This window comes from Podarcis gaigeae, assembly GCF_964106915.1.
Source record: "Podarcis gaigeae genome assembly, chromosome: 15".
Taxonomy (NCBI): Eukaryota; Metazoa; Chordata; class Lepidosauria; order Squamata; family Lacertidae; genus Podarcis; species Podarcis gaigeae.
This window is the reverse complement of record NC_139692.1, coordinates 32,738,595-33,016,301: the sequence shown is the minus strand read 5'-3', so window position 1 is coordinate 33,016,301 and position 277,707 is coordinate 32,738,595. Positions and strand designations below refer to the sequence as shown.

At 45.6% G+C, this 277,707-nt stretch overlaps 10 protein-coding genes and 2 long non-coding RNA genes across 17 annotated transcripts; 7 read left to right on the top strand and 5 right to left on the bottom strand.

The window, feature by feature from the left end:
* The first annotated feature begins 12,928 nt into the window (after positions 1–12,928).
* IFT22 (intraflagellar transport 22) lies at positions 12,929–16,940 on the top strand. Its single transcript, XM_083714888.1, has 5 exons — positions 12,929–13,095; positions 14,276–14,355; positions 15,156–15,245; positions 16,437–16,639; positions 16,738–16,940. The coding sequence occupies exons 1-5, from the start codon at positions 13,057–13,059 to the stop codon at positions 16,884–16,886; spliced, it is 561 nt and encodes a 186-aa protein (XP_083571014.1). The 5' UTR covers positions 12,929–13,056; the 3' UTR covers positions 16,887–16,940.
* Positions 16,941–20,976: 4,036 nt separating this feature from the next.
* RABEP1 (rabaptin, RAB GTPase binding effector protein 1) lies at positions 20,977–75,789 on the top strand. Of its 4 annotated transcripts, XM_083714458.1 has the most exons (19): positions 20,977–21,186; positions 41,821–41,946; positions 43,854–44,057; positions 45,266–45,426; positions 48,782–48,901; positions 49,757–49,892; positions 51,255–51,433; positions 51,859–51,897; positions 53,092–53,214; positions 59,028–59,492; positions 59,715–59,819; positions 63,594–63,710; positions 66,144–66,242; positions 68,032–68,172; positions 69,632–69,821; positions 71,033–71,088; positions 71,399–71,497; positions 71,640–71,756; positions 72,267–75,789. In XM_083714458.1, the coding sequence occupies exons 1-19, from the start codon at positions 21,144–21,146 to the stop codon at positions 72,366–72,368; spliced, it is 2,622 nt and encodes an 873-aa protein (XP_083570584.1). In that variant the 5' UTR covers positions 20,977–21,143; the 3' UTR covers positions 72,369–75,789. The 4 variants fall into 4 exon arrangements, with proteins under 4 accessions (XP_083570584.1, XP_083570585.1, XP_083570586.1 ...); XM_083714459.1 differs by lacking the exon at positions 51,859–51,897 and having other exon boundaries at positions 20,979–21,186; XM_083714460.1 differs by lacking the exon at positions 41,821–41,946 and having other exon boundaries at positions 21,007–21,186.
* Positions 75,790–76,673: 884 nt separating this feature from the next.
* On the bottom strand, positions 76,674–93,531 carry NUP88 (nucleoporin 88). Its single transcript, XM_083714484.1, has 17 exons — positions 93,087–93,531; positions 91,827–91,996; positions 90,906–91,031; positions 89,818–89,904; positions 89,522–89,698; positions 88,903–89,089; positions 87,386–87,536; positions 86,860–86,958; positions 86,070–86,160; positions 84,622–84,723; positions 84,032–84,190; positions 82,732–82,857; positions 81,911–81,976; positions 79,463–79,543; positions 77,765–77,891; positions 77,424–77,542; positions 76,674–76,877 (listed from the first exon to the last, which is right to left on the bottom strand). Exons 1-17 carry the CDS (start codon positions 93,480–93,482, stop codon positions 76,814–76,816), a joined length of 2,328 nt encoding a protein of 775 aa, XP_083570610.1. The 5' UTR covers positions 93,483–93,531; the 3' UTR covers positions 76,674–76,813.
* A 769-nt stretch (positions 93,532–94,300) lies between these two features.
* RPAIN (RPA interacting protein) lies at positions 94,301–101,621 on the top strand. Its single transcript, XM_083714842.1, has 7 exons — positions 94,301–94,649; positions 95,580–95,777; positions 97,181–97,226; positions 97,318–97,432; positions 98,083–98,146; positions 99,040–99,174; positions 99,444–101,621. The coding sequence occupies exons 1-7, from the start codon at positions 94,440–94,442 to the stop codon at positions 99,471–99,473; spliced, it is 798 nt and encodes a 265-aa protein (XP_083570968.1). The 5' UTR covers positions 94,301–94,439; the 3' UTR covers positions 99,474–101,621.
* A 1,165-nt stretch (positions 101,622–102,786) lies between these two features.
* Positions 102,787–105,975, bottom strand: MIS12 (MIS12 kinetochore complex component). Of its 2 annotated transcripts, none has more exons than XM_083713361.1 (2): positions 105,861–105,975; positions 102,787–104,343 (listed from the first exon to the last, which is right to left on the bottom strand). In XM_083713361.1, exon 2 carries the CDS (start codon positions 104,304–104,306, stop codon positions 103,689–103,691), a length of 618 nt encoding a protein of 205 aa, XP_083569487.1. In that variant the 5' UTR covers positions 104,307–104,343; positions 105,861–105,975; the 3' UTR covers positions 102,787–103,688. The 2 variants fall into 2 exon arrangements, with proteins under 2 accessions (XP_083569487.1, XP_083569486.1); XM_083713360.1 differs by having other exon boundaries at positions 105,795–105,959.
* A 2,100-nt stretch (positions 105,976–108,075) lies between these two features.
* Positions 108,076–118,742, top strand: DERL2 (derlin 2). The gene is made up of 7 exons (XM_083714868.1): positions 108,076–108,218; positions 111,162–111,227; positions 113,220–113,293; positions 115,213–115,306; positions 116,617–116,812; positions 117,047–117,137; positions 118,198–118,742. The coding sequence occupies exons 1-7, from the start codon at positions 108,126–108,128 to the stop codon at positions 118,301–118,303; spliced, it is 720 nt and encodes a 239-aa protein (XP_083570994.1). The 5' UTR covers positions 108,076–108,125; the 3' UTR covers positions 118,304–118,742.
* A 2,371-nt stretch (positions 118,743–121,113) lies between these two features.
* On the top strand, positions 121,114–133,653 carry DHX33 (DEAH-box helicase 33). Its single transcript, XM_083714527.1, has 12 exons — positions 121,114–121,506; positions 122,661–122,821; positions 123,645–123,872; positions 124,771–124,941; positions 125,496–125,681; positions 127,007–127,118; positions 128,386–128,545; positions 129,218–129,306; positions 129,772–129,899; positions 130,991–131,194; positions 131,990–132,076; positions 132,661–133,653. Exons 1-12 carry the CDS (start codon positions 121,257–121,259, stop codon positions 132,967–132,969), a joined length of 2,085 nt encoding a protein of 694 aa, XP_083570653.1. The 5' UTR covers positions 121,114–121,256; the 3' UTR covers positions 132,970–133,653.
* A 3,917-nt stretch (positions 133,654–137,570) lies between these two features.
* Positions 137,571–143,575, top strand: C1QBP (complement C1q binding protein). Its single transcript, XM_083714923.1, has 6 exons — positions 137,571–137,945; positions 139,934–140,084; positions 140,324–140,408; positions 140,724–140,819; positions 142,464–142,586; positions 143,054–143,575. Exons 1-6 carry the CDS (start codon positions 137,687–137,689, stop codon positions 143,201–143,203), a joined length of 864 nt encoding a protein of 287 aa, XP_083571049.1. The 5' UTR covers positions 137,571–137,686; the 3' UTR covers positions 143,204–143,575.
* Positions 143,576–145,409: 1,834 nt separating this feature from the next.
* Positions 145,410–229,937, bottom strand: CAMKK1 (calcium/calmodulin dependent protein kinase kinase 1). 2 transcript variants are annotated; one of them, XM_083714592.1, is made up of 17 exons: positions 229,737–229,937; positions 196,209–196,766; positions 188,523–188,570; positions 184,220–184,273; positions 180,829–180,880; positions 180,430–180,563; positions 179,480–179,516; positions 178,635–178,656; positions 176,824–176,912; positions 167,971–168,170; positions 167,672–167,725; positions 166,798–166,871; positions 160,468–160,555; positions 159,504–159,632; positions 157,332–157,435; positions 149,147–151,179; positions 145,410–148,752 (listed from the first exon to the last, which is right to left on the bottom strand). In XM_083714592.1, exons 2-16 carry the CDS (start codon positions 196,659–196,661, stop codon positions 151,107–151,109), a joined length of 1,611 nt encoding a protein of 536 aa, XP_083570718.1. In that variant the 5' UTR covers positions 196,662–196,766; positions 229,737–229,937; the 3' UTR covers positions 145,410–148,752; positions 149,147–151,106. The 2 variants fall into 2 exon arrangements, with proteins under 2 accessions (XP_083570718.1, XP_083570717.1); XM_083714591.1 differs by having other exon boundaries at positions 229,678–229,908.
* Positions 152,221–157,257, bottom strand: LOC310832765. Its single transcript, XR_014558419.1, has 2 exons — positions 152,776–157,257; positions 152,221–152,531 (listed from the first exon to the last, which is right to left on the bottom strand). It is a non-coding gene; the product is annotated as an uncharacterized lncRNA (long non-coding RNA).
* Positions 229,938–236,557: 6,620 nt separating the features above from the next.
* Positions 236,558–254,580, top strand: LOC310832757. The gene is made up of 4 exons (XR_014558412.1): positions 236,558–236,629; positions 237,125–237,166; positions 241,874–242,011; positions 253,778–254,580. It is a non-coding gene; the product is annotated as an uncharacterized lncRNA (long non-coding RNA).
* P2RX1 (purinergic receptor P2X 1) lies at positions 242,007–269,987 on the bottom strand. The gene is made up of 13 exons (XM_083714710.1): positions 269,228–269,987; positions 259,298–259,445; positions 256,610–256,681; positions 253,624–253,693; positions 252,862–252,958; positions 252,452–252,532; positions 251,287–251,428; positions 250,924–251,054; positions 250,385–250,475; positions 248,903–248,968; positions 247,043–247,144; positions 245,986–246,046; positions 242,007–243,484 (listed from the first exon to the last, which is right to left on the bottom strand). Exons 1-12 carry the CDS (start codon positions 269,461–269,463, stop codon positions 245,990–245,992), a joined length of 1,293 nt encoding a protein of 430 aa, XP_083570836.1. The 5' UTR covers positions 269,464–269,987; the 3' UTR covers positions 242,007–243,484; positions 245,986–245,989.
* Positions 269,988–277,707: the final 7,720 nt, after the last annotated feature.

Genomic DNA, 277,707 nt, shown 5'->3' with positions numbered 1-277,707 from the left:
TGGCATTTGTTGATTACATATACAGTGGAAGCATCATTTTCATCACATGCATGCCTGGCAAATCTGGAAGTACACCTGATTATCAAATAACACACACATTCCTTGTTGATGTGTAGAAAACTTTTGTTCTTGCTTTTCCCCTTTCACAACTTGGACTTTGTTACTTAACCCATATGGAACTGGACTTTGCTTGTGTCTTTTGGGGTTTTGTTTTTCATATTTTCATTTTCATCTGTTGCTACAATTGTTCTCTCTGTTTTATGTGCCTTATAAAATGGAATACAAAATCTTTACAAAAAGCAATAAAGTTACGTTGCAGAGGATTGGACTAGATGGCCTTCAGGGTCCCTTCCAACTCTACGATTCTATGATTAACTTCCATAATAAAACAGCAACCAAAATTTAGAAGAAAAGAATTGAAGCAGGGGATCATTAAGCAATACATCTAAAAGCAAGGAGCCTTGTGGCACCTTAAAGCAGAGCTTTCCAAACTTTTCCTGTTGCTGACACACTTTTTAGACCTGCATCGTTTCGCAAAACAGTAATTCAGTTTTACTAGCAAACTATAAGTTAAACTAACGCCTTTCCAGCCCTGGGTTGCGTGCAGGGAGCATTCACATGACACACCTACACACTGCAGCCGACACACTGACATGTCGCGACACAGTTTGGAAAGCTCTGCCTTCAAGACTAACCAATTCCTGATGGCCTTCCTTCAAGGGCCGGCCCACCCATGAAGCAGGGTGAAGCAGACACCTCAAGTGGCAGAAGCCCCTGAGATGGCCCTCCCACCCACACCACTAGCAGAGAAGCGACATTGGCACCCACTTTCTGCAAGATCTCGCGAGATTTCATGGAGTGCATGAGAACTTGTGAGATTTCAGTGACGTCTCGTTGAGATCTCACCAGAAGTTGGCATCGATGCCAGTGCTGCTTCTCCACCAATGGTGGAGGTGGCACAGCAGGTAGTGCCTGTGGAGGCAGGCGGCACAGCAGGGATGCTGGTGGAGGGTGGCAGTGCTGGTGATGGAGATAGTAGGGAGGGTGGCATGGCAGAGCATGGCAGCACTTCCCATTTCATCTCACATGGCAGAACAGGAATTGCCACCACTGGTGATGGCAAAAGCTTTCATGGACTCCAGCCCACTTTTTCACAGGCATGTTGTGAAATTTTTGTTTGGCAGGTACAGAAAGGAGTAAAACATAAGGTCAATGGTCCCAGGGACCGTTGTGGGGTTGAATCCACAAAAGCTTATAAATGCGATTGTCTTTAAGGTGCTTGCCACTTTTGGTGACAGAATTCTGGACAGCACAGAACAGACTGGAGCAAATAACTGGTAAACTCCTGGATTCTCACGCTTTTGAGATAACCTCACTAAAGCTTTCTCCTAGTAACGTACCAGAACTTATAGATGTAACAAACACATAGACCTCTGTTTCTAATTAATAGGGAGATTCATTATACATCTGATATAAGCTCTGACATGAATTTGGTGATAATTGTTTTCTCATTTCACTAAATCTCGGTGCTGACAGAAATCATAGCTCTGCTTCATGTATTCCACTGACATCCTCTGAAGGAGAATGTAAATTGCAACACACCCATTTATCAGGGGTGTTAATGGAATATAAAAGAGATAAAGGGGCAGGAAGAGTGGTATAGGTGAAAGGAAAATGTAAGCATAGCCATCTAGACATCAGTTGAACTCAGATGATACAGTTCTTCCCGGAACTGTATTGTTTCAGAATACTGGGGAGGTCATCAAGTCAAATGTTCATCTTGCCAGATCTTAAGAAAATTATTGTAGGTCCCATTCCCAAGTGAAGTCATTTCCAGGCCAACAGAAAGTAGCCGTTTTTATGACCGACCAGTAGAAAGAAGCCAGCATTGCTCTGGAATTCTAAGAATTCCAAAAGTTGGAATATTTAGGTCTGCCATCTTGATTCAAAATGCCTTCATAAGATATCTAAACATACATTCAAACCCACTCTTTGACCTTGGAAACCATCACGCCAAATTGGGTGACGAGGTCTTCAGAGGTATCCAAATCAGTTTGGAATTGTTTGGTCTGCCATCTTGATTCAAAACGGTGTCCAATGGCATCCAGACAAAAAATGGATCCTCTGTCTATGGAACCTTCATACCAAATTTGGCGATGATATCTCTAGAGCAGGGATGTCCAACATGTCAATTACTGGTCGATCGTGGGGCGTCGCTCAACAACTTTGGGTCTTCTTCCCCCCAAAAAGCTCAACAACTTTGGTCAATACAATGGGTATATCACTGCCAGTGTTTTTTGTTGTTTTTTTTTAGTGGGAGTAGATTACAGTCTCTTGGAAGTTGGACATCCCTGCTCTAGAGGCACCTGAATGCATAGAGAACAGGTGAGTGAAAAACTTTCCATGATATACAGTAGATTGACATAGATATGTATTACTCATGTCATAACGAATCTTCTAGAATAAAGGGACATTTCACTAAAGAGCAATCACCAGAGGCAAGCAATTTAAAAAAGAACAAACGAAATATGCTATTCAGTGTCCCCAAAGAGTTATATTTTGGAAGTTTGTGGGGAATGTAGATTTCGACCACGCTTTTCAGCTCACAAAAATGCATTGCAGTTCTGATCTGATTTATTTGTAGAGAATGTTTGCGATATATGTCAAACTCCAAGCCAGAGGACTTGTCTGCATTATGAATATGTACCTTGATGGGGAGTCTGTGGCCCACCAGATGTTTGTTGGGAGTCCAAGAACCATCAGCCAGCATGACCAAAAGATGAAGGGAGACGGAGTCCAACAACATCCGAAAGGTCACTGGTTCTCCAGCTGTGAAATTATTCTTCAAACATGGATCTGTTTATCACTGAGACGCCACCTTCCATTCATAATAGGAACATATCGGTAGACTTGCCAGGGGAAATTTAAACCTTACAGAAATACATTTTTTAAAAAAATAATTCAGAAAGAAATTCCTAAGTGAGGGACAAAACAAATCTACTACATGGCCACAACAACCCTGCAAAGTAGCTTAGGCTGCCCACCCCCCACTCCCCAGTTCACCCAGTGAGCTTCAGGGCCAAGTCCTAGTCCAATACAGTTGTACTTTGGTTTACAACCACAATCTGTTCCGCAGGTCCAGTTGTAAACCAAAACAGGTTGTAACCCAAGGCGTGCTTTCAGCAGTGGGGACTCTTCCCCCCCCAAAAAAATTGGTTGTAATCCAAAAAAATTGGGTTGTAATCCAAAAAAAAAGGGACACACTCTTCCAGGTTTGACGTGGTTGTAATCCAAAACGGTTGTAATCCAAAACAGTTGCAAACCAAGGTACAGTGGTACCTCTAGATGTGAACGGGATCCGTTCCGGAGCCCCGTTCACATCTAGAAGCAAACGTCTGTGCTTGCGCAGGTCATGTTTCGGCGCTTCTGTGCATGCGCGTGACGTCAGTTTGAGCGTCTGCACATGCGCAAGTAGCGAAACCCGGAAGTAATGCGCTCCGTTACTTCCGGGTTGCTGCAGAGTGCAACTCGAACACGCTCATCTCGAAGCACATTCAATCCGAGGTATGACTGTACCACCGTACTTTAACCATTAGGCCACACTTCACCACACAGGTTGCTATTCATCCCCTGGGAGGAGTGTACTGATCCCTGTGGCACGTCTAACTCCTCCACCTCCAAAGAAAGAAGAGAAAAGATAAAGGTTTGGGGGAAGTGATTTGGACCAGGAAAATGGCAAGGCACAGCCTCCCCAACCTGCTTCCCTCCAGATGATTTGAAGCATGGTCTTCACGAGGCCTGGCCATGGGAGTTGTAGTGCGAAACATCTGGAAGGCAATAGGCCAGTGGTTCCCAAAGTGGGTGGTACTGTCCCTTGGGGGGGGGAATTACCTAAGGAGACGCTAAGAGGCAGGGGGGCAGCAGGGAGGCGTTGGAGGTATAAATGACTATCAGACTTGGGAAAGCTGTTATCACCGGATCAACAGCCTCAGCTGGCAGAGCACTAGACTCTTAATCTCAAGGCTGTAGGTTCAAGCCCCATGTCGGGCAAAGATTCCTGCATTGCAGGGTTTGGACTAGATGACCCTCGTGGTCCCTTCTAATTCTACGATTCCAAGTTCATCAGTTGTGTTGAATTAAACCAAATGTGCAATTAATTGCTACTATTTTGAGTTTCATTGTGTTTTTTTCTTCCTTAGTGGGCCATGCAAATCACTATTACAAATAATGCTTTTTATAGGCCAGGGCAGGCGGCACTGGCGGTAAGTTTATGGAACCAAGGGAGTGGTGGCCTCCCAAAAAAATTGGGAACCGCTGCACTAGGGAACTAGTTTTTGAAAAGCTGTTGCTGCTCTGTTTTGAGATCCAGGCAGAGCTCTCCAGCACTGCACCTCTTTTGGCCTGAAGACATACACAGGTCAATGGAGCATCTTCCAGGGTGTTTGGGGAGAGAAGAGAAAAGCACAAGGTTTTCTGCTGGAAGGAGCAAAAGAAAGAAGGCATTCCTTTCTGGAGATGTGTCATGTAATGGCCTACATTAGCAGTAATAAATAGGCTGACTCGTTTCCCCCCCAGGGTGCCTATCAGAACTGCCTATTCTGAACACTTTCTCAAAACTATGCTGATAAATTGGAACCAGCTCAATTTGGAAAGAGAGGCAGCCAAGACAAATATCTATTCATTCAATTTATCAGGGAGATTTTTTCTTTCTTACTCTCCCCCCTTTTTTTTCAGAAGATCAACCCAGAAAGAAAAACGGACCAGTTCTTATAAACCAGACATGCTATTAGTGAGCAATATTTTAAAAACTATATATTTTTATAGCACTCAACGTATTGATAAAATGTTTGCTGGGAAACGAGGGCTACAGATATAAATTTGTGATCCGGTGCAGCGTGGTGGTTAGAGTGTAGGACTAGCACCTGGGAGACCAGAGTTCAAATCCTCCCCTGACCATGAGGCTCACAGGGTGTGACTCAGGGGCCAGTCACTGCCTCGCGGCCTAACCTACCTCACAAGGTTGTTGTGGGGATTAAATGAGGAGGGGGTGAACCATGCACACCACCTTGAGCTGCTTGGAGGGGAAAAAAGTGGTATAAATGCAGTAAATAATAGTATTAGGAAGACGGAGAGCTGGTTCATAGCATCTTTTGACACTGGGCCCCAGGAGATGTGCTCAGGGAGATCTTGAGGTGATGAATGAAGTCAAGGAAGCATCCAGAGGAGAAGCTGTAATAATGAATGACTTCAGCTACCCTCAGACTGGCTACATATGTGTTCCAGTCATGACACAGAGGTAGAAATTCTGGATACCCTAAAGGACCGTGCCCTATGCTGTGGTAACTTCCTGGTTGGATTACTGCCATGTGCTCTACTTGGGGCTGCCCTTGAAGACAACTCGGAAACTTCAGCTGGTCCAAAATGCAGCAGCCAGTTACTGGTTCGTGGTTTTCCCCCGATCTCGTATGAACCCCGTTTTAAAACAGCTGTGCCAGTTGCCAGTTTGTTTCTGGGCCTTAAACACATTAGTGTTTAAAGCACTAAGCTACAGTATGTGCACTGCCAAGGCCGGAAAGATCAGCAGATAGTGTTCCACTTGGTAGAATCATGGAATTATAGAGTTGGAAGGGACCACAAGAGACGTTTGGTGCAACCCCCTGCAATGCGGGAACCTTTTGCCCGAACCCACCATGCTGAGTTTAAGAGTCTTGTGAGCCTCCTGGGTTCTAGTTCCAACCTCACTCAGAAGCTTGGGGTGGTGGCGGACTGGGAGAGGGCGTTCTCTGTGGCAGCCCCTAGGTTGTGGAACTCCCGCCCTACAGAGGTGTGTATGGCACCTTCACTATACAGCTTCCAGGTGGTGATGATGATAATAATGATGATTATGATAATGCACCTCTTTACCCTGGCATTTGGCACCTGCGCTGTGTTTCCAGGAGTCACTTTATTCCTGTGATTGTGATCTGTTTGAAACTGTTTTAATTCTTAAACTGTAGTAGCTCACCTTTGGACCTGCTGGGGAAGGGTGGGTAAATAATCACAATCACAATAGTAACAACAACAACAACAGCTCTCTACTGGATGATTTGCAGCTAGGAGGTGATGGGCCCAGTGGCCATGATCTTGAAACATCAAAAAAACCAAGATCATGGCCACTGGGCCCATCACCTCCTGGCAAGTAGAAGGGGAAGAAATGGAGGCAGTGAGAGATTTTACTTTCTTGGGCTCCATGATCACTGCAGATGGTGACAGCAGTCACGAAATTAAAAGACGCCTGCTTCCTGGGAGAAAGGCAATGACAAACCTAGACAGCATCTTAAAAAGCAGAGACATCACCTTGCCAACAAAGGTCCGTATAGTTAAAGCTATGGTTTTCCCAGTAGTGATGTATGGAAGTGAGAGCTGGACCATAAAGAAGGCTGATCGCCGAAGAATTGATGCTTTTGAATTATGGTGCTGGAGGAGACTCTTGAGAATCCCATGGACTGCAAGAAGATCAAACCTCTCCATTCTTAAGGAAATCAGCCCTGAGTGCTCACTGGAAGGACAGATCGTGAAGCTGAGGCTCTAGTACTTTGGCTACCTCATGAGAAGAGAAGACTCCCTGGAAAAGCCCCTGATGTTGGGAAAGATGGAGGGCACAAGGAGAAGGGGACGACAGAGCACGAGATGGTTGGATAGTGTTCTCGAAGCTACCAGCATGATTTTGACCAAACTGCGGGAGGCAGTGGAAGACAGGAGGGCCTGGCATGCTCTGGTCCATGGGGTCACGAAGAGTCGGACACGACTAAACGACTAAACAACAACAATAGCTCTCTGCTGGATGATTTGCCGCTATCGTCTGGCAGCAAAAGGGAAGAGCACATACATCACAACACAGAAGGTCACACATTCGTTCCTCAGCATCTCCAGGTAAGAGTTTGATTCCTGTCTGAAACTGGAGAACTGCTGTCAATCAACAACACTAAGGATGAGACACCTGTGGCTTTCAGGACCCATCCTATTCTTGTGAATGTTATCCGTTTCCACCGCTTTTAACACTGAATTTATTTCACAACCAAGATGGGCATTGAATCCTATAGCTGGTCTCTTAAACCAATTGACTTTCACGGCTTCTCTTCTGCTCAGCCTTACAGCCTGAGCATCTCCCAAAGGCTGCCAACTCCCTCCCCCCTTGCCCATCTGCCATCACTTCATTCCCAGGCATCCAGCTTAGCTGGATTCTCAGGACCCCCCTCCAGTAACTTATTCCACATGGAGGCCAAGAGTTTTGCCAGATCAGCCTCTGCCTCCCCCCGCCACCTCACACACAGCCTCCCCTCTTTGCATTTCTCTCTCATGCTCTTGTTTTTCACAGACTTTTGTCCGAATCAATTTGATTAATCCTCTTCACCATTTTAAAAGGCATCTCGGCTGAGCCACAGGGAGATCTTTCTGCAAACCTAAACGAGAGGCCGGATCCCCTTTGCTTCATAACTTAACAGTTGAAATACAGTCTGGTATTATCTCCTGGCCTGAGCTTTATCTCCCCACCCAGATCCCATCTCCTCGCAGACAATTCTTTGCTCTATAGATACCACTCTTGAGTTGTCTGGATGTGATCATATGCGAACAAAACTGCCACCTCCTTGATTTATCACCTGTTTCTTCAGAAATACTGTCTGGCATCATGTTCTACATTTTCCTTGCTACGTACATCATTCAAACCTTTTGCTATATTTAAGGGATTTTTAAAAAAGTGAATTGGGTTTAGCAATCATGGCTGCAATTGCAGTACAGAGCGATGGAATCAGGCTTCTTTCAACACAAAGCCCAGTGGGATCCTGGTGCTTATTTTGAGAGCTGAGTTTCCCTAGCCACGGGGAAAGGTCACCATGGAGCGAACAATTCCTGTGATCCTCCTGGGGCTGCTTGGTTCTTATAATCACACCATGCATGAGGTGAAACAGAAATCATAGAAACTTTTTTTCTTATAGTATTATTACATTTGTACTTCAGCTTTCTTCCACAGAGCTCAATGTTAAGTGCATAGTTCTCTTCCTCCTCATTTTATCCTCACAACAACCCTGAGAGGTAGTGTTACGTTGTGGGTGAACATATCAGATGACACAGCAATTCTTCAAACAGCTCTTGTTTATTTGCAGGCCAGAACAGAACTGAACTGAAGGGTTCAGTCAGCCTGCTTATATAGAGCTCCAGTACAATGTAACTGTAACAACTTTCTGTAACTATTCAATCACTGAACGTCACTTTCGATCCCTTATTTGCATATGTGGACCTGAGTAAAAACTATCTACAGTATTCCCCTGCTGGCCCAGGGTGAGAACTTCAGTACATAACAGGTAGGTTAGACTGAGAGAGGCCCTATGTGAGCTTTGTGGCTGTGAGCTTCGTGGCCGAGGGGGAATTTGAACCCTGGTTTACCATGCCCTAGTCCAACCCTCTAAATTCTACACCACAAATAAAATCCTTCCAGGAATATTAACAGTACCTGCATGTTAAGTGATACAGTTTTTTTCTAACAGGGGGACAGATCGATCTTCCATACCCTGCAAGTGTCCTGGGAAAAAATGGGGCATTCAGTTTTCTTGTGCAAGAGCACGGCAACCATTTGGGGGTGCCGTGATCTTGCATGATTTTGCACTGAGCTCTCAGTCAGAAGAAAGCACTTTCACTCAGGAAAATAGCACTTTTTGGGGAACCAAAACCTCAGGTGGCGCCCCAGAACATGGGCCTGAAAAAAAATGTATTTCAGGCTCTGTGATCTCACACAGGTCACATGACCTGCCGGTTTTGGCACTCAAGGTGTTGGAGGGTATGGTCTTTACATGTTCACATGTGAAGAAAATGGGGGGCAGCAGGTCCATCAGCTCAGGCTGGGGGGGGGGGGGTATCCTCTTGCAAGAGAGATCTTGTGCCTGAATTTCCATTTCCCTCTGCCCTCCTTTTCCCTTTTCCCTTTGCGTCGTGGATTTTCAATTGTAAGCCTGTAAGGGATTTCCATTACCTTTGTGAGCCGTGGTGGTACAGCATGCTGCATTGATGCTTTTGCCTTCGCAGAACATACATTGTAGAAGGTGGCTGCACTTGCGATGTAGCCCCTGGGTGTGTGTGACATTTGCACACTCTTAAACACGGGAAGCTGTCTCACATCACGCCATACATTTGTCCATCCAGCCCCGTATTGTCTGTTCCGACTGACAATATCCAGCTCCTGGGGCAGAGACAGCCGTTGTCTTTCTGCTCTCCTGGAACTTGGCTCTTTTAACTGGAGATGCTATTGGGGACTTCTGCAAGCAAATCAAGTGCTTTACTATGAAGCTTCAGTCCTCCCCTTCTGTATGGACCAGAGGATGATAAAAAACCCGACTCACCAATATTTTCCTTCTTTCCCCCGCTTCTTTCTGCTTTGCAGTGCCTATAATCCTGGCAATCGGTCAAGAGCATAAAATTCTGACTTGGCTTATAGAGTCTAGGCTGATTTAGCTGTAGTCCCTTCATTTGCTGCTGAATGCTGTCCCCGTTGCTCTTCGCCTGTGGTCTAAGGGAGCCCTAACAGAGGTTTGGGGCTGGAAGCAAGCAATGGTTTTCATGAGGATATTTCTCTGCCCTTTCTGGTCAGACCACTTTTGCAGATGTGTGTGTGTGTGTGTGTTGCAAAACAACGCAAAAAGTTGTGGAAGCTGTTTGTCACAGGTGAAAGAGCTCTCTAGTTACTTCCCCAGTCAGGCTGTCAACCTTTCCCAACCTCTCTCCTTCCCTATCAAATGTTTCCCTTTCAGCCGTGATTGGCTAAGGGCCCCCAAGAGGTTGATGGGTGCTGTCTTCTTTCAACTGAGTGTATGTAAGCCACTCTGGGGAGGCTTTTTGGCAGAAGACTGGAGTGCAAATGCTATAAAGAAAGAAAGAAAAAAGAAAAATATTCCATGGGTGCCAAATTGCTTTTTTATAACAGCTGCCTAGAAAGCACTTGGGGGTGGGTGCAGCTGGACAAGGAAGGGTTAACCAGGGCTACCTATGACAACCTTAATGATGATAGATGCTGGTGAGGACGACTTTTTCCTTTTGCAGCAACTGAAAGATGAGCTGCAATAGGAGGTCCTCCTGTCCCACCATCTCTGTCATCCCCTGTCCCGACCTCCCCCACTCCCCAAAATCACAAATGCGAGAGTGTCAAGGGAGCCTGGTAGACGAACGAGCTGCCCTAGAAGCAAATGACAACTGAGACCGCCATGGAGCTGAGCTTTACAAAACTGTTATTTCTCAGGACGTATCAAGTTCCCTCAGGGGAGCTGTATCAGGATGTCGAACGCACCGCCCGTCACCAGGCAGCCGACTCACTCCTTTCAAAAGAAAAATAGAGAAAGTATATGTACTGGGAGAGTTTAGATGCAACAGTCTGGGACATGTGCAGGCCACCCAGACTAGGCTGGGCGGGCAACAGATTCTGCATCCTGCACACAACCACACCAGAGAATGCAATGGTGGTGTATAACCGAGGGGAAAGCGCAGTTTCAGATTTCAGCTTCCATTTTAGCAGAAAACAGAACAGGGGCTGGACAAGCGGCCAATCCCCAGAGGACACAGAGAAAAACTGCCAGTCATATCATGTTAAAGGCAAACGGAGGAAAAGGAAATGAATTTAAGTCTGTTCCGCCACTAGGTGCTACTGTTGGTCCATGGAATTTGATACTGACAGTTGCTTCATCAAACACACACCTTTCTAATATTACTTTGCAATGTACAGTGTTATACTTTGAATGAATTTAGTCTCTGGTAACTCTAAGGAGAATATGTTACATGAAAATCAGTGGCAATGTATGAAAGGAAAAAAGCTAGCAGACACGCAAGGAAAAACTACAAGGCCTGAGAGAGCAGACTAAAAAAACCCCTAAGCGTTTTTCACTCAGCATATAATTAATGACAGTGAACAGGAAAAGAAAATCTTCCACACATTTTGCAGTCTTGAGGAAATAGCATGTTAACTGTGCTATAAGTAGATTTTTTTACGTTACCATAGCGCACAGAGCATGTAGCGCATTTAAAAATTTAACAAAAACAGCTATAGCAGCAGCAAGAGGACTACTTCTATTAGTGTACTGCTATGGGTTAAACCACAGAGCCTAGGACTTGCCGATCAGAAGGTCGGCAGTTTGAATCCCCGCGATAGGGTGAGCTCCCATTGCTCGGTCGCTGCTCCTGCCAACCTAGCAGTTCGAAAGCACATCAAAGTGCATGTAGAAAAATAGGTACCGCTCCGGCGGGAAGGTAAACGGCGTTTCTGTGCGCTGCTCTGGTTCGCCAGAAGTGGCTTGGTCATGCTGGCCACATGACCTGGAAGCTGTACGCCGGCTCCCTCGGCCAATAAAGAGATGAGCGTCGCAATCCCAGAGTCGGCCATGACTGGACCTAATGGTCAGGGGTCCCTTTACCTTTACCCAGTACTACTAAATGTGTTCCACATAGTTTGTCTTATAAGTTTCTTATTAATGCAGGAAATTGAGCCTCCTGGAATAACAAAAGCATTGCTCAAAACCAGCTAAGGTGGTGAGGAAGAACAGGGGCTCATTGCATCTTACTAGCATTAGCTTCCAGATTTTTCTCTCCTTTGGTTTTTTGTAGCTTGATCAGCATGTGCTTCATATCTCCTTTTTGTAAACCACTTTGAGTTTTTTTTATACAATCAACTGGTGTATAAATTTTATGAAATAAATGTGTGGTTGATGAAATGCCGATTAATGTGTTGCTCTGTCGTAATTGGGGGGGGGGAACCTTTCAGATTAAGTTTCAACCAAAACAAAACATCCTTTAACATGTTCCGTCTTTCTAAAATGTTTAGATAGCCTCTGATCAATTTGAAATGGTCTGTTGCTTGTACATAGCCTTGTAAGTATGATGTTATTCTTCTGAATACTTGGAAAATAAAGATTTACGGAGTACAGTAACTTCTCTTTATGTAAGAGTTTGGGGTTGTTTTTTTTTTAATGATAAGTAGTTCAACTTGGTGAACAAGGAGTTTAACAGCATAATTCTGTACTTGTTTACTCAGAACTAAGTTATCTTTCTCTTTTACTATAACCTTTTAAACAAAAAAGCCAACTGTTGTAATGCTATTTTGGGAACTGCTATGTGAGGTCTACCTGAAAAACAGTACATAAATATCTCAAATAAAAGAATTAATAAATATCCCCAACATACTACCATACTACAGAGTAACATCCAGATTTGGGGTGTGTGTGTGTGTGTGTGTGTGTGTGTGTGTGTGTGTAGCTGAGGATAGGTCTGGGTCTACTGCATAGCTGTCAACTTTCCTCTTTTCTTGAGAGGAATCCTATTCGGAATAAGGGAATTTCCCTTAAAAAAGGGAAACGTTAACAGCTATGGTTTACTGGCAGATATGTGGGTGATTTGCAGATTGATGAGGATTCTGACTCCCAATCATTTAACAATTGCTACAATTTAGCACACACTAAATTCAGCTGCAGAAATGAAGAAAGCTTGGGGATTTTTTGTGTGGAAGGGGATGGGAGTGTCACTCAGTTCTGCTACTAGAAACAATGTCCTGGTCCCAGAATTTTCTTAATTCTATGTTTTTTGTACAGGACACACGCCTATTGTACTCCAGAAGACGCATTACCACCAGGGAGGGTGGCGACCCTATATACCTTTACCTGGGAGTAAGCCCCACTGAACCCAACGGGGCATACCTGTCAGTAAACAAATGCAAGTCCTCCCTAATTAAGGTCGGAATTCTATGCACATTGACTTAGAAATAAATCCCATTTGAACACAGTGGTCGTTCACACGTGCAAGACTGGGCTTTAAGGAGGCGACCCTTTGTAAACATGGAAATACCCGGCTGCTTTGAAACGAGCCGTCTCCCCTTTTCTCCGCCGGGGCTCAGCCTTCTCTCCGCCCTTAGCAACCGCGCCTGGCAACGTCGCGTCGTTGGGTTGGGCGGAGTCAGCCGGCATCATTCGACCAGCCCTTTCGGCCGTTTGCTCGGCTTGGTTTTCTACGCGAGGCCGAGGCTATGCGGCCTAGTCCGACGGGGCGATGCTGAAGGTGAAGATACTCTTCGTTGGCCCCAGCGAGGTGAGTGAGCCAAAGAGCGCCTGGGGTCCCTCTTGAAGGAAAGGAAAGCTCCCCAAGGTCTCACAGTCGCCTCCCCAGCCCTTAAAAGCGCTGTGAACCATAACCATCTAGGGGCAAATCTTGACTTTTTCAGATTAGGACAAATCCAGTATTTTGTTTCCAGCAGAATGCCTTTGGGAAGCATATATACCCCGACGTGATGGAGGCAGCTATTCCTGGCTGTTTGCTTTGAGCACGTGGTTTTCTGGTACACTGCCCCTGAACATGGAGGTTCTGTGAAACGCTGGGCTAATAACTGTTAATAGAACTGCACATACCATTATTTTTAGGGGTTTAGAGACAAAACCGTGGCATATCTCATCTCATTAACATCTGTTACTACAATGTGCTCTCTGTGGCTCGTCCTCTGTGTTTGTTCTGGAAGCTGTAGTTAGTTCAGGATGCTGCAGCAGTTTTGCTGGTAGGAGAGAGACCATGTCCGCATATAACACCTGTGCAGGTTATCAATTTGCTACTGTCATATCACAAGGTGTTACTATTACTATATAAAGCCCTAAACAGCTTGGGACTGGTTTACCTGCAATACCGCCTTTCCTTATATGCCCGCTTCAGTCTGTGGAACTAGCATTTATAATAAATTTATATTTTAGCGTGGCAGTTCTTGCACTTTGGAACTCCCGGCTTATTGACACCAGGCGGGTGCCTTCACTGTACTCTTTTCAGCACCTGCTAAAAGCATTCTTGTTTAGAGGAGCTTACCCAAATTTGTAGAATGTTTGCATGTGTTTTGATCTGTTTTAGGTTATCACTGATTTTAGTTATTATTTGAACGTTTTACAGAGTTGTTTTGAATTGTTTTACTGCAAAGTTAATTGTATTATTCTTTCTGTAAACTGCTTTGAAATTGCTATATAAATTTTATGAAATTTTATGAAATAAGAAATAAAAAAACCGATCTTAACATTTGGATCGTAGCTTAGGGGGCAGAAAACATACTTTGCATGCAAAAGATCCCTGGTTCAGTTTCTGTCACCTCCAGGTAGGATTGAAAGAGACCCTGGAGAGCTACTGCCAGTCAGGGCAGACAATACTGAGCTAGATGGACCAATGGTCTGACTTGGTAGCAGGAAGCTTCCTATTTTCTATTGCTAATTCTTGCTTCTGTATTCACTTGTGATAGGCTGGAAAGTCTGTCTTGGCAAACTTCTTGTCAGAGAGCACCGAAGGCATTGGTAGTTACCTCCCAACACATGCAGTAAGGTGAGTTTCAAGCAGGTAGAGTGGAACTGCTAGCAAAACATGGATTTCCCCCTCCTCCATACAACGGGGTGCAGAACCTGGTACCCTCTGGAAGTTGATGGACTACAGCCCCCATCATCCCTGACTGCTGGCTGTGCTAGCTGAGGCTCATGGGAGTTGGAGTCCAGCATCTGGAGGTCCACAAGAAGTTCTCCATCCTTGCAAAACAGCATGGTTGCAAAATCTACAAGATTTCCTTGACATCAACTTCTTGGTTTTCTCTTCATATCAAACCAACCAGGCCTTCTTCAAGTGATGAAGTGTTGGTATTTGTCACACAGTTCCTTATGTGTGGAATACTAGTAAAGTCTTAAAATGGTACATGAAATGGGGGAAGGGGGAATGCATAATAACAGTGGGCAGCTGCTCCAGTGCCAAGTAAGCCAAATGCAGAGGTTGGATGGAATTTGGGGCTGTGAGATTTTTTACTTTAATTAAAAATTTTTTTTTTAAACATGCCTTTCAGGGCACACTGCTTACAAAGGTGGCTTACAAAGCTAACGGCACATTCCTAACTCAATATGTCCCCTCACAAGTAAGTTCTGTTGAATTTAATGGGACTTATTCCCAGGTAAGTGGGGATGGGTTTCATCTTTAGATACATGAAAATACAATTACGAAACACACACGCAACATGGGTAACTAAGAACTGACATTGGAAAAAGTGACCAGCAAATATGGATGGGAGCTCTGTCCTTCAGGTAGGCCCAAAGAATGCCAGCCTTATTGATTTGTATAAAATATGTATTTTTTAATTCTAGGATCCTAGAATACGAGATGCCAAATTTCGGTGGAAACGGCAAAGGAGCAGGGTGTCGGTTTGAACTGTGGGATTGTGGAGGAGATCAAAAGTAAGTGGATCACTTACGTATCCTGCCAACTTTCTGAGTAAGTTGGTGTAATTCAAACGCTACACCAAGCCTTAGTTAAGGAAGGGGAGGGGAGGCTATTAAGGAGAAGTTGGGGCAAAACCCTACCATTATTTTTGATCATTTAAGAAGCAGAGGGTACTCTGGGCATGTTGGAAACATGCACTTGTGTAAGGGGCATTCTAGTTTGTGGTTGGTGAACCCCTTTCTAAAAAATGAAATGCCAGACAAGGCACGGATTTGGTGGCCTGCTTGCACAGTGGAACTTCTCTTCTCTGTGCATTCCTTGTATTGCCCCTAAATATATTCTGCAGGGTTGGAAGAAGAGGCGTAGGGACATGCAGCGGGAGCAGGGGAAAGGGAATTTCCATTGTGCAGGCGGAAATCATTCTGCTTACAATAATTACTTAGTTGGATACAGCCCAGTATGTGCAGAGCAGCTGCAGAATCTCAACTGAGATTTTTTTAAAGCAAAAAAATGATAAAGGTAGGTAAGAACCTTAGAAGAGCCCTACTAGGTTGGGCTAATGGCCCATCTAGTCCTGCATGTTGTTCTCACATTGGCCACTCAGGTGCCTGTAGGAAATCTGCAAGCAGGACTTGAGCACAATAGCATTCTCCTCTCCTCTCCCTTTGTTTCCAGCAACTGGTATTCAGAAGCTTTGCTGCCTCTGACTATGGAGGCAGAGCAGAGCCATCATGGCTAGTAGGAACTGATAGTCTCATCCTCCAAGAATTAGTCCAATTCTCTTTTCAAGCCATCCAAGTTGGTGGCCGTCATTGCCTCCTGGGAGAGAGAGTTCCACAATTTGCTGCATGAAGAAGTACTTTCCTTTTTTTCTGTCCTGAAAAAAATCTTCCAGCTTTTGGCTTCATTGGATGTCCATGAGTTCTAGGGTAACGAGAGGAGAAAAAATTCTCTCTATTCACTTTCTCCATGCCATGTATAATTTTATTAACTTCTATCGTATCATCTCTTTCTCACCATTTCTCTAAACTAAAACACCCCAAGCACTGCAAGCTTTCCTGATAGGGGAGTCGTTCCACCCCCTTGATCATTTTGGTGGCCCTTCTCTGGACCTTTTCCAACTCTACAATATCCTTTTGGAGGTGAGGTGACCAGAACTGTACACAGGTGATGCCAGCCGTGCCGTTTCTCTGTTGCGCTTCCAGATTTGAGACTTGCTGGCCAGCACTGATGAAAGATTCCCATGGGGTCGTCATTGTTTTCAACCAAGACTCGCCCACCCATTTGAAGGAGATTGAAATGTGGCACTCCTGTTTTGTGCAACAGCAGCAGCTGTTGGAGAGCCAGTGCCTGCTCATTTCGCATCACAAGCCAGGCAGTGCAATGGACCCAGAGAATCTCACCTTGCGTAAGACCCTGATGCTTTGCTTTCCTGTCTCTTACCTATGTTTGTTGTTTTGTCAGAATTGCCAATAGTTTTAATGGTTTGCTTCTTAAACTTCAAAGCTCCACCGCTGAACAGGCTGCAGGTGGTCCACTCTAGCCTCGAAGAAGATCCTGAAGATTTCCGGATGGAATTTGTGAAGTACCTCAAGGGCATCACCAAGTTGGTGAATGAGAACCGAGACAGAGAGGAGATGCTGCTGATCACTTAAAAGCAGGAGGAACGCTGCTGCAAAGAAAATAAAAGAAATACCCACTTAAACACACACACTCGTACACTCCTGGTCTTTTGCTTTCTACCTAACCCATTTATTTATTTATTTTTAAAGAGTTTGGATTCCTCAGGTTTACACTTAAAGAAGCAGTTTTACAGCAGTGGAAGTGGCATGCATGTAGTGTAGTGGTTTGAGTGTCGGATTAGATCCTGGGAGACCAGGGTTCCAAGCCCCACTCGGCATGAAGCTCACTGGGTGACCTTGGGACAATCACTCTCAGCCTAACCTGCCTCATAAGGTTGTTGTGAGGATTCAGTGAGGAGTGGGAGAACTGTGTATGACACCTTGAGCTCCTTGGAGAAAAGAGTGGGATATAAATGCAATAAATAAAATAGAAGTTCTTAGCTTAATCAGGGATGAGAAACCCTTTTCAGCCCACATTTACTTCAAGGGGTCTCATGCCAGTGGCGAGCAGGGCCAGAGGCAACAGTGGGTGAAGCAATGAATGTAAATTTTAACTTTGTACGGTAGGCTGGTCTATAAGCACACATACGCCTTTTCCCAGCATGTCTTATCTCAGACCAAGGACACATTCTAGCCCAACAAAAACATGGAGAGTACAAAGCAGGGTTTGTGAGGGTGTAGCTGGGAAGGGGGAGTAACCTGAGGAGCGTCCCAAGGGCCAGACAGAGCAGCTTAAAGGGCCACATGTGGCCACCAGGTCTGAGGTTCAAAAGACACTGGTTTTTTGTCTTGCTCTTTCAGATTGCAGGCACCAGAGCACTGGACCAAGTGCTGTTCGTTTTTTGGTCTCACACTCATCAGCTAGCTCTCACAAGAGCTTGGGACCAAAAGATGCTTGTTTTTGCTCTCACACTCTCGCATAACACAGCTGGCTTGTGCCAGAGTACTGGACCAAAAGATGCTTGTTTTTTGGTCTTGTGCAAAACAGCTGACTCCCGTGAGAGCTCAGATCCAAAAAAACAAGCATTCCAATTTTGATCAGTGGGATGTTGGAGGGGTATGGGTGACTAACAGGCTAAGCTGGCTACACCTTGGTTTGTTTGTTCCTGCATGAGTGGGTTATGTCCACCAGTGCCTAGTTTGTGCACACCACAGTTTATTAAGCAAAGTATGGCTTACTATTAAGGATAAAAGTGGCTGCTGTGCTGCACTGTGGGAAAAGATGATTCAAGGAAACCATGGCCCATGGAACATCAAGGGCCTTTTCTTGTGCAATGATGGTGCGCCAGACTGTAAGTTAACTCCCAACTCTTCAATTCTATGATTCCTTCTGCTTGCATCTGTATTTCCCACAGTGAACAAAATGGGGAAGAACTTGGTAGGCTTTGAGAATGCCACATAAGACACAAAGATCTGTAATGCACACCATCACTTCCCCTTTCCCCAAAAATAGAGCTGATCTGCAAATCATATGGATGCCTACCCCTTTGCTGAGCAATTCCATATTTTACGAGGGAGTCAAATTCTAACAATTTTGGTCCCAGTTCATGTTCAACTACAGCTGAAGTTTGTTCTGGTTTCTTGTTTATGTCCATAAAAGTTTTGTAACCAATTCACACAATAAAATTTAAAGTAAAGAGGCACATTATAATGATTGATTGTACAGCTGCACAGAACAAGCTAACAAAAGTCTAAAACTCACTTTGGGGCAATACCTTTATTAGGTCAACTATAATGAGCGCCGCAACCCCAGAGTCGTCCACGACTGGACTTAATGGTCAGGGGTCCCTTTACCTTTATAATGTCACAAAATAGTGCCTAAGAGTTCTCAGTAACAAATAAGTCAGCAATAAGGGCTAGGAAACCTATCAGATGGGTCTGCTCTACCCGCCACCCCTACCCCATATTATTCTAAGAGCTTCTAGATCAGGAGTGGGGAACATTCCTTTCTAGGCAACCTTTTGTAGCTCACATGCCAAGAATTTGTAAGCTTGCAGGCCAAAGTGGGCACAGCAGCAAATGTAGGGTTGCCGTATGCCCAGGCAGAAATCTCTGAACGTCTGGGGAAATCTGTAGGCATAACATCCCACATCAGTAATGTACGGTAGATCTTGGTGAATTTCATGAAAAATAGCTCAAAAAGCTCAACTAGTTTGGTTAATATTATAAAAAAGCTCAAAACCCAACAACTTTTCTGTCCAGATTTTCACTTTTTAAAATATGGCAACCCTAAGCATTTTACAATTATATACAGAAGCCTTCTTTCTACACGTACACAAACATCACCACCCCATCCTCCATCCTGGCCTGGTAAGAAGAAAAAAGAGAAATTTAATAAGGCAGCTTTCAAATGAGGCCATGAGCATGTGTTTGTATCTGAACTTGTAGACAGCATACTTTTGGGGGTACACACATATACACACTCATCTGCTTTCCATCTATTCTGAGCCATACACCACATGGAACCTTTTAAACAAGAGGACAGAAATAACATGGTTTCCCGATGGTACTTGCAAAGATTTTCAACTGCGGGAAAATGTCCTACATTTCCAAAGCAGAAAAATCATAAAGTCACTATGGGCCTGTTTCTGCTTAGCAATCCATTTGCTCACTTTTACTCTAGTATGTGGTCATTAAGATCAAGTGTGTAGAAAATACCAGACGTGGTCTTTGGGTGTTTGTGAGATGCAGCCTGAAAGATGTAAGTAAGGGCACTGAACTATTCAAAGGTTTGTTACAATACTGTAGGGAATCGTTGCTGGGAAGTTAGGGGGATTCCAAGCAAAACTACGACAGATGACACATTTCACAAAGTAGAATAGTCAGAAGGGTCAGACCGTGGTTGCTAGATAAACTTCCTAAAATAAGGGACCCTAAAGCTTTGGTATAGTCTATGTCTGCATTGGGAGTCCTGGGGTACCTTGTTTAAGAACAGCTTAGTTTATGAACAACTCGGATTAAGAACGCTTCAAACCTGGAAGTAGGTGTTTTGGTTTCTGAACCTTGCCTTAGAAGCTGAACATGTTCCACTTCCTGTTGAGTGTAAATTGAGTCCTCCGCTGCTATGGGAAAGCATGCCTTGGTTTAAGAATGCTTTGGTTTAAGAATGGACTTCCGGAATGGATTAAGTTCGTAAACCAAGGTACTACTGTACATATAGACACTCTGTTTTTCAAACACACTGACCAGTGTCCAACACACATTAGACTCACGTAAGTCCATTGACATAAATGTATTTGGCAAAACATGGACATCTTGTTGTGTCAACAGAGTAAATTTGAATGGAAGAGAATTATAGTGCAAACAAAAATATTGCCACACCTGCTTGGTAATTATTTTCACACAGGAATAAACTAACTTGCCACCTTGCCATGCTTTTTCTTTACAGTCACAATTCTTCTTGAGTCTTGTGAACAGACCCCACAAGGGGAGAAAGAGGAGACTGACAGGAGATAGCCAAGTCATCTTCAAATATCTCAAGGGCTGTCACATGGAAGATGGAGCAAGCTTGCTTTCTCCTGCTAAGGAGGGTAGGACCTGAACCAATGGCTTCAAGTCACAAGAAAGGAGATTCTGACTATCAGGAATAACTTTCTGAGGGTAATAGCTGTTTGACTCACCTTCATTGGAGGTTTTTAAGCAGAGGCTAAATGGCCATCTGTCATGGCTGTGCTTCCTGCTTTGCAGGGGGTTGGACTGGATGACCCTCAGGGTCCCTTCCAACTCCACAATTCTATAATTCCATGTAAACCCTAGTGCACTTTTACCATGTGAAAGCACCCCTATTTTTGTGCACCAATTTGCAAAAACCCAGGCTCTATTTCCCCACCCCCCTGCAGTTTGAAGAATGCTCCCCGGCGCTTAATTTTTGTTACTCGGGCTTTTGAGCCCCCTGGCGCGTAACGTGTGAATGCGCCCTTAATTTTTGTACGCGTGTACCTCTTCCTTTTGAAAAAATACCCCCCTACGCCCCGCCCCGGGAGTCCTTGCCAGCCACAGCTCCCCAAAAGCCGGCTTTCCCCGTGGTTATAATCCTCCCCGGCTGAGACTCCCCTCCCGCAGCCCGCCAGCCTCCCCTCAGACGCTGGCAACCCGGCGCATGCGCAGAGCTCCCCCTCACTCTCCTCCTCCGCCCCCCAGCTCCTCGCCCGCCCCTTTTGCCTGTCAGGATGAGGCGGCTGAGGCGGCCCAGGGCCGGCGGCGGAGGCTGAGGCGGCGGCCCCTGTTGTGCTCGCTCCGCTCCCCTCGCCTGACTTAGCGGGCCCGGCCTCGGCGTGAGCTGGCTCAGCCATGGCCCAGCCCGGGGCGGCGGCAGAAGAGTCGTCGACCGAAGGTGAGGAGGAGGACGAGGAGGGGAAGCCCGGGCGCGGCCTGCGAAGGCTTACCTGGGCCTGGGGGGTCGCGTGTGTGTCTGTGGGGGGCGGGCAGATGGCGGTGGGGATGCAGGCCAGGGAGGCTTGGAATGGGGGCGGCGGAAGTGTAGCCCCACCCCCAGGGGGGTTCTCCCCTCTCCCCAGTATCAAGCCTCTGACACCCCCTGTTCGTGCCCCCCACCTTTTAAATTGTCACTTCCCTTACCTTCCTCCCCACAGTGATTTCTCCTTAGCAGTCTCCTCCCTCCACATCAAAGGACTATTTCACCCCCCCACCCAATCTCGTGCTTTACTTTATTCTTCTCTCTCCCCCCCCCCGCCAGTAATGTATCTTCTTCTCCTGCCCCACCACGACAGGCATCCCCATGCAACTCCTTCTTTTGCTTCCCTAACCCTTACTTCTCCCTCCCCCCTCCTCGCAGTGCTATCTCCTTATCAGTCTTCTCCCTGTCTCGTGCTTTATTTTATTTCTCTTTTATCCTCCCCGCCCCGTAATTTATCTTTCTCCTGCCCCCCACCCCGCCAAAGGCATTGCCTTGCAATTACTTCAATGCACCCCCCCCCCCCAGCCTACTGGTTTCTCCTTAACAGTTCCATCCTATCTTTAGGACTGTTTCTCTCCCCCATCTTGTGCTTTACTGGTTCTCTCTCTCTCTAGCACACACCCCCACACCCAGTAATTTATCATTTTCCTGCCCCACCACTACAGGCATCACCTTGCAATACTACACCCCACCCCCCAGCCTACTGGTTTATACCCTCAGTAGCTACTCCCTTCAATCCTCACCTCAAGCGCTCTGTGTTTTTCTGTCTTACTCCCCTCATGATGAATCTCCTGAGTTTGTAGCATCTTAAAATAATAACGTTTATTGTGGCATTAATTTTTGTGGATTGGAAATCCAACATTCAAATTACAGTTGATCTTAAAATCATTGCTGGCAAAATATTCCACCACCACCACCCCCTTTTTACAGCCATATACAGCCCATTCCTTTAGCCTACTAAGCCCTGTGCAAAAATGAGTCCAATGTTCCATGCAACAAACACTTCAAGCTTTCCCCCGTTCCTCACAGTGGGCAGCCTCAGTTCCCTTTTCCTTCAGCTTCATGCTGTTGGCAGTTGTACATCAGCAGCTCTGGGTTATCCCATGTTTCTGAAGTTGTGGTTGACCTGTAAGCCATTGGTGAAATGAACAAGACAGATCCAGTGGGTGAATTCTTCTTGGAGAGTAAAGGTAAAGGGACCCCTGACTACTAGGTCCAGTCAGGGCCGACTCTGGGGTTGCGGTGCTCATCTCGCTTTACTGGCCGAGGGAGCCGGCGTACAGCTTCCGGGTCATGTGGCCAGTATGACTAAGCCACTTCTGGCGAACCAGAGCAGCGCACGGAAACGCCGTTTACCTTCCCGCCGGAGCGGTACCTGTTTGATGTGCTTTCAAACTGTAATGAGAGTCAAAAGACTCTGTAGAGTTGGGTTGTGGAGTTGAATTTTGAGGGAGAAGTGTGAGTGTGAAGGAAGAGTGTGTGTGTGTGTGTGTGCGCGCGCGCATACATGCAGGTCCCATGTGGTAGCAGAAGTGCTCTTTCTGTACAACGAAACAGCATTTTAGCTGGTGTGACACTACTATTGAAGTGTGCTAATGGGATTTACCTGGATAAGGATGTGCCCAACTTTTGAAAATCAAATTTTATGTGGTGCTATCATAAGCTACATCAGCTACATATTTTTACATTAAAAGAAAAGTTATATTATGCATTACAATACAATACAATACAATACAATACAATACAATACAATACAACACAACATATTTATGTTACTTGCATCTCCTTAGGAAAAAGTCAGGTAATGAGGGGCATGATAGAGGTGCGTAAGATTCTATATGATGTGGAGAAAGTGGATAGGCAGGCATTTTTCTTCCTCTCTCTTGATACTAGAGCCCAGGACTGTCCGATGAAGCTGAATGTTAGAACATTTAGGACAGACAAGGTGCTTCATCACACAGCACACATTTGAACTATGGAATTTGCTCCCATAATTCCGTTCAACAAGATGTAGTGATGGCCAGCAACTTGGATGGCTTTAAAAGAGGATTACACAAATTAATGGGGGATAAGGATAGAATTAATGTTCTGCCTCCACCTTTGAAGGCAGTGAATACCAGTTGCTGGGAACCACAAGTGCTGGAGTGCTGTTGTGCTCAGGTCATGTCTTAAGGCTTTCTGTAGGCATCTGGCTGGCCACTGTCAGAACACATGGGTTGAACCAGGTGGGCCTTTGACCTTATCTAGCAAGTTTCTTCTTATATCCTTATTCCACTTATCCACTACTGCTGGGCTCTCAAAGAAGTTTGCAATAATTAACAGAAAAGTAAAACAGCTCTAAAACAATAGATTGTAAAACCAACAAATCAGATTAAACTAACAATGCAATAAAAGTTGTTGCTACTGTTCAGTAAAAAAATAAAAAGGACTTCTGAAGCAGGAAGGTCTTAACAATTGTTCTAAAACAAGGAGTGAATTAGGTAAAGGTAAAGGTACCCCTGCCCGTACGGGCCAGTCTTGACAGACTCTGGGGTTGTGCGCCCATCTCACTCAAGAGGCCAGGGGCCAGCGCTGTCCAGAGACACTTCCGGGTCACGTGGCCAGCGTGAAATCGCTGCTCTGGTGAGCCAGAGCCGCACACGGAAACGCCGTTTACCTTCCCGCTGGTAAGCGGTCCCTATTTATCTACTTGCACCCGGAGGTGCTTTCAAACTGCTAGGTTGGCAGGCGCTGGGACCGAGCAGCGGGAGCGTACCCCGCCGCAGGGATTCGAACCGCCGACCTTTCGATCGGCAAGTCCTAGGCGCTGAGGCTTTAACCCACAGCGCCACCTGCGTCCCACCCAGGAGTGAATTGGACAGGCCCAAAGGATTGAGTTCCTAAAGAAGCTGAGCCAAAACAGAAAAACTACCACTTTACACATCTCCACCAGTGAAGACACATAGAGCAGGGCTTCATCTGCAGATTTTTAGAAGATGCAGGTGTGGGAGACATATTTGATAAAGGATAAATACTATTTCATGTTTTGAGTCTAATTACTAGCACTTTAAATTTGACATGAAGGCAAATGGGCAATACAGTCCTACCTCAGAAGTTGAACGGAATGCATTCCAGAAGTCTGTTCGACTTCCAAAACGTTTGGAAACCAAAGCATGGCTTCTGATTGGCTGCAGAAAACTCCTGCAGCTAATCGGAAGCCACAGAAGCTCCATCAGACACGTGGCTTCCAAAAATAGCTCGCAAACCAGAACACTCACTTTCGGGTTTGCAGTGTTTGGGAACCAAAATGTTCAAAAACGAAGCTGTTCAAAAACCAAGGTACGTGTTATTCCTTAATAATAGCTACATAATGTTCTCTCTGGCTACAATGGTCAGGAGTTCAGCTGCTGCATCCTGGATCATAGGTAATTTCTTCACACCATTCAAGTACAGCCCCATGGTACAGTAAACTGCATTAATCCTGAAGAGTGATACAATAGTCAGCTGTCTCTTCCCAAGAAATGGGCGGAGCTAGCAAACAGTACCGAACACTTGGTACCTGAGAATCAAGTAGCAACACAGAGTTTAGGGTTATGTGACTGACAATACCTATCATGGCAATATGGATTTATTTCTATGAGAATGTCTACCCTACTCATCTAATAATATACATCACAAAGTACCTCATAACAGAAATGGTGCTTCCATCATAGGCAGGACAGTATGAAGGACCACTTCATCAGATCTTAGGCAGTAGGCAGGCTGTTACATGAGAAGGTGGTCCTTCAGGTATCCAGGACTCAAGCCACTTAGGGATTTAAAATGAATTACTAACACTGGGAAACCTGTAAACAAATTGGCAACCAGTGCAGCTGATGCTGGATAGGTATCTTCTTCTTACTTGTAGCCGAGTAAAATTGTCTTCCATAAACACAGTTTTAACAATGAGTCCATAAGTGACTGTGGAGGCCAATTCTGGACCCACATGTCCTTCCACAGTGGGGACATTGGTTCCCAGGCAGGAGTTGATCACGGTGTGGATTTGCCAAGCATGCCTTCCTCTTAGCACGTTTCTCCCTTGCGTTTTGAGTTTGAGTGTCTTCAAAGTCCATGACACCTTTGGTGAAGGCAGTTCTCCAACTGGAGTGCTCGCAGGCCAGTGTTTCCCAGTTGTAGTATAAGTTTTTTAGATTTGCCTTGAGACTATCTTTAAACCTTTTTTGTTGACCACCAGCATTACACTTTCCATTTTTAAGTTTGGAATAGAGTAGTTGCTTTGGAAGACGATAATCAGGCATCCGCACAACATGACCAGTCCAATAAGTTGATGTTGGAGAATCATTGCTACAGTCTTCACCATACTGGTGCCTAGTTTTGGACTAAAACTCCATCCATCCACAGCCAGCGCATCCTGGAAAGCACCAGGCTGGATAGGCTTGTGTAATGTTATCCCATGGGCCCATTAACATCCTTCCAACCATTTTCTGGATCACTTAAAATTTCCTAACACTCTTCAAAAGGAAACCCCATATAGGGTGCATTACAATAATACATCCTGAATGTAATTAAAGGATATGTTACTGTAGCCAGATCTGACATCCTCACAAATGAGGCATACTAGCCTAAGATGGGCAAAGACCCTTTGGGCCATCACTGCCACCTGTGTATCCAAATATAATAGTACCTCCAGATGGTGAACCAGATTCTTCAAAGGAAGTACCATCCCATCCCAAATGGACTGCATCCCTGTTCTGCAGTCTGTTCCCTTCTGATCAGAATCACCTCTGTCTTGTCTGGAATAAGCTTCTGTTTATTAGCCCTCACCTAGCCCGTTTATACCAGAATGTAAAGATCCTTAAGGTAGTCTTTTCTTTGGAGCTTCTTAATGTGCCTGCTCTACTCTCCCTCTTTACTAGCTATGTAAAGATTTGGGAAGCCTATTTTCAAAGGGATGAATCTGGAAAAGTAAGTATGTGGGATGAAGAGAAAGGATGTTATTCGAATATTACTATTCCTAAGAGCAGCAGAATGTGAAGTATTATACTGGGGCCGAAAACATAATATATTCAGTTTATGCCTCTATTAAAACTCTGTTAGTATGAGTCATCTTTAGTACTGGCTGGTGATCTGAATAAATAGATACTGAACCATTCACAATATGTTAATGCAGACAGGGAGTGTAAAATGTAAGCTTCTACACTTGTGGCTCCAGCCTAAGACTTTTGAGTGAATTTATGTGGAACAATGTAGGACTTGCAACTGGAATGGTACACATTGAAGGTCCCACTGAGGCATCAGTTTGCAAGGTAACATTCTCAGTTTTTCTTCTATGAAAGGGGGGAAAAAAGCACAACAATGACAACCTTCTGGTGTTGTAGGAATTTTGTGGTAGGTCAATGGTAGTCATAGATTTATTCAAGAATAGTGGCTCCTTTACCTCTAGTACACTAATTAAAAGCCTATGGAAGATCTACCTATGTATATAAAGAGCAGGGGCCAGAAATGCTGCAAAGAATTTAGTTGACAGGTTTGTGTAAGAAATGTATCACTAAGGTCGGGGAGTTCACTTGGATGAACTAAATTTAGTGAAGTGACCTAACATACTGTTTTAGAATTGAAAGAGGTACTGTATTTATCTGGGCAGGTAATTATGATTATTTGTGTTTGGAGAGGCAGTTATAACAACTTCTGTAAGAAAACTTTTACTGAAGCTTCATAATATTAACCTAGGACATTCTGGGGGAAAGTTAGTTTAATTACTTCACGATTGACCAGTGGCATGTTTTTTGGAGAACAAGAAATGAAGACTGGATAATTCTTTGTAGTGGAATGGATGCAGTTGAGCAAATATCTTTATAAACAGAGAATTAGACTTGTTGATCTTTACTTGTAGTGCATTCTTAGCTGCCAAATTATATTTTATGCAGTACATCAACCAAATCTGAACTGAAAAGAAGATTGAACCTTCATTTCTGTTCATTTGCAACAGGACCAGAGCTGTTGTTCAAAAGCCTCTGTTGAATGTTAACTGGAACAGAGGTTTTTTTAATTGGTTTAGAATAAGAATTTGACATTATCACATCCTTTAAAAAAATTATATGATTTTTAAAATTTTCAGTGGCTGCAGTTGGAATGACTCATGAGGGCACAAAACTATATTTTATCCCCCACTCTCCTCCCGTGAACTCAATACTGCATGCATAGTTCTTTCCTCAACCTTTATCCTTATAATAACCCTGTGAGGTAGGTTGGGCAGAGAGGTGGTGACAAACCACAAGATCATCCCAGTGAGTTTCACAGCTGAGTGTGGATCTAAATCTAGATCTCTCCATTTGTAGTCTGGCACTCTAGCCCAGGTGCATGGAACATGTTACGCTCCAGATGTTGTTGGACTCAGCCCCAGCTAACAGGACCAAATGGTCAGGGATACAAGCAACATTATCTGAGTTGCTGGTAAGAGATGTGTGAGGTTTCAACTACTGCCCAGCTTTGTAACTTCTTCAGCCTAAGTTTATAGAAGTTACTCACTTGTCAGCCCACATGTATAGATTAGTCATTTCTGGCACATGGGTGGCCTGAAAAGGTCGTAGGAAGAACCACAGTTTAAGAGTTTCCCTGCCTACTTGCCTGAAGGTGACACTACAGGTGGGTAGCTATTTACGGGTCCTGGTATACAGTGTTAGATGGTCGTGGTGGCCGTGTACAGGTCATCTTGCAATGTGAATTTTATTTATTTGAAACATACTGATATCATCCTTCATTCTGTTTAGAGTTGTAGGGCATTGTACAATTTATTTCAGGGTGGTGACTGTAATTCAGACTTGCAGATTAGGCTTGAGAAGGGTGCTTGCCCAGCATCTGCTCTGGTCACCTATCTCTTGTATATCACAGCAGTTGATTGTACTAGTTCACAGAGAGCTGGACTTCATGCATAATTTCCCCCAGAATGTCAAATGATGGTGGAATGGGGGCTGGTACCCTGCCACCATTTGCATGGGACCTGATGGGTCCTGGTTCTCAGGCAAGCAATTGCTCCCTGGCGTGCTTCTCCTGAAGGGAGGCCAGCACTCACAAATTTGTTCCCTGCCATCACCACCACCTGCTTTGGGTCATTCCTGGCTTCAAGTGTCCCTGTTTTCTCCCCAAGGTGATTGGGGTAGCAGTGCATGTAAAACTACTATAGCAGCATGTTGGCTGAACTTCTTGTCTCTTTTCAAGCTGAAACGAAGTGTTTCATTTGAGTGAATCACAGGATTTAATGTGTATTCAGTTTGTTGTTCTTGTGAAGCAATTAAGTGGAGAAAGTTAAATGAATGCAGTTTATGTGAAGTTACTTGTTATGACTGATTGGAGCTTCATAGATTTATTGTGTTTGTGATTCAGAACTTTTTGTGGGCCTTGCTGGCCAACCAAAAATTTGTGGTCGCTAGCAACCTGCTCTCTCCCAAAGGAAAGGATTGTGTCCCTGGCTTAGTGCTATGTTCCCATATACAATGTCAAGGGCAATCTTCTATTCTCTTCCTCAACTCCAAACTTGGACCTGGATAGCAGGGTGAGGTAAGGATTGCTCTTCCAAAGTATTTGGAAAAGCAGCAGCAACACAAGCCCCCTTCTCCCTTCTTCAGGGAGTAAGTCTGCAGTATATCAGTTTGTTGCTGCACTTCTAAGGTGCTTGGAATGCTTTTGAAATGCAGTGCCAAAACTGTCCACAGTCCCTCTCCTGATCCTTGAGGTGTGGGGTGGGGAATCATTCCCACAGTTGCACTGGGTTTTTTAAAGGATTTTTGCAGCTATTATAATGGCTATCCCACTTTCTACCTCTGAGATTGGCTTGCCCCATTTGTGTTTCATTTCCCCAAATCTGTTTCTGTAGTTTAGAGGTCAATGTGTATCTTCATGGTACTATCTATGCACAAGAGAGAAATATTAGCAGACTTTAGGGAAACCTCAATGTTTGCAAAAGTACTGTTATGTACTGAGTTGAATAGGATCCAAACTGCAGCAGTCTGATTGGTCCTAGAACAATAGGATCCAAACTGCAGCAGTCTGATTGGTCCTAGAACAATAGGATCCAAACTGCAGCAGTCTGATTGGTCCTAGAACAATGCAGCAGTATGATTGGTTGGCAGGAACCACCCAATCATTCTCCAGATAGAAGCGAATCCACAACCTGATTGGCTTACAGTAGAATTCCGGAATTAGCCCATCATGTGCAGCCCATTGTGTAAATAATGTATATAAAGCAGATACTTTGAGGGGACATTCATTCCTCCTCACCACTATGAGCTGAATAAAGAGCATGAAATCACTTTGCGACTCTGAGTATATTCAAGTACCAAAAAGAAGAAGAAAAGTGCTAAGGGGTGTTTTTGTTGTTGTTGCCAAAACAGTTTAGTAGGAACTTAGTGTGGCAGTGGACTGCTGACAGACTGTTGGGAGAGAAAAGGAAAAACCAGGTGAGAAAGGAGATGAAATGGAGTATCAAGGATGAGGGCAAGGCTGGGTGGAGCATTCCACCTTGCAGTATTTTCTAGCTTTCTGACATTTTGGGTGCCTACAAGGATTTTTGCAATGCTGGAAAACAATAGCCAAAGAATAAAAGTGAAATATGCAGCAGATCTTTTTGTCTTATAATTGCTTTCATAGCAAAAGCAACTTCTTTATTGGAAAATGTGGATTTTGTTCTTATCATCTCCTGAAGAAGAAGAGCAACATTTTTGTCCAACGGCCTGTCCAGCTACTAATTTTGTATGTTCTTTGCTTACTTTAGGATATCTTCAGGGTGCTATGCAAAAGCAGTAGTGAATTCCCTGGGTGTACTGTAGCCTTTATGTAAAAGCTTTATCATTCTCTATAATTACTAGAGGGTATGGCTGGTCCATCCATGAGGCAAGGTGAGGAGACTGCTTCTCTTGGCAGGATCCTCTGGGGCAGCAGATCCTGATGTTGATTTTCTTTCCCCTCTTCTTTCTGATGTAGATCTTCCCTCACTCCTTCTTCCCTGGCAGGAAGTGGGGTACCATTTTGGGATCTGCCTCAGGTGCCAAAAGGTATTGGGCCAGCGCTCAGAGCTCAGAAATTGCTCGTGCTAATGAAATTCCCTGTTGCAAAACGCACCTGGAACAATGGGAGTTTTGAACAATGCTATAGATAGTATGACTTCAGTGCAAAGAAGAGATCAGGATGATTCTTGCATACATCAGGACTTTCAACAGCTCTACTGAGTCGCCCCGGAAGCTATCAAAGCAACTTCAGGAATGTCAAAAGCAGCTCCTGATGTGATACATGGCGTCAAATATGTGCTCATTTGTCCCTGGGCTTACTGGATTTGGGCTGACATGTTGGATGAGGCAGCATGGAAGCCTTAGCAGCTGCAAAATAGTTTGATAGGCCATGAAACTCATTTGGGAAGGCACTTGGACAAGTCATTTTCCTGTTACCATAACCTACCTTTCAGAGCTGGTATGAAAGTAAAATGCTGCTCTGATGTTTGGATGTTAAATGTGGTCTGCACATTTAAATAATAATATGGTAAACATTGAAATGGAAATAAATTGCTTTATCCAACTCTAATTGGAGTAGTCCCACTGAAGTTGATAAACCTAAGTTAGTCAGGTCCATTAATTAAAATGTGTCTCCTCTGAGTAGGACTGACATTGGATGCAACTCCTTTCAGTCATGGAAAGTCCAGATCTTCACATAAGACGGCACATGATAAAGACTGAGATAAATACTGTTGAATTTTTGGTTTAGCAGACTTGCTTCTTCTCTCTTCCTCTGCTGATGATGACTTTGCAGCTGGGGTATGCATTTTTTGCCCTCAAGAAGTGACAATTTCCCCACAGTGAGAAACATCATGTATTTTTTCACTCCTGTAGTTTTAGTCTGTAGCCTCTTGGTTTTCATGATACGGGGCTTTAAGGGTACAGTACTTTGCTGGTATCAGCCAGTTACTTGGGGCAGTGGACAAGCTCTATTCAGCCTTGCAGTGGCAAATAGACAATTGGGGTTTGGGCTGTAACTTGAAAGGTTTGTCTTCTTGACAACCTTCTTTCAAACAAATATGTGGGAGGGAGGTGGTGCTGCTCATATTAATCCCAAGATTCCAGTAACCTATGGAAACATGTTTAGCTCTAAGAAAGTGCATCTTTTTTCAAAGCTATCAGGTGTTCAAGGACAATGACAACAGCATTTCTCTTAAGAATTTAATGAAGTTAGAGCTGATGCTCATAGGGTTCCAAACTGAAAGGAAAGGCTATTAGTTTTAAAGTGCAAGGTTCTGATCTGCTGATTTCTCTTCTGTGCCAAGGAAATATAAAATTCATGTGTGGAATGAATTGTTTCAGTTAAGTGGTTCTGTATGGTGTAGTTTAAAAAAATCACCACTAAGTTTTTAATTTGTTTGACAAAAGCAGGAAGGAAACATAGAGAGATCAGGAACAGTTTGGCTGTAGGGATAGGAAGGAAATGCAGAAAACTGAAGATCCAGCAAAAATCTTTGTTTCTTTAGGATCCTCTTCAAATCTGTGAATTTTAACATAGACTGGATAGAATTTACAGTTTTCAGTTCATAACCAGAAGCAGATTGGTAAACACAAACACTGAAACATTCTCCCTTCTCCTACTGAGTGGTTTAGCCTCAGTGGTTATAAGTTGGAAATACCACATTGAAAGTTCCTAGGCCTCTCTTTTCTTGCTCTTGAACACTTCTTATGTGAAAGTCATTTGTAAGGAACCCTTGGTTTGCCTTGTGACTGGATCCAGGTGAGCAAGTATCAAGTTCTTCCTTTGGATAAAAAGCATTGAATATCCAGATTGTTGATCCTTGGATAAGAAGCTTGCCCCTTTCTCCTGAAACTAATTCTACTTGTTTTTTATCATATTATTTCACTGCCAAATATAAAGTTGTCTTATGAAAGCCCCTATGCAGGTTAGTTAGCTGTTTGTAATATGTTTAAGATAATTGTGATAACTGTTGTTCTATGGCTGTTATTTTAAAAGAAAGCCAGAACCCTATACATGTATTTTTCTTCAGGAGAACCCATAAATATACTTTGTAAGGCAGTATGACCCTTGTTTTTTGCTTATCTATTATTAGTTTGCCTAATGACCCAGGACAGCATAATACAATTTGTACTGGCACACATGAAGCAAAGCATTCTTGTACTTAAACAAAAAAACAAAGATTCTCTACACTGATGTAAAAGTTGGCTAGAAAGCAGTTTGTGGCTTTCTAGGTCTATGCTCATCATACTATTGTTAGTAAAAACTCATTTTCAACTTTATTTCTCCCACTGTGATTTAAGAGAGGAACAAAGACAGTTGTGCTGTTGAAATAACAAGACATCATATTCTACTATCTTCATACGCTTGCAAGCTGCTGCATTATAGCTTGTGATACAGTAGTTTGTAACCTCTGTTCACTGGGCAAGTTGACTGCCCTGGATCTCTTGCAAAATACCAGGTAACTACTAGTGATCAGGAAATGTAAGCAAGTAGCCAGTAAGAGAAGTTTTACTATGCTGCTAGGTCTGCCTGTGTCTATTACAGCTCTTACTCATTCCCTTGGGAACAAATGGTGCTATAATAAAATACAGAACTGGGAAGCTTCCAGCTACATAGGGGTATTCATGATATAATGGAATATTTGACAATATTTGACTGTGGTCATATGAATCTTGACACCTTGCAAAATTGGATGAGGGGAGAATACTACACACCCTTCTCATAGTAGCAGAAGGGCCCCTTTGTGGTCAAAGGTGTTGGGCGATATGTGTATGAAGAGATTTACCAAAGATTTCTATTCCCCCCTTTAACGCCTATACATAGAAAAAATGAATATTCATAGTAAATGTGTCTAAATTGTGTTGGACAACCCATTTTTTAACGATTCATTTATTTTATATTATCTGGTTTAAAAATGTGCTATCCTATTTGGTTTCTGTACTTGATGCACAATTTAGCTCATTCTTATTTCAGTGTTTTAAAATTTCTGAAGTGCTGTCTTTAAGCAAAAGGTGTTCTGTGTCTCATCCAGCCTCACAACAATCCTGTTTGCCTGGCTGCAAATTCAGCCTGTCAAGTCATCAGAAACCCAATAGAGCAAGCACCTATTGTTCCCATGGAACTGAGGCCATGGGATACTTGCTTAAAGTTGTCCTTAAATATATATGAGTAAAACTCTTATTACAAAGAGTATGCATCCCATAGTGGTGTTTTTTTTTTTTGCTAATGGAAGCAGTTCCACATTTGCAAGGCAGGGGCCTTGATTTTTGCCCAGCTTACACACACCCCGCCCCACCCCTCGTGCCTCTCAAAACTTCTTTTGAGGTCTGGGGTACCCTCTGGAACAGTATGGGAAGTGACATAGAGAGCTGCAATTGGGAACAAGACTCCTAACTCTGTTGATGGTTATGTAGCTTGTTTTGCTGCCTGCGGGAAGGACAAAGCAGTTTAGTAATTTATCCAAAGGGAACCTCATGACAGGTATGTAAGCTGTTTCTGATTTTAAGGTTAGTACTTCCACACACACCCATGTTGTCCCCCCCTTAACTGGATTGTTATTGATGCATAGACAACCCCCTTCCCACCTACTTGCTTATAGACTAACCCAGTACAGTGGAACCTCGTGTTATGTACTGTCCTCCTTGCAAATGCTTCGAGTTACGAGCTCCACTAACCTGGAAGTAGAGGCTCCTGGATGCGAACTTTGCCCCGAGATGCGAGCGGAAGTCGCGCGCTGGCAGCACGACAGCAGCTAGAGGCGCTATTAGTGAAAGTGCGCCTCATGTTACGAGCGGTTTCGGCTTACAAACGGACCTGCAGAACGAATTAAGTTCATAACCGGAGGTACCACTGTACTGTATAATATATACCGGTAGGCTGTGGAACTGTTTGGCATTCAAGGAGCTGCTACAAAGTAAATGGGTTGGTTGCTGAAGTTCTGATCTTTCTAAGCATGGGTGCTACCAGCTCCCTCACAGTCATTTAATAGTACATCAGTAACTGTCTCCTCTCGTCCCTCTGTAGGATCCTTGTGTTCTGAGGAATAGCTGTGCATGTATCATATATGGGCCTTTGCTACTGCCGTTGTCTTGGAATAAGTGACCAGTCCCTGTGTGTGTTTTCTCCCTGCTTGGTATATAGTTATGCAGTTGAATTGGTCTGGTATTATAGAAGAATACAGAATCAAGGGGGGCAAAGGGGTCTGTTGTGGGAGCAGGAATGACACAGAAGCACATGTACATTGCTGGAAGGCAAAGCAATGCAAATTATCTGGTAGCAATTCACATATAAAACACACAAAGCATTATCCAGTTAAGTTGGCCTTGCTCTGAATATTCATGTTTTTTTCTCTGAGTTAACTCAGGCAAAGTCAAATTGCTTCACCTCTAAACTGAATGTTCATACAGAGATTAATATGATTTCATTTCAAATCTTTAGTTAATCTAGATTATTATCCTTGTTAATACAAGCCCTGAGGGACTTTCTTTCACCCATTAACTGTTTTGAAAGAGACGACTCAAGTTACTGTATGACTTAAAAATCCATCCTAACCTATTTTTTTATTGCCTCCTACCCTATGAAAACTACCCAAGACTGTTACACAATCTAGAGCTATGGTAGCAAAGGGAGATTGACAAGAAAAGCAAGATAGCTTCATCATCTCTTTGAATGATTATGTGTACATAAATCCTCATAACTGAGAACCAAAAGGGTAAATGGTAGCTGAATTGTGGGTGAGAATATATTCTTCTAGGCCTTTTGGGGGGGCAAGTCTAATTTTTATTAAGAAGAAAACTAAATGAAACAGAATCTTCCTGCTGTTAGAAAATTTTCTCCCTTAATTTGTGGGCCAGTTTACATAGGCAGCTGAGATGGCAACTAGTTTACAGGACAAACTTCAGAGATGGTTAAGGGCTTCTCATGCCTCCATACTGCTAGGGAGTCCTGACAGAGGAGAGCCATTCTCACACATGTCAGACACTTGCTTCCTTTCATCCTGAGGCTTTAAAGGGTTGAATAAATTTTATTTTTTTAGTAAACATGCTTTGTGCTGCAAATGCTGAGAGTTTTCCAGAAGCAAATGCTGGCAGGTACTGGGCAAAATTGTCTATGAGATGGAAAGCAAATAATCCATTCTGTCTATTTCAGTCATAAATAAATATTTTGAGGCAGAAGCACAATACAGGGCTCTGGTAGGTAAATGATGTAATTGAGAGGCATGGGATTATCATAGTGGTCCTATTGCATGATCCCAGAGAGATACAGGATGGTATCTTATGGATCATACTGACTGATGATTTGATAGCTCTAGGACCTGGCATACTTCAGTAAGGCTCAGCTGGGCAAAGGCAAAACTTGTTTATCAGCTTTGGCATAAAATGGCCTGTAGATCAATACTTCTGGAATGTTATATCTTTGGTTCCTGGTTTCAAAGTCACCCCCGGACCTCTAATCTCCTTAATAGGGTGAAGGCTCAAAACATTTTATGTGTGAATATGTGCATGAAGGTTGCCAACAAAAACTCATTGGTTGCCTTGCAATTGCCTGGAGGCCATCTGTGTGCTGTGCTGCAATACATCTATCATCCTTCAAATGTGGCACAGAACTCATTGTTTTGTAGCCAGCATAGCTACTCTTCTGGACTATTGTTTCACTAGATGGCTTTCACAGTCTTCATTCAGAATGTTTGGTCCAGCTACACTTAAGTTGTTCTGAACTTGTGATGGCTTGTTTTGTTCTTGTTGCATTCAGGAAAAATGTCTGTATTGTGAATTTGGAATCGGACTGTGTTCAAAAATAATTTTATGGATAATCAGCTGTGCCTAAATTCTGGAGCGGCCTTTATATACTTTGCAAAACTAGAAACTTTAGCATAGTTGCCACTGAAATCTGGCCAGTTTCAAATATATTGGGTATAGCTGACATTATCTATCTATAACATCTGTTTCCCAGTTCTGTGCATATGTGAAAGACTTTTGTTTTCCCTCCTCCAACTAAGTTCACAAGTAGAGCAATCCAAATCAGGCAAAGGAGTAAAACCCCAGGACCATGAAATCCAGAGCTGTGCTGGGCTCATGTCAACAGAATGGAAGATGGAGAGGAAATTGTGTTTCTCCTATTACTTTTCATGCCTTTTTAAAGGTGTGGTTTTCCTTGTCCTCAGTCTTGGCCAGAACAAGTGTTCCTACTCCAGGGACAGAGTATAGCATCTCTAATCTAACCTGGCCTGCTCTCAGAAAATCTTCTTTATGTCCTCTGTGTAGTGTCCACAGCTGCAAGGAGGAGCTTCAAGTAGGAGGCTGTCCCAAGGCCATAGGATTCTGCCCTAACAAAAGTTAGGCAGTCAAGCAATTATTTCCTCATTCCTTCCATCCTCAAAAGAAGTGGTAGTTGAGATTTGGATTCCAGGAGTGAGTGGGACAAGAAAGCATGAGTGGAGAGTTGATGAAACGGAAAGAATGGGAATTCATGAAGCACCTTTCCCAAAGGCTCTAACTCCCAAGATTGAGTTGACCTAAAGACTCTTTAAATCTTAATTTTATTTTGTTTTTCTAATTAGGTACAAATGCCGAGTATGCTTAAACTAGAGGTGTGTCTAGCACTGAAGTGCCTGAACTAAATCTAGCTTTCAAATAAGCATTTTCTCAGTCTCTTCTTTCACCTACACTTTCTTAATTGCTAAATTAATTGAAAAGCATCACTCAGAACTTGTTGGAGGAATGAAGTCTGTTGTTACTTCTCATAGCACAGTTCAGAAAGTGTTTCAACATACTTCATTATACTTAACCAATTTACAAGAAGACTGCTACTTAAAAAGAGCTCTTCTCTAGGTTAGGTTAGAGTATGAGGATTTTGGTTTGGGGTGTGAGCCAGTTCCCTTATTTGGTGTTTTTCCTGGTGCTGGCACACATCTTTAAGATGTGGCATAATCAAAACTGGTTCTTGTGTTACCTAACTGGCCAGTTGAGGGCCAGGAGAATAAGAAAGGAAGTCATTGTGTGTGTGGTGTGTGTGTTTCCTAGCCAGAAGCTAGACCAGAGATGGGGAACCTTTAGCCCTCCTGATGTCGGGTCAGATTGACCAATGATAGGATGGTGGGAGTTGTCATCTGGCCACATCAGATGGGTCACAGGTTCCCCATCCATGGGTTTGAGCAACAGTTTGGCTCCTGAACAGCTGTGAACAGAGTGAGTTGAATACCATGAAATGCACTTCCTTTTATACTCTCTCTTCTTCAGCCTCTTTGCAGCTTGTCTCCTTCCTGAGGTCAATATCTCCTCCAGATTCCATGTTAAGAGGGCTCAAGTAGAATTTAAGACTGGGTGGTAAGAGATGCTCTATGCAAAGAGAGAGAGAGAGAGAGAGAGAGAGAGAGAGAGGGAGGGAGGGAGGAAGGGAGAAAAAGGAAAAAGTAGTAATAGTTAGGAATTCTTGAATTAGAACAGGCCAGCTGCATCAGCCCTCCTGTCCCTCAAGTGTCATCTGAGAGCTGCTGTTCCATCTGACTGCCTCAATGGGAGAGGGTGGAATCAGGGCTCATTCTACCATCTTTGCCAAAAGCCCAGCTCCATCAGGTACCTGCTACCACTGAACCACGCAAGCTGGTCATTACAAGAACAACTATTTAAGAATGAGTGCCTGAGTTTGATTTCTTTTCCTTGTTCCTTCCTTCCCCTCTTGTCTTGTGTGTGGTATTTTTTAGACTATAAACCTGTGGTCAGGGCCTGTCTTGTTTTAATTAATTGTATGTAAACCACTCTGGGAGCCTTCTTGGCTGAAGAGCAGGGTACAAATGCTCCCAGTAATAAAAAGTCTGCTTCAGAGAAACTGGTATGACAAGCTTTTTTTGGACATAAAAACAAAGCAAAATGAGAGTGATACTGTGAATCGTAGGAAATAAGTTTTTCTATGTAGCATGAATTTTGTGGGCCACATAGCAGCCCCATTCCGGTGCTTAGAAAGCATCTTGTTCTGTGTCTCCTGTTTCAGTCAGATGGTATTGCATTAGTGCCCTTGGCCTACCAAGCTTTGTTTACTATATACATAGCCACTGTAATTACATATGGAAGATTGTAATACATTGTGGAATTGTGAGAGTACAGCTGCACAAATATTAAGATGGAAAACTACATAAATAGTGAGACTAATTTTGTTTCATGTTTCATATCGTTCAGAGAGGTTTGGGACAGTCCTCTGTTTCAATATGCATGTCTGATACTATTTTGGCAGAACAGTTACTTAACTTTGGGATGCTTTTTCCTAAGTCACTTTGACTTGAGAATTCTCATGTTCCCCAGCCTCTAGCTTAACCCTGATATTTCTGAGTGGCCCTAAGTAAGTCTATTAATCTCTGCTCCTTTATACCTTGGGAACTGCAGGGGACCAGGATGTCGATAGAAGGAGTGTGGTGATAATGGTGTTTTTGTTTCTCCATGAATTGACTGAAAACCCAGACATAGCTGCTTGGAATATAATATAGTGCATGGCATGATAGGGCCTAAATGGGCAGTGCCGTGATATCTAATCTGCCTGTATCTCTGTCCCAATTACGTATGAAAATTGCCTACCTGGCAAGGTTTTCTCTGGCCCCCAGCCCCCACAGTGTATTTGATGCCCAGAAGCAGGTGCCCAAGAGAATCAGGTCCTCAGGTAAAAAAAGGTTGCCCGGTCTAATTTAGAACATATCAAAAGAAATTTGAGAGCATGACGCTTACAATTAATATTATCCCATAGTAGCCTAAAAGTGGATGGTGTTAGTACCTAGAAATCCATGTACACCAACTTTTATACCAGACCTAAAAGACTCAAAAAACCCCTCACAGTTCTGACAGGTACTCCCATATGAAGGCATCTAGAACAGGGGGTATAGCATGGCAGGTGGAAGCAGCCTTCTCCTGATAGCAGCCACCTTCTCTGTGGTTGATAGAGGCACCATAGAGGAGATACAGAGCTTTAAGGTTTAGATGATTGAATAGAATAGGTGTGCAGGTGCTTCTCTTCTTAAAGATAGCACGCATGCTTACTGTATGAACTCATCTCTGAATTCCCCCCCCCCCCCATTATATATGAAATGGGTATTTAATACTTCAAGGTGCTTTAAGTTCATTTGTTAATTGAAAGTTTTACTGCAGGGTTTAGCAGGAGCTAAAGTGGTGCTCAGAATAGAAACAGGATACAAGCTGGTTAATTTTTTGTGGTTAATCTACTTGCCTAGTGTGACTTAGAACTCTTAATATTGGTTGGAAAGCTATTATTGTGAGGTGGAGGAGGGTTAGGCTGTACCTGGTATCCTAATTCCTGGATCCAACAAGAATTCAATTGCTGGAATAGTTTCTTGGTAATGACCTAAGCATGGTAAATGAAAGAAGTGGCTTTCTGCTAGAGGGTAAGTGGGTGGACCCCCCTCCCTCAGATTTCTGGTAGTTAGAAAGACAAGGCTGTAGTTGAGATGTGTGACCTAGAAGCTAGAAGTAGGATGCCAACTGGGCAGCTGAGAGACAAAGCCATGCCTAATTTCTGGTGGAAATTAGTGGCTGTGGCCATGGGAGAAGCAAAACCCTCTTGGGGTTTTAATAGTGACCTTAATTTGAATAGTGGGTAAGAACTTGTAGTAGTAGTAGCAGCAGCAGTAGTAATATTAATAATGATTCTGTTAACTTCTGTTAACACTTGAAAACGTGCTGCTGCACTTGTGGCAATATGTCCAGCTATGGTCATGTTCAGTTTTGCTCACAGTTGGTGAACTAAGTTGGACCATTAGCCCAGTACTGTCTCTTATTGTGCTAGCAAATCAAATCAGATCTTTATTTTTACAGTCTTTGACCAGCATTAAAGAAGCAAAATAAGAAGCAAATAGAACACTTTATTCAGTTATGTATACAGTGGTACCTCGGTTTAAGAACAGCCCTGTTTACGAACTATTCGGTTTACGAACTCCGCAAAACTAGAAGTAGTGTCTCGGTTTGCGAACTTTACCTCGGTCTAAGAACGGAATCCGAACGGTGGAAGGGCATCAGTGGTGGGAGGCCTCATTAGGGAAAGCACGCCTCGGTTTAAGACCCGTTTCGGTTTTAAGAACGGACTTCTGGAACGGATTAAGTTCGTAAACCGAGGTACCACTGTAGCAGGATAGAATAAAATGGGCTTCAATGTTTTACAAAGTAATAGTAGCCATGTCACAAATTACACAGTGGAAAATTACAGAAGTCAGTTCCTGGTGGGTTTTGCTTGCTGCAGCACAGTGCTTTGTCACACTGAGACTGATTGATACATTTTGATCTGAGAGGTGCAAAAGGATGTAAAATGCACCTGATCATCCTGACATACCATACGGTAGCAGTTTTCCAGTGTCTCAGTAGTTTTCCCTGTCACCTTTTAAAATGAAGTCATGGTGGATTGAACCCACGACCTTCTGCAAAGCATGTGTACCGCTGAGCTATGGCTCCTCCCTAACATAAGCAAAGAAGCAAAGGCAGCTTCTGTGTACAGGATTACCACCCTGCATATTTTGTGCTTCAAAGTGAAGGCTTTGCAGTGGGTTAGGTATATTGATTTGGCACAACATAATAACTATAAAACAGGACAGGACACCCCCCCCCCATTATTTATATGCCGCCCATCTTACTGTGTTGCCCCAGCCACTCTGGGCAGCTTTCAGCAAATCAAAACACAGTATAACATCAAACATTAAAAACTTGGCTATACAGGGCTGCCTTCAGGTGTCTTCCAGAAGTCAAATAGTTGCTAAAAGTCAGATAGAATTCATACTAACCTGTGCTGGTCCCTTCCAGTCTAGGGGAAGACATGAGGGCTAGAGTTGGTGGTACCTGACATCCCTGCGGGACGTGACATCTTTCCGCAGGGCCTGCAAGACAGAGCTGTTCCACCAGGCCTTTGGTCAGGGCGCAGCCTGACCCCCTCCTCTGGCAATCTGCACAGAATTTTGCTTAATGGTTGCCATCAATTTGATTTTAATTTGATTTTAGTTAATTTTATAATGAATGTTTTTAGAATGTTGGATTATTTTGATTGTTGTTAGCCGCCCTGAGCCCAGCTTCGGCTGGGGAGGGCGGGATATAAATAAAATGTATTACTATTATTATTATTATTATTATTATTATTACAGTCGATAAGAGCGTCTGTTGCTTTAAAAAACACAAACTAGCAAGGACAGCCCTACTGTTAGGTAGTGTGAGGCAGCTGTGTCTTCTGTGGCCTGCTCTTTACTTCCAAAATTTACCTGTCACCTTTAGACATACTGGAGGATGCTGTTCACGTCCTATTGGTGAAACTAAGGTTCATTTGCCAATCCAGAGACTATTGACTGGAAGAGCACATGTCGTCTTTTGCCTCAGGCAGTGAAATGTCTTGTGCTAGCCCTGCAAACTAGTTGGTATCTAAAGTATTAAACCACAAGGGCAAAGCTGTCAATCTGGACAAACACTTTATGCTTTTTGCCATGTTCCTTTCTGATGAATGATTTGCCTTAGTGAGTAAGTGATGAAATGCAGCTCGTTTGATTGTTGAGGTCATGTGCCTTTTTTTTCCCCATTGGCCCATTTTTAGCTCTCCTTCAACGAGTAGCAGAACTGGAAAAAGTCAATGCTGAATTTCTACGCACGAAGCAGCACCGTGAGCAGGAATTTAATCAAAAGAGGGCAAAATTTAAAGAGCTGTATCTGGCTAAAGAAGGTAATACTTAAATTTACTGAATGTAGAAATTGTAGACATTCATGTGGTCTTTAGAGTAACTGAACAAATAAGCTATTTTAATTTGGTGTCGTTTTATCACATTGTGAGTTTGAGGTTTCAGCTACATGCGTTGTTGTCTTGCAGAATGCCACAACTGTGCACTCCAAAATGAGTCACTACCAGAATATGGGACGACACAGAACATCACACCTTAAAATGGGGATATATAGTGCTTGTATTCATTGCTTCTATCTCTTGATGTGGGTAAAACCACCGGACACCTGTGGATTAGGTTGATGTATCTAGTTACATGTCTAGCTATATTTAGCTCAGCTTCTTTGTGCAAGTTTAGAGAACACCTCAGGAAGCGTCAACTGATTGGAAATGTTGGTGTCATCCTGAAACCTCCATGGGGAGCTGATGATCCCATTTGTTTGGATAGAAGTGCCATGACTACTAAGGAAACATATTCATTGTTTTTGTGTTGACTGTTGTATCACAGACTTCAAGATTGGAGACAAAGAATGTCCTTGTTGGTAGTGAAAAGAGAGCTGGTAACTAAAAGATCTGAGACCAGACTCAAACTTTGGTGGCTTTATGAGTAAAATACACCCTGGGCATATTGGTAGAAGTTTGGCAAGCTCAGGGTCACAGTACACAGACAGGTCTGACTCATGCCCTTATCAAATTAGATAGACTACTACTCAAATTCCCATGATGCCTAAATATGTGCCCTTAGAAATTCCAAAGAAGCCTGAACCACTACATTAATGATAATCATTGATATGTCTGGAACTCTTTCCTTGTATATTACTTTGGACTTCACTTTCCTATACAGATGGAAAGTTTGGGAAAGCTTTTACACCAGGGATGGGGAACATCCCCCCCCCAACGTGTTGAAATCTCTCAGGGAAAGTGGGGAGCATGTTCCCAAAGTGGGCAGGACCAACCCTCGCATCCCATTCACACGCCCTTCCCTTCCCTTTCTCACTTTGGCTTCCCTGCTGTGTGGTGAGAAATGGGAAGCCCTTTCTCAGTGCAGAGGTAAAATGCTGCAATGTGTTGATGTATGACGAGAGAACTAGCTGCAAAATAGTACAAGTGAGGGGCATGGCCTAAGGGGAAGGTGTGTGACAGGGGTGGGCAGACTTCAGACCTGTTGTATTTACTTCATTTTGTAGTAGAACCCTAACCAAAGCCACCAAACAAAAATATTAGATTTAAAGAGCAGGATATTATGAGCATATTCCGAGACTAGGCATTTATTTCTGTACAGGAATCAGTACCAATACCAGAACTGAATGAGCTCATGTTCCTTTCATACCAAAGTCTGTTCCTAGTTAGCTTGCTCCATTTCATCAATCTAATTTACGTGGGAAAATATCAATTTCTTGCTATTGTTAAAACAATTGTGCTTCAGAATCTCCCCGCCTTGCCTGATCTATTGCAAATCACCCAATAATCTAACAGTAGGTTTGATCTACCTTCTGCCCAAGGGAGAGTGTTGCGGAACAGATTAAGAGGCCTGGTGAGTCAGATTAGGCCCATGAATTGGAGGCTTCCCATGCCAGCTTTATATCACCAATCCTAAAGGGAGAAAGGGAACTTGTATGGCAGTGATGTAATGGAGAAGTTCTTGTACTGGGAAGTTCTGTTTCGTAGCCAAAGGAATAATTATTTATGTGAAATATAGCTGAGCATAAGGTAAATTTTCCCACTCCTAGCATGGTATAGGCATAAGTGAGATGCCAGTGATCCTCTTGGTTAGATGCAGTAAACTAAGTGCAGAGTTTACAGACTCGTTTATGGCTAAAATGAGGAACAGCAGGAGTTCTGTCCCCTTGGCTTTACTTTGAACCTCTGCATTAATGTATTGTGCTTTTAAGTGGAACTACTTTTCATTTCAGAGGATCTGAAGAGGCAAAATGCAGTACTTCAGGCAGCTCAGGATGATCTGGAGCAACTGCGAGCGCAGCTTACGGAAGCCCAGGCTGAAATGGAGAATATTAAAGCCATTGCGACAGTATCTGAAAATACAAAGCAGGAAGCTATTGATGAAGTGAAGAGGCAATGGCAGGAAGAGGTTGCTTCTCTGCAGGCTATCATGAAAGGTGGGCCTGACAGAAATGGGTGAATTGCTATCAAAAAAGTTTCATATTCAATGATATTGCTGATCCCCAAACCACTGCTTTAGTAGCACTGAAACCACATGCTTGAGATATCTCTTGTAGAAACGAGAGTGTATTATTTGACGTTGGAAGGTTCACATTGACATTTGAGGTCATTCTTCAGTATGTTTTCTGGCTTTCTATACTTTTTGCAGCCCCCAAACTCATTTTGCATTTAATTATACTTTACTTAGCAAATTATTATCCTGTTTTTCTTAAAGTTTACTTCAAATGCTAATGTAGGTAAATAAAAAAATGTTTATAAAAAGACGCAATCAAAAGCAAGTTAGAAATGGCAGAAAAGAGATAGTCTTGTGTATTTAACAAAACTATGAAACAATCAGCAGAAGCAGAAGGGAAAAAATACAGCAGAAGTTAAAAGAAATAAACATTTGCCTTCCGAATTCCTGAACTGTCACCTCCATCTTTGTAGACCAGCCCTGGATTTAAGATTGGCAGGGAAGGCCAGTTTTTAATTTGATTTCCACTGCCCTCAGAGGTTTCAGGAATGATGACACACATGAGAGGGTCTTCTCAGTGGGAGTCCCTACAGTTCTGGGACAGGTCAAGCCTGGAACATTTTTTAATAGCAAGTGAGAAATGTGCTAAATATATAACAATGTGACCTCTGAACCCTACTTGTTTGCTTGGGAAGTATGTTCCTCAGGTGGAGAGGATCCATAGCTCTGTGGTAGAGCATTGCTCTTCATGCAGAAGGCCCAGGTTCAGTTTCTGGCTTCTCTGGGACTGGGGTAGGCCATCCTCTTCTTGAGGCTTTGGAGGACTGCTGCCACTCAGAGTAGATGAACTGGGCAACTTTTGACCCTCCAGATCCTGCTGGATCCTGACTGTCATCCGCCTCAACTAGCATGGTTGGCAATCTGGCATGATGGAAGCTGTAGTCCAACAACATCTGGAAGGTACCAGGCTCTGAACTCTTGCAGTAGGCAATCCTGAGGTTAATGGACCAGCATTCTATCTCTGTATGAGGCAGCTGCATATGTTGTTGATTTCAGCAGGACATCAAATAACTTGCTTAAGGATCTCACTCTGAGACATATGCCAGCCTTTTAATGAGCTTGTCACCTAAAGAAGATGTGGGGGATTAAAGAAGTGATGAGCAACTTGTTATTGTTGTTGTTATTAAACAGAAACTGTCAGTGACTATGAACTCCAGTTTCATCACAGGCTGGAGCAAGAGCGAGCTCAGTGGAACCAATACCGAGAGAACGTGGAAAGGGAAATAATGGATCTGAGAAGACGTCTTTCTGAAGGCCAAGAAGAGGAAAACCTGGAAAATGATATGAAGAAGGTAAATCAAAGCATACTTCAACATGTAGTACTGTCAGATTTGTTTAGAAGCTGTCTGTCCATTGTCTTTCTTCTTGAGAACTGGGAAATAAATAACATGACTAGGAGTGTATCCTCTTTTCGTCATGACTAGTCACCTTAGAGAATAAAAGTAGGAAACAGAAGCTGGTATGAACTAGAAATGTTCTCTTTCTGCTTTGAAACTTGAAGCTGTGTGCCTGAGTTGAATTATTCCCACAATATTTAGGTTTGTAGCACAAACATCTCTTTAAATTATTCCCCTTCCTCCCCTCTGTTCTTCCCCAACATAAACTCCATTCCTGCTATTCCACTTTCCCCTTAGTATTCCCTGCTCAGGCACCCTGAGACAAGTAACCAGGCGGATGTGATAGAGATGTGGAGAAAATGGATAGAGATATTATTTCACCCTCTCATAATATTAAAACCTAGGATCATCCTGTGAAACTGAAGAATCAAGACAAATAAAATGTAATACTTCACACAGGTCATAGTTAAGTTACCACATGATGTGGTGGTGGCTGCTATCTTAGTCGATAAGTAAGATGGCTGCTTACAGGGGGATTAAACAAATTCATTGAGGATGCAACTCAGTGGCTACTAATCATGGTGAGACTATACCACCTGTAGAATTAGAGACAGCATTCTCCGGTATGCTTGTTATACTGGAACAGCAGCAGGAAAGGGCTATTGCCCTCAGGTCCTGTTTTGTGTAGTTTCCATAGGGATCTGGTTTGCTGCTGTGGGAACCAGGAATGTTGGACTAGACAGACCAGTGAAGGTGAACCTCCAGTCATTCCCATTTGGCCCTTGGTATGGTTTGGCACAAACTACAGTCACCTGATATCATGGGACTATAGACATGGGACAGGTAAAGCTGCCCCCCACCTGTCAAAGTGGCATGTAGGAGGTTGGGGAGGGAAAGGGTTCTGGATCTGGCCCACTAAACCTTTGATCTGAGGGCTCTTCTTATATTGACTTTTTCTTAAGCACAGGGCCATAGACAGGATAGTTATGATAAAAGGAGTGGGAGAGAAGCATCCATATACAGTCCTGATTTCATTGGAGGAAGAGTGGGTAATTAAACCTCTCTAGCATACTCAGTTGAAGTGTGGACACAACATTGAGAGTCCATGGCTGAGCAGCAGATCGTCACAGAAACCTGTGTATAAGCAGTACTTGTGATCTGAAGAAGCATATATGAAAGATAGGCCTAGTAGCCATAACTCAGTCTGGTGACCAGTCATATAACCCATGTGTTCAGAGGCTGTGAATATTTGACAACAGGTCAATGGGGGGGGCAGGTATTGCTACTCTTGTGAACCTCTGTTAGCCCATGCCAAAATGTGCCTCTTGGTTGCCTGACTTGATCGGAAGCAGTGCTGCTGTGGGATAGTGTGGGAGATGGGCAAATCTTAATGAGGTGTAGCCCACCAGGAAATTCTCTTGTGCAGGTCCTGTTTGTTTCAGTGGGACTTGTATAGGGGAATTCCTGGTGAATTCTTCCTTCTACAAACATCTTTTTTTGGTCTCCTTGTATGCATATCCCTGTTGATATAATTTGAAAATCCGTGCTTTTGTGTGTGTTTTTAAAAATAGAGCTGTTATAATGAGATGCATGTGAAATTTTACGTAAAGTACTGATGCGCATGTAGTTGTTTTTAAATAAATATCACAATATTTTGTCGCTGAGAATTGGTGTTTTGTGAAATGCAGGAATCTGCTTCCCTTAAGTCATATTTCTAATTTTACACACAAAGTGTGGTTATAGTAAAACATACTTAGTTTTTTGGACAGAATGGGAGCCTTAATGCTTAGGCTCCTCTGTGGACTAAAAATGATGGCATTGATTGAGGTATTTAAGGAGTTGGAAGCTATTTCCTGGAATGCATCATCTGCTTAAAAGGCAGTAACATCTTGACTTTGTGTGTGTGTGTGAGAGAGAGAGAGAAAGAGAGAGAGAGAGAGAAATTTGCAATTGTGGCTACTATGTGTAGTTACGTTCCTGACATGACATAAATACTGATAGATATTGGCTGACCTAACTGGCTGCTTTTTGGCTACTTAAAATTACCGTATTTTTTGCACCATAACACTCACTTTTTTCCTCCTAGAAAGTAAGGGGAAATGTCTGTGCGTGTTATGGAGGGAATGCCTATGGGTGGCATGCCTACGGATTTTCCTCCTCTAAAAACTACGTGCGTGTTATGGTTGGGTGCGTGTTATAGAGCGAAAAATACGGTAACTGGCAGGGGCTGATACGTTCCTGTGTGTTGATGTTACAGGTTTAAGGGCATGTTTGCATGAGAATGTCTCTGCATTATCAGCTGAGTGTGGAGGCAGAGGCAACCTGTGTCCCTCCAGATGTTGTTGGGTTACAGCTCCCATCATCTCTAACCATTGGTTGAAGCTGATGACAGCTGGAGTCCAACGGCATCTGTAGGGCCATTCAAGCATGAAAGCAATAGAAAGACAGTATCTCTGTCCCAACCTGAAACAACTGCAGCAGGGTGCAGGAACCCCCTGTCCTGATATGAAATGTTGGGCTGTGTGGAAAGCACGACATATTCATAACTATTTGGAAATTTTAATTCTGTTGATGCCTCCCTTAGCCTTCAGTAAGTTAGGCTTTAAAATATATATATATTAAAATGATTTGGGCCATGACTCTTGTCAGAGGACACATTAACGCAGAAGCCTTGTTTGAAGTTAAACAGGCCTGTGTTTTTTCATGGTATCATTTTAATGTTCTAAGTGAATTGTTGAACTTAGAAAACTTTGGCTGCTTGATTCAGCAAGAGCTGCTAATTTGAGGTCCACGGTTCTGTACTCAAGAGTAAGTCCCACTGTAAGATGTGCTTCCCAGAAGCCTCTGCAACATATAGCCATCCTACACAAACATGTTTGCTACTGAAAGGCTACAAAGTCTGAAACCTCTGGGCTCTGTGGCCCATCTCGGTCAGAATCAACATTTGAGGCATGTGGGTTGCATAGGAGTACAGTGGTGCCTCGCAAGATGAAAATAATTCGTTCCGCGAGTCTTTTCGTCTTGCGATGTTTTTCATCTTGCGAAGCACGGTCCGTCGCAACTGCGCCTCTTCAAGCGGCTTTAGGAAAAAAGCGAACAAGCAAGCCCATAGAGAAATTCGTCTTGCGAAGCGACGCAAAAACCAAAAAACCCTTTCGTCTTGCGGGTTTTTCGTTTTGCGAGGCATTCGTCTTGCGGGGCACCACTGTATTGCAATTTGAGGCTGCATTTCTGTTACATTTCAAGCAATAGAACAATAAATGAACCCTGGGCCATTTTGGTTTGTTACATCATTTAATGTTGACTTCAGGCCCAAGAAGATGCAGAGAAGCTTCGTTCGGTTGTGATGCCCATGGAAAAGGAGATTGCAACTTTGAAAGACAAACTGACAGAGGCTGAAGAAAGGATAAAGGAGCTGGAGGCTTCAAAGGTGGGTGAGGAAAATGTCCAAAGATCTTGTGTTTGTAAGATTGCAATGGGGTCATCTGCCTTGATACAGGAAACTAATATTTTTCATAGATCGTGCTTCTCAAACATCTTGAAGCGGGACCTGCCTGTAAACTTAATATTTCAAGCCCTGTTTTCCCCACTTGTCTTCAGCAGAGGATTGTAGAAAATCTTGTATAGCAGGCAGATCTTGAAAGATAAGCAAGCAACATGTATTATCTAAGTCTAAAGCTTCAGGCTCTATCTTTCCACAGATAGTGGTGGGGAAGGTATTGTAGAGATGTCAAATTGAACAGGGCAGAGATGGTTGTGTGGACTAGAGGACTACCAGTATGTTCATTTTGGGATACAGAAATCTTGTATGTATGTGGCCTTTGAGTTGGTGTCCTCTGTGTTCTGAACAGCAAAGAAAACGTTCCAAGATCTATTTACTGTTCTTTGAATCTAGTTTTTCATCTTGGCAAGTATATACACTCCTTGCAGATTTGTTAGTTTCTAGCATTTTCAGATAGATTTGATTGACTTTGATGCTAGTAAGTTCTAGTGACTTACTAGCTTTCTATTCAAAATGACTAATGATAGTATCTTTAAATGCCGTTGAGCATTTAATGGCAAATAATAGGAGCTTTGAATTTACAATGGTTGTGTGTGCCACCACAAAAACTTGATGGCAACTATAGCACTGGAGTAAAGAACTCTCAGTGGAGTTTGTTATTCCTAGAAATGTGCTTGAATTCACTAAGTGTCTATAAACTTCAATCTTTTTAGTACAGCAGCTGAAGCCAGCTGCATGCATTTCACCATAATCTTCCTCTGATTGATTATATACCTTTTTCAGGTTAAGGAACTGAATCATTATTTGGAAGCTGAGAAATCCTGCAGGACCGATCTAGAAATGTATGTGGCTGTTCTGAACACTCAGAAATCAGTTCTGCAGGAAGATGCAGAGAAGCTGCGGAAAGAACTTCACGAAGGTGTGAATTCTCCCCTTTGCTAAAACATAGGAGGTGGCAACAGTAGACCCGTGCTTTAGATGAGGAGCGGGCAGCCAAGTGCTTGGGCTGAACTGCATGCCCACATTGGCTTCCAGAATGTTCCACTTACTTTCCACACAGTGGTATCATACAATAATAATAATAATAATAATAATAATAATATCTTTATTGTCATTGCCCCCTCTCAGGGACAACGAAATTACTTGGCTGCTCCATCCACCCAGATAGGGCACTCCATTTAAAATCAAAACAACTATAAAAACACTAATTAAAACAATATAATATAATACAGCAAGGAAGATTAGATGACTTCAAAGTCCAGGTTTCCCATTCAGGGCCGAGATCGCTCTGGAGAAGAAGCTGTTCTTGAGACGGCTCGTTCTTGTCATCATCGTCCGGTATCTCCGTCCCGACGGCAGGAGCTCGAAGAGACAGTGACCAGGATGCGATGGATCTTTTACTATGTCCAGTGCCTTCCTATGGCACCTTGTGGCATAAATCTGCTCTAAGGTGGAGAGTGGGCAGCCAACAATGCTCTCTGCTGCCTTAACAACTCTGCACAACACCATCCTGTCCTGGGTAGTACAGCTTCCGTACCACACACATAAGCCATAAGTGAGCACGCTCTCAATGGCACAGTGATAGAAGGCAAGCAGCAGTTTCTGCGGAGCGTGGTGCTGGGGATCATTAGAGTTTTAATCACAGGACAGTAAAAAAAGGTGGGGATTTGCAGGCAGAGCTTGTCCCAGACTTCAATTCTGCAGTTATTTTGCACATAGTTAAACTATGGAACTGTCTACCATGGGAGGCAGTGATGGGTACCCACTTGGACTGCTTTAAAACAAATTCATGGCGGATACAGCTATTAATGACTACTAGCCATGATGCCTGGGCTCTGGCTCCACAGTTGGAGGCAGCAGTGCTTCCGAGTACCAGTTGCTGGAAACCACAGGAAGAGGAGTGTGCTCTTGTGTTTGGGTTTCACTTGTGGATTTTCCACAGGCATCTGGTTGGCCACTGTGAAAACAGGATACTGGACTGGATGGACCATTGATGCCAAGAGGCAATGGGGAGGCAGGAGGTGGGCCCCTCCGAGCATGTTAATTGCTTATTTACAGTCAACCAGGGTAGAGCCTAGCGTAGATCATATAAATGGTGACTCTTGCGAGAGTAAGTGCCTGCTTTGTTTCTGTGCAAGAAAATGTGAGCATTTTCTTAGATTTAAGTAAAAAGCTCTAATGTGCGGAATAGCAAACAAATGTAACCAGAGTTACTTGGGTGAGAGAAGTGAATGGTGACCATTAAAACCCCAATTCATTATCCTTGTCTGTTTCTGCATAGTCTGCCATCTACTAGAGCAGGAACGGCAGCAGCACAACCAGCTGAAGCACACCTGGCAAAAGGCCAACGACCAGTTCTTAGAGTCGCAGCGTTTGCTGATGAGGGACATGCAGTGGATGGAAATGGTGCTGACCTCTGAGCAGCTTCGGCAAGTGGAAGAACTGAAGAAGAAAGATCAGGTTGGTGTGTGTGTTGCAATCAAATACTGTTGCCTTTTTCAGAGTATAATAATTGTGGGCGTTTGGTGACAAGGAGGCTGAAGTGCAAGGATCCGGGGAGCAGTTGTTTCTGGGTTTTGATTATTTTTTGACATACGTTATTAAGGCAGAAATTGTTTTAAGGAGGTTAGTGTGCATTGTCATGTGTGTACACATTTACAATTGTTTAATGTGTTGTGTGTATGTATGTGCACCCAAGATAGGTGGGCTTCTTTGTTTTTCTTGTATCTGCTGAGTTTGAGACAGCTTATGTTTGTTTGTTTGTTTCATAAAATTTATACACTGCTTGATTGTCAAAAAACAGAACAACCTCAATGTGTTTTATAAAAAGACCTGCTCTGTGTGTATTTGATTTCTCTGTGAAGGAGATCGCTTATTATTCTTAGGTAACACTGAAGCCGAGTACAGTCCCATCCATAAAAAGGGTAAACATTTTTACATGTTCAATTTCTAAATGACATGTGACGTATATTTGTGAGATGCATGCGACTTGATGCAAATGGCTCTGCAGCTGGGTTCACTTGCTTGAGTTTTGCGCTTGGCGTGCACTTTCAGTTCTTGCCATGTGCATGTGACGAGGGGTCTATGGAGATCCTCATGCTCGGCTCATAAATGACCTAAGATTTGCAAATACCGGAGGACTATTATGAATACTCAAGATGAATGTGAGCAGAAAGCAAACCTGTTCTTCCCTGCTGCATTAAACCCACATGTCCCAAAGCTTCCCTATGGTAGAGACCTTTTGCTTCCAGCAGCAGTTTCCCCTCCAGGCAGCCCTTCAGATCATCTGTCATGCAAACCAGCTGCTCCATTTGTTTATGCTTGGTGACTTGAAAGGCTGCACTTGGGCTGTGGAATGCGAGCAGAATCAAAGGGGGCGGGTGCTGCTTGCAGTTGGCCATGCCTGCGTTGAATTTAACTTGCAACAATTCCAGTAGATGCACTTGCATAGTTGAGCACCCCTGCTTCAAGTTCTTGCCCCATCCCTGTTTGTTAACACACTTGTGGTCTGGACTGAGATCTATGGAGGCCTGCTAGCATGTGTGACTGATACTAATTGACGGCAGCTGACTTCTAAGCTGATGCAATAGCTGTACGTCTAGATCAGGGATGAGGAACCTGTGGCCCTCCAGATGTTACTAAACTGACTCCCATCAGCCCTGGCCAGCATTGCTAGTGGTCAGGGATGATGTAGTACAGCAACATCTGGAGAGCCAAAGGTTCCCCTTCCCTGATCTAGATGACTAGAGGGTTGTTGTTGTTGTTGTTGTTGTTGTTGTTGTTACAAGCTCCCCTGCCCCCAACCTTGCAGGGGGAGTAGACTAGATGACCCTTTGGGTACCTTCCAACTCTGTGATTCTATTATTCGTCCACCATTTTGTGATTGTGTTCAGTTGGACCTTAGAGCTCACAATCATTCAGTCGTTCAATCCAGAACTTGAGTCATTCTGACACCTAACGCTCCATTTCTCTTTCGTTTGCAATATTTTCCTTTGGGACATCCGGTCCCTCTCATTCCTTCCCTGCTTAGCAAGGCGCTCAGGCGTCATCTGCCACGTTGAAATTCATAATGGTATAGGTGACGTTGAAAGCACATCAAAACACTTCATTGTTTTTAGGAAGATGAAGAGCAGCGGAAACTTCATAAAAGGAAGGAAGACAAGCAGAAAGGCCCCGATGATGAATCGAACGTAAGCTCCATCACTCATGATGAATCCCTTCCACAGTTCCTTGGTGAAGAGGTAAAGCTGATTTGTTTGGCATGGGTTTCCCAAAACGTTATTGATTGTATTTAATTTTAGCAAACGCTACTGTTGGCAAAAATCAATGGAGACTCCTTGGTAGCCATCTTGGCTTATTCAGACCAATACTACAATGTGTTGAGAGCAAACTGCGACCCCTGTCATAGATTCCAGGGTTCAAACCCTCCCTATGGCCATGAAGCTCACTGGGCCAGACACTTACTCTCAGCCTAACCTACCTCACAGGGTTATTGTGAGAATAAAATGTGGAGGAGGAGAACTATATACACCACCTTGAGCTCCTTGGTGGAAAGGTGGGGTATAAATGCCAACATAAAATAAATAAAATAACCTGTAAGGAGTGTGACACAGCTCGGAGGACAGGATGCACTTCACTCTTCAAAGGAACAAAGAACCATGTTGCATGAGGGTAACCCTAAACCCAATACCCCCTGTGGCAGGGAAGTCCTTCACCTTGTTGCAGTAACATCTAGGGATATTTTCCATGTGATCCTGTCTTGTCACATGAGTTTTCTCATTCACTGCTACTTACATACATACATAATTTTATTTGTATGCTGCCTTTCACACCATGCTCAAGCTGGCTTGAAGCATGAAAAAAGCCACCTAACCACAACAGAACAAAAAGTAGTCATAAGCAATAAATAAAAGATTAAAAAATACACAACCAAACTGAACAATTTTCACATAAATCACAATAAGTACTAAAACAAAGTTACAAAAAACCAATAGCAACAACTCCTCCCAACAACCCCCCAAACCCGACATCACCCTAGTCCAAGAGTCTGCTCAGCAGCCTCAGCTTTTGTAGCCGGAGTCAGTCAGGGACCGCCCTCCCAGGCCAGGTGAGAAAGGCCTGCAAGGCAGGGAGCAGGTCTTCCAGGACTCAGCCAAAATGGTCTCCTGCCTCCTCAGCAGCGCCAGCCTTTGTAGCTGGAGTCTTGCTTACCATGTGTTGCCAAACTTGAAATTTTAGCATGATGAATGGTATTCTTGGTGTATGATCTGCCTTTTAAATGCATGGCTATAGTCTAGTAAATGTGAAACAAATGGTGCTGGAGTAAGACAAGACCTAAATGAGCAGAATGTAATTTTCCTTGGCTTTGCATAAGATTTTGGCAAGAGATACCGCTTGTGCACGGGTGTTGCTTCCTGGTTTCCCTTTGAGGCATCTGGTTGGCCACTGTGACAACAGGATACTGGCCTAGAAGGGCTTCCATTGGCCTGATGTGGCAGGGCTTATCTTACATTCTTGGGTCTGTCCTTTTAAAAATAGTTTAACAATTGACAGTTGATAACTATATACTCAGCATACTACTCAGCCTACAATGGAATGCAGATGTTTCAGCTCTTTCCCAGTGAATTCCTACACTGTTTTGTTTTTGTTTTTCCTTTTGAAATATTTCTCTCAACCTTTGGGACCTTCCCCCTCTTTTTCGGAATGAAGCATGAGGCATCAGTTATCCAGCAATTTTCTAAAGCCTTAATGTCACAAAAATTAAATCCCCATCTTAAAATTCTGGTAATATGCACATTAGTAGGGACGCGGGTGGCGCTGTGGGTTAAACCACAGAGCCTAGGACTTGCTGATCAGAAGGTCTGTGGTTCGAATCCGCATGACGGGGTGAGCTTCCATTGCTCAGTCCCTGCTCCTGCCCACCTAGCAGTTCGAAAGCACCTCAAAGTGCAAGTAGATAAATAAGTACCGCTCCGACGGGAAGGTAAACGGCGTTTCCGTGCGCTGCTATGGTTCACCAGAAGCTGCTTAGTCATGCTGGCCACATGACCCGGAAGCTGTACGCCGGCTCCCTCAGCCAGTAAAGCGAGATGAGCGCCGCAACCCCAGAGTCGGCCACGACTGGACTTAACTGTCAGGGGTCCAGTCTAACCTTTTAATATGCACATTAAAGATTTGGATTGCACCCAAAACCCGAATTGTAAAGATAGTTAAATATGGTGTGAAGCCTCAAGTTACTACATGTGAAGGCAGAGGAGCTGATTTCCTAAACCAGCCTTTGCCAAACTGGTGCCCTTTAGATGTTTTGGCTGTTCCAGCTTGGGCTGATGGAAATTGTAGTCTGGTGTGGTGAAAGCTGCCCTTGTCCTAAACTGGGAAGTTTAAGGTATGTCCATGCAGGGTGGCATATGTGGTTCTCACCCGCTGTGCTTTGTGGCTGAGTGGGGATTTGAACCCTGGTCTCTGCCAGGTCACTCAGCATAATTCTTGTGGTGGTGAATCTGAAATCCATTCTAGTGATAGGAACTGGCTTTGAATTTGCAAGTTGCACAGTTAGACCCCATTATTTATGTGTTTTAATAAGCAATCTGGTAAACAACTGGCTTTGGCTTGAATGTAACCATTGTTCTAAGTTGATCGCCTGGGCGTACTTGCTGTGCTAGTTTTTGTCTTCCTTATCCCTTTTAAAACTGAGTTGGTTTTAAGTTCAGCCACCCTCAGTAGAGCAAAGTCAGTATTTCTCCATATTAAAATGGAAACTTTTACTGGGGTATATTCAGGACTGACAGTCTTTCCTTTGCTATCTTGCCTATTCTTCTTTCAGTTGCGTTGTGAAGCAGCAGAACATAATTCTTGTGTCTACCGGAAAAATTCTTTGTTTTAATCCTTTAACTTAAGGTGGCTGTAAGCCAGTTTTTCATAGGGCATGTTAATAGGATTTACATGGGTTCTTTAAATGAGGTTCCATAATAATTGGCTCCCACCAGCACTAATTGCCTTCTCTGTGTCTTAGTGAAGTCCTGGTAAGCCACACAAGAGAATTGTGTACTTGAAGTTTGACGCCTAAGCCCTTAAGACATTTTTATGTTGCTTTGGCCAGCACATCGTGCCATATTGCTTCCTGCAAAGGCTATACTGTAGTAAAATAGGAAGCTGGAGTTGTGCAGATGGTTTTAAGCAACACACACGCACGCACACACCTGCATTCATTACAAAAAGGAGACGTACTGCTACAGGCATGCTTAAAAAGGATGTTCCTTTCAGATTAAGTCCTGTGAGCTTGTTTACATGAGAGGGGCTTTGGGCTCAGTGGTAGAGGGCATGCATTGCATGCAGGAGAAAGTCACATATTCATTCCCCAATGGCATCTCCAGGTGGTCCTGGGAAAGATCCCTTCCCGAAACCCTGGAAAACCACTGCCAGCCATGTTGACAACCCTGATTGTACATAGACCAAAAGTCTGACTTTGTACAACGCTGCTTCCTGTTTGGTTAAAAAAAATGCTTGAATTCTACTTTAATCCCCAGGCAACAGTCCTGAATTAGCAACCTTCTTAATGCTGTGAAGGAATTATAGGAAATATTAGTCACATGGAATAACAAAATCATTAAAAGATAGAATTGGAAGGGACCCTGAGGGACATCTAGTCCAACCCCCTGCAATGCAGGAATTTTTTTTGCCCAACCTGGGGCTCAAACCCACGGCCCTGAGATTAAGAGTTTCATGTTCTACTAACTAGTTCTTTCAGGTTTCTGTTGCTATGTGCTTCAGGGAATTTGGGACTCTACCCACCTCTGCTGGAGTCATGAGTCTAGTTGGGGGCGAGAGTGTGGGGTACGGAAGGCATTGATCAAAGAGATTTATTTTTCCTCTCCCATATAATATTGGGATGTTATAGGGTTGCCTGATTCACTATAGATGTAGGTCAAACAACAGAAATGCATACGTGAAGTTTTCTAAGGCAAAGTGTGATAGTGGACACTAACTTGTCAACCTTTAGAAAGTATTAGACAGACCTGTTCTTCTTCATCTGTTTATTTGTGGCAACTGGCCATAACATTTAAACAGAAGGTTAGCATTTGTAAATGTAAAGTACTGCATGAAACCAACAGGAGTTGGCGATTGCTTTTGTGCTCTGCTTGTAGCTTTCCTAGAAGAATCTGGCTAGCAGCTCTCCCAAGTCAAATGCTAAACTTGGTGAAAAAATCTTGCTGGAAAACAAGACCCCAAGGTGGTTATCACCAATGGAAGCGAAGGCCCGGAAAAGACTCAATATGGAGGCCAAATGGCCGAAATATTGGGAAATACTAGAAAAAGATGGAGATAATTGGAGGCTGCAGAGTTTGGAGAAACTAAAAGACAAAGTGCGAGATTGGCTACATTATGCTCAGATCAAAGAGGTTTTTAAGTTGGACAAAAAGATAGGATTCCAGGTGGAAAAATCAAAGTTGGAAACGGAATTGTTAGAACCTAAGACTAAGGTACTCTCGAGAATGTATAATTTGCTGTTAAAATGGAATACACAAGATGAAACGGTCAAATCGGTTATGATAAAATGGGCACAGGACATTAGGTACAATATTATGTTTGCTGACTGGGAAAGGTTATGGACCACCGGTCTGAAATTCACGGCATGTAATGCCTTGAAAGAAAACATTATGAAAATGATATATAGGTGGTACATGACCCCAGTCAAGCTTGCAAAAATATACCATTTGTCTGATAATAAATGTTGGAAATGTAAAGAAACAGAAGGAACATTCTTTCACCTCTGGTGGACCTGCCCTAGAGTCAAGGCTTTCTGGGAAATGATATATAATGAGTTGAAAAAGGTATTTAAGTATACCTTCCCTAAGAAACCAGAGGCCTTTCTTTTAGGCATCGTCGGCCAGAGGGTGTTAAAGAATGACCGAACATTTTTTATGTATGCAACAACAGCAGCAAGGATACTAGTTGCCAAGTACTGGAAAACCCAAGATCTACCCACACTGGAAGAATGGCAGATGCAACTGATAGACTATATGGAGTTAGCAGAAATGACCGGCAGAATCCGAGACCTGGGAGAAGAGGTCGTGGAGGAGGACTGGAAGAAATTCAAGGACTATTTACAAAAATATTGTAAACTGTATGCAAGATTATAAATAATATGGCACCATTAAATTAGTTGAAAGGAATATGAAGATAAGTGAAAATATATGAAAAGTTAAACTTTGGTTAAATAATATGTTAAAATTAAGCTTTTAAGATTTGGGTAAAATTATTTAAAATTAGGGACATAATATCTGAAAGTTATAAAATAAGAATTGAAACAAGGTGATAGATTGCTGGATAAAGTTTGATAAACTTGGAACGCAGGAACGAGAGACGTGAGGAAGTCCAATGAAGTGAAGAAAGTATGGTTATTGTAAAGTTATATGTCATTTTGTTTGTTTTTTATATTGTATTAAGAAAATCTTGAATAAATATCTTATTAAAAAAACAAATGCTAAACTTGGTGAAATTTACAAGGAAAGATCTCTGGCTGAAACTTTTCAGAGCTGCTAAAAAAATATAAGGAAAGCCTTCTGGATCAGGCCAGTGAACTGGTATTCAAAAGCATTACTGCCTCCAGCTGTGGAGAGCAGAGCCACCATGACTAGTAGACATTAATATCCTCCATGAGTTTGTCCTGTCGTCTTTTAAAACCATCCAGATTGGTGGCCATCCCTGCCTCTAATGGGGGCAGATTCCATAGTTTCACTGTGTGCTGCATGAAGTTGGGCTTCCTTTTGTCTGTCCTGAGTCTTCCAAGATTCAACTTCATGTCCATGATTTCTAGTGTTACGAGAGAGGGAAGAAAGCTTTTCTCTATCTGCTCTCTCCATGCTCTGCAAAACTTTATAAACTTCTATCTTACTTGCCTTTCCTCTGAATGAAAAAGTCCCAAACATTGCAAAGAAATTTGAGGAAAGGTGCCAGTCAGAGTAGACAGGATTGGGTCTTGGTATAAGGCAGCTTCTTCTCTTCTCAGTTGTAAGCATTGCCTAAGTGTTTTTTATCTCTCTTTAAATTATAGGTGCACATAAACAGTACTCACGGTTCAGTCCACTCACTCGACACAGATGCCCTGCTGTCTTCGGGAGAATCTCTCAAGTCAGACAACGACATGTTCAAAGAGGGGCTGCGGAGGGCACAGTCAACGGACAGCTTGGGAACATCAGGATCCTTGCAGGCCAAAACTCTAGGCTACAACAACAAAGCCAAATCGGCTGGGAATCTTGATGAGTCTGACTTTGGACCCTTAGTTGGGGCGGACTCTATGTCAGAGAACTTTGACACGGCCTCCCTTGGCTCTCTGCAAATGCCCAGTGGGTTTATGTTAACCAAAGACCAGGAGAAAGCAATCACAGCGATGACACCGGAGCAGGAGGAGACAGCATCCCTGCTCTCCAGCATCACACAGAGTGTTGAGAACGCTTACGTATCTCCTAGCGGTTACAGATTAGTTAGTGAAACCGAGTGGAATCTCCTTCAGAAAGAGGTAAGTTTTGTATCCACCATCTTCCTCCCTCCTGAAGATTGCTGCTGCGGAGGATGGTGCATCCACCAAGTACAAAAAACTGCTCTGCCCTGCCCAGAATCCTTAAACCTCCACCAGCAGTTGCTGCAGCCACCATCACAGTGCAGTCTTCTGTGATACTTTGGCATTGTTTTTGCAGTTTCTGCAGCTTCCATGGCAAATGATGACTTTTATGTTCTCCAGGTGCAAAACGCTGGGAACAAGCTGGGCCGGCGTTGCGATATGTGTTCCAATTATGAGAAACAGTTGCAAGGAATCCAGATCCAGGAGGCAGAAACCAGGGATCAGGTGGGTCCAAGGTTGCTTTCTTCCATGCAAAAGGGTCTTGGTGCTTAGAAGTTGCTATCAGTTCACTGAGTACTTACTGGGCAGCATAGCTCTCGGCTGCATGGACGTTGGCAGAAGTGAAGCTGGCCAGCCTTCAACCTTTGAAATGAGAAAATAAAATGATTCCTGGAGCGTCAGACAGAAGTAAAATTTTCACATAGAACTATTACTATACTTCAGTATAAAGGGGAAGAAATGTTGACACTTGTGGGGGGGGGGGGTTTCTGTGGTTCCCAGAATTGCTTCTTTTCTTGTAAAGTATAATTTGCTTTCAGGGTAGGAAACCACTTTCTTTTGAGGGCCACATCCACATCCCTTTGCAGTAGTAATGTGTTAGGGGCTGCACCCTGGGGTGGTGTTGGGCAGAAGCAAAAGTGGAAGGGGGTCAGACTCTTATTCTCTTTCTGCCATCGTCCTTCCCCCCCCCCTTCCCCTCCAGTGGGCTCCTCAGGGAAGGACAGATCACTTTTGCCAGCGATCTGAACTGATTGCTTGCCAAGTGATCTTCTCTCCTTCTACATGGCTCCATCTGTCCGGCCTTTCTTCCTCTCCTGTCGTCATCTTCCTCCTGGCTCCCCACCTCTGTAAAATTAGGCCATGGGCTGTATGAAATTAGGAAGCCATCCTTTCTCACTGTATGAAATTAGGCTGTATGAAATTAGGGCTGTATGAAATTAGGAAGCCATCCTTTCTCACTCGTCTTCTGCATCTGCTTCAACTTTGTTAAATCTGACGTATCTAACATCTCCCTAGCAGTATTCCTTTGTCAGCTGTGTTAATAGTGAAATCAATAATCCACTTCCTCAGTTACATTATACAAAGATCTGAAATGCTTAACTTCATTGCTTTGTGGCTGAATGTTTCACTCTTGCTCAAGTTCTTGTTAGGCTCTTTCTACTTACCTGTTGTTCATAGTTTTTTCCCCTTTTATTTTGTCTCTTACACACAGCATTTTCTTAGTTTACCCTGGTGTTATATGCGTACTTTCTTATGTGCCTTCACTCTGACATTTTAGTGTACATGTATTGCTTGGGGAAGGACAGGAAGCTCAATGGGTTATGTGTGTGGTGTGTTTTTTACTTTTGAGTTTACTTGCAAGCTTGCTATTCTTTTTGTAAGAATTTTCTTCCTTTGTTGTATCTGGTTCCCACCCCCCTCAAAACAGTAAAAATATATACATTAACAACTCCCTAGCCAAGTCAGCAGAGCACATGGTCAGCATTTCTCTTCTATAATCAATTGACATTTTAAGGGAGAAACCCCACTTGTGTTGATCTATTTCCTTATTCAACCTTCAGGTTAAAAACTTAGAATCCTTCCTCCCTGAAAGATCTGATAAGATTGCCATTATCACTGGACATTCGAAATATCTCACAAACAGCGACCTTTGAGTCTCAGTTCAAGATGTGACTAGTATATCTCTTGGATCATGAGTGTTTCTTGAGTTGTGGTTTCTTATCTGAAAGGCGGGAATCAATAGATGCATCTTTATCTGAGTCTGAACCCGCCCATCCACTAAACCAACCTGCTGAACTCCAGAGGTTCAGTATGGGCCCTAGTCAGCATGGCTGTGGTGGCTGGGGCTGATGGGTGTTGTAGTTGAAAACATCTGGAGGGCACCAAGTCGGGGGACGCTGCACTAAATTAAAACGGGAGGCAGCTGGTTTCTCAAAGGCTCAGTCTAGACCCAGCTGAGTCCCCAACACCTGGGACCTCTGCTCCCTGCATATTGCCCATCTGATAAGGTCTAACCACCTTCTCTTCTGTGGTAGCCGCAAAGCTGTGGAGCTCTTCCTGTTCTGCATCTCAGCTGCTGATTCCCATGCACAAGTCAAGAACAGGCAAATGAGAATGAGCAGCTGAAGTGCATCAGGCTTCTGAATCCTCTGTTGCTACTTCTAGCAGAGAGAGGACGGTAAAGAAGGCCTTTGGCTGCATCTGGGCTCAGGCAGGTGTGATCTGGTGGGTGGAGCGAATGTTGTGGCCTTTGGGCCTTGTGCAGTTCAAAGACTGCCCCTGCTAAAAATGTGTTGCAGAACAAGAACTTCTGTACTGTATTACTTTATTATTGAAATGTCTTACATAGAGTTGTCTTGCCCCTTCCCTTCTGTGCATTAGCGCCATCAGTTTTACTATTTTGGCAGTTGCAACACACACCAGGGTGGTGGAGGAAAGGGAATCTTCCTTCCTATTGCAAGTGTTACCAGTGTCAAAGCAGTTGTAATAAAAATCTCTTTGCTGTTTGTGCAAAACATAAAGTTTGGATGGTTTAGGGCTAGGCAATTCACAAATGAAGCATGACTCAACCTGTACTTTCAGTCAGTATTCTTCTGAGATTCACATTTCTAGAAGTGGGGAGCCTGCAACCAACCCTCTGGTATTATTGGGCTTTAGAAGCAGCACTTCTAAAGGTCTGTTGGGAACTGGAGTCCATTTGGAATTCTATAATAGCTGTAGGTTCACAATCTCTGATGTAGAGACCTTGTTTGCAAGATTAGGGTTGGCTGAGGTTGAATTTTAGAGTTTGTTGACTCGGGGATGGTTTCCTGGATTGACAATCGTAGAGTTGTAAGGAACCCATAGGATCAACTAGTTCAACCCCCTTCAATGCAGGGATCCCTTCTCCACGTGATCAAGGAGGTCTACAGTACACCCAGTCACAATGCAGCACTCACTTTCTTGTATAATTAATTCGCAGGTCACTTGTGGCTGCAGGGAACTCTGCACTCCACCTCCCTCTGCACATCAGTGATAACAACTCCGCTATTGTTTGCATGAGAGGTGAGTCAAGAGCCCCTGAGTTTGTGCAGGGGCTCCTTTCCTCTCTTTCAACTCACTTCAGCCTCTGATTCACCCCTTGAGTTAAAATTGGAGGTTGAAAAGAGTTTGGGGGTTGTTAACCCAGGGCAGCCTTTTTGCTAACCTGGTGCCCTCCAGATGTTTTGGACTGCAACTGCCATCAGCCCAACCCATCTGGAGGGCACCAGGTTGGAGAAGGCTGCCCTTGGTTCATTGATCATGTAGACAAGCCCCTCTGACAGACAGATTACGGTAACTGCTACCAGATTTTTCAGAGTCTCTCGTGTCCAAAAGTTCAAGCTCTTCTTCACATTTAAAATATGTTACACTTCAGCTTTTTTGTGCATAGCTACACCTACATCTAGAAAACTTGGCATACTTGATTTTTGCAGTCTTTACAGAAAGCTTTTGATTTTTTTTGCAGAGAAGAAAAGGCAAGTTGTACAACAATTTGATTACAGTTAGGAAAAGAATTTTGATTACAGTTAGGAAAAGAATTCTTTGCAATGAATCAGTTGCTGCAGTGTTGGAAAAGGTTGCATCCTATACAAGGAGGCCTTTGGTCACAGCCACTCTATCATCAAGAGTGCAAACATTAATTCATGCTGTGTTTTTTTAATCTACGGCAGTCTAGACCCCTCCAGATGTTTCGAACTACAACTCTCATCGGCCAAGGCAGTTGTAAGTTCAGAGCATCTAGAGAACATGAGGTCAGTGAACTGGGATAGTTCAGTTGGTAGAGCATGAGACTCTTACTCGGAGGGTTGTGGGTTTGAGCCCCACGTTGGGCAAAAGATTCCTGCATTGCAGGGGTTGGACTAGATGGCCCTCTTACAACTCTACAATTCTATGATACTGTTGTTGGACAGTTGTCCTCACCCCACCCTCTTTTAGAAGAAAGGTAATTTATGGTGTGCTCTTGTCCTAACCACATAGGTGAAGAAGCTTCAGGTGATGTTGAGGCAGGCCAATGACCAACTCGAAAAAACCATGCGAGAGAAACAGGAGCTGGAGGAGTACATGAAACAAAGCACTGAAGATTCAGGAAATCAGGTACAGAAAACCTGGAGAGAAGCAAAATCCTAAAGGAAGAGCAGCAGTCTGCAGAAGGGTATCCTAGGCCTGAACCTTTTTCATTGTAAAACCCCAGAGTTCCCTGGAAGAACAGTTCAAGCTTTTAGCAGAACTGTTTTGAGTGTGTGTGGGGGGGGGAGAGACGTCTCTCTGACGATTGGCAACTACTACTGTTTTTAAAAAACAATTACTGGTATTGAAGAGCTTTCATTTATTTTCAGTTGCTATTAATTGCCATGTAAGCTCAGAGCAGCGTACATACAATTAATTAAGACAAAACAGTCCTTGCTGATAGGTTTGCTGTCTAAAAAGACACAGCACAAAAGCAAAAAAGGTATGAGGAGGGAAGAGGAAAGAAGTGGCCTCTTCTCATCTAACCCTGTACTCTCAAAGGTCAAGCATTTAGAGCCATCTTAATACCTACCCAGTGTGAGATTTGGGAGAATAAATCAACCAAGAAAAGCTGATGCTTCTATTCCAGCCCTAGATTAACCCCATAAGTGTGATTTCCCTATGTAAACAGCTTCCCTTAATGGCAGTGATATAAAACAACCAACCAACCATGGAATTTTAGTTTGATATATATATTTTTAAAATATAGACAAAAGAAAAGGAAGAATGCATGATAAAACAATATCATAGTTAAGGGGAAAAGGAAACTCCCTAATTACAGAGTATCACAGGCAGGCTTCTGGGGACCATTAGAGTAAAACAAGCCAAGGATTTCCAGACTTCTCTATGTTGTTGTGTTCTGGCAAAAACGATAAAATCACCATCACCATGTATATAACTCTGGATAACATTGCATGCTTCTGATGAAATAGACTGTAGTCCATGAAACCTTATGCCATAATAAATTGGCAGGGGTGGTATTCTGCTAAGTTTTACACAGAATAAACCCATTGAGATTAATGAACATGACTTAAGTTAGGTCCATTAATTTCAAAGGGGTTTACGTAGTTGAATACCACCTTTAATCTTCAAGAGGCCACAAGACTCCTTTGCTGCTTTTATAGCCTAAGGAGAAGTTTATTTTATTTTTTTATAAAGATATTTATTAGGGTTTTTTATAAAAAATACAAAAATAATAAACAACATTCCTTTTGTCTTAACAAATTTTCAAACCTTTTTGGACTTCCTCACGTTTCCCGTTCACACTTACATTATCAATACATTTTTCCAAGCAAATTATCATGTAATTTATAATCACTCTTTTAAATGATAAATAACAATTCTTCAGCAATTTTTGTTTTCTAAAATCTCACTTATCTTCCAATTCAAATCCATATTAGTGATGGCCAGTTTTTTATAATCAAGCACCCTTCTTAACATTCCACCAAATTACAATATTTTTGTAAATAAATCTTAAATTTCCTCCAGTCTTCTTCAATCTTTTCTTCTCCCAAGTCTCGGATTCTGCCGGTCATTTCCGCCAGTTGCATATAGTCTATCAGCTGCATCTGCCATTCTTCTAGTGTGGGTAAATCTTGAGTTTTCCAATTCTTAGCGATAAGTATCCTTGCTGCCGTTGTAGCATACATGAAGAATGTTCGGTCCTTCTTTAACACCTTCTGGCCGACTATACCCAGGAGGAAGGCCTCTCAGCCTAAGGAGAAGTTTAGATGTGTGCAGGTTATGTAGCCAGATCATAGCCGGAAAAATATATGTGCGCAGCCTGAGGGAAGTACCCAACCACCTTGGCCTGCCCATAAAAAGCAAGTCTAGAGTGAGAGGCTAGGGTGTTTGCTGTCTCATTGTGAGACTTTTGCAGGTGAGCTGAGAGTTGGTTTTGCCTCTGGGTGAGAATCCAGAGGCTGAGAGGGAGAATGTGTCAGAAGGAAAATGAATAGATATTGATTTACATATATGAGTAACTTTGTATTAACTTGTATTACATGTACCAGTAACTTTGTATCACATTTTTATACGTCACTCTGCATTTTTGTAATATTTTGTTTTAAGTTGTCTGTTGTTGTTTCAGTTATCTGTACGCTGATCAGAAAGATTTTAAAAAATATTTTAAGCAGTATATAAATTAAGGAATCAAATGCATCTATGCTTGAATGATATGTGATCAGAAGCTTGAAGAGCTTCCACATAGAAAATGGAAGACAAATGGAATGTATGTAATCATGGCCTCCCAAATTTTATCAACTGCTGTTGAGAAAGCTGCTTAGGTGACTTCAGTTGCATGCTATATAAGAAACCATGTACCAGAAACTCCTGCACTAATAGACATCCCCACCAATCTGTCCGTGGCCCTTTCAACAATACTGAATTTAGTTTGAACATACTGACTGAAACATTGCAAGGGGCAACACACCATCTACTGAAAACTTTGTATAGTGCTTCCCTTTTGTGTTATATTTGTGTTGGTTGATATGGTCTTCTTTCCCCCCTCCCCTTTAACAGATCTCCTCGCTTGTTGTTAGAGTTCAGGAGTCCGAGGCCCTGCTTAGCGAACTGCAACAGGCATTTTCTCAAGCCAGGAGAGATGTCCAGGACCAAATGGTAAAAGAAATGCAGACTTTTTAAAAATAATCTTGGGGTTTTGAATAAATAAATAATGTCACTGTATGGCTTTTTACTCCAAATGACAGCCTTGCAATTATCCACTTGCCTGCCCTTCCAAGGCAAAGAATGGTTGATGCCAGGCAGTTAACAAGCTTGAGTGCTGTCCATCCTCACCTACATATATGTACATATATGTATATAGAGAGAGAGAGAAATAAGGAGATTGTACCTGGCTGACTCCTGACAGCAAAGCTAGGTGTGCATCTGTTTCCTTGCTCTTTCTGCTTATCCAGCTGTTGGAGGAGCCCAAATATGCACATGGTGGTGGGGAACCCATCAAGATGGCCACTTTCTAAGGAATATTAAGAAAGGCAGAGGAAGGGGGCACTGAGGACACTGCAGCAATAAGAGGAGTAGGGATATCTCAGTTGACCATGTCCTGAGAGATGCAGAGGAATCCAGCAGAGCTTCTAGCATGGTGTGGTGGTTAGAGTGCTGGGAGACAAGGGTTCAGTCCCCACATGAGTCACAGCCTCAGACTAACCTACCCTACAGGGTTGTTTTGGGGATTAAATGCAATGGGGTGGGGAGAGAACCATGTGCACTACCTTGAGCTACTTGGAGAAAAAAGGTGAGATACAAATGCAATAAATAAGTAATAACATAATGATGGATTCTGCCTGCAGTGCAAAGGCCAGAAAGGGTGTCTTGTTAGAAGGTGGTAAATGCTCAACCCAGAGACTCTTGGGGACGGTTGATGGCAGAGGTTTTATGTCTTCCATCTTGTCCTGGGGTAGCTTATTCTTATCCAGCAATGGCCTGTATTGCTTCCATGGCTTTTGAACCTACTCTATCTGCACACTAGAACAGTGGGTTAGGAATTACACAGGTGGGATTCAGGTATCTATGAGCCCAAAGTGTCTTCCTAGTGTCGTTTGTTGCTGGCTCTGTCCCATAAACTTCACAGTGATAGGAATGGACACTAGGCTAGAAATGTTTGCCCATGTCTTGACCAGTAGGTCAGTCTTCCATTCAGGAGACAGGCACAAAATATGCCTATCATAAACTGGTTCTTGCCTTTAACTTCCTTCTTTTTCATATGTAAGTGCAGATACTGATTTTAGATTTTGTAATACCTTTTCTTGACTGGCAGTGTATAATGTTACCCACCATGAAATTGTTTTACTGATGAAGGCTGAATGCAAAGTTTGTAAACAGCAAATGCATACTTATTTGCACACTCAGTTCTGAGCAATAGAACAGTTCTTGTCATCCTAGTACTGGGTGTTTTGAATTTTTCTTTTCACTTCATGTAACAAGATTCCTTTTTGTCTGTTTACCTTCGGAATCATGTCGGTATGAATTATTGTTCAATTGTGTCTGCTGCAATCGATTTTACTTTCAGTGTTAAACTTTTCTAAGGCTATTAAAGCTCTTTGAGGTAATTGAGAACTCTGACCTTGCAATGGAGCAAGGGCAACCTTGCGGACAAAAAAAGACACATCTATCCTTTACTGCTTCTGACAATATGCTGCTTGTTGGAATGAGAAACCATGATGCAATTGATATTTGGTTGGTTAGCTATAAGGTGTTTTTCTGCAGCAGTTTAATTCCCACTGATTCCTAAATAATCTAAAATCACTTCCTATTTCCAGTCTGGGGTAGGTGTTGACACAAAGAGAAGTAGTGTTTTACCTTCCGTGAGCGTATAAAATGTTGGAGATGCAACTTCATTGATTTTGAAACCGTGACTTTGAAATATTTGTGTGTGTTTTTTCCACTGGAGGCTGTCCTGACGCAGTCGAGGGAACATGTCTCGGAGGAGTTGTTGAGACTCCAGAAAGACAATGAAAGCCTTCAAGGAAAACATTGCCTGCATGTCTCTTTGCAGCAGGCTGAAGACTTTATCCTGCCAGAATCTGGAGAGGTAGGAGAATACGTTTGTGGTGATTGACTGGAAGTTATTCTCAACATGAAAAGCTCAGGGAGATAGTTGAGTAAAGATGTACAAGTTAGTTTCAGGTGCCTCTGTGTCCACACAAACACAAGGATTCTCACTTCTGCCCCAGTGAGAGGTTAGGTTAGTACCTGTTGATCTTAACTTCTGGGCACATACACAAGTGAGTTTGCTGTGCACACAAGTGTGACAATGAAATAAATGCCTGTTCCTTTAAAAGTCCAGTGTACCTGGGACAATGGCCTAACCTTCCCCATTGCATAGCAACCTGCCTGTCACATTTCCAAAATCCTCAATGCATTCAGGCTGGAATTCCTCCCTTGATGGTTCTGTCTACCAGGAAAATCCCATAGTTTTAGGTGCATTTTGCGATAGGGGGTTTCATTAGCACGAGCAGTTTCTGAGCTCTGGGCGCAGTACTGTGCCTAAGATTTCAGATTAAAACTGCAGAGTGAAAGGAAAGGAGGACCTTTTTCTGCCCCCCCACTTCCAGCTACTCTCTTAAGACTGGATAAAAGACCCTCTTAAGAATATTAGGGGAGTGGGCAAGGGAAGGACTAGACCATGTGGAAAATGAACATAATATTTTAGCTGCAGTTCATTCATTTTCAGCTTTGTATTCTTGTTATAAAAAGTGTGCCTAGACATTCCATTGCTGTGCCCATAACCTGTGTTTAAGGTGCCATTTAGCTCCTAGCTTTCATATCTCAGTTTCTAACACTGACCAGGAGTGGGTTGGACATCTCTGTCTCTCGATTCTCACCTTTTCACTTCCTTCTTCCTGGGTTGCTGAAAGGTGCCAATGATCCATCTCTTTCTCTCTGTCAGATACAACATGTCCCAAGTTTCATCCCCTAGAGGTGAGCCCAAGTCTAATTGGCCATACCTGATTAATTGGCCATACCACCTTCCCCCATCAGTTCCCTCCCCTGACTCTACAGGGTGAAAAGAAATAAGATGATTTCCTAGAAAATGTGACATCTCTTTACTGAATATCATGCTTGATCCTTGCTCCCTCCTCACTAGTATGTATTTTCCAGTTGTACTCTAGGAATCTCACACAGGTGCCTCTTTGCTGAGACATCATTCTCTGCTTGAGGACTCTGCTCTGGTGTCTTTAGGCCATGGGACCTTGCTGTCAGATGCTCCTCAGTGTGGATCTCTACTTCCACAACATTTCTTCCTCACCCTGCCACCATCCCCCAGCTGACTTTCAGAAAGAGATTATCTTGCATTTGGACACACAGCTTTTTGGGGAGGGGAATCTAATGTTGGTTTCTCTCTTTAGTGTTTACTTCCCTCTTCTGCTAATTTTAAAACCGGTTTCTACAGGGGGCAGGGTGGTAAATATTTTGTTACGCTAGGGCTGTGTCTGGGCATGGGAAAGAGAGGGTGCTTTGTTCTAGAACTGTGTCAACCTTCCTTTCAGGAACTCCGCGACCTGGTCCTCAAATATCGGGAAGACATCATTAGTGTGCGGACAGCAGCAGACCACCTGGAGGAAAAGCTGAAGGCGGAGATTTTGTTCCTGAAAGAGCAGATTCAAGCTGAGCAATGTTTGAAAGAGAACATAGAGGAGACTCTGCAGCTGGAAATAGAGAATTGCAAAGAGGAAATAGGTTAGAGAAGGGCAAGTTCTGGGCCTGGAGGGAGAGGGCAGCACTGAGCACCAGAGCAGAAAGGTACCCTGAGCTGGAAGGAAACTGCTCCTCTAGTTGCACAGAAGGATCAGTGCCATTCATTGCATCTAAACCACACTTCTTAGGTGTTCAAAGTGCTCTGCAATATCTTGAAAGGTAGTTTTCCACTTCTCATCTCCCATATTGAGAGGAGCATCCCAAGAAACTTTTTCAGGGTCATGCCCAATGTGCTTTAATGAAACCACTTGAAATAAGTCCAATGTTTGAAATGGGATCTTGCAACCAAATAACTGGCTAGTTGAAATTGATATGGGAAATTCAGTACTTGTTTCCTCATCCTGCCTCTAGCCGCTACTTCTTGACCCTCCTTGCCTCCTTAGGGTTGCCAGTTCAATCGTCTAGTGGCAGCAGGCGTAGCATGCAGCCTGTCCACAGCACTTTGCCTCATTATCCCCTTCTTATTTCCTCTGCCTCAATCAGACACTTCCCCTTTCCCTAGGCTCTTCCACACTCAAGTGCCCTCCTCCTCTGGCCATCTTGCTTATGGAATTCCCTGCTCCCCTTTCTATAACCTTTTCCCAGTCCTCAGCCTGCCATACAAAGGTATTCCTGGCTGTAGGGTCTGTGTGAGACTTTAATCATAGCCAAACACAACAGTGGTTGTGATTTTTTTAAAAAAATGATTTTATCTTTTTGTAAACAGCTTTGAGGAGTTGGTTTTGGGGTTCTTGGTTTTTTTTTGCAATCAAGCAGGGTGTAAATATTAGGAAATAAAAATAAGTACATAAACAAGCTTTTCCTTCCCCCATAGAAACTTCTTATCTCTACTGATTTTAGATAGATGGCACAAGCTTTGTGTCCCAGGACAAGGTGCTTCATATTTATGCCTGAGAGCTAGTAGGTTCCTGAGAACAGAGCACAGGTATGAGGGAGCCACCTGCCACTGCTCAGCCTCCTTCCCTTTGCAAAGGGCGGGCAGGGCCCTAATATTCCGTGCCAAGATAAATTGAGAGGAAAAAATCAGCAGCTAGAGGCTCAGACAGGAACATACACATTGAAATATGTTGAACAGTCTTTTATGGAATTCCATCGGTGAGAAAGAGGTGTTGGTGACTTTAGTCCCTACCTGGCCAGCATGAGCTGAACACAAGGTTGGTTAATGAGCTGAAAGTCTCTCTCTTCTCTTACAGCTGCTGCTTCCAGTCTGAAAACAGAACTGGAGAGAATAAAAGCAGGGAAGGAGCAGGTAAGGGTTCCACCTGGATGCTTTAGGGGATGTTTGACATGCTCTGGTGAAAAACAGCCTCTCTCTGTCCACCTTCTAGCAGCAGCCCCTGTAGAGCAGGTGGGTGTCACTTGCCCAGGAGTTGCAGTTGGCCTAAGTTTTCTGGGGCTGTTCAATAAAGGAGAGTGTTTGTTGACTGTAGGCTTTTCCATTCTCGTTTTATTAAAGGCCAGGGAATTGTAAGATTTAGTTAACTTGCAGTCAATTCATGCAGGTGAATGCCAGACAAGGGCAGTGTTGAACCTTATGCAACTTATTCTTGATTTCACAGTTGGAATCCGCCTTGAAGGAGAAAAACCAACAGCTGGAAAGCTTGCAGGAAAGGAGAAACAGCCTTGAGGAGCAACTGAAGAAGGAGTTGGCTGCAAAGGTAACTATTAATGAAAATAGGGTGTGTTCATGTAAAAAAAAAAAAGGGGGCCCATTATTTGCCACTCCAATGCCCCCTGACCATCAGGGCCATCTTACAGTGCAATGATAAGCCCTTTCATGCAAATAAAAACTTGTTTCAGGCAAACCTGGAGCAGCTGATGTTTGAGGAGAAGAACAAAGCTCAGCGGCTGCAGACGGAACTGGATGTTAGTGAGCAAGTGCAGAGAGATTTTGTGAAGCTTTCGCAGACCCTTCAGGTAGGGTTATTGGCACAATTGGTGAGGCACTGAATAAACCAAGGGGAGATTCAGAAGAGATTTTCCAGACTCCGGAAAGCCCTACCCAAGCTGGACTGGGTGGGCTCTAATGCCTAGTAATAGTAGTAAATCGACAGCTAGTTGCCTTGATAATTATTATAGTCACTTAGTGCATCTGACAGAGTCTATAATAATAACAACAATAATAGCAATTGTGGAATAATTTACACTGATTTATGTTAGTTAAACCATACTCTAAAGAAAGTCCATTTTTATCATCTCGCTACAGTAACACCCCAGTACCCAAATAGCCTTTTTAATTTCTTCCCCTCTGATTAAAATGTGCTTTCATTCATTAAAAATGTTTCCCACCTATTGATCAGCTTTAGCAGCACAACAACAGAAAACAATCCATAAGGGCTGATGGGTTTTTCATAGCAGTTTACAGTATTTTTATGATCTAAGTTCTGGGATCCCGGATATAATGAACCAAATTATTTCCCTCCCTAGGTCCAATTGGAACGGATCCGGCAGGCAGATTCCCTGGAGAGAATCCGTGTGATCCTCAACGACACAAAACTGACAGACATTAATCAACTGCCTGAAACATGACACCCTCCATAGCAGGGCTCTAAGGCTGCAAATTTTTTGTTTTGTTTTGTTTTGTGTTTGTTTCTGGTTTTTTTTTTTAAAGAAAAACCCTCATCTTTATAGCAAAACATTTAATAATTATTATTTAACTCTTAACTGAAAGCAGCAGAAGATGACACAGGGGAACAATGATCCAGGCTGTGTTTCTGGAAGGGAGAGATGGCTTTGTGTTGGGGGCAGAAAAGCGTCAGATGGAGAGATGAGCAAGATGCTGGGGGGGGGGCTTTAGTGGGGGACCGGACTTGTCAAAATAACCACCCTATCCTCCCTCTCTCACCTCCACCCCTACTCTGGAATTTGGCTCTCTTCTTTCTCTCACCTCTTCCCATTAAAAACAAAATATTGTGGTGAAGGTAGTTCTGCAAATCAAATCTCCCCTTCTCCCCAAACCATATTTTGGAGTGAAGCTGTTGAACTCCACCCCAATGAAGACTGAAGGGCTACCAGGGGTATTGAGTGAGAGAGCAGGCTAGGCAGATGCTGGTCTAGCATGCTGTATGAATATTTTATATTAAAATATGAATTTATCTGCAGGACACTGGATTTGGGGTTTTTGAGCTCGGTGCACACATTGTATCTCGTATGTTGTGCAGGAGGAGACCAATTGCTGTTGAAAAGTGTGATGGGACAGGATGTTCGGGGGATGGGGGGGCAGTGTAGATGAGAAGGCTCTGAAGTTGTCGAAAGAGAGGACTTGGCCTTCGGGGGAAAGCGACCACTAGAAATAAAAAGCTTCGCCCTGCAGATTGTTGGGGCAAGAGAATGGGTGGCAAATGCACCCTGGAACAGCTGCAGGAGCAGTTTGAAAACAACACTTTTTGTGTTGCCTTTATTTCAGAGGTGGCAGGCAAAGATATCCTGCCCTAGTCGAGCTGAAATTTAGGATCTTTTCATTTATGGGAGGGAGCTATAGCCCACCATTCCTCCCCTCGAAGTGTGTGTGTATGTGGTTTTTTTTTTTGGGGGGGGGGTATTTAATCTGAATAGAAAGGACAGAGGATGGAATTAGGTTTTTTATGACTCTTTAATAAAGATTTCAAGGCACCGCCAACAAAAAGTGGAGCAGGTGCTTTTCAGACTCACAGATTTAGAAGCTGTAAAATATGCCACTCTTTTAAAACAGATTCTGAAACGGCGGTTAAGCTTCAATGGAATCATTCTTGGATATGCCACTTGAGATGCAGACTCCCCTTGCTGTAGACTTTGGGTTGGAAGCTGATCATGGTCTGGCCCCGTTGTAAATCAGTGGGACCTCCATGCAACTCATTTGCCCTCTGCATCTAAGCATTTGAGCATGAAGGCAGGGGTGGAATGTACTGCAGAGTTTGGAAGAAACAGGCTTTGAGGCAGAGCCACCATGAAAGAAACCTTATTTGCAGGTTCAAACGTATCAAAAGTATTTTTGATTTCTCTCAACCATGATTCCCTGCATTTCCAGTAAGAGCGTATTACTTCCTAGAAAGTGCATCTTAGAAGGGTTGTGTGAAATGGGCAAGGCGTGCTGTATCCATGAGCTGCAGCTCCCTTGCATTCCTAGCTTTTTCCTGTAGCAGAACAGATCACCTTCAACAGGGAGGTGCTTTGGGTGCAAAGAGCAGCCCATCTCCCCTTTCCCTTTCTGTTCCTGCTACTGAAAGACCAGCCATTGCTCCATGAAGCTGTATTGCTGGAATGAGCCTAGCATGGTCCTTAATATAATCATGTTCACCATTACCTGATTATTTCCCAAACAACTAGTGATCTGAAATTCCGCTTCATATTTTATCAGTGTAAGAGGAGGAATTACCAGAGTTCCTTGCCCCCACCCCGCTCCTGCCAAGGGTCCCATTCCTAACTTAACCACTTGGGGCCAGAAGTAATCAGTCACTTTGGCTGTTCTGCAGGTTTCTGTTGTGCTGGAAGCGATCTCCTATGGGGAGTCTCTTGCTCAGTGTGGTTCCACCCACATAACTGCTACAGAATCAGAAAACACTTGGTGGAATCCAGTCTGTTTGTGTGTATGCGTGTGTGTTTATGGGAGGGTGGAATACTGTAGCAGTAAAGAAATGGCAAGGTTGGGACGCCTACCGCTGTGAGGAACATTTGCAACCAGTAGGATTGGGAGAGAAGAACCTAGTCGGCATTGACAAGTTTCTTTGGATTGTTAATTCTGTCCTAGAGGCTGTAGGGGAGGTTTTCCTATTTCTTCAAGCATGCCTGAGGCTAACTCTCCCTGTTTTGCTCCTGCCATTTCAACATTGCTAAATCTTTTTCAATATGAGTCAGGATGGATTTAGTGACTCTCCTGTCCACCTTCTCTGGTGAGCCATCTTTGGAAAAGCACCAACTAGTCAGTTTTATTTAACTATTTGTCTTAAAGTGGTTAGAAACTGGTTAAATAGGAAGAGAACGATATAGCATGTAGAGTAGCACAATAAGACCATTACTGAACTCGTTACAGCTTATGCATTGAAAGCAGTACTTTGCGAGGTCAGGTGCTTGATTAACTGAGTTTTTCCATCCAGATGCCTAGTATGGCTTCAGAGACAACAGGGGAAGGATGTTTTCAGCTCCTGAGGACAGGGGAATAGATCAGCAGTACTAGATTTTAAAACTTTCATAGTTATAACTAAATTAACAGATGATTGACAGTGTAATGCAGAAATTCTCAAACCTAGAACCCAAGATATACACAGGATGAATTAAAGAAGCCGTCCAAATAATTTAGAAAAGGGAAAATAATTTTGTTCAATGCCGGGAAATCCTCAGTGAAAGTAAATGATTTAATTGTGGACATATTTTTTTCTATAATTAAGCTCCCCCCCCCTTCTTTTTTTAAAAGGGAAAGTTGTGCCCATCTGACCTTAGGTCCTGGCTCTCTCGCTGTAAAGGATTGCTTAATTTGTACCATTGGCTTTCAGGGTTACGCACTGAGCCTTAGCTACTACAAACAGGGAATATAATACAGTAACTCTTGAGAAAGGGGCTGTGTGCAGAATTTAAGAGAAAAAGCCTGCAAGTTTTAGCTCTGTTCTGTATACTTGTACAGTCTTAATATGTGCAAAATAAGTTCTTGCAGCATGTCTAACCTGTTAACATCTTCTTTACTTGACTCCTGTGCCATTGCTATACAACCTCTTAAAGCATGGTTTGGATAAGAATAAGGGTAGGAGGCAGGCAAGTCATCTATAAATATAGTCCCTTAAGAAAAAAATTAGTTAAGCCTTTAAATTCCAAATGAGTGTCTGGAATACTACATTCCAATGAACCAAGCCTCTGGTGTCCTGTGAAAGTGTGGATGTAAAATTCTCCTGTCTACCAAATTCAGAAATGTAACCATTTGTTAACTGTATTTGAAGGTGTATCCTTAAGAAGTGTTCCAAATTAAAGGAGGTAAAAAGTATTTTGTGATCCTTCTCATACTTCCTTTCTGCCCAGGTGAATGTTAGGTCATGAGGCTAGAAAGAGATCCGTGACGCTTTCCTCAAAATGGTCATAGTAGGGGACCAGTCTAATGTTCTGTTCATCACTGAGCCCAAGGATTTGTTTCCATTATTATCCTGTGTTAAATCATCCTTATGACATCATGGCAAGTTCTGACTTGCTTTTATGCGCAGATGTGAACTGCAGGTTGCAGGGAGGGCAAATTACTGTATTTACTCAAATGTAATGCACACATTTTTTGGCCAAACTACATCGCAAAAATTAGGGTGCGCATTAAATTTGATGCCACCAGCAAATAGTTTTTTGGTTTCAATGTTTTTGAAAATTGTGGTGCACAGTAGATTCGATGGCGCATTAGATTTGCGTAAATACAGTAAGAACTAGAAAGGCAAGGATTAACGTCTGCTTAGAGGTTTTCTGTTCTAGTAAGGAAGGTATAGATTTTCTTTAAAAAGATATGGGGTAGGGGCTTAATTTGCAAATGGGTAATTGGCAACATGGTTTTTTACTTACTGGACAAGGGGCAGACATGAATTAAATCGGGAGAAAACATAGGCTGACATTTTGCTGTTACGTTATGTGAATGCTGCAAAAAAACTTGAATACATGAGCAGCACTGACCTTAATATGGCACCTGCAATACCTAGGGGTAAAACCGTGCTTGTGCTTTCTCCTTTGGTGTGTGGGGAATTAATCAGTTCTGTAAAGAGACTTTCAGAGTAATCCTGGTGATTATGCCCAAGATCTATTGGCAGGATTCCTTCCTGTGTTTTGCCTTCTGGAGAAGAAACAGCAGTACAACATACCAAATAGTCTAAGCCTAGATTTAGAAGTGAGACGAGCTTTCAAAAAAAGTATTTATTCACAACAGAGATGTTTTATATATAAAAAATAACACAAGGAACCAACGTATAAAGTAGGAGAAAGGCAGTTTGCGTTCCCTTCATGTTTCACGAGTTTGCTTTACACCATTAATGACGGCTCTAAAAGGTCACATGGTTTCTGACATCATTTATCTGTTTTACCATCGCCTGGATGTGTTCTCCCCTGCATCAGAGAGAGAAAGAGAAAGCACTTCAGTGACTTCAGCCATTCTGAGCAGACAAGGCATGAAAAACAGAGCGCAACACACAACTTTCCCGGGTGGGGTTTTCACCTCCACTACTGCAAGCGGCTACACTAGCAAACAAGGATTTATTAATTTATATACTGCTTCTGGGCAGCTTGCCAGTATAAAACCAATTGCCCAAAAATACAGTTAACGTACATGATAACAATTTAAGCACGGAAACAACTGCACTTAAAATGTGTAACAAAACAAGCAGCGCAACAATTGGAAGAGTGAAGGAGGAGGTTCAAATCGGGTGATAAGGGGAATGTTTGTCTGAGCAGGTGTGTCTTTCACAGCTGGCACAGTGCCAATACTGGTGGGACCCTCTTACTTCAGCACCCTCTTACCCCACGTGTACAACCCCTCAACATTACTGCTTGAAAGCACAGCATCAGCACAACAACTCAGCAGCCAAGAGGTGGGCCTCTTGACTCGCTCGCTGTTCATTTACCAAGTGTTTCAAAGTGCAAGCGGCCACTTACTCCTCTTTCAGAACTGCTTGGATGCATTTCCTCTGATAGGTGTTAAGGTTGATGCTGGGCTTCCGCGGACTGGTCCCCTTCTCCATTTTTCTCTGCTGATAATCCTTTTTCATTTTAACCTAAAGGCAAGCAGTAAATAGCACAAGAGACAGATGCTTCAAAAACCCTTGAGAAAGTGTTTCAAATACTGCCTTCCAGCTTCACGCGTAGTGCCTCTAGCTCCCACCCTCCTCTTCTACTTATTTATTTTTTAAAGGCTTTTTAGATCACTTGATAATCCCCAAGCGTTACGTATACAAAAACAGCCAAACGTTACAAAAACAATGCACACCCACACTTACTTGCCGGATAGCATTTCCCAAGTGCCGCAGTTGTTCTTCGATTGTCTGTAGTTCCTTCTTCATGTCCTTTTCACTATCTGACAAGACAGGCAGCTGAGAGTGGAAGTTACGCAGTACCTTCTTCATCCTTCAGCCCACAAAGACAGTGTTAGTCAATCAATCTTTTTATTATGCAGTCACAGACTAGAACAAGATAAAAGCAGCAGCCATCTATATCCACATCACAAGATGTGAAGAAGATCTGAAGCATGTCTAAAATAAGCTATACAACATTAAAAGTAGATTAAAAAAGAAACAACATAGCCGTTAGAAATTGTAACAGCAGCCGGACAGAAAAAGGTTTAATCAGGGAAATTTTCTTTACATTTTTTTCCAGCCAGGAGAAGTTTAGCGACAGTCTAATAATACGTTCAAATAATTTGCCAAAAGGTTTGCCAGATACCAATTATAAGTCCTACCTGAAAATTCTGAAAGAATGTGAATCAGACAATATCATACCAAAAGTAGCTGAGGGGGAGGCAAATTAAACCCACATTTACTGACCACGGATGGTATTCAACGAAGTTTTACTCAGAATACTGAACTGGACCAAGCTTAATCATGTACATTCAACTCAGTGGGTCTATTCCAAGGACAATTTAGTTGACCACCACTTCATATATTACTTTACCACCACCGTCAGAGTCAATGCACTGACTCATATGTTAAATTCAACACAGATATGAGGTCTCTGCACACTGTGAAAGGGTATGCTAGTTCATTTCTGCAGCTCTTTTATTGTGCACAGAGACTATACACTTGTTGAGTAATGTGTGACCATCCCCAACTTGTAGACAAAGTTAATTGTTTGCAAATTCTGCTTTTAGAACCGAGACAATTATCAAGTGCTAATTAAACAGGAGCAGAAGAGGGGACTGTCACCCTACACTACAAGCATAATTTCCTAAAGACAAATTCAGTCCTTATTTTTAAAATGCTGAAAGTTGCCATCAAAGCTGTATGTATTCCCAAGCAGGTCCAAAGAATAATAATAATAATAATAATAATAATAATAATAATAATAATAATAATAATTTATTATTTATACTCCACCCATCTCCCTACCGAATATTAAACTGCATATACAAACTGCACACCACCCATTTTCTAATCAAAGTTATGCAAAATTATGCACATTAATTGTGGTACCCCTACTTTCAAAGCGCTATCAACCCTCCTTTATTAAGTTGGCTTCTGTCAACTGTTTTTCAGGAAGAATGGGACCAATTAACTTCACACAAAATCCACTTGCAACTGTGTTGCTCACCTTTTCTCTCTCGGCTAATACACAGACCACTCAGGCACACATCAGGGGGTGTAAGTTTGGCTAGATAATGCCAATTCCAAACAGCTTGCCCTTCCAAAGACAACAGCATTGTTTGGGAGCATCTCTGCCATTTTAAACACGGGTTTAAAGGCTTTAGTCAGTGAATAAACTTGCACGAAACTGTTAGCAGCAGCTTAAGTTGTAGGTTTAGTTCATCTGGCTGCCAAACTGCATGCTACTCAGCTGAAATGCCTCTCCACAACCTGGCTTTCTTTATCATTAATTCAGGCCCAGCAATTCCGAAGGGTGCACATCTTAAGGACAAGGCTTCAGCACAAGCCCAAGGCATACTTGGCATCTGAGAGAGCCTGGTGAAGAGTGTGCCCTTTTACCTGTTCACAATGTCTTCCTGCTTCTCTTTGGCTTCCTCGTACTTGTCAGCTAATCGCTCTGCCATCTCCCGCAAGCTTTTCCTTTGGGCGAAGAGAAAATGTTATTCTGGGATAGTGGTGCGCATTTGTCTCATAAAACAGAACAAGTGGGGTCTATTTGTTGTTTCTTATGAAACAAAGCAGTTCTAAAGGGCAGTGCACCCTTCTCTTTCCATGTCTCCCACCAGCAGCTGGCATGTCTACATGAGGCTGCAAGGGAGAGTTTTAGGAAATTTTGACTCCCATCCAAATCCTGGACACCAGTTACTATAACTTAGCCGGTGCTCTATGTGTGCCTTTTAAAAACAGCTCATAAAGGGAGTGTCTTTGTCTGAACCTGACAGGTCTGTTATAGACATGGAATGCATTTTCATGCCAACCAGATAGAAAACACAGAAATGACAGGCAGCAGAAGAGCAGCTGGGTCTCCCATAGACATCAATGGCAAAAGGAAACTCATAGCAAAGCAAATTAGACTTTCTCGAACAAACAAATAAGCAAGTAATTTTCTTGCACACCCTCAAATTTGGGATAGATGTGGAAGCAGAGATTTTATGAGTACGGTGAAATAAGACAACCGAAAGTAATTGAATCCATGTACAGTGGTGCCTCGCAAGATGAAATTAATCCGTTCCATGAGGCTCTTCATATAGCGGTTTTTTCGTCTTGCGAAGCAAGCCCATTGACAGCTTAGCGGATTAGCGCTACAGCTGTCAAGCGGCTTTCAGCGATCAGCTGTTAAGCGGCTTATCAGCGGAACAGCTGATAAGTGGCTTAGCGGCTTAAGAAAAGGGCGAAAAAAGCGAAAAAAGCGAAAAAAACCCGCGGGGGGATGCAAGATTTTTTTCGTCTTGTGAAGCAATCCCATAGGGGAATTCGTTTTGCGAAGCGCCTCCAAAACGGAAAACCCTTTCGTCTAGCGGGTTTTTCGTCTTGCGAGGCGTTCGTCTTGCGGGGCACCACTGTACCTGTATAACTGAAGTGCCCCACTGAACCCCAAACCCCCAAACGTCCACCACTGAAATCCCAGTAATGTCCAGGAAATCCCAGCAGCACTACCCACTGATAACATCTATGTCCCATTAAAAGACAATGCCAAACAATGTTGTTTGACACATGTTATAAAAAACAGCCAGAAGCAAATAAAAGCCACTAACTTTTTATAGCCTACTATATGTTTTGGAAAGTGGTCTGTCTACCTGTATGTTCTCTAGGCATTCTTAAGATGTCGTTCCCAAACTTGGTACAACAGTGCCTGAGGCCAAAGAGCCAGTTTCCATTGATGCTTGGATACAGTCGGCTGCCATTTTGAATCAAGATGGCAGAACGAACTCTTCCTACCTCTGTCAATTGGGAAACCTCTGATGGCATCGTTGCCCAGTTTCGTATGATGGTTCTTGAGGCAGAGTGGGTTTTTGTCTAGGTTTGGATACTGTCAGATGCCATTTGGATTTTAACCAAATCTGGCAGAAAATTAAAGGGGTTGCGCACTGGGTTTAGTGGAAGCCTGAATCCCATACCAAATCAGGCCAATCTGGACTTTAACCAAGTTGGGCCATGACAACCCTGGATCCAAACTGCACTGGTTAACATTTCCAGATCTGGCATGGTAGTTCCTGAGATGGTGGAGGATGTTTCGTCTCTATTTAAATATAATTGGGTGTTGGGAGGTGGCATCAAGAGCCCTAGAAATTACAGATTACATTATCCATTTATAAATACCAGCATCTTTTGATTTCTAAGAATCCCTGAGCAACGCCAGGAACTTTTAGCTAGTAGTTTAAAAAAAAAAAAAAAGATGAGCAGGAGGATATTATGTTTTAGTGCTACTTTGGGCCCAATTTAGGTACAGGGCTCTTCTTATATTCTTAAAAGCAGCATAATGAAAAGCAGGCAAGTGGCAGAAGTCTAGTGGACACCCCAGACAGTTATTAGGAACACACTTCTTTAAAACAAGCTTACACTAAAATATCACTAATGAATCGAACTATCACTAGAACAGGAACACAAAGTGGGGACTAAATCACATGGAAAAGAAGAGTAACAAAATCAGCAAATCCTAGAAGATCTCTTCAGGTTTTAACCTGGAGTAAAATACTTGTGTCTAATATCAGAGCTTAGTGGACATCTCTGGAAAGGATGCTCTGAAAAGTACCTTACACATGCTTCTAGGCTCAGTGATGCCTACTCTGGCTGGTAGCAGCTCTTTAAGGTCTTGCACAGGAGGGCTTTCCTGGCCCTAATACCCACAAACATTTTTCACTAGTGATGGATGGGGTTAAACCAGAGATTTTTGACATGCAAGGCACGTTCTCTACCATTGAGCTCTGAGCTGCTCTCACGGGGCGACCCAGTTCTTTTAAACTACCAGCCAAGCGAGCTTAAAAGGCAAAGAGACAGTCACCTCACCTTTCCTCTCGACAGTAGGCAAGATCTTCCAGCTGCTTCTTTTTCTGTTCTCGAAGCAATTTCACTCTGAAGAGCAAGGGTTGAAAGGATGGCCAAACTGTTAGGTTTTTGGACGCAACCTGGCTTGCCTTTCTGCTCTCCCCTACACCTCTAACCCATTGTTCAATGAGAAAAATAAATTATGAGGAACAAGGGGGTTAACCGGGGGTGGAGACATTTAAAGACACACATACAACAGAAAGGGGAATTGTGCTATTAACTGCTCTCTTCCGAAAACGAGAGAAAGGGGGAGGATAACGACCTAGCTGTAGAACAGAGGTGGGCAACCTTTTTCCGTGGCGAGGGGGAACACATTCCCTTGAAACTCTGTTAGGGGCTGCGTTCTCTGGTGGGCAGGCCAACCCCTTTCCCCACCCCAATCCAGAGGGCTGCTGGAGGAGGTACATTACACCCTCACTCTCCTTTGCCAGAGGACAGAATTGACAGCTTGCAGAAGGCTTTTGGAATTAAGCCAAACCTTGCCACCGATTGTTTTTCCTCTGGAACAGGGGTTGGGGGGAAACAAGGCAGGGATTTCCACCCAGTTATGCCACTCTTTCAATTAGCCAATGATAAAGCAAATCAGGAATATGCTCTTCACAAAAATGTAAATAATTCCCACGGGAAGGAAAGCTATTCACTAGAGATTCTTGTCCCTATTGCATTACATCTGATGAAGTTGGCAGGTAATAGATTGCAGGATCAAGATCAGAAAATAGCCAATTGTTGCTGCAACAGGAGGGAAGAAGAGCAAGGAGTTAGAAGCCAAGGGCCCATTTTACCTTCGCTGGATCTCCTCTCGGGCCAAGTCCTGTTTCAGAATGTATTCCTCCCTGAACACTTGAGTGGCTCTGCTGAGAAGCTGAAGGCATTCTTCAGGGGGAGGGGAAACTTCTTTATCTGCAGACCTGGAAGACAAACACAACACCGTCTTGGCCATTATACCCTACTGCCAAGAGTTGTTGAGCTTTCTGGGGGCTGGCCCAGAGTTGTTGAAACATGGCTCACCCACCTGCCCTGCAACTCACATGCATTGCTAAAGCCACCAATCACCCGCACAATTGCCGCAGCCACAAATAACATGACCAATAGCTGCTGACAATCTCCGGCTCCCAGCGGCAAACAATCCCACGTACCCCCTGTGCCCTATCCGTGTATAAGGCACCCCCTAATTTTTAACCTACTTTTTAAAGAAAAAAAGCTCATCTTATACATGGAAAACTACGCTACATGCTCTGATAAAGAGCATTTAGAATCATAGAATTAGACTTGGAAGGGATCTAAGGGTCATCTAGTTCAACCCCCTGCGATGCAGGAATCTCTTGCCCAATGTGGGGCTTGAACCTACGACTCTGATACTAAGAGTCTCATGCTCTACCGACTGAGCTATCCCAGGCTACTTTGCCACACAAATGCTTCTGACACCATATGCCCTAAGGCTGTGTGCATCAAGAAGCTTGAACTGGAGAGGGGTCCAGTTATTAGGTAAGATTTCTAACTGGCCTCAAACTGAGGGTTCAGCTCAGATAAGGACATTACAATCAAATTGCATTTGACAAAGCCCTCGAGTCGGATGCTGATCAACACACCAGAAAGCCAATCTATTTTAAATGCCCAGAAAGACTTATAGTAAAGAGAAGCCAAGAAGCCCTGCTCATCGCTGTAGCTCACCAACCCTGCTAGATTTATGTCCCATGAGCCTAACAACCCAGCCAAAACCCCAAAGTGACAGAATATGCTGGTGCGGAAAGAGCAGCAAGAAATTTATGGTGGCACCAGTGAAGTTGCAAGAGCTGTCAAGTGCGGGAGAAGAGGAGCGGAGATCAGCCAGAACGAAAGACCACTGTGCATAAGTCCATCCTGAAGATGGAGGTGGTGGAACAGCAAGTGTAGACCTTATGCAGGATTATAGCAATGAGAAGGGTGAACCCTGTCAGAGTGAAAGGAAAGGGGCTGAGAATACCAGATGATGGAACCCCCTCTTCCGAACAACACCAAAGGCCAAGGTGTGCCTTTGCCTTTTGGGGACACAGGAGTGATGGGGGATGACAAAAGCCTTTTGCCTCCAGAAAGATTTCATACTTCAATAGGAGAGGGTTAGCAGAATTGCGATCCAGGATATTTCGGATGTGTCGCTCAAAGGAATCCTGCGATTCGGCCAGGATGCGGAGAGGTGAGACTGTAACCGGCGAATCTTGCTTGGTGCACAGAAGAGGAGGGCATGGTGGGTGGATGGCAGAACTGTCAATACAAATGTCAGGCATTAGTTAGACATTTCCAAAGACACTCCTCACTTGCTTTCATGACGTTCTTTAGAGGTTTTTAATTCTTTTACACCCTCCCCCCCCCCAAAAAAAAGTTTGCAGACCTTTGCAAAGAGCAGGCATGAAATGCTGAATAAGAAACTTCAGAGAATTATTAACACAAGCCTAGTTAGGAATAAGGGAAAGGCAAGTGTGCCAGTCAAGGTAATGAAGGGGTATGTCAGGGATTACCAGGAGAACCAATAGTCATGAATTCAAGGTCAGCAGAGCCTGGTGCCATGGAATCTTGAAGGAGTTACCTAGGCAATTCAGGAGTCCTAGCAACTATATAAGGGAAATATACTGTGTCCTTGGAAGTATGCCTACCATATTTCAGCATTAAATAGGTAAATGTGGCTCAGTACGTACAGAAGAGGTTTGGTGACACATTCGTAGCTCCTAGTGATGCAGACCATTGTGGGACCCAGAATGTCTGAGACGATCCAAAACCCTATAATTGAGGCCGCTTGGCTGAAGGAACAGAACAGAAAAAATGTCAAGCTATCCCAGAAAACATTGGCAACCCCAAGAACAGAAGAGCAGAAGTCACTTGCTGTCTTCAGACTAACACAACAAAGAATCCACTGCAGAATCTAGCAAATCTTTTAAGTGCCTCTTATCAGATTCTTCCTTCACTATAGCCACATTTACAGCCTCATACTGATTTGGTTTCCTAGGCTTTTTGATGCTTAGTGTCTCTCCTGGTCAGTCTTCTGCAAAAACTGAGCAAGAGTAGAGGTCATCCCCACCATTGTTCTCAGATCTATAATTACCAGAGATAATCCCTCCAGCTCATTATTGTCTGTTTAGGCCCTATTCCTGTATTTTGACCCAATTTGGCTCTGCCTCTTCATCTGGAGGCTGAATGCAAGATTTATAAGTCTTTAAATATCCAGAAGCTGCAGTGGACCCTATGCTGGTGTCTTGCAGAGATTCTACCCATCACATCTATAAGACCACTAAGTAGGTCTTGAAATGTCACAGCAGGAAGAAATGCCTGGATAGTTCAGTTGGTTAAAGTGTGGTGTTGATAATGCCAAGGCTGCAGGCTTGATCCCCGGATTGGACAACTGCATATTCCTGCATTGCAGGGGGTTTGATGATATGATCTTTGGGGTCCCTTCCAACTCTACAATTTTATCATTCTGTCTTTTAGTTTTCCGCCAGTATCGCCAATGTGCTGCCTTTTCTGCAGTACAGCCTCAACAGAGGCTCTGTTCCAACACCTTGAAAAACCAGTTCAAAGTCATGCATCTGTCACATTTACTATAATTTACACTGGCCCATCCATGCATGTCTTGCTAGTTAAGAAGGCCTCCTTCTCTGTTGAACCCACCTGGGATGCAGGTGTTTCCAACCTGGGATCTACACAAGGTTCTGAGAGTACTCACTAAGGAAGTGCTGAGTGTGTCTCACATCAGTAAAGCTTTCTGTTTCATTACATCTCCCTGCCCATCTCTGGGTAATGGGGCTTAACCTTTTGCTCACTGAAGGCTCCTGCAAATCCCCAGAATAAGCATTCATGCCTTGTTCTCTCATGTTCTCCAAAAAAAAAAAAGCCTTTTTCCAGCCAACATCCTTACCCAGACCTAGAAAAAGGGGCACCCCAAAAACAGTCAAGAGCCTTGTCTTCACCAAAGAGAGACACAAACACAGTTCTCCTTCCCTGTCCACCCTGCTTGCTCATCCAAATCTTAACATAAACAACACCATTCAATGCTTGATTTTTCAGAAACTGAGTTGTGTTCTTGGCCTGGATTCTCCAGCAGTAAGCAGCTGCAAGAAGAATATGGATTTGGGAAGAAGTAGACTCTTACCTGCATGGCAGAGGTTTTGTGCAAAGGATGTGCTCTACGATGCATTTCTGTTCTGCTCCAAGTTCTTGCAAACGGTCCTTGTCTTCTTCATCTGAAAAAGCAAGTAAACATGCAGGTTACTGGGGAGTCACACCTATCACCCCACAGAACAGTAATGAGGAAATCAGAACTCCTAGCCAAATGTCATGCGGGGGTGGGGGAATCTGGAGGGGAAAGGGGATTGGTAGGGGAGGGAGCCAAACTGGACTGAGTAACAGATGATGCAGCTGATCATTTCAGATCTCTGACAAAAGCCATCTGCCCCTTTCCTGGCAGCCCATTGGGAGGTGGAGGAAGAGAAAAGGAGGTGGTCCTGACCATTGGGAGGATGCAGATACTGACAAGTTTGCTCTGGCCCAACCAGTTTTGGATCACATTTTTGAATGGGTTGTGCCAGCAATATATGGGTTCAGTTCACATCATGGCTGTGTTGTGAGTGTCATGACTTAGGCTCTGGTTCTCCCTCCTCTCTGCACGTGCTCCGATGCCCTTCATTATTTCTGGCTCAGTCAAATCTTAGTTTACCTCCAAATCTGAATTGGAAACTACAGTTTGAAGTAGGTTTTCAGTTCTAGTTGGAGGTAAACTATGGTGTGCCAGATTCAGACGTCTCACTAAACTGTACCACTGTCCAATCTATTTATATCTCACCTTTCCACACTACTGGCACACACTACTCAAGACAAGTTGCATCTGTGAGAAACAAGGCTTAGGAATGCAAAATTCCAAGGCAGGAAGGTTTCACTACTACCTGAGTCAAGGAACTTTTGAAGTTTGTTGATCCAGGTGACTCCAATGCTGTGCACCCCAGCGTCATGTGTACAGTGATATCGAGAGGGACATTTGGGATCTGAAAATGCAAGTGAGATATTTATGCATTCACGGAGAGCCAACAAAGACACGGGAATGTTTTAGTCCACATATGATAGCGGCAACGTTGAACTGTGTGAAAATCGAACTGTGCCGAACCTGTGTATGTAAAGCAGTTCCATGAACTCCCAGCAATGACCCACATTGTTGCCACCCTCTCATTTATTGATGGGTTGCCTCAAGACGGCAAAGCAACTCAGACCACCGGGAGCTGCAGAATGAGACAGTAAACAGCTTGCTGGGCCAGCTGGGTGATGCTATCCTGTGACATAAAGATACGTGCAAATCAAGGAACAGGCAGCCTGGCATTTATTAATTTTTGTATTTGCCTGAAAGGTTGCTTTAAATGGATGCCAAGTGAGCAGAGCAAGGGGAAAGCAAGAGAGGTAACTGACTTGTGCTCCTACCTCTATGCAATTTGATTGGGCAGGAGAAGTCCGACTCCAGGGGTTCCTCCCCTTCCCTTGAAGCCAGTTTCAGTGCAAGCTCCAGTTCAACACATTCGAACACGTAGAGCGACGGAATGAGGTCAGTTCTTGAATCCCAGGATTTGACAGACTGCAGAGATGATTTGGTTAACACTTCTAAATTTGTCCTCCCTTGAGATAATAGCTCAAGGGATTAAATTCACTTAGGAAGCACCTCCCTCCCCGCTGCAAAAAAAAGGTAAAAATTGGGGTTTTGTTTATTATTTTAATCGCACATTGCATGTATTTTAATTGGGAAACCCAGCATTTGATAAAGTGTGGGCTGTAAGTACAAATAATAAAGAAATATAAATAGAGAACCCTCAACTGTCTCCTAGTGAGCTGGTGGGGAGCGGAAACAATATCTACTTCTTACTCTTTTGTGTGTTTATGCTTTTAAGGTCCAAATGCAGATCAATATTGTGCATTTCTGAGATGCACAGGGTTTTTAAAATAGCTCCTCAATATAAGAGGAATATGAAATATAAGACACCCGGCTGTATTTAGTCATGTCCATTAATTCTCAAGGGGTTGAGTATTACTGACTGCATTTATACCTCACCTTTTTCTCTAAGGAGTTAAATATGGTGTACATGGTTCTCCCCCTCCTCAATTAATCCCCACAAGAACCCTGTGAGGTAGGTTAGGCCAAGAGGCAGTGACTGGCCCAAGGCCACCCAGTAAGCTACATGGCTGAGTGGGAACTTGAACCTCTCCTGGGTCCTAATCTGACACTCTAACTACTATACCATGGTGGCTGCTATGAATAGCATGTATGACTATCTCAGGTCCACTAATTTCATTGAGTCTATTCTGGATACAACTGAGTTGGGTGCAACCTCCTTGCAGAACCTCCAAAATTGTTTATGGCTGCAGAGACAAAGATGTTGATCAGGGAAAAACAAAACCAATTTCCGTAATTAAGATGAGCCACAGTTTTAGGGTTTAGGAACTGCAAATCATCAGCTGGGCAGAGGGCCATCATGCTTCTGTGGGAACAGATTGCTGGAGAGGGAGCCACCTTGACCTCCTTGGAGGAAAAGTGGGATACCAGTAAAACAAATAAATTTAGAAAAAGGATAAGAATGTGCAACAGCACTGTACTATTGGTCACATGCTCAGTAAGCACATGTCATAATGTGAAAAACCTGTTACAAAAATGGGGAGGACTGCAAAGATAGCAAGCTAAAAATGAATATCCAGGTTGGGGATACACATAACAACCTTATGCCAAGTCCACGGGTCTATCTTGCCCAATATTAGGACAGGCAGCAGCTTTCTGTGAACTCTGGAAGAGGCCTCTCCTACCACATGCTACCCAGTCCCTTTCACTGGAAAAGCCAGAGTTTGAGTGTGGGACCTTTGAGTGCAAAGTACCACAGTCCCTCCTCATATAATGGGGTGGTGGTGGTGGGGAAGGTCTCCTGGAAACTCCAAGTAGTAACAGGCAAACATACCATCTGTTCATCATCTTCTTCTCCCTCCAGTACCACGCAGTGATAAAGCAGCCCCGACTCTGTGGCAATCACCAAGATGTTGGGAACGCATGAAAGGCAGAGAACCGCACAAGCGTCGTACCCGTAGTTGTCTTCAGCTGCAGGATGCATTGGCAGTGGGCCCAAGAGCCGACCAAGGTTTCCACTGCTACGAAAAAGAGATAGGGGGGAAAGAAGGGTGGAATCAAAGGAAGCCTACTGGGAAGAGCTCAAACTTCTAGGGCAGTTTGCTGCTGCCACCCTCAAAAAAACTCCAAGCAAGCCATGGCCAAATACCTGGAACAGCAAAGTTTTGCAGCCAGCCAAGGCACCAAACTGACCTTGCCAGCCTCAGAGCAGAAAGGCTAGGATATACTAATCAGACACCAACCAAATCACCTCAACCATACAAGGAGATAATACAGGCAAGCGTTGATTCTTGAACCCTGGGTTTCCATTCAGAGTTGAACTAGGAGCAACTGTTTTGGTGTTCAAATCAGTACCCACCTACCGCCCAGCCATCTATGAGTTCTGGTCAAGCACTGCCCAGTGCAAAAAATGAAGGTGAAAGGAGGATCATGAATCTGGGTTAGCCCTTTACCTGTGCAGCAGACTAATGTAGGTCAGAAAAGTCTCCCCATTTTCATACAAGATGTAGAGAGGATACGCTAGCACTTCCTCCTTCTCTCGCTGCCCAGCAATGTTCTTCGGGACTGCTGCCAGGGGCCCAAAGTCGAATGCTACTGCCGTTTCTCCTATCAGTGCTGTGTAGGCTCTCCTAAGGGAGGGAGCAGTCAGTTGAGTTTGTAGCAGTTCTCTGCACACAGTTTGCCCAACAAAAAGTGGCCGCTGGGGTGTGCTTGGAGGGGCAACTATGAGGGAAGCTTCAGACCTCACCCCTTATTGAGCCTCAGAGTCTCCTCATCAGCTTCTGAAAGATGAATCACTTTCACAGGTGTCTGGGGTGAATTCAGGCTGTAAATCCTTTAAAGCAAAATACGACATTTTAAAAAACAAGAAGCACATCCCAGATAATAGCTTCTATAAACCCAACCTCTATTAGCTGAATAGCTTTACAATTTTCAGTACTGCACCCGACATTATTACACTGGCAGAAGCTGGTGCAGTATCACTTCAGCTGAAGAGCTGCCCTGGTGTCAGACCAAGACCAGAGAGACCCAGTTCAAAGCCCTGCTTAGCCCTCAGCCTTGCTGGGTAGTCCTGGCCTAGTCACTCCCTCCAGGTCTGACATACCTACTACACAGGGTTGCTATGAAGATAAAATAAGAGGATGGAGCATACATGCTACCCTGAGCTCCTTGGAAGAAGAGTGGGAGAAAACTGTAGTAAGTATTGCTTAAACAATTGCTCCGTGGGTCTCTAAGCATGTGGTTCCAAATGACCCCATCAAATAAATATTTAAAGGAGGCTACATTAGCCTCTGAAAGCATTTATACTCTGCTAATTAGCTGGAAAAGCTCCTGGGGTAATGATGTGAGCCTCTCCATTTGATGCTCAGATTGTACATATGATTTTTATAAAACCATATCTCAAAAAGACACCAGTCTCCATTGATCTTTATTGCAAGGGAACCAAACCTAGGGAAGCACTGGAACCCCTTGGAGGATCTCACTGCTCAGAGATTTGGGGGGGGGGGCATGCAACAGAACAATGATATAGCATGTGCAGAGCACAGAAAATATTTCAGACCTTTTATTGTCCCCACCTAAAGTCAATGAGGCAAGTAAGAAAGATTGCCCAAGATCATTGAGTGAGTCTGTGGCTGAGCAAAGATTTGAACCAGAAAACTAAAAGCCTGCGGCTTACACTCTTCACCACTATATTCCACTAAATTTTATATATAAAAAAGGATGACTAATATATATTGGATACCAGCACCTCCTTTTTAAGCAGTCAGGGAAACCAGGCTCCTTGGATTTCTCAAAGCCTGCTCAAAAGCAAACCATTCAGAGCAATAAAGTTACCTTATCGTGTTGTCAGATGTTAAGAGCACAATGTGAGGGTCCAGTGTCTCACTGGGGTACCAGGCGGAATGCTTCAGGGTCAGGGATGGTGAACTAGTGAAGAACCTTTCAGCAATAGGGATGGTGCTGCAAGAAGACAGGTCTCCATCATGAAAGGCACTATGTTCCAACCCAACAGAGGGCTGCCAACTGTTTGACTGTTGCTGTGCCTTTGACCAGCAGCTTGGGCTACAGACGTTCATGCCCGTGTCCCCTGTCAATTTCTACAGATCAAGCTGGTGTCAAGAGCACAAGAACAGGCCAGGCTTTTCCTCCCCAACTGACAAACCTATCAAAAGCAAAATAGCTCAAGGGATAGACAGGCTTGTAACAGTCCTTTTTTATTTCCTAACTTGATGTGTTACATGAACACTACCCTTGCTTAAACTCTAGGTACTAAATAATTAGCTATCATTGGTCCTGAAGGGTCAGTACTCAAACATTTTATCTTTGTGGTGAAAGAATTTAACTAAGTAAGCTTTCTTCTAGGTAAAAATGTAGTCACAGACTCAGTTATCGAAAGCGCTTCCAAACTAAAATCGAAACTTCCCCATAAATGTAAAAAAAGTTGAAAGAGTACCTATTGTCCAAAAATAACATTTCCTGAAATCTTGTTTCTGTTCTTATCCTGAAGCAAAATTCTCCCTGAAGCACTATTTCTAGGTTAGCGGAGTCTGTAACCTGAAGCGTATGTAACCTGAAGCGTATGTAACCCGAGGTACCACTGTAATGCCCGAGAACTTCAGTAAAAACAGTCATCAAATGAGATTGACACAATGTACTCAAAACTGCTTTCTTTACAGACCCAGATGATAATGAAGTAGCAACCATCCCTAGTTCTAGAGCTGCAAGGCAATTATGAGAAATGGAGAGCCTACATACCTACAATTAACCACTGGTTTTCCACCTTCAAACTCAGAGTTCTTTCCCCAGCGTTTAGGTAACTCCAGCACCATCAGGCCTTTTGTTCCTATCAGAGCTACATGCTCCTGTGTAGGACTCAGTGCAGTTTGATACACCTCAAAAAAGGGTGAATTTATGCAGAGCAGGGTCTGGAAATCAAAGTGGCAATCGGTTAAAGCTTAAATATTTGAACTTTGCGCAGAACAAAATCTTTAAAACTAGTGCAAGATGTGTGTGTGTCACTCAATTACATATTTGGCTGCAAGCAAACTGCACCTGTTGCTTCCTACCATTTCATCTGTGCTTACTCTTTCAGGCAAGATCTGATATGGATGCTGAGCAATGAAGACTACCTATATTATTCTTATGGTTCCTGCAAGGCACTGGTAGCCGCTACTGTTCTTCTATCAAAGCCAAGAGACCACTAAACCCACAGGGTCTGCCTTGGACAAAAGCTTGGAGAAACCAGCAGTCGTGTTTCTTCAAGCATTCTCTCCCAATGCTCAGACGTCAATTAAAAACACAGTTGAAGTAGTAGTTATCTAGACTAGAACATCAGAGACCTGGGCATAGCCCCCCCTAAATCAATAAAAATACATAGCTTAACTGAGGTTCTGTCCCCCTAACAAAAGACCTGCCCCCTCCCAAAAATTCTGGCTATGCCCATGGACCTACGTTGAAATCCCTGCTCAGCCACAAAACTCACTGGGTGTGACCTTAGGGGTCAGTCACTGCCTCTCAGCCAAACCCACCTCACAGGGTTGTTGTGTGTGTGTGGTGGTGGTGGGATTAATTGGGGAAGCATGTACAGTTGTATCTTGGGTTAAGTACTTAATTCGTTCCAGAGGTCTGTTCTTAACATGAAACTGTTCTTAACCGAAGCACCACTTTAGCTAATGGGGCCTCCTGCTGCCACCGCGCCGGCGGAGCCCAATTTCTGTTCTTATCCTGAAGCAAAGTTCTTAACCTGAAGCACTATTTCTGGGTTAGCGGAGTCTGTAACCTGAAGCGTATGTAACCCGAAATACCACTGTATGCCACCTTGAGCTCCTTGGGAGAAAAAAAAAACGCAATAAGCCATTCATTATTATCGCTACTGATAATGCAAGCCTATATTCCTATATGGAGGGGCTTTCCACAGGTGAGCCGCCACCACCTTGAGGCCCGAAGCGGCGGCGCCCCAAACACAGGTTGGCCACCTCAGTGAGGGCCGAGTCCTATCGGGGCGAAAGGCCGCACCTGGTACTGGCCCAGCCTGTCGGGCTCGTCGCCCAGGCCCCTCAAGCTGAGGGCGTAGAAGGCGGCGCGCTCGCCGTCCCACAGGAAGAGCTCCCCGCCGAGGCCGAACAACAGGTCCCGCGGGAGGGACGGGCGCGACGACTCGGGCCCCCGCTCCGGCCCGGCCTCCTTGTCGGCCTGCTCCCGCAAGCGGCACAGCACGGCGTGGTGAGGCAGCTCCGCCCACCAGCGCTCTCCCAAGCCCGGCGCCACGGCCGCCGCCATCGCCGCCGGTCGATGAAGCCGGTCGGGGCCTCGCCGCCTCAGGAGCGCGGGACTACGAGCCCCAGAGTGCACCGCGGACGGTGACGTCGGCGTCCCGGCGGACCGATAAAGATGGTTAAGCCCAGCGGGCATCTTCGCCACGGGAGGGAGCGAGGGAAGGACGAGACCCAGAGTGCACCGCGGCCTACTGACGCAAGCGGTCTCTGGACCGTAGACTTGTGAAAAGTGTAGACGTGAAAGCTGCGCGGGGCTACGGGGTTTTCCATAGATATTCTAATTATCCTGCAGTGGAAGTGAGGGCTGCTTACGTCGAAAGAACATCCCGCCCGATCAAATCCTGGCAATATTTTCTATGTTCTAGGCGGGGCGAAAAAAGCGGGGAAAGATGTCCAGAATTTCATCTATTAATTTAGTATCTTTTTTGTTTTTTGCGAATATTGTGTTAGTTACACATAGAGATAGGGATTGCTACATTCATGTGTCTTATCATTCGAAACGTTCTTTTACTGTTGCCTAACTAATATTTCTTTCTTACTTTTGTGCTTCATCATTCTAACATTTTCTATAATTGTTCAGCCACAATGGCATTTCTTTTTTTTGTTCGATCATTTTAGATTTTTATCATCCTTGTTTTATCAATCTATCTCTACCGTTTGACCACAATATTCTTCCGCACGGTAATAATAAATAATAATAAATTTTATTTATATACCGCCCTCCCCAGCCGAAGCCGGGCTCGGGGCGGCTAACAACAATAAAACAGTACAAATGTACAGCACAAACAACACTCTAAAATCATTCATTATATTGCATATCACACTTTCAATTTTCTTTATTGCTTTGGTCACACTTTTTTTCGTAAAATTGATTCCCACCCTCCCCTCACGCAATTTATTGCTTTGTCACTCTTACATTCCCATCTCCTTGTCTTTAAGAGGTTTGGCTTGTTTACTTCGCCTTCTTCCTCCTCCCACCGCCAAAACCCGGGAAGGGACGTTTGAACGACGAGAACGTCTTCCTTCCGGACTACAATTCCCATCAAGTGCCTGACTGATCCCTCAAGATGCAAGGTGCGAGACGTTTCCCAGCATGCACCGGAGTCCTTTGCCGAACTCCATTTCCCAGGGTGCCTTGGGCGAGTGGAGGGCGGTTAAAGAAAGGCGGCAAAGCCTGCTGTGTAAACGCAGCTGCTGGGTCCGGGTCTCGTGCTTCGCGAAGGGGATGGAGGGGCAGGTTCAGCGGCACCAGGCTCTTTACAAGGGCGCCCGGACCCCGCCTTGGAAGGAGACCTTCAGGCAGGTAAGGCGGTCGCGCGGGGTCTGCCCGAAACTCCTGTGGAACGCGGCGACTGCGAACGTTCCATGCCGACTGCGAACGTTCCATGACTGGATACATTTCAAGGAGCCCTGCCGGCTTTGCGCGTTGCTAAAGGGCAGATTTGACCGCCGTCCTACCTGGATGGCCGTTTCCGTAGCAGCCCAACCCCTAGGGAGAGAGCATATAGCTAAACTCTCCCACAAGAGGGGAGCGATGGCCACCACCTTGGATGGCTTTTAAAAGAGGATTGGACAAATTCATAGAGGAGGCGGCTGTTGTTGGCTACTAGCTGTGACGGCTATGCTCACAAACCATGTGTTTTTCTAAGATCCCTGAACTGCGTTGATGTTGTGGGTGCTTGCTTGTCTGTATTCTGCAACAGGGTAGTTCCATAGTATTGGTGCCTGACTGCTTGTGCACATTTAGGAACTGCATCAACGAGGGAAGCATTTCATGCAAGCTACACCTACCAAGATTATTTACAGTGGTACCTCGGTTTACGAACTTAATCTGTTCTGGAAGTCCGTTCTTAAACCGAAACCGTTCTTAAACTGAGGCACACTTTCCCTAATGAGGCCTCCCGCCGCCGGTGCCGTTCCACCGTTAGGATTCCGTTCTTAGACCAAGGCAAAGTTCTCAAACCAAGACACTATTTCCAGTTTTGCGGAGTTTGTAAACCAAATCATTCTTAAACCGGACTGTTCTTAAACCAAGGTACCACTGTATTTAAAATATTTCACGAATATTGTAAACCTACATCACTGTAGTCATATCAGGTGAATCTTTAAAAAAAAAATGTTAAGGAAGCATTTCATCTTCCTAAGTAGGAGATTGTGGGGAAAAGAGAGAAATGATTTTGCCATGCTGGTGTCTCCATTGCGAGTCTTTATCTCTCTGTTCACTGCCCTCCAGCGCTGCGTGGAGAGGCTGAAGAGCAGCCGTGCCAGGCTCTTGGACAGATACCGCCATGTGGGAGAAGACACAGCCCATCAAGCGAGCAAAGCCCTCTTGGTCCAGGAAGTGATGGAGATGGAATGGCAGGCTCTGCGGCCTCTGGATTTCCAGCTGCCCTTCCCCAGGAAACAAGAAACTTCCCCTCAGGTCACTGCGGTAAGAAGCAGCTACTGTACTATGTTCTTTGTGGGCGGCTGTCCATATCGCGGGGGGGGGGTGTCAACATGCAGAGGGTTGCAAGGCCAGCTGGCTAGCCCCAGCTGGGCTGTCTCCTTCCAGCCATCCGCTGCGAAGACCCATCGGCCTCTGCTTCAAAGCCAGGGCACACTATCAGCAGATCGAACTGCACACAGAGAATAGGCATGAGGCTTGTGAAAGCATACTACAACTACAGATTTATTAATCATAAATCAGGACAAGGAAACATGTCGTCTCTCTCTCTCTCTTCATCCTATCAGAGAGACAGGGAAAAGCAAAAGCAATACACACAACGGAAGTTCCCAGCAAACTGTGCTGGAATGTAAACAGACATGTGACTCGCAACAGTTCCTCACACCTACTCCTTAAGGTGGAATGCAAATCTCAACAGTGTGTGTGTGGATTGTCAGCATAATGTCCTGGTGCCCACAAGGTTTCTGAGTGCACACACACCTCACGGGCACATGAAGTACCCTTGGCGACCAGAGAGGTGATCTTTCGTTCCCTCAGAAAGTACATAGAGCCGAAGGAGGAAGTTGGAAGAGCGGCAATCTTTCGCACTTCCTCTTTCAGCTCTATGTCCTTCTCAAGGCTCAGATTAATTCTAGTGGATCTGCCTTCTACCCAGATCGCAGGGGTGAAAGGTGAGAAATGCCCAAATAGCACTTAAAAATGCCCAAAGGGTACCTGCAGTAGCGGTTCAATCCAAATGTGCCCATGAGCCTAAAAAGGTTGGCAACCCCTGTAACTTAGAGAGCTGGCATCCCTCTGGCTGTATACAAATTTAACTATTATTAATAATAATTCAAAGTTCTGGTTTAGGCCTATGAAGCCTTATACAGTGGTACTTTGGTTGTTGAACGGCTTAGTTGTCGAACGAATCAGCCCCTGAACACAGCAAACCTGGAAGTTGGTGTTCTGGTTTGCGAACGTTTTTTGGAAGTCGAATGTCCAACACAGCTTATGATTGAGTGCAGGAAGCTCCTGCAGCCAATCAGAAGCCGCGCCTTGGTCTTCGAACGGTTCTGGGAGTCAAACCGACTCCCGGAACAGATTAAGTTCGACAACCAAGGTACCACTGTACAGCTTAGGTCTAGGCTATCAGAAGGACTATATTCTTTCACCAAACCTGCTTGGGCTCTGAGATATTTTGGGGTAGGCCCTTCTCCCAGCCCCACCATCCTCGTAGGCATTCTTGGGGGGGACGTGGGAGAGGGCCTTCTCGGTGGCAGCTCCCATATTTTGGAGCTCCCTTCCTAGAGAGGTTAGACTGGCTCTATCCATATTGTCCTTCTGCTGGCAGGTGAAGTCTGTTTTTATTCTGTGGTGCTAATACCAGCTTACTGTGCGGTTCCCTTTAGATGCTGGACGTCTTGGAGGAAATCCAGGAGGAGCTGATCTTGCAAGGTACTTGATTCTCTTTTGATTCTGATAGCTGCGGCTTTAATTTCTGTTGGCACAGCCTGTGACGCAGGGGGCGGGGCTTTCTCCCTTGCAGAACAGCTGGCCGTGGAAGAGTACGAACAAAGCCTGCGCTTTGAGGAGGAGTGCCTGAATGATATCTTGGATGGCTTGGATGCAGAGCGCAAGGTCATCTGCCCGGTTTGCAGAAGGTGAGGCGAACACATACAATGCTTTATAATAATAATAATAATAAAATTTATTTATATCCCGCCCTCCCCAGCCGAAGCCGGGCTCAGGGCGGCTAACAACAATCAAACAATCAAATAATCCAACATTCTAAAAACATTTCATTATAAAAATTAATTAAAATCAAATTGATGGCAACCGTTAAGCAAAATTCTGTGCAGGTTGCCCGAGGAGGGAGTCAGGCTGCGCCCTGACCAAAGGCCTGGTGGAACAACTCTGTCTTGCAGGCCCTGCGGAAAGATGTCAGGTCCCGCAGGGCCCTAGTCTCTTGTGACAGAGCGTTACACCAGATTGGAGCCGCAGCCGAGAAAGCCCTGGCTCTAGTTGAGGCCAGCCTAACCTCTCTGTGGCCTGGGACCTTCAGGATGTTTTTATTTGCAGACCGTAGGTTCCTCTGTGGGGCATACTAGGAGAGGCGGTCCCGAAGGTACGATGGTCCTAGGCCTTTCCCCTGCCTCATCCCAGTTAGATGATGTGGAGAAATAGCTAGCAGGTGGCTGAAGTTCGCCAGCGTAAGACTGAATAAAGGAAACGAAAAGGAATTCATCCCTGTTGAGTTTCACCCCTGATCGCTTCTCCACCTTGCATTAATTCATGGCTGTGTTCTTCCTAGGAACAATCTCTGTGTGATGAGTCACTCGGTCGTGTGTCCGTGTGGGCTTTCCATCAGCACGCAGGTGAGCAGGTGCTCAAAAATCATTTGCGCCGTTTGGGGTAAAGGAACATGGCTCAGCAGCAGAGTGCACCAGACTTGTATGCAAAAGGTCTGGGTATGTTAAAACCAAGGGGGCAGAAAAATGCATCAGAAATATCCCACCCACAGGTCACAGGCCACAGGTGGTTAAGGCCACAGGTGGTTAAGGGCCAAAGGCCTTTAGAGCAGTGTTTCCCAAACTTGGGTGTCCAGCTGTTTTTGGACTACAACTCCCATCATCCCTCGCTAGCAAGACCAGTGGTCAGGGATGGTGGGAATTGTAGTAAATGAGAAGACACAGCAGAAAAGGCCCATTGAGTTAAACAGCTGAGCAGCTTTCCCGGGCTGGATTTCACTATTAATTTTGTAAAGTTATTGTTGTGATTTATTACCCACTTCAGGGTCCTAGGGTGGGACCCCTGGACGATTAAGTCCAGTCAAAGGTGACTATGGGGTTGCGGCGCTCATCTCGCTTTTCAGGCCCAGGGAGCCGGCGTTTGTCCACAGACAGCTTTCCGGGTCATGTGGCCAGCATGACTAAACCGCTTCTGGCGCAACAGAACACCGTGACGAGTGCCAGTGCGCACGGAAGCGCCGTTTACCTTCCCGCCGCAGCAATATCTATCTACTATCTACTAGCACTGGCGTGCTTTCGAGCTGCTAGGTTGGCAGGAGCTGGGACAGAGCCACTTAGCTCACTGCGTCACGGGGATTTGAACCACCAACCTTCTGATCAGCAAGCCCAAGAGGCTCAGTGGTTTAGACCACAGCGCCAGACCCTACCACGGGGAAGGGAAGCGGTTGGCAAGCGAGGTGGAATGGGGAGGACTGGGCTGCCTGCTCCACCAAAAGAGTTTGATTCCTTCTCTCTGTAAGGGGATGACCAAGGAGAAGCTCTGCTCCTCGCTGGAAGACAGCGTGACGGAACACGGCCGCCGCTGTCAGTGCTGGCCTGAATTTGCTGCAACCAGCTGGGCAGAAGGTGAAGCACATCTCCTCATGAGCTGTCAGGTAAGAGCCTCATTTTGTGACACCAATAGTGGGATGTGCCCGTCCGCTGGAGAGGCAGTGTGGTGTAGTGGTTAGCATGTCAGGACTAGGACTGAGAAGGCCCTTGTCCTTGTTTGGGAGAAGCGCAGGGGATATCCCTGGGTGTAGCCCCTATAGCGCTGCCAGTTGATGGGAAGTAATGAAAGAAGTCTTTTGATCTCCATAGCGCTGCACAGTATGAAGAAACTGCACATGGCAGGCAATTGTTATCTTTCTTTTTGTGTTCTTAGGTTTGCGATTCGTGGACAGTTATTTTGTAGCCGAGGCTCCATTTGCAGCACTTTCCAGGAAAGCAGAGAACTCTCGAGTCTTTCCCCGCCGTCCCCTTCTGAGAAGCGTCTTATCTACGTGTGGGTTTGATACACACAAATGTACATAATGTCAAAAAGTGCCCTTTATTGATTCCTTGATGCATGTTGTTTACGGTGGTTCTTGGTTGAACAAAAATATCTTTCAGTGTTGAGAGAGTTGCACATGGAACAAATGGGATATTTTGTTTTCCTGTTTTGTGACGTTAAGTGGGTGCAGCTGCTTTGAAATGTTTATCTAGATTTTACTGATCCTGCTATCAGAGCAGGGAGTGTTACTCATAGTGCATCTTTTGCCTGCTTAAAAAGTGCAATGTTCACTGAAAGGAAGGTAGGATGACATGAGATCATGAAAACCCACTGGGTTGAAGTGTCAGAACCCCCCTCTAAGCAGACTCATGTCACATACAACCTTTTAATAATTCTTTGCGAATAAAATTGGACTGCAACTGTCACCATTCAGTTTTCTCTGAAGGAACCAGACTAATCTTGAATTAAAACAAGCAGTATTGCCTCCTCTTGTCATTCAGGGAACCACTAAACTAAATTCCAAAACGGGCATTTGCAACAACTGAAAGCATCTGAAGATCTTTAGTATACCATTTGCACTACAAACTCTCTAATGTCAAGCAGTTTTTGAAGGCAAGAGCTTTTACAGGATATACTGCACTGTTTATCCCTTTTCATATCAAGTGTCCCAGCGTAGAAGTGCAAGTATACTTGGACTTGAGACATGCAAGGAAGCCTTCAGACCATCCCAGAGCGCCATTTTGCAGTGAGCTTTTCCATCAAGAGGCCTGCTTCAAGCAGAAGAAACACCAGTGAACCAATAGTTCAAAAGAGTTGCATGAGGGGGGAGGGGAGTTGAATTTTTTTTGTTATCACCGGAGGACACTCAGAGAAAAAGGAGGATGAACTCTCCCAATATCTGAGGATGGTTAGGGTGGCTGTGGTATAAATGTAGATTAAAAACCCCAATACGGGTTGGGAAAGATCAAATATTTTTATTCTGGGTGTTTCAGTGGGGAAATTTGGATCACCATCAGCGTTTAAACAAAATAATTGATGCTTACTGGTGTCTACAAAAGCATGAAGCAAAAGCTATTAAGTGTGGAAGAAAATCTCTAGGTATGGCACACCCCTAGCATATGTGGCAATCCACAGTCACAAAATACTCTTAAAAGTGCTATGATATGGCTTCCCCCAAAGAATTTAAGGGTGCTCAGAGTTGTTAGGGGACCTCTGTATCCCCACTTCCAGACTTACAATTCCCAGGGTTCCCTGTGAAGAGGGATTGGTGGTTCAACCACTCGGAGAACGGTAGCTCTGTGACGGGACTGGGGGCTTCTTAACAACTTGTCACCCATTAAACAAACTACAGCTCCCAGGATTCATTGGGAGGTGCTGTGACTGTTTATAAAGTAGCATCACAGTGCTTTAAATGTACAGGGCGGGTGTGGCCTTAGTCTCCGCTCTAGGGGTGGGGAACTGGATCAGGCCAGCAGGTCAGATCTTGTTCTCCTGTGGGATACAGCTTGCAAAATGGGATGTGCCTGCTCTCCCTGCTTTCAGCCAAGGTGTACAGCAGCCCATGCCTGATAACTTCTGTGACACCATGTGTAGGCCAGGTGGATTGGGCCAAACTGAGGCCTGCAGGCTGAGCTTGCAGACAGCTCTGCTCTAACAGCAGTTTGAACACTATTGTGTTGTTTTTTACCTTTCTGAGATTATTGTATCCCTTTTTGTGCTTCTGCTTTATTTTATTTGCTTTGCTATTTTATTGCATTGTTTGTGTTTCTGATTTGTGGCTGAAGTGACAAGGTTACTAATAACAAATATAAAACGTGTAATAAAAGCATCTGCCACCGATTACAGGCTGTTTTGACAATACATAGAAATTTTGAAGCTTTGGGTGAGATTTCAACCCCAATTAAAGGAGCAGGCAACCCTTTGGTTGTGTAGTACAACTTCCTATGGTCTGAAAATGTTTGTCTGTCTACATTTATAAACTCAGCAATGCTTCAGCATTGCATCAGTGTTATTCTCCACCTCCAGTATTCTTGTATTAAAAAGGACAATGAAAAGATAATCATCTTTGCATAGATGGGATTCCACTGTTGTTTATAACTTGAAATGCAAAGGAAATTGTTGGTAGTTTTATTTGGACACACACACTCACACACTCTAAAAGCATGATACAGTGGTACCTCAGGTTACATACGCTTCAGGTTACAGACTCCGCTAACCCAGAAATAGTACCTTGGGTTAAGAACTTTGCTTTAGGATGAGAACAGAAATCGTGCTCCGGCAGCGCAGCAGCAGCAGGAGGCCCCATTAGCTAAAGTGGTGCTTCAGGTTAAGAACAGTTTCAGGTTAAGAACGGACCTCCGGAACGAATTCAGTACTTAACCCAAGGTACCACTGTATATTCCTTAGGCACAATCCTAGGCACTGTTGTTGTTTAGTCATGTCCGACTCTTTGTGATCCCATGGACCAGAGCACACCAGGCACTGTTCCACAGGAGTAATTACAGTGACAGCAGTAGCAGGAAGGTCTCAGATTTAATCCCTGAAATCCCCAATTGGAGCTGGGAAGTGAGGGCTGAAACCCTGGAGAGCTGCTACCTGTCATTGTGGACAATCCTGAAATCCTTTCCTTTGGTTTTTTCCTCTTCCAGGTTACCAGCTTGCTCCCCAAGCGCTGTTCTTTTCCCTCCTGTTTCTTGTTCTATAGGGCTTCCCATATGTGCTAGACAGCACTGAGCTAGATGTACCACAGGTGTAAGCAAGTGTTCAGCTCACTAGTCACCTATCACACAAGCAAAGAATCAGAGTTGGAAGGGATCCCATGGGTCATCTAGTCCAGGCATAGACCAACTTGGTCCTCCAGAATTTTTGGGACTACAATTCTCATCATCCCTAGCTAACCGGATCAGTGGTCAGGGATGATGAGAATTGTAGTCTCAAAACATCTGGAGGGCCAAGTTTGCCTACGCCTGATCTAGTCCATTCCCCCACAATGCAGGAATCTCAGCTAGATCATACACAAAAGATGGCCACCCAACCTCTGCTTAAAAACCTCTAAGAAAGAAGAGCCCACCACCTCTTGTGGGAGTCTGTTCCACTGTCTAACAGTCCTTGAAGGTGGGCAGTGCCACAGGGTGGAATGTTTTCCAAAATGAAAACCTCCAGGGTTTACATTTCATTGGAAAACATCCCATTTCATAAGTTCATCAGCAATAAACCGACACAGTACAGGCAGCCATGGCTGTTTCAAAGTGATTCGTTTATTTATGTGTATTCAGTAAACCAAACCAAACACCCTGAAACACCTTACTCTAGGGAATATTTATATTTAAAGCTGGAAATTTTGCAATGCAAGTTTAACCATTTTCCAGTTCAAAGCATTGCTGGAAAACATATATCACTTGAAGGGACATTGTGGATAAGCACACTTGAGAAACTAAATAAAGGTATTGGCACAGCTAAGAGCTGAAAACATTTTTACCCTACGCTAGCCAAGAAGCAGCTTATAAAGAACAAGGTAAAATTATAAACTATGAGGGCAGGGGTCTGAAAGACAGGAGACACACAAAGAAAAATGTGCCCATTCTTAAAAGTTTCAGAGTTAAGAGTGTAATTATATAGTTCTGCATACATACAAGGTGGCCCAAAAGTTGATCTACAGAAGTAGGTATACAGCTGAATCAAAGAACAGTCAAGAAGAAAGAAAGTGGATTCTAAAGCAGTATAGCTACTTTTGGACCACCCTGTAGATTCCAGCTGTCTGAAGGAGCAATTCCTCCCCAGAAGAGGTCCTGCAATATATTGGGGAGTAGTGTCCATGGCAGGGTTGCTCCTATCATAGAGCTCTTCATTAAAGGTGTGTGGGTGAGAATAGATGTGTCACAAGACATTAGCTGCCCAGTTTTGACCAACAGCTAGCGAGTGGGCCCACGAGGCCATCTGCAGATGCAAAAAGCTTCTTGTCATACTTTTAAGGCAGAACAGCAACACTGATCCAATGGATCCCATTTTATTTGCCACTAGGGGTGAGGAACATGTGGCCAGACTACAGGCTCCACCAGACCATTGACTATGCTGGGTCAGATGGGAGCGATAGAGTTCAAGAACATTTGAAGGTTCTCCATTCCCACCTTTACACAATCACTTCTTCAGCTTGTTCATTTTCTCTTCCACCTCCCGCACGACACTCTGGAGTTTGACAGTTGTTTTTGTCAAGGCAGAAAAGCTTTCTTTCAGGTTGCCGACCCCCTCTTCTCTGCCTACGTTTTCAAGGCCATCAAACCACCGGAGGATCCCTTCAAGGTGCGCTTGGGCAATCTTTTGGTCTTCCAGCTCCGCTAGAAGAGCCTGTTCAGCTGCGCTTTCGGCCTTGAGTTGTCGTTCCAGCTGGTCAATCTCATCCTGGAGCTCCTGAAACTGTTCCGGAGTGTAGCGGAATTCCTCTTGGCCTTTGTCTTCTGGAAGCAAAACATTTGGGGGGATGCTCAACACCGTTTTCAGAAGAGTGTCTTCCATTTTGCCAAAGAGGTTGTTGAAAATCTTCTTCATTAAAGAGAAGAACTGCTCTGTGCTCCTCCGGATTAGGGAAGGCGTGAGCTTATTGGGACGAATGCACTCCAATTTATTCAGAATAGTGTCCTCCACCACAAGCATTATGTGAGCAAGGTGGTCCTGGAAGGCTACATATATCCGCAACATGAACGTTTGAGGAGTAAAGCCGAAGAACTGGGCCTCATAGGCCATGGGATTTACCGACATTTTTGCAAAACTAGCTACACAAACACAGCATGGAAGTCTGTGAAATAGAAAAAAAGGACAGTGTTATAAGAGGTAAAAAAGATACTGGACGACCCCATTGGCAAAACCAGATACTGCCTGTTAGCTATTATTATTATTGCAGCTTAGCAAAGGGAGCTATTTTTATTATTATTGCTTGCAGCAATTATAATACTACAGTAAAACATCAAACATTAAAAACTTCCCTATACAAGATATCTTTCAGATATCTTCTAAAAGTCAAAATCCTACCGTAATTTCCTACATTCTGACATGACACAACATGGTAAACATGATCTATAATGAAATTAAGAAAGTCCTTAAATGGACGTTTTCAAAGAAACCAGAGGCTTTTCTTCTGGGCATGGTGGGCCAATTGGTACCGAAGAAGGATAAGACTTTCTTTATGTATGCAACCACGGCAGCAAGAATTCTTTTAGCAAAGTATTGGAAGATGCAAGAACTACCCACTCTGGAGGAATGGCAGACGAAGGTGATCGAATATATGGGATTGGCAGAGATGACCGGCAGAATCCGTGACCAGAGGAAGGAGGCGGTGGAGGAAGATTGGAGAAAATTTAAAGTATACCTTAAGAACTATTGTAAAATACTGGACGGTTAAGATGTCGAGAGGCTAGAAACAAAGAACTACAGCTGTAAATCGTAAATTAAAGGGGGAAACTTAATGAGAATATATAGAGAAATTGACTGAAGGGTTGCTGACACATTATAAAATAATGATGCAGAGAAGGGGAGGTATGGGGAAGTCATGTTTTATGTATTTGTTTGTGATTTGTTTGTTTTTCCTATACCCTTGTTCCCTGCTTTTTTTTGTTTTGTAAAAACAATAAAAAATTATTATAAAAAAAAAAAGACATGACACAACATGGTAAACCTCGGAGAAGAGGTCCAGGGGTGAATTTTTAGAAAAGCAACGACAATTTCATGAGGGAAGAGGGATGCAGTGGGGAGAGAGTGTCCTGTGAACAAAATATGATCTAAACATCTGCTTGCTAAGACGTTTCTATTCATCTTACTCCTGCATTCTTGCATTGTTCACTATGCTTCAATGTATACATATAAATATATGTGTTAGCTGCTACTGTGAGTTTATGGTCTTGCTGGTTTAGATTTCACCCACTAAGGTGTAATCCAGGTTAGCAGTAACTTTATAATATTTTTACTGGCGTTCACAAGCCCCTCAAAGGCTGCAGTGCTAAAGATAAACTGAGAAAACGTTCAGTCTGGGAGAATGGCATTTAACAATTATTGTTAATTAAATTTATTAGTCACTGTTTTTAAGCAAAATAATCTCAAAGCAACTTACAACAGCAGGCAAACTCATTTAAACCAGCAAAAAACAAAGATACAGTCTAGAAGAAACTTTTAATTTTTTTTAAAAAGCAGGATTAAAACATATAGTTATGTCTGTGATTGAATCCATAATTATTTCCTATAGAAATACAGTACCAGACAGTTGGGGCAAGTTCCCGTTTCGAGATCTGGAGCTCCTGACCCGAGTTCAGGTCTTTTTACCTTTCCAAGCGGGGATTCGAACCCACAACCACGGCAGCCTCTCCGGTGCAGCACCGACCTGGAGGACCCTTTGCTTCCCGCCACTTTTTAGCCTTTCACCTCCTCGGCCCCGCCCACCGTTCCTCTCACGCCCTCCTTCCAAGATCCGATCATAGAGATGGGGGCAGGCAAGAGCGACACCGTGGCTTCCAGTAAGCCTCCGTGATGGCAAACACGGAGCAATGAAAAAGTCAAGAGGGGATCGTTTCATTTGTATACTTTTTGCGACCTAGGAGGACGGAACGGTCGTGGCTAGCAGCCATTAACACTCCTGCGGTGTAAGCATCCCTATTGCAGGTTGCAGACCGGGATGAGGCTGAGAGAACCGCTGCCAACCAGAAATTAAATAATAGAATAATATATAATAGAATAATAATCTAATAATCTAATCTAACGAATCTGCAGTTGCAGGGGGGAGAGGTCCAGCTGAATGGGTTGCCATCCCTACAGAGCTGTGTAGTGGAAATGCAGAAGACAATTGTATTTCGAGGAGTTAGGTGGCATGTCCCTTTCCCTTTAACATCCCCAGTTGGATTCTTGTGTTTTACACACCTGTCGGGAGTTTCTTCTGTATTGAAAGTGCTGGCTGGATGCCGGCTGCAGGTAGTGGGAGACACTCAGCCGCTCTGCATTAATCCTAAGTAATGCCAGGTGCAAGGGACACGGGTGGTGCTGTGGGTTAAACCGCAGAGCCTAGGACTTGCCGATCAGAAGGTCGGCAGTTCGAATCCCCGCGACGGGGTGAGCTCCTGTTGCTCGGTCCCTGTTCCTGCCAACCTAGCAGTTCGAAAGGACATCAGAGTGCAAGTAGATAAATAGGTACTGCTCCGGCGGGAAGGTAAACGGCATTTCTGTACGCTGCTCTGGTTTGCCAGAAGTGGCTTAGTCATGTTGGTCACATGACCCGGAAGCTGTACGCCGGCTCCCTCGACCAGTAGAGCGAGATGAGCGCCGCAACCCCAGGGTCGGTCACAACTGGACCTAATGGTCAGGGGTACCTTTACCTTTACCTAATGCCAGGTGCACTTGATTACATCAAGGCAGGCTATAAAAGCCATAGGTGGGAGGGGCTCGGGGAGCTTCTGCCCATATCAAAGGCCCTGATGCTGGGAGACCAAAGGTCGGGGTCTTTCTCCTGCTGCTCTACCTGGAGCTCCGGGCAGCTGAAGGGGAGATTGGGTGGCCCTGTTGGGTATATTTTATATTATGCTTTGTATGTTTGTTTGTTAATAAAACTGTCTTGGTTCCCCTCCCACCTCCTCATTCCTTTTGTCCTGATATTCTTGGAAAGAACTGCTGCATTTGGCAGCACTAGCTGCCATCCCTACAGTTGCTGATCTATGCTGCAGATTAGGGATTGGGCCGAGTTAATTTACAACATCCTTGCAGTGTTGCCCGTGGTTGTCAGCTGTACGTCGCATGGAGCTGAAGTTGACACTTAGGTCAACCCTGCAGGGCTGTTCACTCTTCTCGTCAATGGGCTGAAAGAGGAACTTTTGACAACCCTTCAGTGTGTTGACTGAGGGGAGGTGGACTTCCAGCCCAAAGTCCCCTCCAACTGCAACAAAGGCCAGTGGGCTCTTCTTCCTCAGAAACCGCGGACTCCACTGAGGCATAGGAACATAACAGGAAGCTGCCATACAGGGAGTCAAACCATCGGGTCATCTATAGCCCAGTATTGTCTGCACTGACTGGCAGCGGCTCTTCACGCGAAGCAGATACTCTGCTGCCACTGAGCTACCACTGATATCCCCGCAACAAGAATCAAGTGTGTTCCTTAAGCTTAGACTCGCAGCCTTTCTCAACCTGTGGGTCCCCAGATGTTGAACTACAACTCCCATCACCCCTAGCTAGCAAGGCCAGAGCTCAGGGATGATGGGAGTTGTAGTCCAGCAACATCTGGGGACCCACAAGTTGAGAACCGCTGAATGGATCACTCTTACCCTTATCCGCCTGCCTCTATTCTTAAGGAGACACGAGACTCCCATGTCGCCTCTGTAGTATGACTCTAAATCTATTTAATCTATGGGCTCGAAGTCTTCGATTCCGATTAGTCTTGCGAAGGCGAAGGAAGACGGCGCTGATTTGCCGGAGCGGAGATAGAGGGCGGGCAAAAGCGAGGGCGGGGAAGGCTCTTGATTGGCCAATCGTCGCCGGCACGGATTGGTCGAGGCTGAGAGGACGCCAAAAGGCGAAGGGAAGTGCTTAGGCGGCGCCGGCGCCAAGATGGCGTACCAGACCTTCCGCCAGGAATACCTGCAGGTGCCTCCCGTCACCCGGGCCTACACCACTGCCTGCGTCCTCACCACCGCCGCCGTGGTGAGTAAGGGGAGGAGGGAGGGAGGCTTCGGCCTACCCGCCGGGCCCCTGTCTTCGGAGGGGGCGGGGCGAAGGGCCGGGGCTCATTAGCATAGTCCCGCCCACGCCCCGCCTCCAGCATGAGGTCGCCCAGGTTGGACTGCCTGCAAGCTCGCCCTCTCTCTTGGTGCCAGTCCATGAGCTTAATGAATGGCCTGCTTTAAGCTGCTAATTAAGCCCACAGTTCATCCCGCTCTTCCTTCTTCTAGAAATTCATAATACCCTTTTCAATATCCTCCCAGCCACCCTGCAAGGTAGGCCAGCTCATTGAAAGAGAGAAACCTAGGAAGCTGCCTAATAATAATAATAATAATAATTTATTTATATCCCGCCCTCCCCAGCCAAAGCCAGGCTCAGAGCGGCTAACAACAGTAAAGTAATACAGCATTCTAAAATCAATTCATTCTAAAATCAGTTCAAAATCAGATTAATGGCAACCATTGGGCTAGAGTTCTGTGAGGATTACCAAAGTAGGGGGTCAGGCTGTGCCTTGGCCCAAGGCCTGGTGGAACAGCTCTGTCTTGCAGGCCTTGCGGAAAGATGTCAAGTCCCGCAGGGCCCTAGTCTCTTGTGACAGAGCGTTCCACCAGATTGGAGCCACAGCTGAAAAAGCCCTGGCGCTGGTTGAGGCCAGCCTAATCTCTCTGGCTCGGGACTCCAAGGTGTTTTTGTTTGAAGACCGTAAGGTCCTCTGTGGGACATACTAGGAGAGGTGGTCCCATAGGTAGAAGGGTCCTAGGCCGTATAGGGCTTTAAAGGTTAAAACCAGCACCTTAAACCTGATCCTGTACTCCACCGGGAGCCAGTGCAGCTGGTGTAGCACTGGGTGAATGTGATCCCGCAGCAAGGACCCTGTAAGGAGTCTCGCCGTGGTATTCTGCACCCGCTGGAGTTTCTGGGTCAGTCTCAAGGGCAGCCCCACGTAGAGCGAGTTACAATAATCCAGTCTGGAGGTGACCATTATACTGAGTCAGACTATGGTCCATCTAGATCAGCACTGGCTGGCAGTGGCGCTCCCAACGTTTCAGACCCCAACCTTACTTGGAGATGCCATCAGGCGCTGGACCTGGTCTCCTTCCCTTGCAAGGTGGGCACTCTACCACTGAGTTATGACCCTTTTCCAAAGACTGGCTTTTTCATTTACAATTGAGGTGAGAGAACTGTGGCCCTCCATCCGATGTTGGAGCATGGCCAGGGGTTGGGTATGGTGGGAGTCCCAATGAGCCGCTGGCTAACGCGCTGCAAGCCTATCCTGTTGGGATTATGGGTTCAAGACCTACCCACGCTCCTGGAAGAGCGGTACAGCATCTGCTTTGCTTGCACAGTGGGTGGCATCTCCAGGAAAGGCTAGGAAAAACTCCTGCCTGAGATCATGGAGAGCTGCTGCCAGTCAGATGACTAAGTTCTTCAGCGACGAAACGTCGGATTACCGGAATGACATCTAAGCACTGAACCACTGGCATATCACAAGTGGACGCTTTTTTAATGTGTTTGCAAGTGTTTAAGAAAAAAAATATTTTGGAAAGAGAAGATATGAGCACTGAACCACTGATAAATTACAAATGAACTCTTTATTTACTGCATTTGCTGTTGTTTAAGATAAAACCTCTTTGGGAAAGAAACTATTTTTGCCCTTTTTATGGACATTTCCTGTTTGTTTACAGATAGTTGCCTTGGTGATATTATCTTGTGCTGTTTGCAGTAGTCATTGCATCACCACCCTGTTTATTGTTTAATTGCCAGTCAGCAATACTAAGCTGGTTAGACCAGTGGCCTGATTCAGTATAAAGCAGCTTTCTGTGTCCCCTCCATCTCTAGGAGCTAGCCAAGTGTAGTGGTTAGGCTTTCGGACCAACAATAGGAAGCAACTGGGTCCACTGCCCACAAAGCTTTCACTGGGGTGACCTCAATGCAACTTCATCTTTCAGCCTAACCTACCTTCAGGAATGTTGTGGAAGTTAAAGTTGGCTCAGAAGAACTGCGTACACTGCCTTGAGCTCCTAAGGTAGTTGGGTAGGAGGAAAATTTAGTGGACCTGAACTTGGGGCCACCTGTAATCAAAGCACAGGCTCTGTGCCTGAGCTCAACAGTATTTTCCAAAACCAGAAGATCATTAAGAATTGGCTGCTCCAGTTAGCAGAGGCTCTCAGTGGCCTTTTTCTGGTTCTGCTGTCTTGAGAATCTTTAATTGGCTATGCCAACAATTGTTCCTTTGACATGTGCTCTACCAATGAAGTACTCCACACCTTCCAGCGTATGAGCCTTTCATTTTTCTATTTGTTTGGTACAGTACTCCCATTTACCAGTGGCGCCTGGAGTGACACCCATAGCTATGATTAATAAAGTCCAATATTGCCCAAACTGTGGTTAACCCAAACTCTGCTTTGCAAAAGTACCTGGGTTTCTTTTTTGTTCCTTTTTTGGTATATTTTTATTTACTTTCAAGAATAATATCTAGGCACAGAATAATAAAAATGTCCGCAATGGCACAGGTGTTTGTCATTTTTAAGTCAGTAACAGCTTTTGCAAATGTTGGTGAATTCAATACATGAAGTAACAATATAACAAATAACTATTACACACCCTCTCCCATAAAATTGGGACGCTGGCCTGAATCAACATGCTCTTCTTAGGTTAAGTGGAAAGATCTGAGAATTGGAATACAAGGCAGAGTTGATTGACATACCAGCTCAGCCTTTACAAAACAGGTGACCTCCAAGTGTTTGGAGGGCTGCTGTTCCCATCATGCCCAGCCAGCATGGCTATAGATGGTGAGTTGTAGTTCAATGATGTCTGAGGGACTCAAGTTGGCGAAAGCTGTATTGGCACCCAGTGGTTTCATTTGTAAGTTACATTACTGCACTGAAATAATTCTAAGCTCTTTTGCATTCTCCTTTGTTTCAGCAATTAGAATTAATCACGCCGTTTCAGCTGTACTTCAACCCTGAATTAATATTTAAACACTTTCAAGTAAGTAGATTTTGCTTTGGGGGTGTGTGGGGTTTTTTGCACATCAGTGACTTTTAAAGACAGTTGTTGAAGCCGTGTTTCCACAACTGAAAAATCACTGCCATTTTCACACTAGTGGAATGAAGCAGATGAGCAAACTACCTCTCCAACTGCGAGATGTTTTGGGGTTGCTGCAGGTGGAATTTGAGGGTTTGGGTGGGACAGACACAAGTGCTTCTGTGATGGCTCCAGGCAATGGTTCCGTGCATGTTTATACCATTGAGTGGTAATAGAATGATTGTCTCTTTTGAGTGGAAGACTAAATGCGGCCTGATTACATCATGCTATGATGGGAATGGGAGCCCTGTGTTATGTGGCCTGATTACATCATATTGTGGTGGAACGGAAGCCACAGCTGGATCTGCTGTGATTTTGTTTTCATCTTGTCTTTGAGACACCAAAAGAGAAAAGAGGGGTTGAAAGGCAGAAGACTCAAATTTGGTAGAGTAGTTCAGGAGATTGCCATTTTAATGGATGAGGTTTGGGTCCACCCATTTAATCTTTCATCTCTGGTCAATCTCTGTTCTTCCTCTTCTGCATTCTAAAACCTGGACCCATTATGAGAAAACAGCAGAACCAGCCCTAACTCTGTGTTGCCCAGAACTGCCATTTTTTTAGTGGAAAAGTGACTTCTTTGCTAATGTTATTTAACATTTTAAAAAGTATTAAGATCTCCACTTTCACTTTTTTATACAACGTAAGCATTCTGGGTCTTGTCAAATTTGAGTTCTAGTCAGAGAGTTGACCCATGGAAATTAATGGAGCTTTCACTTAGTGATGACGAAAAGGTGCTCTATGCAAACTCAGGTGTTAATTATTTAATTTCTGTCTGATTAAAGAAAGGGAAGAAAATATGTTTTCTGTGCGATGTGGACTTGTGCATTTAATTCATAAGCCAAGGGTCTGATCTCCCAAGACCCCACTGATTTCTGGTGGCAGTGGCAAAAAAATCAAAAAGTAGACTGGGGGCAGGACTGGACTTTGTGCTTTTACTCCTATCAGATTGATTGTTTGGTAAGCAAAGAGTGAATGAGGCCATCGGTCTGAAAGGTTAGATGATTTAAAGCAAATTGAGATTTCTTCTAATTAAAGCATGGGTCAGCAACCTTTTTCAGCCGTGGGCTGGTCCACCGTCCCTCAGACCATGTGGTGGGCCGGACTATATATTTTTTTTGGGGGGGGGGAATGAACAAATTTCTATGCCCCACAAATAACCCAGAGATACATTTTAAATACCATATTTTTCGCCCTATAGGACGCATCGTCCCATAAGGCGCACCTAGTTTTTTTGGGGGGAAATAAAGGGGAAAAAATTATTTCCCCCCCAGGCGCGGGGCTGGGGCGGGGGAGGCCCGAGCTTCCCCCGACCCCAGTCCCCAAACAGGCAGCTCTCTGCAAGCCGTGGGAGCCCAGGGCTGGCTCCCGCTGCTTGCGGAGAGGTCCGCGAAGCCTGGACGCGCTGAGCTCAGCGCGCGCAGGCTTCGGCATGCAAGCAGCTCTCCGCAAGCAGCGGGAGCGCTCCGCTGCTTGCGGAGAGGTCCGCGAAGCCTGGAGAGCGAGAGGGGTCTGTGCGCACTGACCCCTCTCGCTCTCCAGGCTTCAGCGAAAGCCTGCATTCGCCCCATAGGACGCACACACATTTCCCCTTCATTTTTTGAGGGGAAAAAGTGCGTCCTATAGGGCGAAAAATACGGTAAAAGCACACATTCTACTCATGTTAAAACACCACGTAGGCCCCACAAACAACCCCCGAGATGCAATTTAAATAAAAGGACACATTCTATTCATGTAAAAACACGCTGATTCCCGGACCGTCCACAGGCCGGATTGAGAAGGCTATTGGGCCGGATCCGGCCCCCTGGGCCTTAAGTTGCCTACCCCTGAATTAAAGCAATGAGGCATTTCCTGAGAGCGTGCGGGTAACTAACATCTGCTCCCTCATCTGTTTTGTAGGTATGGAGGCTTGTAACGAACTACCTTTTCTTTGGACCAGTTGGATTTAATTTTTTATTTAATATGATATTTTTGTATCCTTTGGCCTAAAATTCCTCAGAGCACAAAAAAAATAATTATCGAAGGTTTGTAAGAGACTAGGAAGGCATCAATACAAAGTTGGCAGAAGCTGCTTCTCTCAAGTTCAGCCTTTAGCAATGACCAGTCTGGCCCTCAAGGGTTGCTTGGTCTTTGGCTTATAGTGGAAAGATTTGCGCTGACTTCCCAGTTACATAGCCCACCTTGTATAGGCTGGTTTTAAAATATTTTTTGACACTGTTCCCAGTGCCCCATCTTTGGGTATGACTGCCAAGGGAGGAGGCATTTTGTGTGTTGGCACCCAACTTTCGAACACCCAGTGGAGGCAGAAACATTGCACTAGGTGAAAATACTTCTTCATACTTTACCTCAAGACATTCCATGGGATTAGAGTAGTTACGGTAGTAACTGCAGTAGTTACAGACACATAAATTGTAGCTCATCTGTGATGTTTTCGTTACTAATATTTCTAATGGTTTGTTCTGTAAGCTGCACGAGGTATATTAAATGAGAGGGAAAGCAATGTTTTGAATAAATCTATTTGTAATCCTTCGAAGCGGATGAACTTCGGTACAGTAGTCCTATTGCTAAATATAAATATACCACTACAGGGACAGAACCCTGAAGTGAAAATATGTTGGCTATTATCTGATTGTGATCTGCTTGTCACATACAAAACAGTCCTATTTGCTAAAGCCGCTAAAATTCTTAATGCTAGCTATATAAAAGACAATGTTGTAGACTGCACAGGTGATTCACTAATTTGACTTATTGTAAATGGATGTATATCTCTGGATTTCTTTTATCAGGTTTTAATTGGCTTGCTGGATCTGTAATTGAATTTGTAATGGCTTTTAGTCAGACACAATAAATAAATAAATGAATGAATGAATGAATGAATGACTAAACATAAATGCAAATTATTTAGAAAGTCCTGTGCTTAGATGAAGGCCACGGTTACAAAAACAAACTCTACAAATTTGCATAAGGGTCAAGATTCCTCTTTTCCAAGACTCACATTGAGATCAGTTGGTTTTTTGCTGAGTTTTGTTACACCTTTAAGTGGGTTTGGGTATTGTGTTCTTTCTGCAGAAAAGCACAGTAGAAGGAAACCTTGTTGGCTGAAATGCAGCCACTTTGGACAGAAAACATCCTCTCCCCTCCTTCATTTTAATGCTGGTGGCTACTGAGTTCTGGGAAAAGTGAGATGGCCCTTGCCATAGTAAGTTGGCAGGATTGCCCTGGCAACCATATTGCTTGGCTATATGGGGAATGAGGCAGGTTGAGAGACTGATCCTTGCTAAGATTCCGTAGAGTTATTTTCATTTTAGCAGACGCCCCTGATGTATGAGTTATGGAGTTATTTTGTGGCTGCTTGGTATGAAATCAGACTGCATATGCCCCTCTTTGCTGGCTTCAAATCCTTTTCCCCCCACCCACCTACCCAAATCCCTTCTGATAAACAGAGACTGGTTTCAGGAACTCTTTGAAACTCAAATGCAGAATGTATCCCCCCCCCTTTTTAAAAAAAATTATTTTCCCAATTTATAACAAACATACCAACAAACATAAAAAAATCAGAAAACAAACAAACATACATACATCCTAACTATAATAACTCCACTTTTGTTGACATTGTTGGGTAACTTCCTCAAATCCCCCTTGGCTGAGTTTCCATATATATCATTGTTGCATTTTTCCAAAACTATTTTCACATATAATTTACTTAGTCCATTAACATCTTTCTTTCATTTCATTTAAGCTTTTAACATAGTATTCTACAGCATCACATTTTTTAATGCTAGGCCTATCTGATACTCGCAAGTAATTCTGTTTAAGTGCAGAATGTATTTTTCATAAAAATGGTAAATGCCTGCCTGTTATCGAGCGTTTTTCCTGACCTTAATAACTTCAGATACCGCTACTGCCGAATGCTTGAGGAAGGATCATTCCGGGGCCGGACAGCAGACTTTGTATTTATGTTCCTTTTTGGTGGACTATTAATGACTGTATCCTTTTCAGTGTTGAGATAAAGATACTGTGAGACTGAAAAGAGCTGAATAAATCATTATAGCAAAGTGGTTCTCCAGTTTTGCAGCAATCCTTTTAGGGCAGGTTAAGCTGAGTATGGATGACAGGCCCAGGTGGACTTTGTGGCTCAAGTGGTGACCAGGACCTGGAGCTCCCTGGTCCCAGTGAAGCCTTCCCCAACATGGTGCCCTCCAGATGTTTAGGATTCCAACATCCATCAGCCCCAAGCAGCAGGGTCTGTGCTCCCGGATGGTGGGTGTAGCATGGCGTAAATTAGATTGTTGGACTATGACTTGGGAGACCAGGATTCCAATCCCCACTAAGCCATGAAGTTCACTGGTGACCTTGGGCCAGTCACCATTTCTCAGCCTAACATACTTCACAGGGTTGTTGTGAGGGGAAGGAAGAGAACCACATGCACCACTTTCGAGCTCTTTGGAAGAAAAAGGTGGTATATAAATAATAACCCAAAATATCTAGAGATCACTAGATTGCAGAAGGTTGCTCTGTGCAAACATGCTAATCAGAATGGAAGCAGTAGCTTTGAACCATGTTTTCCCTGTTTGTATGTGTCAGGGAACTGCCATCGGAGGGACAGGTGGTGGAGAGGCTCCAGGAGAATAGGAGAGACTCTACAGCAGAAGAAGGAACCAGTAGGGGGAGAGCAGGAGTTCCAGCGGAAAGGGAATCGGGGGAGAGGCTCTGGGATACTTCTAGTGAGAACAGTGAGGAGGTAACAAGACCCCCTTTAGCAACCCCCACCCCTCGCCGGAAGCTGTCACACAGGGAGTCCAGGAGGCGCATGTCCGTCAAACAACTTTTATGTTGGAGTAAGTTCCGTAGACGCCCACTGTCGGATTCTACCAGCGACTGACGGAGTCATGCTTTGGGGGCTCCGTTAGTGCCTAGGTTTGGGTGACTAGCCAAACCCCAGAGGGATCAAGCTTTTACGCACAAGCAGCTCATTATCCCATCACAGTATGTTTGGAAGCTCATACTGTAGTGGGGATTCTAAACTATGGCTAGCACAAACCATAGCTTGGCATGATATCTTAACTTTTTGTTTCGGCTTTTGTGATGGGCAGAAAAAGAAGTTGATAAATCTTGTTTATTCATCGGCTTATTTTTTTTGGGGGGGTGTCAAGATTTGGATTTTTTGAAAGAAAGAACTGAACAAGAAGCACATCCTACAGTATTGCACCATTGGTCTTCCTGCTGTTTGTTTTTAAATGGTTATGTTTTCTTGACATGGGTGCAGCCGCTCTTTCTTTAACCATTCCTCCACCAGCTTTTTGGCTTGTTCGTCAACTTGGTCTTCCTAGGACAGGCGTTTACGATCATGTTGGTTTACGTCTGGAGTCGCAGGAACCCTTTCGTCCGCATGAACTTCTTTGGGCTTCTCATCTTCCAGGCTCCCTTTCTCCCCTGGGTCCTCATGGGATTTTCACTCTTACTGGGAAACTCTATTATTGTTGACCTTCTAGGTAAGACGATGATGGTCATTCATTCAATCAGTATTATTAATTAATTAATTAATTAATTAACCAACCATCCCTTCACTCTAAGGTCACAGAACTTTGGTGAAAGTCTGGCCTTTTTAAAATAAATAAAATGAGTTTATTGAGTTTCCAGAAACAGCAGCAAACCGGCAATAATCCAAGACTGAGGACCGTCTGGAGCACATTTAGAAGGTTCTGAATATTTCTCCTTGACTTTAGGTATTGCTGTTGGTCATATATATTTCTTCTTGGAAGATGTCTTTCCAAATCAGCCTGGAGGAGGAAGGCTTTTGAAAACACCATCAATTCTGTAAGTGTCTTCTTGTGTAGTGTTGGGTTATTATTATTATTGGGCGGGGAAACTGTCCTAAAACCAGTTAAGAGAGGGAATTCTAAAACTAGGGTGTCACCAGGAGAAATGGGGTCTGATTGGCAGAGATGCCTTGATCTGTCTCTTATCTTTTAGCATTGTTGCCTTTGTTTCCGGGACCATGAAGGCTAAACACCTGTCTTTTGAAAAAGCTGAAATTCTACCAAAGTCTACCTGACTGCACACAAGAGCTAGATGAAACCTACTACACTGAAGGCAGTATATCTCACTGATAGAGCGGATGCCTTGCATGGAGAAATTCTCAGGCACCATCCCCTAGATCAAAGGATCCGTTAGCAGGTGCTGAGAAAGATCTCTCTGAAACCCTGGAGATGTGTTGCCGGTCAGAGTAGACAATAATGGGCTAGATGGACCAGCAGTTTGACTCTGGAAAAAGCAACCACATATGTAATTGCAAAGCTCTAGATGGCGAGGGCTGCTGCCGGGTCAAACTTCATGCTTTTGAGTGTAAAACAACACTGAATCTGAAACAGATGAGAGAAGCCAAGTTGTCATAATCATACCACACCTCCGCAGGAGGAGTGATCTAGTTCGTAACCAGAGAAGAGAAAATAAGCTGTACCAATCCATGTTCTTTTCAAACAAGGATTTTTAATTAACGTTCAAGGTATTATGGATGTGGTGCATAATACACAAGATATACGGCAATCAAGTAGCAGCAGCACACCAGCGTTAATTCCACAATAATATTCCAGTGAATAACAATTCAGACAAGCAGAGTGCCAAAGCAGTATTCCTGATATTCTGGCCTAGAAAGGGATGGCTCTTCTTTAGGACAAAATTTGACCCACCACTCTTGCCAACCGCAGAGTGAAGGGGTCACATGGGCAGTGGGTCACAGTAGGGTTTGGGGGGCCTGGCTCCTTTCTTATAATAGCCCTCATGGCAAAAGTAGTTGCCAACCAGGTTACAGAGAGCTTTCTGTACTTGATGTCATGTGAACTTAAAATTTATTATTATTATTATTTTGCTTTAACAGGAAAGCCATATTTGATACACCTGAAGAGGATCCCAATTACAACCCTCTGCCTGAAGAACGGCCTGGAGGCTTTGCCTGGGGTGAAGGCCAGCGCTTGGGAGGCTGAACAGAAGACAGACTGGCAGATGTCCTAGACACAGGGAGCTTTCCAGAGACACTGGCCTGGAGAACTTTCCCGGAGATTTATTTGCTCTCTTGTGGATAAAGGAAGTTTCAATAGCTTTACTAGTCTGAACAATATGATGCACTTTTTTTCTTTTTTTAAGGAAGGGGTTGGTGGGAAGGTGCTCTAATCAAAAGACCTTTTCCAGGAAATTGACAGTAACTGCAAACCCTCGCCAGGGCTTTAGTTGCATTCCTGGGTTCAGGTGTGGATAATCTGCTCCAAGCCAAGACAAACTGGAAGTGGAACCTTCGCAACTCATTTAATGAGATCATCAGTTCTTGTGTAGAAACAAAATATATTTCTAAGGAATTCTCCATCCCCATTTATTTGATACAGAGACTGGAGAACTTCACAAGATGATTAAAACTTTTTGACTTTAGTTTTTCATTTGTGCTTGATTACATTTCAAACAACTGATGTCACTTTGATTTTTGGCTGTGGCAAAAAAAGCTCCTGAAACAAACCAGCAAAGAGGAGTTGGTTTCTGTCTTCAAAGACTTGGGCGGATCCTATAGGTAAAGTAACACTCAGAAGCTTTAGTGCTTTACGGAACTTGGCCTGCTGTCATGCCTGCGATGTGAGGCTTATTCTGGGCAGGGATTGGCGTATCTGAATAATTAACATTGTGTGTACGTATTGCGTAAAGTGTGGAATTTGGACCCAGCAGTTGAACACATTTTGGCTTCAGTTTATCTTAAAAGAGAACATTTCTACTTTGTTGTGCTGGTAGCGGGAGGGAAACTTGTATACTGTTGTTATACACTGATGCTCTGAAGGAATAGATATTTTTCTGCAGGTGAGTGCTGTCCTCAGGGACACAGTTATTTACACCTAAATTTAAGCAGGATCAGGATCACAAGGTAGTGCAGATGCTGAAGTTATCTTTGACTTAACAGCATAATTCTAACCATGTCTGCTCAGTAGAAAATCCTATTGAATCCAGTGGGGCTTAGCTCCAGGTCAGGCTTCCTCAACCTCAGCCCTCCAGATGTTTTGAGACTACAATTCCCATCATCCCTGAGCACTGGTCCTGCTAGCTAGGGATCATGGGAGTTGTAGGCCAAAAGCATCTGGAGGGCCGAGGTTGAGGAAGCCTGTTCCAGGTAAAAGGAGTTGGAACTGCAGCCTGAGACTATGATCATGACCACACTTACTAGAGAATTAAAAGTAAATCCTCATGGATTATGAGGCTTACAATGGTTACTAGCTATGATGACTATGCTCTGACTCCTGGTTGGAGGCAGTAGTACTGTGTATCAGTGGAAGCTATAGGAAGGGGGTGCTTTTGTGCTTGGGTCTTGCTTGCAACTTTCTTGCAGACACCTGGTTGGATGCTGGACTAGATGGGCCATGGGCCTGATCCAACAGGGTTCTTATGTTCTTATACCCCAATGAATGCATACCATTCCACTATTATGTCCTAAAACCAATGGAACAAATTAAATGATACATAACTTGAGACCTGCTACTTTCAATGAGATGTTGGCAGGACTCACTCTAGCTGGATTGGGTCCCCAGCCATGCAGCAAAAGCATGGAGGGGTGGTGGTGAGGTTACTGGCATGATCCAGCAGACTCTTATATAGCTCCTTCCTTACGCTTCCATCACTTTGGCCCTATCCACGCTGCATTTAAACCAAAGTGCTTGTTTACAAATCTATGTGTACTACCAACCTTACTGTATGCTTGTGAAACATGGACCACTTATAAAAGCCATCTCCAACTCCTTGAAAAATTCCATCAACTGAAAATTTTTACACAACCCTTGGGATGACAGGCGAACAACACCAGTGTACTGGAAGAAGCAAAGATCATCAGTGTCGAAGCAATGATTCTTCAACATTGAACTTTGTTGGCCTGGTCATGTTGTGCGGATGTCTGATTATCGTCTTCCAAAGCAACTACTCTATTCCGAACTTAAAAATGGAAAGTGTAATGCCAGTGGTCAACAAAAGAGGCTCAAAGACTTTCTCAAGGCAAATCTAAAAAAAGTAGTATAAACACCGACAACTGGGAAACACTGGCCTGCAAGCGCTCCAAGTGGAGAACAGCCTTTACCAAAGGTGCCATGGACTTTGAAAACTCTCGAAATCAGGACAAAAGGGAGAAACGTGCTAAGAGGAAGGCACGCTTGGTAAACCCTCACCGTCATCAACTCCCAGAAACCTATGTCCACACTGTGGAAGGATGTGTGGTTCCAGAATTGGCCTCCACAGTCACGGACTGTTGAGACCAGGCATCCCCAGCTGTTTTCGGACTACAACTCCCATCATCCGTAGCTAACAGGACCAGTGGTCAGGGACGATGGGAATTGTAGTCCCAAAACAGCTGGAGGGCCGAGGTTGGGGATGCCTGGTTAAGACCGTGTTCATGGAAGATAATCTTACTCGGCTACGAGTGATCGCCAAAAAAGAAGATTTAAACCACGTGGGTTCCCCCAAAGAATCCCGGGAGCTCTAGTTTACCACTAGCAGATACAACTCCCAGCTTCCTTAGATTCGGGAAGGGGAGCGATATGTCCTTTAAAAGGTACTTCCGTTGCTATGCAACAGCGGCTACTTCCTTCCGCTTCCATCACTTGCGCTCTTAGCTGCCTGTAGGTGGCGCTGCCTTCGTGGAGTCTCAAGTGCGCATGCATGCTCGCCTTTGCGAACAGTCCATCCGCACTACAACTCCCAGCAGGCACTGGGCTGCTGCTGAGGCTGGCGCCAGGACGCGGGGCCCGGTGATGCACGTCATCCGGCGCGAGGCGTGCTGGGAAGCGTAGTCCTTCCGGCCCTGAGGCGCGGGCAGAGAGGCGGAGCCCGGCGAAGCATGTTCCCTGTCGCCGGCGAGGAGGACGGCAGCGGCGGCAGCAGCAGCAGCAGCAGCCCTGTTCTTGCCGGGAGGTGAGGATGCCTCAGGGAGGCGGCCCGCTGCCCCCGCCCAAGAGACCGAAGCTGGCCTCCGCCACGGCGCCCCTCGGCTCGGCCCCGCGCAGAGCGATGTTGCTGGCGGCGCCCGGACCCAAGCGCCACACGGCGCCCGCCTCCTCCGCCGGCTCCTCCTCGGGGCTCGACAGCCAGCGACGCAGCCTGCCCATCTTCCAGGCGCGGGGGACTCTGCTCGGGCAGCTCCGGAGCTTGGACTGCGCCGTCCTCATCGGTGAGGGAAGGGTTAAAAATAAGAAACAAACCGCCGTTATTCTCCCCCTCCCCCTTAAAAGGGGAGGGGTTTGTGGAGGCCACGCCCCTCCCCGAGAGGGTGCGGGGAAAGGGGCTGACTGGGGAATTATCTGCGACAAGCCCCTCCTTTTCCAGGGTGCAGGGGAGGGGCCTGTGGAACTCCGCCTCCTTTCCATGCTTGAGAGGCGGGGCTGAAGCAAGCACCTCCCTTTGTGATTATTGCAGGGAGGGGGGGGGACTTGTGTGCCTCTCCCTTCTCCCCCAAGGTTGTTAGGGAAGGATTGTAGCTCAGTGGTTAGAGCATCTGTCTTGCCTGCAGAAGGTCCCAGGTTCGAACCCCCAAGTTCAGGAAAATCCGGAGGACAATCTCTGTTTTGCGGAACTGGGAGAGCATTCCTCCCTGTTCTGCAACAGGACTGAGGCTTATGTGATTCTGCTTCTCCTTCTCACCTTCCGTGGGCCAATGTAGGGCCAATTCAAAGTGACTTAGCGTTGTCCTCATTCCGCTGTTGAGATCAATGGAAGAAAGCACACACCTGTCAGGCAGGAGACGTCCCATCGAACTTGTTTGGCTCACTCTTGAGTAGATAGCTCCACTTGCGTTGACTGTTTGAATTTGGGAAGCCACTTGCTTTTGTTTTCCATTCAGAATCATAGAACTGTAGAGTTGGAAGGGACCCTGAGGATCATCTAGTCCAACCCCCTGCAATGCAGGAATATGCAGCTGGTCCATACAGGGATCGAACCTGCAACTTTGGTGTTATCAGCACCATGGTCTAACCAACTGAGCTATCCAGGCTCATCAATGCTGTAGACATGCTGTAGACATGTACAGTGGTACCTCGGGTTACATACGCTTCAGGTTACAGACTCCGCTAACCCAGAAATAACACCTCGGGTTAAGAACTTTGCTTCAGGATGAGAACAGAAATCATGTTCTGGCGGCGCGGCAGCAGCAGGAGGCCCCATTAGCTAAAGTGGTGCTTCAGGTTAAGAACGGACCTCCAGAACGAATTAAGTACTTAACCCGAGGTACCACTGTAATTGGGAACTGATCTTGATGTATCTAACATGTGTCTCTGCTGGAAACCACAGGCAATAACCTCCCAATGCCGTTTGTTTAATGCTCTGCAGGGGAAACAGGCTCAGGCAAGACGACTCAGATCCCACAGTACCTCTATGAAGGAGGGATTGGGCGCCAAGGCATCGTTGCTGTGACCCAACCTCGCCGTGTGGCTGCTATATCCTTGGCCACCAGAGTCTCAGATGAGAAGAAAACAGAGCTGGGGAAACTGGTATGATCCTGGTATTTTCCTGCGTGGAGCTGAAGGAATCATAGAGTTGGAAGGGACCATGAGAGTCATCTAGTCTAACACCCTGCATACAAGAATCTTTTGCCCAATGTGGGGCTTGAACCCACAGCCCTCCGAGTAAGAGTCTCATGCTCTACCAACTGAGCTATCCAGCTTCAGAAGTTGAAAAAGTGACATGCTTCCCCACTTCCTCTCTCAGCTCTGTACTTTTCAATTAGTTAATTAATTAATTAATTAATTGAATTTATGTACAGCGGTATCTCAGGTTACATATGCTTTGGGTTACAGACTCCGCTAACCCAGAAATAGTGCTTCAGGTTAAGAACTTTGCTTCAGGATGAGAACAGAAATCGGGCTCCGATGGTGCGGCGGCAGCAGGAGGCCCCATTAGCTAAAGTGGTGCTTCAGGTTAAGAACAGTTTCAGGTTAAATACGGACCTCCGGAATGAATTAAGTACTTAACCTGAGGTACCACTGTATTGCCTTTCTCCAAGTGCAGGACCCAAGGTGGCTGACAACATAAATTAAACAATGCAACTAAAAACACACAATAAATATAAATATTAAAAACAGTTTAGTAACTTAAAACCATTGAAAAGCACAAAAGACATACAACACCTACTATTGAAAACATCCTGCCACAATAGCCAGTTTAGTGGCCAAAGGCCTGTTGGAGCAAAAAATTTATATCACCTTGTATGTTTATGTATTGTTACATTGATATTCCACTTTTTCATGAAGCATAGCTGGTGAAAAATATGTGTCACCTTCTTATTTCTGCACCCCCCCCGACTCCTACATTCAGGTTGGTTACACGGTACGCTTTGAGGACCTCACTTCTGAGGAGACGAAAATCAAGTTCCTGACCGATGGGATGCTGCTGCGAGAAGCCATTGGGGACCCCCTCATGGCCAAGTACAGCGTCATCATTTTGGATGAAGCACACGAGAGGACAATCCACACAGATGTGCTATTTGGAGTGGTGAAAGCAGCACAGAAGAGGCGGAAGGAACTGGGGAAGTCGCCACTGAAAGTAAGTGGTAAAAAGTGGTGGGCAGGGGGTTGCCAGTTGACACACACTGCTGTTCATAAGAAACATCAGAGCAGTTTACAACAATTGCGCATAAAACCATACAATAAAAATTGTGTGAAAAGTTAAAATCAGACATTAATTAACTATTTTATTTTTTTTATAATATTTTTTATTGATTTTAAGAAATACAGAAAAAAGAATGAAGGATAGATATAAGAGAATAGAATAGAAGAATAACAAATTTCCATGTTCTTTTTTCATCAAATCTAAAGGACTTCCCCACATCCTCCAAACCCTGCATTCTCTGTCATATAAAACATCAGCAGTTTGTTAACTTATTTCAAAACTTATTGTATCTTCCATTTTATCATGTTCCCTTATATCAATTTTACTGTAACCCAATTCTTGTACGCTTTGTATTAAACACAATAAAGTTGTTTCATTATTTTACCTCTAAATTCTTGTGTCTTAATTTTCATTTCATTAACTTACATTTGCTGAAGCTAGAGTTTCCTAAAAGGTGCATTTTTTTTTTAACATTCATACAGCTTATTAACATTCATACAGCTTATTCATACAGACATTAATTAACTATTGTGGAGATGTGTATTTTCAGTTGCCTGCATAAGCCTGACAGAATAGAAAAGTTTTCAGCAGGCGTTAAGACACTGAAGGCTGTGTTTCTTCTTGTTGTCAAATTTGCCTCACCAACTCAGGGAACCAGTGATGCTCCTGCAAATGATGTCAGTGACAGAACTGAAATATAAGGGTTCAAGCGCTCCCTGAGGTACCCTGGACTTAAATTGCTGGAGGGCCTCATATTGATCTCTTATACTACTCATCAAGCACAATTCTCAGTAACAAGGGTGGGTTGTTGTTGTTTGTTGTTTTCTTACAGATAATCATAATGTCAGCTACTATGGATGTCGACCTGTTTTCCCAGTACTTCAATGGCGCTCCTGTCCTTTACCTAGAAGGCAGGCAACATCCCATCCAGATCTTCTACGCTAAGCAATCTCAAAGTGATTACCTCCAAGCAGCTCTAGTGACAGTTTTCCAAATCCACCAGGTACCACATTAGTTTCAATATTTTTGAATTATCTATGGTACATTTTTTATCCTGACCTTTCTCAGGAACAATCGCACAAATTTTGGTTCTAATATCTTAAGAGGTATTCAAATGAGTGCAGTTTTGAAAAGTTTGGTATGCTATCTTTATTCAAAATGACATTCAAATGTATTCAAAATGTGGCTTTGATATATTAAGAGGTGTTGAGACATATAGCGATCAGACAAGTTTACAAATCAGAGAGCAGATAAAGTATTAATGTAGATCTTCATTTTTCTGTATGTGCATCCAATTTAATTAGAATGCTGCCTGCTAGTCCGATTGGCCTCTTCTGACTGCTAAGTGGATTTCCAAGAGCTCAGGCAGAGCAAACTTAACCTGTTTTGCAACCTGATCATTTTAAAGGCCGATGCCAGGGATTCAACCTGGGACCTGCAGGGGGTTGGACTAGATGACCACTGAGGACCCTTCCAACTCAACAATTCTATGAAAGCATGTGCCCTACCATTAAGCTATGACTACTTTCCAATCATATGTGTCTCATTTCTTTAAAGGAAGCTCCTCCTCCTCAGGATATCCTAGTGTTTCTGACAGGTCAGGAAGAGATTGAAGCAATGACCAAAACCTGCCGGGACATTGCAAAGCAACTTCCTGACGGTTGCCCTCAGATGGTCGTGATGCCTCTCTATGCTTCTCTGCCTTATTCACAACAGCTCCGGGTCTTCCAGACTGCACCCAAAGTAAGTAATTGATGGCAGAAGTGGTTTGATTACTCAGACGCTTTATTTTTTTTAAAAAAAAACTACTAAACTGCTCAAGATGGACTGTTTCCCTCTAGCATCCAAATTAGACAAAAGGCCTGATTCGTAAAAACCCAAGAAGAGCCCTGCTGGATCAGGCCAAAGGGGGCCTATCTAGTCCAGCATCCTGTTCTCACAGTGGCCAGCGAGATGTCTCTGCAAAACCCACAAGCAGAACCTGAGTGCAGCAGCACTCTCCCCACTGGTTATTTCCTGCAACTGGTATTCACTGGCTCTGACAGTGGCGGCCAAACATCGTCTTCATGGCCAGTGGCCCTGATAAGCTTATCTTCCATGAGTTAAATCTAATCCTCTTTTACAGCCACCCAAGTTTGTGGTGATCACGAGGTCTCTCCAGAGAGGTTTGTCTGGCGTCTTCATGGGACACGGGTGGCGCTGTGGGTTAAACCACAGATCCTAGGACTTGCCGATCAGAAGGTCGGTGGTTCAAATCCCCGCGATGGGGTGAGCTCCCGTTGCTTGGTCCCTGCTGCTGCCAACCTAGCAGTTCGAAAGCACGTCAAAGTGCAAGTAGATAAATAGGTACCGCTCGGGCGGGAAGGTAAACGGCGTTTCCGTGCACTGCTCTGGTTCGCCAGAAGCAGCTTGGTCATGCTGGCCACATGACCCGGAAGCTGTATGCCGGCTCCCTCGGCCGATAAAGCGAGATGAGCACCGCAACCCCAGAGTCGGCCATGACTGGACCTAATGGCCAGGGGTCCCTTTACCTTTACCTTTAAGTTGGTGGTGATCACTAGGTCTCCCCAGGGAGGTTTGTGTGGCGTCTTCATTATACATTTTTAGACCCTACCCAGGATCCAAATCCTGTTCTGTTGATTCCGCTCTGGGTAGGCCCGCTGTCTTTCTTGGCCCTGATGCCATTCTCTCTCCCTTCCCAGGTTGTCTCTGGGCAACTCCTCCCATCCCTCATCCTGCTCTAACCAGCCCCTCCAAGATATCTCCTTGGGGCTCATGACACCTTTCCCAGAAGGCTATTCCTGAGCTGGTGGCTCCCACAGCTAAAAAGCCCCCCTCCAGGATATCTACTTGCCTTACATCCAGTAACAAACAGGGCAACTTGAAGGCGAGCCTCTGATGGAATTACTCCTGCTTTGTTGTTTTTGATATGTTATTTCTTGCCTGTCTTTAACACTTTCATCTTTTCATTGTGAGGAGATGGCTTGAACTTTTTAAAAATAAACTTTTACGGCAAAGTACAAACTTAAAATGAGCACTGATAAGGCTTTTTTCTTCTTCTCTCCCAGGGTTATCGCAAAGTAGTTCTTTCTACCAACATTGCTGAGACCTCCATCACCATTGCAGGCATTAAATATGTTGTGGACACAGGCATGGTTAAAGCGAAGAAGTATAGTCCCGGTATGTGTGTATTGGACAGAGTCATGCCAGGAGATAGAGTTGAGAGACTAGCTAAGGTAGAGGGTCCTGGGAACACAGGAAGCTGGCTAGTTTTGAGTCAGACCATTGGTCAGTCTAGCTAAGAAGCCTCTAAACGAGGTGTGGGGATCCTTTGACCCTCCAGAGGTTGCTGAACTACAACTCCCATCATCCCGGGCCAGTCACCAATATCAGCTGACAACACAACATCAGCTGACATCACCCTTTTGACAGGTGAGTGTGGTTTTGAAAAAATGGCCTCGCAGGCCATATTTGACCCTCCTGTCGGGCTAAGATCAGGCTATAGCCGGAGGTTCCCCACTCCTATTCTAGCCCAGTGGAAGCTGGGCTAGTTTTCTTCTGGCACAGCACTCCCTGCCTCCAACATGAAATGGTATAAACACTCAGAGTTCCACTGTTTTATTCTCACCTCATTCTGCTGCATATGTGCACCAGGCCAGATGTCAAACAAACTGAGCAACAAAACTGGAAAACGGTTGATAGCTCCTAAGTAGACATAAGTCAAGTTAAATCCTTGGGAGCCGTATCTATTCAGTAGTGGCTGTTAGTCTCTCCTATAAGGGAGTTCCTGTTTTGTAGAATTCTAGAGTTGGAAAGGAAGGTCAGCTCTAAAGTCCAACTTCCTATCAGTGCAACAAAACCTCCAGCATCCCAGATTGGTGGTGAGGCAGCCTCTGCTTAGACACTCCTGAAGTCCACCAGCTTTTAAGGCATACTTTGCCATAGTCAAAGGCTCTGGCTGATGCTTATTTATTTATTTATTATATTTCAGAAGATATACACACCGCTTCACTTAAAGAAAAACCTCAAAGTGGTTTACGTAGAGTAAAACAATAAAAGTATCGGTAAAAACAGTTAAAACAACTCCTTAAAACATAAAAACACACACACTAAAATCAGCAATAAACTAAAAACAGATTAAAACATACAATAACATTAGACTTGTCCAAACAAAAATATTTTTAGTGGGCTCAGCAAAGAGAACAGCGAACTGATGTCAGTAGGCTGGGAGTTCCAAAGTGTAGGTGCTGCCACGCTAAAAGATTGATTTCTTACAAATGCACAACAGATATTTTGCAGTGCTTGTAGTAGTGCCAGTTCTGTTTAGTCAAAACCACCTTGTGATTTTAGCCTATTGGTTTGGTTCCTTTGCTCTGGAGCCACAGAAAGCCAAATTTGCTCCATGTGAAATATCTGGTTAATGGTGGGTGTTTTCTGCTCCTCGCAGAAAGTGGTTTGGAAGTGCTGGCGGTCCAGCGGGTGTCAAAGGCCCAGGCTTGGCAGCGGGCAGGCCGGGCCGGGCGAGAAGACAGCGGGCTTTGCTACCGCCTCTACACCGAAGATGAGTTTGAGAAGTTTGACAAAATGACGATACCAGAGATCCAGAGGTGAGGCTGCTATTCCCGTGGAGAAGTGTTCACTGCTCTGTGAAGTAAATTTCACATTGAGCGGAGAAGTGCTCCCTCTTCTGGTCCATCCTGAATCTCCTGCAAAACAGTTGCATTGGATCATCCCAAGTTCGTAAGAGAGGAAGCTGGGTAGGGAACTTTGAGCCCACAGGCCAGTCTTGGACTCCAAGGGGCTCCCACTCGGCCCATGAGATTGTTTCCGCGAAGGCGCACCCACCTGCCAATCAGCCGCCATCACTGGGTGATGTCAGCTCCTTCAGGGGCGGGCAAGATTCAGTCCTGTTTGGTATCACAGAATCACAGCAGAGGAGATGTGGGCGTGTTCAATGTTCAATTATATATATATGGGAGGCCCCCAAAAAAGAATTTGCATCACAGCGAGGGACTCAAGGAAGCTGTCAGTGAAAGGAAATATGTAACTCATTTTTTTAAAAAATATTTATTTATACAAATATTTATTTGCCGCTGTATAATAAAAGTGTATCACCATGGTTCATTACAGTATAAAAACATAAAATCAGACTGTAAAATGATATTTTAAAACAAGGTGGTTGAGGCTTAGAAGGAGCCACTAAGTGCAAGTTGGGTGGAGCGAGTTCACTTGCTTCAGCAAAAGTTCAGGCTGTTTGTGAAATGGTTCTCCTTCCACAGGTGTAACCTAGCTGGTGTGATGCTCCACCTCTTGGCTCTGAGAATCCCAAACGTCCTCACCTTTGACTTCATGTCAAAACCATCTCCAGGTAACTCTAGCTGTTCAATGTTATTCTATCTATACAGTCAGCAAACCAGTTACATAAAGTCTCGAGCTAACCTGAGGAATGTGCCTGCTTCTAGTGGCTAATCTGGGTAGTGATTATCTATATACTGCTGTGCACATTGAGCTGGGGTCCCTCGCCGTAAATGGTTTAGGAGAAGGGCAGTTTTAGCAGTCATTCCAGCTGTGAACGGTGACTATTCATAGGAGGCAGCGATATTTCTGAATACCAGTTTATGGAACGCACAGGTGGGGATGGGGCTCTTGTGCTCAGGTCCTGCTTGTGAGTTTCCCACAGGCATCTGGTTGGCCTCTGTAAGAACAAGATGCTAGACTGGGTGGGCCATTGGCCTGATCCAGCAGGCTCCTCTTATGTTCTTATGCAACTTCTGACACCTGTGGCTTGTGACCAGCTATGTGAACCTCACCTCCGTCTCCTTCATCTTGACAGAAGCGCTCCAGGCGGCCGTGGAGCAACTGGCCCTCCTTGGCGCAGTGGAAAGGAAAGACGACCAGCTGATCCTCACCCCCCTGGGAAGGAAGATGGCTGCATTTCCTCTGGAGCCCAAGTTCTCCAAAGTAAGGAAGTCACCTGTGTTTTGTTTTCTGTGAGACAAATTAGATCCTTCTGCTTGCTTCTGTTTTCTTGCTCTTCAACTTCACTAGCAAAACAGAAGAAAAGCACAGCCACGTCTTCCACTGTTTTGCTTTTCTGCCTTCTTTACGGTTGAGAAAGTGATAACTGACTTTGGTTCCGCTCCCCTAGCGAGTCCAGTACTATGTGGAAAGGAAGGAGTTGGCGTTTGAGCCCAGCTATCCAGCCTGGGAGGTAGGGTAGGTGCCACTCCTGAGCCAGCGTTCTGCACCATTGCCAGATGCACATGTAGCAAATCTCTAGCTGTGTAAGGATTTCATCTCCTGGAAACCCCTTCTGAACTCCACAAGCCACAATACTTCCTAGCATTGCTCAGTCTTAGCTGTCACAGAGGTGGTGACCCTACTGTTTCTGGGTTCTTCCATCTTAGGCTGCCATGATGGAAGAATTCCCAGCACATTGCAGAAACATATTCTTTAAATAGAAAGGACCATTGTGTCATGCTAGTCTGCACCTGCGATTTGAAATGGTCCAGACCGGTCACAAGTTTATCACTTCCACGGTGCGGCTCTTCCGTACCTGCCCTATAACCTTCCAGTTTGGCATCCTATACAATTCCTCCTTAGGGACGCAGGTGGCGCTGTGGGTTAAAGCCTCAGTGCCTAGGACTTGCTGATCGAAAGGTCGGCGGTTCGAATCCCTGCGGCGGGGTGCGCTCCCGCTGCTCGGTCCCAGCGCCTGCCAACCTAGCAGTTCGAAAGCACCTCCGGGTGCAAGTAGATAAATAGGGACCGCTTACCAGCGGGAAGGTAAACGGCGTTTCCGTGTGCAGCTCTGGCTCGCCAGATGCAGCTTTGTCACGCTGGCCACGTGACCCGGAAGTGTCTCCGGACAGCGCTGGCCCCTGGCCTCTTAAGTGAGATGGGCGCACAACCCCAGAGTCTGGCAAGACTGGCCCGTACGGGCAGGGGTACCTTTACCTTTTTACCTTACAATTCCTCCTTGCCGGGCGATTGGCTCACTTGCTGAATCTCATCATTTTTAAAAGCACCCTCTTTCTACCTGTGTTTGGCAGACCATCCTGATGGCCCCCAAGTTCCACTGCACAGAGGAGATCCTCACCATTGTCTCCCTGCTCTCCGTGGACAGTGTCCTCTACAACCCCCCTTCACGGAGGGATGAAGTACAAGCCGTCCGGAAGAAATTCATCTCAAGTGAAGGGGATCACATCACGCTGCTGAACATCTACCGAGCTTTCAAAAACATCAGTGGCAATCGGGTAAGTGCTCAGGGCAGGTTTGACTGGGCAGGTTTGTGGTGCTCCTTCTTAAAATCCCATCTTCTGTAACAGGGGGATTCTGGACTTCTGTTCTGACAAGGATGTTTTGATACTTAATTCCTGCGTGTTCAGAACAGTCACTTTAAACAGAACATTTTGAAAAAAGAAGTCAATTAAGAGACGCTGATGCTTCCCTTATACATGTAATAGCAGACATTAAGTAATGACAGGTGCCATTAAGTAATGTAGTTGATGTTGTTGAACTCATAAAAGTGCTCAAAGTTTTATACAGATATTAAAGGATAAGATTGTGAGTCTGCAGGCAGGGACAGCACAAAAGGAAAAAGAAATGGGGAGGGAAGAGGAGAGCAAGCGAGTTCAGAAAGTCAGAGCAAAGTACTCTTTTCTCTCAAGGATCCTGCGACTATGTATATTTTTAAAATCAAGATTACCTCTGAGCATGCACTTCCTTCAGTACCAGGTAGCCAACGTTCAGCCTTTGGTATCTGTGACTAGGCGTCAAGTGCAGGAAAACATTAATTTCCTTTCTTTTTTTAAGTATTATTATTTAGTGACTTATCTCTGGCTTGTTACTGGATTTTGTTGTTGGAGGAGCACCGCTCCATGTTCTTAATGCTACTGCTAGCGTACACATCTATGTCTGTGTGTCAATAGGTAGATACAATGTGTGTTTGTTCATGTATGAAAATTGCAAGGTGAGGTATGTGGAGCTAATGCCTGACCCAAGCAGTTAGCCTTCTAATTTCTCCTCTCGCACTTTCTCCTTTTCCTCAGGAATGGTGCAAAGAAAACTTTGTGAACAGCAGGAATATGATGCTGGTCTCAGACGTCAGAGCTCAGCTCAGGGACATTTGTATCAAGGTAACTATAGGGAAGCTTCAAAACTGTTCAGCATGTGCCGTTTTTAATGAGACCCAAGTTGTTATTTTAGATGCCGGCCGGGGTGGGACAAAATGGGGAGGGAAGCAATAGAAGTGCAAAGAGAACAAAAGAAGAAGCAACTCCTCCAGTTAGTATTGAAACATAAATCTGAATCATACAAGAATAATAGTCCTTGACAGGCTTTGCCAACCGGTGCTTTGACTAGAACTCTCATCAGCCACAGCAGCATGGCACAACTCAAAAACCCAACCAAAATAAAAGCGATCTGGCAGCCTTGCTTCAGGCAGTGGTGGAACCCAGAAAGGGATCTCACACAGGACGAAACACAGGGGAAGGTGCTGTGGGCTTAGGTTTGCTATGCAGGTTTGCAGTTCAAACTTGGGCTGGTAAAAGTAATTATAGGATGATGTTCAATTTGCCAGGCAATAATTTAATCTGTGAATATGGTGGTGCGTCCCCCTGTTCATTACAGAGTGCCTGGAAGGGATGGTTTTTAAACTCTGTGCTGTCCTCATAAGTCCTCATCCTCTTGTTCTTTTTCTGTTTTGCGCTTCACCGCCCAGCTTTCGATACCACTAGAATCCTCCCGATCTGACACAGGGAACATCCGCCGCTGCCTGGCGCACAGCCTCTTCATGAACACGGCCGAGCTGCAGGCAGACGGCACCTACGCCACGACCGACACGCACCAGCTGGTGGCCATCCACCCCTCCTCCGTCCTCTTCCACTGCAAGCCGGCCTGCGTCACCTACAACGAGCTGCTCCACACCAACAAGTGCTACATGAGGGACCTGTGCGTGGTCGATGCCGACTGGCTTTACGACGCAGCGCCCGAATACTTCCGCCGGAAGCTCAGAGCAGCCAAGAACTGACCCGGGGACAAGGGAACTCCAGGGCTGCATGCCACCAGGCCGCATTTTCGCATGCACACCTGTATTGGACGCATGCACGCACAGGCACGCAGCCCTCCCTCCTCGGCTGAACAGTGCAGATCACTTTGGGAGGAGGGGTTCCTGTTTCCTCCCTGCTCATCAGACTTCTCAACCCGACAATTGGGTGGAGAGATATAAGCCTCTCTACTCACCCCCAGCATTGCGTCTACATTATTTTTATTTCTTGCTGTATTGCCAAAACTAGTGGGGTCTTAAGCGGGATGGGAAGAAAATGGACTGAGAGCTGTGGGTTAGCCACCCTGGCCAAAGAATGTGGGGAAGTGGGATTTGGGGGGGGGGGACTGAATGCACAGGGATTCGAGACTTTCCCCACTGATCAGAGAATGGCTTCCCAAGGGGCTGGACCTCGCGCATCTGCATCCACTTGTGAGCAAGTGCTTCCTGTAAAGTCTCTTTCAAAAGGAGGCTTGTGCAGGTACATTGTGCCAACCGCATCTGCATCTGTGCAGCAGCAAAAACTCGGTGACTGAAGTTTCATTCCTAATGATCCTTCTGTTATTGTGCCATAATGTATGTCTTAGGGCATCTGTGTCCTCTTATCTGAGGGAGGACAGAAGAGCTTGGAGCTCAGTAAATTGGAAAAGAGGTGTGTACCCAAAGAAAGCAGTTCTATTTATTTGAAAATGGCCTTGAAACAGACTTTGTCAACCCTCTGGTTTCGCATTTTTGTGTCACAGTAACATGAATCGTTTTGCAAGGTGAGAGCAGTCTTTCAAAGCACACTTCTTTTTATGTGTGAGATGCTAATTTTACTCTTTCCCTCATTCGCCATTGCTCATCTCAGGGGTGGAGAATCTTTTCCAGTCTGAGGGACGCATCCCTCCCTGGGCAAACCTGCAGGGTCAGAGGCAAGACAACAGCTGGGACTCCTACCTTTGTGCAGCAGGCTATGTTCCAGCCTTGCAAAATCCAGGCACACAAACACCCGTCCATCAGGGCAAGGAAAAGGTCTTACTGCAGTCAAGGACACATCCCAGCCAGGCAAAAGGAGGGGGCGGTGCAAGTCCAAAGAGGGGCATGGCCTAGTGAGAGTCCCAAGAGCCAGAGAGAAATATAATAATAGTAATAATTTATTATTTATACCCCGCCCATCTGGCTGAGTTTCCCCAGCCACTCATATTCCCCACTCATATTCCCCAGAAATATGAAATACTTAATTTGCCCTCTTCTGGGCCTGAAGTCCCCCACTTCTGGTTTAGCTTGGAAGTTCCTTTTGCGCACTTTTGCACCACGGTAGGTAGCATTAGTTGTTCTGTGCTTAATTTCAGGGAGGAGAAAGATAACAGCTACTCAAAACTGGCAGCATCACCCTCTGAACTAAAAGCCTCTAACCCTTGACTGATAACAATTTTTGCCATGCTGGTGAACCGCCAGCTGTTTTGGACTACAATTCCCATCAGCCCCCAGCCACTTGCCAATCAGAGGAGATAATCCCGTGGTTGTCATAAGGACTAGGAAGTGCACCATCTTGAAACTCCACATCTTGCTTGTGTTGTTGACAGCCGCAACACACATGTTAAGAGTTACAGGGCACACTCTTATTGTGAGAACAAGGGAGATACCAACACAGTCTGTTTTGCCAGTAGGTTGACTCCTCTGGGGAAAAGCACCTGAACTGCGTAATGGAGAAGGAAGATGTCCCTCTGGGGGAAGGCTGGAGACCTGCCCAAAAGCCACTAGATAGCCGACAAAGAGAGAAACTGTTCTTTCCCAATTCATTTCAGCAGTGCTCCCCTGTACAAAAGGTGAGACCAGTCATCCGGTTAATGACTAGCCGGGTCACCATCAGGGACAAGAAATCCCATGAAGGCAAGTGAGCATCTGGTAGAAAAGAGGCTGATTCCTCCATTCCTTCTCCACCAGCCTGCTTGGCAAAAAAGCAGTTTAAAAAAAATAAATCACCTGAATTCATGCTGGCTGCAGAAGGGGACTTGCTCTGCCACCACTTCTGTGGTCAACATGGAAATGTAGGGCACTAACCACTTAGAAGGCTCATTATATATCGGCTAGTAATGTTAGCCAGCTTGTTGACAAAGCTAGCTTAGACGAATCCCCCAAAGTGGGGTGTATCAATAACTCTTACCGTTTATGGAAAATCCACTTCTAAAGACAAGGTGCTAGCTAGGCAGAAAGACCAGGAGGGCTGTTGACTTCATGCCTTGATTATGAGCTACATCCGTAGAAGTGATTGGCTGGACCAGAGTGGGACATGTAGAAAGTCTAGGATTCAATCCTTAGTAGCAGACCTTCTACCAGCAACCTAGTAGCTACTAGACTCCATAGAGGGGAGCCTCAGAAGTTGGTATGCGCCAGCAAAGTAATCAGTTCATCATCTCTGAGGCTAGAGGGGAAAGAAAACCATAGATAGTGAGCACTGTCAACTTTGGTTGCAGTTCCACTTCCATGGGAATCTGCCTTGAAAACTCCAGTGATCACAATTTTCAGTACAATTCTGTGCAGGAGCAAACTCTGCGGACACACTTCCAGGTATCCGGGGATAATAAGAGCTGTTGGCAGAATAGATGCCACCTTTTGCAGGAGGTCTTGCGAGACCCGACTTATAACTCCACAAGTTTAAAAAGACCTCTCTAAAGAAGTAGCCAAGTGGTGGTTGTCAGCTTTTCCATTTAAGTGAGAGTATGATTGATGTGGGCTAACAACCCCCACAATGCAATGAATCCTGGGGTTTAGTAGTTTTAAATACTGGTTTTTGCCCTGGAAGTTGTTTTGTGTGTGTGGTTGTTTGCACTGATTTTTTGTCACTCATATTTGCATCATATGATAGGTTGATTGCATTTATGAATCGCTCTGCCTCAAACAGTGAAGAAGAGAAAAGCAACTAAAACCACATCATCACTCAAAGCAATTCCCAAAGTCAACGAATGCATAAAATAACTGTCCTTAAAGACCCACAATTACTGTTCAGGGCAAACATCAAACAAATGTAAAGTGATGCATGTCAAGGCAAAAAAATCCTAGCTTCGCATTTATGCTCACGGGTTCTGAATTGATGGTGACTGACCAGACAAGACCTTGGAGGTGTGTGGCAGCTGTGAAACAAATTTCATGCTGAGCGCCGTTAGGAAAGGAACTGAAACCTACCAGTTTTTACACAAATGTATAGTGTGAGGACCACATTTGGAATACAGTGGTACTTTGGGTTACAGATGCTTCAGGTTACAGACACTTCAGGTTACAGACTCCACTAACCCAGAAATAGTACCTTGGATTAAGAACTTTGTTTCAGGATGAGAACAGAAATCACATGGCGGTGGCAGTGGGAGGTCCCATTAGCTAAAGTGGTTCCTCAGATTAAGAACGGACCTCCAGAACAAATTAGGTTGTTAACCCGAGGTACCACTGTACTGGGTACAGTTCAGGTCACCTCGACTCTAAAAGTCCATTGGAGAGTTGGAAAAGGTTCAGAAAAGGGCAACCAAAATTATGAAAGGATGGAGTGACTCCCACAAGGAAAGGTAACAATGCTTGGGACTTTATAGTTTAGAGAAAAGGCAAGACCGGTGACATGATGGAAGTTTATAAAGCTGCATAGCATGGAGAAAGTGGATAGAGAGAAGTTTGTCTCCCTTTCCCATGTCACTAGAATTTGTGGGCATTCAATGAAGCCGGACGCTGGAAGATTCAGGACAGGTAACAGCAAGGACGTCTTCACACAGTGATGGCCACCAACTTGGATTGCTGTAAAATAAGGACGGGCAAATTCATGGAGGACAAGGCTGTCAATGGCTACTAGCCTGCTATGATGGCCATCCTCTACCTCTGCAGTCGGAGGCAGTTTCTGAGTGCCAGTTACTGGAAAGCACAGGAAGGGAGAAGGCTCTGCTCGCAGTTTCCCACAGGCACCTATCTATCTGGCTGGCCACTGCAAGAGCAGGATGCTGCGCTAGGGGCAGTGCCCTATAGAGGCCCCTAGGCAATTGAAATCTCACAAATCATTTCCTAATCCTCGATTGTAATTATATTTCGAGCAGCGCCAGATTTACGTATACGCTAAACAAGCTATAGCTTAGGGCCCCACTCTCTTGGCTCCCTAAATATACTTCTTCTTAATTGTATTTCACTATTAATATACTTCTTCTTAATTGTACTTCAGTTCAACAATTACTTTGATAAAATACACATTTTGTTATGTGCAAATGGCTTTAGATACCTTTTAGGTCCATAAATTACCATATAGCATATATTCAACACCAAAAACCAGCCACTATTTGTTGCTGACAAAGGACAGCTGGACATATAAAGGGCCCCATTACCTTCAGTAGCTTAGGGCCTCATCAAACCTAAACCCGGCCCTGATTTCGAGATCAAATCTATATTATTTTGAGCCGTTATTGCAGGGCCCTTAGGACGGTGCCTTCCCTGCCTATCTGGGTTTTCTGGCACTGGCGAGAAGACTCTCCTCCCTCATTTTTCAATGCGCAAAGCGCTCACCGCTCAGAGAGGCCCGCGCGTTTTGGAGAGCTCACTTGGAGACGTTGCCTTGCGCGCCGCGGCGCCTTTAAGCAGAGCAGGCGGGAGGGAAAGAGGCGGGTCAGGATTTCCCCCTCCTGGCCCTTCCTTCCCTTCCGGCCCGTCTCTCCCCACGTGTGTCCGCCTCCCTCGATCCCCAGCCACCATGCTGCTCGCTCGCGCCCTGCGCTCCGCCGTCCTCTCCGCCGTGGCGCGCCGCCCGATCCAGCCCCGGCCGCTGCTGTCCTTGCAGCCCAGCTCGGCGGCGCCTCCCGGCCCGCCCTTCGCCTTCGCTTCCGCCGTCTCCCGGCCCTTCACCCGCTCGCTGTGGGTGCTGCGCGGCGCCGGCCAAGGCCCCAGCCGCCTCCTCCTCCGGCCGGGCTCGCCTTCCGTCTCCTGCGCCTGCGGCGGTCTCCACACCGATGGTGAGCTACGCGCGGAGGGCAGGGGAAGGGGGAAGAAGGTCGCTTGCAAGGAACGCAGGGCTCCGGGCGGCGCTTACTCGCGAGGAAGCCCCCCTTGAGGCCTCTGGGGATCGCGTCCGAGGAAAAAGACGGCCGCGATCCTCCTCCTAGCGAGCTTTTGTCCTGGGAAAAGTGCTTGGGGGCTGGGCTGCGAGCCAAGGCGCGCTTGCTCGCGAAGAATCCCCCTCGGCATCGGGCTGCTCGCGAGTAAACGTGTGCCTGCCATTCAAGAGGAGCTTACGCCCAGGGGGAGGCAGGCTTTGAAAAAAATAGTAATAATAACGGATATGGGTTCATCCTCATTCTCCCCCACCAAGCGGGATTGAGCAGTTACTGAATTTCCATCCCACATTTTTTCTCCCAGGAGCTCAAGGTCTGTGGTTTTCTCCCTCCGCATTTATTGCCCACAACTCCCCAAGGAGATAGATTAGACTGAGAGACAGTGACTGGCCCCAAGGTCACACCCTTGAGTTGCATGGCCGAGCCCTGGGGTCTTCCCAATCGGACACTAACCATTGGCTCTCTGCAAGCCTTTAAATTACCTAATTTGATAAAAGGATCAGGAGCTGGGAAGATGTTTGAGGGCAGAGGCCTGACCAGGGTCAGGCAGGATGGGATGGAGCACGTGTTCCCTAGCTCCAAAAGAAAATCTGGCAGTTCAATTCCATAAATGCTTACTCAAAAGGTAAGCCTCATTTAGTCCAGGGGGACTTACTCCCAGGTAAACATGCAGAGGACTTGGGCTTCACTGCATCTCTAGTAATAGTTCTGAAAAGCGACTACAGCCATGGCCTAGGTGGATCCCATGTCAGGCTTCCTCAGAGTAGACCCACTATTAGTCATGGCCTTTGATTTCAGTGAGATTGCTCTGATTGTGTTGGATGCAACCCAATATTCATGGAAATAAGTCCAGTTGAAAAAAATGGGGATTTGAGTAAATGCTTAGCAGGTTTGTAGGGTTGAACAAAAACAGTAAAGTTTTTTAGCTCTGAAGTTTTGGTTTGCATAATAAGTGCTGTGGGGTACAGTGGTACCTCGCAAGACGAATGCCTCGTAAGACAAAAAAAGCGCAAGACGAAAGGGTTTTTTGTTTTTTGAGTTGCTTCGCAAGACGATTTTCCCTATGGGCTTGCTTCGCAAGACGAAAACGTCTTGTGAGTTTGTTTCCTTTTTCTTACAACCGTTAATACCCAGGGAATCCGCGCTCTGCAAGACGAAAAAATCACAAGACGAAACAACTCGCGGAACGAATTAATTTCCTCTTGCGAGGCACCACTGTACTTGTATTAACTGCTGCTAGTTATTTGGAATAAAAAAAATCACTTAAACTCAAAGATTCAAATAGTGTGTGCATATACAGTCAGCTTAATAGTATCTACTGATTACATGTGCAAAAAATAATAATGATGTTGGTGATGATGGTGACAGCATTTAATAATGATAATAACATTTCTTCCAAATCGCTCCTTAACAGTTTTAGGACATGGACCAGCATTTGCCATTAGTCATGCCCGCTGTCAAAATGTTATACAGTGGTACCTCTGGATACGAACGGGATCCATTCCAGAGCCCCGTTTGCATCCAGAAGCAAACATAACTAACGACAGCACGTCTGCACACGCGTGCGTCGCTTTTCACCGCTTCTGCACATGCGCGTGATGTCATTTTGAGTGCATGCGCGAGCGGTGAAACCCGGAAGTAACACGCTCCGTTACTTCCAGGTTGCTGCAGAGCGCAACTTGAACACGCTCAACATGAAGCATATTCAACCCGAGGTATGACTGTACTCCAAGCTCCTTGGGGCGCAGACCCGGTGGCGCTGCCAAAATTATTAAACAGCAAATTCCTTAATGGCTTGAGAGTGATGCTTTGTGTATCAATCACGAGTTTTTGGTTTGTGGTGTCAGAGAGGGAAGAAAACCTGTTATTTTCCACCCCACAACCTGCAGGTGACAAAGCTTTTGCAGAGTTCCTCACGGATGAAATCAAAGAAGAGAAGAAAATCCAGAAGCACAAGTCCCTCCCCAAGATGTCCGGAGGGTGGGAGCTGGACGTGCACGGCACAGAGGCCAAGCTAGTGCGGAAGGTAGCTGGTGAAACGTAAGCGTGCAAGGAATTTTCACAGAGGGGGACAGCTGGGGGTGGGGTACAGTTATGCCTCTGGAATAACCCAGAAGCTGAGCTGCAAGTCCCATCATCCTTGACCACACTTGCTGGGGCTGATGGGAGTTGTAGTTCAGCGGCAACTGGAGGCCCAAAGCTTCCCAGCATGTGGAGTAGAACACTAGGCTGCTCTGTCTTGATCTCTGCTTGCTGATTTCGGGTCCACTGTCTTGCAGGGTCACCGTTTCATTCAACATTAACAACAGCATCCCACCGAGCTTCGACGAGGCTCAGGAAGGGCAGAAGCCAGATGAGCAAGAGGTAAACGAGGAAGAATCCTTCTCTAAGGGAGGCACCAGAGTTAACGCTAAATTGTCTCTGGTAAACGAGCCACCATAGTTGCTAGAGGGCTGTGAAAATACGTGCCCCGGGCGTTTGCCCATTTTCTATCTGAAACCAAAGGGCCGCGTTGGTCGCCAGGTGTGAATTTTTTTTCCAGCTCTCCAATCCCACTATTGGGTGGGTTGTATCCAGAGTAGCAGCAGCCATGACCTCCCTTCTTGCTCTTGCTAGCAGAGCATCCTTCGGCCACTGTTACTTCAGAGGCCCACACAGGTGTTTGTTTCTCTTCTCTAGCCTGAGCTCACGTCAACCCCAAACTTCGTTGTAGAAGTCACCAAAGACGACACCAAGCAGACGCTTGTGCTGGATTGCCACTATCCTGAGGACGAGGTGGGTGTTGTTTTCGAAATGAAAGTGTGGGGCCATGTGGCCCTTGAGCCCCCTTTTCTGGCCCTTGGGGGCCTTTCCCAAGGCCATGCTATTCCCTGGCCCCTGCTGCATGTCCCCCTCAGGTGTTTTAGGCCTGGCTGGAATATTATTATTTATTGCATTTATATCCCATCTTTTTCTCGCAAGGAGCTCAAGGGGGTGTACATGGTTCACCCCTCCTCATTTAATCCTCACAACAACCCTGTGAGGGAGGTTAGGCTGAGAGCCACGGGCCCAAGGTCACCCAATGAGCTTCATGGCCGAGTGGGGATTTGAACCCTGGTCTCCCAGGTTCTAGTCTGAGACGCTAACCAGTACACCACACTGGCTCCTTGAACTCTGATCCCACCTCTTGCTAGCCTGGAGGGAGGATAGAAAGTGGTGTGCGAGTTTATAAACGAACCCACCTGAGAAAATTAATATTTACATGTGTTGCTCCGCCCACATTCGCTCCTGGCCCCGCCCACCATGCCATGTGGCCCTCAGAAGATTGCCCAGAAGGGAATGTGGCCCTTACTCTGGAAGAAACGTCTCTACCCCTACAGTACAGTAAACCAGCTTTCTTCATCAGCCTGCCTGCCATCCAGATGTTTTCTATATCCCAACTACATCATCCCTGACCATTGGCCATGCTGGCTCAGGTGGATCCAAGTTGGGGTCCAGAACATCTGGAAGGCCCCAGGCTGAGAAAATGTATTTACTACAGGGATGGGAAGCCCGCCTCGGGTACCACACAATACCTGTTCTGCATTTGTAAGAAATCCATCTCTTAATGTGTCAGCACCCGCACTTTGGAACTCCCTGCCTATTGGCATCAGGCAGGGGCCTTCACTGTGCTCTTTCTGGTGCCTGATAAAAACATGATTGATTGATTGATTGATTGATTGATTGATTGATTGTATATACTGCCCTATACCCACAGGTCTCAGGGTGGTTCACAGAATAAAATCAAAATATAAAACCACAAAATACATAATCAAAATCAAACCCAATCAGCATAATCAGCAGCAACCCAATAACTCACACATTTTAAAAGAGGTTTTTAAAAGGCATTTTTGTTTAGGGAAATGTTTAGAAAGTTGACCCCAGTTTTAATCTGCTTTTGGTCTATTGCTACCTTAACATTTGGAAAGCCTCAAATTATTGTTCCATTTTTCTTACTGATAATTTTATTGTTTTATCTTTTTTGTGAACTGCTTTGAGGTTGTTTTTTTACAATTGAAGTGGCGTATAAATTTTATTAAATAAATGAATAGAAAAACCCCCAGCTATTGGGGGGTAGGAGTCTCAGTGAAATCTGGATCAGGTCCGTGGGGAGAACTGTCATACGGTATGGGAGGGAAGCCCTATGTCATGCACTTTGGGGGAGCAGTGAGAGTGCTTCTGCCAGGCCCACAGGTTGGAGCGAAGGGTTTTCGGGGGGGGGGGAGTGTGGCTTAGCATCCCACGATTGGACCTTGTTTAGCTGCTCTGCATCTACCAGCATAAGCCCCCCCCCAAAAAAAGCTTAATACAAAACTATCTTAAAGCCACCCACCCACCACTTTATTTTTCATTCCTGCCAACTGGGTTGTTTCTAACCACCCCCTTTAAAAAACGAATCAGGTTGCTCCTGGCGAAGAAGAAGAGAGCGACATCTTCTCTATCCGAGAGGTCAGCTTCCAGCCCACCGGAGACTCAGAATGGAGAGACAATAATTACACCCTCAACACGGACTCTCTCGATTGGGTAGGAGCAGCTGTATAACTAGGGTACATGCGCTTGGGTGGTGCTCTTATTTTGCACGACTGTATTTTCAGTTTTACGGAAACGCAGATTAGTCTGGCTGCAAGCTTGCCTATCAAACCTGCTAATATTAGCAAACCTGCTAATATGAGTGTGTAAGGAAGTCTTGTGCACTGCAAAGGACCCAATGAAAGGACATCCACATGTCTTTCTTGGGTATCGTGTTAGAAAGATGCATTATGTCCTGTGCAAGAGCTCAACACTGAATCATGTGGATTTTCCAGAAAAATGTGAAAAGTTCCTGAATCACACAGGTGCACTTGGTTGGGAGCTACACAGAGCTCCCAAGTACATGTTTGTGGCAAACCCAGGTTTACCTAGCAGATAGGAGTGTAACAGCTATTGCGTTTTTGTGACACTCACACTCACACACACTCTTCCTGCCCCCCTAAATCCCATTATATTCCTAGGCTCTGTATGACCACCTGATGGACTTCTTGGCTGACCGAGGGGTAGACAACACATTTGCGGATGAGCTTGTTGACCTCAGCACAGCGCTGGAGCACCGGGAATACATTCGATTCCTCGAAGACCTTAAACTCTTTGTCAAATGCCAGTAGGCTGAGAAGAGTGTCAGGGCTTGTATATTCGGGGGGGGGGGGTTCTCAATTTCCTTTGCTTTTTTCTTCCCACTGAAGGCTGGACTTTGTTTCCAAACGCTGTGGAATGAGAGTGAGAAATGGGAGCTTCACACGGGGTGTGTGTTAAACATGCATCCTTGGAAGGAGAAGATGTCACTGTTTCAGAACCCTGCAGCGGTCTTGTTCACGACCTGACCGGCGTCATACAGATCTGCTTCGAAGTTTTTGTAAAACCCCGTAGCCTCCTCTCGCCCTTGGAAGTGTGGTTGGGGTTTTTGGAACAGTTGAAGAAGGAAAAGAAAATGATCTCAAAATAAAACCAGTTGAAGGCTTTTGTCTGTGTAGATTGAACAGTGTTGTTGACTTGTTCGTTGCTTTTTCACCCAGACCTCACCTTAGATGGACAAGCTGAGTGTGTGTGCACATGTACACAGGATGGCTGTGCCACTGCTAACAACCAGCCCCTCTAGGAGTTCCAGCCAGGTGTGCTCTAGTTACTCTAGTTAGTAACGCCTTCGTTAGTTTCATGGGATTATAAAGGCATGCTTCAACACTGTGAGTTGACATACCAAGCTTTAAACTGCACAACACAAAATCAACGGTGCATTTCTGCTTAGTTACATCTGTGGTTTTAACTCTGGTCTCATGTTACATGTTCTTTTAACTTGTTATATTGATTTCGTGTTTTACTCCAGCCTGAAACGGTTTGGTGAAGGGCAGGTTGTGAGTATTCACATTATTGTAAGCGGCAGAGTCAGAAGTGCAGGATCCTGTCATGATAGTTAGTTACATCTTCACAGCTATACCCCCTTCTAAAATTATACAATCCTCTTAAACAATGCTACTTAGGAATACACTGCAATGATGAAAACCGATCTCCACATGTTGCCTTTCAGCTGGATCTACTTTCCGTACACAGACATGGGCAAATGATTTGGAGTGCTCCAGTATAATGTTAGTGACCTAAATTGTGTTTCCGCTGAAGTTCCATTGTACGCAGCAAAGCTTGCACATTCTTGAAACTGGGGCGCCTTGTGTTTTCAGGGTTCCTAAATGCTTAGCTTTGAATCATGCAGAACAATACCTTGATGTTCTTCCTGTGCCCCTTCTGCAGAGTGACCCTAGGAGCCTATCCTCAGGGGACTGACTCCTTTCACTCTGATTGGCTCCAATCAGTACAAAGAGTTGAAAGATTTCTTTTTTGTGGCCAAGAAGCGTCAACCCTTGGCTGGTTCTAGGATGCTGGAGACACACACAGTCCCTGCCGCAGAAATAGTAACGGGTCTTTGGACCTTCCGCAACCCTAAACCGCTACACCTTGGAGCAAAACAAAACAAATGTGGTTGGAGTCCATCCAATGCATAAACAAAACTATTGAATATTTAGGCCAGCAGAGGGCACCAAGGGAATTCTGAAAGTGTTTTTAAATAATACCCTTTTTACAGGCCATGTTGCATAGAAGCAAGCTTCTGAGCGCCTCGTAACTTGGCACATCCTATTTCAAAGTGAGTGGGAGAAAAGGGTATTTCAGGCTGAGAGCCTATGGGGAGTGTGGTAAAAGCTGAACAGGTATGTCCCTCTGTTTCCAACCTTTTAAATTGCTTTTTAAAAAATAGCTTTGCTTCCCATTGCAAATAACAGGAGGGAAAGATTTAGGCCCAAGTCTCTCCTCGGTTTGGGGTATGTCAGGAGACCCGGAGATCTTTGGCTCTTTTTCATCCCAGTGGTTTTCCAGGCCCGCCCTGGCACATTCCTAAACCACCCCAGAGACTTCTCTTTGTAGCTACCAACATTAAAGCGCCAACCTTGGTAGGGCTGGGGATGTTTCCATGGCCACAGGGAGCAGACATCAGATCTGCAGCATCAGGAAGGGGATTCTGAAGTATCCTGTTGTCCCTGGGATGCCCTCCATGAGATTGCAGCCTTAAATCTCTCACTACAACTGTCTTGATTTTCTACAAAAAAAGAGGCCAGAACACACAAGGCAAGTGTGATATAGAATTGGGAGTGGCGAGGGACCCCAAAGGTCATCCGGTCCAATGCAGGAATCTTCTCCGACACAGGGCTAGAACCTACGACCCTAAGAGTCTCAAGCTCTACAGGCTTAAAAGTGCACCACTCCCTGATGAAATGCCCAAAGGAATCTACATGGGCTTCCATTTCAATCACTTCATCAGACAATTGGTTTATTCCAAGGACTTTTATTGGAATTTCCATCCCCTGCCTTTCTATTTTCCAGAGTACAGTACAAAAGCATGCAACCCGCCGCCCCACCCTAAATAGGCTCTCTCTATATTCATGGTACATATTTACAGTGCAGCAATGGTCTCGAATGCCATCGCTGTGTACGACTCATGCTTTCAGCTTTGGGGTTTGTGCATGTACACATAGACATGCACACACCTAGGGAGAAATACAGGTTGGTTTTCACAACAGACACATACACGTCGACAGACAATGGGCCGGTGGCTTGGGTACAAAGCAGGGAAAGTAAGAGATGTGGCAGCGTGGATTTAAATGCTATCCTCTATGTGTTCTCGACATATTTTGGGGTGTGGGCGTGTGTCTTTATTACAGAGTCTTAAATAAGGCACATGACAACATCAAGAATATAACTAGCTGAGAAGCGTACACCCGTTTGGAATAAGGGATGTGATCATAGCACGTTTTCTGTAACGGTGACAGCAGTGTGTGATGGCATGCAGATCCTAAAAAGCTGAAGTCGCTCCTGAGCCTCAGAGATATGGACAAGTAGGGGGTTATTCTGTTCACTGCCAAAGGATAACTGCACACATGGCAGGAATGCCATTTGCAGACAGTGCTAGTTTACCCAACAGAAGCATAGAATGGTAGAGTTGGGGGGGTCAAGGGTCATCTAGGCCAAACCCCTACACTGCAGAAATCACAGCAAGTGCTTAGGACACCAGTACAAAAAGAAAAAAAGGGGGGGGGAAGAATTAGGGAGGGGGGAGAATTTGAACCCGTAAGAACCGACCCGGACCCTGCACTCGTCATCAGAGTCCCTTTTCTATGTCCCCCACCCCATAGAACGGGGCCTTTTTTGTGGTAGCTCCCTGATCATGGAATGCTCTCCCCAAAGGGGCTTGCCTGGCACTATCACTACATGCCTTTAGGTGCCAGGCAAAAACATTCCTCTTTAGCCGGGCCTATGGCTATTAAAGAATCTATGGCTTGTGAAATTGTGGGGGAGAGGACTGTTATCATGATGATACTTTAGGATTAGGCTGTCTGTCAGTACTCTTTTCATTATGATTTTATCACAGATGTTCTGCAATGTGTTTTTAATGTTTTGATAAAGGACGGCATATAAATTGAATTAATAATAATTTGACATTTAAAAAGAAAAGAAAAAAGCATTGAAGCAGCAATCATTTTTCTAACTGGCAATTACTGCTCTGCAAAAACCCTCAGGGAACATTTCATGAGAGGCTTGACTTATCTTACCTACCTTTGCAATGTCTAACTTAGATGAGCTGCTTGAGACCTTTGCAATCAGAAAATCCAGAATGTGGCTATCTTAATTTAGGCATGCATACATGTGGGCTCCGCGTCATTAAAAAATAACTTTAGTACAGTTTTTATTTTTAATTACAAGGGTGGGGTTTTTTTTGAGGGGGTAGAGGGCACCGCAATGTTTTCAGTGCTTAGAGCCTCAAAAGGTCTTAAAAGGTAAAGGACCCCTGACAGTTAAGTCTGGTCGCAGATGACTCGGGGGTTGCGGCGTTTATCTTGCTTTACAGGCCAAGGGAGCCGACATTTGTCTGCAGTTTTCCAGGTCATGTGGCCAGCATGACTAAGCCGCTTCTGGCGCAACAGAACACTGAAACCAGAGCAGCGCACGGAAACGCCGTTTACCTTCCCACCGGAGTGGTACCTATTTATCTATTTGCACTTTTTTTGGTGTGCTTTCAAACTGCTAGGCTGGCAGGAGCTCCCTGGCCCTATTTGCAGGAACATACAAGCCCACTCCAATGCTTCAGCGACTGGGACAAATCTGCATTAATCTATGGTCACCGGTAAGAGCAGAAACTAGAAGCCAGCACCATCCTTGGTTCCAAGTCCCTGGTACAGGGAACCAGGCAGAGGGCCTTCTTGGTGGTGGCACCCTCCCTGTGGAATGCCCTCCCATTAGATGCCAAGGAGATAAGTAACTCTTTTAGAAGACATCTGAAGGCAACCTTGTATAGGGAAGTTTTTATAGCTTTGATGTTTTCTTATGTTTTTAGACATGTTGGAAGCTGCCCAGAGTGGCTGGGGCAACCCAGTCAGAAGAGTGGGGAACCAATAATAAAATTATTATTATTATTACTAAGTCTCATCCCAGCTGGGAACTCTCAGCCAAGCCGCCAAATGCCAGCTTTGGAACCAAACTGTAACACTGGGGCAATCAAACAAGCCCATCATACAGGACTATTGTATACATGGAGTGCTGACACTGTATCCATGCTCAATATGATCTAATATCCTGTTGAGTTTCAAGCCCGCCAGCCATGCAAGAGGAATTATATTGCCTATTGGCCCACTTACGGTTATAAAGCACACTTTACAGACATCAAATTAATAACTACTTGAACAGGATTAGCAGTAATTCGCGAGGTAGCAATGGATAGTTTGGTGAGGAAATATTAGGAATGGATGACTGACTGGCTGCTGCAAGTCTGGAAAACGACAGGATTTGCTGAAGCCAATTTGGGGAGGGTGAAGAACGGCTGGCTATAATTCCCAGAGAGATGGAATACAGCTCTGAATGTTGGGAATGATAAATTTGAACGCCAGTCTTACAGAAAGAAAAGGGCGGTCATTCCACAATTCCCTACAAACGTAAAAGATGGGGGCAGAAAAGATGGGACTAGAACGAAACAGGGAGAAATAGGGAAGCAGATTTCAACAGAAACTTCCTGAGGTTTGGAAAATCCTTGAGCATTTTGGTCCCAATTTCTCCCAACATACACATCTTGCAAAGCAATTTTTCTCAGTGCATTTCTATATGTAGTTCTCTCTAATATATGCATTCCTAGGCACACTTTGCACTAGGCATGTGCATTTTTGACCACATGAGTTAGCGGGAGAACTGCCTTGCAAAATTCAGAGATGTGTGGATTTTGAGAGATGCCTGAGTTTTTGGTTTGCATATTGCTTTGTAGAATGAGATTTTGATATATTTGCCTTGGAATTGGTTGGCGTGGGCGGAAGGGGATGGAAAAGGGGTGGAGGTTTGGTGGGGTTGACCAGAAGAGCAAGGAGTGGTGACAGCTCCTAGTTAGATATATTTTACTTAGAAAATTTATAAACCACTTCTTGTTGTTTTAAAAAAGCTCCAAGGTCCAGTTATATATAAGACATATTGCTACAGTGTAGATTAAGTAGGTTCTTTCAAGTGCAGATTGAATTGAACTGAACTGAATCGAATTGAATGTCTCCTCTCTCACTAGTTGAAGCACAGATGAACTTCCGATCTTCTGCTAGTAAAGCCACTGGTTTTCCTTTTGCTGATTTTTGTGCACAGTCTTTTTGTGAGTCTGATTACTGCTCCTGCTATCATAACTCCCCCCACAAAAAACGGAATAAAAGGATTCAAGTTCTAGGGTAGCCAGGGGTGCTATTAATGGCTGACCCATTTCCTGCACCTTCCACCCTTAAAAAAAAACCCAAAAAAACTTTAATAGTCTTTTAAAGACTTCATAGGCTCAATTCCTGCACCAACTGCTGTAAAAATTCAGCAGGTACAGGCTTGAGTGGCTTCAGAAGGAAGGAAGGAATCAGGTTTGACTCAGTGACTTGGAGAAGATTATCCTTGAGCAAAGTCGAATTGAAATTATTTTGCAAGCAACCTGTCTCCTTTAATCTCTTCCTTCCTTCCTACAGCAAGATGCTTCTGGTCGCTGTAGGACAGGCATAGGCAAACTCAGCCCTCCAGATGTTTAGGGACTACAATTCCCATCATCCCTGACCGCTGGTCCTGTTAGCTAGGGTCATGGGAGTTGTAGTCCCAAAACATCTGGAGGGCCGAGTTTGCCTATGCTGGTTGTAGGATATAGACAAGCCACTGTTCTGATCATCATACAGGCACAGAGCTTCATTCCTCATTATGCATGTGCTTGCAGGAACTTCAGACAGACTCCAAGAGATTTTGCCATGGTCTTTTCATCTAAGGAATGCTTTACTTTGTGCTGATTGTGCATCCAAGATTGATTGGCAATCTTCAGGCCACTAACTACTCTCCCTCCCTGATTTGCATGATCAACATTTCTTGATGCTAGCCAACCCCAGGCTTTGTAGATTGCACAGGGGGCTGATTCCAACCAATCCCACTGCAAGGAATCTACAGAATCAATTCCAGACTCTTCTGAAAGTCCACGAGATGGCAAGCTCTTACAAGCTCTACCACCAAAGCCCAAGGGCTATGGATGAAGGTAAATGGACATCTTCCAATTTTCTGACTTTGATCCAGCTGCTTCCTACAGAACCAGCTGAAGCATGATGGATGTGGGCATAGATGGGAGTGTTTCTGATGCATTCTTTAAACAAAAAGGCACCTGTTTAAAGCACAGGGTTCACTGAGATATGCTCTTTTGCACAGGATGGTCAAAAGCTCACAGGAAGGTGTTTTACACAGGAAAGTTTAAAATACAAAGCCGAAGGTTTTTTTGCACAAGAGGCTCAATGGTTCAGCCTGGCAATTAGGGAAAAACAGACAGTTAACCAGGACTCTATTCCCCTTCTGATTGCCTAAAAGGTTGCGAGGGGAAGTTTTGTACATAAGTAAAGTTGATAAAGAAATTAGGCTTAAAAAAGAGATCAGAGCTGAAGAAATTATGAGAAAAAAGCCGAAACACAGAGGTAGGAACTAAAAAAGAACTGAAATAAGAACTCTATTGAAGAAAGCAGCAGAAACCTGAAGCACAGGGCCAGGATGAAAACCTGCAATGGATCCTGTCTTGAGAAGTTGAACTGAGAAGACCAGAAACGACTGTACTGATGAGTATTTGCTGGGCTAGGGATAGTCTAGAATAGGTCTAACTGGATGTGGTTTATCTCTATTTATATTTGCTTTTGTGGGTATGTATTCAAAGCGTAAAACTAGTTAGTTTATTTTTAAAGCATTTTCTCAAAAACTGCTTGACTCGAAACTTGTAAGTAAAGGCATAGTTTGGTTTGGGGAAAAACTGATCTGAAGCTTTGTGATTCACCTGGTGTCAAGGTCTACTTTATATTGGGAGTAGGTTGGGCTAATTAAATTCCAAAAGGTAAAAAGGCTGCTTAATGGAGGCAGCTTAGAACACACCTGTTCCATTATAGCAGGTTGCGTAACAGAAAACATTGGGCTTGAGCAGGCAAACTGACTGAGAAATTCCGAAACAAAAAATAAATAAATGCCAGGAGCCGGGATGTACATGGGTGGTTCTGAACCAAGCATTCTCTAGCAAAGAACATTTGGTGCACATTCATCGGTCGAATTGCCGTACGTCGCTGACTACATATATCACAACATGAAGCACAACTGGAAGATATGAGGCACATGGTCCAGTATACAACATCAAAATGTCTTACGACGTAAACAGATGTGGGCAGCCAGTTGCCAGAGAACCAGCTCTTCCACGGGCCATTTCTTGTCCCACCAGATGGGACTCCCACCATTTTATCTCTTCGATATGATAGAATCATAGGATTGTAGAGTTGGAAGGGACCCAAAGGGACTTTGAGTCCAACCGCCTGCAAAGCAGGGATCTCTCTCTCTCTCTCTCTTTTCAAGTCACAAACTTTGGTTGATGAAAACAGCATGGCGTGCAGGACGACACCACTGGATACGATGGTCACGGTAGCAGCAGTTAAGTGATCGGTGTGTGACATGCTGGGGGCTTCAGGATGTGGCCTCGTCTTCAGATACGTCAGGCAGGTCAGGATCCTTCAACCCTTCTCGGCTCCCTTGCTTTCTGCACACGTTCAAAAGATACACATTATAAAACCCCACCCATTACAGAAGAAAGAAAGCTGTGTGTGGTAGTCCCTATTGGAGACGGCCATAGCTCATTCACAGAGCATCTGTTTTGCAGAGAAAAATGGTCCCAGGTTGAGTTTCCATCTTCAGGTAGGGCTAGGAGAAAATCTCCTGCTGAAAGCCCTGGAAAGCCACTGCCAGTCAGTACAAACACTATTAAGCTAGATGGACCAATGGTCTACTCACTCACTTACTTCTCCACTTTGGGAAGGTGTTTTATCACTGGTGATATGTAAGCCGGAAGCACAGGCAGTGAGTACAGTTAGGTAATTTTAGATTCTGGACTTCACGGTCTTATGTACTGCTAAACTGAAATCTGTTCTCCAGTTTCTCAAATATTTTATTCCTCTGCAAAAGACACTGTCATTTTTCTAACCTTGACATTATGCATTTTCCTTTCTGGGAAAGATTTGTCCAGCTCCTTGCAGCCTCCCTGGGTGCCTGCACTTCCTGTGATGGCAACGTGGGCATGCAGGAAAGCTGTAGCATACAGACCACTGTGAGTTACTTTGCAGAACGGAAGGAAGAACAGTCTAAGAGACCCCCCTGCCCAGTTCAAAAGGGAGGCGAGCAAAACAAAAATGCTTGTTAGAATTTCATGAACATTTTATTTCCCTTCTGATAACTTCCAAGCGCCGTTTCTTTTCTTGTTAATTGAGGGGGAATGGTGGGCAGTGCGGTGGGGATGCAGAATGGGGCTTTGGCACAACACACATCTTAAAGACCCCCAAACTCTTTAGCAAAGCATTACTTTATTTTCTTTGAAATGTGGTAAGCCACTCCTGCTTCATTTGGTAAGGGGTGTGCGCTCCCTGTTCATTTTCCTGAATGTGAGTCTCTGGAAATCTGCCCCAGAGTCCTTCCCTGATGCTGTCATTAGGGCTCAGGGACACAAGACTTTAGTCTCCAAGCTGTTTTGCCAAGCTCTCCACCTCCACCTTCTCCCCAGAGCCACATAAGGCGATCTTTTTTTAAAAAAAAAATGAAAAAATCCATTTCCTGAAAGGGATCAGTTCTCTCTCCCCAATGACAGTGTTTCCCAGGTGATACAGTACAGCTAATTGCCTGAATTAATGAGAAATGCTGCCTGGGAGAGCCAAACGCTGCTCCAATTAACTGATAATGACACAGGTTCCGGTAACTTCTAGCAGCTTCCGATTTGCAGAGCTATCCAGAAAGGCAACAAATCCTCTCTCCTGTATAGCAGCAGCTCATTTGTTTTTGCAAGGGGAGTCTTCCAGCCACAATGGCTATCTTCTGCCTCCATAGTTAGAGGCAGTAATGCTTCTGAATACAGTGGTACCTCGGGTTAAGTACTTAACTCGTTCCGGAGGTCCGTTCTTAACCTGAAACTGTTCTTAACCTGAAGCACCACTTTAGCTAATGGGGCCTCCTGCTGCCGCCGCGCTGCCGGAGCATGATTTCTGTTCTCATCCTGAAGCAAAGTTCTTAACCCGAGGTACTATTTCTGGGTTAGCGGAGTCTGTAACCTGAAGCATCTGTAACCTGAAGTGTATGTAACCCGAGGTACCATTGTACCAGTTGCTGGAAACCGCAGGAAGGGGAGAGGGCTCTTGCGCTCGGTTCCTACTTGCCTGGGTGGCCACTGTGAGGGCAGGATGCTGCCACTGGCCTGATCCAGCAGGCTTTCCTTATGTTTTTAGATCAGGCTTCCTCAACCTCGGCCCTCAGGATGTTTTGAGACTACAGTTCCCATCATCCCTGACCACTGGTCCTGCTAGCTAGGGATCATGGGAGTTGTAGGCCAAAAACATCGGGAGGGCCGAGGCTGAGGAAGCCTGTTTTAGATGATGCTAGTAAGCCTGACTCCTGGTAGAATTTTGAAAAGTACATGGATCCAACAGTGACAGAATCCGTTCTTCGACCACTCAACCTCTGAGGAAACCAAATTTTAGGCTGGTGAAGGAGATTCTTGGAAGACTTGCATTCATGGTGGAGGCTCTTTAAGTCTCTTCCCTTCAGAGTCGCTCAGGGGAAATTCAGGCATGCCAGGATGAAGGCTCTGCAATGTTTGGAGTGCTCTGCCATTTAATTTGAATTTCCTTAGCACTGGAGTGGGGCGCATGGGGTTCTGAGCTGGTCATATTGATTCTGAGGTGGCTAAGGGTTTGTGTGTGTTTGTGATTTTCTTTCCAGGAGATGTTCCTTCAGAACTTTCCCTGACCGCCTGCCCCTTCTGGTCCTAAAAAGGCGCCAAAGAGGGATGAGTTAATCGCATGATGCCTTCCCTTGTTTTGATCGAGGTGTGGGCACCTGGGGAGGCTGCCGAGCGCAGACCACCGTTAGCTTGTAGAATGGACGAAAATAACCCTTCCCAAACACCTCAAAAGCAGTGGAAGCAGGACCAAAACCCTGCACCCCACCCACGAGAACATCATAAAAATTTCCTCTCCCCTCCTCTCTTCTTCTTCTCATTAAATTGAAGGATTATTGAAGGAAAATGCGGGAGAAGTTTTCCTTCAGCACTACACAGGAAGCTTATATGTCATTGGTCCATCTAGCTCATTACGGCGTGCACTGACTGGCAGCATCTCTCTCAGCCCTACCTAGAGATGTCATTGGGGATTGAACCCGGGACCTTTTGTGTACGAATCAGATGCCCCAACCACTGAGCTATGGCCCTCCACCTCTCCTGAGGCATCAGTCTCCAAATATAGTTCTCTTTGCTTGGAAAACTCCAGCTTAGTGTTCCATTTGCCTCCATTTCCGGGACTTGTTTTGGTCCACAGCTCTCTTGTTAACCTTGAGTTGCTCACAACGCACAGGCTGCATCAATAGAAGTTTTTAAAAATAAAGGAAGGGGGGAAAAACATAGAAAGAGAAAATATGGAAGAAGGGGAAGAGGGAGGAGGAGAAAGGGGGTGGGCTGTATTCATGACTGAACGTTGAGTGTGACACAGTGGAACGTACCCACTCTTCTAGGAACAGTGAAAGAGATTCTCTCTAATAACACACACAGGCACCACCAAATTACAAGACGGGAGAAAAGGTCACAGCGCAAGACACCGAGTTACCTTAAAGCTGGGTGCAAATAGACAGATGGGCTTAAGCGAAAACCATGCCTGGAGACAAACCACGAAGACAAAGGAAACGGGGGGGGGGGGGGGAAACCCAGCAATGAGATTGCATGAATTGAGACAGAAAGTAAAAATATATATATGCAGAAATAATACTTTTTGAAAATCAACGGGGATGGGTGGGGTGAGAGTGAGGAAAAAGGGAAGGAGAGGGTATCTTTATGGAGGATTTAGAAGTTGTTTAAAGGAAGAATATGGAGGGATAGAAGACAAGGACTTTTGTCACACAGCCCATGATGATTTGATGGGGTTTTCTGGTGCTCGGAGCCCCTGGCTGAGAACAGCCTTTCCCCCCAACACATTCTGGACTCCAATTCCCATCAGTCCCAGCCAACAGGGTCCACGGAGAGGAAGGATGGGAGTTGCAACCCAACACCTGGAAGGTTAGCCATGGACAGAGAGCCTGCCACCCTCTAGGTTTAGCTGGCTGACAACTACAGTGCCACCATCTGGAAGGCCAGAGGTTTTGCACCCTGCAGTGCGCAGGGACTCAGAAAGACTTATCCCTGGGTTCCAGGACCTAAATTACTTTGAGCTCAATGGGTGAATCCTACACCTGGAAGCAAGCTACTGAATACCATGGAGTAAACCTGCAAAGGATTGTGCTGAGAGTCAATTTAGGCAAAACCAGAAAAATGCATTTAAAGCACTCTGTGTACACGGTGTGAATATCCCGGTAGGCCTATAAAGGCCCTCTTGGTAGTCAGGATAACCCTGGGACTAATTGGTGTGAGCTGTCAAATGAGATCATACATGCTCATCTGCTTTGCTTTGAAGCCTTACTTTTGGTTCAGTTAGTTGGGAGAGGAGAAGCTTCTCACACTGGCTGGGATGTCGACTACTCCTTTTTTCTGAGAGATGGGTGGGCGTGGGGAACAGGCCTCTCTAAGCCAAGGGTGGTTAACTGAGCTACTGTTGCCGGCTTACGTAGCTCGCTTTTCGTGTCAGTAGCCCATGTACAATTAGCCCCTCACCGACAAAGCTTGCCGCTTCAACATCCATCTTGAGGTGTGGCAGCAAGGAATTCGGCACTGCACTGTTGCATGTAAGTCTCCTGGTATGTCTCTATAATGAAGTCCTAGAACTTTCTATGGAATCCCTGAAACTGGGTTCTTCGGGGCATCAATCAATCCTTCACCCTGGTCAGCTTTTGGACCCGTAGGACAGGAAACTATGATACCACTTTAAACAGCCATGGTTTCCCCCAAAGAATGCTGGGAGCTGAAGAAGACCCCCCTATTCCTCTCACAGAGCTACAATTCCGAGAATTCCCTGGGGAAAGGGCTGGATGGTGAAACCACTCTGGGAATCATAGCTCTGAGAGGGGAATGGGAGTCTCCTAACAACTTTCAGTCACCCTCAACAAACTACAGCTCCCAGAATTCTTTTTTGGGGGTGTTTAGCAGCCATGGTTGTCTGAGGGGTTTTCATCAGGCTTCAAGTGTATGTTGCGAACACATATTTGTAGTTTTTAGTAATTGCAGTATTGTAGTATATTCTACATAGTATAAGGTGTGCTACAAAACTGTACCAGTTTTTATTTTAACCACCTGGCTCACATAATTAATTACTATTTTCCTTTCACTTCTGCACATCCTGTGGAGAAAACCATACTGGAGGAAAGATTAGCATCAACCACTGATAATTGGTTCGGTTTTATCGTTTCAGCATTCTCTGTGCAAAGGCGTTATTCCTTCTCTGCCCACAGATAAAACCTTAATGTCAAGAATACGCAAATCAGAACAGAAAGCTTCTGTCCCCCACCTTCATCTCACCCCCCCAAAAAGAGAAAGCTTGCAATTTGTTTTGCTATTTCTGTCTCCTTGAAAAAGCGAAAATCTATTTCAGTTTTCCGCAATTTGGAACTGGGTGTCAAAAAGTGAACCCAGTTGTCCGAAGTTGCCATACAAAATGATTAAACATTAATCCTGATGGTCACAGAATCAATATATAGTTGGGGGGGTGTTGCGAGGGCAAAGAACACACCAATTACTATTTCTCTAAAAGTAAATTAAGGACCGACTGTGTGATTTGAAAGCTTTTTTAATTGCCTTGTCTTCGGCCCTTAATTTACTTTTAGAGAAATATGAACACTGGAAAGATTATGCAGAATTACAAGCTGGGGATTTAAAAATGATTTAAAATGCAACTTTTAGGGTGCTGCTTTTATGTTTGCTAAAAATGAGACTTTCGCTTTTCCCAATTGTTTTGAATATTCACGCACTACGCAAATGAGCACCATGAACAGTGCAACTGTGTGAGGGCTTTTCCAGCTCCTCCTAAGCCCTCAGCCGATCTCCTACCTTCAAATAATTCTTCCCCTTTTGGTTTGTGGGGTCAGTCTGGATGATACCCAGAGACCCTTGCAGTTCTTGGATCCCTGTGCCCAAGAATCTCAGAGAGGAGGTTTTGCTGAACAGGTCAGACAAGTTTAAGGCAATGACCTTAGCTGGCCACTGAAGTGTCCTCATCAGCAAAAGAATAAACCAGGTTGCAAGAGCTGCAACTAAGTGATGATGCCCTCCAGTCTAATGGATGGGCCTTGTCTCCACCCACCCCACCTAGCAGCTATGTAAGAGAACCATAGCCACAGCAATGTGGGTGAGCTGAACTGGAAGATGGAGACACAGAGACAGACTTGCTCTGTGCTGGATCCAAATCTGTGACTAATGGAGAAACAGGATCTGCTGCAGTATCAATGCTGTGAGCATGTCCATCTTGTCCTTTGGATGTATCTATGTGTAAATAAAACCATATATCCTAATGACACCACAGTCTCTGCTAACCTTCATTCCAAGGAAACTGAACCCTGGGAAAGAGCAGGCACACCCCTGGGAGTCTCTCACTGCTCAGAGATTGTGGTGGCGTGTAACGCGATTGCTCCTGAGCTTGTCACTTCCTCCCAGATCTCCACAGAACCCTTTCCCTGCCTTTGTGGTGTGGCTCCCCTACCCTGCCATAGACAAACACTAGAAAAAGAGGTACATACATTAATAAGTCTCCAGGAGCTGACATGGATCTCTCTTCTCGCCTGGCCTGGGCCTCAAATGGGTTGCTGAAAGATCGTTTCCTCAGCATGGCTTTCACTAAAATCTTTAGGGAAGGGGGTAAGAAGAAGAACAGAAATCAGGATTGCAAATGGATCACAGAGAAGAACACATGTCACTCATCTACATCCACTCATGCCTTTCCAAACTTTCAGTCTCAAGATTGTGACTGCAGCCTTCTTTTTTAAAAAATGCAATTGTATGTTTTTTGCTTTGCAACTGCAGCCTGTTCAGAAAGTTTTTCTCGCTCTCCAGTAACATTAGAGCTGATGGACATCCAATAAAGCTACCGTAAGTGTTCAAAGATTCAGGACAGATTAAAAAAATGCTTGATATTTGACATTTATTTCTGTATACTGTCTTTTCTTTCTTTGTTTCAAGCTTTAATAAAAATAGCTTATTAAAAAAAAGATTCAGGGCAGATAGAAGAAAGCACTTCTTCACACAGCAAGCTGTTAAACTATGGAACTCTCTCCCACTAGAGGCAGTGGTGGTCACCAATTTAGATGGTTTTACAAGAGGACTGGGCAAACGGCTGTGCTCCACACTAGGAGGCAGTATTTCTTCTGAATACCACTTGATGGAAATCACGGAGATTGCTGATGCGCTTGAGTCCTGCATGTGAATTTTCTACAGGCGTTGGTTTGGCCACTGTGAGAACAAGATGCTGGACCCCAGCAGAGCTATTCTTTTGTTCTTAAAGGGACGGCGTACTCCAAGCACCTCAAATCATTAGGAAGGATTTCACAAATCATTAGGAAGGAAACAAGAATGTGCTTGGTAAAGGTAAAGGAACCCCTGACCATTAGGTCAGTCGTGACTGACTCTGGGGCTGCGGCGCTCATCTCGCTTTATTGGCTGAGGGAGCCGGCGTACGGCTTCTGGGTCATGTGGCCAACGTGACTAAGCCGCTTCTGGCAAACCAGAGCAGCGCACGGAAACGCCGTTTACCTTCCCGCCGGAGCGGTACCTATTTATCTACTTGCACTTTGACGTGCTTTCGAACTGCTAGGTTGGCATGAGCAGGGACCGAGCAACGGGAGCTCACCCCGTTGCGGGGATTCGAACCGCTGACCTTCTGATTGGCAAGTCCTAGGCTCTGTGGTTTAACCCACAGCGCCACCCGCGTCCCAACGTGCTTGGAGTCCCAGATAAATGCCAGAGCCAGCCGAGCCATAAAGGTAAACAAGGCAGCTTGCTGGGGTGCCAAGCATCCAGGAGCATCTGCTTGCACTAACAGTTGCTTTGTTCCCTAAACTGCCTGGAGGAAGAGCGAGTGAGCAGCTGCCACACTTTTGGAGTAGGTGCACAGAGTGTTTTACAGTCCACTCCATCAGGGATGCCCCCTACATAGCAGCAGTGTTAGATACTCAGATACATACTCTAGGCGCCAAATAGCTCCTTAAACCAGGGTTGCAGTTGCCAAAACAGAATGCCTGGTTGCCATTTTGAGGCCAGCCAGCTCGAAATTTGTATTTTTTAACATACTGGTTCCTGAAACTCATTCTGATTGTGCAGATAAAATATAACAGGTAGAATTCTACCGGATGTGTTGTTAGTGTGTGAAAACAGGCAAGATCCAAGGACCCCGAGGCATGCAGTTCCAGATGGTGGAGACATCAGGCGCCATCTTGACGCCTGGGAATCTTCACTTGGCCGCAAGAGGCAGATAGCCAGGTGCAAAATGTGCTTGGTGAATTTCAAATGCTGCATACCAGATTATGACGGTGGCTTCCAATATAAGCATTCTTATTATGTCAGGCTCGCCTGATAAGTTGCTTGCAATATACAGGTTGAGCAGGCATTTTAGGGCAGAAAAGAAGCAAGCAAAAAAACACAGACAAGGCTACTGTCAGTGCAGTAGCTCCTGACCTTCTGAACCAGCTTCCCAGTCAAATCCTAAAGCATTCATCTCCTTCTGCTGGGGAAAACAGGATCCAACCTCCTTCCACTCTGCAGCTTAATGTGGTGTGTTGTAATGCAACTTTGGACAAAGAGCACCCACACCGGCCATTAGCCAAGCACCCAGTTCTGTACCATCAACCACACAATGCAGAGGGATGGTGGCTTTTAAGCCCTGCACAACACAGTGTCACGACGGCAGCGGTACGCACCACAGCAGGCAAACTCGGGATAGTCTTGACGGAGTTCTTCACTTCCTCCTCGGTGACCTCCACAATTGTGCAATGCTCCTCCTCGAGAGGCAGAGGATCCTCTCCGAACTTCGTCACCCAAGGGTGCAGCTGCATGGAAGACACAAGCGAAGGCTATCATGGTCAGGGCCAGCCCTAGCAAGAGGCAGAGAGAGGTAGCTGCCTCAGGTGGCAAATCCTGAGGGCCAGATTGGATGTGATGCCCTCTGCCATACTTGAGGGCAGATATCAAAAGATTCCAACTGAGAAACGACTCTGCCCATGTGGAGATGGCAATCTGGAAACAGTGGCTCATGTTCTCCTGTCCTGTCCCCTTTATAAAGATCTGAGGAATGAGATCATCATCCTGCTCTTACTTACCACCCCAGGCCGCCCATCTGCGGCCACATTGTTCTTTCTTTTATCGGATCAAAATGATCAGACAACAGCAAAGGTTGCTAGGTTTATCGAGGGTGCAATGAGATTAAGGGCCACTATCTGAACGATAATCTTGGTCATCTGATTGTCCTTTTCACCCATTGTTGTATTTTTAATTGTATAAATTGCTTGTTTTATGTTGCTATGGCCGTTGGCTAATGTGAATAAAGTTTATCTATCTATCTGTCCTATGGGGTGGCAGCTAGGTGTTGGAGGGCACAGGCAGGGGGCGCTGGCTGAGGACAGGCACAGCTTGGTGGGGCAACTCTAATAAAACTTAACATGTAAATGAGATGGACACTGATACTTAACAGCCCAGAGGTGGCAAAATTCTAAGTCTGCGCAAGCCAGGGAGGTTCCAGGTTCAAACCCTGGCATCTCCAGGAACGGCTGGGGAAAACCCTGCCTGAAACCCTGGAAAGACACTGCTTTTTCCAATGAGCTGGAAGGACTGGTAAACATATAAGGCAGCTTCCTTTGTTCCTATCAAAGTTCATGTCCCACTTACCTTAATTTCGGGGACCGTTATCCTCGTTTCAGGGTTCTTTTCCAGCATCTTCAAGATCAGGTCTTTTAACTCCTCACTGATCCAAGGCCTGGCAGAAAGAGAAACAAAGAGTTTGGTTGTGGGGACAGAAGCTACAGGCTGCCAATCCTCTGTGTTCAGACACCAAACTACTTTGTAGGAGTTTTTTAAAAAAACCAATATCCCCAAACTGGAAAAACCGGGATGGACATACCCAGTACAAGCAACAAACTCTCTTTGAAACATGCTGACATGGGGGAGATGGAGACCTAGGCCACATTTTGAATCATAGCGGCACACTAGTGTAGAGTTGGAGGGGGACACCAAAGGTCATCTAGTCCAACCCCCTGCAGTGCAGGAACTACAGCTAAAAGGATCTCTGACAGGTGGCCACCCAACCTCTGTTTAAAAACCTCCAGGAAAGGAGAGTCCACCAGCTTCCGAGGGAGGCTGTTCCACTGTTGAACAGCTCATGCCGTAAGAAAGTTTTCCTTCATGTTTAATCGGAAATCCCTTTCTTGACATTTAAAGACCTCCCCTCTGGAGCAGAAGAAAACAAGCTTGCTCCATCTTCCATGTAACAGCCCTTCAGATATCTGAAGATAGCTATCATTTTACCTCTCAGTCTCCAGGCTAAACATACCCAACTCCCTCAAGCATTCTTCATAAGCTTCGGTCATCTTGGTTCCCCCTCCTTTGCACACATTGCAGCTTGTCATATCCTTCTTAAACTGCAGTGCCCAGAACTGGAGACAGGACTCCAGATGTGATCAGACCAAGGCAGAATAGAGCGGTACTATAACTTCCCTTGGGGAAGAAATGGAGGCAGTGAGAGATTTTACTTTCTTGGGCTCCATGATCACTGCAGATGGTGACAGCGGCCACAAAATTAAAAGACGCCTGCTTCTTGGGAGAAAAGCAATGACAAACCTAGACAGCATCTTAAAAAGCAGAGACATCACCTTGCCAACAAAGATCCGTATAGTTAAAGCTATGGCTTTCCCAGTAGTGATGTATGGAAGTGAGAGCTGGACCATAAAGAAGGCTGATCGCCAAAGAATTGATGCTTTTGAATTATGGTGCTGGAGGAGACTCTTGAGAGTCCCATGGACTGCAAGAAGATCAAACCTCTCCATTCTGAAGGAAATCAGCCCTGAGTACTCACTGGAAGGACAGATCGTGAAACTGAGACTCCAATACTTTGGCCACTTCATGAGAAGAGAAGACTCCCTGGAAAAGACCCTGATGTTGGGAAAGATGGAGGGCACAAGGAGAAGGGGGCGACAGAGGACGAGATGGTTGGACAGTGTTCTCGAAGCTACCAGCATGAGTCTGACCAAACTGTGGGAGGCAGTGGAAGACAGGAGTGCCTGGCGTGTTCTGGTCCATGGGGTCACGAAGAGTCGGACACGACTAAACAACAAAATAACTTCCCTTGATCTGGACAACAGACTTCTGTTGATGCAGCCCAGAATTGCATTAGCTTTTTCTTTTCTTTTTTTGCTGCCGCATCACACTGTTTACTCATTTTATGCTTGTGGTCTACTAAGACTCCTTAGATACTTCTCACAATCCACAAACTGGCAATCCAGGTGTTCCCCATCCTATATTTGTGCAGCTGCTTATTCCTGCCAAAGCGCAGAACCTGATATTTGTCCCTATTGAATTTCCTTTTGCTTGTTTTGGCCCCAGTTCTCCAATCTGTTGAGGTCATCTTGAACCCTGATTCAAAATTTAACTACCTTACAAATCATGCTTTAGGAATGAGAACATTAGACCAAGCAGATCGCACCAGCTCCACTGGAGCATAAAAACCTGTGAACTCCAAATGGGAAAACTAAGCAACGGCGCAGAACAAATGGTTTGTGACTGACTGGCTTCTGTCCACGCCTGAGTGCAGAAAATAGCAAGGTCTTTTTTAGTAAACAGAAGCTCCTTGGCCTCTGTAGCCAGGGCAGAATATGCTCGGCTTGCAAACGGTCCTATGAAACAGCCAATGCACTGACTGAGTCTCTGGGAGGTCTGTGGTGCAGCCAGGACTAATCTGATGATACTCTCCTTCCTTGCACTCTCTCCCGCCTCCAATCCCGCTTCTCTTACGGGCTTTATCAAATTAACAGGCTTAGGTTTAAACACTGAGTCAACACACTGCCATTCCCCTGCCTCTCTACACAAGCTAATGAGGAGAGAGGCCTTTTGAGATGGAAAGAACAGGTCACCGGGATGTCAAAATAAGCCAGGCAGCGAAGAGTTATTGCCGCAGGAGATGTGAGGAGGAAGAGGCCCAGCCAGCCCATTAAAAGCTAATCCCTTGCGGAGGTGGCAGATGTGAAGAGTCTCTCGCAGAGCTGACTAATAAACTCCAAATATATAGTTTGGAGGAGGAGGCAGGTGAAAGAGGATCATGTGAAATGGTGGAACTGGCAGGGAAACTTGAGATGGACAAGTTTCCCTAGTAAGAACCAAATACAGTGGTACCTCGGGTTACATATGCTTCAGGTTACAGACTCCGCTAACACAGAAATATTACCTCGGGTTAAGAACTTTACCTCAGGATGAGAACAGAAATTGTGCGGCGGCAGCAGGAGGCCCCATTACCTAAAGTGGTACCTCAGGTTAAGAACAGTTTCAGGTTAAGAACAGATCTGCAGAACGAATTAAGTTCTTAACCCGAGGTACCACTGTAAGGGTCGGCTGGATCAGGCCCAATGGACCATCTAGACAAGAACACTGTTCTCACAATGACCACCCAGATGCCTGTGGGAAACCCACAAGCTCGGACACCAGCACAAGAGCCATCTCTCCCTCTGGCGTTTCCAGCAACTGCTCCGAAACCCGGAGTACCCTTGCCCCAGAACTCGGAGGGCGAAGCTGGCTGGGGGATCCTGACTTATGCTGCCAGGCCAAGAATGCCCCAGGGAACTCCCAGCTGACTGGGGACTTAATGCGTGAAATGGCCATGGCACTGCAAGGCTTCAATAGTAAAATCTGAACCTGAGCTACTGCATACTAGCGTGCAGCGTCAGAGCAGAGTAGGCAGCACTGCCTCAGTGGGGGTCTCAGGAACAAGATTCCAGGCCCCAGACAAGTTCAGTCTCCCGGGTTTCAGAGGGCAGCTTTACTGAGACATTGCACAGGCAATGCTGGAAGTCCTGGCAAGCTCAATGACACACCCCACGGTCATTGGTGCACCCTGCGCTATGTGATGGGTGGGGAGGAAAGGGCAGCTGCCCACGGCCAACAGTCGCAGCCACATGGCCATCACCACCAGGACCTTTGCTGGACAACAGCCCTTCTTTGCATTGACAGCCCCCCACCCTCAAATCACAAACCTACACCAACTTCCCAGCATACAAAAAGGGTGATTAAATGGGGGGGGGGGCAGCATGGTTCCTTGGCTCAGCCTGGTTGTAAGGATCTCTGAGATAGTCAGTTTTAGACCATTAACAGGGGCGGGGGGCAGTGAGGATGCTCAGTCCCTCCGTGTAATGCATGATTTACAATCCAACACCGATAACAAGCCCAGGATTAAAGGAAGAGGGGGCTCTCTCTCCGAACACTTGCCGCTCCCCCCCATTCGTTTCTCCACCCACCCACATTCTTCCCCCGATATTCCTTTCCAAGCGACGGTGGCGATATGATATCATCTTTACATTTCAATTAGGAATGAAGGATTAATTCATGCAAGTAGGTCAGGAATTCTTTGCCTTGGTGCAACGCCGAGTTGGGAGAATCACAGCTGCAGCATCTTTGCTCGAGACGCAAGTTTGGGGATGGGCTGGGAAGGGGACAACGAAACTTTCTACAAAAGCTGTGAGACGGGGATGGGCAATGTTGTTGTTTTTTCCCCTGCTAGGGGCTGCATTTCCTTGGGGGAGGGGATCTGCTGGAGCTGCATGTTGGCAGCAAGCAAGGTCAGTCAGAAGGTGAGGTCGGAGCCCCCCAAAGGGGTGAATTCACCCCTTTATGCCCTATTCCTCTCTCTCTCTGCCACTCAGGGGCGGAGGAAGGGGGGTGCGGTGGGTGCTGTCTGTCCTGGGTGTCACCACTGAGCAGGGTGACAAAATGCGCTCACCGCAGGGCCTGCAGTGCGCCTGAGTCATGCGTCTCTTCTGGGAGAGACACGGTGGCTTGGGCGCACGCAGGCTCCGCGCTGGCCAAACAGTCCGCCCACTGCCTCCCCCCAAGCTGTAGGGCAGCTGAGTGGGAGGAGGCAGGCAGACTCTAGAGGCCCCACAGTGCACCCTGTCCCTATGGGCAGCTCGCCCCACTCCTATGGGTGGCTCGCCCCTCCCCAGGTCCCTGAGCGGCTTCCTCCGCCACTGCTGCCACTCCCTAATCTTTTTTCTCTGCCTCCCACTGCCCATTCTTTCTCTACCACCCCCTTCTCTTGTCTCCCTTTACTCTTCCTCTCTCTCTGCCACCCCCTCCGTTCCCCCTGTCTCAAACCCACTGCCAGTCAGAGCACACAACACTGAGCTAGATAGATAGACCAATGACAGCTTCCTAAAGTATCACAGAATTATGGAATTGTAGAGTTGGAAGGGGGGGGACGTGGGTGGCGCTGTGGGTTAAACCACAGAGCCTAGGACTTGCCGATCAGAAGGTCGGCGATTCGAATCCCCGCGACGGAGTGAGCTCCCGTTGCTCGGTCCCAACTCCTGCCAACCTAGCAATATGAACGCACATCAAAGTGCAAGTAGATAAATAGGTACCGCTCCGGCAGGAAGGTAAACGGCGTTTCTGTGCGCTGCTCTGGTTCACTAGAAGCAGTTTAGTCCTGCTGGCCACATGACCCGGAAGCTGTACGCCGGCTCCCTTGGCCAATAAAGCGAGATGAGCACCCCAACCCCAGAGTCAGCCACGACTGGACCTAGTGGTCAGGGGTCCCTTTACCTTTACCTAGAGTTGGAAGGGACCCCCCCTCCCAGGGTCCAGCCCTCCTGCAGTTCAGGAATCTCAGCTAAAGCACCCATGACAGATGGCCATCCAACCTCTGCTTAAAAACCTCCAGTGAAGTAGAGGCCACAACCACCTGAGGCAGACCGTTTCACAGTCAAACAGGTCTTACTAGTTATCTGCAATTCAGGATGGCTGGCAGTCATCCCTGAGTAGACTCAAACCACCAATCGGGTTAACAACCAGATGCACAGACCCATTGCAAAACCTGTGCACTCTGGATATTTTTCTTAAAATATTTCATTTAGATATATATGAATTTGCTTGTGTGTGTGTGTGTAAATATACAGGATCACATCTTCAGGCTCATTATTCATGTATTTATTTATACATCTCCAACTATCTTTGAAGCCAAGGCTGGCTCCCGGTTTCTTGTCCTCAGCTGCCACTACAAGCCCCGCTCACATTTCCCAGGGTGGAAATTCCACAATCCTGTCTTCTCTCTTGGACCTGTGACTTGGCCCTTATTGAAAGTGCCAGAGAACCAGTAACCCAGGATGCTATATCTGCCCACTCGGAATGGGAGGAGCTGGGTGTAGCCTTTGCTGTGGGAGGGAAAGACTTTTCTCTCATGTCAGGCAGGACATACACAGATTGGCTGGTGCAGGTAGGGGAGAAGAGAGGAGAAAAACAGATAACCAAATGGTGCAGCACTCATTAGGGGGGCACCATCTAACTTGCTAAAGGTCAGCGATGCCTAACTTAGTAAATGTCAGCAATGGCTAACTTGGAAAATGACAACAATGTCTAACTTGGTAAGTGTCAGCAATGACCGGAGCAATGAGTCATAATCTCACTCCTTCCAGGGGTTCAGAAAAATACCAGAGTCAACTGTGCTCAATGCTGCTGCGAGGTGAAGCAAAACCACCTCCTCTGGTCCACAATTAAGAAGAAGAAGAGTTTGGATTTGATATCCCGCTTTATCAGTACCTGAAGGAGTCTCAAAGCGGCTAACATTCTCCTTTTCCCTTCCTCCCCCACAACAAACACTCTGTGAGGTGAGTGGGGCTGAGAGACTTCAGAGAAGTGTGACTGGCCCAAGGTCACCCACCAGCTGCATGTGGAGGAGCAGGGAATCGAACCCGGTTCACCAGATTATGAGTCTACCGCTCTTAACCACTACACCACACTGGCTCTCTTTGAGAGGTAGTGAGAATGCAAACTTGTGGGTTAAGAGCATCAGGCCAAAGACACATCTTGTCCAGCATCCTGTTCTCACTGTGGCAAACCAGAAGCCCCAATGGGAAGTCTGCAAGCAGGACCTGAGGGCAACAGAAACCCTTCTCCTCACTTGGGATTCCCAGTCATCTGCAGCAACCTTGTGCTCCACTGCGACCAGCAAAGCTTACTTACTCTTCCGGGAAATCCACTGGCTTGTTCTTGATCTTGTTGTGAAGAGCGAGGATAAATTCATCAATGAAAGGACACTGCAAAACAGAGCAAAGGTTTGCATGCTTTTGTGAATCCTCTGCTTTAGCCCTCTTGTTTGCCCTTACAAACTCTATAACCAGTCCCAAGGAACCCTGAGAGCTCAGCTCTGCAAGGAGGCTGGGGCATTCCTGCCAGGGGTGCCAACTTGAATTAAAATATCGGGGGTGGGGGAGGTCACAAGATGCGGCGTGCACACACCATTTGAATGGCAACGGTCATCAACTTCGAGGGGGACCAGCCCCCTCAAATATTTTATTGGGGTGGGGGGGGTGAAGGGACGTCGGCCCCTAGGAGTTGGATCCTATGATTCCTGCAGAGAGATTCTCAGAACATTTTCATACAAGATGCTTTTCAGTTGCACACTTAAAGAACTGCCTTCCTTCTCCATCATGAACCTGCCTGAGATTTATGTTCTTTTTATAATTTGCTCAGGATTCTTTTATCTAATCATTTGGCAATTAGTAACCATCATCAACAACAGCTCCAGAAAGAAATTACTTCAGGCCATTAATCAGCCTCTGGCTGATTAATATTCTGCAGCCTGATAAATGTGTTTGGTGGGCACTGTTTTGTTGTTCTCCTTTGAACCATTTACTTTTGTTCTTGTGTTTTTGCTCTGCGAACCACCCTGAGATCTTGTGATGAAGGGCAGCATATAATTCTAATAAGTCATAATAATCTGCTGCCCCTGCGGATCCAACTGCCTGAGGCAGTTGCCTCACCTTGCCTCAAGGGTGGGCCGGCCCTGCCCCAACCACCACCACAAAAACCTGTCCCCCTTTTACAGACATCTTACCTTTCCATACACAAAGCAAAATAGTGTGATCCCCATGGCCCAGACATCTAGTGCCTGAAAAGAAGCAAACAGATTTTTAAAAAATCAGATCTCTGGGGGGGTTGCAACAAAATGTTGTGGTATAAAGTTGCTCCCACTCAGAATACTCCACCTCCTCCCCATTTCCCCACTGCTCCCACCCCCATCCCCAGTTACAGCCAGTCAGTATTTTGTGGCCAATGAGCATGCTCAGCTCTTATGGGGCTCTTATTGGGGTCCCCTCCCCAAGCGGGGTCCACATCACATAAGCAGCATCCTACCTTCCCACTGAAGCTCTTCCCAGACTCAGAAAGGGCTTCAGGGGCCATGAAGGCTGGAGTCCCAGCAGTGCTGGAGAGCTGGGCATCGCTGCCCTCAAACTGATTGCTCACTCCGAAGTCGGCAATTTTGACGTGCCCGTCATCCCCTAAGAGCAAGTTGGAAGGTTTGATGTCTCGGTGGATGATCTTCTGGTAATGCACTGAAGAGAGGTGGAGAAGAGAACTTTTATTCTCAATCATGATGGAACTCACCGGTGGATAATCCTTTTAGTTTTATATAGCTTTATTATCCCTTTGGAGATGGAGATGCACTTTTGTCCCTCCAGGCAGTGACATTTTATGGTTCGCATTTTTAATTCTTTGTTTACTTTTTCTCTGGTTTTTTTTTTGTTTTGTTCTGTTTGCAATTTTTTGCTGCTGTGCACAACTCAATACACACAAGAGAGACTTTCTGTTCACGGCTGCGAGTGAAAGATCCCAATAACTAAGAGAGATCTGATCCTCTCTCCAGATGGAGGAGGGGCTGTAGCTCAGTGGTTAGAGCACCTGCATTGAATGCAGAAGGTCCTGCTGTTCTGTACAGTTCTGAGTTATTGCTTAGGGTTTTTTTAAAACCATGGAGAGACCTGGTCTGAACAAAGACCTTGGATTCTTATCTCATTATACATGACAAAGCCATTTTTCACCTTTTCACCCCTTGCTTTTTCCTGTAAGACCTATTGCAGTCGTTAAGAGTCGTCAACAGGCTCATCGCAGCTATCTGCCAATCACCCATTCCCACCACCCTTCTGAGTAATACCCCTCCCCACCTTCTCACTATATAGAAGGGTCTGGTAACTTCTGTTTCAGTGTATCTGAAGACGTGTGCATGCACACGAAAGCTCATACCAAGAACTAACTTAGTTGGTCTTTAAGGTGCTACCTGAAGGATTTTTTTTTGTTTTGATTAGGGTTTTTTGTTTTGTTTTGGTTGTTATTTTTGATATTAATGTTTTGCATCTTCATTTTAAATCTTATTTTAATGTGGAAATTGTTCAATTTGGTTGTGTAATTTTCGATGTTTCAGTTCTTGTTTAGGACTACCTTTGTTATGTTTGCAATTACATATTTCTTTCTTGCATAAGCTGCCTTGAGGGTGATTTTAACTATGGGAAGGCAACGTGGAAATAAAATTATGTATGTATGAATGTATTCCAAGGGCAGCTGTGCCACAAATCAAGGTAATTTCAGCCTCAAGGCAAAGACTCTGCACTATTCGACATGGTAGGTGTACAGAGTCTGAGGTCAGTTTCTTTTGCATAACCATCCCCTTGCAGCAAAAGAAAAAAAAAGTTTTTGGTGCATGGATGTGACCTGCATCTCTAATGCTGCAGCAGCGTCGCTGCAGTGCCCAGCTTGCAGTCTGCCGGTTTGGGTAATGGGACAAGGTAAAGAGGGCAAATTGCCAACCAAGACACGGAGAATGTCAACGGGGCTATGTGAGCAGGAGTGTGTGTGTGTTAAGTCAAACAAATAAATGAATTCATTACGAAATGGGTCCTGCTATGTTATCAGTCAAAACAGTTGGTTTATGGATGCTCGAGGAATTCCATCATTGCAAATGCCTGCATTCCTACAACCTCTCGGGCTAAGGCTTGGATCAGACCCTACTTAACAACTGTTTCTTGCCATTCTCTTGGTTGCACGAACCTAGCAAAGCACGCAGCCTTTCAAACGACAGGTTAATTCTGTGTCCAGGGCAGCTGTCTACCAGCTCCACCTGGTACGCAGGCTGAGACCCTCCCTGCCTGCAGACTGTCTCACCAGAGTGGTGCATGCTCTAGTTATCTCCCGCTTGGACTACTGCAACACGCTCTATGTGGGGCTACCTTTGAAGGTGACCCGGAAACTGCACTTAATCCAGAATGCGGCGGCTAGACTGGTGACTGGGAGTGGCCGCCGAGACCATATAACACCGGTCCTGAGAGATCTGCATTGGCTCCCAGTACGTTTCCGAGCACAATTCAAAGTGTTGGTGCTGACCTTTAAAGCCCTAAACGGCCTCGGTCCAGTATACCTGAAGTAGCATCTCCACCCCAATCGTTCTGCCCAGACACTGAGGTCTAGCGCAAAGGGCCTTCTGGCAGTTCCTTCACTGCAAGAAGCCAAATTACAGGGAACTAGGCAGAGGGCCTTCTCGGTAGTGGCGCCCGCTCTGTGGAATGCCCTCCCTTCAGATGTGAAGGAAATGAGCAGCTATCTTCTCTTTAAAAGACATCTGAAGGCAGCCCTCTTTAGGGAAGTTTTTAATATTGGATGCTGTCTTGTTTTTAACACTCGATTGGAAGCTGCCCAGAGTGGCTGGGGAGACTCAGCCAGATGGGTGGGTATAAATAATAAATTATTATTATTAAATGAGCTTTCAACTAAACATTAGGCAGAACTTTCTGACAGTAAGAGCTGTTTGACAGTGGAATGGGCCACCTCAGAAGGTGATGCGACTCTCCTTTGCTGGAGATTTTCAAGCAGAGGTTGGATGGCAATCTGTCAGTTTAGTTGTGAGTTCTGCATTGCAGGGGGCTGGACTAGATAGCTCTTGGGGTCCCTTCCAGATTTCCAGTTCTATCATTTTTAATTGTCCTGACTCTGGGAGGGATGACTTTGATGACTGACAGGAGGGTTGTTCCACCCACCCACCTGAGACCCCCCCACAGCGTTTCCCAATGGCATGACACTAGCGTGCAGGTACTCTTCCCCTTACAACACATACATCTTAAGAAACTTGGGAAAGCCAGGGACTGAGACCCAGCCTTCGTTTGGGCTCACATCGGGCAGCTTCCCCGCCAACAGAGACCCAGTGCAGGATGAATCACAGCTTCTGGCAGGAGCCGACCCGAAGAGCTGCTTTGGCAAAACGTTCAGCTAACAAATGGGCTCCCGAGTTGGTTGTGACAGGTAATCATTACATGCAGGAACAAGCATGAAGGAGAGTTCGGCTCCTTGCTCAGATGCATCCTTGGTATATAAGATGCTTTCCTGTCGCCGCTTCTGTCAAGGTTCCCCAGGGGAGGGGAAAACAACAACGCTACTTCCCATTGTCATGAAAACTTAGAATCAGAGAGTTGGAAGGGACCCTGAGAATCATCTAGTCCAACCCCCTGCAATGCAGGAATAGGCAGAGGTCCCATACGGGGATCAAACCTGCAACCTTGGCGTTATCAGCACCACACTCTAGCCAACTGAGCTATCCACTTGCACAACTACTATTTATTAGAGGGCCTTCTCAGCAGTGGCACCCTCCCTGTGGAACGCCCTCCCATCAGATGTCAGGGAGATAAGTAACTGCATAACTTCAGAAAACATCTGAAGGCAGCCCTGTTCAGGAAAGTTTTTTAATGTCTGACATCTTATTATTTTTTTATATTTTGGATTTATATTTTGGAAGCAGCCCAGAGTGGTGGGGGAAACCCAGCCAGATGGGTGGGGTATAAACAATAAAATTATTATTATTAAAATTATTATTATGGGACATCTTTGCCCTCTCTTCCTATTCTTCTTCTCTCCCTCCCTATTTTCCCTTCTTTCAGTTTATATATATCTGTATGTTTGTGTGTATCTTTACTAATATCAAGGCTTGCAGTTTTGTAATTCGAACAAATTATAAACAAGCTCCATTTTCACACCAGCCTCATAATTCAATCTACCTTCTCTTACTCCTGGCGTAAGGAAGCTTTGGCCTTCTAGATCTTGCTGGACTACAAGTCCCATCATCCCTGACCACACTTGCTGGAACGGATGGGAATTCTAGTTCAGTAACACCTAGATGAGCAATTTTCAAATCAATTCTTTTTACAGGGACCTCTGAGAATTGTAGCTTTATGAGGGGAATACAGGGGTCTCCTAACAACTCTCAGCACCCTCAAGAAAATACAACTCCCAGAATTCTTTTCTTTTTTTGCAAGGGAGGGGGGGGGAGAAGGAACTATGACTATTTAAAGCAGTAAAAGGTAAAGGTAAAGGGAACCCTGACCATTAGGTCCAGTCGCGGATGACTCGGGTTGCGGCGAGGGGGCCAGTGTACAGCTTCCGGGTCATGTGGTCAGCATGACTAAACCGCTTCTGGCGAACCAGAGCAGCACACGGAAACGCCGTTTACCTTCCCGCTGGAGCGGTACCTATTTATCTACTCGCACTTTGACATCCTTTCGAACTGCTAGGTTGGCAGGAGCAGGGACCGAGCAACAGGAGTTCACCCCGTCGTGGGGATTCGAACCGCCGACCTTCTGATCGGCAAGCCCAGGGCTCTGTGGTTTAACTGTGGTTTAAAGCAGTACCACAGTGCTTTAAAATGTTTCGTGCAAATGCAACCAGAGAGAGTAAGTTTGGCTGCCTGAGATTATAGATGAAAGGAGGAAAGAAAGCTACTGCAAATGTCTGAAATGAAACCTCACAGCCTGTTTTCTTTCGCTGGCATCTTCATGCCTGGAAGCCAGCAGCCTGGGAACCACACAGATTCCACCACCATTCAGGGAGGGAGGGAGGGAGGGGGAATGAATGAATGAACAAATGCACTTCAAGCACAATGGCACATCATGCCGTCTGCCGATTCTTGCCGCATTATATTTGATCAGCAGAGTTGCCTGCCGCAGTTCAAGGACAAAGAGCACTCCATAAGGCGCTGCCGCCACAGAAACAAGCTTTTAGCTATCGGCTTCGCATCACAGCATCTGGAGGGGAGGAATGATTTAACACCCTATCAAAAGAAATCTGCAGCGGGGTGGGGGGTGGGAGAGATGTAGGGTGGGGGGAATCTAAAGGGAAGTGAAGACAACGGGGAGAGGTCACTGGAACATAGAAAACTGCCTTCCACTGAGTCAGACCAAGTATTTGTCAACACTGACTTGGCAGCCGCTCTCTCTGGGGTTTCAGGTAGGGGGACATTCCCCAGCCATAAGACAGGAGCGAGCCTGCAGTCAATCACAAGGAGCAAGTTGGAGTTAACTCTTTATTAGCAGAAAGAGGATCTGCACAGGAGTGTCAGGCCTCATGACCATAGCAACTCATCATCTCTGGTAGGTCTTGCTAGACTGGTGACTGGAAGCAGCCGTCGAGACCATATAACACCCATCTTGAAAGACCTACACTGGCTCCCAGTATGTTTCCGAGCACAAAAGTGTTGGTGCTGACCTTTACAGCCCTAAATGGCCTCGGCCCAGTATACCTGAAGGAGCGTCTCCACCTCCATCGTTCTACCTGGACACTGAGGTCCAGCGCCAAGTGCCTTCTGGCGATTCCCTCACTGCGAGAAGCCAAGTTACAGGGAACCAGGCAGAGGGCCGTTTCGGTAGTGGCACTCGCCCTGTGGAATGCCCTCCCACCAGATATCAAAGAGAAAAATAACTACCAGACTTTTAGAAGACATCTGAAGGCGGCCCTGTTTAGGGAAGCTTTTAATGTTTAATAGGCTATTGTATTTTAGTGTTTTGTTGGAAGCCGCCCAGAGTGGCTGGGGAAACCCAGCCAGATGGGCGGGGTATAAATAATAAATTATTATTATTATTATTATTATTATTATTATTATTATTATTATTACTACTCTCCATGAAGCAATTGCTGAGACTGAAGGTCCCGTCTTCTCACAGCTGCCCAAGTCGCCTCCTCTCCAAGCTTTCCCCCAAGCAATCGGAGACTAAGCCTGCATGGTTGTGTTTCCTGTGTTTGCTCCTCCCATTTCATGCCTCCCCTGGTCCTGGGAGACCAGCAGGGAGGGGAGCTGCTCACAGCAGGAAGGACAGACACCCATGACTCTGCACCAGCCTGACTCATCTCTGTCTCTTGGCCCCTCTCTAGCCTCTGATTATGGACTTCTTTCTGCCACAGACTCTCCCCACTCACTAAGCCCTGCTATCTCTTCAAAACCTCTTCATCCCAGTCCCCTCCCTCTTCTCCCTCTGAGCCACCAACCACGATCAGAGCCTTTTTCCCTTGGTGGTTCCCCAGCTGGCTCCTCCCACCATTCCTCTGTGTCCAACCAGTCCAAGACACCATACCTGTCTGTAGATGCCATTGAGGACTGGATCTTCCTGTATACCTGAAGAAGCATCTCCACCCCCATAGTTCAGGCCGGACACTGAGATCCAGCGCCGAGAGCCTTCTGGTGGTTCCCTCATTGCGAGAAGTGAGGTTACAGGGAACCAGGCAGAGGGCCTTCTCGGTAGTGGCGCCTGCCCTGTGGAACGCCCTCCCACCAGATGTGAAGGAAATAAGCAACTGTCTTATCTTTAAAAGACATCTGAAGGCAGCTCTGTTTAGGGAAGTTTTTAATATTTAATGCTGTATTGTTTTTAACAATCGATCGAGAGCCGACCAGAGTGGCTGGGGAAACTCAGCCAGATGGGCGGGGTATAAATAAATTACCGTATTATTATTACAGTGGTACCTCAAGTTAAGTACTTAATTCATTCTGGAGGTCTGTTCTTAACCTGAAACTGTTCTTAACCTGAAGCACCACTTTAGCTAATGGGGCCTCCTGCTGCCGCCGCGCCGCCAGAGCACGATTTCTGTTCTCATCCTGAAGCAAAGTTCTTAACGTAAAGCACTATTTCTGGGTTAGCGGAGTGGGAGTGCGTAACCTGAAGCATATGTAACCCGAGGTACCACTGTATTATTATTATTATTATTATTATTATTATTATTATTATTATTATTATTATCTTCAGCATGCAAAGCAGATGCCCTGCCAATGAACTATGGTCTCTTACTTCAAGTAAAGCAAGGTTCTAGTCCTGATTATTCTGAATAGAGGGCTGCTTTAGAGTGTAGGAAGCTGCCCTATACTGACAGAAAGAAAGGAAAATTGACAGACCTGACTTAGGCAGAGCCCCTATGTCAAGTAAACCAGACGGGGGTCGATGGCGAAGCCCTCAGGAACCCAGGGGGTGTTTATATCTGGGTGCTTCCCTTTAACACCGAGGTTGGCATGGAGTCAGAGGTGGACATAGCGGAGCACGAACAATGGAAGGCGAGGGGAGGGGGTCTGTGTGTGCCAAAATTAGGCAGCACACAGGGCGCTGCCGACATTGTCTGCCACTGTTGGAGTTTGGGAGCACCGCAGCAGGACTGAGCTTGCGAATCGAGGCGAAAGTGAGCGACTGCGGTGCTTGCAACCTCCCTGTGGTTTCATCAACAGTCCACACACACACACACAGCGCCCTTTCTTCTTCCGAAACCTGCTTGTTCAACCGCAGATTAAAACACCTCCCTTGAGGGTGCTGCGCTGCCCATCTCCACATTAACCGCCATGGGCTTTCCTGGACGCAATCAATAAAGGTGTTACGATTTGTAGGAAGGAAGGAGCGAGCAGGGGGGGGGGGGGCTGGTGGAGAAATTGATTCTTCCCCTCCACCCTGTGCTCCTCACTGCAACAAGAACAGCTTGAGCCTTGCAAAGGGTGGGGGGGGGTATTTTAATTTTTTTTAAAGGAATGAGGGAGTCTAGACAAAGGAGAGTAATCATTCACATATTAAGCCTTTTCTGTAGCTTTGGGGAGAGTTCTGGCAAGGTCAGCCTGGCTTTTGGAAGGTACCTAACATAAGGTGACCAGATTTTTCCCCCAGTGAATCCGGGGACACTTTTCAACTTCAGTCGAATTCAGTGGATTTTGTCAAGGAACTGATTTGTAAATCTGGGGACTGTCCCCGGGAAACAGGGATGTCTGGTAACCTTAACCTAACAGGTAGGGGACCCTAAGGATCATATGCAACTGCTCAGAGTAGACTCACTGGAATTAATGAGCCCAAGTTAGTCCATTACTCTTAATGGGTCTACTTTGAGAAGGAATAATACTGGGCACAACCCTGTGTTGCAACAGAATTTAAGTTCTTTTTATAAGCCTTCACACACACACACACACACACACACACACACACACAGTTGCATTTTTGTTTTAGAGGCTCTTCTGCACAGGAACCCTTAAGAGCTGTTTCCAGTCAGTGTAAGAAATATTGAGCTAGATAGGCAAATGGCCTGACTCCAATATAAAGCAGATTAAGGTTGAGGAACTGGATCTCGCTGGTGGATCAGAACCTTATTTCCTCCTCCTCCATCTCCATGGGCCAACCTTGACAGGCGGGCAGAACCACCCGTCAATAAACCAATGTCATAACGGACACCTGTCAAAGTTCAAAGGAGGTCACTGTACAGTGGTACCTCGGGTTAAGTACTTAATTCGTTCCGGAGGTCCGTTCTTAACCTGAAACTGTTCTTAACCTGAAGACCACTTTAGCTAATGGGGCCTCCTGCTGCCGCCGTGCTGCCAGAGCACGATTTCTGTTCTCATCCTGAAGCAAAGTTCTTAACCCGAGGTACTATTTCTGGGTTAGTGGAGTCTGTAACCTGAAGCGTCTGTAACCTGAGGTACCACTGTACATGCCAATCTGCATTTACAGCACCCAACTCTGAATATGCACCTTCAATGCCATTCAGCTGATGGGCAACCAGGAGTGCACCTTCAAAGAGATTTATCTGAGAGGTGGTTTAATAGTCACCTTCAAATACCTTCAAGGTATTTAGGTGGGTCTGGGAACATTTCTTGTCTGAAACCCCAGAGAACCACTGCCGGTCAGTGTAGGCAACACTGAGTTGATGGATCAAAGGTCTGAGTCGGCAGGTGCCTATGTTCCAGGGGCCTTCAGATACGGAAGGTGGATGTAACATAGCTGGAGACCACCAGACCTATGCTGTGCCAACCTCTCACATATTTCCAGAAGGGCCCAGAACAATCTAGAAAGCAGGTCCTAGGCCAGCTCCAAATATCCTTGATTTTGGGTGCCCGGCCGCCCGAATGCCATGGAAATGTGTCGTTTTGATACTCACAGTATTCAATGCCCAAGACGATGTCCCTTAAGTAGAGTCGGGCCTGTTCCTCGGTGAAGGGGGTGTCACACGGCACTTCCATGACAGGCCTAAAAATGGGGTAAAAAAAGGAGAACCAAGAAAGGCCTTTTCATATCATCACATAAGACCAATCTGGGAAGGACAGTTCAGTGTGCAGCTGCAATCAAACCCGGCTCCCTCTATTCTCCATGCAAATCCTATTACATTTATACACTGCTCGACTTTTAGAAAAACCCTCTCTAAGTGTTATAAAATACTGATAAAATCCACATACTTAAAATACCTATCCAGTCTCAGTTGTATTATTACTACTGCTACTGCTACCATTAATTAAATTTATTAGTCACTTTTTTGCAACTCAAAGCATGTTACAATTTCTTAAGCAAAAAGCAAACACCTAAGTACATTAAAACCAGCATTTGTTTTTATTTTATTCTTTAAACCTACGCTACCTAATGGAGTGTCTCCATCCCCATCGTTCAGCCCGGATCCAGCTCCGAGGGCCTTCTGGCGGTTCCCTCCCTGCGAGAAGTGAGGTTACAGGGAACCAGGCAGAGGGCCTTCTCGGTGGTGGCGCCTGAGCTGTAGAATGCCCTCCCATCAGATGTCAAGGAAATAAACCCATTACCTAACTTTTAGAAGACATCTGAAGGCAACCCTGTTTAGGGAAGTTTTTAATGTTTGATGTTTTATTGTGTTTTGAATATTCTGTTGGAAGCCACCCAGACAGCCAGATGGGCATGGTAAAATTAAATTATTATTATTATTATTATCCCACCCATGCGAAAAGGCCATAGATGGTTAGAAACCAAAGGCCCGATGAAGGAGGAATGTTTTTTGTCTGGTGCCTGAAGCTATGTAATGATGGCACTAGGTGAGCCTCCCTGGGGAGAGCAGTCCACAAGTGGGGAGCCACCACTAAAAAGACCCCTTCTTGTGTCGCCCACCCCCCAGGCATCTCATGAAAGGGGCACACAAAGAAGAGCCACCGTTTATGATCACAGAGTCCAGGTTGGTTCATATGGGGAGAGGTGGTCCTTATAGCAGCACTTTGAATTGAGAAACTAACTAGATCTGAATCTGGAAACTAACTGGTAGCCAGTGCAGTTGGGCCAGGATTGGTGTTACATCCTCAGAGTGTCTTGCCGCTAAAATTTTCATACTCAAGAGTAGACCTACCGGATGGTATTCAGCTAAGTTTGACTCAGAGCATACTGACTGAAATTAATCAAGAAGTAAGGCCTCTTAATTTCAATAGGTGTACTCCCGAGTAAAGCTTAGTTGAATACCACCCAATTTAGATGTATTTATTTAATTTATTTAATAAAATGTATATACTTCGATTGTAGAAAAAGCCTTAAAGGAGATATGATTCATACAGGCCCATTCATTTCAATAGGCCGACTCGGAGAATGACTAATGGATGCAACCCATTAAATAATTGAAAAAATAAATAAACCCTTGTCTGCTAACGTGCCAACACTTGTTCTTCACACTTTACATTTTCAAGGAAGGAATTCAGGTGACGATTAACATTTTTATGAGGAACGGGAGATCTATGCCTGACTCAGCCACTGCTATTACTTTGTTGACCGCTTAAGCACTTGAAATAAGTCTTGGCTAACCTGAAAGCCCTCCCAAGAAGCTTTGGACTACAACTCCCATCAGACCCAGCCAGCACTTCTGTATGATGATGGTGCCGATGGGAGTTGTAGTCCAAAACATCTGGAAGGCACCAGGTTGGTTGAAGCCTGAGGAAACAGGCTATTTATTTCAAGCTATTTACTTACCCCTTCCGCAGGAGGTCAAACACTGGAAGAGACGGAAAAGGGAAGAAAAATAAATAAAGGACGAGCTTGATTAACCACCTGCCTTTTAACTTGTGAGGCTGCAAGGCTATGCACACGCTTATGTTGAACGAAGTCCTATAAGCATGCAAGGGATTGTGCTGTGACTGAATTTTAGCCACCCGTACTCTATATAGGTGCATGCTCAGTGGGCACGGAACACCGGCCGGCTGTTGTGGGCATGGGGGACTGGAATGGAGTATCCTGGAAATGGACGTGGGTAGCTGAGTCGGACCCTGAACTGGAGAGCTCTATGAAATAATATTCTGTGCAGGTTCCACTTCTATAAACTGCTCCAAGGGAATCACAGAACGGGCGTGACCTCAAGGATCATCCAGTCCAACCCTCTACAAATGCAGGAATCACAGCTAAATAATTCCTGACAGGTGGACCTTCAGCTTGCTCTTGGGCTGGGGACACGGCAACCTCTCAAGAAGTTAAGCCCCACTCTTCAAGAAACCAATAAAACCCACCAGCAGAATGAAATTTAAGCACAAAGCATGCTGATGATCTGTTGTGGGAGGGATCAGAAAATGTGAGGAGAGGAAGGGAATGGAGCAACCTGAAGGGAGTCGTGGCTGGCTGGCTGGCTGGCTGAAACACTAAACAGGGGTAACTGCACGCTGCGGCATTTTGTTGCAGGTCCCACTTGCAGCTGCTCTGCTTGAAACCCATTTGCCCCACCTGATCACACAGGTCGTCTGCATTCCCCCCCCCCCCCACAACGGTTTGCTCGCAAATAACCGGTGCCAATCAACTAGGTTTTTCTAAAAGATGGAAATGCCTACCCATGTACAGGTTGTCTTCTGCGGGGTCATCTAGTACCTGGAAGGAAAGAAATTTGTTCAAACCTTTGGGCCTCCACAGATCACAGGCCGAGGGAAGGAGCTTACGAATGACAGAAAGATGAGGATATCATTCTACAGCACAAAACACGGATTGGTTTTATGCTGTCCTGGATCCCCTCACAAGAAGCCTGGGAACTGTAATCCGAATGCAGGTGCTGAGATTGTTGGTAAAAGAGGGCTGGGTGATGGTGCTACAGGAGAGTAGGAAGGGGCAAGTTTCTGCCCTGTGGGTGTTGCCATCTCAAACCTGACACAAGGGACAATGGAGGCAAACATTTAGGGGTGTATCCACCGTTGGTTTTACTCACGAGCGGACCCACTGAAATTAATGGACATGACCAAGTAAGCGCCATTAATTTCAGTGGGTTTACTCCCAGTAGAATTTAGATGGATATAGACCTTAGAGTGCAAGAACTTAAAGAGGCCACATTCACACCATAGATATAAAGCACTACGATGCCATTTAAAACAGACATGGCTTCCCCCAAAGAATTCTGGGATCTGTCATTTGTGAAGGGCGCGGGTGGCGCTGTGCGTTAAACCACAGAGCCTAGGACTTGCCGATCAGAAGGTCGGTGGTTCGAATCCCCGGGACGGGGTGAGCTCCTGTTGCTCTGTCCCAGCTCCTGCCAACCTAGCAGTTCGAAAGCACGTCAAACTGCCAGTAGATAAATAGGTACCACTCTGGCAGGAAGGTAAACGGTGTTTCCGTGAGCTGCTCTGGTTCACCAGAAGCGGCTTAGTCATGCTGGCCACATGACCCGGAAGCTGTACGCTGGCTCCCTCGGCCAATAAAGCGAGATGAGCGCCGCAACCCCAGAGTCGGTCATGACTGGACCTAACAGTCAGGGGTCCCTTTACCTTCAGACACACAACAGAAACAAACAAACCTCAATCAGCTTGACAACGTTGATATGGTCCAGTTTCTTTAAGATGGCTATTTCCTGATAGATCCGCTCAAGTGGGGCCATGGGCTTTGCCTGTCCCCCGGCAGCAGCTTTCGACCCTCGAGGTGGAGGCCGACCTTTACCCAAAGGAACAAGACACACCAGTTCACACTTTAGTTAGGAGTAGTTTTCCTTGTCTCATTACATGCTCATAAAGTTGTTGTCCTCACAAACTAAGTATCGTCCCATATTGGCCCAGTTTTGCACCTTCCTTGGGAGTTTTTGTCTGGCTGGACTGTATCCTTGAACTCCCAGAATGCCCCTTGTTTGCCTAGACGGAAGTGTGTGCCTGCCCTACCTTCAGATAAGCTCCCTAAGCCATAAAAAGGCATAGATACTTACGTGGAAATCCATACTGTTTCAACAGCTTCTTTTTGGAGAGGACTTTCATGGCCTGTAGTGAAACAGAAGGGGTGGGGAGGAGACATGTATTATAAAAAGTCAAGTAAGTAGTAATTTGGAGCAGTAAGTAGGACCCATTCTATTTCTTAGTTTGTTTTAAACTGTTTTTCAATACTGTGTTTTAATTGTGGTCAGCTTCCTGGGGACTAGGTAAAGGTAAAGGTAAAGGTACCCCTGCCCGTACGGGCCAGTCTTGCCAGACTCTGGGGTTGGTGCGCCCATCTCACTCAAGAGGCCGGGGGCCAGCGCTGTCCGGAGACACTTCCGGGTCACGTGGCCAGCGTGACATCGCTGCTCTGGCCAGTCCTATAGTCCTGGGGACTATAGGAGGGTAAACAACAAAAGAGGAAGGAGCGACAAATCTGCCAGTTGTGGTCTCTCGATTTCTCCTCTCCCTCCACTCAGTTTACATTTGAAAAACAATGAAGCTATAGAATCACAGAACTGTAGAGCTGGAAGAGACCACGAGGGTCATCTACTCCAACCCGCTGCAATGCAGGAGCTTTTTTGCCCAAGGTGGAGCTTGAACCCACAACCCTGAGATTAAAAGTCTCGTGCTCTTACCAACTGAGCTATCCATATGAACATTTGAACACACATTCATGCATGCTCCTCTTAACATACTTCTTTTGCAAGCAATCTTGCAATTCCAATTTATTTACTTGCCGTATTTTTCGCTCTATAGAACACACCCGACAATAGGATGCACCTTGTTTTAGAGGGGGAGAACAAGAAAAAAAATTCTCCCCCTCTCTGCTCAGCGTCCCTTCAGCGAAGCGGCAGGAGAAACGGAGCCCCTTCCATTTCTCCTCCCGCTTGGCTGAAGGGGCGCTGCGCAGCTCTCCCTCTCTGCTGAAGCCAGGAGAGTCTTGCTATCCCGGCTTCAGCAAAAGGAACCCAAAGCCTCTGGAGCACAGCAGGGCTTCCCGCTGTGTTCCGCAGGCTTCAGGCAGCTATCCCTGAAGCCTGGAGAGCGAGAGGGGTCGGTGTGCACTGACCCCTTTCGCTCTCCAGGCTTCAGCTAAAGCAACGCAAAGCCTCTGGAGCACGAAGGGAGTGCTCCCTCTGAGCTCCGGAGGCTTCGCGTTGCTATCGCTGAAGCCAAGGAGCCTGCATTCGCTCCATAGGACACACACACATTTCCCCTCAATTTCTGGAGGGGGAAAAGTGTGTCCTATAGAGCGAAAAATACGGTACTTCATTCAGACCCCACTTTTCCTCCTGGGAGCTCAAAGGTGGTGTATGTGGTCCTCCTCCTCCCCATCCTATCCTCACAACAAACCTGTGAAGTGGGTTAGGCCAAGAAAGTCTGTGAACAGTCCCCCAAGGTCACCCAAAGCAGAGATTTGAACCCTGGTCTTTTCCAGGTCCTAGTAGCCTGACGCTGTCACCACGGTAATCTCAGCCTTAAAATCTGGACATATGCTTTAAAGGTAAGATCAAAAGACAGAAGGCACCAGAGCAACGCTCCCTCTTCTCTGCTGTAACCACCTTGAAGGGGCGGAAAGGACAGGGATAGGTGACGGTGAAAAAATTCAGCATATTGCTTGTATGTGTGTTTGTGTGAGTGAGTGAGACAGAAAGAAAGAATCTGAATTGTTTCCAATTGTCAGAATTTTTTAAGGGTCCCAGGTAATTGGTGGTGCATTGCACTTGCGTGAAATATTTCCATTGCCCACTTGACAGCTCTCGTCAAAGCCCTATCGGTGTTAACGTTGTTCTGCAAAGCGGAGATACATGGAACATGCAATCTCTTTTGGTATGAAAAGCCGCCTGTCAATCAAGTAGCGTGCTGGGGAGCTAACCGGCCATTAGCTCATTATGCAATTTGGAGCAGCTTCTCCTATGGGTCCCCCCTCCCTCCCAGGTGCCATTTTCTTTTGCTTTCTTCCTCAGTGGCCTCAGGCAATCTGGATGGTTCTGTGAATGAGGAGGTTTACTTGGTGAGCCGGCAAACAGAAACACCTTCCAAGATGTTTGAATGAGGAGTGGTGCTGCCCGCGATCTGTGCAGGGTCCTTCCTTTTTTCGACTTAGGCCACATTCATGTCATCCCGAGTGATACCCACTCTAAACAGTCATGGGTTTCCCCAAAGAATTCTGGGAGCTGGAGTTGGTTAAGGGTGCCGAGTTGTTAAAGGTAAAGGGACCCCTGACTGTTAGGTCCAGTCGTGGCTGACTCTGGGGTTGCGGTGCTCATCTCGCTATATTGGCCGAGGGAGCCGGCGTACAGCTTCCAGGTCATGTGGCCAGCATGACTAAGCCGCTTCTGGTGAACCAGAGCAGCTCACGGAAACACCGTTTACCTTCCCGCTGGAGTGGTACCTATTTATCTACTTGCCCTCTGACGTGCTTTCAAACTGCTAGGTTGGCAGGAGCAGGAACCGAGCAACGGGAGCTCACCCCGTCACGGGGATTTGAACCACCGACCTTCTGATCGGCAAGTCCTAGGCTCTGTGGTTTAACCCACAGCGCCACCCGCGTCCCACTACCTAGTTGTTAGGATGCCCTTATTCCCCTCCCAGAACCACAATTCCCAGAGTTCCCTGGAAGAGAGATTGGTTGTTGCACTACTCTGGGAATAAAGAACATAAGAAGAGCCTGCTGGATCAGGCCCAGGGCCCAACTAATCCAGCCTCCTGCTCTGACAGTGGTGAGCCTGTGGGAAACCAGCAAGCAGGATTTGAGGACAAGAGAAACTCTCCCTTTTTGTGGCTTTCAGCAATTGGTATTCAGAAGAATTGCTGCCTCCAACTGCAACTCAGGGGATGAGGGGGCAGAAATAGGGATCTCCTTACAAACCCTCAGCACCCTTAACAGACTCCAGCTCCCAGAATTATTGGGGAGAATTCCTGCAATCTGAGCTGGCCTCCTCCGTCTCTAGGATGAAGCCCACCCATGAGACTGTGTTCCTGGACAAAGTGGGTTCTTTTGTGGTGGAACGGAGAGTCCATTCTCAAGGCAAGTGAACTCAACCAAACACAGACAGGCAAGAGCCTGTGGCGGTGCAGTAGTTAGAGTGTTGGACTAAGACCTGGGAGAGACCTGAGTTCAAATCCCTCACCCAAAAATGAAGCTCACTGATTGTGGGTCAGTCACTGCCTCTTGGCCTAACCTACTTCACAGGGTTGTTGTGGGGAGGGGGGAGAGTAAATGAGAAGGCGGAGAGTCATGTAGGCCAACTTGAGCTCCTTGGAGGAAAAAGTGAGGTATAAATGCAACAAACAAACAAGGGATGGGTGAAAATAGGCTCCCCTGAGAGGTCAAATTTGATTGGAGGGAGTATCCAGCCTCTTGCATAGGGAACGGCAGGCAGCAGGGGAGGAACTTACATAATATTGGTCGTCACTTTCGTTGTAGGCCAGCTTCACGACGCCATAGGAGCCCTAAGAAATAAATGCACGGACAATTTCAGTTCAGACTAGAGAATGGCTCGTTGAAACGTATGTTCGACGTTAGCAAATTTTTTTGGAAAGAAATACTAGGATGTATGAAAATTATTGTGAAAGAAGAGTTGAAAATTCCAGAACACCCTCTTATACTTAATATATGGGGCTTGACAAAATGGTCAACGTAAATGGATTCTCTGAGCCTGGACATCTGCAAAAAGATTAATACACTGGAAGGACAAAAATGTGGCTTCCTTTGATCAATGGGAGGACGACATGAGAACTCCTGCAACCTCTTGCAGATTTGTATGTACCTTTCGTGTATTAATACACAGTTCTTTACACCTTTTTGCCTAACGTATCTATTTTCTGTAAGCTGTTTCCCCAAAATGCAATTTTCTCATGATGCTTTGCATGCTTTTCGTTGGGCGAGCTGCATCCCCAAAATTAAGAGAAGAGTGGGGTTTCGAAGTGCAGAGGGTCCACGTGTAAGTTCTGGAAGTATGAACAAAGGCTTGGAGGATGCAGTTTGGATTCAAACCAGTGGGTTGTCAGCACCCGGGGCAAGGCAAGTAATTTGCACCCCCTAATCCATGGATTTGCGCCCCCTAACCCATCGATTTGCGCCCCCTAACCCTAACCCCCAGATGTTGCGGCCGGTGTGGCCGCCCCCCCCCGCACTCCCCACACTACGCCACTGATTCAAACGCTTCCTGCAGTGCTTTAAATCCAAGCTGCTTTCTCAGCAGTGGGGGGAAAACAAAACAAGAAAAATGCCGCCTTGAAAAAATGGAGCATATTTTCGTTCTAAATGCACTAAAAATGCTGCTTCTTTGGAAATGAAAGAAAAGAAAAGATCCCTTTCTAAATGCTCTGAATACAAACCTCCTTCTCTGCAGGGGGAAATATGTTTCCTTCTGAGTACTTCAAAAGGGCTTCCACTAAACATTAATCAGCTGGTTGGCGGCTACAGAGAGTCGCTTTGAAGGTGCAACTCCCAGTGCTGAACGGCGCCGAAAACGCATCTTCAAAGGTGGCTGCTGTAACTGCTGATTGGCAGTTGTCAGTTACTTCCCTTGGACTTTGACAGGTTTCAGTCACTTGACATCATTGTGACATCAGGTTGCTGACAGGTGTGCGGTCTTGCCCGGGGTTGGGGAGTAAGGATGTGGCCCGCTGGCCGGATGCTGTTCCCCAACCCAAGTCTGCCTTACGCTGAGTCAAGACCGCTGGTCCTCCTAGCTCAGCACTGCATACACTGACCGGCAGCAGCTCTCCAGGGTTTCAGGCTCAGGTGTCTCTCTCAGCCCTACCTGGAGATGCTGCAGAACAAACCTGGGACCTTCTGCATGCGAAGCAGGTGTCCTGCCACTGAGCCATGCCCCTTTCCCTGCTTCTGTCCTGCCATCTGACCACTTCCTGTTGGAAACAGGATGTTGGACCAAGTGGTCATTTGCTCTGATCCGGCAGGGCTCCTGCGATGCCCCATCTACAAATGCCCATTAGATTTTAGTTTCTTGTTTTTTAAAAAAAGCAACTTCTCTCTTGATATGCCAAAAAATGTAAATTGTTGTTGTTTAGTCGTTTAGTCGTGTCCGACTCTTCGTGACCCCATGGACCAGAGCACACCAGACACTCCTGTTTTCCACTGCCTCCCAGAGTTTGGTCAAACTCATGCTGGTAGCTTCGAGAGCACTGTCCAGCCATCTCGTCCTCTGTCGTCCCCTTCTCCTTGTGCCCTCCATCTTTCCCAACATCAGGGTCTTTTCCAGGGAGTCTTCTCTTCACATGAGGTGGCCAAAGTATTGGAGCCTCAGCTTCAGGACCTGTCCTTCCAGTGAGCACCCAGGGCTGATTTCCTTAAGAATGGAGAGGTTTGATCTTCTTGCAGTCCATGGGACTCTCAAGAGTCTCCTCCAGCACCATAATTCAAAAGCATCAATTCTTCGGTGATCAGCCTTCTTTATGGCCCAGCTCTCACTTCCATACATCACTACTGGGAAAACCATAGCTTTAACTATACGGACCTTTGTCGGCAAGGTGATGTCTCTGCTTTTTAAGATGCTCTCTAAGTTTGTCATTGCTTTTCTCCCAAGAAGCAGGCAGGCGTCTTTTAATTTCGTGACTGCTGTCACCACCTGCAGTGATCATGGAGCCCAAGAAAGTAAAATCTCTCACTGTCTCCATTTCTTCACCTCCTGGCAAATAGAACAGGGTGTCGGACCAAGTGGTCCTTTGCTCTGATCCGGCAGGACTCCTGCGATGACCCGTCTACAAATTCCCAGAAGATTTTAGTTTCTTTTTTCCCCTCTCTTGATATGCCAAAAAAATGTAAATAAAGGTGCTTAAATGGAAGGAGCTAAACTGAGTTCAAAGGCAGATGATCTACCTACGCAAACCTTTTCATCGGTTGAAAGAGAGGATGGGAAGCTCTTTGATCAGGCAGAGAACTTCTGTCAGTGGAATGGGGAGATGGGTTATTTTTTTATGTAGCCAATTCCCTCTTCTCCACCCCGGGCCACCTCCCACAGACTTCCAAAATTCAATCGTCAGGCCAGCGTGGTCCAACATGGGGGGCCTGAGGGCTACATGCCTTTTTCCAGCAACATTTTATGACTTCCCACCCCCTGACTTCCCAAGGTCAGGTAAGGAGGTGCTAAGGAGGTCCTAGAGTCCTCCACGCTCCTTGCCAAAGCCTAGCTAGCACTTTCCCATCCTTGGGAAGGAGGTGGGAGGGCTCTAGGACCCTGCCAGGGCCTTGCGCCTCCTTCCAAAAGCCCAGCACCAGTTTTGGGAAGGCAGCATGAGGGCTGGCTGTTCTCATGTTCTTGCAAAACATGCTTATCTGTTGGGCTGCCTCCCAGGGACACTTATGTGTTGGAGCGCAGACTTTAGGCTCTTTTCCATGAAGGGCAGAGGAAGGGGACATCTCTGATTCTCGTCACGCGGAGCCCAGGTGCTGCAGTGCTGGGAACTCTGCCATGTGCAAATTTCGATATACACAGTCATTATCTCTGTAGCAGGAGGCTGGCACAGGATTCTCGAAGGCAGGCAGGAGAACACCAGCCGTTCCTCCGCTTACCTGCTGCCTGTACCGGGAAGAGGCTTGGATCGGTGCAGTCAACAACAGCACCTTCCCCTTATTCCTGCAACCTCACCTGTTCGGCACATTGAGCCCCATCAGTTTTGTTAAGAGTGAGCCGGCATTATGGCAGGGCTCCAAGACATCAGCAGCGGCTCAAAAACTCACAATCAAATGACACGTTGGCTTCTGGTTCCGCTCTGCCTTAATGGAGGCAGCCCTCACGACATCAGGAGATCATTGGCATCATTGGCGAAGGAAAAACAAGGATGATTGAGGGTAATTATCCTTGCAAATTCCCCCCAGAGGGGGGGGGGCAGGCTTCACTTCATTAGCAGTTTGTCTCAAACCTACCTGGCTCTTGCTCTGGCATGGAATGCGGGGGGCAAGGAGGCACTGAGTGCAAAAGCACCTTCACCTGCCGAAAACCCTCCAACACTGCCATTAAGAAGCAGAGGTTCTCCTGTTAATTAGAGCTTAATTGGACTAAATTACAGGTGCGTGCTAGAAGAGATGAGATCGCTAAATGCGGAAAAAACCAACTGCAAGGACATTACGGTTTGAACTTGAGATAAGATTTCATTTGGTGCAAAAGACGGTGGGGACGGGAGCCTACGGCTTCTTTATTTAAAGTTTTCTTCTCTACATTTATGATTCAGCAACTCTCCTCTGAATGCTAGTTCAAATTATATTTGTACAAGCGATGATGGGAGAAACTGGATTATAAATACGGAATATAACATCAAATGGAACTGTGTGTATAAAAAGGGGGGGAAGGAGGGTTGCTCTATTTTGCAAAAGGTTTACGATGGAAACCATCCTTTATTAGTTACGTATGAACTGAATAACACTAAGAGGACTTGGAAGTATAATTGCTCATATATCTTCAGTTGGAAGGAAGGATGAAAGGAGTCGCCATCAGGATTTTGCATTCTACCTACAGTTCCAAGATAGCACGGAAGGAACTTGGAGCATAAAATAGTATAAAACGGTCATTAGAAGCAGCAATTAAAAACAGATATTTAAAAGCAGGCATAATAAAATTACCAAAATATACATAACCATCAACAAGTTTTTTTAATAAACATATACAGAATAAAATTGCATAGAACCCCAAAAATGTGCTTCTGATGAAGTAGTTGAGGAAGAGTTGTGGTTACATACCTTGCCTATTTCGCTTTTCAACTTATATTGGTTCAGCTGCACACAATCCTGCAGGGGTAGAAATAGAGATGCAGTTAGGGTAGCTAGTTCAAAAGGATTGCATTTGGAGGCTGATATGGGCAAATTGGTCAGTTTCTAATTTTTCCTGTTAGCTCTCCTCACATCCACATCAGCTGACTTTTTTTTTTTAAAGTAATCACGAAAACCCATCAGCATTTTTGTGAGAATTTCTCCTAATGCAAACATTCACAGATGCACTTTTGCCCAATATCCCTGATTCCACAGAGCGTATTTCCGCTGAAAGTTACGTTTCCCATAATACAATGCACTTCTGTATGTCCTTTTCGCCAACACATGAATTTTAATGCACGTCTCAACAGATGCATTTTGGCACACAATTATCTTGGATGGAGAAACTGCGTTTCAAAAATGTGAATACTTTCAAACATCAAGGGATGGCTGTGTTTCAATTTGCGAGCTGTTTTGGATACTGTGAATTAGGTAATATTTGCCTTTCGATGCAAATTGAACCGAATTCTTCCCTCGCCCCAAATTCAGCGACAACAGCGAGAGCTAATAATGGCATCTGAGCACCGCAACCCAGCTTCATTGTGAGGCGATGAGGAAGAATACCCCCTTAGTATTTGTGATCTGCAGACAGGAAAAGTACACCCTCAGAGGCAAGCCAGGTTCCCTCTGCCTGTCACTTCTCCTCAGTCACACAATCTGAGTGAGCTGCTGGGTCCGCTTCCCTCAGCTGAATGCATGAAGCGAGTCTTTCCGTTTCAAAAGGGAGGAGGCGCTGCCGGGCAGAGAGGCTGTCAAATGCGATCGGGCTCCGAAGGCAGCTCGCTCTGAAGGTTTTTTGCCGCCTCCGGCCAATTTTTGTACGAAAAGTCTGCCCTCTGCCAGACGCTGTAGTCAGCATAACAAACCAAGCCATCTAAGTCTGGGTTGGGATTTGTTAACGGAGGATACATGAGGCAAAATAATCTGGGTCTATTCATCAGGTGCATTTTAGCTGATTAATGGACTCACTGATGAAAGCGACAACCCTAAACACACTTACTAGGGCCGTGTTTGCCACACAGTGCGTATCTAAACTATGGAACTCCCTCCCACTGGAGACAGGGGGTGGTCACCAACTTGGATGGATTTAAAAGAGGATTGGACAAATTCACGGAGAATAGGACTATTGATGGCAACAAGCCACGCCATGCTCTGCCTCCATGGTTGGGGTTTATTGGTAGTTCGTTTATTTGTAGTAATATGCTATGATCGAAGTAATGGTATTCCTTTTTTGTAAACTGCAGCCGGTGCAGAATTTGGCAGCCAGGTTGCTTACCAGGGCAAAATCCTCTTAGTGTGTAATACCAGTCCTGGCCCAACTGCTCTGGCTACCAATTGGTTCCAGGCCCAATTCAAAATGCTGGTTCTGACCCATAAAGGTTTATGTGGCTCAGGGTACCAACACCTCAAGAACTTTGTCTCTCTGTATGAACTGACCCAGGTGCTGTGATCATCACCTGAGGCCCTTCTTTGTGTGCCCCCCTCCATGGGACGTTTGGAGGGTGGCAACACAAGAACAGGGCCTTTTCAGTGGTGGCTCCTTGCTTGTGGAACGTTCTCCCCAGCGCAGCTTGCCTGGCGCCATCATTACATAGCTTTAGGTGCCAGGCAAAAATATTCCTTTTTTATCAGGTCTTTTACCTATGGCCTTTTTGCTGGGAAGTTTTAAGTTTGTTTTTTCTCCAAGTGCCCCACACAATGAAATCCTGAGGGCTCTTAAGATGAAGAGGGCCTTTCTGCAAAACCCCTCACTTCTGGTCTGTGAAATGCTATCCTGAGAGAGTCCCTTTTCATTTCCTTCCCAGCCAAAGACCTTTTATTGTGCTCCCAAGCCTTTTAACACATCTCTTTTAATTGCTCTTTTAATTTCATCTCCGCAGGTCGATGACAAATGATTCTTCTTCTTTTTAGTTTTTCTAGCTGAGCTGCTTTTTCTCAGATTCTTAACTGCGGCTTTAATCGGCATCTATCTATGCTGGATTTTATGACTGGATTTTATTGCTAGGGAGGGTTTTTTTAAAAATTGATTTATGATTTTTATTGAATTTTATTGCACAATTCAATGTGCAATGTTTTAATTTTGTCTGTGTCACCTAGAGTATAGTTTTATCTTAAGCAAGCAGCTTGTAAACTGAATAAAACAGAACATAATACAGCCGGCCGTTCAGCTTTATGTTCAATCCTCCCCTTAAAACATGAGTGGGGAAACTTTTCCAGCCTGAGGGCCATATTTCTGTCCAAGGCTACCTTCCAGGGGCCACATTCTAGTGGTGGGCGGAGCCAGATTCAAAAGTGAGCAGAGCAGTGAATGGGACTTTTACCTTTCTACACTGGCCTAGTTTCTATAATCACACGCCCCTCTCTATCTTCCATCAAGATAAGCAAGAAGTATCATCAGGGCTGAAGGTCATATTCCAGCCAAGCAAAAACACTCAAGAAGGGTGTGAAGGCCTGTACAGAAGACTATTTTTCTAACAACTCAGCCCTGGATCCTGTGTGAGTGTCTGAAAGTGGTTGGAGGATGGATGGCGGCTAACAGATTGAGATTGAATCCTGACAAGACAGAAGTGCTGTTTTTGGAGGACAGGGGGCGGGCAGGTGTAGAGGACTCCCTGGTCCTGAATGGGGTAACTGTGCCCCTGAAGGACCAGGTGCACAGCCTGGAGGCGCAGGTTAATTCTGTGTCCAGGGCAGCTGTTTACCAGCTCCATCTGGTACGCAGGCTGAGACCCTATCTGCCCACAGACTGTCTCTCCAGAGTGGTGCATGCTCTAGTTATCGCCCGCTTGGACTACTGCAATGCGTTTTACGTGGGGCTACCCGGAAACTATAACTAATCCAGAATGCAGCAGCTAAACTGGTGATTGGAAGCGGTCGCCGAGACCACATAACACTGGTCTTGAAAGACCTACATTGGCTCCCAGTATATTTCTGAGCACAATTCAGTGTTGGTGATGACCTTTAAAGCCCTAAACTGCCTCAGTCCAGTATATCTGAAGGAGTGTCTCCACCCCCATCGTTCTGCCCGGACACTGAGGTCCAGCGCAGAGGGCCTTCTGGCGGTTCCCTCGCTGCGAGAAGTCAAGTTACAGGGACCCAGGCAGAGGGCCTTCTCGGTAGTGGCACCCACCCTGTGCAACGCCCTCCCACCAGATATCAAAGAGAAGAACAACTACCAGACTTTTAGAAGACATCTGAAGGCAGCCCTCTTTAGGGAAGCTTTTCATGTTTAGCAGACTACTGTATTTTAATACTTTGTTGGAAGTCGTCCAGAGTGGCTGGGGAAACCCGGCCAGACAGGCGGGGTATAAATAATAAATTATATTATATATTATATCTTGGAGTAAGAGGCTTCTTGTTATGGGCTGGTTGAACGCAGAGGAATGGTAGGAAGAACCAGATGGGGAGCCACCAAGGGAAGAAGGCTCAGAGCTTGGAGAGCGGTGGTGGGACAACGTTGAATGGTCACAGGGAGAAAGGAGATCAAGAGACAGAGATGAATCAGGCTAGAGAAGAGTCACGGGTGTCTCCTGCTGCAACAAGCTCCTCTCCTCCCTATGTCTCCCAGAACCAGAAGAGGAATGAAAAAGGTGGAGCAGCGACAGGCTGCACACAGGCACAGTCTCCGATTGATTGGAAAAAGTCATGGAGAAGAGGGGACGGCTGTGGGGACGCAGGGACTTTCAGTCTTGGCAACTGAAGTCATGGAGGAGCACCAATGGGGATGAGCTGCTGTGCTCATTAGGCCTGACACTCAGCCAAGTCTATAGAGACTGTGTTTTTGCAAATAGAGTCGTACCTTGGAAGTCAAATGGAAGCCGTTCGGAAACCAAAGCACGGCTTCCGATTGGCTGCAGGAAGCTCCTGAAGCCAATTGGAAGCTGCAGGAGCCCCGTCGGACGTTCGGCTTCCAAAAATAGTTTGCAAACCGGAACAGTCACTGTTTGGGAGCCAAAACGTTCAAGAACTAAGATATTCAAAAACCAAGGTACGGCTGTAACTCCAACTTTGAACGGTGTGATTTACTGCTGGCTTGGCTCTGTGACATTTCCTCTGCTTCATCATTTAACATTAGAACTTGTGGACATCCAACGGAGCTGAATGTTAAAAGATTTGGGGCAGATAAAAGATTTGGGCAGAGTTAAACTGCGGGACTCTCTTCCCAAAGGAGGCAGTGAGAGCCACCAACTTGGATGGCTTTAAAGGAGGATTGGACAAAGCTATTAGCCTCCACAGTTGGGTCCTGCTTGCTGGTCTCCCACAGGTGTCTGAGTAGCCACTGTGAGGCCATGATGCTGAGCTAGACGGGCCATTGGCCGGATGCCACAAACCTTTCTTCTGCTCTTCTCTGCCTCTGATGAAATGGCTTGGGTTTTGTGTGGCTGGGGGGAAAGCTCCAGACACCTGATACAAGAGGGTAGGAGGGCTGCATTTAACCCCAGGCCTAAGGTCTTAAAATGCATTGCTGTCTAAGAATGCAATCCTTCTCTGTTGACACGAGCGTAGCCTCAGTTGTGTAGCACAGCAGGCAGCCACCAATCCATCATGAATCTTCACCAATGGGAATAAGCCAACAAAACAGCTGTGATTGATCTCATCTTCGTTTTTACCAGGGATGTAACTTGGGTAATGACTCGCAACCACGGTGTGAGGGATAACGCTGCCTCTGACAGTGATGGATGACCCCAAGCAGCCTGCACCGGGGGAAAGGTGTCGCTTCGGAAAGTATTCCAATGTATCTGAATGTCACTAGAAAGGGGCTCAGGGAGAAAGACGTCTTGGGGTGGGGCAAATGCCATGCCACGCTGAACAACTTGCCTATCGAAAATGTGTCTAAACAGGAAAGACGGTGGCAGGGGAGGAGGCGATTGGAATACTTTGTGCTGTTCTGGTCGCCTCGCCCCAAAAAGGGGTTGGAAAAGGTTCAGAAAAGAGCCATCAAAATGACCAAAGGAATGCAGTGACTCACCTACGAGGAAAGACTGCAGAATTTGGGAATCTTTTGGAGAAAAGGCGCGGCGAAATGATAGAACTTAAAAATATTATGTATGGCATGGAGAAAGCGGTTCTTATTCTGCTCCAGAAACACTAGAACTCCAGGTCATCCAGATTCCAGACAGATAAAAGGATGACCTTCTTCTCACAGTGCATTGTTAACCTATGGAACTCACTCCCACAGGAGGCAGTGAGGACACTCAACCCGGATGACTTGGCAAAGCTTATTTCTGGCCGCTGGGTTTCTCTCCCATTTCCGATGTCAACTTTGCACAGCGCAGCCCGACAGACAGCTTTATTTGCAGCAGCTGTCATTTTGAATGGGTCGATCTATTCTTATCTTGTGTGTATTTGCACTCCATGCAGAAATGCAACTGAACTACAACAAATCCCACCGGATTTCATGACCTTTTGGCCCCACTGTTTGTACATTTCTTTATATATATTAAAAAATGCTTTCCTGCTGCAGCACTGTACAAATATGTCTGTCTACGCATCACACGGAGTGGGCTCTGCTCCTCAAAAGCTGATGCTGCAATAGAACAGTGTTGTGAGACCTTCTGCTGGTACTCCAGGGCACCACCACCCTCACAAGGAAGGCCACTTTGGCCGATCTATCTATCTATCGATTGCTTTTCCTAGCACAGCTGCCAACAATCAGGCACCTGCCCACCATTTGCCCGCATTAAAATTTCAAACTGTGCCCATATTCTGCTCTTGTGTGCACCGTGTGCTGGGAAATGTGGCACACGTCAGCTGATAAAATAATCATGAGCCAGCCGCTGCTAGAATTCCCCAAAGACAGGCGCCAAAGGTACACACGGAGCCAACAGCGTGGCAACTTGAAAGCAGAAAAAACTTGGCGTGTAAAAATAAGTTCCTGATGCTGAGTCGAGCTGGGGGGAGGCCTGCAGCCTGGTGCATCTTACGTTCAGATGCGAGGTGGGGTAAACACTTTGTCCACCTGCTGAGAGCCACATTCGTGTCTGGGTAACCTTCCGGGAGTTGCGTGCCAGGGGTGGGTGGGGCCAGAGGCAAAAGTAGGTGGAGCAAGGAATGCAATTATTAGCTCTGTAAAGCAGGCTAGTTCCTATGCCAGGCATAGGCAAACTCGGCCCTCCAGATGTTTTGGGACTACGACTCCCATCATCCCTGACCACTGGTCCTGTTAGCTAGGGATGATGGGAGTTGTAGTCCCAAAATATCTGGAGGGCTGAGTTTGCCTATGCCTGACCTATGCCCACCCACTCCTCTCTAGCCTCCCACCAGACAAGCAAGAGGCATAGTTAGAGTTGGAAAACACATCCCAGCCAGGGGAGAACATTCAAGGAGGGTGTGAGAGATGGGAGGGTGAGGGGTGTGGCTTGGAGAGGGTCTCAAGGGCCTGACAGAGAGGCCTGAAGGGCCACATTTGATCTCCAGGCCTGCTTTGGCTGGCAGGTGGAAAGAAGATTAAGGGAGACACAATAGTGGTCTTCAAATATCTGAAGAGCTGCCGTGTGAAGATGGAGCAGAGCAAATGTCCCCATCTTCAAAAAGGGGGGGGGGGAGGAAGACCCTGGTAACTACAGAGCTTGACATTGATACCAGGGAAGGTCCTTGAGCAGATAATTCAACAGTCGGTCTGTGAGCATTTAGAAAAGGATGCTGTGATTACTAAGACCCAGCATGGGGTTCTCAAAAATTAGTCATGCCAGACCAATCTGATTTCTTTTTTTGATGGAATTACAAACTTGGTGGATCAGGGAAATGCTGTGGACATAGTGTATCTTGATTTCAGTAAGGCTTTTGACAAAGTCCCCCATGATGTTCTCGTAAGGAAATGTGAGTTGAATGAGGTAACTGTTAGGTGGATTTGTAGCTGGTTGACTGACTGAACCCAAAGAGTACTCATTAATGCTTCTTCATCATCCTGTAAAAAAGTGGCAAGTGAGGTGCCGCAGGGTTCTGTCCAGGGCCCGTTGTTGTTCAACGTCTTTATAAATGACCTGGATGAAGGAATTGAGGGGATGCTCATCAAATCTGCAGATGCCACCAAACTATTCTATTACTGGGTACGTTTACTCCAGAAGGCAGGACTTAGGACCATGGAGTGGAGATTACGTTAAATGGTGGATTGCATTAATAAATACACAGTGTTTTACCTAATGTACACATTTCTGCAAGGCAATTTCCCTTAATATAATGTGTTTCATTTCAAATTTCAAAGAAGTGCAAATTTCAAAGGATGGCTGTGTCTCAGTTCACATATTGCTTCAGAAAGGGGCGAATTAAGTAGGTTTCCCTTTCAACACAAACCAATTCCTCCCACATCCCAAACCAAAGTTAGTCAAGTTATGTCAGCGCTTCAGATAGATAATCCCACAATTGCTTCTCTCACTCCCCGACTGTAAAACTGCAGTAGTAACAACAGCAGCAGCATTAATAACAATACATTAAATAACTATCTGTTTGCTTCCTTTTCACAGCCCCCCAAAATGGCTGCCAGAGGAGTTTGCCTCACTCTGTCTAATGGCAGAGCCGGCTGTGTGAATTTCATTTATCAGTTCACCAAAAATGTATTTTTCAACCGCCCTTTGTTAACAGCACACCCCATCCATCCAAAAGGGAGAGCCAACCCACCGCAGCATCTGAAATGGAGACTCGATGGGACTCTATCGTCGGCCGCCGCACTATCCGTGGCGAGATGTGAGTGGAAGGGCCCGTGGCGTAAGGACCAAAGCCTGCGGCATCCGAAGAAGCCAAGTAGTTCCCCGCGGGCTTTTCCTGAAGGGAGTATTTCCGGCCAGAGAGGATGGGTCTTGCTGGAGCCCTCTTTGGGGCAAGCAACTCGTGAGCACCATCTAGTTCTTCGGATGTTCCCGAATCAACATCAACCCCGTTCCTTTGGTTGTTGGCAGCCATCTTGGAGAACCCAACGTCATTCTCTGCGATGGTTCCTTGACCGTTTTGGTCGGCGGCGTCGGGGCCAACGGCAACGTGGATTGCCGCGACTCTCTCGGCAAGCTCCGTCTGGGTGTCTTTGCAACAGACGTCGGGGATTTGGACTGCTGTCTCGGCTGCAGAATCCCCCATCCTCAATTCGTTGCTTTCCGCGTTCTTAGATGACAACAACAGAGGGTGCTGGAGCGGTGTGGCTCATGGGAAGCATCTGAGGTGGAGATCCTGCTGCATGGACACCTGGAAAGTATCACAGAAAGTCATCGTCAAGCCTGCGTAGTTGTAACTAAGTAAGATCATAAGAAGAGCTTGCAGGATCAGGCCAGTGACCCATCTAGTCCAACACCCTGTTCTCACAGGGGCCAAGCAGATGCCTGTGGAAAACCAGCAAGCAGGATTCGAACACAAGAGCCCTCTCCTATGCTGTGGTTTCCAGCCACTGTGAATGTCATCAGACCCCGAGGACAGCATCCTGACACTAACAAATAAAGAAAATTGTTTTTAAAAGTATATGTGATTACGCTGCAATAGGAATAATCATTGCAAATACAGCAACCAATATCTGTATATTTTCTGTTTGCATGTTTAAATTTAATGGTATTTTTCCTCATTATGTCCTTATTTCTTACATGTTGCTGAATTAAAATTAGTTTTTAAAAACAAATAAATAATAAATTCACGTCTTCATATTTCTTCATCAGTTTAAGATTTTTAAAAAAGTCCTTGGGAAAGTTCATTGGCATGAATTTCTTCAATGTATAGATATTAATGCTGTTTAACATGCACATTTTTGCAAAGCAGTTTCCCCTAATATAATGCTTTTCTGAATGTTATTTTCAATGATATGTGTTGTGTATATTTGTGTTCTTATATTGTAAACCACCCTGTGATCCTTGATGAAGGGTAGTATAATAAGAATAAGAATATGCATTTTTATGTACATTTCACTCACATATAGGTATTTTTAAAAAACATATTACTTGACTGGAAAACTGTGGTGCAAAATTCAGCAAAGTGTGTATTTCTAAAGATGGCTGTGTATTGGTTCTTAGACTATTTTGGAAACTGCAAATTTCATAGATTTGCCTTTAAGTGGGTGGATTCACCTTTAAATGTGAGCTGAATCATATTTCTCTCCCATCCCTACACCCAATCAAGCATGTTCCCTGGACAGTTCACATGTTGAAAAACCCTAAAACACAGTCAAAAACAGAAACCAGAGCAGCTTGGATGCCAGCATGACACTAAATCAAAACCATTGGAAACCTATCAACTGCGCAATGATATGCAAGCAAATGACAAGAACGCAGGGCAAGGCATGGTAAGGTCGCGGTGTGACAACAGCAAAGAACTGTTCGATCAGCGTTGCAAACCACGGACTGTCTGAATCCCAAACAGGCCTCTTATTGCAAAGGATTCACACACAACCAGCACCCTCCCCTGTTTCATCATTTCCTCCATTCCTTCTGCTTTGATTTAGAAATAGTGCGGCCACTTCATTCCGACACGAAAAGCAGAAGCGTCCTTGCACCATGTCTGCCAAAACGCTTCCCCTTCTTTCTTCTAAGGCTGCCTCCATGCCGTTCAGTGGTACCTCTGGATGCGAACGGGATCCGTTCTGGAGCCTTGTTCGCATCCTGAAGCGAACACAACCCGCATCTGCGCGTCGCAATCTGCCACTTCTGCGCATGCGCTTGACGTCATTTTGAGCGTCTGCGCATGCATGGGCGGCGAAACCCGGAAGTAACACACTACATTACTTCCGGGTCGCCGCGGAGCGCAACCCGAAAATATTCACCCCGAAGCTACTTCAATCCGAGGTATGACTGTACATTTAAAGAGCTATGAGTCGCGGCTTCCCCCAAAGGATTCTGGGAGCTGTAGTTTATTAAGGGTGCTGAGGGTTGCCAGGAGATCCCCGTTCCCCTCACAGAGCTACAGTTTCCAGAGTGACTTAACAGTTGATCCCTCTTCCCAGGGAACTCTGGGAATTGTGGCTTTGCGAAGGCAACAGGTCCACTGTAAGAATTCTCAAACGCCAGCTCCCAGAATTCTTTGGTGGAAGCCATGAATGTTTGAAGTGGCCTAAGGCTGGGGTGGAAGACCCTCAAGCCAAGGGCCTTTGGCCACTGTCCCCCACTAGTCCAGCTCTGAATTTTGCTACATTTTTTCCCCTGGATGGGATGAGTGATGCCTCTTGGGGTCCGCAGGGTCCCAAGTTGGGAACCACTGAAATAGAGGGTGCCTTCGCAGGGAAGACCTCTGGCCACCTCCCATCTTTCACCCAACTCAGGGAAGCTGGCAGTGTGTCACAATATGGACTGAAGGGGAGGACTCTTGTTAAAACTTCCTCCTCCTTTTCCCTGAGGCGAACAGGGCCAATGCAAATTTTCCCTGTCCGGAGATGATGATGATGATGATGATGATGATGATGATAATAATAATAATAATAATAATAATAATAATAATAATAATAATAATTTATTTATACCCCGCCTATCTGGCTGGGCCTCCCCAGCCACTCTGGGCGGCTTCCATAAAAACCAAAAATACAGTAAAATATCACACGTTAAAAACTTCCCTGAACAGGGCTGCCTTAAGATGTCTTCTGAATGTCAGGTAGTTGTTTATCGCTTTGACATCTGCTGGAAGGGCGTTCCACAGGGCGGGTGCCACTACCGAGAAGGCCCTCTGCCTGGTTCCCTGTAGCTTTGCTTCTCGCAATGAGGGAACCGCCAGAAGGCCCTCGGCGCTGGACCTCAGCGTCCGGGCAGAATGATGGGGGTGGAGACGCTCCTTCAGGTATACTGGACCGAGGCCAGGTATACTTCAGGTATACTGGACCGAGATGCTATCAGCCAACAGAGGGTGATGCACATAGCCTTTTGTTTACTGTTGGAATATCGTAACAATAATAATAATAATAATAATAATAATAATAATAATAATAACAACAACAACAACAACAACAATAATAAAGGACAAGGGGCAAAGGAAGAAGATGCAAATTAAGGATACCCACGCAGAACCAGTTAGGAGAGAATAGCAGCTGGTTCTAGCCAACTCCTTCAGGAAGGCGCATCAAGACCAACCCTACCAAAATGTGCCTTGTTTACTACCACTCATTTTTTAAAAAAATAAAAACCATTTCAATAAAATGACATCAAATAAAATGATACCCAAACCACAGAGACAGTGCAGCATAGTGGTTAGGGTCTTGGGCACAACAAACATTTTGGGACAATGTCGCTACTGCCCGCCTTCTCCGCCTTTATCTTTCAGTTCTTGCACAATTCACCCTTGAAAACAGAAGGAAAGAACTGTATGCCGGGATACCGCCCCCAAATTTCCCTTTACTCCCGCCATTTTTCAGCTCCCAGAATCCTTTGAGGGAAAGCATGACTGTTTAACGTGGCATGAAAGTGCTTTAAGCGTACAGTATGAATGTGGCTGCAATCTCAAAAGAGTTTGTTTTTGCTGGAACAATATCCTCTAATTCTAGTTGTGTAAGAGGACAGCAAAGGAATGGCAGGGGATGGCAGGGTATTTTGCTGGTTTTTGTAAGACATCCCCCCTCTCCAACCCTAACAATACGTTTCCTTGCTCAAGGGGAAGGAACTGTCTGCTGATGTTTGGGCACCTGGCCAAAAGGAAATGAAATTGTTTCAAATAAAACTCATGTTCCCCTTGGAGATCCCCGGTCATTAACTGTCCGCAATTCATCTCCCTCCCTGCAGAGCATCTGCTGAAAAGAACCCCAGCGTGGCAGTAAAATCTGCCCCATGCTATTTCAGGAAAAGGCAGTTAGTTTATTGCCATTTTCCTTTGTAGTGCTGAGCAGCTGCCTTTTTAAAAGCATATGCGACACACAACTGCTGCTCGATGGCAAAATGAAAGGTCTGCATGCAACAGAGGTTAAGGATGGAGGGAAAAGTTGGTTCAGTTTGTGTTTCGATGCCAGCCTTCCGCATTCCCACTTCCTGAAGCAAGACCCAGAAACCAAATACAGCCCTCCAAATCTTGCACTTCTCTGAATTTCAGGAGGTGGTTCTTAAAACAAAAATAAACAAAAACTAGTAGTAGGGGAAAGTGCGCATAAATATGCATTTTAGGGAAATCTGTTAGGCAGAGTTCAAGGCGCTCATCTTAGTGTTCAAAGTCCAAAAGACCCCCAAATACTTGAAAGGCAGCCACCTTCCCCACAGACCCTCCCGGGTGTTAAGATCAGCAGAGGGGGCCTTCTTGGTAGTTCCACCTCTCTCAGAAGTTCAGGGGGGCTGGCCCAGGAGAGGGCCTTCTCTGTGGCAGCCCCTAAGATATATGTATTTATTATTATTATTATTATTATTATTATTATTATTATTATTATTATTATTTATACCCCACCCATCTGGCTGGGCTTCCCCACTCTGGGCGGCTTCCAACAAAATATTTTAAAATACAGTAATGCATCAAACATTAAAAGCTTCCCTAAACAGGGAATAGAGAGATAGAGAGTTGGCACCCTGTTCTTCTTGCTAAACCAGGTATCCAGCTCAGATCGTGCAGGCATGCTTTTGCTCTGAGAACGTGACTATGCAAGCGTAGAGTTAACACAAGTGAATGTCTCTATATAAGCCTGGGGACTCCACTTAAACATCACCACAGTGCAGTTACTGAAGAAATCCACAACACCAACCTAATTTGATTGAGGATAGACCACTGGCACCAAAACCACGGTTCACCTCAGGCTAAAAAAATGGCTGGGTGCATCTTGCGACGTATTTGCTTCCCCTCAGGTCTCTGGGGAAGGCATGCAAAATGGAGATCTTGGCTTTGATTGCAGGGGCGTAGTAGAAGGAGTAACGTTATGTGGCAACCTTATCTAGGCTCCGCTGGCCGGCATTTCCTCTAGCTGGGTTGAATCCCCCTCCCTTGCATTATTTATGGCAAGCTTAGGGGCAGATCAAAGGAGTACTGATCCGAAAGGCATCATAGCAGGAAGAGAGGAGCCGCCATAAAAGGAATACCTTTGCCATCTTCCCAGGACATCAAGGAATTTGTTTCTCTCGTCAGAAATCTCTCAGTGATATAGCTAAACCCCTTGCCCTGACCTACGATGGGAGAGAAAAAAATAGTTGTTGTTTGTTAATGGTAGCCATTCATCTTTTTGAGTTCTGTCTGTACGCACACGAGAAAAGCCTGCTGGATCAGGCCAATGGCCCATCTAGTCCAGCAGCGGCCAGCCAGGTGCCTTTGGGAAACCTACAAGCAGGATTCAAACACAAGAGCCCTCTCCGCTCCTGCATTGCAGGAATCACAGCTAAAGAATCCCTGACAGATGTCTAGCTACCGTATTTTTCGCTCCATAAGACGCACCTGACCATAAGATGCACCTAGTTTTTAGAGGAGGAAAACAGGAAAAAAATATATATTCTGAACGAAACAGTGGATGTATGATTTTTGTGGCTCATGCTGTGGCCACAGACATGATATGTGATTTGACGGTGAGTTTGGGGTAGCCCAATGCAAAAATCCTGAGAATCCATGTGGATCCGTGGTTTATAACCACATTTTTGCGCCATTGCGGCCCCACAAAACAGTGGATGCATGATTTGTTTGGTGCAGGCTGTAGCCATGGACATGCTATGTGATCTGATGGTGAATTTGGGGTGACCCAATGTAAAAATCCTGAGGATCCATGTGCTTTTACCTCCCCCGTCCCAGGCAGCCTCCTTTATAGCTAGCATCCCTTATCTCCCTCCTGATCGCTTGCCGATCAGCTGCTCAGCGGCTTCCTTTCAACACCCCCTTCCCTCTTTCTTAAAAAAAAAAGCACAATCTGCTTTTCGCCCCTGGGCAATTCGGCTCCAGGGACCACGCATTCGCTGCATAAGACGCAAAGACATTTCCCCTTACTTTTTAGGAGGAAAAAAGTGTGTCTTATGGAGCGAAAAATACGGTAAGTGCTATTGAATTCAACAGGGGGTGAGGACTGTAGCTCTCGTTACTCTCATTCTTTCATGCTACTTCCTGGGGCACAACTGTCGCTGAATCAGGACCTGGTGTGCAAGGTACCCTGCTTTCTCTATCATTTCTACAGCCCACATTAGTGGTGGCTGAATAGCTGAAGCAGACCAGCCTACTCTAGCCATACAGCAAGGTTTGCATTTAAAAATCTGTTCCGAAGCACTCCAGGGCTCCGAAAGAACAATTTCATCCCAAAGTCAAGAGCGATCACAATAATCACTTGCTTTCTGCATTATTATAGCCAGTTCGGGAAGTTCAGAACAATGGGGGAGGGGAAGGAGACAGGAAGAAAGGAGAGGGAGCCCATGGATGTATTATACTTTATCTTCCAGCTTCTAATTACACAATGACATGCATTTGCATAATCAGACGCAATTACCCTAATTGCACATATAAGCAACAATCAGACAAAATTTACCCAAGGAGGGGGGGAAAGGCGGGCGGGAGGCTAATTTAAAATAACAAAATATGTTCAGGAAAAATGAAAGCTGCAATGCTAACCTTGTGGGGCCAAGAGGTCTGACTCACAAGACACCCAACCACAACACCGGTTCTCTGCCACTAGTTAAGCCCGAGATCTGAAATGACACTAGTCCTCATGAAAATAGCACAATAGCTGCTGTTCACAACCCTGTGCCCAGAAGCCACTGGGATAAGGCGAGAGCTGGTGGAAAGTTAGGAGGCAAAATTAATTCAGCTACCATCAGTTTGTTTGTTTATAGAAGTAAAGGCAATTCTCGTTTTGTCGGGGCTCATGTAAAGCTTTTGGCTTCATTTTGTCCTTTGAGTGAAGCTTTTAGGTCACTTCTGATTTTGGCACTATGCGGGTATCAACTGGATGTTTGTCAGTTGGGAGTTTCCAGTATTTATATACTGCTATCTAATAATAATAGAGGGACGCGGGTGGCGCTGTGGGTTAAACCACAGAGCCTAGGACTTGCCGATCAGAAGTTCGGCGGTTCAAATCCCCACAACGGGATGAGCTCCCGTTGCTCGGTCCCTGCTCCTGCCAACCTAGCAGTTCGAAAGCATGTCGAGTGGAAGTAGATAAATAGGTACCACTCCGGCGGGAAGGTAAACAGCGTTTCTGTGCACTGCTGTGGTTCGCCAGAAGCGGCTTAGTCATGCTGGCCACATGACCCGGAAGCTGTACGCCGGCTCCCTCGGCCAATAAAGCGAGATGAGCGCCGCAACCCCAGAGTCGGCCACAACTGGACCTAACAGTCAGGGGTCCCTTTACCTTTACCTATCAAATAATAATAATAATAATAATAATAATAATAATAATAATAATTTTATTATTTATACCCTGCCTATCTCACGTTTATGGGAACCATAAAGAGTTTGCCAACATTTGTTTGTACATAGACATAGATGCAAAAGGCAATCAATAAATTAATAATACTAATAATTCCAGCCAGCGCTTATTAGAGTGCCAGTGTGTGTGGGTGTGCTCATGGGTAACTGTTGCTTATAAATAGCGAAGTCAGAACACAGAGAATCCTTGATTTGTCTTGCAGCATTACCTGTGCCCCAGGGATGGGAGTATGTGACAATTCTGATTTCTATCAGTTTCTCTTTTTTCCATTCATACATTCAGTTCTCCACATTTCCACACCAGCTTGTCGATTATTATTATTATCATTAAATCCTTGTGATGATTCACCAGCATTTTACTGAGGATTTAGCGTAATAAACACTTCTGCAATTTTTCTTAACGTACTGGATGATTTTCTGCTATTTTTGTAGTAGTATATTAATGCATTTCCATGCACATCTCATCTTAATATATGCATTTTGGTGCAAGTTACTGAACTGTAAATTCAGAGGAGTGTGATTTGTTGTTGTTGTTGTAAATAATTTTACTCCTTTTTATAGTACATACATACAGAGAGAGAAACAGCAGTCCAAGAGCCAGCACAATCAAGTCAGGGAGCATGGTCTCTACAATACTAGTAAACTTCCAAAAGAGAGAAACATCAAAACATTAAAGCAGTGTTGGCCAAACTTGGCCCTCCAGCTGTTTTGGGACTACAATTCCCATTATCCCTGACCACTGGTCCTGTTAGTTAGGGGTGATGGGAGTTGTAGTCCAACAACAGCTGGAGGGCCAAGTTTGGCCAACACTGCATTAAAGCAATCAGCAAGCAGAAAAACCAAAAACTGAGCACCAGTAATATATCTGCTATCCAGAAAAATAGGATTTGCAGGCAGAGGTCAAGTTTCAGAAAACTACAGAAGGAAAGACACAGAAAAAAACTCAAACATGATACTAACACTTCAGTTCATTGCCCCAGCCAGATCCATTTAAACACTGGAACGGCAACAGATCCATCTGTTGCATCCTTTATATAAGTAATGAAATCACACCATACCAAAGAGAATGTGCCTTTTTTACTTTGACCTTGGACAATTTTCAAGTAATTTTTTTCTAAAATAGTTGTCTCCCAGACTTTCGAATACCATGGTTTTATCCTCTTTGTAAAGCGCTCTGAGGGCTTTTTCTGACAATCAAGCAGAGCGTATAACTTTTACGAGACAAATAAAATAAATAAATGCTTGAAGGTCTATTCCTCCAGAATCTGGCCCTTCCACCAGTATCGCCAGTTCCTTTCAGGACAGCGAATTTCTAAAGATGGCTGTGGTCCTGTTTGTTGTTTCCTTGCCCCCTGAAAATGCGAACGAGGAGGCTTCACGATGATACGCGAAGCGAATTTAATTTCTTCCCACTTCCGCACTGCAGCTAGCCGGGGATCTTGCAGGCCCCCCCAGGTGCTTCTGGAGGAATGATAATATGATTCTCCCTCAGGTTATTAATGGTTCTAAAAACCCACCAGGAGTGGGAAGAAATTGGAGGGCAGAGAGAGAGAGAGAGAGGGGGGGGGGGGGAGAGGCAGGCGACAATGCAAGAAAGTTGACAGTGCTTGCTGCTGACAGAAGCCAGGCGCTTGAAGTACTTACGGACTCCCGGGTGATGGCGAAGTTGTCATTGCTATGGCAACAGATTGCTTACATTCATTCTTGGGGAGGATATAAAAAGAGAAGAAGATGAGTGACACAGGAAGAGAGAAGAGGTTTTGGGGAAAATGTAATGGCTTTGTGCCAGAGGGAATGATCCGAAGGACGCTAAAGGCATCGGAGAGGAAGAGGGGTTTTGTTAGCAGAGGCCCTACCACGCTAGGCGTCTTGTAGGCCATGGCAAAGACGCATGGGTAGAGTACCTTTTGGACAAAACCTCCCGACATTTTTATCCCCAAAATTAGGGTGTCAGGAAGGGTGCGGTGCCTTCAGGTCCGGTGTTTGTCAGCAAGGTCACACACCAGAGTGCCTTCTGGTTTGGCGGTTTGGTGTGATGGCTCACACCAGAGTGCCAGACCCAAAAATGGGACCTTCTGGGATCCAAACAGAGTGTGGGATTGGCTTCTTTGATCCAGGGTGTCCTGCTTAAAATGGGACACTTGCGGGGTATGGTATACTCCATGCTCTGGGAATTTGCAGACAGGGATATTGCTATGTGAGGCTGCCCTTGAATACGACTCAGGAAAACCAACTGGTCCAACATGTAGCAGCCAGATTACTGCCTGGGGTTCTGTTTAGATCTCGCATAAATCCCATTTCAAAGCAGCCTAACTGGCTGCCAGTTTGTTTCTGGGCCCTCACACTGGTGTTTAAAGCCCTAAAAGACCGCCTCCCCTTAACTGAAAGCCAGCCTCCTTTCCTAGAGACTCTGTTGTTTGCTGAGATTGGTAGAGGAGGTCTTCTTGGTAGCTCAGAGTCTCGCAGGGGTGGCAGCCCAGGAGAGGGCCTTCTCTGTGGTGGCCCCTAAACTGTGGCCCAACCTCCCCAGAGAAGTGCATTGGGCACCTTCATTATACAGCTTCCAGAGGATGCTGAAGACGCACCTCTTTACCCTGGCTTCCGACACTTGAGTTGTATACAGTGGTGCCTCGCAAGACGAAATTAATTCGTTCTGCGAGTTTCTTCGTCTTGTGGATTTTTCGTCTTGCGAAGCACGGATGCACCCTGGTATTAACGGTTTTAAGAAAACGGAAACAAACTCGCAAGACGTTTCGTCTTGCGAAGCAAGCCCATAGGGAAAATTGTCTTGCGAAGCAACTCAAAAAACGAAAAACCCTTTCGTCTTGCACGTTTTTCGTCTTGCGAGGCATTCGTCTTGTGAGGTACCACTGTATTAGGGTGAAGGGCGGGTAATAGAAATAAATAAATAACAAAACACTGTCGCTTCCCCCAAAAGCGCTTTTTCCAGGGCGAGATTATGGTGCAAGATTAAGGTGCCCAAAATGGCTGCCGTGCTCTCACGCAAATAAAAAAAGAAGGGGGAATGTCCCAGTTTTCCTGGGACAGTTGAGGGGTTTGCCATTTTGTACAAAGAAAAGGATAGAGGATTAAAAAGCAGGAAGAGTTCTGCTGGATCAGGCACAGTTATAAATGCCTGATGCAATTACATTTTTGAAAAAACAATGACTAAATCAAGGTTTCCAGAAAGGATTTGTAACTATTTGCAGCTTTCTGTGTAGCCCCTCATAGCAAGTAGGAAGCAAACAGGAAAACAAACACCAGGCCCTATTAACTGCGTTTTACATTAACGATGTGCAGAAATTATTCAGCTCCATCTGGAGCCCATCAGGCCCTCCCTGAGCAAACGGAGGGGGTTTTTTCTTCAGGTGCGCAGTCAGCTTGTCAAAGCAACGCAAATTGGGCCTACAGAGCGAGTAGCAAAACATCTGCTCCCCACCAGCAAATTTTGCATATTTAACATTTTCTCCTCCATGTTCATTTCAGTTACACAACAGACGCAAGCTGTCCTGACCGGCACAGTTATCTCTCTCTCTCTCTCTCTCTCTCTCTCTCTCTCTCTCTCTCTCGCCCTTAATGCCTCCAACCACAAAATAATTCAAGGGTGAGAGGCAAGAGATGACAGTGGAAGGAGACAGGAGTATTACAGTCACCTGCTCTTTGGGGAAGCAATCTAAACCTCATGGTCAGCATAAGTAAGGCTGCAGCATCTGGGACTTTTCAGTTCTGAGAAAAGGCAAGTAAGAGGCAATATGACAGATGTTTATAACAATATGCATGGAATGGAGACAGTGGATGGAGAAACGTTTTTCTCCCTCTCTTGTAACACCAGAACTCGTGGAACTCCAATGATAGTTGGAAGATTCAGGACAGATAAAAGAAAGTACATCTTCATGTAGTGCATATTTAATATGGCACTTATTCCGATAGAGGGTGGCGCTGTGGGTTAAACCACTGAGCCTAGGACTTGCCGATCAGAAGGTCGGCAGTTCGAATCCCCACGACGGGGTGAGCTCCCGTTGCTCGGTCCCTGCTCCTGCCAACCTAGCAGTTCGAAAGCACATCAAAGTGCAAGTAGATAAATGGGTACCATTCTGGCAGGAAGGTAAACGGCGTGTGGTAAAAGAGCCAGTGTGGTGTAGTGGTTAAGAGCGATAGTCTCGTAATCTGGTGAACCAGGTTCGCTTCCCCGCTCCTCCACATGCAGCTGCTGGGTGACCTTGGGCTAGTCACACTTCTTGTAAGTCTCTCAGCCTCACTCACCTCACAGAGTGTTTGTTGTTGGGGAGGAAGGGAAAGGAGAGTGTTAGCCGCTTTGAGACTCCTTAAAGGGAATGAAAGGCGGGATATCAAATACAAACTCTTCTTCTTCTTCTTCCATGTGTTGCTCTGGTTCGCCAGAAGCAGCTTAGTCATGCTGGCCACATGACCCGGAAGCTGTACGCCGGCTCTCTCGGCCAATAAAATGAGATGAGCGCTGCAACCCCAGAGTCAATCACGAGTGGACCTAGTGGTCAGGGGTCCCCTTACCTTTACCTATTCTGATAGAAGGCAGAGACGGCTACAAACCTGGAGAGGAGAAATACACAGAGGCTATTGCAGACCCTCCATAGGTAATTAAAAGCCCTAACCCTCCAAGTGTCCCTGTTTTCCAGAGACAGTCCTGGATTTAAAGAAGCCGTCCTGGTTTCTGATTTGATCCCAGAATGTCCTGCTTTTCCTTAGGATGTCCCCATTTTCATCAGAGAAATGTTGGAGGGTATGGAGTTATGCGACCCCCGAGCCAAGGAGGAAAGTAACTATACAACCTTCAGAAGACATCTGAAGGCAGCCCTGTATAGGGAGGTTTTAAAATTGATTAATGTTTTATTATGTTTTTATATATGTTGGAAGCAGCACAGAATGGCTGGGGCAGTCCAGTCAGACGGGTGGGGTATAAATAATAATAAAACAACTATTATTATTATTGTTGTTGTTGTTGTTGCTGTTGAAAAGGAAGTCCCTATTTTAATCAGAGAAATGGAGGACATTCTATTGATGGCTACTAGCCATGATGGCTAAACAATTTCCCCTAATATAACTCATTTTTGCAAGTTATTTTTTGCTAATACAGTATATGCATTTTTGTGTACAATCCTTGGTTGGAGAACTCCACTGCAAAATTTGAAGAAATGCAAATTTCAAAGGATGGCTGTGTTTGGATTCACTTATTGTTTTGGAAACTGCAGATTAAGTGGATTCACTTTTAAACATGAAACAAGTCCCTAGACAACCACAATCCTATCCTGACATTCCAACCACTAGACCACGTTACATCTATTGCTGGAATTAAACTTTCCCTACAGTCAGAAGGATCAAGTTGGCAAGACGCTTTAGACATTGCAGATCCCTTCCTCCGATGAAGCACACACCTCGAAAACCACATCCAATTAGTCTCCAACACAATATACTCTCTTTTGATGCCAGCCTCCACTGTCTGCTGCTCTTGCATTAGGGAATTCAAAGTCCCTTTGCAAGATTACATCTTCTGCACTTCAAACTTGAAGAATACTATGGGGAAAATGTGGGAAACCAGAGAGACCAAGCTCCCGGGAGACATGTGATGCCGTTTCCAAGGGGAGAGGATGCAACCTGTCAAATCCTGTTCATTCTGAGAGCGCCGGGAAAAAGGATGGGAGAAGAATGCAAAAGGCCAAATGCGTGTCTGGAGGATGCTTCGCAAACTTTAAAGTGAGGTTACAGGGAACCAGACAGAGGGCCTTCTCGGTAGTGGCACCTGCCCTGTGGAACATCCTCCCTTCAGATGTGAAGGAAATAAGCAGCTATCCTATCTTTAAAAGACATATGAAGGCAGCCCTGTTCAGGGAAGTATTTAATATTTAATGCTGCACTGTTTTTAACATTTGATTGGGAGCCGCCCAGAGTGGTTGGGGAAACACAGCCAGATGGGCAGGGTATAAATAATAAATTATTATTATTATTATTATTATTATTAAGCGGTTCAGAAGGGAGTGCATTCTCTTCAGGGCAGCCAGCAGTGGGAGCAGTCGGAGGCAAAAGCCAGCAGAGCAATAAATGCAGATTTTACATGTATGTAGTAGGCTATTTTCTGTACACACACACACACAAACACACACAGTCAATCATCCCTCTCTAGCCCAGACAATGAAGAGGCATTATCAGAGCTCAAGGACACAGTCCAGCCAGGGGAAAATATTAGGCGTGTGAAGCAAGGCCACTGATGTGTGTGGCCTGGGGAGGGTTCTGAGGGCCTAATAAAGAGGATTGAAGGCCCACATTCAGGCTTCAGCTGCTCTCCATCCCCTTCCATCATCCCTAGCCACTGGCCAGGCTAGTGGGGCCTGATGGTGTGGGAATTAGACTTTAGTTCCCATTTGGCGCAAGTATGCAGAAGACAGCCCTGGGTCGTTTGATCCTTCTGTTCTCTTTTCCCTCCTATAAAAGCTACGCAAGTTGCCCTCGTTTAAAGTTTAAGGAACAAATTGCTTAGCGTACTTGCAGTTGCGGACTGAACATATACACAACACAGGTTGTGTATGTTAAGTTGTGGGTGAACATATCAGACGACACAGCGATTCTTCAGACAGCTCTTGTTTATTCACAGGCCAGAACAGAACTGTACTGAATGGTTCAGCCAGCCCGCTTATATAGAGCTCCACTACAACGCAACAGTAACAACTTTCTGTAACTATCCAATCACTGAATGTCACTTTCAATCCCTTATTTGCATATGTGGACCTGAGTGAAAACTATCTACAGTATCCCCCTGCTGGCCCAGGGTGAGAACTTCAGTACGTAACAGTGTACATAGATTAAACAGTGACAGACGACCTAACATTTACAGGCAGACTGGTGCTCTGACTCTGAGGCAGACAGCAGCACAATGCAACACACCTGCTGCTCTCATTTTGACTCACAAGTTGGTTAAGAACTGAACCACAGAGTGCATGGCACCACAGCCCTTCTACAGCCCTTCCATATGCATTTTGAATACTAATATCCCACAGATGGGAGCCAAGCAACAGCTAGAGGAGAGCCAGGGGTTTGCCACCCCCGTTCCACAATGTCTACCACCACGTATCTGCCTTTGGTGTTGAGTACTTGGAAGTTTTTAAAAAACGTTTGACGTTTTATTATGGTTTTTTATATGTTTTGGAAGCTGCCCAGAGTGGCTGGGGTAACCCAGCTAGATGGGCGGGATATAAATAATAAAGAGATGTTACTACCAATCCTGAGGCTCAGATCCTCAAGTGCAGGGATGCCAGCGGATGGTGCTGAGCAAATCAGCACACACACATACATGGCTGGGCAATTTAGTGCCCAGGAATATATTCTAGGGCGATGACAGCTTTGCCCCACATGCTGAAGACCTGGATTAGACTGTAGATTCTTCCACCAGTGCATCTTTCTGCATCTAGGCTACATGCAAACAGATGGGAGCTTTTTCTCCTGGGTGTCCTTGCCGCCTTGCTCACCTTCCTCTTAATGCCAAGGGAACTCCTACTACCCGCCCAGCCACCCTTTGTTTGCAACCCCCTCAAACTGTTTCAATTCTGCAAGCTTCAGCCAGAGCTCTTTATTCCTCCAGCTCTATAAACAATTATTGTCTCTTGAAAATGTTCTAATCATCTAGAAGCACAAAGAACAAATTCCTCTTGCAAATAAATCACTTTCTGAAAGAGGCTTCGGAATAGGGGGAGGATAGAATGGCCAAAAATATCTTCATTTTGGAAAGAAATATCTGCAGTGCCTCCCACACTGTATTTGCTAAGTTGTGCTACTTAAATCCTGCAAATTTAACTTTTAGTTCTCTGAAGGCATAGTGGGAAATCCGGGCTGGGGAGCATCTTCGGCCTTTCACATGAGGCCAAATTTGCATTATTATAAAAGCAGAGTTGAAAGTATCTGTGCAATAACGTATTGAATACACACAGATTTTCAAGACCAGTCCCAGAAAATCTGGGATAACCATGGAGCTGAATAGAGCCTAGAAGGGAGTGTAGCCAGATGAAAAAGAGAAGAGGGGCTCTTTGCACCTTTAGTTAACACCTCTCTTCCAGGCAACTATTAAAGGTACAAGAGCCCCTTTTCCATCAGCTTTGGGTGGCCATTTGTTGTACTTGTCAGGGGACTGTTGTCTGTTTGGAGCAGGCATCCCCAAACTTGGCCCTCCAGCTGTTTTGGGACTACAACTCCCATCGTCCCTAGCTAACAGGACCAGTGGTCAGCGATGATGGGAACTGTAGTCCCAAAACAGCTGGAGGGCCAAGTTTGGGGATGCCTGATTTGAAGGCACCCTGCATTTGAAGGGCTATTCTGTCCAAGTCTAGTTTAAAGATGAGGAAGCACTGAAGCCACTTTTATGCAGATCTCTGTCCTCTTGTTCGGTAGTGTGTAAGGAGTCACCTGAGGCACAGGCTTCATAGTCCAGCGCTTAGCCAAAGTGGTGGCCTGCTGCTACAACTCACATGATCTCTGGCCTTGCTGGATTGGGCTGCTGGAAGTTAGAGGTCCAATGTCACCCCCAGGTCACCACATTGCCTAATTCTAATGGGAGTGGGGGAGCAAAAGCCAAGCTCAGTTTCTGATTGGCTGCATGCTCTCAAAAAAGGTCATTTCCCCCGACAACCATCTGCAAAAATGATGTTTGCTAGCAACAAGTGTTCACACACACACGTGTGTGTGTGTGTGTGTTTTGCCCAGTGGATGTTAACAATCAAAAGCAGCAAAGCTTCTTTACGTCTCGCAGGACCCAGGTGACTCTGCCGAGATTAGCTGTTACCGCATTTAGTTCTATAAAGGGTTTATCTTAGCCCTGCTAATCAAAGCTGGGTCTGGATGCTCTCCCAGGCAGAACGCCTGAGCGCCATGCAAAGAGAGCCATCAAAATGCTAATTTGCGCTGACTAGGCCTGCCACAATCTCAGCGGTCAAGGCTGCCTCGCGCACAGCTCAGTCAAAAGAGATCAAGCTGGCCCAGCTAATTATTCCCGATTGCAAGGAAAGCTACTCCCCGATATCTTTCGGTAATATATGCATCTCCTCTGCTTCCAATCCAAAGTTAGGAACATAAGAAGAATCTGCGGGATCAGGCCAATGACCCATCTACTCCAGCATCCCTGTTCTCACAGGGGCAAACTTGATGCTCAAGCAGGACCCAAGAGCCCTTTCCCCTCTTGTGGTTTTCCTACAAATGGTATTCAGAAACATTACTGCCTCCAACCATGGAGGCTGAGCATAGTCATCCTGGCTAGTAGCCACCAATACCCTTCTCCTCAGTGTTAGAAATTAGCCAGGAGCCAGGCACATTTTGCAACAGGTGTCATTCCACTTGCGACCATTTGGAGATCCCTGGATTCCAGGTTGGTGCCTGACATCTCCATCTGGCTGGCCTCTCCAGCTCTCTTAAGCAGGCAAGCGGAAGAGCTCATTTTTTACATTTATATCCCACCTTTTTCTCCAAGGAGCACATGGCTCACTCCCCTCCTCTGTTAATCCCTACAACGGCCCTGTGAGGGAGGGTCAAGAGGCTGTGAGTGACTCCAGGCTCACCCAGTGAGCTTCCTGACTGCGGAGGGATTGGAACCCTGGTCTCCCAGGTCCTAGTCTGACACTCTCACCACTACACCACACTGGCTTCCTAGAGTACGTCTGCTATGGAGCAGCTCTATAACTCAAGCAGGTAGATAAATACGGGGAAAGCAAAATGTCACTTGGAGAAGGGTCTGAAATATTTTCCTTGAAGCTTAAATTTGCTTCATTCGGTATTATTTGATGTTTTAATGTGTTGCAAACCGCTTTGAGATTTTTTTCTTTAAAATATAAAGTGGTACAGAAATGAAATGAAAATGATAATAACAACAACAACAATAATAAATACCACTGTAAAAAAAAGGGCGCCTAGATATTCCGTCATTAGGCAGTCATGCTTCTGAATACCAGAAATACTGGAAAGCATAGGAGACAATGATCTTGTGCTTGAATCTGGCTTCCAGGTTTCCCCACAGATATCTGAGTCACCACAGTGAGAACAGGATGCTGGACTAGATGGGCCATGGGCCTGATCCACCAAGCTCTTCCTATGCTCCTCCATTTATTTGTCCAATCCTCTTTTAAAGCCAACCTAGTTGGCCGCCATCTTTGCCTCCTGTGGGAGGGAGTTCCACAGTTTAACCAGGCGCTGAGTGAAGATGCCCTTTCTTCTAATCAGTCCTGAATCTTCCCACATCCAGCTTCCCACAAATTCCAGTGCTACGAGAGAGAGAGAGAAAAAACTTCTCTCTTATCCACTTTCTCCCTCCTCAAAGCTGCCAGCGACAGCATAACTCACGGCAATCTCATTAAAACAACACTTAACAAGGCACTGAAATCCACAGCTTTAAAACTGCATCAATAAAACTTCCTAATAACCAATTTTAAAAATATGCATACAAGAGCACTCTGCTGAGCTACCACGCAGTCCTAAGCGTTCACTGTGCATCTTTTAAATCAACCTCTCTCCAAACAGTGAGAGCCACCAACCTGCCTGGCTTTCGAAGAGGAAGGGAAAAATTCATTGTGAAGAGGGCTGTCAACTAGGCATGATGGTTCTTCCTCTGTCTCCACAGTTGGAGGCAACAGTGCTTCCTAATATCACTTCCTGGAAACTGCAGGAAGAGCGAGTGCCCTTGTGCTCGGATCCTGCACGTAGATTTCTTACAGGCTCTTAAGATCTTATGCCCCTCTCTCCCCGTTGTCCAAAGGGCTTCGAAGTTTGCCGACATCCCATTAGCTTGTCACTGCTCCATTTTTTTAAAAATTGGAATTTCCTTTTAGGAACAATTCCCAGGGCTGCTTCCCACCCCATTAAGTGGGGTGGGGCTTTGTGTTTTAAAACAGGATCCACTTTGGAAATGGCCCAGCTGGTCAGCAGAAAGAGCAAAAGGTCAGAAATGGAAATCCCAGGGATGGGAGGCCTCTTCGTGTTGTTGTGTTGTTGTTTTTAGAGAACACTTTCTCACAAAGTGTACTTTAAAAAAAAAAAAGATCCCAGAAATACAGAATCATCAGTAGATTTGAAGACAAGGCTGCTGCACCAAGGATCTGCTGTCTGGTTAGAATTCCTGTATCCAAACCACCCTGAATCTATCACCATCCCAAAGTTCATGCAACCTAAACATTTGGACGTGTCCAGGGCTGGGATATCCATCAGGGAAAAATAAGTACAATGTTTAGAGCTAATAAAACTCCCAAGGGCCGACAAAAAAAAGTTTGGCACCTACAAAAGGACCACCATTCAGTTCCAGCAAATTATTGTTTAACTTAGCAGACTTTACTCAAGAAACAAGGTATATAGTAAGTCTTAAGTAAACTAAACATTAACTTGGCGGCTGCTTTTGTTAACAAGATCACAGATTACATCTTCAAATTTATTTTTCATTTTTCACAAACCAGCCCCCCCCCCCCCGTCTCATTCTCAGTTGAGAGCAATGCAAATGAAGATCAGCACAGGAAGACCGACCTGAAACCATTTTTGATTCCCAAACTGACCAAATGTTTTCTCTGCAAGGTCAAAGGAAAATGGAAAAGCCTCCCCATTGTCTTTTCCTTCACAAATCCTGTCTTAAGGGCACATTTAAGATATGAATAGGGTGTGAGCCTGTGACCTGGCTCAGGAACTAAGTATTTATCATTACAAAAGACTGGCCAGGCTCCCCAGGGTATCCAATCAAGTAAGCATTAACAGGTAATCTGCCAGACAAGAGATAAACAACAACAGGAGATAAAGAACGCACTCAGATTTCTGCTGTAGACCGCTCTTTCTGTGATGTAGGTATGATGTGTCTGGGGGGTGGTCTTGAACTACACCCTTTCTGTGATGTATGTATGATGTTTCTGGGGGGTGGTCTTGGACTCCAGGGCGGGCAATTTCAAATGTCTATATAAGGGAGGACACACCTTTGTTTGGGGTCCTCCTCCTTTCCTGCATGTGAGGGGAGCACCCTGTTGCAACAGATCAATAAAGATCAGGCTTACTAGCTGCTTTGTTTCTCAGTATTCTCTGTGGGTTAAAGCCTCAGCGCCTAGGACTTGCCGATTGAAAGGTCGGCGGTTCGAATCCCTGCGGCGGGGTGCGCTCCCGCTGCTCGGTCCCAGCGCCTGCCAACCTAGCAGTTCGAAAACACCTCCGGGTGCAAGTAGATAAATAGTTACCGCTTACCAGCGGGAAGGTAAACGGCGTTTCCGTGTGCAGCTCTGGCTCGCCAGATGCAGCTTTGTCACGCTGGCCACGTGACCCGGAAGTGTCTCCGGACAGCGCTGGCCCCTGGCCTCTTGAGTGAGATGGGCGCACAACCCCAGAGTCTGTCAAGACTGGCCGGTACGGGCAGGGGTACCTTTACCTTTTATTCTCTGGTTGGCCTCTGTTATTTTCTCCTACCAATAGGGAGTAAAGACTCTATATGGGCTCTTGGACACCCCATAAGGGAACAAGGGCAGATTCTGTTTACAACACCAATGGCCCATTTAGACCAGCGTCCTCTTCTGACATTGGCTAACCAGATGCCTGTGGGAAAACCACGATCTGAGCACAAGAGCCCTCTCCCTTCCTGTGGTTTCCAGCAACCGGCCTTCAGAAGCATGGCTGCCTCTAATTGTGGAGGCAGAGCGGAGCCATCACAGCTAGGAGCCATTGGTAGCCTTCCCTATCCTCCTTGAATTTGTCCCATCTTCATTTAAAGCCATCCAAGGGGAAGAAGCCGTCACAGCCTCTTGTGGGAGAGAGTTCCACAGTCTCTCGCTGCCCACAAGCTGGAGTGCATGCAACCACCGTTACAGAACAGGCAGGTGTATTTCTGGGGGCAGGGGAATTCTACAGTTAGAAACGGTCCTGATTTGCATCGCTACACAATGGACGGTGCCCTCTGGTTCGAAGAACTGGTGCATCAAAAATTTAGGCTTTCGCTGGTGTGGGCTGGATGGGAGGGGGAGCCTAAATGCAGATTCCCACCCACTCACCCCTCCATGCATGCTGGTAGCATCAATCCAGACGAATGCCAGGTTGCCAACATGCAAACATTTCGCAGATTTTGCAGCGGAGCCAAATCTAGTAGGTTGTTGTTTTGTTAGCTCACGGACTTTACAGCAACAGTGAAATTAAAGCAGATAGCTTGAGGAGCGGGGGTGGGGTGGGGGTGGGCGCATGAGTATGCATTATCTCCATGTACACACCAGCCGATTTTTAAAAAATGTGCAAACATGAGCTCTCTTCCTGGAAGCTGGTTTCTCAAAACAATCTAAACACGGCAAAGAGGGACCTGCTTGCCAAAAATCCACTCGGAATAATTAAACGGGAATAAGGCCCTTTCCCTCGCTCGCTCCCTCCCCTCCCCCCACTCCCCATCTGCTTGCGGCGAAACCATAAATCAAAAAAAGGAAGGAAAAATTGCAATTGGATTCTCATTACGAAAGGCTCGCCACAGACGATGGACCTACGGTAGCCTCAGACGTGCGCAAGATGTGATTTATGACTCAGCAACAAAGTGGAGGGGGGGTGCCACACAGGAGGAGGACTGCAAAACAGAAAACCAATGTAAAATCATACAATCATGAAATTGTGGAGTTGGAAGGGACCACGAGGGTCATCTAGTCCAACCCCCTGCAATGCAAGGAATACTTTGCCCAACGTGGGGCTCGAATCCATAACCCTGAGATTCTCATGCTCTACCGACTAAACTATCCCACAATAGTGCTGTATTATTATTATTATTATTATTATTATTATTATTATTATTATTAAGCTCCAGATCGTGCCCACCAGAAGGAAACTTCTCTTCCCTTTTAATTGCCTTCTTCCCATTCACACTCGCCACACCTTTTTGAACAGGATGATATTTTGAGGATAAAGGTAAAGGTAAAGGGACCCCTGACCGTTAGGTCCAGTCGTGGACGACTCTGGGGTTGTGGAGCTCATCTCACTTTATTGGCCGAGGGAGCCGGCGTACAGCTTCCGGGTCATGTGGCCAGCATGACTAAGCTGCTTCTAGCGAACCAGAGCAGCGCACAGAAACGCCGTTTACCTTCCCGCCCGAGCGGTACCTATTTATCTACTTGCACTGGCATGCTTTCGAACTGCTAGGTTGGCAGGAGCAGGGACCGAGCAACGGGCGCTCACCCCGTCGCGGGGAGTCGCGGGGATTCGAACCACCGACCTTCTGATCGGCAAGTCCTAGGCTCTGTGGTTTAACCCACAGCGCCACCCGCGTCCCATTTTGAGGATGCAGGCAAGCAATTTCTTATCCTCTGGCCTTCAAACATGGGTTTTGTACAAGCACACTCAACCCTAAAATAAACCGTACAATTTCCTTCTTCATATTTTTAAAAAAGCCATTTCCAAAGAAAATGGACCCATTAGTTTGCGTACTTGGGAAAATTAGCGTGCAGCTGAGAGTATTCTTTGGCAACAAGAAACGAGGGAGGGAAAATGCTCGTTTCAAAGTTCTCCCCTTGCGGTCGCATGCTTTTCTCGCAAACTATAACTCCTGGTTGTACAGACGGAAAATTATTCCCTGCACTGGCAAATTATAACTTGTTGAGATTAAGCTCAGCGTTCCCCAAAGATGCTGTTGAAAGCTTTACATTTCCTTATGGTGCTCACATATGTTTAAAACTATTTCTATTGACTAGGGGCACCTGCCCGATGCAGCTCAATGCCCTTGTTTTGTGGTTGAAACGTAGAATCAAAGAATTAGCTCAGTAGGTTAGAACATGGTGCTCATCATGAGAAAGTTGCAGGTTCAATCTTCGTATGAGACAGCTGCATATTCCTGCATTGCAGGGCGTTGGACGAAATTCTCCTCAGGACAGCGTTCAAAATTTGCCAGGCGCATTTTGAACCTGGCGCGGGTGGCGCTGTGGGTTAAACCACGGAGCCTAGGACTTGCCGATCAGAAGGTCGGCAGTTCGAATCCCCGCAACGGGGTGAGCTCCCATTGCTCGGTCCCTTCTCCTGCCAACCTAGCAGTTCGAAAGCACATCAAAGTGCAAGTAGATAAATAGGTACCCCTCCGGTGGGAAGGTAAATGGCATTTCCATATGCTGCTCTGGTTCTCCAGAAGCGGCTTAGTCATGCTGGCCACATGACCCGGAGGCTGTACGCCGGCTCCCTTGGCCAATAAAGGGAGATGAGCGCCGCAACCCCAGAGTCGGCCACGACTGGACCTAATGGTCAGGAGTCCTTTACCTATCGGCCACTTGTGGCCAAGTGAAGATGCCCGGGCACCAGGATGGCGTCTGATGTCTCCACCATCTGGAGATGCATGTCTGGGGATCACTGGATCTTGACTAGCATCCTGTAGAATTCTATCTGTCATATTTTATCTGCACAATCAGAATTAATTTCAGGCACCCAAAAAATAATGCAGTCATACCTCGGGTTACAGACGCTTCGGGTAGCGCGATTTCGGATTGCGCATCGCACCGAACCCGGAAGAACCGGAACGGGTTACTTCTGGGCTTCGGCACTTTGCGCAAGCGCAGAAGCACCAAATCATGACCCATGTGTGTGCAGATGTGCGGGGCGTGGGTTGCGAACGCTGCGGGTTGCCTCCCGCACGGATCACGTTCGCAACCTGAGTGTCGACTGTATTGGTAAATATGACTTTCAAGCTGTCTGGCCCCAAAACTGCAACTAGGCATTCTGTTTCGGCAACTGTAACCCTGGTTTAAGGAGCCATTGGGCGCCTAGCTTGTATATCTGAGTTTCTAACACTGCCTCAGTGAATTCTATGAATTGTAGAGTTGGAAGGAACCCTAAGAGTCATCTACTCCAGCCCCCTGCAATGCAGTAACTCCAGCTAAAGCATCTATGACAGATGGCCATCCGACCTCTGGTTAAAAGCCTCCAGTAAAGGAGAGGCACCATCTTCCCAGGTAGTTTATTCCATTTTCAAAAAGCTCTTACCTCAGAAAGTTCTTCCTGATGTTTAGTCAGAATATCTTTTATTGTCATTTGAATCCACTGGTTTGGGTCCTAGCAGCAAAAAAAACAAGCTTGCTCCATCTTCCATGGGTGGATAAAAGGAAGAGAGCGACAGATAATGGGTGTCTCACATACCTTTTGCTTTGGCTCCAACCACTGCCATCCACATGTGGCCCCTGACCGCCTTCCCCTAAGACAATGAGCCCTCAATCCTGAAAAGCCTGCCCACTCCTGATCCCGGTATTCTAAGACAGGGCCTTTTCAGTGGTAGCACCCCATTTTTGGAACTTCCTCTCCAGAGAGGTCCTTTTGGTGCCAACATCATTATCTTTTCTTAGCACCATATGAAGAATGTTTCCATTAACTTTTGTTCAGGCCTGCGAGGTATTCTGATCCTGTTTTAACTTCCCGGAGCTGCTCTTTAACGGTTGTAAGAGCAGCTCTGTTCCGCATCCATGCCTAACTTAGCAAGTCCATTACTTTTAATGGGTCTACTCTGAGTGAAATTTAGTCGCATTCCACCCATTGCAAGCATGTCAGTAAAATATTCAAGGCAGGCCAGACAGAAATCCAATTAGCAAAACCTCTCCCTCAATTTTCCGCCCAGAGGGGCAGTGAGGAAACATCTCTCTTCCTGAAATGCTTCTGAAAGATCCATTTGCAGTGCTAACAGGAGGTCAGCTGTGTTGCAGTCGGGAGCCGGTGGTAATATGCAGCCAAGCCGGGAGCGAGAAGGCCAGCCAGGCTGCAGCAGAGACATCTCTCCTTGTCTGGTTAGCACATTAGGAAACTGCACCAGGTAGATGAAGGCCATTTGTCATCTTGTAGGCTCCTCATGCCTGGCCAGGTGCATGCCGAACGGATGCACTCCGGGTTATGAAGAGGACATGAGGAAGAGGAGACCTCTCTTAAAAACACTCAGAAGCTACTTGAATTTGCTTTCACTAGAGGTATGATTTTCTTGACAGTTTTGTATAAGGGGCAACCAGTTTCCCACAATTCTGGACTTCTCTCTTCCATAGACTCTCCCAGCTCACCAAGCCCTGTTACCGTCTGAGTTTCTGACACCACCTCACCCCAGTCCTCTCCCTCAGACCACTCGTCGTCGTCCCACTACCATGTCAGCATCGCCCTTGAGCCAGTACCACCAACTGGAGTCATCCACTTCAGCCCCGCACAGCAGTCGTCGCACAGCAGAGTATAGCAGAGGAGTCTAGCAGAGTATATAAATGACTCGGAGAGCAGCTCTGTAGAATATCTTCTTTATTCTATCTACAACTACTATACAACTATATACAGAGCTTAATGGGTTCTCTAAGCATAAAGAATGCTACACTACACTGAGTGTCTGCAGCTGCTCTTAGCAGCAACCTTATCTCTACACACGATCTATAACACTCAGTCTCTCTCTCTCCGACACACTGACTGACTGACTCTGACTCTTTGATGTGGTGCTGGAGTAGAATAAGTAGAGAAGCAGAACACGCCTCCTTCTCTCTGGAGAATCAGCAGACTCATCAGGAGATTCTTGGATATGAGAGGGGTGAAATCTCTTCATACCAATCCCCGGGCTCTCAGCCTCCCTCCCCAACTGGTTCCCCCCCCCCAATTTCTCTGTGTCCAATCAGTCCGTGACAGATTGACAGCAGTTTTCTGATGTTTCAGAAAGGAGCCTTTCCTAGCCTGATCTGGACTTGCCAGGAGTTGAAACTTCTGCATGCAAAAACAGAGTTCCCTTGGAAAAGGGACTTGATTGTCAATCCATTCTGGGAACCGTTCCCCTGGAAGAGGAATACAGTGGACACTCAGGTTGCGAACATGATCCATGTGGGATGCATGTTCGCAACCCGCAGCGTTTGCAACCCGCAGCAGCGCATCTGCACATGCACAGTTGCGAATCAGTGCTTCTGCGCATGCCAAGACACAATTTAGCACTTCTGCGCATGCGTGACCGCCGAAACCCGGAAGTAACCCGTTCCGATACTTCCAGGTTTTGGCAGTTTGTAACCCAAAAAATGGGACCCGGGTGGAGCTGTGGGTTAAACCACAGAGCCTAGGACTTGCCGATCAGAAGGTTGATGGTTTGAGTCCCCGCGACGGGGTGAGCTCCCGTTGCTCAGTCCCAGCTCCTGCCATCCTAGCAGTTTGAAAGCACGCCAAAGTGCAAGTAGATAAATAGGTACTGCTCCGACGGGAAAATAAACGGCGTTTCCGTGCGCTGCTCTGGTTCGCCAGAAGTGGCTTAGTCATGCTGGCCACATGACCCGGAAGCCGTACGCCGGCTCCCTCGGCCAATAAAGCAAGATGAGCACCGCAACCCCAGAGTCAGCCACAACTGGACCTAATGGTCAGGGGTCCCTTTACCTTTACCTAACCCAAAAAAGCAACATGAAGTGTCTGTAACCCGAGGTATGACTGTACAGGTCTCCCCACAACTTTCAGCACCCTTAAGAAACAACAGCTCCCAAGATTCTTTGAGGGAAGCCATGACAGTTTAGAGCAGGGGTTGTCAACCTGGTCCCTACCACCCACTAGTGGGCGTGTCAGGATTCTTGGTGGGCGGTAGGGGGATTCTACGGCACCAGCTGAATTCTCCTTCCATCAAGCACTGGTGGGCGGTAAGGAAATTTTACCATCAAGAAAGATGCATTAGTGGGTGGTAGGTAAAAAAAGGTTGACTAGCCCTGGTTTAGAGTGATATCATCGTGCTTTAAATGCACGGCGTGCAGATGTGGCCGAAGTCTGTCCCTGCAAAATCCCAAGCAAACAGGAAGAAAAATCGAATTAGGGATAGAAGAGAAATAAAAAATAACAAATAAATGAGAGAAACCAAAACAGAGAGAGATTTGCCCATCCTTGAATCTAACACATGCCGTGTGCAGGATTTATTGCTTCCAATTTCAGCTTCATCTGATGGCTGCTTCTTTTGATGTTGCAGAACAACTCATCGGAACACAGAGACAATTTACTTCATGTTCTGAATGAGCGAGAGATATTATACCATTTCCCACTTTCACGCCCCGGCCAGAAAGCCTGTTGTTGTTGTTTTTAATGCCAATTCCCCATTCCACATACACACACCCCCCCCAAAAAAAAACTGGGAGATGCGGCTGGAAAATCGCCAAAGCTCCCTGACACCTCCTCAGCATGTGAAAACCCACTGTAGAATTCATCCTGCACAGAGGCCTTCTGCACCAGGAAGGCTACAGGAGACAGGGCTAATACCTTTGTCCCTGAGACAATGGAGACATCGCAAGGAGCCCAGTCACCTCTCCAGACTTTATAAGGCCAAGAGCTTTGCAGCTTTTACGCCAGTCACAGAAGGGACTCCCAGCAAAGTGGAGAGTTCTCTCAGGCGTCATGGGGGCTGTCATCCAACAGCATCACAAAGACACCATCTTGGCTACTCCCGAATTAGAGAATCGGCGTGGTCTGCAGTCTTCACAAATCAGGCACCCGCCGGGTGTTGCTGGATTCCAACTCTCACCAGTCACTCACAGCCAGAAATGAACCTTTGGGCATCCAGCTTCTCAGTTCTAGCATTACAACAGTGGGAGAAAAACTCTCCTCTCTCTACTTTATCCACACAGTGCAAAGCGTTTTATTACAAAATGAAGCTCACGACTTTGGACCAACAGCTCTCTCTTTCTCAGCTGAACCTACCTCACAGGGCTGTTGCGATTAAAACACGGGAAGAACAGAACCATGCTACCTTGAGGCTGGATATAAATATATAAGAAACAGAGGTTTTCCATACTGTGTGGTCTGTGGCCAACCGGTGGTTTGCACCCTCGTTTCAGTCAGCCTGTAAAAAGTTTGCAGAGAAATCAAGGATATCTTAATTTGATCTTCTCTTTCTATTTTATTTTTTTGCCAGTGGAGATAGAGGTCATTTTGACCAGAGCTGGATTACCAAACAGACTAGCAAGGTTCTGGCCCAGTGCCTACAGTTTTCAGAAACACAGAACGGGGGCCATTTCCCCCTTTAAAATGTATCTGTTAAAAATGTTGTTTTCTGCAGCCTGGTCTAGGGCCTGTGATTTCATAATTCAGTGCTGCTTTGAGGGAGATGTCAGTGATAAAGGCACAAGGAAAACGAAGAAGTCCACTAAGTGTTTCTCAAAGATCCTCAGCAACAGAAAAAGAAGTTTTAGAATGACAGGTCTAGAGAGAGAATCGCCAGTGAGGCTGCCTGCTAGATGAGTCACTGGTCTGAGCTTGCCTTTTCCAAACCCAGAGGCACACCCAGAACAGTGACTCATTCAAGAGCACCAGGCTGAGCTTCTCAGCCAGTTCATCCATGCACCAGAGGCAAACAACACTTCTTTAAAAATTGGAAAAACAGGGCTGTCCGAAGAGGGAAAGGGCGACCCAAATGTTCAATGGGGTAGATAGAAGGTCGACTCTCCTACAAGGAAAGGTGGCAGTGTTTGGGATTTCAAAGGTGACATGATAGAAGTTTATAAAATCATGTGCAGCATGGATAAAGTGGATAGAGAAAAGTTTTTCTCCCTTCTCTTATAACACCAGAACTTGTGGACATTTCAATGACAGAAGATTCAGGACAGGTTAGATAAAAAAAAAAAAAAGGACTTCTTCACACAGCACAGAGTTAAACTATGGAACTCCCTGCCACAGGAGGCAGTGGCAGCTTCAAACCCTGATGGTTTTTAAAAGAGGACTGGACAAATTCATGGAGGGGAAGGCTATTATTGATGGCTACATGGCAGGCAGCAATGCTTCTGAATACCCGTTGCTTGGAACCACAGGAGTTCTGTGTTCGAGTCCTGCTTTCAGGTTTCTCACAGGGCATCTGGTTGGCCAATGAGGATGCTGGACAAGGTGGGCCACTGGCCTGATCCACCAGGCCTTTTTTATCTTCTTAAGGGAAAGTGCTTTCCCTTTCTGCAGAAGCATTTTTGTGGCCACCACAAGTTTGGGTAAGCCGGGTGTTAGGTAAGCCACAAGCTCTTGCGCCAGATGGCAGAAACCACAATGAAATAAGTAGTGTTAAACCCCACAGAAGACAGCGGGGAATATCATGAGGCCTTTCCTGGTTCTTAAGCACTGAACAATTAAAAAAATAATAATACAGTGGTACCTCGGGTTACATACGCTTCAGGTTACATTCAGGTTACAGACTCTGCTAACCCAGAAATAGTGCTTCAGGTTAATAACTTTGCTTCAGGATAAGAACAGAAATCGTGCTCCGGCGGCGCGGCAGCAGCAGGAGGCCCCATTAGCTAAAGTGGTGTTTCAGGTTAAGAACCGTTTCAGGTTAAGAACAGACCTCCGGAACGAATTAAGTACTTAACCTGAGGTACCACTGTATATGAAACAGGGATGGGGGAGGAGGTATTTATTTGCGACTTGCCATCAAGCCCCACACTCCTGTTTTTTGTTCTGCTAACCTGGATAAACCAGTTTATGGAGGAAACAGGGAGCAGGTGGAAAACTCAGGAGCCTTGCCAATTCAGCATTCAAAAACAAAAGCACATACCATCTCAGGAGAGCTGAAAAGCTACAGCAGTTAAAAAAAAATAATGAAGGACACCTATGACGACGAGCCCCCGATCCATTCTGGAATACAGGGGAAGCATAAAATTAGAAGGCCTTCTTTGAAGTTTCACACACAAACGCAAGACTCGAGGCAGCTAGGAGTTATCATTACCTCTTTGGTACATACACATCTAAAGGAGACCTTGGGGATCATCTTCAGATGGTGCTGTCTAGAGAAGGAGGAATGGGGAGGAGGGGAGAATGCAGACAGAGAAGATTTCCCCAACCCAAAAACCACCCAAAACAAAACCATCTGCCAGCTGGAGGAGATGCGTGAAGGAGGAGACTGAGCAAAAAGGTGCTCTCTGACACATGGCTGCCCACCCAGGTTTGCAGACCAAAGGACCCCCAAAGTGTGGTGGTCTCAGTAAGGCACCTTTTTAACTTCCAGAAACCAGAGGAGCAGGTTAGGGGGCTTGTGAAACCTTAGTGCGAGGACGGCCAAACCCTGGTTTTTCTGCCATTCTCTCTGCCCCCACCCAAGATGAATCCACCAATTTTGGATTGGAAGCAAGGAAGAAAGATAGAAATGGAAGCAGGCCCAGCACTGTAGCAGGCAAATGGGAATGCAAGTTGCTCTTTCTCCCCCATCGTCAAACTGAGGCTCCTGTTCAAGGAGCAATATCCCAGTTGCGGACGGTCCTTTGCGGCTAATGGGCCACTGCTGAATAATCCCTGTCTGCCCCCAGCCAGTCCTCGCTCTTGCCTACAACCAACCCGGATGACGCCCTGCCTGTCAGCTTCATCCTCCTTAGAATCACTGAATAGCAGAGCTATTGGACGGGGCCTCCAATGGCCATCCAGTCCAACCCCCTGCAATGCAGAAAACAGCAGCTAAATAATCCCCGACAGACAGTCCGTCCAACCTATGCTTAAACACCTCCAATGCTGTCCCTTGTAGAACTCAGCAGGGGCAAGGAGGAGGGTAAAACTGGAGTTAGCTAGCTTTGCCTATCATTGGCTTGGGCACCCCCTACTGTAGGGCTCCCTGATTTTCGGCCTACCAGCCATCACTGCAATAACACACACACACCCCTACTTAGCTGATCAATATGGATCCGAAGACCGGGGGGGGGGGTGCCTGTATAGCGACAGCAAAGACTTAGCAGTTCATCCTAAGGTGGCATTTTTCCACTGTCTCCAAAAAAGGGGGAAACAGAACACGCTTTTTTTAAAAAAAGAAGAAGAGAGAGACACTCTTGATAGAAAACCTGGAGAGTCAAGACTGACAATTAACCAAGTTGACAGCTCAGCAGGGCTTAACTAGTGCCAGGGCTTTAATTATTGTTTATTGCAATCGTTATCTCACGCCACCTCATTCTGGGCTGTTCCGTTCCGCAAACTGCCCTGTGATTATTATTTTTTTAACGAAGAGAGAGGTACTGAAATGAAAAGTCATCATCACTACCATCACCTATCCACCAAGGGTCACAGATTGAGCCTCACTAGACCCCTGTGAGGTAGGCCAGGTTAGCAGACTGACCAAATAAAGGTAGCCATGTTAGCTCATTACAGCAAATACACACAGATGTGTCTTGAGGCCCCTTGAGGCACGGGTGGGGAGACTAGAGCCCTCCAGGTTTTTGAGGGACTTCCGCCATCCCTATTTGGCCACATTGCAAGTCCAGCAACCTTTGGAGGGCTACAGGTTCCCTAACAAAGATTTCAAAGACTTAAAGAGAGATTTAGCAACACAATCTTAAGCCTGCCTGTTTGGATGTCCCATCGAGTTCAATAGGATTTACTCCCAAATAAGTGGCTATAGGAAGGCAGCCTTATTATAAGATCATGTAATCAGAGTTGGAAGGGATCCAACGGTCATCGAATCCAGCCCCCTGCAATGCAGGAATCACTCTCCTGTCCTGTAGCTTCCAGCAATGTGCCATTGCATTGTGAGATTGCATGGACCACAGAATTCCTTTTCCAGAAATTGACTCTACCGCTTATGCCACAATTCATTTCTCTGACCCTTAAGGTGCCCCAAGGACACTCTCCCTTCCAAACTCTTTACTGGAGTCCCATCTCTAGCTCCACCTCGTCTTTTAACAACTGAGGGTGGTATCTGACGAGGAGTTTTGGAAAATAAAAACTCAGCAAGCTGCTCAAGGCAGAGTCAGTTCATTGATTCACCCAGCTCAAGATTGTCTAATATTCCTAGAGATAGCTCAGTTGTTAAAGCATGAGACTCTTAACCTCAGTGTCCTGGGTTCGAATCCCACATTGGGCAAAAGATTCCTGCAGTGCAGGGGGCTGGACTAGATGACCCACCTGGCCCCTTCCAACTGTACAGTTCTATGATTCTACAGTGCCTGGCAGCAGCTCTGCAGGGTTTTTCAGGAGGTGCCACTAGGGATTGAACCTGGTAACTTCTGTGTGTACAGCAGATGTTCTGCAGCTGAGCTGTGGTCTTTCGCTTAAAAGCAAAGCAAGATCCTAGTCCTCATTGTTCTGAATAAAAGGGCTGATTTAAAGAGTAGCACAGGAAGCTGACTTGTGCTGACAGCTGTCGACGCTGACCAAAAACAGCTCTGCAAGGTTTCAGACAAGGGACATACTCAGCCCTATCTGAAGTTGCCGGGGACTGAACCCAGGAACTTCTGCATGCAAGGCAGGTGCTCTACTACTGAACTAAAGCCTTTCCTTTCTTCAGAGCTGGAAGACAGGAACTCTAAGACTGCCCTCCTCCTAAAAAATAAAGATGTGCCATGCCCTTTTCTCTCTGTCCCTTCCTACACCTGAATGTGGGAAAGTTGGGGGGGCCCAAAAGCTCTGTAGGCAGAGCATGAGACTCATAATGTCAGGGTTGTGGGTTCGAAACCCATTTGGTGCAAAAGGATTCCTGCCTTGCAGGTGGTTGTACTAGATGACCCTGTGGTCCTTCCAACTCTACAATTCTATGATACTACAAGGCTAAGTCCCATAACCCCTGCCATGCTGGCTACAGCTCAGTACACCTGCCATGCATGCAGAAGTTCCCAGGTTCAATCCCTGCCATCTCCTAGTGGGGATGGGAACGTCCTGTCCCCTGCCTGAAACCCCAGAAAGCAGCTGATAAATGTGTAGACAGTACTGAGCCAGATGGGCCCCTGTGGGCTCAGGATAAGGCAGCTTGCTATGTTATTATTTAAAGCTGCCCTGTGCTTAGAATCATGAGGACCGGAACCTCGCTCTGTTTTTAAGGGAAGAGCCATAGCTCAGGGGCATGCTCTGCATGCAGAAATCCCCAATGGCACCTCCAGAACAGGCTGGGAACATCCCCTGCCTGAAACCCTACAGGGCTGCTGCCAGTCAGAGTAGGCCAAGGGAAGCCCACAGGGTGTCCCCTAGATGCTACTGCCATCTCTAACCATTGGTCATGCTAGCCCGGCCTGATGGAGCTGCAGTGATCTGGAGGGCCACAGGTTTCCAGCCCTGGCTTAGAGAGAGACGCGATTCCGGAGCAAAGACGTGAGCGATGCCCTTGAATCTCTCACTTTAGGAAATTCATTCAGTAGCGACACCTTTTCTCCTCCTCCTCCGACCCCCAAACGCTGGGGGTTCAATCCTACCTAGGAGAACTGTCCAGATAAATTATTTTGCTCCATCTCCCAGTCTTTGCCTTGTGTGTGGCCGAAGGCACCACTTCAGTTGGTGGCGACACTCCACACATGCTCAGAAGGCACTATGCTCTTCTTTCACACTTCCAAAGCCCTGTGCCGCAAAACTTCATTTGTTTTTTTTTTTGGGGGGGGGGGTTTGCATCTCCTCACCTCCAAAGACATAAGCCACACGTTACACACAATGGACCTTTCAAAAGGTTGAAGAGCACACTCAAAATCCGTCGCTCCGCAGTAGGACCCGCAAAGAGGTCGAGAGAGAGAAGACCCCCATTTATCTTCCCCTTTTGCTTGGGAAACACGCACCCCTCCGCCCGTCTCCTCATCTTGTCTGGTCAAAACTCGCATTCTGCTTGCTGATGAGGGAGGTTGGGGGCGGCCCTCCGCACATGTTCAGAGGCACCCTTCCTCCGCTCGAAGCCCTGCGCTGCCAAACCCATCTGGTTCGGGGGTGTCAACCAGCTGTCACCCCTCACCGCCCCACAGACGTGACGCGACCCACACACGAGACACAATGGCCCTTTTGGAAGGGGGGGGGCGTGCGGAGGAAAAGGACCCTTTGCACCACCCAAAGCCACGGGCTCCCAGAGAGGTGCCAATTCATCATTTCCCCCACCGATATCAAACCCCTCCAGCTGTTGCACGGATCTGGATCACGGATCTGGAGAAACAGAAAATGCAAAGGCGCTAACCTCTCCAGCTGGATCTCTCTCGATCTCCCTCTCTCTCTCCTTGAGATGCACCCGCTCACCTGCTCAGGCTCCTTCCCAAGGAGGCGGCTCCCTTCCAGCCGTTTCCCCTCCGGCTTCTGCTCGCTCGCAATTCCAGCGCGGAGCCCCGAAACAAAGTAATCCGGCCAGCCTCCAATCCGCAGCCCCGTAGCAAGCCCGGCGCCGCGCTGCGCGGTCGCCGCTTCTTCCTCCTCCGCCCGCTCGCGGGTTGGCTTTGTGACAGGCGGCGCGATTGGCAGGCGGCCCCCTCGGCTCCTCATTGGCCCGTATAATTGGCTGGTCCGAGGCGCGCCTCGGCATTGGCCAACGGAGCGAGCTTAATTCTCTATCGGCTGCCCGGCGTTCTGTAGGAGAGAAGGTTGCCGCTGCTGCCTGCCCGGGATTGCAAGCTAGGTGGGGTTGGATTCCCCCCCCCAATTTTTTTTATTGGTTTTCACAAAATTATAAACAAACAAACACATAAAACAAACAAACATAAATCATAACCTTATTAAAAATTACACTTATTAACATTGTTACGTGACTTCCTCGCTTCCCCTTGGTTGAATTTCAATGCATATCCTTTTAACGGTTTTCCAAATCACGGTTCTTATAAAGTTTAACTTGAACATTAACATCCTTAGATCTTTTCATTTTGAAATTAAACATATTAATTCATCACTTCACTTATATAAAATCCTAAACCGATTAACTATCTGCAAGCTGTTTCCAATTAATTTAACTTGACATATTTAACTAAATAATCATTAAATTTAGTCCATTCTTCCTCCTTCTGGTTGCGGACTCTTCCAGTTAGGTTGGCTAGCTCCGAAAAATCCATCATCTGGGTTTGGATATTTATTATTATTATTATTTGGCTTTTGTTTTGCTGCTGTGCAATGAAGGCTGTGCATTTCATCCCAGTGGTGTGCTGGTCAGTTCTGCAGTGCATGCGCCAGTTATTGATTCCGCTCGTTTTTAAGCAAAATGGTTGGAGGGACATCTGTCATGAACGCTTTGGATGAGATTCCTGCATTGCAGGGGGTTGGACTAGATGACCCTCAGGGTCCCTTCCAACTCTACAATTTCATGATTCTCTCTGTTGCGTTTATATCCTGCCTTATCCTTCAAGGAGCTCAAGGCAGCATGCAAACTTCTCCCCACCTCCATTAGGATACCCTCACAACAACCCTGCGAAGTAGGTCAGAATCTGCCAATTCCACTTTCTCTCCATTTCTCATTTCCCCATCCTTGAGTTTCCAAAGGACAGTTGCCTGCCTGGGCTTGGAAGCTGTGTATTTGCTCCTGTGCAGTGAATTTGCAGGAATTGGCTGTGCATATCTTCATGAGATGTGTCGTACACAGGGAAAACTCTGAAATGTATCCATGATTTATTATATTTATTTATATCCCACCTTTTGCCGAAACAGGGATTCAAGGCAGCTTGGACGGCACGGATAAAATACAAAAAGCTAAAAACATATAAACAACAAACTCTTAAAAGTAATTAAACTCGATAACAGAATTAAAACAATGAAGCACAATTAAATAATATAAAAAACAAATATATTTCTTTAAAAAACAAACAAACAACCACCTTCCATTCCCAAAGGCCTGTTAGAAATATGTAAAAAAAATAAAAAGCCATTTATATTGCACCTTTTTCTCCAAAGAGCTCAATGTAAGGTGCAAACTTCTTCCACCCAACACCCTTTCCAGTATATCCTCACAATAACCTTGTGAGATAGGTTAGACAGAACCTTGATGATTTCTCTTTCGATTTCTCATTTTTCCAACCTTTTCTCCACATTTCTACATAAATTTTGCAACCACAACAAAATAAAACTTCCCCCTTTCCCCCTCTAACAGGTCCCTGTGAAGAGGGCTGGATTGTTAAACCACTCTAACAATTGTAGCTCTGGGAAGGAAATTGGAGTCTCTGAACAACTCTTGGCACCCTCAACAAGCTCCCAGGATCCTTTGGGGGAAGCCTTGACTGTTCAAAGTGGTATTCTGATAGGAATTTTATGGTCTTATTTATGGTCTTAGATATATGGTAATGTTCATAAACACACATACATGGATCAGCGCAGGAAGGCCAACCTGGATCCATTTTGATTCCTAAACTGACCAAATGTTTTCTGTGCAAGGTCAAACTGTAAAAGTCTCCCCATTGTCTCTTTCCTCACAAATCCTGTCTTAAGGACACATTTAAGATATGAATAGGGTGTGAGCCTGTGACCTGGCCCAGGAAATAAGTATTTTACCACTACAAAAGAATGGCCAGGCTCCCCAGGCAATCCAATCAAGTAACCTGCCAGACAGGAGATAAACAACAGGAGAAAAACAATATTCAAATTTCTGTTTTAGACCGCCTTTTCTGTGATGTATATGAGGGGTGGTCTTAGGTTACACCCCTTCTGTGATGTATGTATCATGTTTCTGGGGGTGGTCTTGGTCTACAGGATGGGAATTTCAAAAGTCTTTATAAGCCCTTGCACAGCATTTTTGTGGGTCCTCCTCCTCTCCTGCGTGTGGGGGGAGCACCCTGTCGCAACAGATCAATAAAGATCCAGCTTATTAGCTGCTTTGCTTCTCAATATTCTCTGGCTGGCCTTTGTTATCTTCTCCTACCAATAGGGAACCTATGTATGAACTCTATATGGGCTCTTGGATACCCCATAAGGGAAAAGGGCATATTTTTATTTACAACAGTATCATAGCACTCTCAATGTGAATGCGGCCTTAGCAGAGGCTAGGCAGCTGTCCAACAGGGAAGGGGCTGTTGTATCCTTGCATTGCAGATGCTTCATTGACTTGAAGACCTCTACAGACCCCTTTGTAGTCTAAAAAGGTCTTATGATTCTAGATTCTGTGCTGCTTCATTCATTTACAGACTAGAGACAGGCCAATTCTATTTTATTTTATTGAAAGTGAAAACGGGGGTGGGGTGGGGTCTACCATAATATTACTAGTCTCTTTTTTTGCCACGGGCAGCTCAAAACATCCCCACCCACTCTAAAAGGCCCTACAGATTGTAAAAAGCCAAAGACCTGGTTAAAATGGAAAGTTATCGCCTGGCGCCTGACTCATTTGAACAACTTAGGATTTGGGGTGGGCTGTGCCCGTCTCCCCCCGCTTCCCGTGCAACTCGTGCTACCTGTAAAAATTAAAACCAGCAATTAACAGCACAAAAGGGCCTCTGCCAAACGAAACTGGAGTTTGCCAGGGAAAGTAATTAGGACTATCATGGCATAATTAAGACACAGCGAGCAACACTAGGGAGGGAACCTTGAAAACTCTCCCTACTCACTGTGACTGGTTGCGGATTGTCTTTCTCGTGGTTTCCTCTCAGAGAGAAAGGAATTTCGCCCTGGGAGCCACAAATGTGATATCCCAGGCAGAGACCCTATGCACTCTTTGCAGGGAATATGCCAAGCAGTATTATGCACAGGAGCAAAGCGACCAAAGCCCCCCCCCCCAATCCAACGCCTCTTGGGGGTTTGTTTGTTTCTTGCATTCATATCCCAGCTGAAATATACTCAGAGTCGAGAGTGGATTTCATGCTCTTTATTCAGCTCATAGTGGTGAGGAAGAATGGAAGTTCCCTCAGAATGTCTGCTTTATATAAGTTATTTACACAATGGGCCCCACGTGACTGGCTAATTCTGGGATTTACCTGTAGGCCAATCAGGTTGCGGATTCACTTCCACCTGGAGCTGGATTGGGTGGCTCCTGTGGACCAATCAGACTGCTGCATTCTGGACCCTATTATTCTAAGACCAATCAGACTGCTGCAGTTTGGATCCTATTCAACTCAGTACATAACACCAGCTTTTTTCTCTAAGGAGCTCAGGGTTGGGCACTCCCCCTAGGTTAGGCTGAGAGGCAGTGACTGGCCCCCAAGTGGGGATTTGAACCCTGGTCTCCCGGGTCCTACACCAACACTCTAACCCCTACACCACACTGCCTCTCTCTTTCACGCCACCAGATACAGCCCCTAGTACATAGCGAGAGGTAACTATTACCGTAGAAGACAGAATCAGGGTTCAACATGACCTTAACAGATTGGAGAAGCCAACAAAATGAAGCCCAATAGGAAGAAATGTAAGGTTGTGCACTTAGGTAGGAATAACCAGCTGCACAAATATGGGATGTGGGACACACATCTAGAGGTCTTAGAAGACCAAATCATTAACATGAGTCAACAGTGTGATGCAGCAAGAAAAAAGGCTAATGCAGTTCTAGGCTCTGTCAACTGAAGTACAGTGGTACCTCAGGTTAAGTACTTAATTCATTCCGGAGGTCCGTTCTTAAGCTGAAACTGTTCTTAACCTGAAGACCACTTTAGCTAATGGGGCCTCCTGCTGCCACTGCGCTGCTGGAGGACAATTTCTGTTCTCATCCTGAAGCAAAGTTCTTAACCCAAGGTACTATTTCTGGGTTAGCGGAGTCTGTAACCTGAAGCGTCTGAAACCTGAAGCGTATGTAACTCGAGGCACCACTGTATAGGGTCCCAATCAAGTGAAGTAATAGTACCGCTCTATTCTGACTTGGTCAGACCCAACCTGGAGTCCTGGGTCCAGTTCTGGGCACCACAGTTTAAGAAGGATATTAACAAGTTGGGATGCGTACAGAGGAAGGTGGCAAAGATTATCAGGGGTCTAGAAACCATGCCTTGTGAGAAACACTTGAGAGAGCTGGGTATGTTTAGCCTGGGTAAGAAGAGACTGAGGGGAGATATGATAGCCATCTTCAAATATCTAAAGGGCTTTCAACATGGAAGATGGAGCAAGTTTGTTTTCTCCTGTTCCAGAGCGTACAATCTGAACCAATGGTTTCCAGAAAAGAGATTCTGACTAACAATCAGGAAGAACTTTCTGACAGTAAGTCTGTTTGACAGTGGAGCAGACTCCCTCAGAAGGTGGTGGACTATCTTTCATTTAAGGTTTTAAGCAGAGGATGGATAGCTATCTGTCATGGATGCTTTAGTTGAGATTCCTGCATTGAATGGGGTTGGACTAAAGTAAAGGTAAAGGGACCCCTGACCATTAGGTCCAGTTGTGGCCGACTCTGGGGTTGCGGCGCTCATCTCGCTTTATTGGCCGAGGGAGTACAGCTTCCGGGTCATGTGGCCAGCATGACTGAGCCACTTCTGGCGAACCAGAGCAGCACACGGAAACGCCGTTTACCTTCCCACCAGAGCGGTACCTATTTATCTACTTGCACTTGTGTGCTTTCAAACTGCTAGGTTGGCAGGAGCGGGGACTGAGCAACGGGAGCTCACCCCATCGCAGGGATTCGAACCGCCGACCTTCTGATTGGCAAGTCCTAGGCTCTGTGGTTTAGCCCACAGCGCCACCCGCGTCCCTTGGGGTTGGACTAGATCTGCGATACATAACTGAAGCCACACAGAATATATATGCAAGTGTGCAGGAGACACTTTCGAAAAGCAGCAAAAGCAAGGAAGAGAAGAAAAGGGAGGAACTATTTTGGGCTGGAAGCACCTTCGGCCTGGGCGGCAGGTTGCTCACCTATGATACAAGCAATTATTTAGTATTTTTAGGGTTGCTCTTCCTTTGCAGCTGCCTGCCAAATGTGCCAGAGGCATAAACAGAGCTCAATCCAGCTGCCGCCGTCTTTTCTCAGACTGTTCATTCATATTTTCCGCACCCCTCCCTCTGCAGCCTTGTGACTCATTTGCAGGCTGCCTTTCACTTCTAGCTGATGAAATATCTGGAAAGTGACGAGGTTCCATCTGGAGAAGATGAATCAGGGAAAGCCTCTGGAAGAGCTTGAAAACGCAAACACAAAGCAGGGAAAGAGAGGGGGGTCCTCGGGAAGAGCTTGTGAACAGTGGCAGCAGGGCCACTTGTACACACATAGAGAACGCCCAATGGCAGGGCCCGGCCTAGACCAAGACTCTTTGCTGTCTGAACCAGAAAAGCAGATGCTCCAGCATTTCACAGATGAAAGCAGGATCACAATGCTAACACCTCCAATTCTTCTACCAAGGAACACTTCTGTCTTTAGCAGATGCGGCGCCGGGGTGCAAATATCCACCCAGCGCCCCAAAATTACCAGGGATAGTGTTGGGGTGGCCGTAGCAATGCATGACCAGCTATCGCGGGGGGGGGGGTTGCAACTCTTCCCCCATGCCACTGTGGGAGAGCGATTTTCACAGAGGCTTAGATGTGAAGTTATGTCCCTCCCAAGCCACCGTGGGAGGAGAGCGCAGTTTCGCTCCCAAGCCTCCTCAGGAGGAGAGCGATCCTTGCAGAGGCTTGAGAGGGAAGCTGCACACCTGCCAGCTTTATGGTTGGTGGGGCATAGCTGACGGGGGTGCAGGGAAAGGGGAGGGTGCCAGCAAAGCTGTGGATTCCCCCCACTTGCTGGGGCGCCCCTGAGAGGCCAGCACCCTGGCACAATGCACCACTAAACCCAATGGGAAAGACGGCTCTGACCGTGATGGAAACCAAGCACATGGAAACACCTTTTATCTTCCCACCGCAGCGGTACCTACTGATCTACTTGCACTGGCGTGCTTTCAAACTGCTAGGCTGGCAGGAGTTGGGACAGAGCAACAGGAGCTCACCCTGTCACAGGGATTCAAACCGCCGACCTACTGATCGGCAACCCAAGAGGCTCTGTGGTTTAGACCACAGCTCCACCCATGTCCCAAATAAGCAAGCACACAATCACTGATAGATCCACCCGCCATTGTGAGGCTCAAAGCAATGAAGATGATGGCTCCCCAGCTGTTGCCATTGGCTGTGGGTTTCTTGTGATGTTGCAAAAGCACTTGGCAACTGAGTGGATATAAAGGCAGGCCAAGGGGGGAGCCCTTTTCTGTTTCCAGCAGGACACACCTGGCAATGGATGTGACATTCAGCACTGCCCAGGTTTATTTCACTTGGAGGAGGCAAACTGATGAGTGGAATGAGGCAATCCTCTGGCAGTGGGATGCTAGAGAGCAATAATAAGGCAGGTTTGCTTGCTTGAAGGCTGCTGGTATCTGTGATTAGAAGCTGGAGGACACCTGATGATGGACCTCACAGTAGCTTCTGGCACAATGGGACACCGGGACCAGGGCCATCTTCAGCAAATTCAGCACCAGGGTGCAAATTTCTGCCCAGCACCTTCAAATTACCACGAATAATGTTGGGGTGGCCATAGCTGCGCAATGCCAGCCATTGGGGAGCCCCGCAACTCTTCCCCATGTCTCTGTGGGAGAGTGATCCCAGCAGAGGCTTGGGAGGGAAGCTGCAAACCCTCCAGCCTTATGGTTGGCAGGACGCAGCTGACGGGGGTTCAAGGAAAGGGGAGGCTGCCGGCAAAGCCACGCAGCTCCCCCACTTGCTGGGTATGGGAAAGACGGTTCTGACTGCTGCCCTGTTGTATTTACATCCCTCCTTTTTCTCCAAGGAAGTGAAGGTATATGGTCCTCTCCAGCCTCCTGTAATTCCCACAGGTAAAAAAGGTATAGGACCCTTGGATGGCTAAGTCCAGTCCAAAGTGACTATGGGGTGTGGTGCGCATCTCGTTTCAGGCCGAGGGAGTTGGTATTTGTCCACAGACAGCTTTCCAGGTCATGTGGCCAGCATGACTAAACCGCTTCTGGCACAGCAGGACACCATGGCAGAAACCAGAGCATACGGAAACGCCGTTTACCTTCCCGCCGCAGTGGTACCTATTTATCTACTTGCACTGTCGTGCTTTCGAACTGCTAGGTTGGTAGGAGCTGGGACAGAGCAACGGGAGCTCACCCTGTCACGGGGATTTGAACCGCCGACCTTCTGATCAGCAAGCCCAAGAGGTTCAGTGGTTTAGACCACAGCGGCACAACAACCCTGTGAAATAGGTTAGGGTTTAGAGGCAGTGACTGGCTCCCAAGGGCACCAAGTGAGCTTCATTACCAAGTAGGGGTTTGAACCTGGTCTCCCAGACCAAGTCTGACACTTTGACCATTACCCCACACTGGCTTTGCATTTGTGTCTGTCTGTCTGGAGTGTGTCTGGTGACCATCAGGCTGGTAGGGCAGAATGCAAGGAGGCCACCAGTAGGTGGCGCCAGAGCCAATGACAGGGAGGGCTAACTCATTCTAGTTTTGTACCCATCCTCCCTGCTGAATTCCACAAGGGCAACATTCAGACTAAGGAAGAATCACATAGTCCAGGGGTCAGCAACCTTTTATTATTATTTTATAAATTTCAACACAATAATTTTAACAAAAATACATCATCCACATAGTTTTGCCCCTCCCCCTCCCCCCTAAACAAAAAACCCAACCTCCCACCCCGGACTTCCCTCAGCTCCTTTCTCTGGTTTCTCAACACATCTTCCTGTCTGCATGTTGTAAAATTGTAAAGATCCTCAAATTATCTATCTATATATTACAATAAAGAGTTTGTGAATGTTTATTCAAAACCTGCGAAAGAGTCCAGTTCATTTTGTTGCTTCTTCAAATATTTCGTAAAAGGTTCCCATTCATCTTTGAAATCACAGTTATCCTTGTCACGTAGTTTGTGCGTCGGTTTTGCCAATTCCCCATAGTCCATCAGTTTTTCTTGCCACAGTTCTTTCGTCAGGATTTCCTCATTCTTCCATCCTTGTGCTATTAAGACTCCTGCCGCCGTTATCGCGTACATAAGAATATTTTTTAATTTCTTTGGCAGTAGGGGTTAGCAACCTTTTTCAGCCGTGGGCCGGTCCAGCGTCCCTCAGACCCTGTGGTGGTGAGGCATCTGATCAAGGCCTGTATTTTAAAATGAGCTTAAAGATATATATTTGCAAATGTTTGTATGTTTCATGCCAGGCAGAAAACCAGCTGGCTAAGTACTTTGGCAGCTGTTTATCCTCCTGAACAGGGCCCCCCTGATTTATAGCAGTAGCAGGAGACAAATTTCTCAAAGTTTTAAAAGGGAAATACAGGCTGGGAGCAAAGGTTACACTGACCCTACATATTACAGAATGCAATCAAGCTGCAAAAACACTAATTGAGAGTTGGTAAATAGTAAGATCTCTGTTTAGATAGAACTTAATACCACGAGCCATTTGTTTTAGCCATTTGTTTTGGAATGCAGGGGCAACAGGGGCAAAAGGTGATCTGGTAATTAAGGTGCCTTATCGAGGCAAATGTAAGATATATGGCTACTTGTCTGCCATTTATGGATAGAAGGAAATATAGCTCTTTATCTCCCATAAAAGGTAATAGGAAATGGGTGTATCTTTTATGATTGGTTCTAGTAAACAGCCAATAGGAATTTCAACCAGGCTGATTGGACAGAGGCAGCCAAAGGAGGAGCAAGGGGGCTGGGCTGAGGAAATATAAGTGCTGGCCAGAATGGCAGGAGGCCAGGCCAGAGTTTGGTAACCATATACCACTGTGCCTCTCATTTATTTGTCTGACAAATAAATTACTATTTTAATTTCTCTATTGCTGCGTTGAATATTTCATTCCAGCTAAGCGTTAACCACAAGCAGGGTGCTACAGTGGGTTGGACTATATTTTTTTGGGGGGGGGGGGGATGAACGAATTCCTATGTCCCACAAATAACCCAGAGATGCCTTTTAAATAAAAGCACACATTCTACTCATGTAAAAACATGCTGATTCCCAGACCGTCTGTGGGCCGGATTGAGAAGGTGATTGGGCCGCATCCAGCCCACGGGCCTTAGGTTGCCTACCCCTGATATAGTTCAGCCCCCCTGATAATTTGCTGTTCACATCATCACAACACCACATACACCACATTGAAACAGGTAGCCTCAAGATCCCAGCCAAATCTTTTTGTTGTTTCTGCCTCCGTGCAAATGAGATCACCACTGTGCATTTTCCATTGCTCTTCAAAGCCATGCCTGCAGGTCTGGCTTGAGAAAAGTTCAAGTTCCAGACCTGAAAGTGGTGTTAGCAGTGGTGGTGGTCTTCCTCATTGACCATCAAGTTTTATATGGGAGAACCTGCCTGTGACTTTTCCAGGGGAGCTATTGCAAGTGCTCTCACTCCCCCTGCTGGACAATTTCTAATACTGCAACAACAATTCCAAAGACAGGACCTGTTGCATTTTGATCCGAGTTTTCCTTTTTCCAAACATTTGTCTCATCCCCTTATAAAGCCATCAGGTCCCCTTAAGGCTGGGGAATCTCTCTCTGATTCAGGGCCACATTCCCATCCTTGCAACCTAAGGAACCCCATGACGGGGTGGGGGGTGGGGGGCAGAGGCAAAATTGGGCAAAGCAATAGATGCACATTTTACCTTTGTACAATGGGCTAGTTTCTACACATGCACCCTCTAGCCTTGAGAGGGAGAAAACCCTTTTTCTACCCCATTTCTGGGGATAATTTTATAAACCTCTATATCATGTGGGATTACTAACTGTCTTCTCACTTCTTCACCCCCCCTGGATGGTGGGGCAAGGACTTCTCGATATAAAAGGTCCTTGCTCAAACAAAACCGTTCTGGGCACTCAGGAGTTAACGGCCTCTCCGACTCGGCTGCCTCAAAGTACATTTCTAACTCTATCTTCTTTTTGCTTTTTGGCAAAACTTGGAGTTTGACTTTTAGTCAAAGGAAACAAAAAGGTGTCTTTTCTTTCCTCACCCTGATTATCCCCTTGCTGTCGTTCAGCATTGTATACCTCTGCTACTGTATCCGCCCCCTCAGGATTAGGTGACTGTGGGCTCTCTTTTGCTCTGGTAACTATGAAAGTACTCTGCACATGTTCTAAAACGTCCCAACCAATGAGCACAGGGGTGGGAATTTCTTCCGAAAGGGCTACCTGCCACTTCCCTGCCCAGTTTTTGAACCTGACATCTATTTCAGCCGCCTTTAGGATCTCTGCTTGTTTTAATTTAAATTTTATTAATTTTCCTGGAATTATGGCTTCGGCCCTGATGATCTCCAGGTGGACTATAGTGACTTGTGATCCCGTGTCCTTTAACCCGAGATATATTTTCCCGTCTATCCAGATATACTCTCCAGCATTCTTTAACAAGAGAGGCATCGGGGTGGACATGAACAAATGTTAAGGAGGACATCAACAAATGTTCTTGAGGAGGGAAAACAGGTGTGTCAAGGCCCAGATGTTCTCCTGCCTCTATTTTGTTATTTCAGAGACATCTGAAGCCTCCAAACAGAGGCAGAGGAAAACTGTTTTGTAATCAGTGTTTGGTGAAGCAATTTTTTTACTACAGTAACTGTGTTCTGTTTTCAAGGATACTATCCCCTTGGTGGCATTATCTCAGAGTCTATGTGGGAGAAAACATCATCTTAATAACTGTGCCTTGCATTGCATTCCTGAAGGAGATAATAAGCAGAGCCAGGAGCCTAGAGGGCAGCCGGGGGGGGGGGGGGGGGAGCCACAGAAGCTGCAGATTATAATAAAATGTCTTTTCATTTTGAATGGGCAGTAACTGCCTGCCTGCTTTAATACTACAATTGGGACTAAGGGAAAGGAATGAATGAATTATATTTGTATGGGCTTTTAGCTATCCTGACTTTGTTACTTCTGGCCTTTCTGATCTATCCTGTTTCATTAACAGGCAAAAAAATATATATTGTTGTGGTAAAAGGGGCTACAAAGAAGGGGAACCATATCCCCTCTTGTCAATGCAACACTCTGATGTAGAGCCAGTTCATTTGATGTTAGTGGCCTTCTCGTCCCTGAGAAATTAAAAGCTAGCTATACTGCAGTCCGCCCATGTTCTGAGGCAAAAATCTTATCACTAAGGTAGGAAATTGTAATCTCTGGCACTGGATAGTGAGAGGCCTGGAAACCCATACCTTCTAACATTTCTCCGATGAAAATAGAGACATCCCCTCCAACATTTCTCCAGTGAAAATAGAGATGTCCTAAGGCAAAGCGGGACATTACAGGATCAAATCAGAACCCAGGACGGCTTCCGTAATTCTGAGACTGTCGCTGGAAAACAGGGACACTTGGAGGGTCTGAGGCACATGAGCAACTGCTGAAATTTTTTTAAAATAAATATCCTAACACCATTATCCATTATACAGCTCCCATCACCTCCTTCTCCAGGATAGCTGGAGAAGGTTCAGAAAGGAGCAACCAGAATGAAGTTGAAGTCTGAAGAATACCATTGCAAGCAATTTGATGATCATCGGACTAAGGAATGTTTCAACCTTTAAAATCCATTTTGAAATGCTTTTGTTTTAAAGGGTACACCTGCTTGCCGCCCTGGGCTCCTTGGGTAGGAAGAGCAAGATGTAAATTCAATAAATAATCAGGAACCATCATTACTGCCAGCTGCGCAGCAATATGCACACAAGGGTAATCATGGAGCAAAGAAAATTGAGGTAGTACCAAAACTAAAGGTCTTTATTTCTCTTTATCTTTTTTTAAAAATAAAAAATATATTATTTCAAAACAGGCCTCTGCAACCCACCTTCCCTGGGATTCATGCAGCAGGAACAGCTGTTGACTGAAAAGCATGGCAGTGGGGTGTGGGTGTGGGTGTGTGTGCCTAAACCACTGAGCTGTGCCATTAAGTAAGGGGCCCATTCAGAGTCACTGGCAGCCTTGGGAGTGTTTGATGCCATTGGCAAAGATGAGGTGCTCACATAGAACCACCATCTCTAAGGACTTTGGGCATTGCCAAAGAACCACACATTTCTCTACTGCAGAGGGTCAGCATAAGGCCAGCCCAGATTGCAAGTCCTTGTTATCAGCTTTGTAGGAATGGAGGAGAATTTTGGTTCGGTTCACACGTAAACGTGAATCTATGCAATTCACACTTTGTGAACCGAGAGACACAGCCATCCTTCAAAATTTTGCAACCTGTTCTTTCAGTCAAGCAGTGTGTGCAAAAAATTGTACACAGGTAAATGCATATGCTGGTGAAAATAGCAAACCAAAAATGCACTGTGTTTGGTAAAATATGCTTTGCATGCAAAAATGTGTGATGCAGGAGAAATTTTGTAGAAAAACTAAAAAAAGACATGAATATTATTAAGGATTGAATACTTACCCAGTAGCTGGCAAGACTGGATGTGTGTGTGTGTGTGTGTTACAATTAAGTTTAGTTGACTAGTTATTTTTGCTATACATCAAAGAAAACCAATAAAACATTTTTTAAAAAAGCAAAAAAGTGTACATGAGAATTTGCACTAAATGCTGATGCATTTTCACAAGGACTTCTTAAAATATATATAATTGCAAACTGATGTGGAAATGTGGACAACTGAACCTAAGATGGGGAAAAATGAGAATGAGAGAACTGCATCACAGATTGTGAATTTGAAAGGACGGCTGTGTTTTAAGTCTGCATCTTGTTTCGTTGTTACTAGGAAAGTTCATCTTTAAATGCCAGTGGAATCGACCCCACATCCCTAGGCTAGTTTGACATTACTGGTTCCCTAACTTCCAAAAGAAACTACGTGCAATTTGGCTGCATCTATAGTGTAACTCCAAGAAGGACCATTGCTGCGTTTCCCTCTCTCTTCGACATACGTCCTTGGTTTCTGCACCATCCCCAGTCAGGAGTCCCAGAGGCTGTCTCAAATCCTCCCCAGACAGCTTGCATCTTGTCTTCTTTTATAGTGTTCCAGTGTCCACCTCAAGTGACTCTTAAAACCACGTCCTCTCAGTGTTCTCTGCACTGAGAATATTGGGGGAGTCTATAAAACAGCCTCTCCGAGCCGTAGAAGGGAGGCGAGTCCCGTGCTTCCGGGGTTCAGCAGGAAGGGGTAGGTGGATAAATCTCTCAGGTCGACAGCCACATATTCGAGGAGAAGGAAGAGGAGGCAGGGCATGTGCTTGGTGAGTGGATCCTGCAAGAAGTTAAGAAGTAAATATATGAGGAAGAAAGGGGGGGGCAGCGGCGGAGCAAGCCAATTGGGCACCTGGGTGTGCTCTGCGCCCCGGGTCAGGGCCACCTGCCCGCAGGGCGGGGTGAGCCGCGGCAGGACGCTCCGCGGGGCCTCCGAGGAGTCTGCCTGCCTCCTCCCACTCAGCCGCCCTACAGCTGAGGGAGAGGCGGCAGGCAGACAGTTTGGGGTAGTGCGGAGCCTACGGGCACCCAAGCCACTTCGTCACTTCCAGGAGAGACGTGTTTCTCGGGCGCGCTGCAGGCCCCGCAGTGAGTGCCGCCCGGCATTTTGTCACCCCCCTCAGTGGTTTTTTTTTAAATATTTAATAATTTTTTCAATACAAACAACAATTGCAAAAGACACATACAACAAAAACCATAATAACCCTAATAACACAATTTGACAATTCAGATTTGAATACACTGATATACCTATGACTACACCCTTGGACTGCAAGATGATCAAACCTCTCCATTCTGAAGGAAATCAGCCCTGAGTGCTCACTGGAAGGACAGATCGTGAAGCTGAGGTTCCAATACTTTGGCCACCTCATGAGAAGAGAAGACTCCCTGGAAAAGACCCTGACGTTGGGAAAGATGGAGGGCACAAGGAGAAGGGGACGACAGAGGACAAGATGGCTGGACAGTGTTCTCGAAGCTACCAGCATGAGTTTGACCAAACTGCGGGAGGCTGTGGAAGACAGGAGTGCCTGGCGTGCTCTGGTCCATGGGGTCATGAAGAGTCGGACACGACTGAATGACTAAACAACAACAACACCCTTTTAAACAATATTTTCCCACCTCTCTCTCCTCCCCCTACTTCCACCACTATCCGCCTTATCACTTAAATATTCCTTCCAGATTTCTTCATATTTATCCATTCTTAATTTGCATCAACATGCAATTCGTTCGTATGTAGCTAATCTGTCCATATTATCAATCCATGTGCTCATTGGAATCTTTTTGCGGCTCTTCCAATTCATCAAAACAAGTTTTTCTTTGCTTCTGTGGTGACAGCCGAGGCGGCCTGCCCCCCCCCCACCGCACCACCCTTCCTCCGCCCCTGGGGGGACGGACCAAGAAAGATACCAACCTTGGATGCCTATGCAATGTGCTCTCTGTGGGGGCTTCTCATGCACTTGATCCAGAACCTGCAGTGAGCGTGGAATGCTGCAGCACGATTGCTGGCAGGAGTGAGGCCTTGTCAGCATGTAACACCTGTGCTCAGAGCTCAGCACTGGTTGCTAATTTGCTACCGGGCTGAGTTCAAGGTGTTGTTACTATTAGTATATAAAGCCCTTAGCAACTTGGGACCAGTTTCCTTGGGAGATTGCCTCACCCCCCCCCCCGCCCCATCTATGTTCACTTGACTGCTTCAACATGCAGAACTGGCACTGTTACGGGTGCCACACAATACCCATTGCGTAAGAAATCCATCTTTTAGTGTGGCTGCACCTACACGTTGGAACACCCTGCCTGTGGAAATCAGGCAGGCACTTTCACTGTACTCTCTTCAGCAGCTGCTGAAAACATTTTTATTTAGATAAGCCTACTAGATATGTAGGGACGCAGGTGGCGCTGTGGGTTAAACTACAGAGCCTAGGACTTGCCGATCAGAAGGTCGGCGGTTCAAATCCCCGCGATGGGGTGAGCTCCCGTTGCTCGGTCCCAGCTCCTGCCAACCTAGCAGTTCAAAAGCACAAAGTGCAAGTAGATAAACAGGTACCGCTCTGGCAGGAAGGTAAACGGCGTTTCCGTGCGCTTCTCTGGTTCGCCAGAAGCGGCTTAGTCATGTTGGCCATATGACCCAGAAGCTGTACACCGGCTCCCTCGGCCAATAAAGCGAGATGAGCGCCGCAACCCCAGAGTCGGTCACAACAGGACCTAATGGTCAGGGGTCCCTTTACCTTTACTAAATATGTAGAATGCTGACACATGTTTTAGTCTGTTTTTAGTTTATTGCTGATTCTACCTTTTTTGATGTTTGAAATCCTTGTTTTTAACATTTTTCAAACTGAAAATTTCATTCTTCTTTGCTTTTTATGCTTTGATGGTTTTTGGTGTTTTTAAAAAACAGTCGTGGTGTACCAATTTTATGAAATAAATAAATAAATATGGTTGGCAAGGGGCAGGACTAGATGATGCTCCAACTCTACAATTCTATGATTTTCCAAGGTAAAATACTTGGGTCCTAAGTTGTTCAGGGCCTTATAAGTTAATATGACAATTTACGATGATTGTGATGGTGTGTTGTTCGATGTTGGTTTTATCTGTGAAATGGACGTCATGTGACCACACGCTTGATGGGTGAGGTTTTTGAACAGGATGTTTAGATGAGGACAGATGAAGCTTAATTTGGACTAAGTCCTGTTGAATTCAGTGGGATTTACTGCCAAGCAGACATGCATAGGTTTGTGCACTCAGTCACCGCTTCATTTTATACTGTTTTTCATAGCCACTTACAATTTCATTGAACAACCTTTTCCTTCCCGTGTAAGTCGCACATGACGGCATCTTCTTTTTCCTAAGATTTCCCCCACGCCAAAATAAAATAAATAAAATGAGAGACATGTTGGTTCATCTCGGCATCGCATCCCCAAAATTTCCTCTTTTTCATCGGGAGCAAAATGAAAGCCTTACCCACCCCCCCAAAAAATCTTGAGGGGTGGAATGAAGGAAAGGACTTTATATGAATGGCTACAGGCTCCCTAGCTCTTTGAATTAAGGGAAAATAAACCTCACACTGTCATGATGAGCCACATTCACACCACCTGTTTAAAGTACTATGATGCCCCTTGAAGCAGTCATGGCTTCCCCCAAAGAATTCTGGGAGTTTTTAAGGGTGCTGAGAGTTGTTAAGAGCCTCCTATTCTCCTCCCAGAACTTCAATTCTCAGAGTGATTTAACAGTCAACCCCTCTTCCCAGGGAACTCTGGGAATTATATATCTGTGAGGGGAATGGGGTCTTCTAACAATTATCACACCCTTTAAAAAAAAACGTACAGTTCCCAGAATGCTTTGGGTGAAGCCCTGACTGTCTAAAGTGGTATTGCAATGCTTTAAATGCATGTGACCCAAGTCAGAGCTGGCTGAAAACATTTTGCCGCCTGAGACAAAGGACAAGGTGATGTGCCTTCCTCATTCCGGCTACAGAAGCCGGCTGGTCTTGCACTCGAATCTTATGTAAGCGCTGGTGTTGGGGTAGACGCCCACACCACACAGCTAAAGTGAGTGTAAGGCATAACGTGAAGCCCCCAATTCTGCCTTCCAACATCTCGCTGCCACCCCTCAGCAACTAAGGCTGCCACCACACGCCACCTAACAGTAGAGCCGGCCTTGGGTCAACAGATTGTGGCATGCCTGCTGTTGCTTCTTGAGCATTACGGCCAAAAAAGGATTGGAATCCAAACCACCCTCTTCCAAGCCCAAACCGTTAACCACAGCGAGCAGCAGACGCGGCCCAGATTTATGGCGTGTTGCGGCCCTTCTGGAGAGGAGGAAGAATGTGATGCCTACTCACAGGTTTGATGGAATCCTGTTCTGCATACTTGAACTTCTTCTGCTTGTAGTAGTCTCGGTTGGATAGGAAGTTGAGGAGAAGGAGATCACAAAGTACAGAGGCCTGCAGAAGACAAAACAGGATGTCCAGTGTTGTTGACATGTGCTTCAAGTGGCTACAGATGGACCTGAGTGACAGTGCCCTCCTGCCATTCCCATATTTACAAGGTAATACAGTCTCTGTTTTCTGCTATGTGCTCCTTCTAAAGCTAGTTTTGTCTCCCATTTTAATCTTTCACAGAAAAATTGAGTCTATGGAAGCTAAGTCTCTGAAAGGGCAGTGAATGTCAGTGCACTCACATGGGTAGAAAAAAATCCCAGAATATCCTGCTTTTCCTTAAAGGTAAAGGTAAAGGTACCCCTGCCCGTACGGGCCAGTCGTGTCCGACTCTAGGGTTGTGCGCCCATCTCACTTAAGAGGCCAGGGGCCAGCGCTGTCCGGAGACACTTCCGGGTCACGTGGCCAGCGTGACGAAGCTGCTCTGGCGAGCCGGCACCAGTGCTGCACACTGAAACGCCGTTTACCTTCCCGCTATAAAGCGGTACCTATTTATCTACTTGCACTTAGGGGTGCTTTCGAACTGCTAGGTGGGCAGGAGCTGGGACCGAACGATGGGAGCTCACCCCGCCGCGGGGATTCGAACTGCCGACCTTGCGATCAGCAAGTCCTAGGCACTGAGGTTTTACCCACAGCGCCACCTGCGTCCTTAGGACGTCCCTATTTTCATTGGAGAGACGTTGGAGGGTATAATGGACTCCCTTGGAAGCTGGTGGACTCTCATTCATTGGAGGTTTTTAAGCACAGGTTTGATGACATCTCCCAAAGACTTCTGGGAGCTGTAGTTTGTTAAGTGTGATGTGAGTCTCCTATGCCCCTCACAGAGCTTCAGTTCCCAAAGTGGTTAAACAACCAGTCCCTCTTTCCAGGGATCTTTGTGAGGGGAACATGGGGTCTCCTAACAACTCTCAGCACCCTTAACTCCAGGATGCCATGACCATCAGAAGTGGCACCAGAGTATTTTAAATGGAAAGTGTGAATGTGGCCTGAGAAAACCACACAGACCACCTGGTCACAGTCTTCCCAACAATGGCGAGATGGGTTGCATGTTGCATTTAAACTATAGCCATTGAATCCAAGCTGGCTCCTATGCCAATAATTTGGCATGCAGATCTCTGGCAAATCTGTGTCTTCTTCTGTCCTCTCTTTATGTTGATGCATTGAGTGACAACAACCCCCGAGGTTGTAAATGCCTGCAGATTCTTTTGGAGTTCCACCTGTTTCATAGCCAGAATAGAGCTTAATTCGTTCTTAACCTGAAATTGTTCTTAACCTGAAGCACCACTTTAGCTAATGGGGCCTCCTGCTGCCGCTGCACGATTTCTAGTCCCATCCTGAGGTAAAGTTCTTAACCCGAGGTACTATTTCTGGGTTAGCGGAGTCTGTAACCTGAAGCGTCTGTAGCCCGAGGTAGCACTGTACTTCCTTACACAGCACATAGTGAAACTGAGGAACCCCCTGCCACAGGAGGCAGTGATGGCGACCAACTTGGATGGCTCTACAAGAGAATTAGATTAATGGAGAAAAGGACCGTCAGTGGCTACTAGCCATGGTGGCTGTGTTCTGTCTTGTGTTGGAGGTGCTGTTGTTGATTCTGAATTGATCCAGTGGCTGGGCATTACAAGTGAGGAGAGTGCTCTTGCACCCGGGTCCTGCTTCAGAGTTTGCCACAGCCATCTGGTTGGCCACAGTGAGACTAGACAGACCCACTAGGGCCTGATCTAGCAGCCAGACTTCGTAACAGTTCTTCATAACTGCACTTACCACTCCAAAGATGCCAATCCCGGAGCCTATGGTTGTCATCGTTGGAATAATGTCAAATTTTCCTGCCTGGATAGGAACAGAGATGGCAAGGGGAGAACTGTTAGTGTCCTTTATGGCCACCAAAGAAAGCAAGTGAGCTTTGATTGGTTAATTCTGCACAAATCTGTGGGTGATTAAAGCTGCAGGAAGAGGTGTGGCCTAGGGAATGCCCCACCCCCTGATTTGCATCTTGCTTGGGAATAAATTCCATCTAACACAACAGGAGTTTCACAATATGGAGTGCATGATCTGCACCCAATGCAGGTAAACCTTCTGCTTGAGCTATCTACCTGGGACTGAGAGGCACTGAGGTATAGTGGTTAGAGGAGTAGTGAGGAACCTTCATCCCTCCAGATGTTGCTGAACTCCCAGCTTCCATCATCCTGCCTGGGGCTGATGGGAGTTGGACTCCAGTTAACACCTGGAGGGCCACAGGTTCCCTTCTTTGGGTTAGAGCAACGGACAAGGAGACCCGAGTTCAAATCCTCACTCAACCAAGAAGTTTGGGCTCATCATACTTGCTCCTGGTGTCACCTACCTCACAAGGTTGTTGTGAGGATGAGATGGGGGTGGAGAACCATGTATAATGTCCTGGACGCCTTTAAGAAAAGCTGGGATAGATGAGGGGGTGAGGGTTGGTCAAACCAGGGACACAGCTAGGATGGCCAGGTCAGGAGCATCCCAGACCCTGAGATTTCAAGGTCCAAACCTGAGACATAGGGATGGCCCCATGTAATGTCATGGGGCAGGCCCTGGAGATGGAAGTTAATTGGGAGAGGGGAGCAGAGGAAGGCAACCCACCGACCCAGATAGTCTAGGCTATAATTTGCAGCCAGCAAGCTGCATGCACATTCTTCTCAATATTTTTATTATTATTGAAGGCGCTCTCGCCCACCTCGAGATTCAAGCCCTACCTGGAGATTTATAGTTCTGCCCAGACACTGAGGTCCAGCACCGAGGGCCTTCTGGCGGTTCCCTCACTGCGAGAAGCCAAGTTACAGGGAACCAGGCAGAGGGCCTTCTCGGCAGTGGCACCTGCCCTGTGGAACACCCTCCCACCAGATGTCAAAGAGAACAATAACTACCAGACTTTTAGAAGACATCTGAAAGCAGCCCTGTTTAGGGAAGCTTTTTAATGTTTGATGCATTACTGTATTTTAATATTTTGTTGGGGGCCGCCCAGGGTGGCTGGGGAAGCCCAGCCAGATAGGCCGGGTATAAATAATAAATTATTATTATTATTATTATTATTATTATTATTATTATTATTATCCCTGCCACCTGGAGGGAGCCAGGCAAATCTAGATATTTCAGGAGGTCTGGCAACCCTACTCGCAGCTGCATTTGACTGACGTTGCCCAGCCTACTTGGAAGGAAGGCTCCACTCACAACAATCGGGGCCACAAGGAGAAAACACCAACCGTTTTTCAAAGCGAGCCTTACCTTCCCGCTCACCAGAATGTCAAATCGGATGCCAAACACCTTGTACAGGGTTCTTAGGTCTCTTCCGTTTTCTCTGTAATATTTGGCGTACCTTTCGAAGCAAAAAGAGGCAATTTGTATGCATGAAAACGAACAAGGGTTCCTGGAACTGGAATCCTCAGGGTCTCTCTCTGTCTGGCCCTCAAGGCTCTCCTCAGGCCGCCCCTCTCACAGCAGTGCTCTCCCCATGTATGATGCCAGCAGCTGGCATTTATTTGTGAGTGGCATATTGGTTAGAGTGACGGACTAGGGCCTGGGAGAGACTAGGGTTCAAAACCCCCCACCCAGCCACGGAAGTGACCTTGAGGACCAGTTCTTGCCTCTCTCAGGCTGACCTACCTCACAGGGTTGTTGTGAGGGAAAAAATGGAGAGGGAGAAGAGCTGAGCGTGCCACGTTGAGCTCCTTGGAGGCAAAGGTAGGGATACAAATGGAATAAATAAATAAGGGGGGGGGGGAGACGGACAGACGGGACAGAACAACCCCAAAAGGCCACCGTACCTGAAGTTGAACCCTGAAGAGAGGTTGTTGTCATCATTGTAAAGTCCATGGAACCGGTAAACGGGCACACAGTGCCTCACAAGCCAGTCGAGGTCACAGTCCCAGGAGATGGTGATGCCAACGACACCCCCCTGCCCAGGGGAACAAGAGGGCATCCTAAATTTTTGGTGGGGCCAAAGAGAGTGGGGCCCTAAGCTATAGCTTGTTTAGCTTATAAGTAAATCCAGCACGACCTGCAAAACTGGTTTGCGTCTGAAGGAGTTGGAGCCATCCATGCCTGCTTAGCACCCTACCCACTTTGACTCAGCACCTACTAGTCAACCCATTTCCCCTTGCCCTGACTGGCCAGGAGGAAGTCCTCACCTCAAGGGCGAGAACGGAAAACTTCTGCCCGGATTCCTCCACCACGTACCCCAGCTCAAACACAGGACACAGGGGGTCCCTGTCTTTGTGGTAGGTGCAGTTCCTGAGGTAAGTCTTGTTGACTCGCTCCACAAGGTTACGTCTGCAGAAGAGGAAGAAACAAACCCGGTCATCTCTGTTTGCGGATGGCTCACTAAATGAGGCTTGTTAACTGGGCTGCCAGCTGTCTTGAGCATCATGCCGTGAGCGGAAAAGGCAGGGTAGGTTCAAGACAGGACTCCACCTGGAGTCCTGTGTCCAGCTTCATTATACAGCTTCCAGAGTGAAATATACTCGGAGTCGAGTGTGGATTTCATGCTCTTTATTCAGCTCATAGTAGTGAGGAGGAATGGAAGTTCCCCCCAAAATGTCTGCTTTATATACATTATTTACACAATGGGCCCCACGTGATTGGCTAATTCCAGGATTCTCCTGTAGGCCAATCCAGTTGCGGATTCACTTCCAGCTGGAGTTGGATTGGGTGGCTCCTGTGGCCCAATAAGACTGCTGCATTCTGGATCCTATTGTTCTAGGGCCAATCAGACTGCTGCATTCTGAATCCTATTGTTCTAGGACCAATCAGACTGCTGCATTCTGAATCCAATTTGGATCCTATTCAACTCAGTACATAACACAGAGGATGCTGAAGACCCACCTCTTTGCCCCGGCTTGAACTGTACGATTTTAGGACCTACTTTATTTTTATGATTCTAACTTTTTAAAAAATTAAATAATTCTTATTAGTTTTCCATCACAATAATCCAATAAAAGCCTCATTATAACAATGCCAAATTATAATACCATTAATAATGCCAATCATTCCAAAGCCAAGTTATACAATTTAGGTGCTCCCCCTCCCCCGTGTACTAGAACTGATGGTTTGATGATGATTTACTATATTTCTGCATTCCAAAATCTTATGAATTTCCATTACACTCCAGTCAGAATAACAAACCCTTATACGATTCTAACTTCTTTTAAACTGTTTTTAATTTTATAAGTCACCCTGGAGGGGCAGGTAATATAAGAACAACACAACAACAACAACAACAACAACAACAACAACAACAACATTACCGTATAGCATGAGGACTGTCCCACACGATCTCATGGATCCTGGGCTTACCTGACGACTTTGAACTTGGGGAAGGTGATACTGTTCTTGATAAACAAGGTGAAGTTTTCAGCCGCCAGAAGCAGAGGGGGGCTGTAAGACAAAAGAAGGATTAGTGCCTATGTGTCAAAATGCCTGTGTCCAAAGGAGGTTGGGATACCCTTCCACCTTACTTGTTTACAAAATTATATGCCACTATTAATAAAAACAATCCAGAGCCATTAGCAACAATTAAAACCATATACAAACACAAACACACATAAAAAATGCACACACAAAACCCTCCCAATTCATGATGTGTTGAGGATCCGAGGAATAGACAATCATTGATTAAATGGAACCAAAGGTCTAAGAGACAACATCCTACATTCTTCTGATTTTATGAGGACTAGTGTCGCTTGGATGAGAAAGCAGAGACTTACTTAGGAACTTTGTCATCGATCTCCACCGGACACCACCCAAAGATCTCGCAGGTTTTCTCTGTGTGGCTAAAATTCACACACTTCCCAGTCATGATACCTGCAGGAAATGGAAAACACAGTCCGGTTAGTAAAAGATCATCTAAGAGACCAGCATGAGCTATTTGCAGTCTTTGGATAAAGCTCTACTGCATTCTAACCCAGGCATAGGCAAACTTGGCCCTCCAGATGTTTTAAGACTACAGTTCCCATCATCCCTGACCACTGGTCCTGTTAGCTAGGGATGATGGGAGTTGTAGTCCCAAAACATCTGGAGGGCCAAGTTTGCCCATGCCTCCTCTAACCCATGATTTCCTCCAGCAGCTTGTAAACCTGTGAAGGGAAACTTCTGCGTTTAATCTATGCACTTCACCTTGAAAGCTTTAGACCAGGGATGGGGAACTTGTAGGTCTCCAGAGGTTGAAGAACTATAACTCCCATCCTCCTCCCTGACATTTTGCCACACTAGCCGGGGCTGATGGCAGTCAAATAAACACAGAAGTTTATAACATTATGCATGGCATGGAGAGAGTGGATAGAGAAAAGCTTTTTGCCCTCTCTTTTGCAGCCCTGCCCTGATTTCATGCAAATCTGGGATGGTGATGTTAATCCTCCAATGCGGGCTGTGTGACGACAGCTTTACGTTTTTATATATATAGGAAGATATATAATGAGTCACAGGGTGAATGCAACAAGGGTTTATTGCCTGCACGGTTCCCTTCTCACCTTGGCCCTGACGAAGGAACTTTCCGGCAGTGCATTCGCTGTCTTGGTCACATTTCCCTGCTTCGGGATGCTGAGATAAGGGCAGAAAAAACGTGTGTCACTCAACAACCAGGATGTAAATTTACATCACATCTCTTTTGCATTCTTACATCAGGTACATCATTGCTGGGGACTCTGTGGCCCTCCAGACGCTGCTGGACTAAAACTCCGACCACCCCTGATTGATGGGATGGGAAGAATCAAACTAGTGATGGAGGAGCACAAGTCAGGCTGCACGGTTGGAAGCTTTGCTGAGGAAGTGAGTCTCACTTCACTGGGGGTTACAGGATGGAAGCAGCAAGACTTGGGAGATGGTGTGTGTTGGTGGAGGGGCAGGTTCCTGATGGCGGATGACCTTGTGTGGTATGGAAAGGAGGGCAAGAAACAAAGTTTTATGGCATTGTCTGCATCAGCTTGATGCATCCCTGAAAATAGCACAAGGACTCTCATCCCGTTACTTGTTTTGCTTTGTCCCTGATTAGTGCTCTGCTTCTTGGTTGTTTGCCAGGAAAGCACTTCATTAAAGCACTTCAATTAATTTGTACAAACGTCTTGCGACATCCCTCATCCTGGCCACTTTACAGACCTTTCACCCTTCCTAGTCGGGACCTTTTGGAACTCCCCCCTATTAACATTTATGCTCGTTTCTTTTCAGGGTTGGGGCTCTCCTGTTCTTGCACAATTGCTGCTACTTCCCACTGGGGCAAGAACACTCCCTTCTGAATCATCTGCGTTCGCCGCAGAAAGCTTTGCAATATCAGTGACCTCTGATTACATTAAATTCCTGGGCTTTGCAGAGGGAGGGAGGTGGGAGACAGAATCTGTTACTCTTCAGTCCATTGCTAGCCTTAAACTTGCAGAGCTTTTGCTCGTGCCTGTTAGTTTTGCCAACTTTCCCCCATTTGAAACTCTTCTCTACAGTGGTACCTCGGGTTAAGAACTTAATTCATTCTGGAGGTCTGTTCTTAACTGGAAACTGTTCTTAACCTGAAGTACCACTTTAGCTAATGGGGCCTCCTGCTGCCGCTGCGCTGCCGCTGCTGCTGCACGATTTCTGTTCTCATCCTGAAGCAAAGTTCTTAACCCGAGGTAATATTTCTGGGTTAGCGGAGTCTGTAACCTGAAGCGTATGTAACCTGAAGCATCTTTAACCCAAGGTACCACTGTATTTAATTTGGGCTTTCGTGGTAAAATAAGAAGGCAGTTGACAGGGTGTCCTCTTGAATGTTTTAGCCAGATGATGGAATGTTATTATCATGGTGGCCTGCTTGTATCTTTAGGGGAAAGACATCCTTCTCCATCCTGGTTCGATCCAGGTGTTTTGGACTAAAACTCCCCATCAGCCCCAGATGTGGCATGATACAGGTCTAGGAGGGGCAGGAGCCAGACTGCAGCTGGTAGAATTGCCACCTTTCTTCCCACAGACGCATAGCTTGGTGGAACTGCTGTGGATTAAAGCAGATCTATGGATCAAAGAGCTGCGATGCAGCTGGCTGCGTTTGACCCCTGTGGATGGGTCAGTGGTCAGAGCTGTGTGAAAGTCTAACAGCTCTTTATACTCATAGCTGTTCGGCAATTCAACAGACTCCCTCGAAAGGTGGCGGTTCTCCTTCATAGGAGGTTTTTGAAGCAGAGGTTGGATAGCCATCTGTCATGGATGCTTTAGCCGAGATTCTTGCATTGCAGGGGGTTGGACTAGATGACCCCCAGAGTCCCTTACAACTCTTCAATTCTATGACTCTAGGGAGTTTATTTATTTATTGGAATAAAATTTAAATGCCGCTTGATTGTAAAAAAACACACAAAACCAACAACCCTCAGAGCAGTTTGCATAACAGTGAGATTGAAAACAGCTAAAAACAACTATTTGGTAATGTATTAATTACAAAAAAAGCTAAAAACAGGATTAAAACACATGCCAACATTCAAAACATCTGGGTAGGCTCACCTAAACAAAAATTGTTTTTAGACCACTGTAAGCAGATGAAAACATTAGCAGGATTCTAATAACACTTGTAAGGGATGCGGGTGGCGCTGTGGGTTAAACCACAGAGCCTAGGACTTGCCGATCAGAAGGTCAGCTGTTTGAATCCCCGTGATGGGGCAAGCTCCCATTGCTCGGTCCCTGCTCCTGCCCACCTAGCAGTTTGAAAGCATGTCAAAGTGCAAGTAGATAAATAGGTACTGCTCTGGCAGGAAGGTTAACGGCGTTTCTGTGCACTGCTCTGGCTCGCCAGAAGCGGCTCAGTCATGCTGGCCACATGACCCGGAAGCTGTACGCCGGCCCCCTCGGCCAATAAAGCGAGATGAGCGCCGCAACCCCAGAATCAGCCAAGACTGGACCTAATGGTCAGAGGTCCCTTTACCTTTACTAATAACACGTAGGTAACAAATACTATGGACGATATGGACAGATGCAAAATAGAGGTTGTGAAATAATATTCAGTTGAAAATGTTGGCAATAGAACCCAGGGAGGGGATAGTGGGAAGTCCTGAGATTCAGAGAAATCTCTTTATATGGATATGTATTTGGTATTGTTATAACTTTACACTTGTGAAATGAAATGAAAACAATTTTTAAAAAAGTTTTTAGCAGGCACCAGAAGAAGTGCCGTGAAAGCACCTGCTTGTTGTCCCTAGGCAGGGAGCAGGCGCGGTCCATCCTGTTTTGCCGCCTGAAGCGAAACAGGGGTGTGCCACTCCCTGCCTTCCCACTGCCCCTCAATTTATGCTATTGCCGGAATGCCCCCTCTCTCGCTGAACTCATTGAGAGCCGGGGTGCTCCTCAAAGATGTTTCTACTCATCTTCTCCACTCCAGGACTCCAAACTCTGGACTCGCTGGCAAATATTGCGCAGCCTAATTTTGTGTGTGTTTGCTGCTGGCTGCTGTGAGCACTTTCTGAAGAAGGAAAGAGAGTTATGTGGAATTAAGAAACAACTGATTACCTCAGGGCACGTTTCCTGCTTCTGTCCACGGGTGATAATGAAGTTGGTCATAACCACAAAGGAACTGTCGCCCTACAGAGGAAAATAAGACCAGATAGCTTGGTTAATGAGAGGAGTAATTGGGCCTCTTTTGAATTATGGTGCTGGAGGAGACTCTTGAGTGTCCCATGGACTGCAAGAAGATCAAACCTATCCATTCTTAAGGAAATCAGCCCTGAGTGCTCACTAGAAGGACAGATCCTGAAGCTGAGGCTCCAATACTTTTGCCACCTCATGAGAAGAGAAGACTCCATGGAAAAGACCCTGATGTTGGGAAAGATGGAGGGTACAAGGAGAAGGGGACGACAGAGGACGAGATGGTTGGAGAGTGTTCTCGAAGCTACCAGCAGGAGTTTGACTAAACTGTGGGAGGAAGTGGAAGACAGGAGAGTCTGGCGTGCTCTGGTCCATGGGGTCACGAAGAGTCGGACACGACTAAATGACTAAACAACAACAACATGCCTCTTCTGCTCTCTGTTCAACAGTGGAACAGACTCCTTGTGAAGGTGGTGGACTCTCCTTCACGGAAGGTCCTTAAGCAGAGGTTGGGTGGCCACCTGTCAGGGATTCTGTAGCTGTGATTCCTGCATTGCAGGGGGTTGGACTAGATGATCCTCAGGATCCCTTCCAACTGTAGAATTCTGTGATTCTGTGAACCAGGTGGTCCACAGTTTGGCTTAACAGCTTGCCTTTTACCCTGGTGGTGGCATTATCAAATTCCAGGTCAGCTTATTACAAAATCTCCTCCATCCATTATTTAATGATGAGAAGGTTGGTTCATAACACATCAAGCTGCCATATCAACCAGCCTCTAAATTGTGGGATTCCCTTGCTAGGGAGATGCAACTGGTTTCTTCGCTATACAGTGGTACCTCGGGTTAAGTACTTAATTTGTTCTGGAGGTCCGTTCTTAACCTGAAACTGTTCTTAACCTGAAGCACCACTTTAGCTAATGGGGCCTCCCGCTGCCGTCGCGTTGCCGGAACATGATTTCTGTTCTCATCCTGAAGCAAAGTTCTTAACCTGAGGTACTATTTCTGGGTTAGTCGAGTCTGTAACCTGAAGCGTATGTAACCTGAGGTACCACTGTACTGCTTTCGGCAAATGCTGAAGACACACATTTTTGCCCCTGAGATGTGTGTTTTGGGGGCCCACCCTATTCTTGTGACTGTAATGTGTTTCAACTGCTTCTAATTCATAATTTCAAGTTGTTCTCACCTACCCTGGGACCTGCTGGTGAAGGGCGGGTAATGGCAATAAAAATAATAATAATACTATCAACTTTCCTGCTCTTATTCCCCACAGAACGGTACAATTCCCAGAATTCCCTGGGAAAGGGCATTGGTGGTTAAACCACTTTTGGAATTGTAGCTCCGTGAGGGGAATAGGGGCCTCCTAACAACTCTCTGTATTCTTAGCAAACTACAGCTCCCAGAATTCTTTGGGGAAACCCATGACTGCTTATAGTATCATAGTGCTTTACGTGTAGGGGGTGAATATGTCCTGGATATCAGCTACCAACAAGCACTGCCATTTGCGTACGGAGTTCAAATATGTATAAACAGCACTAAGCAGGAAGAAAAACTGTCCAATTAATACAACCAGGACAAAAGAAGAGTGAATGGCCAATTTTTGTGAAAAACTTCCATCACAGCCTCTCGTGAAAAAGAAAACTGCTCAGCTCAAAGACTTCTTATCAGTCGCTGATGCACATCCCGGATTACTGGGGCACATTCCTCAAAGATGATAGTTGAGAAAAGCTTTCACCAAGGAGACTTAGGCATAGCTGTCAACTTTTCACTTTTCTTGCGAGGAATCCTATCCGGAATAAGGGAATTTCCCTTAAAAAAAGGGAAACGTTGGCAGCTATGGACTTAGGATAAACTGGGACATAGAGGATAAAGATTTACTGCTCAAAACAGATCTATAACTGGTTGTTCCATAGTATCACAGTTCTATTTGTGTTGCTGTTAACTGATTGTCCCTTTTTTTTTTTTTTTACATGTTTGTACTTCGGGGTACATTGCAAATATTTTTACATACTGCTGAGTCTCATTGTGGTACCTCGGGTACAGCGGTACCTCGGGTTAAGTACTTAATTCGTTCTGGTGGTCTGTTCTTAACCTGAAACTGTTCTTAACCTGAAGCACCACTTTAGCTAATGGGGCCTCCCACTGCTGCTGCGCCGCCGGAGCACGATTTCTGTTCTCATCCTGAAGCAAAGTTCTTAATCCGAGGTGCTATTTCTGGGTTAGCGGAGTCTGTAACCTGAAGCATATGTAACCGGAAGTGTATGTAACCTGAAGTACCACTGTATCTGAAAGGTGCTGTTGTTGTTTAAGCTTAAAGATAATAATTATATGGGGAAATAAATGGAAAAATCGTTGACATCCCACTCTGTTTTTCCCCACATTTTCTCCATCTTCTTAACTATACTAGCAGAGCAGTTTGTAAAACTCTGAAGGCTGGTTAGGGTGTCCGTGTGGAGAATGTGAAGGACCACATGAATGAGTTGAGAATTGAACAGGAATTGAATTGGTTCCTTTTCAGAGGGCATGAACCGGCACTGGAACCAATTCCTTTTTCTTAAAACCAAACTTTCCAAGAGCTTCTTTTCCTTCTGTTGGACAGAAGTGCTTAATTCCTTACCTGAGGAGGGAAAACATAATCAGCCACGTCCCATATGTGCGAGCCGATCTCACTGGTATTTGTCAGGGTTAATCCTTTGAGCTTCACTGAGACGGAACTGATGATGCCATCCTTGGACTGGTAGCCTTTCTCATAAAGGAAAACCCACCTAGTGAAGAAGTGGGAGGGGAGGAGAGACAGAAGATAATTGACAGCCACAAGGAGCAACTGGGTGCTGCGTTCTTGCATCCCCAGAACAGCCAATCACATTGCAGATTCTATACCTGTCTTCTAATTCTGGGATGGGCAACCTGTTGGCCCTAGCCGGTATATGGTCCACAGCCTAAATGTATGTGACCTAAAGCATCATTCAAATACCCTGGACGTTCCCTCCACCATGCTTGCCTCTCCTGAACACCAACTCTTTGATGGCACACTGAGCCCTAAAGGAGGGGGAGGGAAAGTTGAAATTCTGGGATATTCAAAAAGCAGCCAGACCTACAATTCATATCTTGCTAGATAGGCACATCATGAGAGCTGACGCTCACAGTCTTCCTGTTACATATTTATATCTATCTATCTATCTATCAATCATCTATTTATCATCTATCTATCTATCTATCTATCATCTATCTATCTATCTATCTATCATCTATCATCTATCTATCTATCTCTATCTATCTATCTATCTATCTCTATCTATCTATCTATCTATCTATCTATCTATCTATCTATCTATCTATCTATCTCATCTATATCTATCTATCTATCTATCTATCTATCTATCTATCTATCTATCTATATCTATCTATCTATCTATCTATCTATCTAATCTATCTATCTATCTATCTATCTATCTATCTATCTATCTAATCTATCTATCTATCTATCTATCTATCTATCTATCTATCTATCTATCTATATCTATCTATCTATCTATCTATCTATCTATCTATCTATCTATCTAATCTATCTATCTATCTATCTATCTATCTATCTATCTATCTAATCTATCTATCTATCTATCTATCTATCTATCTATCTATCTATCTATCTATCTATCTAATCACCTTCCTTTCTGAGCACTGAAGCCCATTTTAAGCCTGCTTGAACAAAGCTGCTGTACCTGTTACTACTCTTCAGCAATTAAAGCTCACACCAATAACAAACTTAGTTGGTCTCTAAGGTGCTACTGGAAGGATTTTTAAAAATTTTTGTTTCAACTACAGCAGGCCAACACGGCTACCTACCTGTATTCTGAGTGAATTAATGTTATTTTCACCTTTTACAAGACTGTTTGTGTGGTGGTTATTTTGAGGGGGAGAAAGTGGGGGGGGGGGAAGGAATACCAGGGAAATCCAATCTGCCTTAAAGCATTCTGGATTACTAGCCTTTTAGTTTTTAAGGCTAAAACCAGCCTGTCTAGCGAAATGTTGCAGGGATAAAAGGAAGGACTTCTTCACAGTGCAGAGTTAAACCACGGACCTGATTGAACAGGGGCAGTAATGGCCACCAACATGGATGGCTTTAAAAGAGAGATAGACAAATTCAAGGAGGGTACAGCTACCAATGAATACTAGCTCAGCCTCTGCAGCTGGAGGCAGCAATGCTTCTTAATGCCAGTTGCTGGAAACCACAGGAGGGGAGAGGGATCTTGTGTTCGAATCCTGCTTGTGGGTTTCCCACAGGCATCTGGTTGGCCACTGTGAGAACAGCAGGCCGGACTAGATGGTTTATTTATTGGCCTGATCCAGCAGGCTCTTCTTAAATTGTCACATCTGTCTTGCTTTAGTGTGAGACCAAGAGGAGACCTGGTTCAAAACATCCACTTCATCTCTTGTGCCGTGGGAGTCATGCCCACATTCTGCTGTGGGGATGAAAACCAGATTTATCTCCTTTTTTAGCCCGGCAGTCTCGAGCAGACCATGCCACACAATCTTGGATTTCAGCTCGAAAAGTGATGGCTTCCTTTACCGCCTCCGAGAGCCAGCATGAATCAATCCGCTGTGTTTTGCTTGTGACCTAATGGGCTATTTGCGGAGTCAAAACGGAAGGGATCTGATTTGAGGGAATGCTAATCTGGCAAAAAAAAGAGGGACACTTCCAGCCACATATGGCATTCCTGGAGCGAAGTGAAAGTGGTTGCTGGATATTTTCCGTTTTTACTAAATATAAGCCGCTATTATAACATCAGGCTCAGGACCGGCCCAATGCATTTTGGCACCTGAGGCGAACCTCAAAATGGCGGCCATCCCCCCAAATGCCAGGGAAGAAGGGGTGAGTGGAGACCTACATCAGGAGCAAAGGGGGAATAAATATCTCCATCAGGAACAAGGAGGAAAGTTAAATCTACCTTACTCAACGGTTGAAGGGGGAATCAAAGACCATTACTGGGCAAGGGTGGGGGGAAGCGGCTCACTCCATTCCCTCCAACATTTCTCTGATGAAAATAAGGACGTCCCATTCCATAATGATAATCTTACTATTTATACACTACACATCTTATTGGGTTGCCCCAGCACTCTGGGAAGCTTCTACCATATATAAAAACATAATAGAACATTAAATAATTTAAAAAAACACCTTCCCTATACAGGATTGCCTTCAGACGGCCCAGGGGTTGGATGACTCCATAACCTCCAATGAAAATAGGGACATCCTAAGGAAATCAGAAACCAGGACAGCTTCTCTAAATCAGGGACATCCATGGAAAATAGGGACACTTGGAGGGTTTGTTACTGTGAATGATACTGGATGGGTGCAGAGCCCAGCAGCACCCACCATTTCCTCCCTAGGGCTGAGGGGAGACCAGCCTCCTATTTTTCAATCTTGTAGAGGAAGCATTGAGGGGAGGAAGAAGAAGAAGAGGAAGAGGAGGAGGAGGAGGAGGAGGAGGAGGAGGAGGAGGAGTTTGGATTTGATATCCTGCTTTATCACTACCCTAAGGAGTCTCAAAGCGGCTAACAATCTCCTTTCCCTTCCTCCCCCACAACAAACACTCTGTGAAGTGAGTGGCGCTGAGAGACTTCACAGAAGTGTGACTGGCCCAAGGTCACCCAGCAGCTGCATGTGGAGGAGCGGAGATGCGAACCCGGTTCACCAGATTACGAGTCTGCCGCTCTTAACCACTACACCACACTCGCTCTTGAGGATGCCGAGGAGGAGGCGGATCTGGCATTCAAGGAGCAAGCTGCAGCTGTTGCAGTGGGTGATGCACCAGATCTGCTGCCGCTGTGAATCCTGCCGCCGCCTGAGGCCGCCGCCTCAAGTTGCCCCATGGGTGGACTGGCCCTGATTGCACTACAATATTTTCATGTGATACGGCACATCCAGTGTGGGTGGACAGCACAACAGTTAGAGTGCTGGATCTGGCAGACCAGGGTTCAAATCCTGGTTCTGCCATGAAGCTCACTGGGTGAGTCACTGCCTCTCAGCTAAACCTATCTCACAGAGTTGTAGTGGCGATTAGATAAGGAGCAGGAGAACCACGTACACCACATTTATGACAAATAAATAAAACAATAGAATGTACCGTATTTTTCCGTGTATAAAACGCCCCATGTATAAGACACCTATTTTTTTGATCCCAAAATTAAGAAATCAATGATTTTTGGGGGAGATCACCCTTGAGTTGTTGAGCCCTTTTGGGCGAGGTCGCCCCAAAGTTGTTGAGGAGGGAGCGTCTTCACAGCAGTCTTATACACAGAAAAATACAGTAATCATTGGGGCTAGTATACAGGTCCTCCTCGGATTTATCTATGACTCTATTTTCTGGTAGCAAATGCCATCGCTGGAATCTACACTGCGGGACAAAGTCCTTTATTTTGCTTGTCCTGATTCTTCCAACACTCAGCTGCATCAGATAGTCCCCTGAGCTAATGCAAAGGGCAAGAAACTACATTCTGTTCATTTTTTCCGCACCTCCAACACATTGGTTTAACACGGAGGATATAAGGCGTCAGCGACAACAAGCGTATTATCATTCCCCATGAAACTTAAATTTTACTCCTTTTTTAAAGTATCATGTGTAGGGCTGGGAATTCCCAAATAAACACAAAAAGCTTCCAGACATTCTCTGCTTGTAGCTGAACTGCCCTTTGCCCATCTCTCATGAGGCTGGGAATGAGAATCTGGCAAGCAAAGAGCCAGGGTGTATTAATTTTAGTCTGTTCCGGAAAATAAGTTACGACGTTTATGCTGAGGAGCAGGCACATCGCCAAGTTTCTGTCGAAAAGGTATCTTGGTGCATGAGCCAAGAAACACAGTCCGAACGATGCTAGGGTCTCTGGCTGCTCACAGTCCCATCATCATCTGAGACACCAAAGAAGGCACGTTGCAGGGGGGTGGACGAAATGATTTCTTGGATCCTCTCCAACTCTCCATTTCTATGACTGTAGAGGAAAGGAAAACATTCACCACTGTGGCATGGCCTTCTTGGTGGTGGCACCCAGGCCGTGACATTTTCTGCCCCTGAATACTCCTCTATTGATTTCTTCTTCTCTATCTTTTTTGGGCTGCCCCAGGCAGGGGAAGGAACAGGAAATGGCTTGTGGGGCAGAGGCGGTATTTTGAAGGAGGCGGGAGGCTCTGACAGGGTCCTAGAGTCATCCCACTTCCTTCCCAAGGCCTATTTAGCTCTGTCCCAGCTTTGGAATCTGACCAAACTGCGGGTCTGACCAAACTGCAGGAGGCAGTGGAAGACAGGAGTGCCTGGCGTGCTCTGGTCCATGGGGTCACGAAGAGTCGGACACAACTAAACAACTAAACAACAACAACAGCTTTGGAAAGGAGATGGGAGGGATTTAGGACCCTGCCAAAGCTCTCACGCTTCCTTCCTGAAGCCAGGCAAGCACTTACCCGGTGCCCAGTATACCTGAAGGAGCGTCTCCACCCCCATCATTCTGCCCAAACACTAAGGTCCATCGCCAAGGGCCTTCTGGGGGTTCCCTCACTGCGAGAAGTAAAGCTACGGGGAACCAGGCAGAGGGCCTTCTCGGTGATGGTGCCTGCCCTGTGGAACGCCCTCCCACCAGATGTCAAAGAGATAAACAACTACCTGAGAATTAGAAGACATCTGAAGGCAGCCCTGTTTAGGGAAGTTTTTAATGTGTCACATTTTAATGTATTTTTAATCTTTGTTGGAAGCTGCCCAGAGTGGCTGGGGAAACCCAGACAGATGGGTGGGGTAAAAATAATAAATTATTATTAAAATTATTATTGAGAAGGTGCCCCTCTCTGCTCGGTGCCCCAGCCAGATGCCCCAATGTGGAAACTAGCAAGCAGGATTTGAGTGCAAGAGCCCTCTCCCCAACAGTAAAAAAAATAAAAAAATAAAGGAACCCTGGACGGTTAAGTCCAGTCAAAGGCGACTATGAGGTGCGGCACTCATCTTGTTTTCGGGCATGGGGAGCTGGCGTTTGTCCACAGGCAGCTTTCTGGGTCCTGTGGGCAGCATGGCTAAACCTCTTATGGCACAATGGGACACCGTGATAGAAGTCAGAGCACACAGAAACGCCGTTTACCTTTCCACCACAGCGGTACCTATTTATCTACTTGCACTGGTGTGCTTTTGAACTGCTAGGTTGGCAGGAGCTGGGACAGAGCAATGGCAGCTCATCCCGTCGTGGGGATTCGAACCGCTGACCTTCTGATCAGCAAGCCCAAGAGGCTCAGTGGTTTAGACCACAGCACCACCCATGTCAACAGTACCAACACTTTGCTTGGTACCATTCACTCTGGAATATAGCAACAATGGAGAAAATTATGCACAATTTGAGATTTCTGCAGGGACTAGAACTTCCAGACACTATTTATCCAATTTGACTATTTTATTACATATATCACAGAACCATCGTTTTCAAGACAACCCACCACAGGCTTCACCCATCTGGAACTATATTATCTGATAATCAGGTAACATTAATATTCTTTACTAGCACTTTGTTATTTCCCCCCATGTGCAGCTGTGCTCATTCTACACCCCTATTTTATAGCTTTGCTTTTCACCTTTTAATTTTGAACTGTTGTTCTAACCATTCTCTCAGTTTTATATACGCTATAAAATGATTTTTTACAAAAAGTTACAAAAAACAGCACCCCCAGTAACAGCATTTGATCACTGCATGACACAAGATGGACAGTGGTAAATAAAAAAATAATAGGGACAGGTGGAGCATGTTTTATTGCTGCATGCAAACATGGTTATTACAGAACTGGATTTGCTGCGAAGGGATCAGATTTACAGCAGATTTGCACCTGTGCCTCTCCCAGAACAATCATTTGGAGGCCGAGTGGCCCTCAAGACCGCCTGAGTGGTTTCCTACTGCTTGAGCGTGTTGTTTCTAGGATATCGGCAATCATCAATATTTATCTAGTGATTTAACACTTAGGTCTAGTATTAGGAGGGAAAGAGAAAAGCTGTTCTCCATCCACTTTCCCTATTGAACGGAGTTGGACCATATGACCTTTAAGGTCCCTTCCAACTCTACAATTCTATCATTCTCTATTATTCCAGGATATTGCCTTTAAACTTTGCTGGTTGGCTTCTTCTAAGAAATCTGGTTGACCACTGCTCAGATTTTTTTAATGAATTGTGGCATATACATATTCTTATAACGGAATTTTTCTTCTTTGGCTAAGTAAGATTGTCTTCCACGAACACGGCCTTAACCGTGAGTCCGTAAGTGACTGTGGAGGCCAATTCTGAATCCACACGTTCTTCCGCAGTGGGGACTTATAACTAAATTAAATTAAAGGTAAATGCTTTAAAAAACCAAACCACCAAACCAAATTAAATTAAAGGTAAATGCTTTAAAAAACCAAACCAGAAATGTTATGACTCATTTCTTTTAAATTACAAACTGATGCAGAAAAGGGAAGAACTGAGCTTGAGATTGGGGGGAAAAGAGAAATTGAGAGAAAGCGAAATTGACAAATTCGTCGATGCCTAATTAGGCACTAATCTAATGCCAGCAACCGTTCTTGGAGTTGGGTTGCAAAACACTCCTGGAGATGTAAACACCCCAAAGCACGCTTAAATGTTTAATTGCAAAAGTTTTACAACTGTTGCTTTTCTGTTTGTCACTGTTTGGAATACGCATTGCTTTCTGAGAGTCCTGGAGGAGATCTCTGGAAGCTATCTTGTCTTCAGTAACCACACTGTGTGCCAGCAACCTCCTTTGTTTTTTCCTGGGAAGATGGGTAGAATGATATAAGATCCATCTCCTTTCCACCCCTCCTTAGCAGCTCAAGACTTACAAATCACTAGGGATGGCGTCACCTGTCAATTCCACTTTTTCTCTGTTTCTCATTTTCCCAATCTTCAGCGCAGAACTCTTCCACAGAACTCTGGTCTTCCACTTTAAAAGCAAAGCAAGATTCTAGTCCTCATTGCACTGCACTAAGGAGGAACCTAGGAAGCTGTTTTATACTAGCCATTGGTCCATCTAGCTCAGTATTATCAACACTATCTGACAGCAGCTCTCCAGGTTTGCAAACTGGGGGTCTTTCCTAGCCGTGGCAGTGGCTGCAGGGTCCGCCCTCACAAAACGCGATTGCTCTGCTACCTTAACAGAACAGGCCTAGATCTCAAAACTTCACAGGTTTAGGGGCTAGGACTGTCCTTGGTAAAGTGTAAACAGTTGGAGCTTCAGGCCTCCATTTCATAGAATCATGGAATTGTAGAGTTGGAAGGGACCCTGAGGGTCATCTAGTCCAACCCCCTGCAATGCAGGAATCTCAGCTAAAGCATCCCTGACAGATGACCATCCAGCCTCTGTTTCAAAACCTCCAAGGAAGGAGAGCGCACCACCTTCTGAGGGAGCCCAGTCGACTGTCAAACAGCTCTTACCGTCAGAAAATCCTTCCTAATGTTGAGTTGGAATCTCCTTTCATGCTATTGGAATACATTGGTTCAGATCCTCCCCTCTGGAGCAGCGGAAAACTAGCTTGCTCCATCTTTAGAAAGGAGATGCCAACTAATCTTTCTGACCGCCAGAGCTGTTTGACAGTGGAACGGACTCCCTTGGAAGGTTGCGGACTTCATTAGAGGCTTTTAAGCAGAGGTTGGGTGGCCATCTGTCATGGATGCTTTAGCTGAGATTGCTGCATTGCAGGGGGTTGGACTAGATGACCCCTGGGTCCCTTCCAACTCTACAGTTCTATGATTCTCTGAGAGCCAGTGTGGTGTAGAGGTTAAGAGCAGTAGACTTGTAATCTGGTGAACCGGGTTCGCGTCTCTGCTCCTCCACATGCAGCTGCTGGGTGACCTTGGGCCAGTCACACTTCTCTGAAGTCTCTCAGCCCCACTCACCTCACAGAGTGTTTGTTGTGGGAGAGGAGGGGAAAGGAGATTGTTAGCCGCTTTGAGGCTCCTTAGGGTAGTGATAAAGTGGGATATCAAATCCAAACTCTTCTTCTTCTCTTCCATGTCACAGCAATTTACTGAAGATGGCTATTATATCCAGGGGCGTAGCTAGCTGCTCTGGCACCCGGGGCGGTGGGGGTGGGGCGATCCATGCATGGGGGCACCGCGGCCATCTGCCCAGGAGGGTGCCACGGCGATCCGTTTGGGGCAGCGCGGGGCCCCAAGCCACCGCGTCACTCCCAGGAGAGACGTGTGGCTCAGGCACCCTTCAGACCAGGCCCCGCAGTAAGTGCTGCCCCCCATGGTGTGCCATTTTGTCAAACCCCCCCCCCCGATGACACCCGGGGTGGCCCGCACCCCCCCCGCACCCTCCTTCCTACGCCTCTGATTATATCATTGCATTGCATTTATGAACAACTTTCCACAAAACATCAACAATAAACACACAAAACACACCAAAACAAACAAAACCTGACAACGTTACAGCAATAAAATGCTTCCCTTGGTTGCAGAGTCTTGTGTGCCCTTTGGCTCAGACCGCAGGAATCCTTTTGGGCCAGGAGTGCCCAATGCTAGATCTCTGGCAAGATTAGCAGGCTGTCGTCCCGTGCCAATTTTGCACACTAGCGGAAGGGTAAATTGTCTCCTGTGCTTCCTGGCTGCCTCCTCCCTCTTCTCCCAGGGGAAGGGGCTGATAGGACTTCTGGAAGAGGGAGAAGCAGGGGCCTGTAACTTCGGACATGGCTTTTGGGACAGGAAGCCTCTGGAGGGCTGATGGCATCCCAGCTCCTGGCAAGCTATTTCTGGGTAGCTGTCCCGATTTTTCTTAACAGTTGGCTGACCGTGGATTTTTATTGCCATGTTTACTTTTGCGCTTTCGTGTGCGCAGAAAGGATATTTAGAAAGAGCTGGAAATGATTGATTGGCAAGCACCGGCTCAACAAGACAGGATTTTTCAACACGACAAATAGCTGGGTGACCTTGGGCCAATAACTGGCTCTCAGCCTGGCCTACGTTGCAAGGCTGTTGGGAGGGTGGAGGGGGAGAGGGACAACAATATATGCCACTTTGAGCTGCTTAGAGGAAAGATGAGATAGAAATGTAAATAAGAAGAACAAGAGGAACTTGCTACTATCCATTGAACCCATATGAGAGAAAACCCACCATGTTATTGATTTGTTCAATTAATTCCATTAATTAATTCATCAATCAGCTGGTTAAATGAAGAGAGTTAAATAGATTGGAGAGGGAGGTGCAATTGGCAAACGGCCTGATACTAACCTAGTTACAGAATAGCTAGTGGAACGTAGCAAACTGCCTTAGACTGAGGATTTAAAGTGGAGCCTATTGGTCCATCCAGGTTAGTGAGCTGCAGCCCTTTCCTTAAAAGCAAGATTCTAGACCTCATTATTCCGAATGAAGGGCTGATTTAAAGAGGAACAGGGAGTCTCTCCCAGTCCTACCTGGAGAAGTCACTGGGGATCGAACCCAAAACCTTCTGCATGCAAGGCAGATAGATGCTCCACCACTGAACGATGGCCCCTTCCCACAAGCTGGTTGACCCAAACCATAGAAGATGCACTCACCCAATGATGTAGGCAAGGACCACCAGCTGTATCAGCCTGAAGGTGAGCCCCACCTTCTTGTTCCGCACCAAAACCATCCTTGGCGTGTCATATTCGAAGAGGAACGAGGACACTTTCTCCGAGAATTTGTGCCCCATGGATGAAACGCCGCCTTGGTCTCTGCCAACCGCTGCAGGTGAGAAACCTCTGGCTGCTTCTTCAGGCAAGTCCTGGTGTGGTGTTTTCTTGCAACTCATCCACTGCGCCTTCTGCCCTTCCCCAGGAGACGACACAGAGCTCGCTCTCTCTCTCTCATGGGTATGAGCAGGTCACTTTACATCTCCTTAGATGGTCTGGGGGGTGGGAGGTGGGTGTGCTTTCGGAAGCAAATATAATAAACCAGCCTGCAACCACTGTCCAGGAAACCATTGGACCCTAGAGGTTTGTGCTCCTCCAGATGGTCGCAGGAGGAAGTGAAAGAGCTGAGAAGGAGCTTGTGCAAACCTTCCAACTTTTCACAGGCTAAAATAGGAGAATGCTTGCAAGGTGCCAGCACTTTAGCCGAAAGTTCCTTGCCAAAGGTCCTCCTCTGTTACATTTTACTCTGCCTTCTGCGCGCTGTAAATATTTGCTTTGCAGTAGCATTCCCGGTGCTGATTGAATAACCAAGAGGATGTTCCTTCTTTGACTTACACACTTAAGAAAGAATTGTCCTGCAATAGGTTATCAACAGCTTAAAGAGCAGAGTCAGGCTGGTGTATGATTATGAATGTTTACATCCCTCTTTTTCACCAAAGCTCAAATCAAAGCAATATGGGTAAAACACAGGAAGCTAAAAACCTGAAAAAGATATTTCCATCCCTTCCAACATTTCTCTGATGAAAATAGGGACATCCTAAGGAAAAGCGGGACATTCCGGGGTCAAATCAGAAACAGGGGCTGCTTCTGTAAATCCGGGATTGTCTGGAAAATAGGGACACTTGGAGGGTCTGTGCCCACAGCGTTATGCACTGCAAATGTTGAAACCCACAACTGAGAAACTGCTGGAGAATTTCTCCTCCCTCAAGAGAAATCTGTTGACACCACCACCACCAAATTTATCTGTCCAAAAATACAGTAGAGTGTTTTGAGAGGCCATTTGGACATGATTCAAAAACTCTTCGATAGTGGTTTAGTTGTCTACTGCATTTCACTGTTTCTGCCTGCAAGGCTTCCCATTGGAGCACCTCATTGGCCACTGTGAGAATGGGATGGTGGTCTAGAGTGGCCCGGTCCAACAGAACTCTTGTTTTGCTCAAGCTACTCTCCCTATGAAAACAGTAGCAAGGCCCTCTCCATACTGAGATAACATTCCCGCATGTTGTTCTGCCCCTCTAAATGCTGGTGAGAATCCGCAGAGCTTCTTTCACCCCCTCAGTGGGCTTTTAAGCAGCAAACCCTGGGGAGAGCGGTGGGTGTCCCCAGATGACCGCTCACTCTCCGGGGACATTGCTTGTTCTTGTTTTTTGATAACAATTTATTCATTTTCTGAAACAAAAACAAAAAAAAAACAGAAAAGAAAAAATTATAAACAGATTAAACCATAATTTTTTGGTCAACTTTCCTTCACTTCCCCTCTTGGTTCCATTGTAATATACTTGTTTATGCACATCCATAAAACCTTATATACTTAACAATCCAGTTTTAAAACCTTCTTCATCTTATTACAAGTGACTTTTAAAAGTTGTACTAACGTAAAAATCTGTACACGAAGCTTAAAAAATATGCACTGAACAATTGCCCTTTTTGTAGTAATTTGTCCTTCACAGTTCAGTAATTTATTTTGCCAATCTTCTTTATCTTCTTTGGCTGAGGCTTCTTCCTTCCATAGGGCCTGGCTGGTCTTGGCCTGGCATCCAGTCTCGCATATCAGAACAAAGTCTTTCGCTCAAACAATCCATCAAGTTCTGTACATCTCAATATCATAACATCAATTTTTTAAACAACAATCATTTTCTTCAAATCTTTATATGTCTTTTCTCTGGGGACATGGTTGTTGCTGGAAGTGCAACTGCAGAAATCATTCCTGCGTAACTTAAGGGTTATTTCCTTTCTCAGTGTTAGCCAACTACCCATAGGTGGTGGTGTTGCTTAGCAACCAGCAAGAGTGGCATGATCTCTAGTGAGATCTGTGAACCGCCCTGAGATCTTATAATGATGGGTGGTATAATAATAATAATAATAATAATAATAATAATAATAATAATAATGGTGAGGTGACATCTACTCTGATTGGCTGCATATCTCTGAGGGAGTTTTCTCTTTCCTGTTTGGTGGTATGTCTCCCTTCTGTGGAATAGGCCTGAAAAACAAAACCTCTCTGTTCCTTTCCCTCAAATTATATACTGTTTATGCCCTCTCCCAGGTTTCCCTCAGTAAAGTGTGACTGGGATTTTTCTTATTTCATTTTTATTCTATTAATTTCATGCAGTTCGTATACCACTTGATCTTTAAACAACAACAACAACCCCACATCGAAGTGGTTTGCAGAGACTCATTCTAGACTCAGTCTGCATCATTTAAGTGTCTTTGCTAACAGTTGTATCTTCCCTTCTCGCAGCATGGCACCTTTGAACTGACATACTTGAATTTAAATCTGATGTTTTTACATCCAAGCTGGGCTGGATAGCCCTTGGCTTGCCTTCTTTTACATTTGTATTTTAGCTGGCCTTCTGCTGTTTTAAGCAAATTGGGATCTTTTTCAAGTAGTTAAGAAACTCTGTGCAGGCTAGCTCAGTTGCACCTACAGTTCGGCATCCACAATTATGTCACAATTATGAAAGCCAGTGTGGTGTAGTGGTTAAGAGTGGTGGACTCGTAATCTGGTGAACCGGGTTCGTGTCTCCGCTCCTCCACATGCAGCTGCTGGGTGACCTTGGGCCAGTCACACTTCTCTGAAGTCTCTCAGCCCCACTCACCTCACAGAGTGTTTGTTGTGGGGGAGGAAGGGAACGGACAATGTTAGCCACTTTGAGACTCCTTTGGGTAGTGATAAAGCGGAATATCAAATCCAAACTCTTCTTCTTCACCCAGCCAGTTTCTGTCCTTGGTCCAAAGCTGTGCTGTTAAGTTGAAAACTCTCTCATAGAAGTTATTGGCATCCATCTGTGAAGTCAAACCTTTGCTCTAGCAGCGCCAAAGTGACCTCACTGGAATATCACAGAAGACCATTGACATTTTGAGAAGGTGTCATGTGGCACAAAACAATTCCCCTCCCATGCCCAAGAAAGCCTGCAGGCCTAGGCCTTTTAAGCAGAAAATTCTGTTTATTCCATAAACGGGTAGTTTCTTGTGCCTAGTTTTGAGATGGCACTGTGTGGAGATTTTTATCTTTAAGATAATGGTTCAGCTGACAACTGGCAGTTATCTATCTTGACTTCCTACCACATGTCAGGAGCAGGTAGCCCTTTTGTTGTCTGGGAGCCTAGCAACTTGGAGCATTAATCCATAGCAACTCATAGAAGTGGCAGCCAATGTGTCCCACTGAAAAGTCTCACAGGCAGCATTCGGTACCAGCTGCAGCATCCAAACAGTCTCCAGGGGGCAGTCCCGTGTACAGCACATTGCAGTAGTCTAACTGGAAGGTGACTGGAGCCTGGATAACTGCCTAGAAGACCTGAAGAACAGACTCCTAATGCCCTCAACAGTTTCTCCATTGCAGATGCTGACAGAGAGGTCTGGGATGTTCAGCTAGTTTGAGATTGGTCAGCTGCTATCATCACCACAGCTTACCACCACCACCCCTCCCCAGGTTTGGCTTGCGGGGATCAGGAGCAGAGGACACACCCTGAATCTCTTCCATGTGTAGTTCACCTTGATGAGCTACCTTTGAAGGTGACCCGGAAACTACAACTAATCCAGAATGCGGCAGCTAGACTGGTGACTGGGGGCAGCCGCCGACACCACATCACACCGGTCCTGAAAGGCCTTCATTGGTTCCCAGTATGTTTCTGAGCACAATTCAAAGTGTTGGTGCTGACCTTTAAAGCCTTAAACTGCCTCAGCCCAGTATACCTGAAGGAGCGTCTCTACCCCCATTGTTCTGCCCAGACACTGAGGTCCAGCTCCAAGGGCCTTCTGGTGGTTCCCTCACTGTGAAAAGTGAGGTTACAGGGAACCAGGCAGAGGGCCTTCTCGGTGTTGGCGCTGCCCTGTTTAGGGAAACTTTTAATGTTTGATGTAGTTATTGTGTTTTTAATATTCTATTGGGAGCTGCCCAGAGTGACTGCGGAAACCCAGCCAGATGGACGGGATATAAATAATAAATTTTATTATTATTATTATTATTATTATTGATACTATTACATAAGAGGCTGTGTTTTACAAGATGTTTTGCTGTTAAATTTAGAGTTCCAGCTGCCCCATTATTGTCACTGCTTTGGCACGGCAGGTTACCAAGCCTTCCATAGAAGGCCTCATTTTATGCCATCAGTTATGATTACGGGCCGACCGCACTTTATAAGGCTTGCCTTGCAGCACTCGATAGTAAACGATTGTCATCAAGGGCCTGAAGTTTGCAGTTGGCCGTCCAATCTGATGGTTATCAGACATTCTTCTGAGTTATAGGGGCCTGGCCAATGTCATGTCAAATAACCCATTATCATCTGATCTGTGCTTCTCCAATTTGCTTCATGCCCCAGAGGTTCAAATCAAACCATTTGAATGCATTCCCAACCCAACTGTTTCCAGCAGCCAGCCTCCCATGGCATGGGGCAAAAGCACAGGGCCATGCCAAATGGATTGGTTCAGGTCCTTCAGCCACTTTTCCTGTCCAGCATGTAATAGATGCGGAACCGTTACCATGTAAACAGCAAATAAACACCAAGGTGCAAGTCCTGTTTTAGAACAGATATGCTATTCTGTGATTTAAAAGGTTCACTTCACAGAGCCCACATATTCCATTTCATTTCATGGTGGGTTAATATTCATGGGGAAATGTTCTTGGTGCAAAAAGAGGTGGATTTTGGGTGCAATAAAGGACTCCCCCCCCGAAAGAAACCCCGACACACCTCGTTTTTCCTTTCAATTTTGCTGCTTTGACACACAACCCACACCCTTCTTTTTGCTGCTTATATGATCTAGTTTGCGTGGCGAGTTCCCGCCCCCACCAGGATAAATAAAGACACAAGACACCGTATGTAAGGTTAATTGGGCGAATTAGGCCACAACTTTATTGAATTCAGGAATGAGAGGCATTGGCATAGGCATTGGTCCTAACGGCTATCCGGCTCCAGCCCATTTGCTGGAGACACGGGGAAGGGTTAACCTTATGTCGGGGGAGACTGCCGCGAGGCACGTCGACTAGGAGCTCCGCCGGGTCACCGCTCTGGGGCGTGCCTTTGGCCCACACCTCCATAGGATTCGGACAGGGACACGCCCCCCGGGGTCCTTTAACGGACCACCCTTCGCTCGCTGGGGGGAGGTGATGGCGTTCCTCCCCCCCACACATCGTCTTAACCCCTTCTTACCAATGCCTACCGCCAAAGCCGAGAAGTTGTGACGAGTTGCTACGAGGTAGGCGAAAAACGAAAAGGCCCGAAATTGCCAATTGGGAAAAATTCCTACCATGCCCCTTGCGGCGACAGACCAAAGTCCATAGCAATGTCAAAGGCCTGCCTAAGCCTAAACCTACTTAAAGGGAGGGAGGGTGGGAAAACGTGGGGGCGAGCCGGCGAACAGAGGGCGAGCCCCCTCCGCGCTGGCCCTAAATAGGGCAAGCCACGCCCCCCAGCCAACCAGCTGATTGGCTGGCTGGGGGGGGCAGGCCCGACGGGGATTCCCCTGCTCTCGCGGGGGTGGGCGTGAAGCCCGCAACCCCACCTCCTGGGGCAGGCCCGGAAGTGGCTTAATCAGGGATCACGTAGCCAACACAATATCAATACACTCTGAAGGTAACCAATTAATTTTGGCTATTGGAAAATGCTTCAAAGACAGATGAGAGTGAGAGAGTGAGAGAAATATCCCTTTCAATAAGATAACATTTCTGCCCCACTTCAGTCCCCCTGGAATTATCCAAAATGGGAGAAGCGACACATTTCTCTGCAGTGAATTTTCACGAAACAAGTCTCTCTCCCACACCCAATTTCAGATCAGCTTCCCCCCCTTTTTTTTGCTACAGAACCATTCTCCACCCCCACCCCCGATCTTCTCTTCTTGGCAGCAGACTTGGTATTGACTTGTCTGCTGCTGAGTTTTGGCCAGAAAACGTTTGGATGACATTATTCCTCTGAAGCATGTATATTCCTGACCACCTGTGGGTTCTACGCCCAGTACAAATCACTTTGCTTCTCACAAAGGATAGCTGTTCGACTTGTACTAATGACAAGGTCATATGCAATGTGAAGCATAGCAAGTAGAGCTAAGCACGTGTTCAACTTTAGAATTTAAGTTTCTCGGGTCAAGAATCCCTCTTCTAGTCCTGTAACAATTTACGTAAGTTGAAGGGTTTGTGGGTTCAGTCTGGATGAGTCCCTTCCAGTTCTTGGCTCCCTGTGCCCATTGAGGGTTAGATCCTAAGATAGGAGGTTGCTGGACTGCTCAGACATGTTTAAGACAACAGCCTTAGCAAAGGTAAAGGGACCCCTGACCGTTAGGTCCAGTCGCAGACGACTCTGGGGTTGTGGCGCTCATCTTGCTTTACTGGCCGAGGGAGCCGGCGTACAGCTTCCAGGTCATGTGGCCAGCATGACTAAGCCACTTCTGGAGAACCAGAGCAGTGCATGGAAACGCCGTTTACCTTCCTGCCGGTTATCTACTTGCACTTTGATGTGCTTTCGAACTACTAGGTTGGCATGAGCAGGGACAGAGCAACAGGAGCTCCAATCTGGTTGAGAGCATTTTGCAGCTCCCCATCCAAAACCCTAAACATATCCAGAATAACTTTGATCATCCTCATTTTTTCAAAAGCATTTGTTTTTCAAAAGCATTTGTCTGCTTCTTTTTAAAAACCACAATTTAATCACCTCCAGGAGTGGTCCTTAAAACCTTGTTTGGATTTGAATCCTGAGATAGTGTCCTTGAAATGAGCGGTTTAAGTTTTCCCTGGCAGGGTCTAACGTTCTCTCTTCTAATTTATTAGATGCCAGATACGATAAAACTCCAGTGAACAACAGATACTGGCCCTGTAACAATGCTGAGGTGGAGTCAATCCTTTTTTTTAAAAAAAGAAGAAGAAAAAGTTTCGATCAAGGGGCTAGGAAAGACAATATATATTCCATTGTTCAGCTCCTCCCGGTCACTCTTCTGAGTCACTTATGATCAGTTTGCTTCCGGGCTCCAATAAATCAGTCACAGTGAAAGTGGCAATGTTTTTGAACATAGAGGCCATAGAATAATAGAACTCTAGAGTTCGGAGGGACCCCCAAAGGTAGTCTGTTCCCCCATCCAACAGCTCTTCCTGTCAGAAAGTTCTTCCTAACATTCGGTCAGAATCTCCTTTCTTGTACTTTGAATCCTTGGATTCAGCTCTTCCCCTCTGGAACAGCAGAAAACAAACTCCCTCTATCTTCCATGAGCTATCTGAAGATGGCGACTGTCATATACAGTGGTACCTCGGGTTACAGATGCTACAGGTTACATACTCCTCTAACCCAGAAATAATACCTCGGGTTAAGAACTTTACCTCAGGATGGGAGCAGAAATCACATGGTGGCAGTGGGAGGCCTCATTAGCTAAAGTGGTACCTCGGGTTAAGAACGGACCTCCAGGACAAATTAAGTTCTTAACCCGAGGTACCACTGTACAGCTGACTATTATAACTCTGTGTACAGTTTTATATATGTGTATTTTATTACAATGTTTTCAGCTGCAATTGTTAATTGTTATTAAACGTTAGAACGGTCTGTCTGACTGCCAATAAAGAAGGTTTTCCTTTTGGGAAGGGTGCTTTCTGTTTGCTCCTGACTTCCCAAATCCTCTTGCCTATATTCCATCCTCTGTTTACTTTTCCTTGCCATTTATTATCGTGATAGTTATTGCCAAGGCTTCTGGAGAGAGAAAGAGAGCAAATGGATAAACTGCAACAGCTGGTTAATACAGCACGCTGTTTGCCATGGGTGGGAAGGAACACAGTTTCCCACCTACATATCAAAGTCTGGGGGATGGCCGCAACCCACCTCTTCCTGCTCAACAGTAATGTTGACAGCCGTTCTCTATTTAAGGTTTTGGTTGTCCTGGTGATAAAATCCCACAACAGCGTTGCAAATAAAAATTGATATAATCTAATATAGACAACCGTTGCATAAGCACCCGGGTTCTGAGAGCTGGTTGTCAAAATGAAGCTTGTCAACCACAGCCAAATTAAGTAGCTAGCTTTTCATAGGTTCTTCAGCGGCAAGGCCATAGTGCAGTGGGAGCACATTCATTGCCTATAGAGGGTGCCAGGTTCACTCCTCAACTTCTCTAGGGAATGTCCCCTATTTGAAACACTGGACAGTCCCTGCCAGTAACACCATGTTCGTTGG

Coding starts and splice junctions, on each gene's coding strand:
- RPAIN (XM_083714842.1), top strand. CDS start 94,440: ATGCACCGGAGTCCTTTGCCGAACTCCATTTCCCAGGGTGCCTTGGGC. Junction 97,227..97,317: donor GGAGGAGCTGATCTTGCAAG/GTACTTGATTCT, acceptor TCTCCCTTGCAG/AACAGCTGGCCGTGGAAGAG. Junction 98,147..99,039: donor GGCTTTCCATCAGCACGCAG/GTGAGCAGGTGC, acceptor TCTCTCTGTAAG/GGGATGACCAAGGAGAAGCT.
- RABEP1 (XM_083714458.1), top strand. CDS start 21,144: ATGGCCCAGCCCGGGGCGGCGGCAGAAGAGTCGTCGACCGAAG. Junction 68,173..69,631: donor TCCTGCCAGAATCTGGAGAG/GTAGGAGAATAC, acceptor CCTTCCTTTCAG/GAACTCCGCGACCTGGTCCT. Junction 71,498..71,639: donor AGAAGGAGTTGGCTGCAAAG/GTAACTATTAAT, acceptor AACTTGTTTCAG/GCAAACCTGGAGCAGCTGAT.
- IFT22 (XM_083714888.1), top strand. CDS start 13,057: ATGCTGAAGGTGAAGATACTCTTCGTTGGCCCCAGCGAG. Junction 14,356..15,155: donor CTCCCAACACATGCAGTAAG/GTGAGTTTCAAG, acceptor TTTTAATTCTAG/GATCCTAGAATACGAGATGC. Junction 15,246..16,436: donor GATTGTGGAGGAGATCAAAA/GTAAGTGGATCA, acceptor TTGCGCTTCCAG/ATTTGAGACTTGCTGGCCAG.
- C1QBP (XM_083714923.1), top strand. CDS start 137,687: ATGCTGCTCGCTCGCGCCCTGCGCTCCGCCGTCCTCTCCGCCGTGGCG. Junction 140,085..140,323: donor CGGAAGGTAGCTGGTGAAAC/GTAAGCGTGCAA, acceptor ACTGTCTTGCAG/GGTCACCGTTTCATTCAACA. Junction 142,587..143,053: donor ACACGGACTCTCTCGATTGG/GTAGGAGCAGCT, acceptor TTATATTCCTAG/GCTCTGTATGACCACCTGAT.
- P2RX1 (XM_083714710.1), bottom strand. CDS start 269,463: ATGAGTTGCAAGAAAACACCACACCAGGACTTGCCTGAAGAAGCAGCC. Junction 253,694..256,609: donor AGCAGGAAACGTGCCCTGAG/GTAATCAGTTGT, acceptor CCCTTATCTCAG/CATCCCGAAGCAGGGAAATG. Junction 246,047..247,042: donor AACAGGATTCCATCAAACCT/GTGAGTAGGCAT, acceptor GGGAAATCTTAG/GAAAAAGAAGATGCCGTCAT.
- DERL2 (XM_083714868.1), top strand. CDS start 108,126: ATGGCGTACCAGACCTTCCGCCAGGAATACCTGCAGGTGCCTCCCGTC. Junction 116,813..117,046: donor TATTATTGTTGACCTTCTAG/GTAAGACGATGA, acceptor CCTTGACTTTAG/GTATTGCTGTTGGTCATATA. Junction 117,138..118,197: donor TTGAAAACACCATCAATTCT/GTAAGTGTCTTC, acceptor TTGCTTTAACAG/GAAAGCCATATTTGATACAC.
- DHX33 (XM_083714527.1), top strand. CDS start 121,257: ATGCCTCAGGGAGGCGGCCCGCTGCCCCCGCCCAAGAGACCGAAGCTG. Junction 124,942..125,495: donor CAGTTTTCCAAATCCACCAG/GTACCACATTAG, acceptor ATTTCTTTAAAG/GAAGCTCCTCCTCCTCAGGA. Junction 129,900..130,990: donor TGGAGCCCAAGTTCTCCAAA/GTAAGGAAGTCA, acceptor TGTGTTTGGCAG/ACCATCCTGATGGCCCCCAA.
- CAMKK1 (XM_083714592.1), bottom strand. CDS start 196,661: ATGGGGGATTCTGCAGCCGAGACAGCAGTCCAAATCCCCGACGTCTGT. Junction 168,171..176,823: donor CGTCTTGGGCATTGAATACT/GTGAGTATCAAA, acceptor ACCTCTCTTCAG/TGCATTACCAGAAGATCATC. Junction 151,180..157,331: donor GCTCCTGGAGACTTATTAAT/GTATGTACCTCT, acceptor GAACGTGTGCAG/AAAGCAAGGGAGCCGAGAAG.
- MIS12 (XM_083713361.1), bottom strand. CDS start 104,306: ATGTCGGTAAATCCCATGGCCTATGAGGCCCAGTTCTTCGGCTTTACT.
- NUP88 (XM_083714484.1), bottom strand. CDS start 93,482: ATGCCCGCTGGGCTTAACCATCTTTATCGGTCCGCCGGGACGCCGACG. Junction 89,905..90,905: donor ACATCTGACAACACGATAAG/GTAACTTTATTG, acceptor TTTGCTTTAAAG/GATTTACAGCCTGAATTCAC. Junction 86,959..87,385: donor CCCAATCAAATTGCATAGAG/GTAGGAGCACAA, acceptor TTGCATTTTCAG/ATCCCAAATGTCCCTCTCGA.